Source organism: Dermacentor variabilis, chromosome 1 (assembly GCF_050947875.1).
Source record: "Dermacentor variabilis isolate Ectoservices chromosome 1, ASM5094787v1, whole genome shotgun sequence".
Taxonomy (NCBI): domain Eukaryota; kingdom Metazoa; phylum Arthropoda; class Arachnida; order Ixodida; family Ixodidae; genus Dermacentor; species Dermacentor variabilis.
This window is the reverse complement of record NC_134568.1, coordinates 94,983,145-95,244,534: the sequence shown is the minus strand read 5'-3', so window position 1 is coordinate 95,244,534 and position 261,390 is coordinate 94,983,145. Positions and strand designations below refer to the sequence as shown.

The 261,390-nt window shown below is 46.5% G+C and overlaps 1 protein-coding gene and 2 pseudogenes across 1 annotated transcript; 2 read left to right on the top strand and 1 right to left on the bottom strand.

Annotated features, from left to right (window-relative positions):
* Positions 1-20,835: 20,835 nt before the first annotated feature.
* On the top strand, positions 20,836-244,236 carry LOC142580881 (neuromedin-K receptor-like). Its single transcript, XM_075691179.1, has 5 exons — positions 20,836-21,294; positions 29,852-30,268; positions 223,912-224,012; positions 236,921-237,011; positions 242,904-244,236. Exons 1-5 carry the CDS (start codon positions 20,866-20,868, stop codon positions 243,021-243,023), a joined length of 1,158 nt encoding a protein of 385 aa, XP_075547294.1. The 5' UTR covers positions 20,836-20,865; the 3' UTR covers positions 243,024-244,236.
* Positions 24,502-24,681, top strand: LOC142568346 (U2 spliceosomal RNA; annotated as a pseudogene).
* LOC142574104 (uncharacterized) lies at positions 133,232-151,663 on the bottom strand (annotated as a pseudogene).
* Positions 244,237-261,390: the final 17,154 nt, after the last annotated feature.

Sequence of the window (261,390 nt, the reverse complement as noted above, 5' to 3'; positions counted from 1 at the left end):
GATTAGCAAGTAGCACTTCGTGCAGCGACAAGGCCAAAACAAAAAGCATGCGGCTAAAGTGACGATAGCAGAAAGCAGGGAAAGGGAAAGTTACAAGGCAAGGGAAAATGGCGCAGGTCTGCTTTTTTGGCAATGCCATAAAATTTACGCTGTCCAGGCCGACGACCTTTGATAAGACAGTTGTCGGTCCTTAGGTACTGGCGCCATGTGTGTCTTTTATTTAGTGCGAGGGTCACGAAAAAAAAATCTGGTTATCTGCGGTGAGATAATCGTTGGCTTAAACTGCGTTAGCGGTGCTTCTAGGAAAACGGATCTGTGCGGTGCGTGCACGGGCCCTATACGCACTTACCTGGCCAACTCGTTTTCTACGCAATGTTTCTTTCAGAACCCTCCGGGACTTTGATGACCGTGAGCGTGGCAAGGCATGTCTTGTCGAATATCGCTCCCACGCAGGACAGCACGCGTAGCGAACCGGCTTGTATACCCATGCAAACCCTATATAACCTACTCGTACAGATGTGCTGGTAACCGGCTGTGTCCTCTACGGAATTACGCTATTGAACAACAAACGGTGCACTATAAATAATAAATGCGAACCCCCTCCCACCCACGGAATAATCTGGAAATTTCTTGCAATGGAAGAAACAGAGAATACTTCATTAAAAAAAAAGATGTCTTTTTTTTCCTGTTTATGGTCAAAGTCAGAATTATTCTTGATTTTAACAGAATAAGTACCCGCACGGTATACAGCGAAAATATTGTTATCAACACTGTGAGCGAACAGAGATTTGTTCGTCTCTTAACTACCCTCAATTATAACATTTGTGCGAAGCTTCACCAACCACGTAAGCACAGGCAGATAGATCCCGTATGGTCTGAGCCAATTCGTTCCTTAATAAGAGGCAGCTGCAATCGGGGCGAGTGGTGCCGCTCAGAGCATGGCTGTTTAAACTCGTAGAGTAGATAAGTGCACGTGTCGCGTAGTGGCTGGTGTCATTAAGGGAGTAAATGTTACTCCCTTAATGGAATAAGCTATTTAATTATATTTCCTGTAAAATTACGAGAAAAAAAAAACAAGAAAGAGATTATTTCGGTGCAATGAGAGAAAAAAAGAACCTAACGGAGAAGAGAAAGCAGGTTTTACAAGAAATTGCCGTACCCTTCCTGTTTTTCTAAAAAAAAGTTTAACAGTGTACCTAAATATACTCACTGTAACAAATAGACGCAATGAATCGCATGGCATGGTATGGTATAGTATGGTATGCTATGGTATTGTAAAACTTTATTGAGGTCCTGCAGATGGTGCGCATGTCTAGTGTCAATTTCAAGTTACTGTTTGAAACTGCGGCCCATGTTACGGGGGTAGAAAGCCCGTCAACTTGCCCGAACGGCATAGCTTTTATTTGTCACTCTTGCATCCACTTTGCTACATGAATTAACATTGACTGACTGATTGGCGATTCATTTATTAAAGTGAAGCTTTTATCTTCCCTGTGTTTGGCGTGCCTGCTCGGTCGTTTTCTAGCCAGGTAAAGCGGGACAATCCCGGAGGCAGTATAATCCGCGGTCACGCGGTGGAGGTCTCCGCGTCTTGCCGTCTTGCCCGGAAGGCACGTAATCGCTATGGTACAGGACACGCTGCAGAAGACGAACGCGCGCGTTACAGCGGGCGCGGTTACCGACTCAAAACTTTTGCGATGCAAGAGGAGTAACGTGAAAGGTTCCTAGCGCGTTTTGGATACAAAATAATATTGCAGGCATAATGCGTCTTTTTTCCATATATCATTCAACTGAAAAGTTTCGAGAAAGCTTCGCTTAACGTTGATTCTAACAAGCGCGTTGCATCTGGTGTGGTGGTGTAAACTTCACTTTTGTCCAGCAAGTTAATAGGGTCGGCTTCAGCCTGCCTAGGCGTCTCCCACGAGCCCTTGGGCTCTGGCGGCGTCATCGGCCCGCTGGATTGCCCAGAGTTGTCCTTCTGAGGCTGAGCTTAGCAGCACACCAACGCGCGCGGAGGCTTTCGCTAGAGGCTGTCTCGCTGTTGTTACTCATCAACCCATTGCATTTCCAGAGCGTATGTGGGTCAAGAGCTGCTCTTGAGCCACATAACTTACATTCGTTTGTCTTGTATATATATGAATAAAATTATATTCCACATTACTCGATTACAGTATGTCCCTGTTTGTAACTGCCGGTACTGGACAGACTGCGACTTAATTAGTGTTTGATGAGGTGGTGGATAAATGTACCTCTGCATTTTGTAATGTATTGTTATATCTTTGTATTTGGCCAATCTGCCTCCCCACTCCCGATCTCTGTCCTCGCCTTCTTTGGCAGCCCCCGAGTTGACGGCACCAATGTTTGTCGTAACTCGGTCGGTTAGTCTTCGAGCTGCGTTGTGTGACGCACCGTTGTTTCTACCGTCCCCTTGTGAGGTCGGAGTACGGGCGGGTGTCCATAGTAATTGAACGTTTTTCAATAATACGTGTAGTGCCTCAGGGGAGATTCGGCCATTTGCATAGTTGCCAATTGCTGCGTGTGAGTCACTGATTATGTAAGCTTCAGTTTGTGTTATCACTAGTGCTATCACCGTTTCTTCCGCTGCTTCTGTATAATATCTCTTTATTGTGATTGACTACGACTGCTGCGTTGCATCTGCCGCATTTTTATGTTTCATCTTTTCTTCTTTTTTTCAGAGAGCACAGTGTGACAGAGTCGAGTAATGACGCTCGATTCTGCCTTTCGGAGTAATAGAGTGGAGAATTATCGGGCCGAAGCTCTGTAGATTGAAGGCTTAAGAAAGCAACTAACATGGACCCGTAAATGCTTTCTCGTTGTTATCATTCCGTCGATTTCTGTTAAATAATCGCAATACTTCAACGAGATAGCGAGAGTCTGTCACTATTACCTGAGTATATAACCTTATGTGTACTGCGCAATGGTCGCGAGTGAATCAATTATCGCAACAATAAAAGATGGATTTGGTAGATATTGCAAGCGATTGTCTTCCTGCCAACCTGCATGCTGCTTTGACGAGTTTCCGCACGAACTGCGTGCCGCAGGCGGTAAACTGCTTGGCCAGCAAAGCCGCTTGTCACGGAAACCGACGTGTGAATTTCATGGACTGGCAATCATACCTGAATGCTGCACGCTGAAGTACGCTGCAGAGCAATTTACCTACAGCCACTACGCGTCACTGAGACAAAAAGGAAGGAAGAAAAGGAGGTCGTGAAAGGAATCCTTCGAGAGCCCACAGGCATTTGTTTAGAAATTCTTGCGCACGAAATCGCCCGTACCACTGACGCAGGCCTGTGACTATATTCACCTTTGCGACCTGCCTCGTTGTTCGCAGTTGATCAGGAAACGTCGATTTTGTTTATTTTTATGGTGACGGGAGAAATCGTCATTTTTCTTTTTTGCGAATGACACTGACGCAGGACGAGATATTGCTTCGCTTCAGCTGATGACAGTGTTGACGATTTGTTTCAGACCATGGAACAGAGTGTTTAGCTTGGCCTCATATGTATACAGACAAATGGTTCAGGCATGTACTTTCAAGCGCCACAGATTCGAACAACGGGGCATTGACTAGGGAGCTTTTCTATGCGATACACATTACGCAACCGTTCGCGACAGACAGACAGACAGACAGACAGACAGACAGACAGACAGACACACACACACACACACACACACACACACACACACACACACACACACACACACACACACACACACACACACACACACACACACACACACACACACACACACACACACACACACACACACACACACACACACACACACACACACACACACGCACGCACGCACGCACGCACGCACGCACGCACACGCACACAAATATGTCGCACAACAAGGCCTCAAGCAAACACCTCGCCCTTTGTGTTTTGTGTACTACTCAGACAAACAGCAGTGGTGCGCGCAAGGGAACGTTTAACATCAACTCACCACTCTCGTATTGAACAAAATGTTGAAGAAAAGAAACATTCGCCGTCAACATCACCGCTAATTATCGTCAATCAAAGCAAACATTACAGAAACCTTACCTTCGCTTACATCGATTCTCATAGTGCGTGGGATCTGCAAGTTTGTACGTTTGAAAGGTAGCCTGAATAATTCCTCTTTACCCACCAATATATATATATATATATATATATATATATATATATATATATATATATATATATATATATATATACATATATAAAGTCGACGGCTGCAGTCTGGCTACGTCAGTGGCGGCTGAAGTGCCACTCTGTTCTTGCAACAACGGCCATTTACTGCACCGCTCGTGCTTCGCTTCTGCAGTTAGTATACGTATACTGCAGGCAGCCAGTGAACCCATGCTGTGTTATATAAAGCCCTCGCTACGCGCCCTATAGCTTGTGCTGGAGGCGAGCAGCACAGCACACACGCGGCGTGACAGCTGTTAGACGCACGGCTGCGCGATGATGCGGGTTCGGCGACCGCTTGATGCACCGCGCTGTCATCGCCAGCCACTGCCCCGTGCTTTTCATATGATTTCTTTTGACAACCCGGAAGAAGGTCGTAAACTACGGCATTAATTTTGCGGAGTTTTCCGAAAGTCGAGGCATCTCGCGGCGTCGAGAGTTTTTTTTTTTTTTTCTCCGGCATTCTTTTGTCGAAGATCCGGTTGCTGACACTTATGTGGAACGCGCTGACATTTTACAGCGAAGCGTCGATCTTTTGTCCTGGTTGATTTAGAGTGAGGTGGCTATTTGGATGCGTTTTGGTATGTTACATTTTTGACGAAAACGAACACGTTTTAGATGTGCGCTTCTTTATTATTGGAGTAGCAGCGCAAAACAAAACGAGGACGGAGAAAGAACAAGTGACTGCTTGTTGGCTTCGTCCACGCTCACGTATGTTGCGCCAGTTGCTCTCATAATGAATTAATGCCAACTTGTCCGGGTATCAGTCCTTTTGGTTGATAGATTTTGATTGTATGTTCACTTTGCAGCATCGACAAAGGTCTACTCTGAGCAACAGTGATCACGGGAGGCTAAGTTTGGCAATAGCATTTCGCTCGCTTGTTGCATTTATTGCCTGCTTTCTTCTACATAAAGTACAGAGTGTAGCACGGAAACATAACACAAAGCACTTACGCTGCGTTATCATTTTACATCCGGCGTCTATCTGATATACCGCAATGTTACAGTGAGGTTCTGGAGAAACCCTGGTAACAGTGTATGTTATTATTTGGAGAGACTTCCGTCAACAGAACGGGATGCGTGATTTCTTCTGAAATTCATAATAACTGAAGTAACTTTCGTTGCGGTATTTTGGTTAACCGGTGTGTTCGATGTGTCATCGCTAAAGAGTCGAGCCAGGGCTTGCGCTCTTGCCTTTCTTCGGCCTTTATGACGTCAGGGTGCATATTCCGAGGAATTGGGGCCACGTGAATTTTGTTGCAAATGCTAAGCGCAAGAAGTGTGCTGTTCTCCTGTTGTGTTTTTTTGTGTGTCTGGTATCCTAGCCGGGATAGAATGAGGCACTCTTGCATTGTTCGTTGGAGACGTTGAAATTGGCTGTTAAAATGACCTTCGACTAGTTCGCGGATGGTGTTGTGCACCCCGAGTCATAGTAGGAGCTGCGCGGACGCATGTTGGGGTAGTCCCAGCACTGCCTTTAGTGCCGCACGGAGGAGGGTGTCCATCTGGTGCATCTCGGTCTGAGTCAGGTTATGATAGGGGAGGTAATAGGTTAGTCTGCTAATTATGAGGGCTTGCACGATTCGGAGTACATCTTTTTCTTGTAGTCCTTGTCGGCGGTTTATAACGCGCTTTATCGTGTGCATTACTTGGGGGCTTTGTTGGCGGAGTATGTGTAGGGTATGTGTGGCCTTCCCGTTGTGTTGTTTGTGAAGGCCTAGTACACGTAGCCTGTCTACCCTTGGAATAACGTTGCCATTGAGATGCAGTGTGATGGCTGATGGAATATCGGCCTTATTGGGTTTTTTGAATACAAGCAGGAGCTCCGACTTCTCAGCTGCGCATGTGAGTCCTCCGACTGTTGCACACTCTTGAACTATATTTACTGCTTCCTGTAGTGCATCTTGAATGGCGCTGTCCAACCCTGTGGTCGCCCAGATTGTTACATCATCGGCACACAGGGCGTGCTGCAGGTTCGGAAGTATGTCGAGGAACGGTGATAGCTTTGCCATCGCCCCGTTGAACAGGGTGGGTGAGAGAACTGAACACTGGGGAGTCCCTCTGCCGGAAAGTTTTATGATATCTGACCGAATATCACCTAGGCCGATGGTGTCTGTGCGGTCAGATAAAAAGGCTCGGACATAATCATGGATGCGTTTTTCGCATCGGGAGGATGAAAGATTAGAGAGTTTTAGGGGACGCAAGCGGCTTGCGTACGCAAGAACTAAGGGAGACGGTACTGCGCATGCGCAGACCGCTACGTCTACTTGCGTCCTTGGGGCGGCCGAAAACATCGATGTTCCTAAGCGGTCACGTTACCCACGTGACTCTCGCGGTGTACGAGAACTTACGAGTAGCTAGCGGGTAGATATTCTTATAGATCTTTAGCCAAGTGTCGACAGACGTCGTTTTTATATACATTAGAGAGGTTTAGCGTGTCCGGAATTCGGCTAAACGCAGGTGGACATGGGGCGGGGGAGAAAACGAGAGCGGCCTGCACGGTGCATCCACCTGCTGGCGCAAAGGTCAAACGTACAAAAATAGCTAATATTCCTGTAACCAAGTCTATTCTACTTCGCTGCTGGTGTAAATCTTCGGCACTGGCGTAATCGGGTTGCTGCCAAAAATTTACAGCCGCAGCAAAGTAAAATAAACTTGGTTGCTGCAATATTAGCTGTTTTTGTCTGTTTGAGCTTTGCGCCACCAGGTGGCTGCACCATGCAGGATGCTCCCATCAAATGCAGGCAAGAGATGATCTAGTGAAGTGTCTCGATGACGATATAAAGCAGCTTGGAGAAGGTGCCGATATTTGTCTGCTGGGTGACATGAATGGCCACATCGAGGATCTGGATGGATACACAGATTGTAATGGGAGGTTGATGCTAGACTTCTGTGAGGGACACGACCTAGTTATAGTGAATAAAGAAACTAAGTGTGAGGGACAAATCACGTGGGAGTCCCGTAGCACACAAACGATCATTGATTACTGCTTAATGTCGCAGGGGTTGTATAGCAAGCTCGCAATAATTGAAATAGACGAAGAGAGGAAGTACAGCCTCGGAAGTGATCATAAGCGTACTAGTCTACAGTTGGGAGCCCTGCTCAAAAGAGAAATGCAGGGAAGTCAAAAAGAGTACGCAAAATTAAACGACGAACAAATAGCGCAAATAGCGGCCGGCATAGAGGAAGCAATAGAGAAACATCCCATGGAAAGGTGGGAATATAATCAGAACTACTCATTAGTACGAAAATAAAAGTAAAAGGAGTAAACCGCTGGAGGGGAAAGAGAAAGCCACGAAGTTGGTGGAATAAGGAAATTAGGGAGGCCATCGCACAACGACGGTTGGCATCTTGGGAACACAGAGAAGCAAAGAGGGCGCAGTTATCTGAAGAGGAAATAAGCCAAAAATGGGAATCTTATCAACAAGAGAAACAACAAGTGCAGGTGCTCGTCCAGGCTAAAATAAAGCAGTTCTCTGATCGCTGGCTGGCTGAAGTTCGCGATGCAACTAATAAAGGGAGGTCAAGAAAATTCTGGAACCATATAAGCTGGCTGGGTAAAGCGAATCACAGAAAGCAGGAACAGATTCACAATGCCGAAGGAAATTGTTTAGAGGGAGATGACGGTGTGAACTACATCGGTTCAGTTATAGCAGAGTCATTTACGAAAGACGATAGGGTAATCGCCCCAAATGAGGGAGCAACATAGGATAGCGTAATAGAAAACAGCTTAGAAATGACCAATCTCAACTGGAAAAAGGCGGAAGCAAATGTTCCAAAATGAACGTCCGCGGGGATAGACGAAATTCCAATCAAGTTAATTAATGAATTTGGCCCAAGAAGCAAGGAAATACTGATAAAAGCATTGGAGGCAGTCATAACAAATAAGCAAATTCCGCACAGCTGGAAACAGAATAAAATGAATTTGATTTATAAAGGGAAAGGTGATATGAAGAACATAAAATCCTTCCGACCAATTACGATAACATCAGTTATATATAGGCTGGCGATGCAGGCGGTGAAATTAAAAATGCAGTCATGGATAGAAAGTAATAGAATACTCGGAGAACTTCAGAACGGGTTCAGAAGTGGTAGCCGCTTAGATGATAGCCTGTTCGTGCTTACCCAGTGCATAGAAATAGCTAAGGCGGAAAATAGACCTCTGTATTTAGCCTTCCTGGACATAAGCGGTGCATACGACAACGTGAACAGGGAACTCCTGTGGAACATATTAAAAGATGAAGGTATCGGTCATGAGGTAACTGATTTTCTACCGGAAATATATCGAGAAAGTAATGTTGAAATAACATGGGAAGGAATTAAGAGTACGACAACTGTCGAGGTACACAAAGGATTAAGGCAAGGTTGTCCTCTATCACCGCTGCTGTTCATGCTTTATATGACAAGTATGGAAAGAAGGTTACAACGAAGCAATCTAGGGTATAATCTGTCGTACAGATTAGGCGGAAAGGTTGTTGAGCAACGACTACCGGGTTTAATGTACGCGGACGATATTGTACTGTTAGCAGAGAGCCAGGAAGATTTGCAAACTCTGGTTAATTACTGTGGAGACGAAGGAGACAGTTTAGGTTTCAGTTTTAGTGCAGTTAAGTCCGGTGGGATGTTTTTCAACGATTCAACTGGTCAAGGGCTTACAATACAAGGCCATGAAATACCCCAAGTGGTCGAATACAAATATCTCGGGGTATGGATAAAAAAAGGGGATGTACACGGAAAAGCGCGAACAGTCTATCATAGCAAAAGGGTGAAGAGATGCCGGGATAATGAAGTATAGGGCATTGTTGGGGTACAACAGGTATGGGGTACTAAGAGGTATTTGGAGAAGAGACGGGGAATGCGGGAGATGGAAATGATCAAGACGATGAGCATAACGTGAACAAGGTGAATGCAGGAGCCAACGTTTCGACAATTGGACTTGTCTTCTTCAAGGCGACATATGCTTTTCTCGCCACAGTATATATAGGTGGGGTTCTTCTAAAGGGAAGGGTGTGAGGCGGGAGGACGCGGAAACGAGGGAAAATGTGTTAGCGTGTCGAATGGAGAGTAAAGGAACGCTGTGTACAAGGTCAGAGCCAGGACCCCCCCACCCCAGTCTGTCAACACACGCGCGTTTGCCGGCGTGTCAAGGGTGTCTGACATGCCCGGCTGACAAAAAAAAAAAAAAAAAAGGAAGGAAAGGGAAAAGAAAAGGGGGGGGATACGCCAAGAAATCAAACTAAGTGTTGTTGCCTATAGCTTGAGGTTTAGCATAGCGAATAGATTCTAAAGCTCCCTTTGAAACATTTATGCCTATTGGTTGCAATGTCTTGAACTTATGGATAAGGTATGATTCTCTGTATTTTCTTTCTCGTTCAGAACGGAAATTTGACTGTAAGATGTAGAGCTTAAGCTCATCAAAGTTATGACCTGGTTGGTTGAATTGCTACTACTACTACTACTACTACTACTACTACTACTACTACTACTACTACTACTACTACTAATAATAATAATAATACTAATAATAATAATGATAATTGTCATTCGAATTTTAGTTTTAACATATTATTTGTATCCACAGCATGAATAAAATCAAACAATACTGGATTTGTTTGAAAATATTTAATCTTTCTAAAAATTTGATTGCGCCCTGAAATTCGCACACCACGCCTAAGCTCCGAAAAAAAAGAAGAGAAAACGAGCTTTCGTTTAGTGAACAAATACAATCATCTAACTTTATGTGTACTCGGAAAACACACATACATTTCAAAAATTTCCCTCGTGGGAATGTGAATAAAAAAAAAAAAGACTGAAAGAAGAGAATCATGCTAAATTACCGCGTACTAAAAACTGCCAGGAGAAACCTAGACATTTACATTCAAGTGGTTGTTTCTGACATAGTTCGCGCACGTTATCAAATTTTTGAATGCAGGTTTAATAAGCAGTCTCTTATAGTCGTTATTTTCGCGAAACGTCGTTGATTTCGTTAGTGCGGGTCACGGAGAGCGATTAACTTGGCAGCTACGATTGCAGCCGCGAGCCTGACGACATTATAATGCATATTTTTCTCTCTTAATCCGATCATTAATTGAAGCTTAGGCAGCACATTACAAGACGAGAATGAAAGTTGAAATTACAGAAACAAAGAGCTCTGGCTTAATGGCTATGGCGCTGCGCGGCCAAGCACTCGAGGTCGAGGGTTCGCGTCCCAGCCCTCTGCAGCGGCCGCATTTTCATGGGCGCGAAATGCAGGGGCGCTCGTGTACCTTGATTTAGGTGCAGGTTAAGGAACACGAGCTGGTCAAACAATTAACCTAATCAAATTAATTATATATATATTTTTAAACAAAGAGCTCACTTCTTTCATTTTTCCTTGAGCTGCGTTTTTTTTTAATGCCAGGCTGAGGAGATACTAGCTAACAAAGTGTCCCACTTTTCAGCATAATATATTGTATTTATAAATTTAGTCCCATTTATGAACTTTGACCGAGTCCTCACCCCCTCTTCCACCTTCGTCTTTCCCTCTCATGTTGTAACTGGGAGCAATAGCGCTATTGTAAAGGGGGAAGGAATGAAAGCTGGCCGATACTTTGCAATTTTAGCCGACGCGATTAATGTAAGGAGGCCTCATTTACAACGTTCCTCATGAATTTGGCGTAGCTGTAAAAGGTAAAATTCATCATTCAATATACAAATGACGTCCCGCTATCAGAATTACTGCGTAGCTTGCACGGCAAGAAACACGTGTGTCTCTCCCCTTAGCCCGGCCGCGGCTTGACGATTGAAGTTCGCTGCTGGAACGCTAGATGGCGACAGCGCACCGCAGTGCTCGGGTTGCAAAGGAAACAGCCTGGAACGGCCACATGTTCAGTTCAGGGTTGCATTGCAGCCGATCGTAGGTTATTTTTGTGCTTGAGCCTTCTTATATGGGGGACAACGACAAAAACTAACCTCAGCTGTTTACATTTGCTACAAGAAACCGCTCTGCGTTTAAATGAACTGCTGCTCTTTCGATCCCATACAGCGCCACTTTTCAAAAAGCATGGACTGCTAATAATTCATAACATCCGGTATAAAAAATTAGCTCTGGTTGTATACCACAAAGTTAAATCTAACCCAACTGAATTTTTAAAGAAATTTATAGAGAAAGATCACAGCCACAATTTACGACATATAATCTACAAGAAGATACGCTTCGTACTAACTACGGCGCACAAAATTAACATACCAAATACCTGACTTGCTCAACGAACACCTCACCAAATGACATTAATTGAAGAAAGCTCTTCCATTCATACCTTTCAAAAAGAGAGGCACGTCTACCTTTAAAAAATCCAAAGCTAACTTTTCACCACTTTCAATTCCTTTTTTTTTATCTTATGTAACTTGCATATGCTACACTTGCCTGTTTTTTTTCTTGTCTTTCTGTCTTTTGACACTTTTCTTTTTTTCTTAGATACAGCTGTGTGTAAGGTTTCTTTTTTGTTTGTTTTCGTGTGCAAATCATCTCAATGCGCATATTTTGTGTATAATGGCATGACTTCTTTAAAAAATCACGATGTGTATTCTTTTCCAATCTATGTTCATATTTAGGTATGACTGGTTATTCATGTGTTTGTAAGCGGGTGATCGGCGCTCTGCCCGGCTTCCTGTGCCTTTACGCCGATTCCCCAGGCAACTATCTATACTGGTTGTCTGAAATAAATATGAAATAAATACGCTTCACATTTGTTTTACGTAGGTTGTGAATGGTTACGCTGTAGAGAGCAAGTTGAAGTGTACATTTTCTTTACATATTAATGGCAGACAAGCTGCACTTTCTATTATTCTCCTTTCCTTCCTTGAGTGTAGGTGCACGGGGCTAGCCCTAAAATATCAAATAAATAAATAAATAAATAAATAAATAAATAAAGGAAGGAAGGAAGGAAGGAAGGAAGGTAGGAAGGAAGGAAGGAAGGAAGGATATCAAGCAAGCGAGAAAACAATATTACACTCCAAACCGAAAAATACAGATTACGCACACCATTATCGTCGCCAAGGTGTTGTAACAACAAGCACTTGATGCGTATTCTACTCTACACCATGTTGAACGCTTTTGGAGGCGCTTAGTAAACTGGCTCGAATTCGCAGACGATGCAATAAAACTGCGCCAATGCCAAAATTGAAATCATGGCTTCGTTCTGACACGCCTTCCCGAGGGTTTTAATGTAGTTTGTAACGAGAGCTTACCGTGAATGCCATGCAATAAAATGCGTGGATGGGCCGCTCTGGATAATGCTGTAAGGTCACAGACTCTCAGATGCAGCATTGTGGACCTCTCTGCTTCGTATGGTTTTCTGTCGGCGTCTTGCCGAGTAGACGTAACAGGGGGTCTCACCTACAGCTGCGGCGGGGAGAGGGAAAGCAGCTGTTCCGTCAGTGAGGAGGAGTTTGGAGACAAAGTACTCGCGTAGTTGGCGCTGGTTTTATACGTCACAAATGGTATTCGTATAATTCAATGCTACACCAAAGGATATTTGCCAACGTCGTGATTAGGAGGCGTCATTGATCATGTCCTTGCAAGGGATGTAGACGCGCTTTTGTACTTCTCAGTACTACATACACTTCTACTTGAGAACTGCGTCTCGGCATTTAGAGTGTGATGGAAGTTATCGAGAGTATGGATTATGCTCGAACGATAAGCGGTGACGACGATTCGCTTCGTTCGAGGAACAACTGAAAAAGAAAGATAAAAGGTAACCTAATTCAGTCTCGTATATTGGCTTCAACACAAACAGTGCCATCACATGCATGACATCAACATAGGTATAATCTGTATAATGTAACGTAACATGTACATATCATTCGATCACATGCTTATTTTATTTTTTAATTTCTTATTTAAATACTGCCAGTCCCGATGGTGATTATTGCAGGAGGGACAAAAATACAGGCGAAATACTAATACCTGATGCAGAATAAATCAAACGAGCAGGTGTAGTTTTGGAAATGAAAATGTATTAATAGGATCAAAAGTGTAGTGCAGTTCATGTGTGAGGAAACAACTGAGTAAATAAAATAAGCTAACAAAATGCATATAGGATTTGAGCGGAAACAGCTCAATATAACAAAACGGGAGAAAAGGGCAGACAGCAGCGCTGCCCAAATGTCCCTTTCTCACGTCCTGTTATTTTGCGCTGTTTCCGCTCAAGTCATGAACCAACCAGCCCAAATGCGTATGCTTCTGTACATAGGGCATAGATTTACTAGATGTAGATAGGTATACATGTAGGACCAAACGGACTACTTTTTGTTGATACTATGTAAACTTAATCCCAGTAAACGTAAATGTGTAAGTCCTAGTAATCATGGTCATCATATATTATCTGAAAAGAACTGCTTAAAAATACATGTTATATTCTTCCATCAATCAGGAGAATGGTACAGTGTTAACACACGAACATATAGGTAGTAAATTGTGGAGTTCTGTACAACATAAGCAAACACTTGGGGAAACAGGTTTTTAGTAGTCACTATGAAGCACATAAGTGTGTTTCGTACGACTGTAAAAAATGACTAATGATGTAAGAATACTTGCAGGTAAGCCATTCTATTCTCTAATTGCTAGCGGAAGAAACGAAATTCTAAAACAGTCCGTTTAAAGTGGTAATTTTTTAGTATTAGGGAATGCCTAAATCGCGTTTGTCTCGTCTCTGGTTTTCATTACAGAGAGAGCTGTCGACACGCAGCATGTTATGTGTTATTTGGTAAATCATTTTCTGGCGTGCCGGTTTGGTGCGATTTTGTAAGAATAGTAATGCAGCTCGGTTTACTAGTTCTGATGGTGGCTCAGTTAGCTTGTACTTATTGCATATAAGCCTCGACGCTCTTCTCTGAACTTCCTCTAACTTGGTTATTAATTTTTAGTTTGTAAATAGAAACCATGAGACACTGGTGTATTCAAAAATGGCGTTAACGAATGAGGTGCGCGTGAGTAAGCTGGCCTCTGGTGTTACGCGTCGAATTCGTCTTAGAAGAAAGGAAAGCCGTTTTAATGCCTTAGAGGTTACAATTACGTGAGTGCTTCTTTTGAAATCGTCAGATATCGTAAGACCGAGATATTTATATTCCATAACTGCCGTTGGAGGAGTGCTACTTATGGTGTAAGAAGAAAAAAAACATGAGGCTTGGCGTTTCCTAGTAATATGCAATATGCAATACGGCTGATTTGCTGACTTTGAGGCTAATCTACCAGTTTCACTATTAGGTTCCTGATTTAAGGGCATGATTTAGAGTCTCGTGATCCTTGAACCAGTTAATTTCATGATATAATATACACCCGTCAGTGAATAGTCTTATGGTAGTACTTACGCTTCCAAGCAGGTGATTAATGAAGATTATGAACAAATTAGAGGCTGGAACACTCCCTTGAGGATTGCCGGAGGTAACATTTGTTATTTACGAGCGTCGGTTGTCGACTTCTAAAAATTGTGTTCCTTTAGTAAGGTAATTTTTCACCCAGTTGGTAATGTGTCATTCGCCTGTCATCCATTAAAGCTTAGTAATTAATTTTATATGAGCTGCTCTGTCAAATGCTTTAGAAAAGTCTAACGTTATAAGGTCCATTTGCTTTTGGTGGTCTATACTTCAGGATAAATCGTCACATAATTCAATTAGTTGTGCGACTGTGGAAAGTCGTTTGAGGAATCCATGTTGAAATTGTGATACATGTGATGTTGTTCGAGATAAACGGTGTGTGTTTGAGGACGACATATTCGCGTATTTTACATATCGTGCATGTTAGTGACGTGGACCGGAAATTAAACTTCTGTCTTGCTTCCATATTTGTGAACAGGAATTATCTTTCCTATTTTCCAATCAACAGGAAGTGAACTAGTTGATAATGACTTATTGAAAATGATGCACATATATTTGGCTGGTCATTCAGTGCATCTTTTGAGAAATTGGTTCGCAATATTGTCAGGTCTGGCTCCCTTTCTTGTATCTAAATTTAACAGAATATTAAACACGCCTGCGTCGTCATGTGTGATTGGTTCAGTAGGTCTGCAGCAATGAGTCTCTATTTGTGGTATGTTTCCGTCATCGTTAGCGAAGATTGATTGAAAGTATGAATTTAACGAGTTTGCTCTAGCTTTACTTTCTACAGGAGTTAGTGGACTAGAACTTTCCTTCTTATGATTAAGGTAGTGCCAGAACTTTTGGGCAGAATTCTTCATGAAGTTTAGCGAGTAAGGGAAGTAGATATTCTTGGCCATTTTTATCCTTGATTTCTTAAGTGATTTTCTGAGGCGTTTCATCTTACGTTTCGCGCGAATAATATCTGAATTTAACAACGGGCCTTGCTTTTTTATTTTCCTAGTTTTCGATGGCACAAAGTTTCGGATGCAGGTTGTCGCAATCAGTTTAAATCTTTGCCATAATGCTTCAATGTCTGTGTTTACATCGTCTTCAAGCTGCTCGGAGGAAGAAAAATAAAATAGGTGGTCGAGTACAGCAGTGCCTTCAGCTTCTATGAAACTCAGATAAGAAACGAGGCATTTTTGGCGATTAGTTATTTAATTTGCAATGCTACAGGTCGTTATCTTGTGGCATGAAAAAGCGTCAAGAAGTTGAGTTTTTGTTAAATCTACTGGGGAATGTTCACTTACAAACACCAAATATAGTATGTTATAGCTAGTGCCTTGAAGACGTGTAGGCTGGTCTACTATTTTACTAAGGTTAAATAATAGCATTATATATCAAACACTGCGTTCGACAATTTCGAGTGATATTTCATGGGCGCTTCCCTGGCTTGAAGACATATGAAATATGCATCTTCAAGCCTGTGAATCGCCCAGAGTTGCGAGGTTTTACACAAGCCCATGTGGGCCTTTCAGCTCCTGGGATCGTCAAGAAGGCAAACCTGTCACCGCTATCCCTGACGCAGCTGTCTCTTATTCCTTTAAACGAGTCTTAATTTGACTGTGTACACATTTACACACCGCTACTGGTTCCAACAGCTCTACAGGAGCTGGGATTATCCCGTTGAACACCGCCTCTATATAATGAGCAAAACGGTGTCCGACGGGAAGATCCACTGTTTCTATCATCAAACCGTTTCTATATGCAGCTCAAACCGTATCACATGACGTCGTGGACAGCCACAGAACTAGCGCTTTTTCAAGGTGCCGTTTATTACGTGCTTCGGCAGCAAATAATCACTGGACCATTTTTTTTTGCGATTGCGAGGCAGTGTCACAATCTCCGCGATTTGCCACATCGTAGTTCCCATGAGCAGCTCGTGTATGAAATAAGGCACACTTCCCGTCGAGCCCTGGGGGACGGACACGGCATTCTATTTCAGTGACTGCCGAGTCACTGCGAAATGGTCGGCAACGACCGAGCACATGAAGCTGCGCGCTCGGATCATCAACGAAATCTTCGTGTGACTATAACGCTGACGCTGCACGGCAACTATAATCACTTGCGCGCCACAGCACACTCCGGCAATGGAGTTTACAGGGTTTCGCCCACTCTCGCTTGTGTTCACTCGACCAGTACTTGCGACTTCGCCTGCCACCCAGACTTTCCCGTCGCGAAACACATTTTCGTGTCGCATGTGATTGGCCGTCACATTTACGAATGCTTATTCATTCCTCATCAAAATAGTCAACAGCGGCGCATGCAATTCTTGCGGGTGTGTCGCAACACCGGAGTACTTTCGGTGCGGCTGCCCATCCTTCGACGCTCAACGATGTGCACTGCCAGCTGGCCTCAGCCGCTTAGATGACAGAGCACTCTTGGAAGAAAATTTATTGGGACCTTACTCATGCAAGGCACAAGACCGCGAAAACCCTATTGCGCTTTTGGAGGACACTGGGTTGTGCGATCGCTTGTGACTGTCAGTGAACATTTCTTTGAGAGTGTGTTGACACTAACTGCCTTTTCCTGTTTTTTTTCTTATCTGTCCATTTGTTTTCTATCTTCCCCTTCTCCAAATGAAGGGTAGCCAACCAGGCACTACCTTGGTTAACCTCCCTGCCTTTTCTTCTTAGTGTCTCTCTACATAACGTAAACATGTAATAAAATTAAGTAGTATCTATATTAATATAACATGACCCAGCGTCAACACACTTTGAATATAACAAGTATACATTGCTTCAAAGAAGCTTCATGTTCACTAATCAATACAATGCGTAAAATCCGCTTAACCTTTTTCGTAACCTGTTGCACGGTCCACTGCGGATGTCGCCTAGAGTAGTAGGACCTCCAGAACATGATTTTGTTACGACATATCCACGTGATGAAATCCTGTTCTTACGTACTCGGAGCAAAGTTCTCGCACGCTGCGCGTCTTTTTAATTGGCAATACGCAGTGCATGCCAGTTAGGGATATATCCCTAATTAGGGATATATCCCTAATCGGCACGTAGTGCGCATCTGCGTGTGATCTGCGCATATACGAAGATCACACGGGCTACGAAGGCGATGGTTTCTCATTAAAGTACCGCGGCAGATTGGAGAAAGAGACGAATGGGTTATTAATTACACGGGTGTTTAGTTATACAAAAGGTTTGAGCCTCTGACCGTCCTGCTCCTCGTCGTTGTGTCCTGTCTTGGTCAGCTGGTGTTTTCCGTGTGCTTTTCTTCGAAGAACTGGGCAAGGTGTGTAGAAGTATACGTCCTACCTCGCCTTTGTTTCCCGTTCCCGTGACCAAGACGTGACTTCGTCAAGCACCATATCCAGGGCAAACTTATCCCGGCATAGTGTGCCAACATTGCGAAGCGCGCGCTTTCAATAAAGTGCGCCCAAGAAAACATAATGTTTCTGAAGGTGGAGCGATTCGCTATCGTCTACTGTTGGAGGAAAAGATAGGCAGTTGCTATTTGCCACGCACAAATCGAGAATGCTCGTCAGTTGTTTTTGTTTTGAGCCCAAGCGCGACTGCTCTCAGAGGCTTCAAAAAATGACGGCGTGTGCAAGAACACGTGCGAAAAACGTTGCAAGCACTCCAGACAGCTGCGAAATTAGCGAGCACTGCTTTCTACGTGTTATCATTCCGCATCGTACCCCATTAATCTCGTAGATTTAATAACGTTGACAAACAGTAGAAAAATTAACCCTGCTACCTTGAGTTTCAGGAAAGTAGGGAGTGGCCGCTATGCGCGCAGGGAGTATACCATGGCAAAAAGCCGAGATGAAAGCTATAGCATGATGGCGCAAGAGAAGCGAATCCCCTTCATTGAATTCCTCACGCTTTACCGCGCAGGCTTTGCATTCATTCCCTGCGATGGCGAAGCACATGTTTTTTTTTGGCACAGAGCGCATGACGTAAGGTCACTCAAAAGTCTAGAACAATTTATTTAAAAAATGTTAATAATAGCTCAGTGGAATTTACAGACGCCTTGAACATTAGCCTAACCAAATAATGCCAGAAACCAGGTGAAACATAAACAAATAAAAAAGCCCAACGGGTCAACGAGCTTCTATGATTGTGGTGATCAGGAAACTCAAACTTTTTATCCAAGGTGTCGTGGCTGTGTGTGAAATTCCTCCCACTCAAACTAATTAAAACTGCAATGCTCCTTTTGCTTTCTATAGCTGTATAATAAATTTCCCGCGTGCCGACAGTAACACAAGAAAGGAGGAGTCGGGCCGGTTGTTTGTTGGCTCTAATCAAAAGACGCAGACCAATTAGCCGTTAATTTTTATTTTTCAGTAATATATGCGCGAGCTGCGCAGGTAGTGCGTGGTCTAAGCACTTTGATTAAGAGCAGGTCATGTGGAGATAAATACCTTGATTTTAAGAGGTATTTGTAGCCTCCGCGACAGCTCGCTTCTGCAGGGCGTCGATATCGCGGCTTGTGTATAAGGTCGTACGAATTGTGAAACCTTTGGCAAAGATATCGAATCAATTATATCTTGTACGGTTGAGCTACCGCAATGTGCCATAATGAGGTGCTGCATGCCAACGGAAGCGTGCTGCGGAACAGTGACGTAGAGAAATAAACAGCGACCCCTTCAAGCGTGGAGCGACGCTTCGCTACCTCTTTGTTTCGGACGTGAGGAGAAAGCATAAACAGGAAGAACAACGACGTCCGAAAGGAGGACATAGCCATTTGCATTTAAACATATACAACTCCTTACAACAAGCCTGAGTTTGAGTGAACAACTACATCGCTTCTCGTGTGGTACAAGTAAAAAAACAACCGAACAATGCAGTTTCAGACCAAGGGTTTGCTAATGTGGGCTAAATATAAGTCCACATGTCCGCGCTAAACGAAAATCGTAATAATTTGATCACGGTCTTCTTATGGTCTGCTGTGTACCAACTCAAGGATGTGGGAGCAACTATAGAGCTAGATAGCTGATAAGAGCTATATAGCTGTATAGAGCCTGTTTACGCACAAGCAACAACATTTTCAAGACGCGCTCGGCCAGCTGCGCTGTCGACGAGGAGTCGCATGCCGAGGGTTGCACAGACCCCTGACGAAATCTCAACCTTCCTAAGCAGACGGCGAGGTCAGGTATCGGCATACGCGAGCGACGCAGCCAAAGCGTGTCATAAACAATGGTGTCCCCAAGGTGCTGGGAGGCGCGCGCCAGGCATCTTCCTCATCGGTCCCAAGAAGCTCTGAACCCGCGACGGGGTCACGAGGGATGCATGAGCGGCGCTTATCGTGCGCACGCACGCAAGCACCCATTCAACGGCCGCTGACAAACCGAGCTCCGCCTGCACTGCTCCAGCTCGCTCGCGGCGCGACTGACGCCGATGGCGCTATGCTTCGGCGACGCGAGAGAAACAGAGAAGACAAGCCGCAGGTGCCCGTAGCGAAGCGCCACCACCAGCGTGTGCGTGGGCGCGCGCGCGCCGACGCCGCGTGCGTCACGTGGTTTGGGTCCGGGGCCTCCGGCGTCGAACTTCCCAGGAGTCGGGTCGCAGAAGGCGCTCGACGGTGGAGAAGCGTGCGTCGGGGACGCGGAGTTCTCTCATCCCTTTCTTTCGAATCCTCCTGAACTTCTTCCCCTACGCCAGACGGCGAAGGGAGCGCTCGACTCGATTGACCGGCGGCGGACAGGCGCGCGGCGAGCCGTCCCGGCACGAGCCCATCTGTCCTGTTTGCGCGCTTTTCCCCATCTCTCTCGGAAGCTGTGTCAAGTCCTGCGAGCAGCTTCCAGTTCAGCAGGCACAGTGCCTGGGGCATTTTCTTTTCTGCGTTTTTATTTCACAAACGCTACGAATTCGCTCCCCCCTCTTCAAATGGGATGAAGCGACGCGCGCACTACGGACGACCAAAAGAAGACGAAGAACCAAACGAAGCGACGACGACGACGACATAAGCAATACAGTGGTCGGTTCATTTACTTTCGTTTGCTAGTTCGCTGCATCAGGTGCAGCAGTGAAGCGAACGGAAAAGTGAAACTGGACAGAAGCGCTACGCGTGAACTACGAGGTTCCGTGTGTTCCTCACTGCCTTCGACGCCACGCGTCGTCGACAACGTCACCGAGAACTGTCAAGTGCGAGGAACAGTGGCTTCGACGGTCTGGCGAGCTCTTTTCGTCCTTTTGCTGAACTCTTAAATCTACACGCAAAGTTACGATGGCAACGGTGTTGTAGACTTCTCTCTGTCTTTTTGTTCTTCGAGGTTTGCACGAGCGTTGGAAACTGTAGAAGGAAAAAAAAAAACATGGCTTCTTCGCTGCTGCTGAGTAGCCCGACGGACTATGAACCGTACTCGTTCGGGCAGGGCGAGACCCTGACCCTCAACATGAGCTGGGGCTCGCCGTCGACGAATCCGGCTGACAGGGAGGTTGACGCCGATGCATCTTCCTCGGTGGCCGAGGACAGGCTCTACGAGGTGCCGGTCGAGGTGATAGTGCTGCTGTCCGTCTGCTACGGCGCCATCTCGCTGGTGGCAGTGGTGGGCAACACGTTCGTGCTCTGGATCGTGGCCACATCGCGCCGCATGCGCACAGAGACCAACTACCTGATCGCCAACCTGGCCATCAGCGACATCATCATCGGCCTCTTCTCCATCCCGTTCCACTTCCAGGCTGCGCTGCTCCAGCGGTGGCTCCTGCCGCGCTTCATGTGCGCGTTCTGCCCCTTCGTACAGGTCAGCGACCTTCTCGGGGGAACGAGTGAGAGAAAAAAAAAAGATATCGCGCCCTGTCGTAATGCGGTGACAAATTAAAAGGGGAGGGTCAGCTGTAATGGGGGCACGTAAACAAGCAGCCGCAGCTGAGTCTTCCTGAGCGAGTAGCATGTTGAAACTACGGGAACGCTCTGGCTGGATATCGTTAAATACCAGAGCCTTCCCGCGACTTCAATTTAGAAGTTATACGTCTTCTATATACGGTGAACTGGTCGCTTAACAAGAGTTGGAAAATGCTGCTGTAGGTGCTCTACATACCCATCTGTATATAGGACATTGTCTCAATGATTTCAAAAAGCGTATATCTACCTGTGCAAAGTGCTCGGTCTCTACAGGAGGGAGGTCCAGCTCTCGGTATAGAGGCAGAGCATTCCCGTAGTTCGCTGAAATATGTTCTTCTTGCGCCTGTTTGTTGTTATCGTCAGGTATATATTTCCTCACGCCTTTTAAATGTGGGATTTGGAAAGGAGCTCTACGTGAAAGCCTTGTTATACATGTGCACAGTGATATAAAACTGCCGCAGACCCGCTAGTGGGAAATTCTAGCTTCGCGTCGAATAACTTGAACGCCAAGGAACGTTTTCTGAGAGACATTGATCCTCGAATGGTGGTCACTTTAAATACGTCCAGAACTGGAAAAAAAAAAGGCCGCACGCTTGACGCATTGAAGAATGCAGTCAAAGGTGTTGTTTTCCGCTTGCAAGTGAAGCAGTCTCAAAATATCTGAACGAATTAAACGGCACCAAAACGTATATTTTGCTATTCAATGTTGGCCAGTCTGTGTGTGTGTGGTGCGAATCAGTTTCGGGCGTTTAGTTTTTGTGGACATAGCACGTTTGTGGGGTGTTTACGCATAAATGTTGCATCGTAAAATTAAGTATAATCACAAGTAGCGGGTGTTCTCGTTTAAATGATTTTCTGTCGCTCCCGTTTCAGTGATCACCTGCGAAAACTTCCCTGCTAACAGGTTCTGCTCATTGCAACTAATTTTACCTGTCGCAGCAAGTATTTTTCAGTCGAGCCGCGTTTGTTTCCAGTAGAAGGACACTACACATATATTCAAGGAATATGCCTTGTATTCACTGAACATGTATTACATATATTTACGTTCGGTGCGCGCACTTGGCTGCTTTAGCAACGGCGCAAAACACGCACACACACATAAAAAAAGGAAAACGTGAGTGGCGAGACAAGCGCTGATCTCACTCCTGCCTCTTTATCCTTTTCGCCTTCACGTTTTAACTTTTTTTTTTTTTGCGCCGCAGCAGCTTGCTGAACTTCGCGTACCATTTTTCTCCTCGTTTACTTATAAAACGTGTCGCTTTCGCAAACACAGCTTTGATTCGATTGCCTTTCAAAGCTGTCCTCGTCGACTGCGGAAATCGAGACAGAAATGACGTTTCGCGCACACCATCTGTTGTGCTCGCGAAACGCAAGGATGCAGTCTAAAAGCATGCTGCTGCGTTTCTTTTGTGTGATAGAAGTAGGCTGAACTTGATAGCCCAGGTGACGTGAAATGGATGGGTAACGGTGCTGTACAGGCAGTGACGAGGACACACGGCTTTGCCTTTAGATGCACGTACTGCGTATACGCATTGCCGATTCGCGCATTTCCATACCGCTGCTTATTCCAATTTGTCCTGGTGTCACGTTTTCCCACCAACTACCGAGGAGTTCCGTCGTTTCGTTTTTTTTTTGTTGTTGTTGCAGACTTCGCTTTTCAGCCGATCCTTCCTGCTGGATAATTGGATAATGCTCCTTTTTGACCTATCGCTCGTCAAAAGCCGGCTTGTTGCGAAACATTGCTGATTCAATGATACTTTCTTGAGGACCATTTGATTCGTACTTGAATCATAAACGGGTTGCGCAAGATGCACAAGGATAGAAAAAGAAAGAAAGAAAGAAGGAGCAATCTCTCCATCCTCTTTCTTCTTTATTTTTTTTTATTGTTGTGCATCTTGTGCAGGGCCTTTATAATTCAACGTCGCTGGTTGTTTATTTAACCAAATTTTCATTTTGGTTTTCGTGAAAACGTTTCGCGTAACACGCAGATTGTATCACACTCCGAGAGACGCGCGGCGATTTCCTTTTTTTTTCAGTTTTCGTCACCGCATCGCTCCTTAAAGTGCGGCGCGGGGACCACGTAAGTTGGGCTCTCTTCTTGCAAGAAAGATTTCTCTCAACATCTCCTATCTAAATACAGGGAAAATGAGAAATTCTTTCGATCGGTATTCCCTGCAACCGAATTTGATGAAGCTCTCCGCATCTGAGAGGAAAAGTTAATAGCTACCTACAGTATGGAACATATATTTTATTTAGATCATATGTTTTCTTACGATAATTATTAAGGATCGGAACAACAACAATTTACATATTTACATATATACATTTGCATATTTTTAAAGTTTAGCTCAAGTTACGTGAAACACCCTGTTGAAGCTCGCCCTAAATAGCATTTAGCCTTCGAAACTTCCATATTCAAATACGTGTGAAACTCCTAAATTCTATCATCAGGCAACAGTTGGACCGAGTTGAATGACATTTGCTGCATTCGAAAGGTTAATTCCTATAGTGACTGTTTCTTATTTGCACCTTCAAATTTTCTTCCCCCAAATTTGACGGGACTTTCAGTACTAAATGAATTTAAGTCTATACGTTTAATATTCTGTAACTGACGCAAAAACGAGTCATCGCAGCTAAGCAAAACTTATTTGACACTTTAAATGAAAAAATAATTCAGTGCCATTCCTCTTTGTGAAGGTGGATGACCAGCGAAGCTGTGCATGTCGGCCCTTCATGGCGAACTGTCCATTGCCGTGCGTCAAACGCCGTATGCACATAAATGGAAGGCGAGGCGCGACTATAGTCGCTCCTCCACGACGTTGAGCCTCGGAAGACGATGAGGAACCGGGGGGTGTACATACCCATTTATTGTTGCAAAACGCGGCACGAGACCTTTTACTAACGAATCCCCGCACGTAGAACAGACACACATCTCACCGCACTCCGAGGGCACACACTGCTTCACCGTAGAAAAGGCGACCGTGCGTTGGTAGCACGGTCGCGCAGCACGCTTACGGGACCGCCACCACGAGATAGCGGAAGGAAAGGAGAGGAGAAACGCAAGCGCTTGGAACGCCGACAAAGAGAGGGCGGTGCGAACGCAGAGATGGCCGCGCGGGTCAAAGTGTAGTATCTATTCTTATCGGCTTAATATCTGATACGGGTTGCATTTGTACCTAAGACATTAAACTTATTTTTGCAAGTTGGCGGAGTGCTTAAAGCCTGCTTTCAGCTCCTCCGCGTGTCGGCCCGGTATTTCACTATCTTCGGGATCGGCCCACGTATGGGGAGAAATTCACGATCTACCCGGCTCGATAGACGCACGCAATTTTTTCCAGAACCTAGCTATATAGAGCTTCGCTGCGAAAAAACAAAGCCTGCGTTGCGTTGTAGAGAGTTAACGCGGAAGCGTTAGAATTATCGTGTAAGAGTTGCACGGAGAGACTAAATCAGGAATCTGCTCCAAACATTCAACAGTCGCTAAGAGCATACCTCTTTTAAACTGAACAAGCTTCATTGATAGTGTCGCAGTGGTTATCTTACGAGAGCATGTAAGCAATTTACCTCTGGCCAAATTCACCCACGGATAAAAAGCTCCCCGCAAGTGACATCAAGTCCCTGCGCACTAAATTGTGGAGCGACAAAGTTAAGACGTTTCGCGAAGGTGCCACTCATTCGGTGCCCGACGACCTGCCAGGAAACTTCTTTAACCATGAATTGCGTCGTGCTAACGGTGCCGGCACCATTAGCACGACGCATTTTTCGAGTGGAACTGGCCCTTGGCTAAGTGCCAGTTCCACTTAATTCACGTGAGAAATACAGAGCCTGTACATAGTAATGATTCTTTCCATTTGATTGTTTCGCTATTCGTCCTTGCCTCGCGCAAAACCACTTCCTCGTACACGAAAGCTGAGCAAGTTCGCACTATGAGGTTGAGTAACGCGTGTCAGTGGTATGGGGAAGGATGGGGAAATGGAGCGATCTCTGTTGTCGTGGGAGCTTCTTTTCGCTCCAGTTCATTCACCTAATTCATTTCGTGATTTCGGGCGGTCAGGAGAAGGACTCAGGCGCCGATCCGAGGTGCCGTTGTAGTTACAGATCAGGTGGCAGAAAGCAAGCTTGTTACACCTTCACATGTCTGTGTCCATGCTGATGCGGTCGCCGTCCTTGATGCGGGGACTGAACTGAGCGTCCAAATTAGAATTGTGTGTTTTTTCGTATAGGGAAAAAAATCAACAGCATTCAGCGACTCCTTTGAGCTAACTGGCTCAGAAGCAGGTTCTTGCGACGGACACCGCCATCTTGACAATAGCAGGTTCTCTTTTGTAGGTCCACAACGCCGTCCTCGTGTGCTACAGTATTTAGCCTAAGAAATACAGGCACAAACGCCACCGCTCCGAGTCTGCGTGATGCGCAAGAACCCCGTATAAATTGGGAGTTGCGGCGCCTGCGCGATAGCTTGCCCTACCGCAAAATGCGCATTGCCGCAGCGGCATGATATCGAACGCCGGTGGCGGGCAAGTCGATGCTGAGGTTGAGGAATGACGTGATGATGATAACATAACGACGACGAGCTGACGATGGTGGCAACTTTTTCGCTACCAAACTCAGGTAGTGAAAATGGATGGATGTACGTTATGTACGTGGGAAGTATATTCAGAAGTTTCTCAAAGCTCCCTACTGGGCCCATTGTTATTCGTTCCACATAATAATGATATTTCTACCAACCTAACGCACAACCTAAACTTTTTTTCTGATGGCTGCCTAATTTTCGCTCCTGTTACTGATACGGAGGACCAGCTTAAGATTAATAAATGTTTACCGAATTTAAGCATATGGTGGGAGAAAGGAAAGATTGGAACTAATTGTACAAAGTCAACCTGTACTCAAATCACTAAAAGAAAGACAACTAATACTTTCCCTCATTACATAGGCAACCACTTGTTGATAAATAGAAACCGATTTAAGTACTTAGGAGCAACAATAACACATAATTTTACCTTGAACGATCATATAGCTAAGTTATGGAAGATTTCTCCTCAAAACATATTGCTACGGCACAATATGTGCGATCACGAAAGGCGAGCAGTGTGAAGACGACGACGACGATTAGAAGCTAGCGCGGGCTGTTGCCTCTTGGCCAAGCGCAGCGTATTGCCTTGTAGCCTTGTAAATATACTTGTAAATAGCTTTTCGTCGGTGTCTTCCTACGTAACAATATTACATCCCCTCGCCCCTTCCCCAGTACAGGGTAGCCAACCGGAGATAATCTTGGGTTAACCTCCCTGTCTTTGCTTTGCCTTTCTCTCTCTCTCTCCTCATAAATTTTCGTTCCTTAAGAAACAATTGGAGCATGCAAGTCTATTCTGCACAAAATAATCGTCAGACGAGTATTAGGATACGCCTCGGTAGCCTGGTCATAACTAAAGTTCACTTAAATGGAAATAAGAAGAATTCAGAGACTAGCCGCGCGTTTTAATGTTAATTCCAGGCATGGTATAGAACAGACTCTGTAAAAAAATGATTTGAAGTTTCGTAGCTTAGATCTATTGGAAATACGCCGACTGAAATATCGAAGAAAAGCCTTATTTTAGATAATCAAAGGTTAAATTCAAGTTGATAAACTCAAACGCCTACAAGTCTCAGGAAGACGGAATCCATTAATAAATTATATGATTATGTTTTTCAGCCATATGGTAGCCGTAGTGACACATTTGGATTATAATTTTTTTATACGCAATTGAATTAGAGAACCACTTGCCCAGGTCGTTCGTTGCTTCAGATAATGGTTGTGCTTTTGAACACGCTGTGGATGTGTATTATCATGAATGTAGTGCTTAATTAAAAAGAAATGTTTCCACTGTTTTGGAGAGAGCACTGTTTCTTTAGATGGTGCTACTTTAATTTCATCTTCCCTCCTTGTAATGACACCGAGTCGGGAGTTGACAGTATTCTACAAACAAACAAACAAACAAACAAACAAACAAACAAACAAACAAACAAACAAACAAACAAACAAACAAACAAACAAACAAACAATATAAACTTCGCAATGACGCAGACGTAATGGAAAAGATGGACGGGAACAGCAAACAAGATTTCGACAATTTAAGTGCCGTCGAAGTAGGAGAAAAAAAAAAGGAAATGCGTTACGCAGTTACCTTAACACAGCACTATACGTATATATTTGACAAATTTCCTTGAATCGATTCTTCCACAACACACTGGCTGCTCTAACAGAACTATTTTCGTAGCAGGATGATACATAAAAGGAAGCACAATCGTTTGCTCCGGCAATATAAAGCGTTGTTGTTCATTGAAAGTTCAGAAACATGAAACAAACGGCGGCTGGTGTAGAAAGCCAACGAAAGAAAGATAGTGCACGTTTGTCGGAGACACGTAGAATTGGGAAAATAGATTGGTATTCCCGTCTTTCCCCTCGTACTGTACTTTTCGCGAGTGTCAAACAATACTGTTTCTTTTTTAGAGACGGAAGGAGTGTGCACTCTAGCAATATCCGGCTGAATGTCCGGTTGCAGCGCTTCCTTGATTCCATTTGGTATACTGTTGATCGGCTCTCCCAGTGGAAAGCTCTGTAAGAAAACGAACACGTACGTGCTATTTCTGAAAGAGGGGTAGAACTCGAATTGTAAGGCATCCTTAAGAGGATATTCGACGACGTTTCCGGACATGCTTGAATCTAGGCAATGTGCGAGTTTTGGCTACCTGATATCTGAAAAAAAAAAGTATGTACAAATCGCAGACCTAGAAGCCTTACTCGACATGAGGTAGCCGTGTTCTTCGCGTATGGCACAGTGTGCTGCATAGAGAGCGTTCAATGTTCAGAAGAGCGGCGGTAAATAGAGCGCCGTTCATCGAAGAAGATTTTCTTTCATGATTGCGCGTAAAGGAACTAGTATTTTTAATTATTGAGTGTAATGCGGTCTCTTCGAGGTTTTACCTACAGCATACGCCTCAGGAACTTGCAAGCTTCGTATGTGAAACTCTGGCGCCACTAATTTAACAAACAGGTCTACGCGATTCTGGATACAGAAGGTGCTTTTGGTAGGCGTTTTCCAGCGCTTTGCTCGAGACGCCCTAGGGGCATCACGGTAAAGTGGATAATCACAAGCTAAGGAGCTAACTATACTTGTACATTTGAATAATGTTTGACAGTACTGGTAATAAATGTTTTCATTTTTTTTCTGAAATAGCAATTTCAAAAGGGGGCTAGTAGCTTTGTGATATAGAAAAGTTTAGTTTGGCAAGCTAATACGGCTATTTGTCTTGCCCAGTGTTCCTCGCACACACACGAATGCTATTAACAACGTATTTATTTATTTATTTGTTTATTTATTTATTTATTCGAAATACCTTACAGGGACCAGAAGGGCATTGAGTAACAGGGACAAGAAACAGCACAAATAGCCTAGGAACAAGTATCAAATAACGATGCAAGATGCAAAGCAAGAATTAAAAGGGAGAAATTGTACAGAGCAAATGATAACAAAAAAAAACATAGGCGCAGAGAACATCGTATTATACCATGAGTAACATGAATGCGTCATATGTGGGCAATAAATATCGTAAGAAAAAACAGTGGTCATACAAGAAATGTCATTGATGTAAGATGCACAAGGTAACAAGGCATACTGCAATAGCAACCAGAATGGAAATGCAAACCAGCTGAAGAAGCCCAAGTCACGACGTCACCTCTTAGCAAAGTGTTTCCGCAGCTGATCATGGAATGATTGGTGGTCACAGATGGATGCGATAGAGTCGGCAAGGTCATTCCAAAGAGCAATGGCACGTGGAAGTGCCGATGAATGGAAGGCTTAGGTCCTTCCGTGCATGCGCTTTATGCTAAATTGAATATGTAGTCGACGCGAAATGCGCGAAGGTACTGCCAGACGTAATGGAGACGGCCTGGTGCTCTAATGATATTTATGAAATAGGCATAACAAACTGCATTGAGTCACGGCACGGATTGAGAGAAGAAAGCGCTGGTGTCCTTTCGCGTCCTTCATGCATGAAGCCCTTGTTCTCGAACCTACGTGTGGGGAGCGCGTCTTCTTTGTAATATGCTAGGCACGTCACGGGCATGGTAACCAAGAGCCCAAAGTCTGCTCGGGCTTTGACTCTAATTGAAAGCTCTCTTCTGTTCCACTCGGCCCACTCCATCGCACTAGGCACCGTGAGAGTGCACAGGAGCAGGGGTGGAAAGGCTCTCGCGAGCGTTGGCGTGCTGCGAAGGTATTATGCAGTGCCAAGTAGGCTTGGATGAACTGCAGGAGAGCTATCCGTGAGTACAGTTGCCCACTGGGGAGTGCGAGCAAAGACAAGCGGGCACATTTCTGCTCCCGTAGTTGCGCCATCGCGGCTTCCGATCGACTGAGTACTCCTTTGACTAATTGGTATCCATCAGCTTGCCTTCCACACTTCCGGTGCTTTTGCAGGTGCTGTCGGTGAACGTGTCCATCTTTACGCTGACGGCGATCGCCGTGGACCGGTACCGGGCTATCACGATACCGCTGAAGGCGCGCCTCAATTCCCGCCTGACGGCGCGCGTCCTCATCGGCGTCATCTGGGTGGTATCAGCCATGGCGGCGGCGCCGTACGCCTTCGCGCTGCGTGTCACCCTGGTCCAGGACGAACGAACGGGCGAGCGAACGCGCCCCTTCTGCCACAACGTGGCGCTGCCTCCCAGCGCCTGGCGCGTCTACAACAACGCGCTCGTCTGCTCGCAGTACTTCGCGCCCTTGCTGGTCATCTGCTACGTGTACGAGCGCATTCGCCGCCTGCTCAAGGACTCGACCATCCCCGGAAACCCGGAGTCCGTGCGAGACGCCATCGTCGTCAGGAACAAGAAGAAGGTGAGCGCTTTCTCTTCAGACGCGAGATGACGACCACGACACACACGGGCCCAAGCACGTTCGTGTGCACCGTCAAGCGCCGCCTTATATTCACGCCTCGTGGAAGTGAAGCCGTGAGATAATGCACGAGGCTATAGCTCCTCTTCTGTTTGGGGTCGTAGCTCCAGCTCGTTTCGGCTAAATGCACTGCACAAAAGATCGCGGTCGCATGTGCCTAGATGTGATTTTGACATTTTCCCTCGGGATGTGTTAGAGCTCGTTATTATCGATCTTGAGGCTTCGCCAGAAGCAGCAGGGTGGCCTACTAAGTAAAACCAAGTCTTTTGCAAGACACAGTTTGCGTATCGATAGGTGTGTGACTGTAAGACTTTAACGTAATAGCTTTAACCGATACGACAGCGTTTCATGCGTCTATAAATTATCCAGCGACCTAAAAGTGGTTGAACTGTAAACCGATACTGCTGAAGGAAATAATCATTAAGAACATTAAGGGAAAATATCATGGGGTGTTACGTGCCAAAACGACGATATGATTATGAGGCACGCCATAGTGGGAGACTCCGGAATAATTTGTACCACCTGGGGTACTTTAACGTGCACCTAAATCTAAGTACACGAATGTTTCATACACAAATGTAATCGAAATGGGCCCGCCGTGGCCGGGATTCGATCTCGCGACCTCATGCTTAGCAGCCCAAGAGCATTAAGGAAGGACTCAGTATACAAATTAGTTCCGTAAACGCACAGGTTCCGTAAACTTTTACGCTGACTTGTGGTGGCAATTCCCAACCGTTGTTCCACACTTGCTCCGTTATGTGTTTAAAGTGATTTTAACTAAAAACGAACAACAAATCAACCACGAAACATCAAGAAACATTATATTTCGATTGGTCGCCGCTTTCTAAGATGAATACGGTTTCACGCTCTTCGAAGTACTCGAGCAATGTGACCGTGTGACTACACAACCCCTCATGGACGACAGAAGGCCTGCACGCTGCGCAATGAGCTAATCCTAAAACATCGCCGATATAATGTAATCCTTTCATTATATTTGTTCCTGCTTTTTTGTGCTTCGTCACTGATCTCAGCGGAGCTCATACTACAGTATCAGCAGGACGAACCGGATGGCGGAAAGAAATTGAATCAACGGATAAGAATCGTTACGGTTCCATTTGGTCTCTCCGATTTGGCTGCCCTCTGCAGCACTGCAGCACGCCCCGCCTGCGCAGCGCTCTTCGATTTGACTTCGTGCAGGAGCAGTTGAGCACGAGTCCATGTTCCCCCTCTATACTCTCTAGTTTGGCAAGTACAGGTGTCTTACAAGTTCTTGTTAGTAAACAGCATGGCACCACGCTGTTCGATTAGTGGAATGCGGACTCGCCCGATTTGGTTACGACCAGCCCAGCCAGTGTATATAGGCGGGTTACAAGTTAGATGCTTAGATAGTCGTCCGGACACGTCTGTAAAGGTTTGCGACGTGTTAAAATTCCTTTCGTTCCAACTGCTCTCTTTTGGTACGAATTTTCTGACGAAGAAGTGGCGTCAGCGGCCGTACTTCGCTGCCACAGCGTAATCTAACTACCACAACAGAGATGCCCGATATGCTGAAAGGAAAACACAGTTGTCATTTGTGCGTGCGTGCGCATTCGTCGAAAAGGCTTCGCTGCCCTCAGCAGACGACAAAACATGTCAATCGCTGCACTCTTATTCTTGTTTACAATGAATGCTCCGTGCGTAGTTGCCGCGCTGCCCTCCCACAATGGGAACTTGTGCGGTGCCGCACATGGCCCTGTCGAGGGCTGGTTCAGAAATGTTCAGCGAAATTCGAAGGGACCTAAACTATTAAAAGCAAAGTTAGTAAATAACTATAAATGCATCCGTTTACTAATTTCACGTGTACTTTACTACCTTCTTACTAGCTCTGTACTAGCCAGGAGATTCTGAAGCTAGTAAGTGCTGCCGTTACTAACTAGAAAGTTTTCCTTAGTGGTATTCACTAGGTAACTAATAAGCGACCTTATGTGAGAGGTTGCTCTTCGGTATATCATAATTCACCTAACCAGGGCGTGAAGGGAAAGTTAGTTGACGCAAGATCGTTGGGAAGATTTTATGCATTTCTGACATTCTTGCCGAATGAGAGGCGTGACTTCATACGTGCCCCTCAAGTCTTCAACGTTTCGATCTCTCAAAATGAGTATTCCTCTTGCATTTTCATGTTTCTGAACACATTACGCCTCTACCAGATTTATAGCATTTCTTATTACCGACATCACGTTGCATAGTCAAAGCAACAGTTTCGCACCGAAGCTTAATTATAGCTTTGGTTTATTATCAACGCCTGAAAAACACTTGGTATACTGCAGATTCTTCAGGAATGGCTGTTCATGATTGCTAAATTCAACACAATAGAGATAAAAAGGTGGTACTTGAGCAAAGAAATTATACATAGTAACGGGAATCAAGATATATCAGATAATCACTGATTGGTTGAGTAGGGAACTAACTTTTTTTTTCTATTGAGATATTGAAGAGCATTGGGGGACACACTGTAATTGTAAAATTTAAACATGGTTATTAACGATAGCGTTACTGAGTTTACTACCAAGGTAATGAATATCGGGAAAACGGTTACTAACATACAGTTGTCCAAAATTAGGAAGGGGGCCGACAGATTAAGTAGCACACTCTAGTGCTACTTCATCTGTCGGTTACAAATGGTTACAAACGGGGATAACGTGCCTCAGAAAGGCTGGCCTCCGTTTAGATAGGCGGGTCTTTCTTCGTCAAAGGGGAACATAGGCCCATCTGACGAAGATAGGCCCACCTACTGAAACGTGGGCCAGCCTTTCTGATGCACCTTATCGTGTTTCTAACCTTTTTACCACGGTAACAGGTTGTTAATACTTGCGACTTCTTTTTCTAAGAAGTGTGAGCCTTTTAGTTAGTGCCATTCATTAGCTTCAGTAGGTAGTGAATATTACTTTCTAGTGCTTTACTGTCTTAGTTTGCTAAGAATATAGTGTTATTTTTTTTGTGACAGGTAATATCTTAGTATTTAGTTATTCAATACGGGTACTTATTTTTCTAGAGTATCATAACGGCATACGGTTTGGAAAGCAAATTGTAGCAGGAACCATCGGCGATGATCGTCAATGTGAGCAAATAGTTGAAAGCTACATGAATGCTTTTCGCTTAATAGACGTCGGATACATGTTGCAGTGAGGATATTTAGGTAGCGTTTATTGTTTCATGGCGTAATTCCGCAGAGAACGGAGCAGTTAGCCGGCGCATCTGTAGACCTAGCATAGGTGGATGGCAGCTGCGTCTTAAAGAGCTCTGTGCGCCGCAAATGCGTTGCGCGAGCGCGCGTCCTTTGCGTCGGCGGTGTATGCACTGGCGGTGAACGCGAGAGCTTCGAAATGGCGCTTTCGGCCGTTTTCTTGGTCGAACAACAACAACAACGACGACGACGACGACAAAGAAAAGAATATGCCGGTAAAATTAATCAAGGAAGTTAAAACAATATAAGGCTGCGAAAGCTTTCAGCCGCAGCAGATGCATCGTTTAAAGTTTGTGGCTTGGTTTTACTGTGCGGGAGACCCTTGCATGCGTAATAGTGTATGCCTGCAGCAACCAGGATGTGTGGCGAATATGCGCAGGAACTGCAGCAATTAAAGAAAAACGTAAGAAGCACTAATTTACGCGGATCTAGCCGGACAGCTAAAGAAGCGAGTTACGGTCCACGTTCCTCTGGAAATGTGCCCAAACTGTAGGAGCGTCTAAGTACCGCTCGAATCCAGACGAGGGGGGTGTGTGGGCAAGGGAAGGGGAGGGGGGGGGGGTGTGATGATAAATCCACGTGGAGCCAGCCGTAGTGGGATCTCTGAAGACGCCCTATTTTCAGATCTACGCAGGAATAGCCTGAAACTAAACGTTAAATAAAATATGAAAGCAGCGAATCAACATCGCTTGACGGCTGTCTGCACACATGTGGCAGGTGTGCTTTCGTAGTGGCAAGGTGTAAAAAAAGAAAACAAAAACCGCAACCCAGTAAAAAAGTAGTAGCCATGGCAGCTGCTACCTTTTTACTGCTTTAAAATCGTGTGTACGGTGTGTTCGCAATATTAAAAAAAGTTAACAAATGTAAAAATGCGGCAAGCGCTACCGACAGAACGTTTCAGTAGGCGATATGTATATGTGTTTCATCGAAATATATTTCCGCGAACTGGTCACCTAGTTTGGCTACATGTCCGTCACGTGAAACTCCTACAGTATACGGTCTGCTTCTCTTTCTTGTAGTTTATAAGAATGCTGTTTCTTTTCTTTAAGTTGGTACGTATGCAAACGTTACTTTAACAGTTTCCACCGAACTCCCCACACCATGCACATATACTGCGCAACGCGGCTCGCCCTCCTGTCGTTGGAATTGCAGACACACTGTGCAAGCCAGTGCTTTACTGGAGACAAACGAGCACCCTGTGCGTGGAGGAGTCTATAATTAGATTAGACAAGACGGGCTGGAGTTTATGGAGATGCGTTATTATTGTTCGCATGACATGCATCTAAGGGAGGTAACAGAATGTGCCGCAAGTGAAACATCGAGAAGCAGCTGCAGCGGAATCTTGGGCTCTAGCAAACAAGAGAGAGAGAGAGAGAGAGAGAGAGAGAGAGAGAAAGAGACCCAGTGAGGTTAACCAGATGCGAGTTTCCGGTTTGCTACTCCGCACCTGCCTCTGGTCGGGGGGGGGGGGGTGTAATAGCAGTTGGACAGAGGACAGAGAGAGATAAACAACAACAACGACGACGACGACGACGACGGGGTTAATAGGGAGGACGTTCCAATCATAGATGCGTTCAAAAAGACTGGTGAATCTCAAGAAGCGCAGTAGAGCTTGCACGGCCTTCTAATGCGATGTTAAGTCCCGCCAATGTTCTAGAATTCTTTCTTCCGACAGAGGCCATTCGTCCAACTGGTTGAGCACGACGGAAAGCGATTGTCTCTGCCCGTTGTGCTGCGGGCGCTGGCACAGAACCTGACTGATTGTTTCCTCGCCGCCGTAATGGCCACAGGCTGCGGTGTCGGCCATCTCTAAGCGGAACACGTGGACATTCATAAACGCGACACCCATACTGTAAAAAATAAATGAGAAGAAAACATAGAAACAAAGGGAAATTTATAGTTTTACTACAGAAAATTTCTTTCAGTGGAAGAAACGTATTATTTTATTTAAAAAAGGCGTTTTGTCTGTTTATGGTCAAAGACAGAATTTTTCGTTGAATTAGCCCTAATACGGTAAAGTGAAAAGATATCATAAACACTGCGAGCGAAGTGAGATTTGTTCGTCTCTTAACTATTCTCAACAATAACATTTGTGTGTAGCTACATTAGCCACACAAGAATTGGCAGATGTCGTGTGCGCGAGCCAATTGGTCTTAGTTTCTGAATAAAATACAGCTGCATTGAGGACGAGCCATGCTGCTCAGATCATGACTGTATAATCTCGTAGAGTTGATACTTGCATGTGTCGTGAAGTGCCGTGTGTTTTGGAGCCGGGTGTCTCGTCAGTGGCCGCACCTCATTTGTTGTAGCGTGATTATCCGTGAATTTATGATCTGTTACAACCAGATCCCAGTATTTGACTCTTTCGAACTACATGAACGCTGCTGTAATGAGGGAAGTAAAAGTTACTCCGTTAATGTAACATATGATCTAACAACACTTATCTATAAAATTATCCAAAGCCAATAAAGGGAATAGTCTGGCGAAATCACCGAAAAATACGGCTGCCATACTTTTTCCGTTTCTTTCACAAAAACATTTTAACAGTGCAACCATAGCCTACGCAAAAGGGTCGCTTCTCTTCGGGGGAAGTCTTGGCGGAAGGCGAAAGCTTAAGGTTGGATCCAGTGGGTGTAATCGGTAATGCATGCAATGAATGTGATTCATTCCACTCCAGTGTGGTGCATTGGCGTGCGACTGTGTGCGGCATTCTTGAAGCACCTGTCCTAGACAGTGGCATTGATAGGCGGTGGTCCTCTAAGTGGGCTAAACGAGCAATTTGGTCGCCACCTTCTTTGCAGATAATACCACACTGACTTGGTGGCCAGTGAAAAATGATTTCGTGGCCTTTCTCATGTCAGGTGGCGTATGGACTCTGTAGCCGCGCTGTAAGATTGGCAGTAAACTCTCCAGTACTGAAATCCACTAGGCAAGTTCTTGGTGCCGCCCGCTTCTTTCCAAGAGAAACAAAGAGTCGGGATTGGAGAATGCATACAAATATACCAAAACGCCAAGGGTCTACCCTGCCAGAGTAGAGATTTGTATAGGGTATCACCAATACCACAAAATATGGATTCGACACTACACTCAGAAAGGAGAAAAGCGAGAGCAGAATACATAGACAAAACAACAAAGTACTTGGACACTGCAAGATTCATGGATGCTTCACCATATCGGGCCAACGTAAAAAAATATGGTGGCAGTTGTCGTAAACCTTGAAGGTAAAATAACGGCCTGTGCTTCGGGTTCCCGAGCAACCATTACAGAAACCGAAGTGGTAGCCATCGCCTTAGCAATAAGAGAAGGCATAGAGCGCAATGCTCCACTGACAATAATCACAGATTCTCAGGCCGCATGTAGGAACTATCAGAGGGAACAAATCGGCGCGAGGGCACACCGGATACTTACTGAAATCAGCAGAGAACTCAACGTCAGGCATACCCAAACAATAAAAGGGGCCCCGGGACACCAGGGTATTACTGGGAACCTCCATGCAGAAGAGGCGGCTCCAGGTTTCACTAATTGCCGAGTTGCCCATGGCAACATCGTGGAGGACCCGACAGCCATCGATCCAAGTTATAAAGCAGTCTTGCAATACTACAGGGAATTGAGAAGGCTCTACCGAGCACCGCATAGGAACCTTTCAGCCGTGGACTCAGCGACGTTACGCAGGCTCCAAACGCACACATATACAAACCTCCATAAATTGCACATATACTACCCAACAGCATACAAGGACATGTGCCCGTACTGTAGGAGCACACCGACACTCTACCACATCACATGGGAATGCACGGCTCGTGCGGAAGAGCAAGAAGAGAATAACACGAGAGTGAGGTGGGAGGCAATGCTATCCAGCTCCGCCCTCGGGGATCAGCTCAGGCTAGTCCGGAGGGCAGAAAGGATGGCGAGGGCCAGTGGTGCCTTGGAATAGGGGCCCGACCACATGGCGTTACCTGTATTAGGGGCAACAACGTCGTTTCTGCAAATAAAGTTTTGTTGTTGTTGTTCTTCTCAGGAACACGTGCCAAGTGATAACTAAAGCCGAAATAAAGAAGCAAGGAGAAGTAGGTGTTAGTGCCCCTCGTTTATTTTGTTAGTTCTTTTTTTTTATTAGCTGGCGCTTTGTTACTAGCCTTAGATCCATGTCATGCGCGCCGAATGTGCTGGTTCTCATCGGGTCATCGAAGCTAAAGCAGCGTTGGGTTTGTTTTGTAGTTAGGAGGGAGACCACGTTGGAATGCCGAGTGCTGACGGCTGCCCTTGTGCTTCGTGATAGTTTGGCCGGCGCTTGTATTTAGCGAGACATCTGCGGTGACCATAGGCAAGGTATGTTCTGCCCGCACACTCACGTAGCAACCACTAGGTATTTTACTTTCATTAATTGATAATTCTTTCCTCGGTATTAAGCTACATTGCACATATTGCATGGTCGAAACTAGAGTTACTGTATAACGCATATGGTAACCCTAGTCGAAACCGCAAAAGAAACACCTAGTGGGTCACTCGCCTCCCCTGTTCAGTACCGTGAGTACCTCGAACGAACGCGTAACAGCTAATGGTAGCATTGGAGACCATGTACCAGTACCTTATATCACAGCAGCTGTATCATAGTATTTGCGGCCCTTCCTGTCCCTTTGTCATTGCAAGCACGTCGGATCGTACACCGGTGAGTCCTATGCAGGCCGTAGCTGCAACAACCGCGTTGGCACAGCTTGTCAAGCGAAAGCCAGGGGTTACGACATTAAGCCACTCAGCAGCTGGGAATTTCAGGCATACGATTCCCAGCTGCTGCAGACCCGTTACAATGGCGGTTGAAGGCAGAAAACGCAGGTGCACTGATGTTTCGGTGCGCAGTGAAGAATCCTAAGTGGTTGAAATAAAGTTGAAGCCATGCGCTACGGCACTTCTGTCAGCCAGGGTGCAAAATTTTTAACGCGAAGCCTCATAAATTGGTCAGCCAAACTTACCCGCTTTATCAAAATTTACCATCTCCTTAACTATACACCGCTCTTTCTTGATTCGGGGGAATTTCTCGACTTGGCTTCATGCTATCCTTTGCAGTCTCGGCACTTAAATAGAGTTACTTGGCAGGATTCCGTGGTGCAGGGCTTAGCGCAGCGCGCACATACTGCTGTGTTATTACAAACGCCTCTGACCTGACCAAACCGAAGGCACTTGTGGCATTGGAGAGGTTTCAGAATGAACGGTTTTACAGGGTGGCGAAAATGGCGCACCTTGACATTAGATGGTGTGGTGTTGCCCTTGAAGGCTATCCTCACAGACCGTGAATTGCCAATCCGAGATACATGCATGATGCTAGCATCAGGAGTGGCTGCCTTGACTAGGATAGGCAAGTCTTCGTTTGGTATTGCAACGTCTACGTCGTAAATGACGCCTGTTGCTATATCCTTGTCGACAGGAATGTGGGAGCGCACTCTCATCCCGTTCAGATCGGCTACTGTACGCAAAATGTCAAAAACGGTTGCACGCACGACATCCACGGCGAATATGTTCTTACGAGTGTTAATTCTATTGGGGGCAAGGACTTACGGAGTCGCCATCTGCCGGAAGCGCCTCCGCTGCGTAGTATATGAAGGATCACGCGGCGCGCTCCACATAGGCTTTGCTTACGGCGCTCAATAAAAACACCACGCGGTCGCCCTCCTGGACATTTATGTAGGTACTCTCAAAACGAGGGAAGTTTTTGACTGCCGATATAATAATCTTGGGCAAACTGAAAGCACAGAATCGTTTAGTGACGCTGTCTCTTTGCCGAATACGTACAGTGAACGCCACTGCGCGCGGTCGCCGCGATGGAGTCTCCCGAACCGGCTTCTTGCGTGAAAGGTAGGCAAACGCTGAGAGTAAATTATGTGAAATATGTTCTTATAGTGGGCTCTCTGTATAACCAAATGGGGCATAACAGAATGAAGCCTCAATGCAGCGATCGCACGGGTTCGTAGCGACTGACTGCGCGTCTGCATGCATGTCCGCGCACAATGTTTGGCTTTAGCTGTAAGCGCGTTTTTGCACCGTGCCGTGAGCTTTTAGGCCACAGCATATGAGCATTTGACAGCACACTAGCAACCATTATTGCGTGGACGCTATTAGAACTTAAAAAAAAAATAATTTCGTTATAGAGACTTCGACGCCTACTCGTTCTTCTCAGCGTGCGATTTCCTTATGCTTTTTTTTTCGTAATCCAGTGCATTAATTGATAACACAAACATGACCATATGCCATGCCTTTTTTAATGTGCATCTTACCACTACCTTTCCTTTTCAGTGAACTTGCCATTATCTAGCATCAACAAGTTCATAGACCAAACAGTCATGACATTAGCCTGGTAGCGGGCGCGGGCGAGCGTCTCAGTGCACGTTTTCTGCTACTCACCGAACGTCGCGCACTCCCGGCGCCGTAGCAGATATCTCCCTCGCGTCTGTGCTTGCTGCATACCCGATTTGTAGCCGATGGCTGTCTGCCAGTTCTAAGTTTCGCCAGCCAAGCTTGTCACAGCTCTTTGCCCTGCAGCTACGTGTGAATAAGGCTGACACCGGGCTCCGTTGCGTACGTCCGGCACTGCGGCACCAAGCAGTAGCCTACCATGCTGCAGGCCTCCAAAGGCAGCCACTACCTATTGCAGTACTTTCAGATGTTGTCAAGCAGACACCCAAGGCGGTAAAGCCTCACCACTTAATCAGAACCGCAGCGCAGGTGGGACTTTAAACTTTCGTTTTCAGCTCGCTTCGGCGCTTCCGAAGCAGCCGACGCAGCCGACGCAGCCGCTGTGTCCACGGGATCCCTCATGCACGTCACGCCGACGGTAGCGCCAGCTTTTCCAGGGGTGGAGCTCAGCCCCAATATCAGTTATCTCATTTGGTATTAATCACTCAAGGAAAGTCGAGACAGCTTGCCTATTCAGGTGGCGCAGATTGTCCGAAGGAACCACCGGTATGAAGAGTATGACGGGGCTCGAGGACGGCTCGTATTCTGTACTGTGGACGTACTTGAAGGCGAAGGTGTCCGGAGGCTCCTTCGCTTCGCCTTGCGGTTTGGCAGGGATTCTAAGCCGTCTTCGTAGTTTTCCCCGCTGGCTGAGTAGAGTTCCGTGCTTTCACTAGCGCTATTGTTCAGTTCGCTGTTACGCTTCCACGATGGCACTGCGGAACGCGAGGCCAGGTCTAGAACAATCTGGGCAGTGTCCACTTCCACCACTGCCGGCGGGGGACCGATGTCCCGCAGATAAACGCCGGAAAAACCGAAAATCAGCAGGAGACTGGAAAGCACCAGTCAACCAGATACTAAGTAGTAGACTACTGAAAAGTCTATATAAGCGTTTATTTAATATGATATTCTCATTTCACGCTACTCCTTAAATTTATTTATAACGACTTCCATGACAATTATTTGCAGAATAAAGCCGAGGTAGGATACACTCAAATAAAGAGTGCATTACACCCCCCCCCCCCTCCCCGCTCCTCACTCTCTGTCTTCCAATCTTCCCCTCACGCAAAAGTTTGGGAAAAAAAGAACTGTCGTGTTTCAGTAATTCACTGGGTATTTGATGTTTCTCAATGCCAAATCAAGAAAGTCGAGACCACGGTCCGTATTCTCAAGCTATTCTGTACTTGGAAATTTTTCCTTCACTCGACCGAGTTGAGCACAGCGCTTCCCTTCGACTGAAGAAGACACTATACTTCTCAAGAATTGACGCGGTGTGTCAGTGAAGGGCATTTGACAACCTCTGTCGAGGGGCGGCGGTGGCATTAACTTTTTTGAGTCGAGGAGGAGTGTTGCTGAGTGGAAGGACGTTCTAGAACACGGGGTCAAGACTGTTATCAGAAAAAAAAAAAGAAATCGCACTTTCGCCCGAAAGGCGAAGCATTGATTGCGATGACAAATTAGTAGACAGATATAAGAAGAAAGCGCAGTAGTTTTATCGGCCGTATAAACTTGTAAACGTGGGCATGCTAACTAATGTAACAAGCACGGTGTCACGCGCGCACAAGCAAACATGAACACATCTCACTCGATTTCCGCGGAAACACGCTGTCAAAACCCTGGAGTGAGGAAGTGCAGCAGCAGCGGCGAGTGAATTGACCTTCGTTCTGCGTCTCGCATGAACGCGAACTCAGCCGCGAAAACACAGCGCGCGGCGAACTTTGTCCCCGGCGCAGATGGCTTTCAAGGTACAGAAGCCGAGAGTATATATGTATAGAACGCGCCACCCTCCCCCGTGAGCCTTGCGCGCGACAGGACATGGCTCGCTTCCTCCCCACTTTCCTCCATTGCGTACGCGAGATTGAACCACGATCGCCGGCTCACCCTGGCACGCTTTCACTCGCGCATACCACCGTTTATAGATCCGTTTAAAAAAAATTTTATAAAAGAGCTTTATAAACGGTGGCACATACAGCATACGGCGCGCGGCAAAGACCTTATCGCCCTTAGGCTGAATACGGAACTTCATGGCGACGGTGACGCCGACGGCAGAAATGCGCCTGAAGTGTCCATATAATTGATATCGCAATAAAAATTGCAGGGATTGAACGTATGCACGCAAGATGCGCAACTAACGTGCCTAAAGCAGGCGTGCGTCTGCGGGCGGCTGCTGGCGACTAGGACGAATCGAACGGAATCTATAGCGCGACCGTATGCCTGGCAGTCGTCGCGCCCTCTGTAGAAACGCGTACGCCACTGCACTTTTTTACGAGCGCCTCGACGAGCGGTTAACCCGATAGTGCAGCCATAAACATCGACGGGAAACAAGATGCAATAACATTGCGACGATCACCTCCGGCAACACAGGGGAGATAACAAGGCGCCGGTCAGGATCGGTGTTCCCGTCCCGTTACAATGCGACAGCACTGTATGTTTTCTAAGCTTATGGCAAATGACATAAAGAAACGGAAATGTCGCGTTTATGAAAAGAAAGTATAATCAAGAAGAGGACGAGTCTGTTGTATCCCCAAGTTTTTATTGAGGAAGTCACATAGCGTGCTGAACACGCAAGGAAACTTTCAGTATGTATGTAGGCTGCTAGCATCATTGTTGTTTTTTGTTAAACGATGAATCATTCCATCACCATCATTAAAAAAAAACTTATGCGGTGAGAGAAGAGAAAAGAGAAAAGAAAAAAGGAAACCGCGAGAAGAATGTAACTTAAGATACCAAGATAGACACAATTGCTCATTAATAATAATAATAAAAAAGATTACTCCTCAGTGTGCCAAATTATAGAAAAGGGATAACCCGCCGTGGTTGCTCAGTGGCTATGGTGTTGGGCTGCTGAGCACGAGGTCGCGGGATCGAATGCCGGCCACGGCGGCCGCATTTCGATGGGGGCGAAATGCGAAAACACACGTGTACTTAGATTTAGGTGCACGTTAAAGAACCCCAGGTGGGTTAAATTTCCCGAGTCCTCCACTACGACCTGCCTCATAATCAGAAAGTGGTTTTGGCACGTAAAACCTCATAATTTTTTTAGAAAAGGGATAAGCATGGAATGAAATAGTTGAGAAAACATGAAATTACATCGGTAAAGGAGATTAGTGCAATAAATATGTTCTAGGCTAGAATAGAATTGCAGCGAAGTCAAGCACAGCAAGGCACGTCAGGCTATAAGGATGAGTACCATTACGTAGGCTGTATACAACACACTGAACGCACCACAGTTCACCCGTTACCCATTTGCTCGAAGCGTTTGAGTCATATACAAGTTCGATCGCGCAGACAACGCATATGATGAAGAGATCAAAAGCCAATATAAATTCACGGGAAATAAAAAAGACGAAAATCACTGTCAATACCCATGGACAACAGGCAACACAGAAAAAAAAATGTAGCGCGTAAGTATTAGCATGAGCTTGGAAGGAGTGAAACAAAAATAGGTTGCATGAACACAGTTCCGAAGGACGGTATCAGGCCAGTGGCCACAAGAAAGTGGGTCAATGCTGTGATAAAGCGCTCTCATTTGACTGCGCACGGCGAGCATGCACCGATAACCACGGACAATGGACGTATATTTGTAAGGTTCGAATGACGACAGGGAGTCACTCGCAGTCTTTCGTATGTCGGGCATTCGAGCAGATACCCCTGAGATGCGGCTGAAATGCCACATGGAGATTGTAGCCTTTTTTTTTATTCGACGTGAGAAGCAAGATGTATACATAGATCATGTCCAGGCCTAAGCGATCGATGAGCACTTCGAAGGAGAAGAGTATCGATCCTGGAAAGCAATGACTCCTTTGCGCGCGGAGAGACTCAACGTGGCCTGACACTGCTTTCGCTCTGCCTCAACGCCACTTTCGGGGACACGGTCTGCACTCCCACTTGTCCATGACTTCCGAGCCACGCAGAAAATTCCAGAGTAAATTAGAGAAGGGATAGACAAATAAATTTTGACAATTTTCGAAGAAAACGACCTTTCCCATCCATGTGTGTAAAATCACGGCCCATATTTACAGAGATTTCTTTGTATACAAATGCTGTCAAGGTCTGGTAATTGCTGCATTGATCACCTCGCTATTACACCGTTCATCGGACGGCCGAACGCCGACCGATGAAGAAATGCTCCGACGTTCAAGTTTTGCGAATATGGACCGCCATGTTAGAGCGGCCACGATTAGTGCGTCTTGTCGGGCAAGTCGGCGGGGACATTTCGAGATCCTCCTGACGCTTACATGAAGCCAAATAACTGTGAAAGAGATAATAAGGGACTCTATTGAACCGTCTACGACTTGTCAATGAATATACGCTTCGCTGTTTCGACAGAATTCAACGCGTTACTATAGGTCTCTCCGCAGTGCCATTGTGGCCACGCTGATGAAGATGTACAAGACATTCTTATCGAGTTCCCGCGATACGATACAGCGAGGCGAAGGCTAAAGACTGAATTAACGTTCTGGGACCATCGACCATTACACCTGAAAATAAAACTAAAAAATAATACTTGGCGAATGGCCAACAATGGAGACCACAAAAATCTTAGGCTTATACTAAATATTCAGTCCTGAGCCCACAATTACAACTGTTTATATATCACAGGTCGCGCATGTGTTGCTCACATTCAAATTTGTTATATGTAGTTATGTTATGGAGCTTTGTTTAGCTATGCGTCAGCCGTCTTGTCTGCAAAGCTGTCAACTTCCGTACGTGTTTTCAGACTCTTTTGTGCACTTTCACTTGTTTACAGAACTGTGTGTGTGTCTCTTTTAGCGTCATTCTTCTACTCTCTACTTTGCCTTTCTTTACTGATGTGCGGGACTTCGCAAATGCTGGTGATATTTGACTGTCTTCAGTGTTTTTGAGTGTTTTTCGTTTTGTTAGCCTTGCGAAGAGAGGTAGCTGGTGTCGACAAAGGTGCCAAATTCTCTTTGAATTTATATAAAGCATATGTAAAGAAAGCATTGCCAGGTTGCCAAAAATTAATTTATCACGTAACACTCATGTCATGCAGGACAGAATGGGTGATACCAGATATTTTGAAGGCGTTTCCGAAATTTCTGCGTACTTTTAAAATAGTCCTGTGAGCTGTAGACTACTACATACTCATCGGACACATTGTGCTTTAATTTTGCGGGTTTCAGCTACCAGCGGCGACGGTGAAAATTTACGTCACATGGCGATGACTTTCCGATGTACTGAGGCAAAAGACGAGCAATACATTTCCGTGAGCTTTTTACTGCATAAACGAAGATGTGTATTATCTTCTTCTCGAGTGCACGAAATACGATACACAAAGAACGGTACTGCAGGCTGATTTGTTTATATTAGACAGAAGACCATTCCCTCTAAAAAAGATACTTGGCCCCTGGCCAACTGCGGGCCTTCAAAAAAGGGCACTTCTTGCTCTGAAAAAGTTTTTAGAGGACACAAACATTTTGGGAAAATATTAAGTATCGGATGATCCGAATACGCTAAATGAGTTACATAAACGTTGTTCGTGGTTCGTAACTGGTTTATGTGGTGATCGCAACTTTTACGCAATATTTATAATTCTATCCTGTTCTTGCAGTGTATTACATGTGTATTTTGGTTGTTCAAAACATCGGACTTTATATATGCATACGTGGACTGAACTAATGCACAGAACTTTGCGACTCATGTACTGTTGGACTGTATAATTTTTATTGATCCGGTGTTCTACTGAGTGTTATATTTTGTGTTGCTATTCTCTCTTTTTGCGCAAATTTGTTTCGTTTGCCAAGTGACAAGGAGTAGCCGGGGCCACCATAAAGGCGCCAACCTCTCCTAACATTCACTTCAATAAAAAAAAAAAAAAAAAGCTCGCGGGCAGAGCTTCAAGGCACAACCTGCACGAAATCGGAAAGGCTAATCACGCCGCATATTTCCACGTGTAGAGCGACGGTTTACTTGTACGGTGACAATTGTCGAGGGCCCTTAAACCAAGCTTTTGAATGCGCAAGCATTCATTGGCGAGCACCCCTGCAAAATTGGTCCATATTGCGAAAAGTGTCACACCCTTTACCTGCAAAGTAAATCCATAATTGGTGAAGTTAAGACATTGACTCGTTATGATAGTGTAAGTGTAGATGATTGGTAGCTTTAGAATCGATAAGGAAGAAATAGAAAAATAAACAAAAATAAACAAAAAAGATAACCGCTCTCGTCATGCCCCCTTGAAAGCGCCCTTTGCATTATTCGCTTGCGTGCAAAGAAGCCTGCTTTGGGATTTTGGAGTACAAAAAATCATAGAATAGCTGATTTGTAGAAGTGACGATAGTGTATAGTAGATCATTTGGGGAGGGGGGGGGTCGCCCAAAAAATAAAGAAAGGAACGGCGTTTCGGCACAGTCGATATGATATATCTGCAAAACAAATGCATAGGTGGTCAAGTTAACACATGTAATCGTTATAATAGTGTAATAGTAGAAGATTGGTAACGATGCGCAGACATGCATAAGCTAGCTAGGTGCGTAAGCAAAAACGAAGTAGCAGCCGAGCTAAGGAATGCTTGCGCATTAGTAGACAATTCTCAGAATTTCTGTAGCATCGTTATTAGGGCAAATTTGTGCCCAGTAAGGAAATTAGTGGCACCCGCCGCAGTTGCTCAGTGGCTATGGTGTTGGGCTGCTGAGCACGAGGTCGCGGGATGGAATCCCGGCCACGGCGGCCGCATTTCGATGAGGGCGAAAATACCCATGTACTTAGATTTGGGTGCACGTTAAAGAACCCCAGGTAGTCGAAACTTCCAAAGTCCTCCACTACGGCGTGCCTCATAATCAGAAAGTGGTTTTGGCACGTAAAGCCACACAATTTAATTTTTTTTAAAACCGATGTGGCAGTCTGGTGAATAGCCACTGTGGACGATCGGCGCAGGAATGAATGATGCGGCTATTCCGAGGTGGATTATTTATACACAGACACGGACAATTGCAAACATTCGACACGAGCACGGTATATCCGTGGCGAACGGCATACGGTGAAATAAAGATAAGCAACACGCCGGTCAGGCACGGAAACGAAACGAGATAGTAACTTTGTTATGCCCCCCCCCCCCCCCCCCCCAGCAACGATGAATTACACGGCAACATAAAATATGTTTCTCAGTGTCCTTTTGCTGATATGAGCATGATGACAGTGCTGAAACAGCGCTATGTGCGTTTATCATGGCTGTGAAGCGTGATCAGGAGCGTGGTACACGGAATTCGTAGTTCGTCTTGTTCCATGTCTTGTAGCACCACCTCCTATTGACAAAGCAGGACATTCAAGTTGCTTTGCTATAGCCAAAAACTTTTGTACAAACGGCGGTCTATGGGAGCCGGCAACATCAGATTAGGACCTTGGCTTCATTTTGGGGAAATCAACCCATACCCTTCTGCACCCAGGTTCTCATGTTTACATATTATTCTGCGATAACCTACTTGTCTTTACTTTTGCCGAATGGGATTAACCTCATGCTCGCCCATAGTGGTGTTTCGGTGAAGCATACAAATTTTTCTCGCAAAGTGACGCTATTATTTTTTCAAACAGCGGCGTTGTTCCTCCGCAAACAATACGCTGCGCGGAATATATCTCTTCAGTCGGGTATTTTGCACGAAAGTGCACTTTTGAATACCGAAAATGTGTACGTTATGACCTCTTGCTGCCCGCAATAGATTGAGAAAAACAAATGTACAAGAATGCGCACGCAAAAGAGGAGAACAGCCCTTACGTCCTGTCCCCTTGTTTCTGCAAGCGTCCCGCACTGCTCACACAAAACCATTGTGGCTAATGCTAGTACACTTTACAACGCAGTGTGTAAACTAGTATATTATTGCAAACATGGGCCCGTTTGAGAAAAAAGTACACTCGAAAGTTATCAACTGAGAATACTCCCCTGCTGAATTCGCTCAGAAGCATGAACGCCATGCTCATACTACTATATAAGGAGAGCAGTGCGACCACGCCTCTCAGAGAGTAAAAGGGAGAGAAAGAAGCGAGAAAAGGCCATGCAATTAACCAGGCGCGCATGCTGTTTGCTACCCTGCACTGTGGAAAGGAGACAAAGGGGCGAAGAGAGGACGAAGGGGAGAGAAACATGGTGTGCTGCAAATGGCATGAAAAACTTGGAAATGGGTAAATCTTGCGCATTAGTCGCGCTTTAGTTCAGGCACGGCTCGACGTAAAATAGGTACCACAGCAGGCGTATATCTGGATTGAAGCCAGCGATTACAAGGGTTTCAAGCCAAGCTTTGTAACCGACACGTAGCGTCCACTTATTGTAAACGAACATTTTCCTCATCGGAAAATGTTCAATATGAGCGAAACTAATGACGTCGTGAGTCCGGATCACAATTTAGTGGACCATCAATGCATGTAGACAACACATGTGCTTCTAATGTCATGCCCAGTCAAATAATCACATACGGAACCGTTGCTAGCAACCCGACTATCACTGGCCGAACGCCACGCCAGGACTGTCTGCGAGGCCCAGCTGGCCCGGCGTCTGTAACCATATGCTTAACAAAACGTTACATGCTGAGAAGTCAAGTAGGTGCCTTCGCATTGTACGGAATGCCTTTAATTTATGCATAATCAGGCGCCTTGCTGCCACGGTGCATCGGCCGCGCTGGAATGCCACTCGTGATCCAGCTCGGCTGTGCATGGTGCGTGCAGCCACGAATGCTCCGCCGCGTCTGTCCTCAGCTGCTTCACTCAGGGCGGAGAACGTTTGTCCTCGATCGCGTGACCACGCGTTCTTTCACGAACACCTTACGTCGCAGCTCTTCACGTGCATCCAGAAACGGCGGACGCTTCGCTTTTGACGGCGCATTGCTCACATACAGGGCGATAATTTTTAATCCCTGTGAAGTTTTTAAGAATAGCCTGTTGCAGATAACATTATTCAAGTCCTTGAGCTGGATTGTTCAGAGAGGTGTGCATCACTTGCACGAGAAATCGAAACACATATTCAACTAATTAACAAAACTCCACTAATTATTCTTTGAATTATTTACTTTACGGCACATCATTACAATTTAGGCATTGTAGCCGGTGAGTTTGCAAGGCGTATCCACTTGAAATGAATTTCCAGAATGACGCCAGTTTGGAGATATGCGCCTTCAAACTTGCCGTAAAAATGCACTCTTGTTCCACTTACTTCTTTAACAAAACGCTGTTTTATTCATTGAAGCACAATATTAACTGGAACGTCCATGTATTTTGTTCGACACTCTGGGAAATAATATCTCGAAACTGGTGTCATCCTGCAAATTCATTTCAAGTGGATGCGTCTTGCAAGCTCACCGGCTATAATTCGTAAATTGCAATTCATGCCATAATGTAATTAATTAGGAAGTTAATTCGTGAATTTTTGTTAATAAGTTGAATATGTGTTTCAATTTATCGTGCTAGTAATGTCCACCTCTTCGAATATACCGAGTTCAAGGACAAGAGTGATCCTACCTGCCACAGGCAATTTAAAAAAAAATATTCGATAGAACCTAAAAATGATCACTGTATGTGGCGCAACGGCGATATGCTCTGCCGTTTCGTGACGATGTTCGAGTACGCTATGTGCCGACCGATGTCATATGCTTTTGAACCCTCCCAAACACCGAACGCCTTAGCATATAAGGCTGCAGTGTGTAGTAAATTAAAGAAGTTATGGGGTTTTTACGTGTCAGAACAACAATGTAGTTATGAGGCACGGCGTAGAAAAAATTCGCACCACCTGGGTATCTTTCACGTGGACCTAAATCAAAGTACACGGGTGTTTTCGCATTTCGCCTCCATCGAAATGCGGAATGGCGCGATTCGATCCCGCGACCTCGTGCCTAGCAGCTCAACACCATAGCCACTAAGCAACCACGGCGGGTCCGGTATGTAGTTGTGTCCAGGTATATGCTACATATACAAGAAGACCAGTCTGAAGAATGTATTCGCGCTACTTCGCGGAGGACTCACTAACTCAGCGCGTCTCCCATGCATGTACTTGCCATATGAATGGCGCTGGGGACAGTGCGGCTTTGCTGCTGATGCAGCGCAGGTGACACCGGAAACAGGCGTCTGCAGCAACACCTGATTTAGAAGCATGCACGCGCAAACTGCATTTGCTTTCGACGGACGCGATGCAGTGGCTACGTTCTATGAGTGCAGATAATACAGCTGCTCGAAGAAAACCTCCGTTTATCTGAGCGTCGGCGTAGTCCGCGTTTCCTACAGATATATTCAGGTTGCAATAGAGTTCTCTCTCAAATTTCCAACTTTTTTTCGGATGTAACGACGGTAGTGTTGTGAAGATCAAGTGGAAGTCTATAAGGGCATCGAAGATAGGGGCCACCTGACCGCTGTTCGCAATCAAAGAGTCGCTGAAAGCTGGAGCTTCTTTTTAATTCGACACACTATCAGCGCAAATGATCACGAGATGACAGATTATGTGCAAAGCACATGCACTCCATGCTATTTTTCGTAAAAGAAGAAATAAAGTTATCATCTACTCGTTTTATTTGCGAACGTGAAACTAAATAGCGTTGCTTTGGTACCTTTTGCTGCCTTCATAGAAATGTTTCGATGCGACCACAGAAAAACGGGGACCGCACTACGTCTTTGCCCTCATTTCTGCCCTCGTTTGTCCTTTTCACACTCTGTTTCACTCGACTAACATAAGGTGAGGGTTAGGGTGAGGGATGCTGCTGTAATCATTCTTCATCGATCTTTGGCTGCAACCGCGTTTTTTCTCCAGTTCATCTTGCGAAACAAAGTGGGCACAGAATTCCTTTATTTTTGTTTATAATTGCATAATTTCACGACCATGATTTTGCTTATGTAGGAGCTTTGAGACATGTAAATTTCTGTTACGAAACCGAATGCACGACCCGTCATCAGCATTTCAAGTCATAAAGTGCGAGACAGATCTTTCCACACTATATTTACGAGAAAACTCGAATAAAGATACAGTAGAAAGAAACTGCCGTGGAGCCTGTGAATGCTAAAGACAGTTCCAAGAAATGCTGCGACATTGTACTTGCGAAATAAATTTTAAGCTTGAACATTTCGTCCGCCAATCTCTTGATATGGGCTCGGCTTGTTCCTGTGCAACAGAGCATACTGCAGCGACTTTGGCAGAAAGCGCACATAATATTTAGAAAGAAGTCATTCCTGCAAAGGAAGTCAGGAAGGCGCTGGTTTACCGTGCGTTATTGCCCTTTTCAGCATGAATATGAGTGAGAAATTGGACGAGAAAACTAAAATATTTTCCACACGTTCAAGTTTAGCACACGGATGACAACTGATGTCTTCCAGTACAGCGAAATCTTGCCAGAGTCCAAAATTTCATTATATTCATCCAACGGTCGTTCGTGAAACGACACATCAAGATCCCTGACTAATAGATATGTTATACTTTCTTCAGCTGGTGCACTGCATCGCTTCGACAGCTGAAGTCCGTGTCGCACCCTTGAAGGTGTGGTGGATGAGTTTCTCAGCGAAGTCCCGCTGTCCCGTCTTCCACTTATGTGGTATCAGCAAGATGGGGCACCACCACACAGCAGAAGCCGCACACGAAAGTCGCTGGATGCGACTTTTCATGCGCAATAGATTGGAAGACATGGGCCTGTAAATTAGCTGGCTAGGTCACCTGACCTCTCTTCCCTAGATTTTTTGCTGTGAGGTTATGTGAAAGGTCGTGTTTACATGATCGAGACGACGACGTGATATAAGCTCAAGGCAAAGATAATGCATGTCTGACGTAGAATGCCAGCGCCGGTCATTAAGAACACCACTGAAGATGTTATAAAGCGGACTTTGTACTGCGTAGTTGCAAAAGGCAGCCGCTGCTGTTGAACGGCGCTTATGAATTCATAGATAATAAGGACACACTGAACTCTGATGATTTCTTTCCATTTTTTTTTTGCAGGCGTTTGCAGGCCAATTCGGGTCATTTAGAAGTGGTACTTTCTTGAAAGCATCGGTTTTGCCTTTTCTCTACACGTGGGCCGCTTTCCATTCTGTTTATTTTGCTTTTATTTTTTGCCACGAACCAGTTTTTGCAGCACGCATACACTTTCATAAAGAATAAAACCGTCACTTTGATTTGACTTTGCTCCGAACCAAGCCTCTGGCGTGATATGTAGCTGTGCGCGCTCTCTTTCGATGCGGTGCGAGCAAAACCGGGATTTTGAAACATGGTATGCCTATTACATAACTTCCGAGTTTCGTGCGTGGTCAGAGTGGTGCTTCAGCAGCGCCATGAAGGGTCTTTTGTTATCAATGTGATCAGTCGGTCTTGAGAGACGGATAATAAGTGTGACGTAGAAATGAGAGGAAGAAATAGCTACGAACCCGCTAAACCTGCTGTTGCTGCTCCTTCCGTACCATTATCAAGGTGATGCGTTGTCTCCTCGGTTTCGCCACAGGCAATCTAGTTGCTTTCGATCAGCTTATTTGAGGGCGCTGCTCTATGATGACGGTTGTTAGCACAGTCACGTGGCATTTTTCATATTTCGTGAGATTTCTTTACTACTCGGAAAAATATGTGTGCAATTATTACGTCGCGGAAATCACCGCAGTTCGATCTCATTTGGGGGTGCCTACAAATGCTTCATTGACACTTTGATAATTAGGACAGTACTTCCCGAGTTAGAAAATTAATTGCAATTACCGAATAAAATCTCACTACCCAAAAGAATTACTGGCGGCTTCTCCACTGTACTAGAAACAATATGCACTATGTTTTCTTCGAGTAACGCAACTGCTCTTCTTTTTTAATGGTGTTGCATGATAGTTGGAGCACACTGAGTAATCCACTCAGTAACCGAAATGAGGCCAAGCCGGATCCACTCGAAATCAGAATTAACAGGAGTCATGCGCAGCAGAGGTTATTCTCGGACTCACAGGAAAAAAAAAGAAAGATAAGAGCGAGATAGAGAGGCTGAAGTTTCGCCGGAAAGGCGAAGCAATATTAGTGATAGCGAAGTATACGACAATTACACGAAGGAAGATTACACCACCGCGAGACGCCAAATTCGTGGTGGTGGGAGAGGACTCAGGCTGTGAAATTTACGAGACCTCCTACTATGAGGCCTTGTAAATTCTCATATAAGGCCCTCACTTAAATGAACGATTCTTCAAGGTCACGAAGTTTCTTCAAGTGCAAGAAAGATATATTTATATATATGTATAAATATGGGGGGTCGGAAAGCTAGTCGCCCCCCCCCCCCCGGAGAAATGAAAACTTTCCGCCTATGACGTACTGTAAAAATAACGTACAGCGCAAAGGACAAGGACAGCGATAGACGACATACACAGCGCTGACTTCCAACAATATTTTATTGCGTTGCCACAACGTGTGTATATATACAAGAAAGGGCATGCGCAGAAAATGTAAGGTTTCTTGTATATATACACACGATGTGGCAACGCAATAAAATATTGTTGGAAGTCATCGCTGTGTATGTCGTCTATCGCTGTCCTTGTCCTTTGCGCTGTACGTTATTTTTGATAATGAATTACCAACTAGCCCAAGCAACCACCCTAGTACTGTAAACGATAGGCGAAGTGGGCGTGCCCTGACATTTTTTTCTATTTTATAGGGGATTAACGAAAAAAATGCAATAAAAAAGATTCGAATAGCTTTACGTTATAGCATCCCTGTTTAGGGGCCATCAAACTTAGCAGACGCTATCCTGAAACTGCAATTACCTTATTGTATGCAGTTATGTCATGTTCTATGGTGCAGGCGGGATGAAGGCTGGTCTCCAAGTTACCATTGAAGCTTCCATGGGAACAGGTTGGTTAGGATAAATCTTGCATTGGAGACGAATTTGAGCAATGTCGCGAGAGCAGGACGAAATTGGCTCACCGTGGGACAAAGCGAGTTGGAAATCAGGCTTCGAACGCGATTGGTCGGACGCCAATTTCAGTTGCATGGAAATTTCTTTTTTTGTTTTACCTCCACCAACGACAATGCGGGGCACAAGTTGCACGATTAACACCTGATCATGCAATCTCATTGCACGCGACCTATCGGGAACCACAGAAGCTGGCTTCTCTCCACATACTCTCTTATTGTGGAGAAGACTGCTTTCAAAAATACCTACAGCGAAAGGATATGCGTGCGTATGGGCAGTTATTGAAGGGCGCCACAAGTGCCATACACGAGGCGGCTGTAAACTATGGATACCTTATTAGACGTTTGGCGTATCATGTCTCGACCGGTAACTGTAGCATTTATTATTGAAGGGTAACGAAACAACAACAACAACAACAACAACAACAACAACAACAACAACAACAACAACAACAACAACAACAACAACAACAACAACAACAACAACAACAACAACAACAACAACAACAACAACAACGGACCCAGAACTCGCTGACAGGAAAGCGTCGGCTAACTTTCCCTACTGGGAGCGAACTATGTGTGATGCACAAGGGAGCTCTTTGTAAGACGTTTCCTAATATGCACTCTGCAAGCATGAGTACGAAGTGCAACCACAGCACACACACTCAAGGCGTCCACGAGAACAGCTAACAACATTGAGTCATTACGTTACGTTATTACAGCTTCGATTGTTCACACTCTTTTCAGGATAATTGCTTTGTATTCGAGGGGAAGCTGGTGGGGGAAGCGCAATAGTTCACTGTCTTAGGCAGCAGATGCAAGAAAGTTGCGAGAAAGCCCCAGAACTATCATCAACAACGCACTCTCGCAGTTAGCAGTTTCCAGGTATCTACTCCTCATGATACGGAAATCGCACTGTTTGTCGCTGCGTAGTGCCCAAAACAAAGCGGCTGAGGTTGTTTTTGCTGTGCTGCCTCTGCGGTATTACCAGGATCTGATACATAATTAGATGAGACAGAACGCCAGCTCGGCATGTAGCGAAGGTTCACGAAATAGTGGATCTCCCTCGTTGTTCCGCTTAATGTCGGGCGGATGGAGTGACCGGAGGCGCAAGTCGCACGGCTCGTCCGCAAGCTATAGCGGCCCGCATCCTTCTCGCATCTCCGTGGACTGCACCAGGATTACTACTACGGACGTTCAGCAGTGCGGTTTTGTCGAACTCGCGGACGTGTCGCTATGCGCGCAGTACCTCTCCGTGCTCTCGCAAAGGTGCGCTAATATCGCGTGCTAGCATGTGCGTTCCGAAGAATGATGGGAATGACATTCTCGCTCCGCAGGAGCGACGGTGCCGCCTTGCACCCCGCCGCAGACTCTGTGCAGGCCCGTGCTTGGACGCGGACGTTGTTTTCGCCAAGAGAAGGATGTAATGGCATGCGCTAATATCAGCGCGGATGGGGGACACTCGATGGCTCGGGGCAACGTATATGGAAATCGTTTCGTGGCCATACCCTCTGTTTGCCCCTGGGTCAGGCGCGAGCAGGCACTTCTCTCCGCTGGGCCTCCGTTCGTCCGAGAGAAGCACAGCGCTCAGTCTAGCAGCTGCGGCTCTCGCCAGCGGGGTTGCCACTGGTTACCGAGGCTATCGTATGTCGTAACGCCAGTGTTTCTTTAGCGAACAGAAAAGTAAACACGTGGAGATGGCTGCTTTTGGTCTGCATTCTCTTACGTTGCTGCGTAGGTCTCGACGTCAAGTGGTCTATAGCTGAATGTTGGAAATTAGTGCGAGCCTCACAGTAATTCCATTGCTTGCATTTTTGTTTGGTTTCTATATGACTGGCAAGAGCGACACCATCACTACAATACAGGGTGTTTCAGGGAACACATTTTTTACCGTTTTTTTCGTATTTCCCGTGGCAGATAGCACGATTCTAGTCCATGAGCTGGTCTACTCAAAGAGACGGACATTACTGGTGCGAAAAATTTAAATGCATAATCGACTAATTACAAAAATTCACTAATGAAGTTTTTGACTAATTACTTACTTGCAATATGTAATTACATATTGCAATTTACATATTCCAGCGCGTGAGACTGCAAGACATATCCAGTTGAAAAGAATCGTGTGAATGACACCATTTACGAGATGTGCGTCGTCACACTTGCGGTAAAAATGCACTGTCGTTCCACTTACTTTATTAAAAAACGTCGTTTTATGCATTGAAACACAAAAGTAACTGGAACACCAGTGCATTTCTCTGCAAAGTTCTGTAAATAATATCTCGAAACTGGAGTCATCCTGAGATTTTGTTACAAGTGGATCCGCCTTGCGAACTCCCCGGCTAGAATTTGTAAATTTCAGTATGTGCCATAAGGTAATGAGTTAAAACTTAATTAGTAAAATATTGTTAATTAGTAGACTATGCATACAATTTTTTGTGCAAGTAATATCCACCTCTCCGAGCAGATCAGCTCATGGACTAGAAATGCGCTATCTGCCACATGCAATTTTAGAAAAATTTTGAAAGTGTTCGCTGAAACACCTGGTATACCCCTTCCCCGCACTCTCTCTCTTGCGGGAAAGTAAGTCGAAGTTGTTCGTTTTCGAACTATAAAAAGAGAGAAGCTAGAAAGAAAGTGAGCAAAAAAGCAGCAAAAAAGAAAAACAAAAAGGACAAAGTGCCACCTCTGCAAAACGTCATCGTGGCATGCTTTGGAATGTGAATTGGTATCGGTAACTTTCTGCTTCGTTTCTGAGGTAATGGCGGCACGGCGCAATATAGCGAGCAGCGCGATCGAGGTATTTCTCTGGCTATTCTCGCGCGAAATGAGAGCGGCGGCGGCGTTGGTATCAACGTGCAGGAGAGCTCGTTGCGTTCATGTGTCGCTTAGCCATGGCCATCCGAAAAATGTGAGACGTGCTAAAACAAGAGAAGAAGGAACTTTTTTCGTCATGGGGGCAAGCTTCGGGAGAGAGACTTTCTTTTTATTTTGCACTTTCGGTACTGCTGATGCGTCAAACGTTCCTTCGAGAATTCCGCGGAAAGCTGAGGGGTTGTGAGGTTGAAGACGGTCCGTACTGTTCTCGCTGCGGGCTCGGTCATGGAAAGGGCGCTATGGAACGCTCCAAGCAACGTCGGAAAGCATGAATTCTACTCAGCTTCTACTTTTCCTTTTTTTTACACTGAACATCTTGAAAAATGTGGCCCTCTACGCGAGCAAGACTGTAAGGTGATTGTCACTCCAGTGTGTTTTGCATTTCAGCATGTTCAATGCGAAGTTTGTGTTCCTCTTTCTTTTTTATTTTGTTTTTGTTCGTGACGCATGTTCTTGAAAGATGGGCTGCATGATTATATAGTTTGCTTACGTAATGGACACGTTACCTGCGATACTTGCTGCCTTATTGATGGGCGCGCGTATACGTCCAGAGAAAATAAAGAAAGAGGGAGAAAGAAAAAGAATTCGTTCCCACATTGGGAAAAGTGGTCGCTGATCTCTGGCTTCACGACACCAATAGATTCCTTGTTCTTTTTTTAAACCGGGCAAACCATGAGCTTTATTTCCTTAATAGGAACATTAATGTAGCCGATTGAGGTTGTAGATTGAAATGTTGTTACATGGTATTATTGCGGCGTTTCATTTTATAGGATTTATTTCTTGTGCTTCTTGCAGCAGAAGCTTGATGTGGGCGAGTTGGTTTTGCATACTTGAAGAGAAGAGCGCTACGAAGACGCGGACTAAAAGAGGAACATGTACGACGGACAAGGCGCTTCTCGGTCGGGCCTAATCCGCACCCGAAATCGGAAATTTGCTTTGCGCAAGGAGTGTTTCTTCCACATAGGTGCTTCTAAAGCTACCGTTTTCGCTGCCGTTTGGTGCATATGCATTGCATAAGCTCGTCCTGCGCATGGCGGCGACCGAAGTTTCTGCCAGCACGCATGCGCATTGCGCTCGTGGTTGTTTACAATGTACGTTCCAACCTCACTTCCGCCGAAGGGAGTCTTTTATTATTTTATCGGGGGCTTACCGCCAATACATATGCGTCAAAAAATTAACAAAAGGCATCAAATTCCCTTTGCCTTTTTCAATGCAAGTAGTCCTGTTTGGTGCAGATAGTACAGCAATGTATTAGCGCACTTGTCCGTTATCCAACGGCGTGAAAGTCATCTACCACATCCGGCTTTAGTTTGGCCTTCCGGAACATATTGTGCTTAATGTACTTAGTACCAGGGCACAGCCACAAAATTTGACCATTGTCCGCCGTAGACACATATGCCAGGCACTTGGGGCGCGTTGCAGGGTTATCACTTGCAGATATCCAGGCCTGTCCGTCACGCGACGTCACAAAGCTGCGAAAACTCAACACGTAAAAATGGCTTGTACGTACTGAAGGTAGTTTAAAGTGCCGAACAAATTCCAAAAAATTTCGGAATAGCCGGAGACTACCCCGGGAGCGATCTTCTATTTCTTTCGAAATGGGGCATTCTTCGGCTATCCCGAAAGAAGTTTTGTTCCGCATATTAATGCATCTTTAATGCGTGCACGTCACTTTGACGAGGTGAGTTTCTGCGGTTATGCGACGTTGCGTGACAGATAGGCTAAGTGGGTGCAGCCCGAAAACTTTAGGCCAATATAGGAGGGCTACTGGCGAGTAAGGCGTATAATCTAAAATAATAACAATTCTTTTGTTCGGTCTAATCAAGCATGATCAGTAGGTATACGGCATAGCAAACAAAGAGTTCTCGCTGTTCTCGTGACGTCGCGTGACAGAAACTAAGTGGGGGTGGCCCGAAAAATTTTCGTTGAATCGTGAATGGCTGATTGTCGAAATGGAATAGAAACAGTATGGAATAGCTTGAAGGTATAGCCATCTGTGCCCGCTTATATCAAAATCTTGTAAATGTGGCATGTAGCGGGCCACCCACTATAGCGTAGCGAGTATAGGACTGATCCCGACAAATTAAAACTTACGAACGATGGAGCGCGCCTACTTGTCGAGAAAATTTTAAATGCGTAAGCATTTCTATGCCTACCCAAAAGAGGAAGCCCGTCCATACGTCACATAATACGATCGCTATCATGATTGGGCCCGCAGCAGCGAGCGCATTGACCTTCGTGCTGCCTCTCGCTTCAACACGAGCTAAGCAGCGAGAGCAAAGCGCGTACGAAGCTATCAGCACTCGTCTAGTTCCGTTCCAATCGCAGATCGCTTTCAAGATAGCGCCCGCATGGCCGCGCCGTACGCAGCCACCTCCGGTGTGCGGTTGATCGCGGTTGATAATAGAGTGTTTTAGTTGAGCGTCTTTACGGTACGCTCCGCTCCGAGCTGCCCCGCTAAGCCACAGCGGAGCGGCGGGCGATTTTCACGTTTTAGTTATACGTTTAGCGTAGCGGAGCGGACCTTTCGTAGTTGCAGCGCCCCCTGGCTAAATTCAGGGTAATGAAAGAAAATAAAAACACTTTATGATCACTCTTATACAGTAAAACGTATATATGCATATATATAACTTATTTCTCCATGAAGTACCTAGACGTGCGCTTGTAATGCGTTACCGGTCCATTTTATCCAATGGAAAAGAAAGCGCCGTCTTGGGGAACGCCACGTGTTAGCCAGCGCGCTTGCTTTCTGCATCCAATCCAATCCGTTCTGACGCCAACGCTAGCCAAAGTGCTGCGCGGCACGCTCCGCTCAGGCAGCTTCTTAGCGGACCGTGTTCTTCGCTCCGCTAGCCCGCTTACGGCTAAGCGGACGGCGCATGCGCATTCGCGCTTCCGCTCCGCTTAGCTGCTTAGCGGAGCGTAAACACGCTCAACTAAAACACTCTAATGCTTCGCATAGAGAGGAGGCAGCGTCATCGACCACGTCTACGTACGAGGTTTACCAAACGTGACACTGTTCTATTACGTCACGTGCTACAGCACGTATCGACCAGTGCTCATCTTCTACGAAGCAATCGACATCATCCAAACGCATCATCACATAACATGAGCGAACATTGCTACTTCTCGCCTCTTCTTCGTTGTCTCATGCTGGTCTCAGTTAACATTTCGGTGTTGCAATCCCGCTTCTCCTTTCACGATTCTTTAGCGGTGTTTCTCGCAGTTATACAAATACAGCGAAAGAGCGAAACAGCAGTTATACAAATACAGCGAAACAGCAAGTCATTAGTAGCAAATTCGTACGCATCGTTTAGATAACTCCCACAGGAAACTCTGAGTGCATTTTCTTTCGTTATGCCTCGGATTTTCGGCATTATTAGACTGGCTGGATTTCATGCTATATGTACACACAAGAGTGTCTTTCCATAAATTAATTACATTTTCATCCATGAGATTATGAACGCAGATACCGTACGGGAATAAAAGAAAACAGCGGGTGATAAATGATTTCGACTGCGTCGGATGATTTTTGCATTACCATGCTCTTCGCAGTCGCGTCTAATTTCCTGCCTTTTCGCGTTCTTTTCTGCTACACTGAAAGTATTTCACGCTTTTTACGTTTTGACTCGTTTCCCGGCAATATCGTTGCCACGTTCACCTTTTTGTTTTCTCTTATACGTCATTCATTATTCGGGACCACCGTCTCATATACTAGCATGCACGTTTTGCGGAGGTGTTCTTATTTTTTAACTTAGTTATTTTTTTTGCCCAGCGCAGTTTTTTTCTAAACATTCGCAAAAGCTATGTCGTGATTAAATGTTTTCACCGTCTGACGGAAATCACTGAATTAATTAAGCATCCTGCGCAAATGGTGCGCTGGTTTCGTATCTGTATAAAAGCTTACGGCGATTTTGCTTGCCTGAACCTGACTCTTCCTTTAGAAAGCCTCTTAGGTTTAATTAACCGTTAAGGTAATGAAGCGTTGTCAGACACACGTACGTCACTGTGGTTCTGAGAACTGTGAACAGCAATGAAGACGTTACGGCCACGGAAATATCGGCAAAGTTAATCTTCTATGTTTATCGTATGCGACGGCGAATCAGCCCGCATGTTCGGAAATCTCTTTCACTTATACATCGTTTTCGGTACGGCCTCGTTCTTGGTATGACCGCCGAAGTGGACGAAGCGTGTAAAGCTCGGGTGCTGGCTCGCTTCTACACCGACACCGAAGGCGCAGTGGCGCTAATAGAACTTCTCTGAGCTGACTTTACCATGTATTACACGGAGAATAATTGCATGCACGCGTATGCTGCGTTCGTATTATGCTAACATACAGAAGAAAACATTTAAGGCGGAAGTTGAAAGCGGGGAATTTGGCAGCACAATGTTTTGATACTTCGTACATTACCTGTTGGGAGTTCGAGAGGAAGAAATAACAAATAACTGAAGAAATATCTGAAGAACAAGTGTAGGAATGATTGAGGAGTAGGCGAAGAATAATTGAACAAATAACTGACACGTAGAAATCTGTGAGGCTAGAGTTGTGCCGTGATGCGTCGCGCAAATGGAGACGGTTGCTCTTAAACTGAAACTCGAGACACCTGAAGCCTCTACGAGGGTGCACCATAACTATGTACGTATGGTTCGTGGTTCCACCACCCAATATGACCAAGAGTTAGGAGATAATCATGATGACGATGGTGATTTAATGGCACCTCCTCTGAAGGAGAGTGGTGACATATAATCACCTAGCCTGCTTGATGTAATCAGGTATTCTATAGACGTTTCTTGTCTAGCGTTTTTGCATACATCTCTTTAATCCTTTTTTCTCTGCCATATCTATACTGTACTGCTAGCCATGACTGTAAGAGATCCGTTCGTATCAACGTTTTTCCTGCTTTTTTTCCACCAATACTCTAAACGTATCTTGCTTATCTCGACTGCAGAACGGTTGACGCTTCTGTCCACCGTAAACCCAAGCGCTTCTGTAACCTACGGTTTGCGCTGGATGAATGCCTTCGCATTCCATTGGGACGTGCTGAGTGGTCTCCAGATTTTTACTGCAGCACACACATGCCTTATCTATTTCCGAATATTTGCTGCGGTATGTTTTTGCCCTTAGGTAGCCCGCTCGACCTTCAAATAGCAGGGCACTGCCCTTTGTGTTATCGCACAGATTTTCCATTCTAATTTCTTTCTTCTCATTCATCTAAAACTACGTGGTCCTTCTTGTTTCCATTTTCGGCATCCAATTAGGTGTCTCTGTTATTTCGCCGAACATCGGGACATCGCCCAACAGCGTCTCTAGCGGCCGCCCCTTCAAGTATGCGCGTTTTTTTATAGGAGAGCATCGTTTTTCGCGAATCATAAATCATAAAATCATAAAATGATAATGATAAAAGCCATCTTTCAAAATATTCCCGTGGAAATGGGCTCTACGTGCCGAGCCCGACGTCTCATGTACCATTATTTACGACCGAAAACCCGTTCTAAATTGCGGACGCACTTCGAAGTATGGTAGTCTATGGAAACGATCAAATTCTGGAGGCTTTTGGGCTTGTAAAAAGCGATTTGCGATGAAGCTATTGCATAGCCTGGCTTATTCTCGGAAATTTATTAACTTAAACGGCTCAAATTTCAGCTGGTTGCAGCAGCAGCTCTTGAAATGGCAAAAAATAGTCGTTGCAAGATCGCAGTTTTCATAACAGGGTCGGATAACTTAATGTGGTAGATATGTAAACCTGGTTTTTGCCTGGAGCAGCCGGTCGAAGCGATACCTGAGTGCTCTGAACAACGACAGATCAAAACCACTGATACCGCGAGCAGGTTCGAAGCCGGCTGCGCCTTGCTTTTTTTTTTTTGCTGTGACTTTGTCGCTGCTTAGCCTGGCACTTCGCCTCCAAATAGCATATTACGAATTGCAGGTCATTTAGTTACGATTATTGTTTTGTTTATTTCTGTCTGTACTGACTTTCTCGCTTAAGCAATAGCTGGCTGATTTCGTGAATATGCGAACCTGCTTCCAAGCTTCTTTTTCACTTTAGATATAACGTATTTCTGACAATAAATTCAGATAACGTGTTTGAAAGATCACTTTTTTTAAGGCGAAGGTTTATGAACATATTACTAAGATATATTTTTGCCTCTGCAGCTGTGTTATGTGAAAGGCGTGCTTGTGCGACTTTTGCGCTGCTTGAAACGCACCAGAAAAAAAGAATTAGCGCGCAGTGTGCGCAAATAACACACAAAAGTAAAAAAAAATCGCCTATAGAGCCGCAGACCTAGTATTCGTACAAAGTAATATAGTTGAAACTATATTTGACGGAGTAGATTTGCATTATATCAAAGCAGGATTTCTGTGTACCTGATCTTGGGTGCAAATGAAGGCTGCCGGAATTATCGCACAATGTTTGTCCGCTTAGTACAAACCGGTGCCTCGAAACCTAAAAGTTCTATCCTCAATATACAGCGCACGTGTCTTATAATTTAAACCGTTCCAATAAAGCTTCACGAAATTTGAGAAATACTAAAGGTCTTCATATCTTTTTACGATGACGCACGCAGAGGAGTATTGAAATTATGCGAAAATACACAGGGACGTGTTAATGCAGCCGGTGGTGTAGAAAGGGAGAACAATTCCAACTGCACATCCTTCTTGAGTTATGCCCACAAAGTTGTGCAAGAACACCGTGCCCTCGGCTACAATCACCTCAGTTGCTTACATATTCTTCGTTTCAGTTCTGACTCACTCTGTTGCCGAGTCAGGTCACAGCACTGTAATATGACTACTGGTGCAATTCTTCCGCTATTCTGTGAGAATATTCTTCTACCCTAAATTTAACGTGTTTAAACAATTCAAGAAACATGACGCTTTGCTAGAAATACTCCCGTATTAGAATCGTTTACGACCCATATCGGCACGGTGGTATTGTTATGATCACGCCAGCGCCCACTGAGCACCATTTATCAGTTGCTCCGCTGCCTGTAAATAAAATCTTAAAGTGTTGTTTGTTGTGCGTGAATAGCTCAGTGGCAGTTGAGTCTTTCGTAGGCTCTCACTAAGCCACACATTCCCTCTTCTGCCATGGTGCCGCAAGACACGTCAATTTCATCCTCGAATTAGGCCCTTTCCGTTTCCCAGGAAGCCTAAACCAGATGGTCAAGTCATCTCGGTGCTACGTTCCCTCATAGAGGCCATCCGAACGATTTTAGTTGAGATGGGGACACCGTCTGCTCGAAGCGCACTTAAAGTGCTGGACGCCTTAAGCCCAGTGCTTGAATCCCTCAACTAGAAAGATGGCTACCCATACCCCATCCTTCCGAAAAGAAGTCAAGGCAGCGTCTGTCATGCAGTGGAACGCCAGAGGGCTAAAATCACGAATTTCAGATTTCCGTCAGTATGTGTATACCAATGTGTTTCCACTCATCATCATTTGTGAGCCCAACTTGTCGAAACAAATCAGACTGTCAGGGTACGAATGTTTCATGTCATCAACAAATAGTGCATGCAGGAAAATCATCGTTTTTGTTCGTCGTGAACTCACCTATGTTTTGCAACCAATTGCGCCCCACGAAGACAATCAGTATATTTGCATCACAGTTAAAAAGAACAAACTCTTGTTTACTCTCATAGGCGTGTATATATCGCCTTCCAGCAATTTCGACACTAAAAGATTAGCGGATATTTTGAATGTTTGCCCCGCCCCATGGGTCATCATAGGAGATTTCAATGCACACCATCCAGCATGGGGAAGTACAAAGACAAATGCAAGAGGACGAAGATTATCAAGCATCGCCTACAACTATGGCCTTACTCTCTTGAACGATGGTAGCCCCACCTTTCTTCGAGGCGTGACATACGGCAGCTGGCTCGACCTTGCTTTCGTCTCCAACTCTCTCGCCAGATGTGTGAAGTGGTTTCCAGATATTGAAACACATGGGAGTGATCACATTCCCACCTATCTGAACATCAAAGGCTTGTCGTCTAGATCTGGCCCACGGAATACCATTCGGACGATTCAATGGGCCAACTTCAAATCTGATATGGAAGATGCCTGCAGCGAGGGCTTACCCTCTGGGTTAGAACAAACAATTAAAAATACGATGCGAAACGCCACTCGCATGCTGACGATCTCTTACACGCGAAACGACTTCGACATAGAATTAGAGCGACTTCGCGCACTTAATTGCCGGGCAGAACGTCGATATCGGCGTACAAAATCAATCCATGACCTTTGGACAGCCAGGAGGATACAAAAGAAGATTCAGCGTCGAATGGATAGATTAGCGTCTGAACGTTGGGCAACGTTTTGCCAGACACTCGACCCCCGCAAGCCGCTGTCTCACATTTGGAAAACGGTGCAAGGTCTGCGTTGCCTTCCGGAACAGCGTTTTCCATTCAAGGCGCTCGCGCTTTTCCAAGGGCGGCAAGACATCGATGTCGCAGAAGACTTTTGTGCGCGGATGGCAGACCAAGCGACACGTCCAGACCCTCCAGCCCGAGATGACGTCCCCCATTCCCGTGATTGCCGCATGGACCTTCCTTTTTCAATGGAGGAGCTCGAGGCGGCACTAGCTCTCTGCAGGCGCTCATCATCTCCGGGCCCAGATGGTATATCATACCGAGCCTTGTGCTATCTCGGAGAATCCGCACGGATAGCACTATTGAGTCTCTACAACACCTCATGGCAAGAGGGAAATGTTCCTGACGAATGGAAAGTGAGCCGCCTGGTGCCAATCTTGAAGCAGGGCAAATCCCCGCTAGAGCTCACCTTTTACCGCCCAATAGCGTTGGCCAACTGTGTAGGAAAGATAATGGAACGGATGATCCTTGGCCGCCTGGAATGGTACCTTGAATACTACAAGATTTATCCGAATTCCATGGCTGGTTTCCGACGTGACCGCTCTTCCATCGACAATGTAGTTGATCTCGTTTCATATGTCCAGCACGAAAGGTCCCGTAAACGTTTATCTGCAGCTTTATTCTTGGATGTGAAAGGGGCATACGATAACGTATTACATGAGGCGATTCTCGACGCTCTTGTGACGGTTGGCCTAGGTGGTGGAGTGTTTTTGTGGATTGCAAGTTACCTTTCTGCAAGATCATTCTATGTGTTAACTGACCATGGCCCAACTACGCGACGCTATACCAGCAGGGGCGTTCCTCAAGGCGGTGCTCTCAGCCCGACGCTATTCAACCTCGCTCTTATTGGGCTTGCTGAACACTTGCCAACTACCACCAAAATTTCAATATACGCAGATGACATCTGTGTCTGGACTTCGGCAGTCACACGTCCTCAGATACGTGCACGGCTTCAAAGAGCGGCTACTTTGACAGCGAGCTACTTGCATGAACAAGGTCTGAGCATATCGCCAGAAAAATGCGTCCTAGTGGCATTTACTCGCAAACCAATGACGCCTTATGTCATCTCAATCAATGGGAGGACCATTTCCTATGTCAGAACCCACAGATTGCTAGGTGTAATTATCGATCGAGACCTCAGTTGGGGCCCGCACGTGGTCTACATGAAACGGCGCCTGACAGCAACCTCCCAGTTGTTTAAATACTTGACAGGAAAGACGTGGGGGATGTCAGTAGACGCAATGCTGAGACTCTACAGAGCTCTCTTTCTCGGTTTTTTAAGATACAGTCTACCTGTACTGAACAACACCTGCAAGACAAATATTCGTGTTCTGCAGGCAGCACAAGCTCAAGCACTCAGTTTGTCTTGGTTTGCCCAGATGCACGTCAACTGAGGCAACTCTTGCGATTGCTCGGGACCATCCAATGCGAACTCACATCACGGTGGAAGCCCTGAGAACGCATATCAGACATTTTGCACGTGCCCCCTATCACCACCTTGCAACACTACCTTCAGACAGGCACCAATCATCATTATTTAAAACTATCGTCAAGTACAACGACAAACTTCCCTCGGGCTTCACCGCTGCATCTAAACCATCGATACCCCCTTGGTGCCTTGTCAGCCCCACAGTCCATCTAAGCGTACCAGGAATCGGGAAAAAGTCTGATTTGTCGTCGCCTGTGCTGAAACAACTGTCTCTGCTTCTTCTGCACGAGAGGTACGCGGACAGTGCACATATTTATACAGATGGTTCCACAAACATCCTGTGTTCGTCCGGTGCTGTGGTCGTCCCAGCAAGAGGTATTACCATCAGCTTTAGGACTGACCACCCAACGACATCTACATCTGCGGAACTAGCTGCTCTTCGCGCTGCACTTTGTTTCGTCAGTCGGGAACCACCTCGACAATGGTCAATTTTCAGTGACTCAAAGGCAGCCCTACAATTTGTGCTATCAGCTCTGCGTCGCGGGCCATTCGAACAGCTCGTGCTCGATATTAGATGCCTACTTCATACATCACATGAGAAAGGACATCACGTGACGTTTCAGTGGCTGCCAAGTCACTGCGGCGTCATAGAAAATGAAGACGCCGATAAAGCCGCTCGGACAGCTCTTGAAGACACACAGGAAGAGACCATACCACTTTCACGGTCCGACGCAGCCAGAAGCATTCAAGTGCTTGCACGGGAGATCACGCTCTCTCTATGGTGCCCACCAAGCAGGCAGACCAACCGCAGCAATCATCAATACGACCTGCCCTCATTGATGCATCTGTGTATGCCAACTGGACTCCGCCAAAGTGAGGCCACCCTGCTTTATCGCTTATGGCTAGGGGTGGCCTTCACGAAATCCTACTCGTTTCGCATTGGAATGGCCAACAACGCTCTCTGCAATGCCTGTCTTTGCGAGGAGACGCTGGAACACATTCTGTGCGACTGTCCTGAATATAATGTTCCGAGACAGTCCATGGCGTCCGTTCTAGCGCACCTGGACAATAGACCAATGTCAGTTGCAACCATTTTCACATATCGCCGACAGAAGACATCGCAGCTGAAGGCGACGAAGGGACTACTTCGGTTTATGAAGGATACGGGCTTGGACAAGTGGCTGTGGCAGTGATGTCGCGTACCGTGCAAGAGTGACGGACTGTAACTGACGATGTGTTTGCTTTGTTATATGCTCTCTCTCTCTCTCCTCCCATCTTTCATCCCCTCTCCCGCTTCCATGTGTAGGGTAGCAAACCGGTTAGGCTACACTGGTTAACCTCCCCGCCTTCCTACTCCACTTTTTCCTTCCTTCCTTAGGGAGGTACACGAGATGAACTGTCGGAGTTTTGAAGTAGTCCTGACATTTGAGCGAAATTTCATAGGCAATTTTATTATCCTTTGTTTACATATTTATTATACCTGATTTGTGCTAATAATGATGTAATACATGCGAGTGGAGCTGCTTTACTCAATACATCATGTTTGCGGAAGACGACGGACTTGCTGCTAGTCTGTCTGAGTAGCTCTGCCTACATTTATCGTTATTTTCGTTATTTTCTGGTAATATTACTGGTCAGAACGGTTCAAGACGTCTGTCGACTCGAAAAGGTACCTTCCGTACCGGAGACCGACGGGTGCTGCGGCACCCGCCGCCTCACAAGGTGCTAGAAGGAACCAAGCTGGCACCGACGAGCACCCCGCCATGACCTCCCAGGGGCTGACACCGGGTCAGAAACGCCAGCTGGTTTGTACAAGCCAGCCTGACTGCAGGAGACAAGACTGGTGGATCTGAAGACGAGTCAACTATCATCGAGGACGACAACGTGGCGAACCCTTCAGACCTAGACATGGACGAGGGTGGTTTCCGAATTGTGCGCCATCGTAAAGACAGGGCGGAGGGCATACCAGTGTTAATCACTGCAGCATCCGAAAGAGATGATTTAAGGCAAGTAAACCGTATTGTCCTGTATTCTGAGCTTGAAACGATTCTCGGTGGAGTACCAGTGTAGAGCCAATTCACAGCACAGGGAGCATTGCTCGTAGATGTAGAGACAGAAGGACAAGCCAACGTCCTTCTAGAGACCAAGAATATCGGCGGCATAGTCATATCTGCCCGGGTCCCACACAGTTATATGAAAAACACGTGCATCGTTAGAGGAGTCCCTAAATGGTACTCGGATGAAGAGCTGCTCACCTACCTGAGACCTCAGGGAGTATTCCATGCAAGAAGAATCATCCGTCGGGTCCAAACCTCGTCATCTGAATGGGAGTCAAGGCGCACTAACTCGGTGGTTCTCACATTTGCTCCAAATTCTGAACGCCCGGAAAGATCAACCTTGGTTTCACCGGACACGAGCTTGTCGACTACGTGGAGACACCACCACGCTGTTTTAAGTGTCAGCGCTTCGGACATATCGCTAAGTACTGTCGTGGGGAACAGAGGTGCAAGTGCTGTGGGGGACCTCATGACTTTAAGACGTGTGCAAGTAAAGACAACTTTGTGTGTGCAAATTGCGGCGGTGACCATCCTGCTAGCTACGGTCGATGTCCTGCGCGGACAGCTGCTCAGCGAAGAAATAAGTTGTTTGTTCTAGGTCCAAAGAGTGCAAGCGCACCATCGAACACGAAGAAGACGCCCAGAGCACTACAACTAACTGGTTTGGAAACAAAGTACGCATCTCATTTCCCGCGTCTCACACCGATAAACGAAGTTATTGAGCCAACGCAAACGCTCACAGCCGCTGAGAAACCTGTTCGAAAAGAGTCCGAAAAACGCACCTATGCGGCCGCAGTAAACCGACCTTAAGTACCACTTGGAAACAGTCAGCAGGAAAACTGCCAGCATGTGATACGCGCTTTGTTCACGGCACTACGTTTCCACGTCGCGAACATGCATGCTAGCTCAACGAAGGATATGCTGGAAGCAGTGCTGGCTCTTGAGTCAGTAATACTCTGCTATACTTCCACATACCCTCAGTAGCATAATGGCAATTTCTCGCCCACTTGGTCCATTCCGTCGTCCAAAAGCGCACTTAATAATGCAATGGAACTGCGCCGATATTCTACAGCGTCTTTCTGAACTCAGCCTTTTCCTTCGAGACATACCTATACTAATTCTAGCCCTCTCGGAGGCCGGTCTCCCAAATGGAAGGACGATCCCAGGGTACATCAGACTTGGAAATCCGAGTATACCGTCATTTGCAAATGGAAGTGCGATGATATACATCAGGCGAGAAATACCTCACGTCACCTTACCAGTGCAAGACCTTTGTTCTACCTTCTTGGAAGTCGCCGCTGTGCAAGTGTGCCTAGGAAAACGAAAACTCAGTGTGGTGTCGGTGTATATAAGTCCGCGCAGGAAGGTCTCCATGGAGGCGTTTATAAAGGACCTTTGCATTTGTGGCCCCTCTCCTAGGATAATCTGTGGCGACTTTAACGCACATCATTCGCTTTGGGGAGATAAGACTGCAGATTCCCGAGGCAAGGAACTTGTCGCAGCCGCGGATGCTGCTGACTTATGTATCGCGAACGATGACAAACCGACTTTCTTCAGACCACCAGATTCATGGAGTGCCATAGACCTCGTGATCCATTCTACAGACCTTGTCGTATCATCAACAACGGCCCCAGACAGGATGGGTAGTGACCACTTTCCGATTTTCACCAACATCACCGGATTTCACACTGCTGGGCGACAATTCTGTGCTGTGACACGCTGGGACACATACAGAGAAGCGTAGGATGAAACCCCTGGTGAGCTGTTCGCAGATATGCTGCGGAGCGAAAGAGTGGCTACCTCAATGTTGAAACTGCCAGATCATTTCCCTACTCTTGATTTGAAACTAAAGAACCTCTGCGCAGAGCGTAGGAGAGCGGAGCGAAAACTAATGAGAAAAACGGGAAATCCATCTGCGAAAACTGAATACAACAGAAAAACGCGGTCATCCGTCGTCACACAAAAAGGTTAAGACGAGTTCAATGGGCTGCTTTCTGTGAGAGTTTATCGGCGTTTACTCCCATGACAAGGATATGGGGAGTCATGAACAGCCTATCCGGAAAGATTCGCCTACACAGGCCATTCGAAGCACTTGCTTTAAAGCAAGGAAAAAATTTGCAAACCCTTGCAGAAGATTTTGCAGACGTATACACATCTGGCAGATCAGCAGGAGTATCGAACCCTCTGTTGTCTGTAGCATTCCATACCATGGATACGCCGTTCACCTTTCGTGAGTTGGATTTGGCGCTTAGCAAATTAAGAAGACGCTGTGCTGTGGGTCCCGATTCGATCAGCAATCAGATGCTGACAAATCTGCCATATGAACGAAAACGAGCCCTTTTGGACATATTTAATCACGTCTGGAGCACAGGAGAGATCCCAGAAGCGTGGAAGACAGCATGGGTGGTGCCAGTGCTCAAGTCCGGAAAGGATTCCGCAAACCTCACCTCATATCGGCCAGGACAGTGTCTTGGATCTACTCAGCCATATTGAGCACCATCGCGTAGACGGCCTTTCCACACTCGCCATCTTTATGGACGTTGCCAAGGCATACGACTGTGTGCTTCATGCAGGCATCATCAACGGACTCCGAGCCATGGGCGTCTCGGGAAATGCTCTTCGATTCGTCCATGAATTTCTCAGTGATCGATGTGTCCAAGTTAAGCTCGGAAATATAATGAGTGACAAGCGACGAATTTCCCTCGGCGTCCCACAAGGAAGTGTCCTACCTCCCTTACTTCTTAACCTTGCCATGGCCAGCCTTCCAGATGCCCTGAAAGTAGGTCGGACGGCAGTTAAAAGGTCCATCTACGCAGATGACATCTGCATTTGGATCTCGGGGTACCAACACAAACGTTTGGCCCGGATAGCCCAGGCCGCAATCTCCACTATCGATCGCACTTATCGACGCTTGGCCTATCTTTATCAGCAGAAAAATCTGCCTTCATGCTTTTCCCGGGAGTGAGACGCAAGTCAACACGTCTGACGCTGAATATCAGAGGGCACTCAATTCTTCGTGCAACTCATGTTCGATTCCTGGGCGTCACCATCGACAACAAGCTACTATGGCATGGTGCGGTCGAAAGTGTTGTGGCTGCATCAGTGCAAAGAGTCAACGCACTTCGTCGATTGGCAGGTGTATGTTGGGGAAACAATCCTATATCCATGCTTAAACTGAACGCTGCACTGATAACAAGCCGCATTCTCTATCAGCTCCCTCTGATATCACCGTCATCGAGTCAATTCGAGCGCTTGGAGGCAGTGCACAGAAAGGGACTTCGCTTGGCGATGGGAGTTCCAACGGCGGCTTCAAACAAGAAAGTCACCAATGAGGCAGAGTCTCTTCCACTCCGCCTCTTGGCATCTCAGGCCTTGCTGACTTAGCTATTAATGCTGGGCGAGTCACGCGCAGGCACGGCGCTTGTCCGGCGGCTAAGAGCAAGAACTCGCTCACATTTCCATGCGGCGCTGAACACCTTCCGATTTTTAGAATTGGAATGGCGCAAACGAAGTCGCCTTGACCCGCCATGGTCTTTTTCGGACGTTACCTGAAGCCTCAATGTACCCCACCTACCGACACAACGCACCATTTCAACTGCCGAAGCAAAGTTTATTGTGCTGGACCACTTGAGCACTGTGTTTCAGAGCCATCTACAAGTGTACACAGGCGGTTCGGTGTGCGCACAAACAGATAGCTGTGCAGTGGCATTCTGCATACTATCCCTTGATGTGTCATGGTCTGCCCGACTGTATCGCGTAGTTTCCTCTACAATAGTAGAAAGCGCCGCAATCACCGCGGCTTTGCGGAAACTACGGGCCTTTTCTGCACGAGATGTCGTGGTGCTGACAGATTCCAAGTCAGCATTACAGAGATTACATCGGGGCCTACCTCTAGAGAAATTTACAAGGCGGTCTCTGGCACTGATTGACGACCTAACGAGCAAAGGGACTTAACATAAGGTTTCGATGCATTCCATCACACGTAGGAATTGATGGAAACGAGGAAGCTGACGCCCTTGCACGCCTAGCGCTGACATGTGTCCCAAAAGTGAAAGCTCCAAAAGCTTTTCAAAACCCTAAGGATGCAATCCGCCTTCACTTTAGAGAGATGCACAAGAATCCACACGAATCCTGTGTGACTCATGTATTTACACGCGAACAAGCGACGCTTTGATACCGCATCAGGACCGACTCCGCGTACACCCCAGCTTGGTTATTTAAGACTGGGCTTCGCGCTTCACCACTCTGTGTTTTCTGTGGTGACATTGGCGACATCGAACATTTCATTTGGCTATGCCCGCAGTTTGACACAGAAAGAAAAGCGATGGTCGACAACCTACAAAAGAGCGGTCTTACGCACAGGACCTTTGAAGACGTTTTCCCCGGAGGGCCCGCGGCATTCAGGAAGAGAGCGCAACGACTGCTGATAGCCTTCCTGCGAGACACGGGGCTCATCGACACCTGGTGACACACCCCTGATCTCAACTCGAAGGAGGATCAGGCGGCACAATTGCCGGCTATGTATGCCAGGCTAACCCCGCCTGCTCCACCACCACCACCACCACCACCACCACCACCACCACCACCACCACCATTATAGTAGATATGATTAGTAATGCAGAGGGAGGCTCTCGTCCGGCAATGGACATAAAATAGGCTGATTATCATTATTATTATTATGACTGGTAACGCTCTATATGTGAGTAGCCTGACTGAGATTATAACACGAAGTACGTCAAGGCACCTACGTTAAGTCAGGGTCGAAATTACAAAACCCCTTATTGTATATGTTAAAGGAATCTGAGAGTGTCTCCGGTAAAAAGTTATGTTTAATAATATTAGGACTTATTAGCCTTTTGTTAGGTTGTTTCGAAAAAAACTGTGTAGGAAGTTTTTTTTTCTTTTGGGGGGGGGGGTTTACGTGCCAAAACCACTTTCTGATTATGAGGCACGCCGTAGTGGAGGACTCCGGAAATTTTGACCACCTGGGGTTCTTTAACGTGCACCTAAATCTAAGCACACGGGTGTTTTCGCATTTCGCCCCCATCGAAATGCGGCCGCCGTGGCCGGGATTCGATCCCGCGACCTCGTGCTCAGCAGCCTAACACCATAGCCACTGAGCAACCACGGCGGGTGTAAAATCTGCCCTCATGACGTAAGTCATGTCGTAGAACAAAAATAAATAGTTTCTAAAGGATGAACCATCACAGCTTCATGACAAAGCCCGGTACGTTGTCACGAGTTGTTATCTTTGATAAAAGAAGAGCTGCAGCCCGTCGTTCAAAAATGACATGTCACTTTCCGGTTTCTTTTCCCGAGGACGCGACTAATCCGCAGAAGGGTAATCTCGACTCTTACACAATGCTCTCGAGCTTTCAAGTGCGGGACGAACGCGTCCTTTTTGTATATTTCTGGAGCATGTCATCGAAAGGCTTTACACAACGAAAACCTTTACACAGCTTAGGCACTTTGCCTAAGTCCTTTACACAGCAAGGACTTAGGCAGAGAACACGACACGGGCGTGTCGTTTTCCACCAACTCCCCGAAGTTTCCCTTCTAGTACAGTTCATTCCTTTACACAGCTAAGGTTTTAATAATTATTTCGGTGGCTGCACAGAAAGCGTGCACAATCAGTCCACTTTTAGCACACACACTCTGAACCAAGACATATATTGTCGAGAAAGGGGCTCCCCTATTACCCATGGTGGGCACCTGGTCGACAAATTACACCTCGCTATACCAATTAAGGTGTTGATGAGACAAAGTCCGCTGCGTGTATTCCGCATCATGACAAAAAAAAAAAATCAGAACCCTTCCACTGTGAAGATGGAAGACCGGCGAAGCTGTTGGTTTTGTTTAATTATATCTTAAATTATTTAATTTGGTTGTTATGTTAAATTGGTTGAAAAGACACAACACATAACTTCGTTTACGCTTGTTTAATTATATTTCATATTATTTAATATGGTGGTTAAGTTAAATTGGTTGAAAAGACACAACACACAACTTCGTTGTTTACTTTTGTCTTGTTTATTTTTTAAATTACGTTCACTTGGTCACCACATTGATCATTGTCTTATGGTGGCTATGGTAAACTGCAATTGGTTGCACATCGATTCAAGACACATTCTTACCAAATGTGAGATCAGTGCATGATCTGTTGCGTGTTGTAATCCTCCCTTTCTAATCTCGCCAAAAATGTTCTTTTTTACAAGCTTTTAAAAGTCCTAATGTTAACATGAAACATTCATTTATACAATGCCTTTCAACGGAAACAGTGTACTTTAGATAGAAGACGAAATAATGAAGACAGGCAGTAGTCAGAGCTATACGAACGTCGTGAAATAATGTACCGCGTGAATCAGCTCGGCATTGTCAAGCGAGGTTTTCGAAATAGTGAGATGCAGGAAGAAAACAGGCTTTTTTCGGTGAACCTAAAAAAAGAAAAGAAAAGCTTGAAAGAAGTTGGACCAGAGGGTGCTTTGGACCAGAGGGTGCTTTGGAGCGAGGTGCTTTGGAGCGAGGTGCGTACAAGAATCGCTCCTAACTGTTGTAAGATTGTGCCAATTTAGAGAGTGTTGTTGAAGGTTTATCAGCCTGTTGGTGGAATGGCGGTTAGGTGTACTCACGGCTGCCTCTTTTTCTTGGCAATTTGTTCAGAACAGAAAAAAAAAACGTTTTTCTTCATCAAGATCATGTGACCCCATTGAATATAATGCTGCAGTTCATTTCTGAAAACAGTTTCTCGGTACGCTGGACTGGTCTTAACGGCCTTGTAATTTCGCATCTTACCTCATTAGACATATTTAGAAACATATTTTACAGAACGTTCCACTTGTAGAAAAGAGATCGGCAGCGAGTCTCTTTTAGCACGTTTTATTCCCTGAAGCCAGAAAAAAGCCGTAGATAGTATGGGTAGCCACACAATGTCACTAGTGAATATCTAAACACTACGGTACACATTTCTACGAGGGATAAAAGCAGAGGGCTCCCGAGTGCGTCGCCGACAATTACGAGTGGCTCTCGGCTTGAAACTATTTCTTTCTGTGTATGCGACGTGGCATAGATTACGTTTCTATGCTCGCGTTCCAGAAAACATCAGTTTCAACAGGCACCGCTATATATCACCACCGGAAAGTGCCCGAACAACAGTGGTGCATGCATAAACATAGCATACTACGTATCATAAAGGGGCACTAAAGACTAATATTAACTCAAAGCGGAATGCTAAAATGCCATTTCAGAAACCTCGCACCGCTTGTTTCGTGCCAAGAAAGAATTAGTTCACGAGAAAATCGCGTCTGAAGGGTCCGCATGCCTTTAGCGCCATCCAAATCGCCCGCCACCGAGAGGGGTGTGGTGACGTTGCGTACGCGATCACCGCCCTTTGCTGCCGCCGGTGAGTAAAGCAGCATCCGACAGACGGGGCTACGGTTTATTGCGCAAAGGGGCGAACGTGCGGCGGCCGTGGACCAACCTAGCCAAGAAAGAGCGTTGGATTCCCCGCTGCAGCTGCCCTTGATCAAGTGCCACGGACAGTTCTGGCATCTCGCGACTTCAAATGAACGTGGCATTCTCTGTTACTTGCATATTGTGGGAGTTTCGTGAGCCAGCAAAACAAGTGCAGCACTGCGGAATAAGGAAACTACTGAAACAGGAAAGCGCGGGCGGCGCTGATTCGAGTGAAAACGAAACTTTGTGACCCTACGCGTCGTTGTCAAAGGTAACGTCGATTTCTTTTTTTAAAATAAAAATTGAATAGAACTGGACAAGTAGCATTTTTCTTCGGTCTGATAATTCAATGAAATTATCTTTTTGTTACCAGTGGTTGAGTACTAGTGACAGAATTATAACGAGGAGTGGCTACTTCATAGGATTAGTACCTGAATGTCGCGAGGGAGTCGCAAACCGTGTCCTGCATTTACTTGAGTTCCTTACTTATTAAAGCTCTGTTCGCGATAATATTGACGTTTTAGACGTTCTTCAGCATTAATCTATCACTTCAGCTTGACTTAATCCTTTACTGCACAATTTTTTGTTTCCTCAAAATATTATTCATGGAGTTATAGGGAACCACAAACGTAGCTGCACTCCCATGGAAACTAACTATGGCGGATTTGTGTGGTTTGAACTTGCAGAAAAAGGGTATGTTGCATATTTGAAACAACGTGCAAATAAAGCAGTTGAAGATGAAAGATAGGGCTTAGTGCGATTCATACTCAGTTGTTTACTTGCACGTGATGATCATTGCTGAATTTTTGGTGTGGAATAAAAAGAAGGAATTGTTTTTGCTTGTGTAGCACACGTGGTTCCCACACTTCGTGCAGTATGCCATGCAGATCCCCGCGCTGCCAGGAAACAATGCAGTGTTCTCGCGTTATTGTCAAAATTTAGAACATAGAAGCACAGACGTAAGGTTTTGCCCATGACGACGGGACACGGCAGCGTGCGGTTGCACCGCATCCTTTTGAAAAAAAAAGGAAATTCGACCAGAAAACATCTTGCGCATATATTGAATCGAGACATACACTCTTGGTTGTCGTCACTCCTGGAAATGTCGCTGCCTTGACTGTCAGGAGGAATTGCTCGGCCATAAAACTGTTTGGGAGCCCATTTCACTTTTCTGAAGAAAGAAAACCATGTACACGTTGTTGCATTTGCGCAACATAGCAACGTTCCGTCGCCAGGAACAAACTATTCCGAGATAACAAAGTTTTTTTCAATCTACAGAGTCAGGAGGATATGGAGCTCAGCGTAAGAATTTTTTTTGCTCATTGTTTTATTGAGAAATGCATTTACAATTAGCAAAACTTACCTGTATCACTGCTCGCGGGCGCGTGCATCCTCCGCCACGTTTGTTTTGCTAGAAGATGCGAAGGATGAGCACAGATGGCCGCACAAGGCGCTGTTTTTTGCACGAATGTTGCGGAAATGCAACAACGTGTACAGGCAACTCCAAACGGACTTTGCTTCTGTTTTTAATGCCGTTCATCAGAATGTTGCGTAAATGCAACAATGTGCAGTAAAGGGTTAACCCTTTACTGCACATTGTTGCATTTACGCAACATTCTGATGCGTAGAGTGTCCCTTTAAAAAAATAGCCTGTCAAGTTAGATGATGGCTGAGCAGCTGAAGTACTGAATATGGTAGACATCAACTCCTGCCTTTTACTGTCTCATATTGATAAACGTTAAAGGCATGAACGCCAGCGTACAAGCATATTAAGTTGTGGAAAGTAATCCCTCATTGGCGAAAGTGAACCCGAGTTTTACCTTCTAGAAATACTTTATCCATAACTTAGCAGTGTGATTTTAAGAAGTGTGTAAATTAAATGTGCACATTACTTTTATTTCAGATTACTCCACCACATCTTGAGTAAATGCTTGATTTGCCGTGTATATATAGACCGAATGATTGCGATGAAAATTTTTTTCTCGCTGGTGGCGCGTCGGGAGGTCTAGCCCGGAAAATAATGTCAGCTGAATTCTTTCGCCCAGCTGCAACGGCGCCGCGCAATAGCGCGCCTTTCTTTCATGACGAGTGTGTCGGGGCAGACGTGAGCTGTTCGGGGCATCAACGATCCTAACTGGTAAGCGCTAAACGATACATTTCCATTAGGGAGGTTTACTGTACACTAGCTATAGCATCCGTTGATGACCTGCTGCCAAGTTAACCGTCTATGTGAGGCCAGCATACTATTGGCTCAAGAAAAATCGAGCAGACTCTCTCCTTGCTCTCACGAGAGCGAGCAGATCAGAGTACATAGAGGGCAATCAGAGTCCGCGGTAAGTGCTCACCTGGCACCGCTCAGAGTCACTTCCGGTGCACTATTCCTCCTCCCCTTCTCGATTAATTAGCACAAAGGTCGAACTTCATAATGACGCGATAACAGCGCATTTGAAATTCAGAGCTACGCAGTTTTTGACGACGCGAATCTCGCTCTCACGCATTCTTTGTGTCAATGCCGTCCCGGCTACAGGGCTCCGTGCCCTGGCGAGGCTGGCGAGGGTGCCGAGGGCGCCGTGCACGAGGCTGGCGAGAGTGCCAGCGCCTGCGGGCTCGTCTTTTGTCAGAGCTCTTTCAGCGATGCTCTGTGTGGGTGGTGGCGCAAATCCGCAGAACTATAAACTGCGCCATATATGAAACTGCGCGTATATGCCTGAGGTTGGTGCGCTTTGTGTGTCAGTGACAATGCCCTCGGACGCGGCATTCTCACCGCCTGCAGCGAGAATTTAATAGGCGCAGGCATACGCGATGTCAGGCCGTTGCACGGACGTGTGCAACAATAGGAGGCTGCGTGGTGCTTCTAGTATGGAGTCCGCATTCACTATATGTATATAGAAAAAGAGAAATAAATGTTACACCGGAACGAAAGAGCGGGCGTGGTTTGTAACAAAGCACTTACTCGCGCAGTCTATAGTTCACTGGAAGCGAAGAACCACGGTTGATTAGTGGCGCTTGAAACAGGCATTATTCCGTATGTGGTGATGGGCTGCCGCATCATTTTAATAAAATAAGTAATATTTACCGTGAAAAAACATATTGGAAATCGACGGGGTTTCGCGACTCTAAAAGGTCCCTTCAATACAGGCAGTGAGCTCAACATCGAGCAGGTTAGGAGCAATTGTTATCCTAATGAGGGATATTGAACCTAACGGTCAAGATAAAGGGCACGTAATTATCTTTGAGTGTCTACATTGTAGCCTTGGTATTGCATGCAACGATAACACCTTTGGTCCACTCGCGGAAGAGCCCGCGGGGCTGTGTTTTTTTTTAATTAAGGCTCACCTTTCTAGAATAATAACCTGGAATTGCCTCCCCTATCTCCAGCTTATTCACCCTCCTGAATATAGTGAGCTGTGCGCTGTACCAGAGATGACTAACCACATTTTTTGTTAGTGCCTCATATAGTTGCCAAAGCAACAGTTAACGGCTGCCTCATTGCGCGTTCGTCTGAGCGAACTTGGGACTCTTAACTCCGAGGACTCTGTTATTTGCATATAACTGTGGCTGCCGCCATGTGGAAATTGCATTTGTTACATTTTAGAATGCGTGGGTCTCGAAGCATTCTCGATTGCGCTTGGCAGTCTAAGGGCTACAGTTTCGGGTAAGGCTGGCACGGAACCCCTGCATCACTTCACATTGATTGAACAGCTTGCAGCTGCGATGCGTCTATTTAAACAAGAGGATGTATATTTTGCGTACAAATTTATTTCTTGCATCGGTAGCATGAAACAAAGAACATTTGTCTACGCACTGGTTGTAAGTTAAACAGACGCAAATGCGGTGGGAACATTTTTTTACCATTTTTACACCTAGAAATACTTCCAGTGTGCTCAGAATATACATAAAGATAATGTGAGATCAATATTAGCACTTCTATAAGGAAAAGAAACTAAAGTTGTACTTCAATGTTGTCACATCAAGTGACTTTGTGCTGCATTATCAATTTTTTTTCACTTCTTTGTTCAGTCACGCTTCTATAGCGAAAGAAGTAATCAAATGTAGATCAGAACACAGCTACATAGAAGCGTTACTGGCTTCTGTTGCTGCAGTTGTTACATTCTTTAATAGAAGGCTGCAATAACCGCGATCTAAAATTTTCCCGTTACGTTAACTCTTATCTCTACGGCCATTAAGCAGGGCTGGCCAGTACGAGAACTCATACCTCAACCGCTGTTCCCATTTGGAATTTCTCTTATGACCCATACTAGGATCGTGCCGCTCTTCTTAATTAATTTGTTTCAGAACACTGCTAACTTGTTTCCGAACACAACTGCCGTTCTCACTCATTTTTCGCCTCTTTACATGTTTTCTACACTTGACATAACTGTAAAAAATAAACTAAAGGAAACAAGCAGAAATCAGTAAATATTTATTTTTACTACAAAAAAGTTCTTTTAACTGAAATAGAGATTCTTTGATTAAAAAACTATTTTTTTTTTCGTTTAGCCTGAAAGACACTTCCTGAGTTTTGATTTCTATAGGATTTCTTTTATACGACAGCGTAAAAAAATTGCCACTCATACTGTGAAATTAATTTTGTTCGTTTCTTGACTATTCTCAACACTTGTGAGCAGCTTCGCCACCCACGTAAATCTAGGTAAATAGATTTCTTATACGTGAGCCGAACAGACTTAAATTTTGTAAAAGAGATGACTGCTCAATGGGCCAGTCGTGACACTCATAGCACAGCTATACATATAATACACCGGGTGCCTTCAGTGATCACTTTCAAAATGTAAAAAACGCCTGTGGCAGATAGCACAGTCTAGTCCATGACCTGTCTGCTGAAAGAGGGGGACTGACAGAAAAAAAATATTGAAATGCATAGTCGACTAATTAATAAAATCACTAATTAAGTTTTAAACTAATTACTATATGGCACATATTGCAAAGTACAAATTCTACCGGGTGAGACTGCAGGGCATATACACTGGAAAAGAATTGTGTGGATGACACCATTTACGAGATATGCGCCGGCAAGCTTGCGGTAAACGTGCACTGTCGTTCCACTTACTTTCTTAGCAAAACGTCGTTTTATGCATTGAAGTACAAAAGTAACTGGAATGCCAATGCATCTGTCCACAAAGCTCTGTAAATAATATCTCGAAACTGGTGTCATCCTGAGAATTCGTTCCGAGTGGATCCGCCTTGCGAACTCCCGCCTAGAATTTGTAAATTGTAACATGTGCGATAAGGCAACTAGTTAAGAACTGAATTAGTGAATTTTTGTCAATAATTCTGTTATGGAATTCAATTTCTTGCGCAAGTAATGTTCACATCTTCGAGTAGACCATCTCATGGACTGGAATTTCGCTATCTGCCACAGGCAACCTTTAAAAATTTCACAGTGAAGCTGTTAGCCTCTAGCCTCTATTTTTCGGTCTGCGTTCCTCCCCAAAACAGCACCCCAACCTAGCGTCCGCAGTCACTCACAGACCTCAAGCGGCAGCTGGAAAAGGGGCTTGTGCTTGTGTTTCCGCGTGACAGAATTATGTTTTCTTGTGTATTCGAAATACAATCCGATACTGTGATGTTTACAGGCTGTGTGTAAATCGTAATGAGGCCGATGGCGCTGCTCAACGCAGCGATCACTGCGGTTGGTGAACCAGCATGATACATATATAAGCTATGTGATTCAGCATTGCCTTTTTGGCCTGTAAAGCCATGATATATGAGAGGGATCGCATAAAAAGAATGCGATAGCTATTTTTGAAGACAAAATTTCCGTAATACGTGTGAGTGCTTAGTAGGGAATGGAACGAACACAAGCGAAAAAAAAAATTCGGTTATCATCCGGCAACAACGGTAATCAAACCAGCTGCATTCGCGACGCGTCCATAATCGCGGCCGTTGCCAGAGTACGGGAAGGCTCGAGCTCGCTTCTTCCCGACGCCGCCCCGGATGAGGGAGCCGCCGGGGACCTTCTCCGTAGGCGTCGCCGCCGCTGGCAGGCGGCTGTCAAAAGTTCAGAGCTGGCAGACTAACTCTAGGCCGTCCGGCAAGCCGAAGATGCCGCCCGAGTCCAAGGACTTCGAACCGCCACCTGAGGCCAACACAGTAAGCACTGCCAGACTATTCTTTAATAAAGTTTCTTCTTATCATCCTCTTTCTCTAAAAAGAGAAAACAGGCTAACGCCGCAATGCGAGCTCGCATAGTCACGCCGCACAACGTTTATAGATCTATAAACGTTGATGCCGCATGCTTTGAGCATGCGATATATATAGAACAAAGATCCAGAACCTACACCACTGCTTAGGACGCTCGCGCAGTTCGTAAACGGTCGCTTTGTTGGACAACTATAGTTCACACTGTAGGGTATGCGGTTTTTACTAACCAAAACTATTTGATTCATGGGTGGAAACCTCATCCACCGAACCAAGTAGTAACGCAATGTAATCTGCAGCTAACAGTTTGAACGCGTGTCAAAGTAAAACAGCACAGCTCCTATCGTAGCAGAACGGTACCCACGCTGTTACGATCGTCGCATATGTTTAATTGCCCCTAAACCACAGCTTAGAACTAGAGGCTAATACTGCAATAAGATCACATTAGTGAAAGGAACATTCAGAAATGCAGAATTGACCTCCGAGGCTGATTGTAGGCTCAAACGTTCGCGCACACGTCGCGCTGCGTGCTCCATCCGCCTCAAAGCCATCAGAAACTTCGGCCATACCGACTTAAACCACTTCAGCACGTCTCACAGAACCGTTTACTACGTAGAAGACGCGCGCCATACTAAGTGGACCGCACGAGCGCGGAAAGAAATGCCACAAACTACTGCCGAGCGTATTGGGGCTGAGGACTTACGGAGTCGCCATCTGTCGGAAGCGCCTCCCTTGCGTAGTACGAGGGATGAGGGCAGCTGGGACTTTAAACTTTTGTTTTCAGTCCGCTTCGGCGCTTCCAAAGCAGCAGACGCGGCCGCTGTGTCCACGTGATCCCTCATGCCACGTCACGCCGACGGTGGCTCCAGCTTTTCCAGTGGTGGAGCTCGCTCCCAATACCTACAATGCAAGACGGAGCCACCGTAACGAAGCGCTCGCCCAAGCCAGCATGCCGACTGCTCATAGATGGCGCCACTGCGTAGCATTATGGTGGCGCCATGCACCCTAAGAAAAACAGGTGTGACGCTTGCTCCACTAAAGGAGGAACGGCGATGTCCCCTATGGTCGTCTTTAAATGGAGCAAGTTTCCTCCTTGATGTATGGGAGCAACGGTTCCTTCCCTCTTCAAAACCAACAGGGCCGACTCCAGGCAAGCGAAACGATGGATGGGACTAGGCCTATCAAATGTGCTAGTTCGCAGGTGGAAAACGTACGCGTCATCAGCATAATGTACGTTACTGATATCTGCAAAAAAGAAAAAAAAAGCACTCTCGCTAAGCTTGCTTTGGCGCATACAAGGAACGAGGGGCAAGTACGACACGATTTTGTAGCCATGCCTCCCGCTCGACTGCTCCGCTTATCACCCACCGTTGACAGCCGACTGATCATGTTAATAACGCGTGCGGAGCGTCGCTCTAACCACTGTCCAAGCGCGAAAAGGAATGGCATCGCTAGAACATCCCGGCGTTGAACTTAGGTAAACTTAGGGATATCCATACATCAATCCGTCGCGCGCACACACACACACGCACGCACAAACACACACACACACACACACACACACACACACACACACACGTTTGTAAACAACGCGCGTAGCGCCATCTGGAGAGGCTTCAAATCACTGAACCATATAGTCACTGAGCGGCCTGATAGATGGCACTAAAAGCTGACGCAAAAAAAAAAGCTGCGCCATTTGCACTCTCCGTTAGGGAAGGTCACGACACAGCAACACACAATACAGACATACTATGCACAGCACATACACTGCTCGAGTCACGGCAGAGCAACACAATATAGCACACTGCGCAGAACAGAGCAACTACAACGCATTACGCATGCACAAACACTGCTCGAGCTGCTTACACCCAAGGGCCTTGGAACCTTCTTATATAGCCATGATGTTTCGAGCATTGTAGTGTCAGTGAGTGACTCTCTGTTATACGTAATTCAGCAATAAATTTCGATAGAATACTTGTTTGCGTATAGTCACCTGATAGGCATGACAAATCCACACAGACCTGTTAATATAAAACCACGCTATAATGAATGCTTTTGAATTGGGACCTTTAATTAGCAACACGGTGACGACGGCGATCTACGCCTTTCACTTCGAAGCCGTAGCGGATGGCGCTTCAAGAACCGCTGACGTTTATTAAACACAGTCTCGTGAGGTTGCTGCAATGTTTTCTCGCCTAATTTCATACATAAATGGCAAACAATCTGCTCTCCGCGGCGTCTGTACGCCGCTGCAAAGCGGGTCGTGCAAGCCGGCGCGGGGTGTGCCCCCAGCGGCCGGCGGCCGGGGCCAACCGCTTGACTGGCCCCGCTCACCATTGACTGCTAACTGCTGGTGTCTGTTGGGTTATATCCCTCTACAGGAGAGTCGTGGTGGCGACGATTGTTGCGGTACAGTCTACTAGGCTACAACTACTATAACCATAGCGTAAATACAGTGGCTGAAGCGTAACCGTCGCTACAAGTGACCGGGAAGGATAGCTCCGACTTCGGAGTATGCCATCTCTCTCCGAGCGCCTCTACTGCAGAGCTGTGTCTGCACCGTGCTAGCCGTTCTTTCTGCGAGAGAGAAGGTGGTTTCGCTTCGTACCGACGTTCGAGTTCGACAGCGCCCTGCAACTTTCTAGAATCCCGGTACTCGAAGCAGTGCACAACGCTGCCATACCCATTTGTGTCCCATTAGCTTGGTCTCCCGTTCACGTCTGAGTATATCCGTTTGCCCCGTACCCTCGCGCCTTTCATTAGGCTTTTCGTACTTTGTATCTTGAATTGTCCCTGTACATGTTATCTTCGGGAGTGCCTCCTTTTCATCGCAGACGCCGACAGCCGTATGCGCAAAACTGCAACGCGGAAGGCGGCAATTTGTAAAAGCTTATTTCAAATTTATTTTCTGGATACTTTTTGTTTGTACGTCTGCTTGTACCCTGCCTTTTAGGAAATATATCTTCTATTGTTGGTCGGTGCTTCCTGTCACTGTAGTGAAGTGCGCGCTACACGATGCATCACGGAGAAGTCGCCGCTGGCGGGCGGAGACGCAGACGAACCGGCTCGCAAGTGACACTGTATATGCAGATGTATATCTGGTTGCATGGTGCGCTCGAGCGCCTCCTTGCTCTGCGGCAGGATTTGAGTTCCAGTTGTAGATTTGACGGCGTCGCTTTGCGGCGGTGATCCTCTCACACCGCCCAGCTACGTGCCGACGACGCCAGCAGACGTATTTTGGTTTCGCTTCGAAGCCGCCGCGGATGGCGCTTCGAAACGGCCACTAATGCATACATTTGAGAGAGCTTAACCTTTTCATCCTAATTTCACGCACCAAAACGAGAAAGGCTGGCTGTCATCTGCGCTATCTAGGCCGAGATGCCCGAGTATGGGCTTGTCTCGCTGTGCGTCGGCAGCCGGACGCTGCTTTCGAATTGAACTATTATCGTATCGCAGCTACCGTTCGAGCTAGAGGCTTGACACTGGTGGTCGCTTTTCATGAAAGGTTTGGACCTCAGGTTTTGCTACTTATCATTAGTTTCCGTCGAAAAGAAGCTATTGTAGCGATGTTCGGGTCACCGGCGGCGGCGACGCAAGATGCGCACGCCAGAGAGAAACGTTCCTCCCCTTTTGATTGCCACACGAGAGCGCGACGCTACGGAGAAACGTTCCTCTCCTTTTGATTGCCACAAGAGAGCGCGACATTTGACGTGCGCGTGAAGGATGACCTCACCGGCCTGAGAGAGGAAAACGGCTAGTTCCTCCTTTCTCGCTCCCGTTTTTTAAAGAGTGTAGGCCCTACTTGTACCTTGGACTATTGTACATTTCGGCTCTGTGGCAAAGCATCACCTGCGCCCCAGGGTTAGTTACATCGAAGAGATTTATTTGCCTCTGTCGTGCGTTTTTGTGGTTGGTCGGTGGTCGGTGATCGGACTTGCGATAAGGCGGCAGTGCAAAGGGCGCGTGCTATCGTGCGACTGATTTGCGGGGCGCGTTCGACGCTGCATACGAACTTTATATTTCTTTGATAGGCACGTGCTATTGCGCATGAGCTTTGATGTGCCTGAAGGTTTAGATGCCTTAGTGGAGCGCTCGGCCAGGAAAACGTTCGTTCATTTCTTTGTTCGCACGCTCGCTCCTTCGTTCGTTCGTTCGTTCGTTCGTGCTATTCGCTTGCATTGACAATCATCGTCAATGGTTCGTTCACATTTCATTAGAGCAGTGTGATTGTACGAGAATTTGTAAAAACAGTGATGTGCGTGTTTGTGCCCGCTGAGCGTGTACTTTCTATACGTGCACCACATCAATATTTTTACGCAAAAGCTGTTTTTCTCGAGATTTGCCGCGGAGTTCCGAATGCTACGGAAATTACGTCATCGCCTGATATGGCGGCATTTGACGCGCTTGACGCCGAACGGTTAGCCGTGTCTAAGCTATTCGGCCCCCTTAACGGGTAGTGAATGGTCTTATATACTTTCGCGACTCTTTATCTCATCTTGGCACCAAACTTGGGCTTTCTATCGGCGGTCTTCTTGAGAGTGGTTCTCGATATCAAGGAATGAACACCTAGCAAATGGTCACACGCAGGCAGCTCGTGATGTCATTGCAACGGAATGGTGGCGCCATCTGTCACAGTTACGACACGCAGCCAGCCAGCCAACCAGCCAGCCAGCCAGACAGACAGGTGAACAAGCAAGGAAGCAAGGGAGCAAACACACATTGTGAAACATGCCCAACGGTGACAGTTGTCGCGAACACGCACTTGCCAGTGCCTTGGATTGGCGTTGCTTGAGGTAGCATACGCCAGTGGATTATGCTCGCCTGATTTGTGCATGAACGTTCGGACGCGTCAAATAGATTTTATAAATATTTCACGAATACTTAACGCATCGTATATGCGCGAGCTTGACTTGGCTATACTTAATTTTATGCTTCAGTGGTGTCAGGAGCGATGGCTGCATCGACGGCAAAGAATTCAACGGAATGCTCTAGGTTGCGCCGCCAGGCTCAAAATGCTGTAGGAGCTTCCAAATGAGCAAAGGATGGTGTTACCGGTCGGCTAGTGGCGGAAGCTATGCAGAACGGCGACAAATTTCAATGCGCCATACATATCCAGCTTTTCTGAACACGTACCAACTAGCGCTCCAAGCGGCCCCGGCACGAAGCTAGCGCGTTTCCAATGGAACGAGCGGGTTTTTCGCGAATAACTGAAGCTGCAGGTCGATTATTGAAGAAGGCAGGTGACAGACATGTTCTGGCAGACAGTCCACACGAACCAAATGCAGTGATCACCCTGTGGTAAGCAAGAATTCTGTTCCCAGAGCGGTTAAAGATTCTGCAATGGAAGTCTATGGAAACGACGAAAATTTGTACTCGATTGTCGACACAAGAACGGTAGGTGTGATAATACTACGGCTGCTGTGGCAATAGCCGCTACAGCGTATGTAGTCCGGAAACTCAGCTTTCGATTTATTCCCATCTCGACTTTCTACACATGGCGTAACACTGTTCCCAAAAGCGATTTTTGAAACAGTCCTGCAAGTTCCTGTGGTATCTATAAAAACCTGAGCGTATCACTTTCAGGGCGTTGGAAGCCGCAGCCGAGGCGTTTAATCGCTCGCACCTATCGCTGCGCGTCGTGCTGGCTGTGGTTCGATACCGCGACGCTCTTTTTTTTTTTTTTTTAACGCCACGTAGGACTGAGTTCGACAGTCTCCCACTAGAAGGCCGATACACAAGACTGAAGATTTGGTTTCAGTTTTGGTTTTCTCAGGACTGCTCTTCAAATATTAGATTTTCTATTTTCACTTCCTACAACATAGTCATGGGTTGCTTATTTGTTAAGTCATCGCTTTTATTATAATATTTTATTCTTTGGACAACACAAGAAGCATGCGCATGTCCTTGTATTGCGTTAAAAAAAAGCTGTGATGTAGCATGGACATTCTCAGGAATTCTGGACATTGTACCTTCACCATCCCACGGAACTTCACGGAAATGCGCATGCGCAACTAAATGGGCAAAATTTTAAACAAACTTGTTTCTATATCATAGCCGAGTATCAACAGGTTTCAACTGTCTACGCCAAGATTGTAGTCCCTTGTAACAACATATGCATTTATGGTACTTAGTCGGAACATCGATAATACGTCAAAGCAGTGTTTTGGTCGGGTATGTGTGGATACGTCACGCGACAGGAGCAAATGGTTTTGCACCCTCTCGGCATAGGGCGCAGTGACTTGAAGAAGTACCGAATTTAAACGGCAAAGCGATTCATTACAGCTGGAATTTGAACGGTAATTGCAGAGTGAGTGTCATTCAGTCTGTGTGCACTCACATGTTTTTGTGAAGCAGCGGGGAGGAAGAGGGAGTGCGTATGCGTGTGCACGCCTTCAACGTGCGTGCGTGTGCACTCGCATTTGCGTGTGCGCGCGTGTTTGTGTCTTTGTGTTTGAATATGCCTACGCACGAGTGCGCATACGCGTGTGCGAGCATGGCGTGTTTGTGTGTGCGTGCAGTTACGTGTGCGTGCATGCGTACATTTTTGTGCATGTGTGCATGCGTGGGCGTGTGTAAATGTGAATGCGGGTGAACATGTGTCATACCTGTGCGTGTGTGTGTGTGTGTGCGTGTGCGCGTGTTTTTGAGCTAGCTAGCATTTCCCCACTTACACCTACTCTTAGGGATGAATCGGATTTAGAGTTTATTTAAACCTATATTTAACTATACGAGACAAGAACGAATGACATCGTATTTATAGCTTTATCGCTTTCTGAAAGCGAAATCAACGCAAAAAAAAAAAAAGAAAACAGTTCCCTTCTACTCTGCGACGAAGCATGACCAACGAAGCTGTATATATATGAGGGCCGCTTAATGGCGAACTGCACCCCCGCCGGGGTTCGGCCCGGCATTGCACTATCTTCGGGGTTTTGTTCTACAGGTGGACACGATAGTGGGGAAAGTAGCCCTTAACAGCTCCTATGTAATAAAGAAAAAAAAAACCCGCCTCAGCCCTCCATATCGCCACCCAAGATTTCGTCACAATGGCACCGCCACCATCGGCACGGCTCCGTGAGCAGCTACCAAGCTGCTCACTTTCGTTATCTTCCTTCTCCCTCAGCGACAGCCTATTGTCTTGATGCAAACGACGGGCTCAATCTGCACCATCATTGCGTGATGCATCGCTTCTGCGACAAAGACAGCTTTCGGCGGTACACGTTCGCTGCTATATTCATGCTAAAGCTTTAAACTACTTGCCTTCGAAAAAACAGCGTGAATAAAAATCGAAAGCGGACTGGCCACAAGGAACATCGCAAGAGGCTAGGTGCCGTCAGATTCACTTTGCAGGTTTGCAAGGATTGACCGATGGGCTAGTTGGTTCATTATCACAGAAAGAACAGCGCTTCAAGTTGTAAGCGCAGTGTGTGTGTTTTTCCTCCTTTGTGTTCCGTCTTGAAGCGCTGTTCTTTCTGTGACCTTACGGATGTTCTTTTTCTGCGTCAGTAATGCTCTCCAAGAGCGTTTAATTGGAAAATTTTTGTTCGCATAGCTCTTACCGAAGCATGTTTATTCAAAATTTCTTCGCACGGCTAGATAATCACGAGGAAGGGCGCCAAACTATTCATTTTCTTCAGCCACCTAAGATCAATTATTGAAAATTTAGATAACGTACCTTCGTTAATTACGCACACAACTTCTCAACTCGCTCTGCATCTAGCGGTTACCAATCTGGTCACCGCGGGAAAGTATGGAAAGTTTAAGGTCAGTACGCCACGTGGCGGCGCTCACGCGAACTAAACCCTCGTGTCCGGAAAAGCTGGATGTGAGACATACTTGCTAAACCTATTTGTGACTAATTTCACTCTTTCTGTGGCACTTAGTGGCCGCAGCTTCTGCGGTAACCTACTTTGGTTTAGAAATCAAGTAGCCATAATTTTTTTTTTCCATCACAAGGAGGGCAAGATTACACTACCAGCCACGCTAACATTTCTACTTCGCTCTGAGAAGAAGCAGCTCCATATGCACAGGAATTACTTCGATGGGTAATATTTACGACTCAAACTCCGAGATATGTCTGAATTGTATACAGGTGACGGCAGAGTGCACGCACAACTTTTTTTCTTTCTGCTCAGTCAGATGATGAAACCCAAAGCGCTGTTGCATTTCTAACGAGCCAATATATTCTATTTCCCCTTCCGGTTTCCTGATGGCCCGGACGTCAGCAACACTTGACAGTTTTACGAGCAGAACCAGAGGCATAAATATACGGTGAAAGAGCAACTGAGGCGTCAATATTTTGCTTCGGCTTAATTTCCCTCCAACGACGTCGCCCTAAGAACTTGAAACCAAGATATTTATAAACAGTCGAGCGAAGTGAGCACCATCAGCGTTAAATGAGTTTAAACGCCTATTTCAATAAATATTATCCTTTTGCTCGCCCTGTTTTAGTGGTTCGAGGAAACAAGCAACCAGATTCCAACAATACGTAAACACGCTTCGTTAATCGCGTCCCACATAACCTTAACGCCTCGAGCGCTAACATACCTTGGCGCTGGTCACTCAGCGACAGGCTACCGACAAAACGAATGAGTGCTTGCAGTTTCTTTGCAGACACGCCTTAATTAGCGCTAATTCGAAGCGCCCTGTCTATTCCGCCAGGGTCAAGGGGCTTAAGGGGCTTTCTTCGAGAAGTCCAAGTCTACGCGGCTCTCTCAGGCACGACTGCTGGCTAGTTCGCCTTCCTGTCATTTCGAGGCGCCTGCGCGCTGAGTTACGCAGCGGGATCGCTGGTAAACACTTCACAGGGACGGATTTATTAAGCTCTACAAGTCAGCAGCAAAGAGGAATAATAAGGTAAGAATAAGAAACAAGACAAAAAATAAAGAAAAGAAAGAAAAAGCGCGAAGTAGCGCACCGCGACAGCGCTGTCACCCGAGACACGGCTTTATATAGACAGAAACGCCCACGCAGCAATAGCCTGCCGCTTCAATTCCATGCTCGCCCAATAATTGTTTTCAGCGTACTGCATGGGACGAGCAGTGCAAAATCGGCAGATTGGCGGCGATGGTAGACCGGTCGTGTTTATTGTGTGTGTAGCCGCTTTCATTTCTGTTACTTTCATCGCTGAAAATCTTCTGCTATGCATAACGCAGAGACGCGATAATCCTTTTTTGCAATATTCAAGCGAGAAATTGTTGCGTGGTTCTTTGCCGCTATTTCGCCTCTCACTACAGAGAGTACACGCTCATTTGATACACGCCTTGGTTGCTTAGTGGCTTTGGTGTTGCGCTGCTTAGCACGGGGTCGCGAGATAAAATCCTGGCCACAGCGGCCGCATTTCTGTGGGGGCGAAATGCAAAAACACCGGTGCACTTAGATTTTGGTGCTCGTTCAAGAACCCCAGGTGGTAAAAATTAATCTAGAGTCCCAAACTACGGCGCGCCTCATGATCATATTGTGGTTTCGGCACGTAAAACCGCATAATTAATTTCGTTAGCAGTCATTTAATGACACTCGCAGGATCTACGTGGGCGTCGCGCAGACTGAAGATAACTTTTTTTTTTGTAGCGTACCTGCATGACTGCCTTTCCGCTGTTGGTTTACTATTGCACGAGTTGACATCGTGTGTTTGTGTTTCATGTGTTCATATGAGATTTTAGTTCAGTTTCGCTACAATTAAAAAAAAAAAGCTGCAACTTCAGTGAGCCCGCAGCGGCAGTTTCTTCGACGTTACCTCCGACGCACATTGGCTAACTTTGTACAAGCAATTTATTAATTTAAAAGATCCGTGCAGTTGCATGGAGGCTAAGTTAGTAAAGTCTACTACCTCGTCTTGGCCTTTGTCTATTGTGCCATATTGTGACAGTTTTATGCAAATGCAAATAATTGATAAGCTATTGTTCTTTAATTTTGTTGAAGTAACATTTATTTGGCACAATCAACATTGTGCGAAAATGTGCAGAAAGTACGCTCTTTGTGCGAAAATGTGCAGAGAGTACGCTATGGAAGTGCAGCTCCATCAGTTTGATTATTTATTGTTATACAGAGGTGCTTACCGGTACTACCTGGGCTCTCCAAGGTCGGGTTACAAATATGCCTGAAATCGTTCATAAAGTTCGAAGAAGGATAAACTTCTTAGGAGGGTCCAAGTGCTAAGCGACTGTGCTGCCACGAAATGGTTCAGGGCCTGTATTCACAAAAAAGTTGTAATTCTGAAATTGTTCGTAAGAGCAAATTTTGACGTTGGACATCATCATTACCGAAGGCGGCCAGCCGATGGCGAAGAGCATCACGAACAAAAAGCTTTCTGAATTTATCCACAAGTATCCATTGCAAGGGTTTCAGCCCTGCACAAATCTTAGGCGTAAACATCTAAGGATAGCTAAGCACGCACACGTGCGACGCATGGACGAACTGACTCAAATAAGTTCAACAGGTGTTCGTACCTAAAGACTAACGTCAGTTTCTCAGTGTTGCAGTCGATAACATTGAATGCGAAGAGGCTGCTGTAACGTAAGAAATATGTGTGCGTAAAAGCGACGTTCTTCAACCTTTTCAGTGTCATTCACGTACCAGTACGTTTACGTGAACTGTGCACACAATTTCATTTATGTCGTTTATGTATAGAATGGAGAGCCAAACGCCATACTCGATAATACCTAAGTCAGATTCAATATCATGAATCCTTGTATGCTGTTTTCTATTGCTAAGGTAACTTTTCATTAGAGCCAGCGTAGTTCCACGTACACCGTACATTTCGAGTTTACTAATCAAGATATCATGCTTTAGGGAATCAAACGCTTTGCTTAAATCAAGAAATAACACCACGAGTTTCTCTTCAATGTTATTAAGTATGCGATCCCTATTGTGAAGTAGTGCTGTCTGCGTCGATCTACCAGAGTGGAATGCGTACTGTTGTTCACAAGTGACATCGTTCTTTTAAATAATGCAACATAGTCTCTGATATATTAAGCGTTCAGCAACTTTAGAAAAAAATAGGCAGTATGGATAATGAACGATAATCATTTAATTCATTCTTAATTCCCCCTTTTAGGGATGGTTACACGGGCTAATTCCATATCATCTGGTCAAATGCACGTCAGAAAAATCTGATTGCAAATGTGGGTGAATGGCTCCGTAATCGAATCAATAACAACCTCAATAGGAGCAGCAGTAATACCACAATCGCCTGGAGAACTTTTGGTCTTCAGTGAGCCTGTAACAGACACCACTTCGAGTTGAGTAACAGGAGATAAAAAGACAGAGCTAGGAAGTGAACTGTGAATATAAGACTCTGAAAGTTTAATATCAACCGTCTGTGCCATATTACCTAATGAACCGGCATCCAGAAAATGCAAGTTAAACTTATGTGCAAGTGACTTGCCACTGTAATGATCGTCACTTATATGTAACTCCACGGGGATGGTAGCTTTCTTCCTACCTGTGAAATAATTAACTTAATCCGAAAGTAACTTTGAGTTATCCATCATATTGGAAAACTTGTAGGCATGTTCTTTCGGTCCATGTTAATAATAATATTTGGGGTTTTACGTGCCAAAACCACTTTCTGATTATGAGGCACGCCGTAGTGGAGGACTCCGGAAATTTCGACCACCTGGGGTTCTTTAACGTGCACCTAAACCTAAGCACACGGGTGTTTTCGCATTTCGCCCCCATCGAAATGCGGCCGCTGTGGCCGGGATTCGATCCCGCGGCCTCGTGCTCAGCAGCCCAACACCATAGCCACTGAGCAACCACGGCGGGTCGGTCCATGTTGAATTTGTTTCTAAATGATATATATTCTGAAAGTTCTCCTGGTTTCTTAGTGTACAAAAAAATGTGCAGTTTGTTTTTTATCTTTGGTCTCTTAAGGAGCGCTGCTATAACCCATTCTTTTTGTGTTGTGAAATTTCCGAATTTTTGCACCAAGCTCCTATTAAACCTAAATTGGACAGTAAGAATATAATATCGCGCTCATTATTTCTGACGCTTTAAGTTACACAATCGTCGCGAGCATTCTAAACGAAGACGTAACATCAGTTGCTCCATCTTGAACATAAAGTGAAAACAGAAGGGCACTCAACACGGATCCCTGAGTGACAAGTGAAGTCAGTGGAGCATATGGTGAAGAAACACCGTTAAGAACCACGGACTCCCGTCTTGAGGAAAGATACTCGGTAATCCAATCAAAGAGATAGTATTATCCAATTCATAGTCCCAATGTTTCGAGATGAGAAAATCGTGTGCAACTACATCAAATGCTTTTTACAGTATAAAAATAGGCAATCAATTTTGGTTTTGTCTATCGCAGAGCCAGATCGTGAAAAAAATCAACGAACTGCGTTGAACATGAAAAACCTTGACAAATACCATGCTGGAGTTATAGACTTCTTCTTTATGCAATCTACCCGCCTCCTGAATCTCCACCGAACTTGTTAAGCAAACTCCGGATACACGTCAAAATTCCAATAGAGCCGAATTCTACTAATCGGGAACTTTAATCTCCCTGGTGTTAACTGGGAACTAATGCAAACATGTTCGCATTATAACCAAAGCATCGATGCCATGTTTGACCTAATATTAGTGCATGATTTTCAGTGGCAAGTCACTTGCACATAAGCTTAACTTGTATTTTCTGGTTGCCGGTTCATTAGGTAATATGGCACAGACGGTTGATATTAAACTTTCCGAGTCTTATATTCACAGTTCACTTCCTAGCTCTGTCTTTTTATCTCCTGTTACTCAACTCGAAGTGGTGTCTGTTACAGGCTCACTGAAGACCAAAAGTTCTCCAGGCGATTGTGGTATTACTGCTGCTCCTATTAAGGTTGTTATTGATTCGATTACGGAGCCATTCACTCACATTTGCAATCAGATTTTTCTGGCGTGCATTTGACCAGATGATATGGAATTAGCCCGTGTAACCGTGCCTAAAAGGGGGAATTAAGAATGAATTAAATAATTATCGTTCATTATCCTTACTGCCTATTTTTTTCTAAAGTTACTGAACGCTTAATATATCAGAGACTATGTTGCATTATTTAAAAGAACGATGTCACTTGAGAACAACAGTACGCATTCCACTCTGGTAGATCGACGCAGACAGCACTACTTCACAATAGGGATCGCATACTTAATAACATTGAAGAAAAACTCGTGGTGTTATTTCTTGATTTAAGCAAAGCGTTTGATTCCCTAAAGCATGATATCTTGATTAGTAAACTCGAAATGTATGGTGTACGTGGAACTACGCTGGCTCTAATGAAAAGTTACCTTAGCAATAGAAAACAGCATACAAGCATTCATGATATTGAATCTGACTTAGGTATTATCAAGTATGGCGTTTGGCTCTCCATTCTATACATAAACGACATAAATGAAATTGTGTGCACAGTTCACGACACGGATGCACAACATACAGAGAAAACCCAACACTCAACATGCGACTAAAGTGCCTCAGTGTCTCTAAGGAAACCCAAAAGTATATTCGTTGCGCGAGATACACTGGCAGCTCTAGTCCATGGGCGGAGGACGTGCGTTAGCGGAAAGGATGACTGTTGCTGAATGTTGAGTGCGGACATTAAGGTCGTTCTTTGCAGCGTATACTATAGCTAGCGTTGTTCGTTTTCGGGTAAAACCCGATTTTACCAGATTTTTTACACCGCGAACATGTTTTAGGAGAATCGAGTTAAACCCGATTTCTACACGAAAGGACCTTCCCATGCAGTAGCGACCTGAACAATGGCGCGCCGACGATTCGCCGTTCCCCTCCAGGCGCCCCGCGCAATATAAACAAACGGACGCATTCTCACCCTGCTGCTTGGAGAGAAGATATTGCTTTCTAGCGCTGCGCTTTTTTATCCCCGCTTTCTGGACAGGTCGCCGTGAGTTCGTACGTGCACACACCCCAGAAAAACGCTTGTAAAAGAAAAAAAAGTGGTGGATAAGCCAACCAGGGTACATGGTTCGAGCAGTTCTGTTTTAGATTTGGTATTCATAAATTGTGATATCACTGAATATTCTGTGCATGTTGAATAGGGGCTCTATGATAATTATCTAGTAAATATGTCCTTTCCTCTTTTATCGCTTAAGAAATGTCACAATTCCTCGATTAAATCTGTAAAAGATTACTCAAGTTCCAATGATGCCTGCATAGTAGAATATTTGGAAAGCTGTCTGAATGAATTCGATGACACAGACGCTTGCGTCCTATGGGGCCATTAGCGCATGCGCCGTTACTGCATTGATAACTTTGTGACGAACAAGCGAAAGAAGATTAACAAACAGACACCATGGATGACACGGGATATTATACGTCAGAAGCGCAAAATAAAACGATTAAAAAAGCAGCGAGTACAACCGGGACTAATCAAGATATTACAGGAGAATCTTTCACATTCAGTGCGTGATTCCAAAAACCACTATTTGAGCGCGTATTTAGCAAACTTTATAAAGAGCGCGCCAGAAATGTTCTGGAGTTACATAAGCGGAAAAAAGCCCATTGTGTCTCAGATGTCAGTCAACGGTTCCATAATCATTGACCAGAGAGCCATTGCGCATAATTGTAATACCTATTTTCAAAGCGTCTTCTCAAATTCCAATCCATGCACCCCTACACCGCAAGGCTGCATGACGCAGAAGTAAGTTCTCTTTCTTATAACGGGGTATTTTCAATGTTGCTGAACTTAAAAACAAACAAAAAAAGAATACGTGGGCCAGACAACGTTCCGAACATTTTTCTAGGGCTTTATGCTGAATCAGTTGCAAAGTTTTTGTGTGTGATGTTTCAAGCATCCTTGTGAACCGGGAAATTGTCAGATGACCAGAAAACTGCCCGAATCGTTCCTGTACACAAAAAATGTGATCGCTTGCTGTTAACTATCGCCCAGTTTCCCTAATTTCATCATGCTGTAAATTAGTTGAGCACGTCATTGCTAATCACATAAATGAATTCTTAAATCGGCGCACTATTCTATCCGAATTTCAGCATGGTTTTCGCAAAGGGTATTCAACCGTATTTCAATTAATAACAATCGCTCATTCGCTCACACTTACCCTAGACAGTAATTGCCAAGTTGGTCTTATATTCTTAGATTTTAGAAAAGCTTCTGATAAAGGCCCTTATGGTAAATTAAATTTAAAGCTAAAAACTATTGGCTTTCCTGAGAAATTAGTTATCTGTATTTGAGACTATTTAACTAACCGTAAGCAGTATGTTTCAATTGATGGAAAAGAGTCGGACGGTCTTGCGGTCATTTCTGGTGTGCCTCAAGGGAGTGTGCTAGGCCCTTCATTATTTCTTGTTTATATTAAAGGCATTGTTGACACAGTTGTCCCTGGTCTAGAGATTCGTTTGTTTGCGGGCAATTGCGCGCTGTATGTATGTCACGATCATGATGATGATGATGATGATAATGATGATCGTGACATTACATGTTCTAATAACCAGAATGAGCTAGATAACTCTAACAAACATCGTAGCATGGTGCCAGGGATAGTGCATGGGTCTAAACAAAGACAAAACAAACTTCCTTCGCGTATCACGCAAAAAAGTTATTTTCGATCACAGGTATCACCTTGGACAATCACCCTTACATGAAGTGTCCAGTTTTAATTACCTAGGTGAAACAATAACTAGCAATCTCTCATGGAATTCACATGTTGAAAAACTCGCTTATAATTCACTAATCAGGCCTAAGCTCGAGTATGCATGCGTAGTGTGGGATCCATATACTATAACCAATATTAGAAAACTTGAAAGAATTCGAAGGAAAGCCGTAAGGTTTACTTATTAAAAATTTTCGCCGTTCGATTCACCGTCTGAGCTAATGAAAAATAACAGTATCCAACCCCTTGAAACAAGTAGAAAAAATGTGCGTCGAGAATTTCTTTCCTTGTTAATAAATATCAATCTGGCGCTTGATCCTGCACCCTATGCATTGTTTCTAACTACACGCGTACCATCAACCCGGTTCACTAACCCGTTACTTTGCGCGCACTGACACATTCCAATTTTGCTTTTTCCCGCGTACCATTAGAGAGTGAAATTCACCGACACAATAACTGACAAAGCATTGAGATGCTGCGTGTGTTTTTGAGTTGCATTTACTTGCTACCTTTGAACCTATGTTATCAATTTGTGTATTTGATCTGCTTGGATCTGCAACGTGATCTGCAGTATGAAATAAAAAAATAAAAAAAAATAAATGGCTTGTTTTGTTAGCTTAGATGTGATACTTGTTAGCGACATTGGTCTGTAGTTCTCAACGTTTTTCCGTAATCCGCTTTTAAGGATGGATAAAACCAGTGCCAATTTCTAATCCCCGGTTAAAGAACTTTCAACTGAGCAGTTTTGAAACGACCTTGAAGTATAAAAGCGTAGAATTCCAAAACAGTTTTTAAGAATGCTGCCGAAATCTCATCTGGGCCACAAGTTGTTGTCGGTTTCATTTTTTCCAGTAGCTTACGCACACCGTCCACACCAAATATCCCTTCAGACATTTGTTTTTTTTTATGTCATCTCGGAAGAACTATGTGCTACGCGCTCTACTCTACTACGCGCTCGTACTGTTGACTATGTCAACAGTATGAGCGCGCTTTGGACTAAACACTAACAAGAAAAAAATTACTAAACAAATAAACGTTTTCTATGTCGTCATCAATTACGCTTTCCGAGTGTTTTAGAGGGCGTACAGAGTTCTTTTCTTTTGCCGTGTCACATAACATGCCTCCAGAACATTGTAGCATCTTTGACTAGTTTTTCTTAAATATTCTTAAAGTGACACTGCTTAGTCATTTCCGCTTGACTTTAGAAACTACTTTTAAAACTTTTAAGGTGGCTCTAACCAACTCTCTTGCGAATTTCGTCTTTTGAACTGAGTGCCGCGGATAATTGAACCACGGCTTGTCCCTTGAACGCTTAGATGAAAAAGACGTGGGTAGGAACAAAAGCGTCACGCAACTCAAAAAGCTTGTCCATGAACAGTTTTCACAACTGCTGTTTACTTAATTCATCTGCTAACGTATCAAAAGTGGGAAAATATGACTGAGGCGCCAAAACCACGATACCAAAATTAGCCCTGTTATACGCATATTTTTTCTGGGTGGCTTTTTCGGCACTGACACATTGTGAACCTTAACATAAGAAGTGAAAAATTAATGTTGGGAACATTGCGCAATACTAAATCAAGTACATGTCTTGTACTGTCGTCACGTGATACCATTTTAATGCATTGTTGATACATAAAATCACTAACAACTGTTTCAGAAAAGGGTGAATTCATTGTTATTTTCGAATGAGGAAATATATCGTTTGGACACGACGCAGTTTACTTATTTATTTACCCTCAGGGCCGAAGCATTTCAGAGGGGAGTGAGTAGACAATAAGTATGGGGCACAATAAAATAACAAAGCATAGTAAGACCTGGTAACTCCTAATTATACAATGTTAGCTAGACCAGATTTGAATCGGGTTTTATAATAAATGGAAACAATGTCGTAAGGAAGGCGATTCCAATCTTGTGAAGTACGAGGTAAAAAAGAGTAAAGAAAGGTTATAGTACGACATGGCTTAATACCAACTTTAAGGCGATAGTCAACACGGTCCGATATATAATGTGGCAGAAGAATGAATTCACCATTTCTAGTGAAATAACCAAATTATTAGTGCTTGGATCCCAAACTTGAGTGATGTATTCTAATTAAGATCGAATTAGTGTTTTATATAACAAGAGCTTTAAAGATGAAGGAGCTACTGAAAAGTTACGGCGTAAGTAACCTAACAGGCGATTAGCGTTGCTAATTATCTTCTCAACATGCAAAGACCAACGTAGATTAGGTTTGTGATATGAACACCTAAACATTTGCAGGAGGAAACCGCGGCTAAGGGAGTCTTGTTCAGGTAATATGTAAAAGGACTACTAGATGCCCGAGAGACACACATCACTTTACACTTGTTAATATTTAATTCCATTAGCCAAATATTGCACCAGTTAGATATAGAATTAAGGTCTGATTGAAGAATGTTAGCATCGTAACCAGTAACTATTTCACGAAAAATTACGCAGTCGTGAGCGAAAAGATGAATATTAGAAAAAACTAGAGAAGGAAGGTCATTAATGTAAATGAGAAAAAGAAGAGGGCCTAAAACAGAGCGTTGTGGGACTCCCTATTAAACAGGACATTGGTTAGAGGAATGTTCATTGGCTACGAAAAATTGGGAACGATTTGAGAGGAAATTTTTAATCCACACAAAAAAAAGAATGTGATCAGTATTAAGCTAAGTTTATGAAATAGAAGTATGTGGGAGACCTTGTCAAACGCTTTGGAAAAATCTAAGTAAATACACTCAGCTAAAAAAGAATGGTTAAGAATGTGGTGTAGTTTATGAGTAAATGATATGAGCTGTGTTTCGCACGAAAATGATTTCCGAAAGTCATGTTGAGCTGGTGAGAAAAAGGAGCTAGATTCAGGAAAGGGGACGAGGTTCGAGAATATAATGTGTTTTAAGAGTTTGCTAAATGTACTAGTAATGGAAATGGGCCGATAATTACATCGTGAACATTTATTGCCCGATTTTAAGGTTGGAATAACCTTCCCAACTTTCCATTGAGCTGGAACAGTTAATATTTCAACTGATTGCCGAAATATATTTCTTAGTTTGATTGAACTGTAAACAGAAGTATTTTCCAGAAAATTGCAATCAATGGAATCATAACCAAGGGACGAATGGTGCTCTAAGTTCTTGATGAGTTTCGTAATTCCAGCCGTGTCAACAATAATGGGAGGCAAGAATGCAATGAAAAATGTCTGGAAGATTATTATTTGTAACCATGAAGAAAGTTCTCGAAAAGGTGTTATCTAGGATAGTAGCACATTGGTTAGGTGGAACGGAGTTGCCAGCTGTTTCTACCAAAGCAATGGAGTTATCAATACTGGGGTAATCATACGCCAAAATTTTCGAACATTAGATGTCAGAAAGGAGGGTAAGGTATTCGACAGGAAATTATGTTTAGCTTCCTCTAAAGCTGCGACGTATCAGATGCAGATTTGTAGGCTGTCCAGCGCGAGTTAGAGGATGATAATTTGGTCAAGTGATACAGACGTTTTTTTCCGATTAGAAAGCCGTTTGATATGAATGTTATGCCATGGTGCTCCAAGATTAGACGTGACAATACGAACAGGGATGCATTTTTCAATTAATTGGTTTACTTTAGTTGAAAACATGTCCCAGTTATGTTAAATAGGGCGTTCATCAAAGTTAGTCAGAAATGTGTTGGTGAAATCAACACATCTATTGTTGATTGGATCAAAGTTAACTCTAGTATAGGTGCGTATTGTATTGCGTATTTTGCTGGCTTTGGAACTTGCGCATTAATAAAAAAAAGAGAGTAACGAGTGGCCACTCATACCTGGCAAATAAGAAATACTAGAAACAAGGTCAGGTCTAGTTGTAAAGATTAGATCAAGGGCGTTGGCCGAGACAGGCATGATTCCATTAGCTTGAGTGGTTAACTGCAATAAAGAAAACGTAGAGCATATCACTAAAAATTGTGAGCTTGAGAGGAAAATGGTGATATAGCAACTTGTTCTGTGTTCCACATTATGTTACGAAAGTTAAAGTCACCGAATGAGAATAGGGGGGATAAAGCAAAACCTGAGACAATATCATTATTACTGTCATGAGTTTTCAGGACAAAGGTATTAGTGTATGTGGGCGGACGATAACAAATGCAAATGACTTACTTTTGGTGCGAATTATTAAAGACACCCAGATGATTTCTAGGTTAGGGTTGACTTCAATGCGCGATGATAGAAAATCTTTATATATAGCGAGGAGGACGTCGCCGCCTTGGCGCGCATATCTGTCACAACGATAACTTGAAAAACGGTATGCATCTTGGAAGATTTCCAAGTCTTGAACGCTTTCCTATCTTGTAGTGCCGAGGTTAGGTGCAGCAGTGGCAGGCTCTCCGCGTAGCTCGATTTCTTCTACCTTATCAGAGACAGGATTATACATGAAGCATTTTTAAAGCGAAAGCTTTACTAGCCGCGTCGAGCCGAGTTTCGCCGTCACCAGCAATTTGACCTTCATTTGACTGCAGCTGCGCGGTAGTTTTGGCAACGCATCATATGACTCGCCGTGCCGAGCTCCGCCGCCACCTCCGGCTTGGCGCATGCGCTCTCCACAACTGGGTCGCCGCCTGACCACGTGACTAACCGCGCGCCTGGCTAAGAGGAGCGCCGCGCTCACCTAGTCAATGCGAGGTTGGCCATGGATGAAAGCGAGGCCAACGTTCTTAGACATACTTCAGTTTCACATCTCCGCTTGGGAGATGGCCGAAGTGGTGGTCACGCGAACTAGCGGCGCTGCGATCGCGTCTTTCGTCACTTTTTGTTTCGTTTTTGATAGAAGTTGCTCCATTTCTGGTAGATTTCCGGTTTCAATTTTGAGAAGTAGGTATTTCACAGTTCTTAAATTTGAACCTCTTTGTGAAAATTTGTCATATCTGAGCTAGGTATTGTAAATGCGTTTCTGGTAATGAACTTGAAACATGACTTCTGCTTTCACTTCTGGTTTCATGTTGGTTGCGCTGCATCGTCTGTCGTTATCCTTCTCCGTTTTGTAGGTGTTGTGTGATGCGTCGTGATTTGTGTGGTATCCGTAACTTCTGGTTTCGGTTTTGGATCTTTACATCAGGGCGCCACTCAGCGCCAAACGCTGAAAGTGCCTCCTGTAAGTTGCCTCCTCAGAAATATTCATTCTTCGTCTGGTCCTCGACTGGAGCAGTCCGGTTCTTTTCTTGCGGCGCTGCGCGCCCCGGCCGTTTAGGCCTCATGCCGTAACCCTTCCGTCCGGCCGCCCCGTCGAAGCTACAACAAAATGGCGACGAGGTAAACCGCTCACTTTACTTTTACGGCCCCTTGCCTTTCTACTTCTGCTGCTCCCCTCCTTCCGGCATGCAAGACGCTACGTCCACTTCGGCGTCGTCCACCGCAACTCCCCCGCCTTTGTTCTCCGTGCCCAGCATGGCGTTCGCACCACCCATGCCGCCTTTCCTTGCATTACCCGGTACTCCTTCGGTACCGTGGCTCACATGGAAACGTTCTTTTTGCACGTTTCTTCAGGCGACCGGATGCGAAGCATTACAAGACGAGAGGAAGAAGGCCATTTTACTGAGCAACTTAGGCTTCGAGGGGCAGCGTCTCTACTATGACCTCGCGTCGCAAACGGACCAGACGGCCGCTACGTTCGAAGACATTCTTCGCATCTTCGACCAGCACTACGAAGAAAGCTCAAATCCCCTGGTGCACCGCATTATCTTCCGGGACAGGAAGCAACTACCTGGGGAAACCTTCCAGGACTTCGTCACCGCGCCACAGAACACCTATACAAACTTAGAGAAGGGAAACTGTACCTTCCACAGTGCTACGGAAATAAGCGTAGCGGTGGCGTCGTGAACTAAAGTATGCGACCACAGGTGGCGCTGTACAACAGGAAACGGAAACGGGGTTTTGCACACGCTTTACCAGGTGTTCTGTGGCTTTACTGTGTTTCTGGCTGCTGCGCCTCGATCGTGCTCCCGCCAGTTTGGTTGCTGTGTGGCAAACGTAGCGGCTACATATATATATGTAGGCGCTACGTTTGCCACACAGCAACCAAACTGGCGGGAGCACGATCGAGGCGCAGCAGAATACATGTAGCGCTGAGTCATATCGAGTTAAGGCACACTCTGAACTGACTATTTAGGGCATCCCGAGCGGTTTTTCGTTTATTACGCCGCCGTTACCCCGAGTTGTGCCGCCGCGCTTCAGCTGTTGCATTTCGTGTAGGGCTACTGACAGAATGCGGTTTCCAGGTGGCACGATGGCCTCGACTGGAATAAACGCACACGACACAAAAGATTGAGTAAGCCTGAAAATATTTTATTTGCATTTTACAAGTACAACAAAAAGCACACGTCTACGCATCCACACAAACGCGGTTACATAGTCAAGAACATAGTCAAGAAATGGCTCATTAATAAGGGTAGCACAAGCGCACAAGAAAGACCTAAGCTACAAAACGTATGGTCGGCTGCTATGTATAATAATTTCCCTGTCGCCGCGTGTCACTTTTATACAGCATCTTTACAGCACTACCAGGCCGGGTAGTTTGGCCGAAAGAACGCAACAGCTTACGGCCGTCAGCTGCCTCTTCCTTACGGGTGTCATAATTATCCTAATCTCAGCATCAACGTCGTGCAAGTCCGCGTACAGGCATCTGTATCTGATCCATATGTGCCAGCTTAATACATGTGTAGTGAAATTATGATAACCACTGCGTCTTATCAAACGTATTGGTTTTGCAAATGCGCATTACAGCTGACGGAACGACATACTGTAAGTGAAGCACAAGAGAACAAGGACAAAAGGAGGGTACAAGGAGGGTACAGCAAACAAGCGATGACGGAGAACACACAATGATTCATCGGGTGTTCTGTGACATCGGTTTGCGTACTTACAGTGTTATGGAGATCAACGGCATAAAAACGTACCTTCAAGCGTACTCCCTTAACCTCCGCCGCATTCATTATGATAATCAACGTCTAAACAAAATGAGGCACTATTTTTTGCCAAGAGTAGACCTCTTTACAGCAAGTCTATGTAATGACATGCAGACGAAACCAGCATGCTTTCGAAAATGTTTTACCGGTTTTACCGCCGTAGTATTCGAACGCCAACGGCCAGGAAACACATCGATACCAATAGGCTGTCGGCTGTCGGTGGTTAATCAAGTACAAAAACCTTGACGCTATGACTAAAAAGCAGCTTCAACAATCAAATTTTAAAAAATCAACTGCCTATTTGCCTGAGATAACAAAACATCCTTAGACACCTGGATTGTTTATGTCAATGGTTTGTGTAAAGTAAAAAATTCAGCATGTTCAGCGCCCCTAGCAGAGAAAGCATAAATTAAAGTATTCGACCAAATTACAGTAGCTCCACTTGCGCGCTTACGCTGAAACGCGCCTCGATTGATTTTTCGCCCTCTGTGGCCATTTGTTGAACTTGAGAGTGTGCGGGGCCTGACCGCGCTACAAAGGCTAGCGCCTGCTTGTGCGTTTGGCGCTGAGTGGCGCCCTGATGTAAAGACCCAAAACCGAAACCAGAAGTTACGGATACCACAATTTGCTCTCTTGAAAAGCTTCTTGAAGAAGCGTTTCTGCGTCTCATGACGGCAAGAAGTTCCCTATGCCGTGCTGTTTTGCCCCCGGCTGCACCAGCAGCCTAAGACACGATGCCGCTGGTCACCATGTTTTCGACCCGCCGCAAGACGCTGGAGAGTTTAAAAGTTGGGAACGCATGCTACAGCGAAAAGACAAACGCCTCACAAACAAATCAAAAGTGTGTGAACGCCACTTTGAGGACGACGACATTTTGAAATACTACAAGCACGTTGTGGATAACAAAGAAATAATGATTCCTCGCGGGAAATGGATGCTTGCTCTCGGCGCACTTCCTGGGCTGCCTGAGCACATCTCAAAGCCAAATAATGTGAAGCGAAAGCGACGTCCACCAAAAGAACGAGCGCAAGTGCCGGCAAGTACATCGGGCGAAGCTTGTAGTGACAGCGCTTCAACTTCAAACCTGCTGTTGGGCTTGGAAGAAGGAGCTTGAGAAATATGCGCTACACACTTGGTGCTCAACGAGCTCACGAACGTGACACTGCCTTCTACGCTCTGGAAGTTCGAAATTGTTGAGGACGATGCAACACAGGAGCGATGCGGAATATTTTATATGAGGCAACTGGTAGCCAGGCATCTGCGAGTAATGAAAACTGTTGTACTTGAAGAGGATGGTACTTGCTGCATAAACGGCTACAGCGAAATTCACAAGAGGCTATTTCGAGCTGCGACTAGCATTGCAAGTGTGGAAAGAATCCTCAGAGAAGCAGAGAGCTTGAACATGTGTGCGGGCGTGAAAGCAGGCCAGCGTGACACGGTGACATCAGATAATATGCATCACAAGCAGTGCAATGTACTTACAAAGCAACTAGTCTGCGCGCGTTGTCTCCGTCTACAGAGGAAACTTCGACTGAGCATTGAGGCTCCGAGCGCAACGCTCAAGCAATATCAGAAACTACGCAATGTGAAGAAGAGGCTGCTTAGGGCGGCTGCTGCGCATCAAAAGCAAAAGAATGAAATTTTGCCTCTGAAGAAGGCTTTCTGAAATGCCCGATAACAGAATCGAGGAAGCGTTGGCCGAACTTTCTTGCATTTATACATCGTTTAAACAGTTGAAAGCAAAGTCTCCGTGTGGCGCGCGGTACAATGCGGACTGGCTTCTGAGCCCTCGAGCATATAAGCTTCAGACAAGAATATGCTGCCCTTGCCCTCCGTGAGCCGTCTCACACAAATTCTGAAAGGAATACCATGCAAGTATGGTTTCAATCCTCTCTGCATGGAAGCTATTGTAAAACAGCTGGGCAATAGAGCAGATGGGAAGAAATTCAGCACACTGATTTTGGATGAAATTAAGTTGCGCCAGGCGTACAATTTCAACAAATCAACCTTCAAACTTGATGGTTTTGTGGACTACGGTGGTATTTCAAATGAAGGAACTGACCAACTTGCAGATCATGCGCTCGTGCTGATGTTCGTACCACTTCTGGAGTGCTGGGTGCAACCAACTGCCATCTTTGCCACGAAAGCTGCTGCGCCTGGCAGGATTTAACAGAGCTGGTGTTGCAAGATGTAATGCAATTGCATAAACCTGGTGCTATGGTGATCGCCGTAGTCAGTGACGGAGCTGGGAACAATCGCTCGGTGTGGCAGCAGATGGGAATCAGCGGCAGCGTAACTTCACCTTCTCACAAGATTCCACATACATGCCTGCCTGAGCGCGCGTACCTTTATTTCCTGTGTGATGTGCCACATGCCCTGAAGTGTGTACGCAACCATTTGCTTAAGCACAAATATGGACAGGTGAGCTAGCGTAGTTTATTTCATATATAACCTGTGCTGATTGGCGTCGATAACTCGCTGACAGAGCAGGTGCAAACAGCCAGAAAGAGGGCAAAATTGCTTTGAGCAAAAGTAGCTCAAAATTACTTTTTTGTGCACAAAGTAAATAAAAAGTGTCACTGTGTTTGTTGTTTGTTTTGTTCGTCAAAAAGAAAATGAATTAAGCTTTGACATAAATATGTTCATAGTATTTAACTTCGTCCTTGTCACTGCTCACAGATCACTTCCAACTCATTTGCACGTCCCATAATATCCGCGGACAACTATAAAAAATACATGTGTCAATTAAATTTATTAGGCGAAGAAGCGTTGACGGGGGTGGATCAATTCACCACAGCGTTGTCTCAAGCGACTGCTGGGCGTGATGCGTTAATGTCCCTACGTCTGCACAGGCGCTCGCCGTCTTTAATTAATACACATCTTAAGAATAAGCAGCAAAAAACAAAGCCCCCGCTCAAGGGAGCACCGTAGCGCTTTTATAGGGAAAAAGTTGGTTGAAAAGCGGAACCGCTTTTGCGGACCGCTCATTTGCGGTGTAGTTGCAGCCTCTAAAGACTAGCTAGACTTGGCATAAAGTATTGTTGAGCAGCCAAAACGCAGTCGTCAAAGAGCGAACGGCACAGGCCAGTTGGGGAAAACGACCCACCGCAGAGATGACATCGCAGGAGTAGACGATGCGCGCTGCGTGAGAGATGCGTCACTACAGCGCCGATAGTGCATAGACACCGTGAAGTCCCCGTTACTTACGCGCGGCAGGTTTTTCACAAAACTCAGACTGCGGATGTAAACTACATTTACCGTCGGATAAGCGCCTATAGGCCTGTTGGTGCAAACGACGCGTCGCAGCAGGAGCAGACGACGCGCGGCGCATGACGAAAGACGCGACTGCAGCGCCGGTATTTTCAATGACACCCGTTTCGGCCACGTCGGCCAATGGGCTCGCATAGAGAGCTGTGAAACTGAAATATGTCTAAGAACGTTGAGCGAGGCCGGGCCGTCTTCTCTGAGCATTGCGCGGGAGCGGGAAGCTTAGCGTTCCTGTATATGCTCTCGCAGGGAGCAGAGTTGCGCACAACTTTTCCCGTGCCGCTCGCACCGCTATTCGCCGAGCACTATCACGTGGTGTAATATGACGTCAAATGTTCAACAGCATCGCTGCAAAGCCAACTTTACGGGCGCGACGCTGACTCGTCGTTTCCGTCACTGCCATCGAAATTACAATCAGCGGACCGTCGAGCGTGCGTGGCATTCATCGTCTCCGGGTTGTAGGTGCGGTATTCGACAATATAAAGTCAAGGACCTTATTGAACTGATACGAAACACATCATACACTTGTATACCAGTATGACGGGGTTCAGCGTACCAAAGCGCACAAAACGCACGGAAAGTCGCAAAGCTTTTTACGCGGTGCCATGCGGACAGACTGCGTTCTCATAATTGCGCTCACATAATTGTCAGCTTTACGTGTGTGAAGTTTTCTTTAAACATCCTTTAAAATGTTTCTTGCCTTCTAGCCTCGTCAAGAAAACTTAATATGCATGCTGAAAAACATTGCACCGCTTTTTGTTGCAAGGTACTGCGTGTTTGCACGGGAACGTTTGGGCTGTTTGAGCCGCGGGCGTAGTCGGAATTTTATTTTGGGGGATCGAGGGACCCCCTATATGCACGTTCGTACGTATGTTTATATATATATTACTAAAGTAACAATTTCGGGTGGTTGCAATCCTATCTCGCTACGGCTGCGCCAATGGTTTGAGCTTATAGGCTGTATTAAAAGGTGCCATCTTGCTCAGCACTTGCGAACAATTGCCGCACGTAGCTAGCAACCAGCAGACAAAAAGAGCAAATGGAACACCGCGCGGCATTTGCCCCCTGCCCGCACGAGGAGTCTCTTCACTGCATAGCTGGAACATAATGCCGGACCTATGTGCAACTCTGCTCCCTGCGGGAGCATATACAGGAACATTAGGGAGGCTTTGAGCCGTCGTCGCCAAGCGCCGTCTGACTACCCCGAAGAAATCGCTCGGCTTCACTGGAGACGGTCCGGAATGCAACAGGCATCGCACCATGGAGATCAATGTAGCGACCGCGTTCGCGCCCTATGCGTTTGTGCTTCGACGCTGCGCATGTTCGCAGCGTCTCTTTGCATGTCTAGCACTTGCGCTTCCCCTGTGGCACAACCGGTGTCGCAACGTCAAACGATGCGTGTCTACCCAAGCCTAATCACAGTCATGTTTAGCCACCGACCTAGGCTCAGCCGTCGTACCTGGCTTAACGATGATTGTATACAAAAGTATAATAAGTACAGCTAAATCAAAGGTTAACCAAGTGAAACCAATATTTAACCAGGCTAAACCAAGCTTTCGCTTTGCATATCCTGGGTTAGCTAAGCGAAGCCGCAGCCAATTTTGTTAATACCCATTTTGTTGCGACGTAGCTGAAAGGAAGACAATTGTGGTTGACTACGAGCGCATTCCATTAGCTTCTTTCGAGCTACGCGCGTTTCGGGTGAAATGTTTTGACTTACGGATATGTGACTTCTTTTTCATTTGGTCACGTAGTGATAACACCTTTTCTTTAATTTGAAAGTTGGAAAACAGCAATAATGTGACGGCGTTTACCAGGAGAGATTGTACCTAACCGTACGCACGCTGGATGCAATCGGCAGAAAATGAGGGAAATACAGAAATGATTGCGTGTGTAAGCTTTTTTTTTCAGTGTCATTCCAAGACTTTTTGGAATCTGGTAGGCCATAGAAATTTGAGTTGTGACAACGTGACCTGTGTTCCATTTCATCAAGTCGTGACTGAAATGAGTATTTGTTTGAAGAAAAATCTTGGACTTGCTCTTTAAGGCTAGATACTTCGTGTGATAGGTCTTCAGCCTGTTTATCTTGTTGTTCTAATTTGTCCAAGCAATTCTAAGAAATAAATTATGAGTTTTTACGTGCCAAAACCACCTTCTGATTATGAGGCACGCCGTAGTGGAGGACTCCAGAAATTTTGACTACCTGGGGATTTTTAACGTGCACCTAAATCTAAGTACACGGGTGTTTTCGCATTTCGCCCTCACAGAAATGCGGCCGCCGTGGCCGGGATTCGATCCCGCGACCTCGTGCTCAGCAGCCCAACACCATAGCCACTGAGCAACCACGGCGGGTTCCAAGTGATTCTGAAATGCCCCAAGTTTGGTACCGATGCTTTCTGTCCATTTTTTTTATTGCTTTGATATTAGTGGCGAACTATGCATGATATTTACTGGTTTGCAATGAGCATGCATGCATTCCCTTTAGAAACTGGAACATAACTGACATTTGCCGTTTTGAATTATGAGGTAAGCTTTCTAGAAGTCAAGAAATGAATGGAAGCGGGTGGATGGACCTGGATTAAGCTCAACATCTTCAATTGCTCTCTAGTTCAAGTCCGAGAAAGAATAGACTAAATAGCAGATTAAAAAGTGGGGACCCGAAGTATGGGATACAAAGGCGCACTTGGCGAAACTTTTGTTCGTATAAAGCCTTGGTCATTCAAAGTCCTTGATCAACCGCTTAATCGAGACTGAATTAGCGCTATAAGAGAACCGTTCATTCCAATACACATGACGACAACTAAGTAAACAAATCGAACAAATTGTGAGATAGATATAAATTTCAAGTATAGCAAGAAGAGTGCGTCGTTTTCCAGCGCCCGCGGCGCGATTTGGCAATTTCCTGTTCTGCGTCCTCAATACAGAGCCCAACCCTATATAGGCACGCGCTAACTGGATAAACGACACCAATCATTTGGCTGGCAAAACTTCGGCTGCGTGCCCGATTTGGCAACACTAAATGCGGTACAACATTAAATTCGAAATGAGGTATCGCTGGTAGCGGCGCTTGGTTATCGATTCTGCAAGAAGAATAAACTTTGGGCGTGGTCGTCGAAGCGTAAACAGGGCTAGTGTCAGCTAGCCGTTTTGAAAAGAAACAGCCTTAATAGGAATACGCTGCAAGAACGAGAAAGCCGAAGCTCCAACAATCCAATGTGTTCATCGCACAAGCTACTGGCAAAGTCGGCAGCACACGGTGCAGTACCTCGTAATCTTTACGCGCCCGAGAAGTATTTGTTGTAGTTTCAGCTGCACGGCCCGCAATCTAGATGATCGTTACACACGCCACCGTGCCGTGACAATACACGCGTAACTCTTCTCAGGAAACACTGATTACTTCATCGTCCTGTTTCACGGAGACGATTACTATAGCTTATTTGTGAAAAAAAATGCACAGTGGGGAGTCACGCAGCCCGCTGCATTATTTTCCGGTCGATTCATTGCATAATCCCAGTGGCTTGCGGTTGTCTCTATGACCGGGCTCTGTTTCGTTCTCTTGTGCGCTCGGGTTTCGGCGCTACGTGTTTGTTTGAGCCTGGAGCAATGTGCACACATATGAGATGAGAACGCGAAGCTCGCTCTCTCTCTATCGCTGTCTGTCTTTCTTGCCCTTTACGCTGTACACAGGATCTTCAGTGGTAGAAATGATGGCTTTCCAGAGGGAGAACGTATACAGACATGAAACACGCTTTTGTTTGGCTACTGCAATTAAAGAAACGATGGGGGGGGGGGGGATGGGCCCGTATTCACGATAATATTCTTACTTAAAAGCGTTTGCTCGTTGGCCGCTGTTTCACCTTGTACCACTCAATCATGATAACAATGAGGATGATAACGACACAATCACCGCGACGGTGGCCCGTTGTGGACGGTACTTACATAAAGTAAGTTTATAATATGTATTATATGATTTTAGTGAATTAGCAGGGTTGGTTAGCCTCCAGAAATATAGTGCTGGAACCATACGCGACGAAAACAGCGCCATGACGCACAATATAGCAACTAGATGTAGTAGTATTCAGCAGCATGCGATTTATTTCGCAACAGAACATGACATAATGCATCTCGAGACCACGATCGTCGAGGTACCGAATGAAATAAAACAATTAAAAATGCGTTTACTCTGCATTACTGCAAAATTACCATGTTCGGTGGCTGCGACACGGACGCTTCAGATACCAGAGCCCGAGTCGATGGCTTCATCAATATTCAGCAGAAGGGTGCAGAGTCGTAGTTCCCTTGGCTAGTATAGGGGCTCATATTTCGCAAAGCAGCCCTCCTGCGCTACTCAGTTCATAAGCGCAGCCACGGGTAAGTTATGTTAGTAGCATTTCATTCCACTTTCCACAGTTAAATAATGGCGAAGAGCTTTTCCAAAGGAGCAGATAGGCGTTTTTTGGTCTCCAGTTCCCTATCACTTTCGTGTTTTACGTGTGAAAGACACATCTGCATGGTGGCGTGCTTTGAATAATGATTTCATGTCAACTGCCTTTTTAGCGTTTTGGTCTCGGCACACAACCATCTCGTGCAGAGGAGAGAGCATATGACGCATATTTCTTCTTTAGAAAATGCCGATGTAGTTCTTGATTTTTACTTCATTAAAGGCGTAAAGATTGAAACCATATTGAACATTGTGTCTGGATATGGGGGGGAGCGCTGCGCACATACCACGAAGAAGAATAAGACCCAGAGGGCGCATGTCTCGCTATACCGTCCACACGGGCTGCCTGACAAGTCGAGATCGGGTGTATGCATCTTGCGCCGCTCTAGCAACACTGCAGCTTTCGGCTGCTTGGGGATGCGTTCACGAGCTAAGATGAATACTTCGAATTTGAAGAGACGCACACTTATTTCATTTTTTTTGTCCGAACGTAATGCGTGAAGCCCAGCACAGCAGCCTATAGCCCACGACAGCGCTATTATATAGGAATTCTCGGCGCAAATTCATAAACTAGTTCATACGTTAGAGTGATTTGTATTTGGGCATAGAGTGTGACGCGACTTAGCTTCGCGCGCGGCTTCAGAAGGCAGCCACTTGAACATCATCCTACCTTTGGGAACAAGGATTTCAAATCTCATCGGAAAAGTGTGCAGTGGCGGCATTTACCAGGGAAGTGATCTTGCCATCGGGGAGCTCTTTCGATGGGCAGCTGATCTAGTACAGTACAAGTCACATATTTTTTGGGGCGGTTATTGAAGAAATCTCTCCTGGACCCCTCATGTGAGTTACGTGAAAAAACATCTGACGGAAATTTACAATATGTTTGGTTCCTATCAGCAAAGACGTGGGGAGTGTCAATGCATCTTATGCTGCAACTCTACAGGGTCCTCTTTATTGGATTCCTGCGGTATAGCCTACTGGTCATTTTCGACACCTGCAGACCTTACCTGAATACAATCCAAGGTATCCAAGCCCAAGCCCTAAGGATGTGCCTTGGTCTACCGCGGAGCGCGTCAACGACATGAGTTATTGCATTCACTCAAGATTGCACTGTCAGAACGCGCAGTACCATCGAAACAAAGCATGTGCACATAAGACACTTCACCCGGACCTGTACCTACCACCTTGCAAGCCCCCAGTAGACAGGCCCCATACGACATTCAGTGCAACTGTTTTCACGCACTGTGCATCTCTTACGCCTGGAGCGAAGGTATGGAGCGAAGGCCTTAAATGCGGTAAGGTCTTCGCTCCATGGTGTGTGAGCCGTACTCAGGTAAACCTCACAATTACAGGACTCTAGAAAAAGTCGGACTTGCCGTCATCCGCACTCAAGCAACTCTTCTTACTCCTCTTGTAAAAGAAATACAACGACTGTGCAGAGGTCTATACTGATAGCTCCACTACATCAACCAGTTCCTGTGGCGCTGTAGTTATATCAACAAGGGGAATAACCTAATGGTTCAAGACTTTCGATATCACTACGTCTACAGCTGCAGAGCTCGCGGCTCTCCGCTGTGTGCTTCATGTGATTAATACAGTGAGACCTGGAAAATGGGCAGTCTTATACGATACAAGGCCGGCCTTACAATGTATGCAGTCGTTTCTCCGACATGTAACTCACGATCAACTGACGTGCGAAATCGAGGAACTTGTCCATCACTTGAGAGACAAAGGCCATGATATCTCTTTTCAATTTATACTAGGCCATTGCGGTATCGTTGGAAATGATGACGCAGATAAGGCAGCTCGGATATCAAACCAAGAAGACCGCTGCGTCCCCATTCTTCTGTCAAGGACAGACGCTGCGGGACAGCTTCACATTCTAGCAAGTATACTTCTGTTAACCGAGTGGAATACCGTACATACAAGGTGCACCACACTGAATAGACTAAACCCTTCACTGCCACTCGGGCCCCCGGAAGGCCTGCGCAGACGCGAAGAGCCTCTTTTGCGTCGATTGTGGTTGGAAGTTGCCTTCACAAAAGCTTATTCAGCAATAATTAGAATGGTCGACAGTCCGGCACATGATGTCTGTGGCTTTGAGAAGAAGGTTGGCCGCCTGTTGTGTCACTGTCCTCAATTTGAAGCACAAAGACAATCTTTGTCCAACGCATTCAAGAAACTAGACGATCGTCATCTGAGTTACAGACAAAACTAGAACGCTGTCCCCACTGACCATCGGTTCAGAAGGCAGTGAAGACACTTTCGTGCTTTCTGATAACATTTGGCTTGTGCGAGCGCCTTACACATCGTAGTGCTGTCCACGCACGCCTCTCTATCTCCTCCTTCTCTCTTCTTTCTTTTTTCTTTCTCCCTTCCTCCTGCGTATGGTAGCCAACCGAATTCTTGACTGGTTAACAGTCCTGCCTTCTTTTATCTTTTTATTTTGCTTATGTAATCAGAGCTAGGTTGTCTGCCAACCGAGAAAAACCGGGAATTCTCAGGGTTTTGAATAGCCTGGAAATACTTTGGAAGAACTCAGGGAATTCGCGTTACTATCAGGGAAAAGGAGCAGTAACTTTGTTGATTTGTTGAAAGGGATCGAAAGTCCCGGTAATGTTGGCTCAAATAACAGAGAGGAATCGTAACGAATCATCTTTGGCGCCATGTCGTCCGCTGGAGGAGTTGCCAGTGTACCCTCAACGACCGACTATCTGGACGCTCGATCATTCGGGCGGCATCGCGGCACCGTCACGTACCCCATGGAATCAATGTAAAAGAACGTCTGAAATTTAGGATGCGAGAACTCTTCGCCATCCGACTTTCCGGGCTTTTTGCCGTGATCGCAGGTACGAAACGGCATTAATCAAAGCCACCACCACTGCCGCCATATTGATTACCTTGCCGCCTAGCTCGAACCGGCGCTCTCGCACGCAGATCCGCTGGCAGCCACCGCCACCACCACGGCAGCGCTAAGCCTAGTTGCTTCGACATTCGCTATTCAGCTTCTTGCCGGTCTATGCCGTGTTTTTCATTGAAAGAATTCGCCGTTGTCAGCAATGGCACCGACTCCGCCTTTGTGGTCCTCGCGATTGGCTTCGAAGCTCGGAAAGCACGGCGCGTCGCATGCTGCTGGTTCCCGGTTCCAAAAAGTCAGCTTCGCCTCAGTAGCGCTTTACGTGGTGAAACATACGCAAAAGTATTGCGGTGAATCATAAGAAGCGTGGGAAGGGGCAATTGTCAGGGGACACATTATGTATTTCTTAATTATACACGCATGGCACCCGCCATCTTCTGTCACAGTACGGGCCCCAACATGCTTAATAAGTTTGTCACATAGTAGTGACGGTGAAGAAGGTAGCAAAACTGTGATCAATGAAACTAGCGTTTTATTGGGCGAACTTCTGCCCTCAAAAAAACACGCGATACTCAAACGGGGACAGCGGCGAGCACAGTCGGCGACCGTCGAAAATCTCATCAGCGGATCAAGCGCGTCAGCTTTTATATATCAGTCTTCGAATGTTCCAGAGTAATCGCTGGGACCCGCGTGTCTTCCACAAAGTTCTACACTATTCACGACGCGCATACATGCAATCAGATTGCACAAGGTTCGGTGACAAACGGATGGATCCATCGATAACATTCCAGAAACTTCCGATACATGCAGGCGCGTCCTGCGCTGTGCGATAACATTTGTTAGGCGGTGAGAAGCGGTCACACGGAAAATATAAACAAGTAGACGTGTCAAGTGTAATGGCAGGTCTTCAGAGCTTTTTCGGATGTGTCTGTGGCGATTTGAGCCTTTAAGGGCAGTAAAAGGCATGCATTCATTTTCTCGAACTGCCCGACTTTTTGGACGTTTTCGCGGCCTCTAGGGAGTCCGAAAAATTGAACGCTGACTGTACAACTGACTAAGATGATGCTTCAAATGGTCCATGGGGCGAACGCGCGGCAGAAGGAGGACCAGAACAGAAAAACGTGCGCAGCTTGCACTAATGGTGCAAGGCCGGAGTCAACAGCGGAGCTTGTGATCGCCTAGCTTTTACGTGGCTTGCCTAAGTTGTTTGTAGGTTTGGCGAGGTTAGGCTAGGTTTTGATAAGCTGTTGGTATGCTTGGCTAAGCTGTTCCTAGGTTTTGCGAGGCTATGGTAGGCTTGGGCTAAGTTCATGGTAGACAAGTTCACGTCAAACCAAAGTTGGTCACAGACACAGACGCGACAGCTGTGCCCAAATTCTATGCCCGAAAATTCGCGCTAGAATTGGCCGCTAGCACCCCCCCCCCCCCCATGTCTCGGTGGACTTGACGCTGGAAGTTTGCGAGCAATCGCAGGCCGTGATCGCTTTCTCGGTGGCGTCGAGTGTTCAGGCACCGACTCTCACGTTCCTCCACTCGGCGTCGCCTCTTCTCAACCGCAGCTTCGGCGCGGCGCGGTGTTCCGGATCAGCTCGGCGCTTTTCCTGGTAAGCTTAGTACGGCGCTCTTCGTGGTAAGACAATTCTTCAGGCGTCCGGACTTTCTTCAGTCTTCCCGTGGCAGCAGCACGTACGCACGGAGTAGAGGAGGCGAGAGGTATGTCCCTGCGCCGTCTGTTCCAAGCTTTTACTCGCTTGTGACGTCACGACTCTGCCCTACGCGCGTGGGGTACGAGGAGGTTACGTGGCTCGGTGCTCTCACACGTGGTCGCTAGGCAACGCGAGGCGGCACACAGCTGGGCCGAGTTTTCTGGTAACGCTCCTCGGCGGAACTAAAAGCTTAAACAGCTCCTTTGTTAAAACGACCTACGTAGTGAGAAATGAACGGGAAAGAAATTGTGTCGCTTCTTCTTTGAAGGTGTTTGATTGAGCTCAGAAAGCAAAGTGTTGGCTGCCGCTGAGATGCAGGTGTCTCTCATCCAAACCAAAATAAACTCTTTAAAGCAGTGAAGCGCAACACTGAGGCGTTGTGTGCGTGTGCTGAGAGTATATCAGGACCAGCAGAACTTTTTGTTGGGCTAGTTTGTGCATGTTACTGAAGTACTAAAGCGCCAAACAGACGACACAGGAAGAGACACGGACAAGCGCTCGTCCGTGTCTCTTCTTGTGTCGTCTGTTTGGCGCTTTAGTACTTCAGTATATCAGGGCAGTTGAGGTTGACTTACCAACTGCTGAGAGAGAATCTCACTTGTGACAAAGTTCAGTCCTCATACAAACGGGCTTGCTATCAGTTGATAGAAATAGCTCGTATTTGAAAATATTCGCTTGTGTATGCACCTCCTTTTTATTCGCATTTGAGAATGTTAGACTCTATTTGTAGTGAGTTTTACCATTTTTTTCAAATATATTTCATTCACTGTGAATTTTAGTTAAATACACTACTCCTAACTATTCAAACTGGATTAGGCCATTTTTTTATGTTTTAACGTGCTTACTAGAGCGTGACAGCATTGGGCGACATGGTATCAACCCGTCTTGACATAAAACGAAGTTCTGGGCCACTCAGGGAATTTTGCGAAGGCACTCAAAGAAAACCTGGAAAACTCAGGGAAATTGGAAATATCATCTTGGTAGACAACCCGATTAAGAGTTTTTGTGTTCAGAGAAGAGATCATTCCTGAGTCTTAGTAACAAGGAAATGCCCGAACTTGAAGACGGTTTCTTTTATCTTGTTTATTGCTGTGTTTACCTGTGTACTACATTGCTCGTCGGCGAAGGTGTGCACTACATCCCAAGGAAGATAAAACTGCCCACGAACCTACTATGTACGGAGTTAGAAGCGTGCTTCGAGGCGCTGTGTGAAAGGGCGTAGTATTCAACTTGCTACCAGAAATAACAAAGACAAAAGAGAAGGCACTGTTTGAACAAAATAGTCAGAAGAACAAACGCTATAATAGTGAACTCCACCGAAATCGCGCTCTAATCAATTGCAATAAATCTCATTTCCAAGATCTACAATGAATGTAAATTTGACTTGTACGTGTAATTTGTGTGTGTCTGTGCATGTGCGTGTGTGCATGCGCGTGAGTGTGTGTGTGTGTGTGTGTGTGTGTGCGTGTGCGTGTGCGTGTGTGCAAGCGCGCGCGTGTGTGTGTGTTTGTATTAAGCGCACGCATGTACTTAACAGCTGAGATGAACCATAGGGTCCGTCAGGGCTTTTTCGGTGGCCCCATAATGTATTGCCTTTAAACTGGAATCGCTAGCAGCTTTCTTTCTCGTCTCAGCTACAGCTCAATCGAATAGCTGTCTAAATCCGTATGGAATAGTCCCTTTCGGTGGATGCGGTCGTTGATACATCACTCAATCATTGCCTATCGGACCACGGTGGCCGTAGAAATGAATGTGTACGTTGGTACATTCAGCGCTTCACATCTGATATACTTCAAGCACAGGCGAAAAAAAAGTTTTGCAGTATCCTCGAAGTATTTGGACTGAGTAGCGCCAAATGAATACATTTTTCGTGCAACGTAATTTTCTTTTACATATATTGTACATAAGTTCATTTAATTCTAGATTCGCATTAAGGAACACTTTCTTGACGCCTACTAAACTTGTTTCAAGTGCATGACGCATTCATTGTGAAACTGCAGCGCGCACAGCAAACGAGACCCAGTGCAAAGGTAGCACACAAGTGCTGTGTGTGTCTCGTTTATTGGGCGTGCTGCGGTTTCATAATGAATAGCTACCAACTCGCTCAACATTCAGTACTTTTGCATGACGCATGTTCGTACACGCGAAAGACGTTTTTCATGGTTGACACTACCTCGTAAGGCTTATTTTTTTATGCCTTGAAACCATCTGCTCATTACGTCCTTCGTTCGTACAGAGGATGTTTCAACTACTGTGTGGTTCTGCGGAACGAGATATTGAGGTTTATGCGGTCGCAGGCGCAAATTTGTCGGCCCCGTCGAACCACTAAGGAGACGCCTAACATTATGGTTTGCGCCGCAGCTGCAAAAAGCTTAACAAAGAAGAATGCATATCCAACGAACATGTTGGGATCCATCTGAGAAACGAGGCTTTCGTTGAAGCGGTCCTTTAAATGGTATAAAAATCTTCGGCGCCGGGTTTTACATCTTAGCGATTACGTGCCTTGCCGGATTGACTGCAGTACATGGCGAGCACACGCGACTCACGCGAGCGCGGGTTGCATGGTCTCCGTAATGTAACCTCGTATCTTGTTATGACACTGCCTCCTGCAGGGTGGCTCCACTTTACTACTGCACTGTCTCCAGAGTCGGTGCACTTTACCAGGCGAAAAACTTGCCGAGCCGACGCGCCAAAGTAGACTCGGGAAAGAAGTTGGGCATCCGCGTTGCACTGCGTAAATGAATGGGTACGGCAGTTAAAAAATCGAATCTCAAAAAAAAAGAAATAAAACAAAATAAGAAAAGTAACGCTTGATTATGAATTAGGACGGGGTAATATTAAAGAAAAAAGAAAGACACATCCGGGAACATCTCCGACAAATTCTACCGTTGTGGTAATAACGCTCGAGGTTCCTGAGCAGTTTCGTTATTTCAATGAGGTACCACTGAAATAATCGAACTGCTGAGGAACCTAGAACATTACTACTACAACAGTCCCGTCGAATACCAGGGCCCGTATTCGCAAGAAGCCTTTACGCTAGAATTGTTCGCAACAGCAAATTCCAGCCAATCCATGATGCTGCACATATCATTAGCAAGGCTTTCAGCCAATGGCAAATAGAATTTACGAACGAAGAGCTTTGGGACTTCGGCCCCAGTTTTATCTCCCCTTGAGGGACTCGGAAACAAAATGCGCACTTTCGATTAACTTATTTATGGCATCTTATGCTTTCTTTATGGAAAATCTTTAGACTGCGGCGTTCTGGAGACACTGTAAAGAGGGCATTATGTGTTGTACGGAAAGTTGATATGCGTGTCACCTAGATTCAACGTATACTGACAGCGTCCATGCGTGTTACCTCATTAAACTCCCTTTCTTTATTGTTTCAATCGGTGCTTCAGTGTATATTGCGTCGCTTCAGAATACGCATACTTTTTAGATGTTAATCGGTAAGTCTATTTGATTTCCTTTTTCTGAATAACTTTACCCACTCCTAGCGGCATTAACCATTCAGAAATGAAATGGAGAAGAAGAAATAACGTTTATCCAATCCCGAAACCTCCTGCCCCCAATTAACAATACCAGTTTTATAATTTGGCACTGCAGTGTACACTACAATATCAAATTTTTTTATTGAGATAACGATACACAAAGGAGTTGTCACCATTTATTGGCGAGGGCTACCTCTTTTTATTGGTTAAATTAAATTAAGTTAAATTAGATTATGGGGTTTTACGTGCCAAAAACCACTTTCTGATTATGAGGCACGCCGTAGTGGAGGGCTCCGGAAATTTTGACCACCTGGGGATCTTTAACGTGCACCTAAATCTAAATACACGGGTGTTTTCGCATTTCGCCTCCATCGAAATGCGGCCGCCGTGGCCGGGATTCGATCCCACGACCTCATGCTCAGCCGCCCAACATCATGCCACTGAGCAACCACGGCGGGTTCATTTTATTGGTTAATAATAGTTAATAATATAGCATCGAAAATAAAGAAAAATATAAATTTTTGCATTAGGTAATACCTAAATAAAACAGAACATCTAACGCACTCTCTCTCTCTCTCTCGAAAAGTTCTCATCAATACAGAGTCCGCAGGTGACTGGGGTACACATGTTTCAGACGCACGAATGAGACAAAATTACACACCGTGCAGAAGACTTTTAACGTTGCCTTTAAATAGAGCACAGGCTGTTCCACTTCCGCAGAAATTGCGTAAGAGCTGCAGCATTCACAAGCTGCCACGCACATGCTAATGGGGACGTCCGAGCGGCGGCTTTCAACCTTAACAGCTCAGAATTACTGAAATATAGCCCCAGTTAAGTTGGTGCCTTATTCGTTCAACACAACTCATGCCCTGTCCATTTTCTTGACCCATTTTGCCCGTGTTACCTCGCGCTGCCCTGTCGTAGCTATGAAACTTTGCATCGTTCAGCACTAGCTCGTCGTCTTATGGAACATGAAGCGGCCGCACTGAGTCTGGTCGGCAGCACTATGCATAGGTCGTCGCCCATAATTTAGTTTGGCACAGAAGAGTCCACAAAGAGTGAAAACGAAACTTGAAATCGAGACCGTCTGATGGGTGAAAGGTTCCACTCTCAGCTGACGTCTCGACAGAAGCCGCAAGCGACGAAATGCTTTGCACTGCGGTCGATTAGGAGAAGCGCAGAGGAGTGGGAGGCAGGCGACGCATACGTAGGAAGAGAATGGCCTGAGGTGCTCCGGCATGCCGTCGCCGCGTTAATACCATCGCCTGCTTCCTTTACGCCACTCACACGAGTGGAGAAGCGGAAGGTATAACTCCTTGAGCGGCATCATAAGGAGCCTTCCTCTAGCTGATTAATTTGCAAGATACGGCGCGGAACGCCAACGCATCCAGACTTTTAGGCGTGAGAGTGTCTATGAGCTCCTCTGTGTGCGCACAATATAGCGACGTTTGCATTCTCTTGAGCGTGTCACGCCCACAGTTGATTAGGAGGGCTGGGTGGCGCGCGCGCCGAGGTGGTTTGGCGCCTTTTTCAGGGCGCGGATGGATGGATGGATGGATGGATGGATGGATGGATGGATGGATGGATGGATGGATGGATGGATGGATGAATGAATGAATGAATGAATGAATGGATGGATGGATGGATGGATGGATGGATGGATGGATGGATGGGTGGATGTTATGAGCGTCCCCTTTGGAACGGGACGGTGGAAGGCACCACCAAGATCTTGCTATTATACTGCCTAATGTCCTACCAAGGTTAAAAAAAAAAGAAAAAGAAGGAAAGAAAAAAAAAAACGCACGCCTAATTTCCATAACCAAATTTTGTTACCCCCTATTGTTTTTGTCGTTTCCCTACTTTTCTTCCACCAATCTTCCAATCGCCTCTTACTAATCTCTATCGCGGACATGCTTACTTTTTCCCTGCCATCGCTGAAACCAAGGGCTTCAAGGAGTCCAGTGGTGCCTAAGTCGACCGCTGCGCAGATATCTTCACATTCTAATAAAACATGTTCCATAATCTCCCTAGCTTTACCGCAGCAAGTACATGCTTCTTCTTCCTTATTATATCTGGCTTTATAGGTGCGTGTTCTAAAGGCATCCTGTTCTCGCTTCGAAAAGTAATGAGCTTCCCTTTGAGTTATCGTAAATTGTTTCTTTGCTGATTTCGTTTTTTCCTCTTAAGTAGTTATTCATGGCAGGTTTCTTTTCCATTGCCGCCTCCAATGAGATTATTTCAGCCGCTCTCACTTTCCGCTTGATGTTCTTGGTTGCTGTGTTGCGCACCCTACAGGCCGCATACTTGCCGGTAAGCTTCCTAGACGTTTTCCTCCACTGTGAATAAATGTTTTTTTTTTCTATACAAATGCCTCAGCACTCTACCAGCCCATTTACATTTTTCCATATTCCTCACCCGTTCTTCATAATCAATTTTACTGTGAGCTTCCCTCACTTCAAAACTTGTCCAGCCCATATCACCCTGCACAGCTTCATTTGTAGTCTTCCCGTGAGCGCCCAATTATACGAGGCGTCCCACTGACCTTTGGCTGCCCTCGAGTCCTGATTGTACCCCTGATTTCAAGCAAACAACCGCATTTCCGAAAGTGTGTCCTGAGAGCATTACACCTTTCTACATACCGCGGAACACCTCGTACCTGTTGTATCCCCTGTTGCGTTTCGCCTGCGACACGTGGTTTTGCCGGCGCGACTGCGGCGGGGCGGCAGACATTTTGGCCCGATCGTCGTCGCCGCAACACTCATCGCCAGGTGTTTCCAGGCGCGTCTGCGGCGATGCGACCGCCTAGGGATCCTCCTCGCATTCCAGTCATTGTGCCCGAAACAGGCGATGCCAAAGCAGGGATCTCATTCCAGTTATTGGGCCCGAAACAGGCGATGCCAAAGCAGGGATCTCGTTCCAGTCATTGTGCCCGAAACAGGCGATGCCAAAGCAGGGATCTCATTCCAGTTATTGGGCCCGAAACAGGCGATGCCAAAGCAGGGATCTCGTTCCAGTCATTGTGCCCGAAACAGGCGATGCCAAAGCAGGGACCATCCTCTCATTACAGTCATTGTGTCCGACCGGCAGCGCCACGACAGGGTGCTACGAGATCGTGCGCAGCGCCACGACAGGGTGCTACGAGATCGTGCGCAGCGCCACGACAGGGTGCTACGAGATCGTGCTCGACATGGTGCTACGGCATCGCTACGACAGTGTGCGTCACCATTAGCCCATTGTACATTCACGTGCTCGTCTTTTGAGGGGTTCCTTCTTGCCCTCAACTGCGAGAGTATAAAAACAGCTGCCCCCGGACGCCAAAAGGGAGGGCTCCGATTTCTTCTGTTGAGTGAAGTGCTCTCCCGTCTCTCTACTTCGGTCAAACCTGACCGCCAACTCTTTGCGATGTTAAAATAAACAAGTTGTTTCGCTGTTACCAGTCGACTCATGCTTTGCCGGGACCTTCGGATGCTTCGAGTTGTACCCCAGGCCGCCAGGCCAACGCTACCCTTGGGGCTTGCGACCCAGGTACAACCACGGGCGTCAGCGCCGAGTTCCCAACAGATCGTACCAGCAGTCCGATCCAAACATCTGGTGGCAGCGGTGGGATCGCCTACGACTTCAAACAACTGTCTGCCGGCGGTGAGATCACGACAACGGAGGCCAGCAGCGAAGAGATGCAGTTGACGGTATGCTGAGCAGCTCAACGACGATCCGGGAGCAGTGCAACGAGCCCTGTGTGATGACTGGTTGCCTGCAGCGGAACGACTGCGCGGAATTCCTGCCTGCGAGGTTTGGTGAGTGCGGGACTTTCTTCTTCTGAGCTTTGCCAGGCTTTTGTTAGTGTTAGAAACAGAGCTGGTAATTGTGGTTGTCGTTGCTGCCGGGTTAGTTTGCGGCAAGACAATAGTAAGCAGTAGAGAAAGCAGCATTCAGAGCAGCCATGGATTTGAAGTCGTTGCGCAAACCGAAATTGTTGGAGCTTGCAAGAGAGTTGGGTCTGGATGTCTCGGACAAACTCAGAAAACCAGAACTGCTAAAGGCTATTCTTGAGTTAGAGGCTGAGGATGACGAGCTGTCGGAATGCCTTGAGACTATTGAAGAGAGGGAGACTGCAAAAGAAAAAGAAGAGCGTGAACGTAAAGAACAGAAAGAGCGAGAGCAACAAGAGCGTGACCGTCAACACGCTTTGGAAATGAAGCGTCTTGAGGTAGAGATGGAACGCGCTCGTAATGGAAGTCAGGCACACGGTGCAGGAGAACGAGTATTGTTCAAAATGACTGACCTGATGCGGCCGTTTAAGCTTGGAGAGGACATTGGTTTGTTCCTGGTTAACTTTGAGCGAACGTGCGAGAAGCAGGGGTTCTCTCGGGAAACGTGGCCACAGCGCTTGCTCACTTTGTTACCCGGCGAGGCGGCCGACGTAGTCGCTCGCTTGGATAGAGAGGAAGCAGAGGATTTCGACAAAGTAAAATCGAGTCTGCTAAAAAAGTACCGGCTGTCTGCGGAGGCGTTCCGTCGGAAGTTTCGGGAAAATGAGAAAGGCAGAAGTGAGTCATATACAGAGTTTGCGTATAGGCTTATGTCGAACATGCAGGAGTGGCTCAAAGAAGAGAAAGCGTTTGGTGACCACGATAAAGTTCTGCAGTGTTTCGGGCTAGAACAGTTTTATAGTCGGTTACCGGAGAACGTGCGATACTGGGTCTTGGATAGGCCAGACGTTTGTACGGTGGCTAAAGCCGCTGAGCTAGCCGAGGAGTTTGTGACGCGTCGGGCTCGCGGAGCTAAGGACGGTCAAAAGGGTGAATTTGGCTCGAAGTTTGAGAGGCCAAAGTTCACACCCATGAGATTAAAGGGGGACACGCGTAGTGCGGATGCGAGCGAAAGCAGTCCGACCAAACCTAAGGAGACGGCGGCAGCCGAAGCCGAACGCAGAAAGCGGTTCGAGATGAGGCGAGCGGGCGTTTGTTATACGTGCCAGAAGCCGGGTCACTTTTCGGCGCAGTGTCCGGAAACAACACCAAAAGTTGTGTTTTTTTCAATAGGCAGCACTGACGAGAACATGAAGCTTCTCGAGCCTTACATGCGAGACCTCCTCGTAAACGGGAAAGAGTGCCGAGTGCTTCGCGATTCCGCAGCTACGATGGATGTAGTTCACCCATCTTACGTAGAACCCCATATGTTCACGGGCGAGTGCGCGTGGATCAAGCAAGCCGTGGAAGCTCATAGCGTGTGTCTGCCAGTAGCAAAGGTGCTTATTGAAGGACCTTTCGGAGCGCTTGAGACAGAGGCGGCAGTGTCATCTATGCTGCCACCCCAGTACCCGTACCTATTTTCAAACAGGTCCGATCACCTCCTGCGCGAGAAGGGGCTTTTGTTTGGTGAAGCTAGTGTTCAGGCCTTAACCAGATCGAAGGTTCGGGAGCTCGCTGCAAAGGCGGTAGTTGCGGGGCCGACGTTATCAAACAACGAAAAAGGGTCAGAGGCGCAGCAAGCTGATATTCAGAGCACGCCCGAACTGAATAGACTTGAGTCTGTAACGTTAAAGGCGCCAGATACTGGAGAGGAAACGCCCGACGCGGGAAAGTTAGAAGAGCTATCTACTGATTTGCTCATCGCGCCTACGTCAGACGGACTTGATAGGTTGCTAAAAGTCAGCCGGTCGGCTTTGATAGCCGAGCAAAAAAAGGATGGCAGCCTGGAAAACGTGCGCTGCAATGTCAAAGAAGGTATCGCCAGGAAAACTGCGCGTTTTGTGGAAAGAGGGGGAGTCCTGTACCGGAAGTATCTAGACCGCAGAGGAGTGGAGTTCGATCAGCTGGTCGTGCCTCAATGCTATCGTCAGGATCTGTTGCGCTTGTCACACGGGGGTTCGTGGTCCGGACACCTAGGAGTTAAGAAAACTAAGGACCGTCTCTTGCAAGAGTACTATTGGCCAGGGTGTTTTCGGGACGCAGACCATTTCGTGAGGACATGTGACACTTGTCAGCGGGTGGGCAAACCAGGGGACAAATCAAGGGCGCCGTTGAAATTGGTACCTATCATTACGGAGCCTTTTAGACGGCTCGTTATTGATACTGTGGGACCTCTGCCGGTAACAGCCACGGGGTACAGACACATTTTGACTGTGATCTGCCCAGCGACAAAGTTCCCTGAAGCAGTGCCGCTTAAAGAACTCAGCTCAGTTGAGATAGTTAATGCACTACTGTCCATATTTGCGCGAGTTGGTTTTCCTGCGGAAATCCAATCAGATCAGGGCACAGTGTTTACTAGCGCTTTGACGACAACTTTTCTCGAAAGGTGTGGGGTAAAGCTGTTACACAGCTCAGTGTACCACCCACAGTCGAATTCCGTTGAGAAGCTCCACTCCGTCATGAAGCGCGTGTTGAGAGCGTTGTGTTTTGAACATCGAACTGACTGGGAGCTGTGTCTGCCTGGGGTGATGTTTGCTTTAAGGACCGCGCCGCATGCGGCTACGGGGTTTTCGCCAGCTGAACTGGTGTACGGTCGCTCGCTTCGATCTCCGCTTCGCATGCTTCGAGAATCATGGGAAGGTAGGGGCGACGACCCAGTCGTGGTGGAGTACGTACTTAAGCTCCTCGAACGCTTAAGAAGGGCACAGGAGTTGTCAGGTGAAGCAATGGCAAAGGCCCAGCAGAGGGCCAAGGTTTATTATGATCGGACAGCCAGGGCCCGTCGTTTTGAGGTTGGCGATGAGGTCATGATATTGCGCACATCGCTAAACAACAAACTAGACGTGCAGTGGGAGGGCCCAGCACGAATTGTTCAGAAACTGTCGGACGTTAACTACGTGGTAAGTCTGCCAGGAAAGCGGAAAGCACAGCAAGTTTACCACTGTAATCTGCTCAAACCTTATAGACAAAGGGAAGCAGTGGTGTGCATGATGGTAAACGTTCCTGAAGAGCTTCCGGTCGAGCTTCCGGGACTAGGCTCAGTGACGAACAGGGAAGACACCGGTCAAGTCATTAGTGACCTTATCAGTAAAGCACCGCTGTCGCCTGAGCAGAAAACCGAACTACACCAGCTATTACAAGAGTTTCAAGGTCTGTTCTCTGAGAGGCCTGGTAGGACTTCTGTACTTACTCATGATATAGAACTTACCTCCCCAGAGCCAGTACGATCCAAGGCGTATCGGGTGTCACCCCGCCAGAGCGATATTATGGAGGCTGAGGTAAAGAAAATGCTACAGCTCGGTGTTATTGAGGCAGGTGAGAGTGATTATACCTCCCCTTTGATTTTAGTTGAGGTACCGGGCAAGGAACCTCGTCCTTGCGTCGACTACCGCAGGCTTAATTCCATCACTAAGGATCAAATTTATCCGATCCCTAACATCGAGGAGCGCCTTGAGAAAGTTAGTAGCGCTCAGTTTATTTCCACCCTAGATCTTGTCAGGGGTTATTGGCAGGTTCCACTTACAGAAGAGGCTAGTAGGTATGCGGCGTTCATTTCACCAATGGGAACATTCCGTCCTAAAGTGTTGAGTTTTGGTTTGAAGAACGCGCCATACTGTTTTTCAAGCCTCATGGATAAAGTGTTGCGGGGACAGCAAGAATTCGCTTTACCGTATCTAGACGACGTAGCGATATTCTCCGCATCCTGGTCTGAGCATATGACACACTTGCGGGCAGTGCTAACCCGCCTGCGCGAAGCGGGCTTGACAGTCAAGGCTCCTAAGTGCCAGTTAGCACAGGCCGAGGTTGTCTACCTCGGTCACATGATTGGTCAGGGTCGTCGCCGCCCCTCTGAAATAAAAGTGGCCGCTGTGCGAGACTTTCCGCAACCGCGCACAAAGACCGATATTCGGTCGTTCTTAGGTGTCGCCGGCTACTATCAGAGGTACATCCCTAGGTACTCTGATATCGCGGCTCCCCTGACGGATGCTCTAAGAAAAACAGAGCCTCAAACAGTCGTCTGGGACGAGACAAAGGAAAGAGCTTTTAGCGCCCTAAAGAGTGCCCTAACAAGCCAGCCTGTGCTACGATCGCCAGACTATACAAAAGGGTTCATTGTTCAGTGCGATGCTAGTGAGCGAGGCATGGGCGTTGTACTGTGCCAACGGGAAAATGGAGAAGTAGAACACCCCGTCCTGTATGCTAGTCGTAAGCTGACCAGTCGTGAGCAGGCGTATAGCGCCACCGAGAAAGAGTGTGCGTGTCTCGTGTGGGCCGTTCAGAAATTGTCATGCTATCTAGCCGGCTCGAGGTTTATCATTGAGACGGATCACTGCCCTCTCCAATGGCTGCAGACCATCTCTCCCAAAAATGGCCGCCTCCTGCGCTGGAGCCTCGCTTTACAACAATATTCCTTTGAGGTGCGTTACAAAAAGGGGAGTCTCAACGGTAACGCCGATGGCTTAAGTCGAAGCCCCTAACGTAGGAATCAGCCTCAAAATTGTTTGTTACTGATGTTTTTCTTCCTGAGGCAGGATTTTTTTTAACATATTGCTTTTGTTTAGTGTTTCAAAGTGATGATATGCTTTCTAGTGCAATTTTTCAATTTGTGGACGCGTTCTGAGTGATGCTAGACTACTGTAAGGAACTAGGCAGTGGTATAAAAAGGGGAAAGAGCCTGGCAGGGCTTAGTGAGGGTTGTGCCGTGCTTGCTGACTGAGCGGTTGAGTTTTCAGCGTAGTTCTAACGCTTGCCGGGAACGAGAACAAAAATGTGAACTCTCCCGAAGTCACTTTGCAGTGTCCCGTGCGAACCTGAACGAGAGAACGAGGCCTTCTCTGTGCGCTGCGCTCAAGAAACGTCAAGGGACGCCCGACTTCGGTTATGAGCATCATCGAGCGACATCCCTCCGGACAGCGGATGCAGTCCCCTGTCCATCGGGATCTCCTTCCCCCGGCGGGGCGGTCTGTTGCGTTTCGCCTGCGACACGTGGTTTTGCCGGCGCGACTGCGGCGGGGCGGCAGACATTTTGGCCCGATCGTCGTCGCCGCAACACTCATCGCCAGGTGTTTCCAGGCGCGTCTGCGGCGATGCGACCGCCTAGGGATCCTCCTCGCATTCCAGTCATTGTGCCCGAAACAGGCGATGCCAAAGCAGGGATCTCATTCCAGTTATTGGGCCCGAAACAGGCGATGCCAAAGCAGGGATCTCGTTCCAGTCATTGTGCCCGAAACAGGCGATGCCAAAGCAGGGATCTCATTCCAGTTATTGGGCCCGAAACAGGCGATGCCAAAGCAGGGATCTCGTTCCAGTCATTGTGCCCGAAACAGGCGATGCCAAAGCAGGGACCATCCTCTCATTACAGTCATTGTGTCCGACCGGCAGCGCCACGACAGGGTGCTACGAGATCGTGCGCAGCGCCACGACAGGGTGCTACGAGATCGTGCGCAGCGCCACGACAGGGTGCTACGAGATCGTGCTCGACATGGTGCTACGGCATCGCTACGACAGTGTGCGTCACCATTAGCCCATTGTACATTCACGTGCTCGTCTTTTGAGGGGTTCCTTCTTGCCCTCAACTGCGAGAGTATAAAAACAGCTGCCCCCGGACGCCAAAAGGGAGGGCTCCGATTTCTTCTGTTGAGTGAAGTGCTCTCCCGTCTCTCTACTTCGGTCAAACCTGACCGCCAACTCTTTGCGATGTTAAAATAAACAAGTTGTTTCGCTGTTACCAGTCGACTCATGCTTTGCCGGGACCTTCGGATGCTTCGAGTTGTACCCCAGGCCGCCAGGCCAACGCTACCCTTGGGGCTTGCGACCCAGGTACAACCACGGGCGTCAGCGCCGAGTTCCCAACAGATCGTACCAGCAGTCCGATCCAAACACCCCATAGCGCTCTGTGCTTCATTATGGCTGCATTTCGCTTCCCCTTTACTGTTATTGTTCTTTCCTGTGTTTCCTAATATCTGTTGCCTTCATTTATCCATATACCAAGGTATTTATATTCTTTTACCCGGGATATTTCCTGGCGCTCCATTGCCATTGCCTGTTCACTGTTTTCATTGAATACCATAACACCTGATTTCCTAACGCTAAATTTGAAACCCAAATTCGCGCCTTCCTGTCCACAGATATTAGCCAGACATTGCAAATCACTTTGCTTGTTAGCTAGCAACACAATGTCGTCCGCATAAAATAAACCTGGAAGCTGCTGCTCTACTTCTGTACTCGCTTGTTTGTATGAGAGATTAAACTCAATATTACTTCCTTCTAGCGCCTTCTCCATCCTCACCATGTACATCATAAACAGCAGTGGGGAACAGCGTGTGCGACGGCGCATGCACCCTGCCCTCTGGCGGATTAGTCGCGAAACGTTTTAGAAGGGACGCGTGCGCGGCCGCGCAGCCAACTGTCGGGAGAAAGTACCCCCCCCCCCCTAAAAAAAGAAAAAAAAAAAGCGAGCGGACGCTCATTGCAGCGAACACTTGTGCCGTGTACCGCGTTGATACTCCACTAGTCTATAGCTCTACGTCGGTGCGGTGCCGAAAACGTGCGTAGCTTAAGACTGCATAATAATAATAATAATAATAATAATAATAATAATAATAATAATAATAATAATAATAATAATAATAATAATAATAATAATAATAATAATAATAATCTGCCTGGCTACGCCCACTGCAGGGCAAAGGCCTCTCCCATAATTGTCCAACTACCCCGGTCATGTGCTAATTGTGGCCATGCTGTCTTTGCAAACTTCCTAATCTCATCCGCCCACCTTTCTACCACCCCCTGCTACGCTTGCTTCTCTTGGAATCCAGCCCGTAACCTTAATGACCATCGGTTATCTTCTCTCCTCATTACATGTCCTGCCCATGCCCCCATTTCTTTTTCTTGATTTCAACTAAGATGTCATTGACTCGTGTTTGTTCTCTCACCCAATCTGCTCTTTTCTTATCCCTTAACGTTACACCCACCATTTTTCCAGAGCTCGTTGCGTCGTCCTCAATTTAAGTAGAACCATTTTCGTAAGCCTCCAGGTTTCTGTCCCGTATGTTGGTACTGGTAAGACACAGCTGTTATACACTTTTCTTTTGAGGGATAATGGCAACCTGCTGTTCATGATCTGAGAATGCCTGCCAAACGCACTCCAGCCGATTATTATTCTGCTGATTATTTCAGTCTCATGATCTGGATCCGCGGTAACTACCTGCCCCAAGTAGATGTATTCCCTGACCACTTCTAGTGCCTCGCTAGCTATCGTGAATTGCTGTTCGCTTCCGAGACTGTTAATAATAACTTTAGTTTTCTGGAGATTGATTTTTAGACCCACCCTTCTACTTTGCCTCTTCAGGTTAATGAGCATGCATTGCAATTGGTCCCCTGAGTTACTAACCAAGGCAATGCCATCAGTGAATCACAAGTTACTAAGGTATTCTCAATTAACTCTTAAGACTGCTGTTCCACTTTAAAACAGAAAGCGGCCAGGGCTTCGTCCGGACTGCACCGTGAACCACGTAGCTGGTGCCTTGTATAGAGCGCTATCAAATTTATCGATAAACCCCTGTGTTACACTTGGGCAACACTTCAAAAACATCACGTTGCTGACGCAGTTTTCTTGCAGCGTCGGGCCACTCTTGCTGGCGGTGGCAGCGTGTGCCTGACTTCACGTACTCGTTTAGGGTGCAGTAACACTGGGTCGACAAGAGACCTACAAGAGGCAGACGCCAACGATTCGCCGTCTATTCAGCATTGCGTCGCCGAGACCATTTGATCCTAATACCCCGACAACGAAGCAACCGACGGGCGCGAGTTCTCGTAGCGCGACGGGCTTTCTTGTCGCGGGCACCGACAAAATCAGCGTGCCGACCATGATCGCTCTACAGAACACTACGCGATCCAGGGGCGGCGCCGGGATTTCTTTACTGTTGGGCACCCACTACAGGTGAGTTCCTTCGGGGGGAGGGGGGAGGGGGCAGGGAGGCGGGGAACTTATGCGTGGTGTTCTGACTATGTCTAACTGGGCGGAAGGCCTTTTCAACACACCAGTGTGAATAAGCTATTCCAGGATCACAGTAACATACAAATTATTATGTAGCATATTTACGCAGCAGTGCTTATGCTAAGAAAATGAAAATAATATAATTGATGGTACAGGACGTACATAAACAACAGCATGAAATAAAAAAAACAAATACGCAGCAGAAACAATATAACATCAGTTAACTAGATCGCAGTACAGCTTCAAAAGAGTATATTTGACAACAGGAGAGAGAACTAACACCTCTAAGCAATGTGCATATCAGTTCCATCTTTGGTAAAGACGCGCTAAATTAAAAAAAAAAGCAATACACCCTAGTGCCGACGGCTGGTGATTCTAAACGTTGGAAATTGGAACAAGCATAACAAGAAGGTATATGGGAAAAGAATAACAAAACAAATAGAGGGGAAGAGAGAACTGCAAAAAGAGAGCACGCAACAGACATTTGAGTCAGTGTCATATTTGGCCATACAGTACATCATGTTTCAGAAGTGCAAATAACTCTCCGACTACACAATGTTCACCACATAAGCTGGGCCACCGACGTGGTCTCGGACAGCACCTTATATGGAGTCTCTTTCAAAGCGATGACACGGACATAGCAAGGTTTCGTCACAGCCTCAGATGCCAACGCCTGCGCTGCGACAGTACAAGACAAAACACAGCCGGGATTTATTCGACGGTGAAGGGGGTGTTCTGATGCCGGTTTCGGTATCCGGCCTACGCCCGTGCCGCACAATTCTCCCGCAAAAGCGCCGCAGAGATACCATGGGCTATCATTATGCCGGCACACTAGTGTAGACCCACACGTCGATTACTGTGCGCAGCATCAAACATGTCGACAACACACTGAAGATCTTTCTCATAGGCAAGATATCGCTTGACCGCAAGCACAGCTAGGTCGCTCAGACGGTTATTCGTCATCTTGTTGCGAAGTTAAGTCTTCACTCTTCGAAGGCACGAGAACGTGCGCTCGCAAAATGATGACAATGCTGGTATCGTCATGGCGATAACACTTAGCTTCTGCAGTTCGTGGAAGGCTAGTTTGTATTCTACCAAGACAGTCATCAATTGCAGCAGTCTCTCTATCTTGCAGTTCCTTTCGGCTTCGATGCGCTGAAGAAGTTTCTTACCAGCTTGCACTCAACTTCAACGCTTTTGAAGTCGCATGCATAGTGCTCGGCGAAAGGCTTGAGCAAGGAGATGTCCATAAAATTCTCACTCCGGGGTGGAAGGCGCTGACTCAGCAGAGTACATCATTGTTCTCCATGAAGCGGCTGGTCAGGTCCGCAATCAGGTGGTTCAAGACGTGTAGAAAAACTTTGACTGTGAATGTTTCCTTTGAATCTGGAGACTCTTCTTCAATAGGCTCTCCTTCGCTCAATACATACTGTTTTAAATGGAGCGGAAGGCGCGTCACTATCTGCTTTTCTCTTTGGGACACCGCATTCTCCTCAGAAATACTGCAGGTTTGCACCCAGGCAGCGTCAAATGCGTTCTGCGAATTTCTCATTTCGGAGAACTCGTCAATGACTGTGCGTGCCATGAGGCATGTGTGATTAATATTGCAGTTTCTACATTGCAGTAGGTCCGAGAGCACCTTAAGGCTGCTGAGCACCTTCGTAAATAGGCTTAAATGGAAGAGGTACGAGAAGTTCGTTTACTCAAGCAGAGTCCTAGCTTCCAATGCCCGCCTGCTGTTTGTAGCGATGACTTCGGCGATACATAAAAAGATAGTCGGAAGGCTTTTCATTCCCGCTGTGCAAGCCGCTTTCTGGCAGGCCCATCGTGTATCGCTGAGACGCTGCAGCTCTATTACTGGCAAAGACAACCGTTTCTGCACACCTACGTAAAGAGAGTGAATTGCAGATCCGCTCAGGAAAGCATAGATGCATTCTAAAATACAGAAAAAATCCCTCACCGGTTTTATCACCTTGCAGACATATACGATGACTAGATTGAGGCGCTAGTTCGTGCAGTGGACGTACAATGAGTGTGGCACTGTCAATATGCACCGACGAAGACAGACAAGCGTCGTCAGGAGTGATGGTGTACACAGACTCTTCAAGCGGAATCAAAACAGAGAGCTGAGAAGCATTTTATTGTTCGTGGAGCGTCTTCGCATCTCCCATTGTTGAAGCAAAAAGCTCGGTGTGGACGCATTGTTGCTTGGCCTGCTTGCTTGCATTCGAAAAAAAAAATCGGCAATGGACCTTTCCGGTGACATCATGAGGCAACCCAAAAGTCCTGTGGCGTCTACCACATGTCAGAGCCTCTTCCGGTCGCGAGACGGGCTGGCGTTTCTTCCTGAGACACGAGCACTGCGTGCGAGCGAGCAAATGAACTCGCTGAAGTGGTTGGTGCCACCACTACAGTGAACTAGAAGACTAGAAGGGGCCAGTGCAATGAGCGGAACGGCTGCGCCGCAGCGGGAATGGTGCGCCCAGGGGCAACTGTAGCTGCGGCGTTATCGTCACTCCCTACTGAAGCTCCTGTTACATCTCAATACGGCGAAGCTTATTTCTTAGACATTTATCAGAGGCAACCCACCCCATTCATTACCCGCCTATTCAGAAGTCAACGCAGCTTTGATGCCGACCGTTGACGGGTCAAGATCCTCTACCTGAAGGTGATAAGCTGAACTAATGGATGAAAGGGGCCCAAGTCGACGGCTACCGAAGAACAGCACCGACCTTAGATTCTCAGGTTGCTTTACGGTCACATATTTCATACCATGGGAGGCGGAGTTCGGTGGAACGGTGTGAAATCCTGGGCGGGATATAGCGACCGATTCGACGTTTGTGATTGGCGGCGTTACAGTCATCAGATTCCCTAGTCTAGTCGCCTAAGGAATACGAAGGGATAAAAAGCGGATACTTTTCGTTCAGAGAGGCTGATGTGAACTCAGATGTTTAATATGCTAGTTCATGGAGTGGGCTTCCGTAACCGGAACCCGTGTACGTAATGTAAATATACCCTTTTATCATGAGAACCATGTTGAAATACAGCGCAGCGGCACGGAACAACAGAAAGGGAGACGAACACAGGCGCCTGTGCTCGGTCTTCCTTTCTGTTGTGGCTTCCCATTGCGCTGTATTTCAATATGGTTCTCATGTCAAAATACCAACTAGTCCAGCATTCAACTGTTTTAAACCCTTTTAAAGCGAAGCTTTCTTTTCCTGTTCCTCCAACTTTCCCACTGCCGCCGTCGCTGCTGCTGTTGCTGCTGTCTGGCACAGAGCGTCGGGGGGGGAGGGGTCCAAAGTATGTGTATACATGACAGGAGCGCGGCAGAGAAGGCAACGCGAGAAACTCGCTTGAACCTTTGCACCGCGTCCAATGTGCACAATACCCCCTGGAGCTCCCTGGGCGTAGCCACATTTGCCACTTGACAGCTGTGATTATCCGTGACCCTAAGCAGAAGCATTGCAGAAACTGCAGCGCTTACCTTCCTTACTAACGTGCAAGTCCGGAGGGTAGATAAATAGAACGGTAGAGAGGAGGGGGGAGAGGAAGCAGAGATAGGGTAGAACAGACGCAGTCGCTAAACGAGTGAATAAAAGGCTTGCCACTTTTCGCTCGCAGTTCCCATTCAACGGGAAGGGAGGGGGGGGGGCTAGGAAAAGGTGACTTGAGAAGGCAACGAAACGCTACTAATATAGACACGACAGCGGTTGCAGGGAAACGGGATAAATTTAAGTTAAAGGCACGGTACGGTACGTTTCTGCTATTTCTTAAAAATAAACACCAGGAAAATATGCCAAGTGGACAACTTACACAAGGCGTGCAGAAAAAGAGCAGCATTAATAAAGCACACGGCAGGGTCAAGGCGACACCACGGAAGAGTCCACACGCCAAATTAACACTTCAGTGCCCGCCGTTGTAGTTTTGCGGCTACGTTACGTCTCGAGGTCGCGGATTCGATCCAGACCGCAGCTGCCGCATTTCGACCAGGGCGGAATAAAAAAAAACGCCATAATTAAATTAAAGTGTAATACTTCTGCCATGATGCGATGTGCCATGTGAGGCAATGAGAATACTGTACCTTCTCAGAGGTTATAAAACATGACGCACAACAATGCCTCAAGCAAACAACTCTCCCTGTGTGTTCTGTGTGCTACGCAGTTACAGCAGGGGTGCACGCAAGGTAACTTTTAGCGTCGACTCAGCACTCTCGCGTTGGACTGAACGTTGAAGACGTGAAACATTCGCCGTCAAAATCACCGTTAATTATTGTCGACCAAAGCAAACAGCCCAGAAAGCTTCACTTACATCGATTCGAACAGTGCGTTGGATCTGCCAAATTTTTCCTTCATTCCTACTACCAGACGTACTCGTCGATGTGGTTGGTGGATTCCTGGCCCAAACGCCACTTCGAGCCGCAACACTCCCGAGTGCGTTGGCATTCGACGTGTCTTTACCGACACGTAATTAGGTTCGCGGAGCGGATGGCTGACTAAGTGGTGGCGTCCTGCAAGGGCGGATGGCTCACCGGGTCTTTCTGAGCGTAGGCAGCGTTGCCCCGACAGTTTTCTGTGAAAAAAGCGGCGGCTTAGAAGGGTCGTGGCCTCTGAACTCGTTTGACCTCACTTGTGATTTTGGGGCCGAAGCTATCACATTCGAGGCAAGAACTTGCCGGTTCACGCAAGCAGACCGAACAGCGAAGAAGTGTAGACCATCTTTAAATCAATTTAGAACCGTTGGAACAATCTTTATCTTATTGCTGCAGTTCGCGCTGTATTTCAAGGCCCTATTCTACTACAAGCGCGAGAGTTTTTGCTTGTGACCATAAATTTTCTATAATAAATTGTTATGCTTAAACAAGGCTGTCCTTTATAAGCGGCGCTGCTCTCTACATCTTCCTCCAGATTATAAGACATCAAAATTGACATTTTGTTTCATACCGCCTACCTTGGGTCAGCTTTTCGGGGTTCTTGTGGTGGTGAGGCAAAGGGGAGGCAGGTGCAATTTTTTTTTTGGGTAGACGCGGCAACCCCCATGACCCCCCCACCCACCCACTCTGGCGCCGCCCCTGACGCGATCAACCGTCGAACCGACAACGCAATAGCTGCAGTGCATTCAGTTGTATATAGTGTTACGCGCGAGGTGTTTTAATGCAGAACCAGATGAATCTGGTTGATAGGCGCGGTTGTTGAAGAGTGGTGTCGCGGCAGCTTGGCTAACGTCGTCCTCTTCCTTCTTTTCATCTGGTTGTCTGCGCGGCAGGCGTGGTTCATGACAGCTTGTGACATTTCCCCGCTGGCAGACGAAGCCCGCCGGGCGAGTCAGTCATCTCGTGGGTTGTAACGCCTCAGACGCGCGACGTGTGTCACTTCAGCCTTGGCCGAGCGTCGTCCACTGCTCGTGAGACGCGCAATGCGGTAGTTTACTTCGCTGAGGCGCTCCAGAATAACGTAAGGGCCGACGTAGTGGGCGAGAAATTTCTGGCACAAGCAACGCTTCCGCAACGGCGACCAGAGCCACACAAGGTCACCAGGATCGAAGTAAACGTGGCGGTGACGCACGTCATAGCGTATCTTGGACCGGTCCTGCGATGCTATGGTGCGTAGCCTAGCGAGGCGTCGCGCTTCTTCTGCTCGACATAGGATCTCATCAATTGATTCGTTGTCATGAGCGAAGTAGGGAAATATGGTGTCGAGGGTGTAGCGCGGCGGACGAGCAAACAGAAGGAAAAATGGTGAGTAACCAGTGGTCTCGTGTCTCGCGGTATTGAAGGCATAGGTAATGAAAGGCAAGATACTGTCCCAATTCTTGTGTGCTGAATCGACGTACATGGACAGCATGTTGGCAAGCGTTCTGTTTGTGCGCTCGACCAGACCATTAGTTTATGGATGGTAGGGCATAGAATGGCGGAAGCTACATGAACACAGACGAAGGGTTTCCTCAACCACGTCCGCGGTAAACTGTCGCCCACGATCGCTGATTACTATGCGAGGAGGTCCATGTCGGAGTATAACGTTAGCCAGCAAGAAGATAAAAACTTCTGTAGCTGTGGCCGATGGCAATGCGGCGGTCTCACAATAGCGGGTAAGGTGATCTACGCAAACGATAAGCCAACGATTACCCTTGGAGGATCGCGGGAAAGGGCCCAGAAGATCTATACCAACTTGCTCAAAGGGGACGCTAGAAGGGGGAACTGGTTGAAGCAGGCCATGTGGCGCTTGTGGCGGACGCTTGTAGCGCTGGCATTGAGAGCAGCTGGCGACGTACCGTTCGATATCTTTCCGCATCTTAGGCCAGTAAAAACGTTCTTGAGCACGGTAGAGTGTACGATGGCCGAAAGTTGGGTCATCGTGCATGGCGTGTAATACTTGGTGTCGAAGGTTCTTGGGGACAACTAAAAGGTAGCGTGCACCGGTGGTCGAGTAGCTCTTCTTATACAGCGCGCCACCATCCCGTAGGCGAAAGCGACTGCCTGCAGGTGACTCCTGTGCTGCCGCGAAGAGCGGTTGTAAGCTCTCGTCCTTGTGCTGCTCGGATATGACGGTACCCATATCCGGAAATTCCGGGGACACAAAAGCGATGTATTCATCAAAATTGTCCGCATCACATTCAGTTGTTTGAAGTGGCATCCGAGAGAGACAATCAGCGTCAGCATGCCGCCGGCCACTTTTGTAGCAAATAACGAAATCGTATTCCTGTAGACGGAGGGCCCAGCGCGCTAGTCGTCCTGAGGGATCCCGCAGATTCACAAGCCAGCATAGCGAATGATGATCTGTTATCACAGTGAAGGGGTGCCCATAGAGATACGAACGAAACCGTTGCACGGCGAAGATGACCGCCAGACACTCTTGTTCGGTGACTGTGTAGTTGCGCTCGGAGCGGCTCAAGGACCGGCTAGCGTAAGAGATCACGTGCTCACTGTCGCCAAGACGCTGAACTAGCACAGCACCGATGCCTACGCCGCTGGCATCGGTGTGAATCTCAGTTGGTGATGAAGGATCAAAGTGGCGAAGAATTGGTTGGGATGTCAACAGGAACTTGGGCTGGCGAAACGATGAGTCGCAATCTGCAGTCCACTCAAAGGGAACGCCTTTTTGGAGAAGGCGTGTAAGGGGATGAGCCATGTCAGCAAACCGGGGAATGAATTGGCAAAAATAGGAGCACAAGCCCAAGAAACTTCTTAACTGCTTGACAGAGTTGGGTACTCTAAATGCTTCTACGGCCGCAGTCTTTTGTGGATCTGGTTGGATGCCTTCTTTAGCGACCAGATGGCCTAGCACAAGAGTTTGTCGTTCCACAAAACGGCATTTTTTTTAATTGAGCACAAGACCCGCTTTCTCCAAGCAGTTCAAGACCAAATCCAAACGTTTGTTGTGCTTACTAAACGTTCGCCCGAAGATCACAACGTCGTCTAAGTAGCACATGCAAACTTCCCATTTTAAGCCGCGTAATATCGTGTCCATGAACCTTTCGAACGTTGCGGGCGCGTTACACAACGCGAAAGGCATCACGTTAAACTCGAATAGTCTGTCGGGTGTTACAAATGCTGTCTTTTCTCTGCCGTCCTTGTGTATAGGAATTTGCCAGTAACCTGACCGTAAATCGATTGAGGAAAAGTAAGATGCCGCAAAGAGACAGTCGATGGCGTCGTCAATTCGTGGGAGCGGATATACATCTTTCTTAGTAATGGCGTTTAGGCGATGGTAATCAACACAGAACCGCCACGTACCGTCTTTCTTCTTCACCAATATCACGGGGGCTGCCCAAGGACTAGATGATTCTCGAATGACGCCTTTGCATAGCATTTCTTGGACGTGATCGCTGATTATCTTGCGTTCTGATGGGGATACAAGATAAGGTTTTTGTCGGATTGGCTGGGCGGCTCCTGTGATGATGCGGTGACGAGTTCTGGACGCAGGAATTGATGGCGGTCCATCGTGCTGCGCAAAGTCGAATACCGAGGTATGTTTCGTAAGCAGGGCCATCAAAACTTGACGCTCGTTATCGCTGAGTGACTTATCAATCATGGAAAGTATGTTCGAGCTCCCGGGGCTCGAGACATTGGTTGCTCCTCTATCGGGGAGCTCTGCAAGTACTGCCACCGATACGGGCGAGTCTTCCTGAAACCTGGCAATCTTTAGGCCGTGAGTTAGCACTGCCGCTTCAGTGGAACAGTTTAGCGCTCACAGCCCCGCGCATCCATTGGTCACCGAGACCACGCAGTGCGGAACTAACACGTTTTTCTTGAGGCAGTTCCGATGTACAGGTTCCACTGCAGCATCGAACGAGATAGGAGTCGGAGATGAACAGGCGACGGCAACACGCATAGCGGATAAGGCGGGCACAACTGTATCCTTAGACGCGCACAACACACTCTCCGGGCAAGCTTCACCTTCAAAGAGCACAGGTGAAACACTGGTGTCGACACTGAGTTCTCCCGTCCGGCAGTCAACATTCGCACCACACAATCGCAAAAAGTCAATCCCCGAAATCACGTCATGCGAGGAGCGAGGAAGAATAGTAAACTCTGCATTAAAAACTTTCCCACCCAAAGACACATCCACGTTACACACACCAACCGGGTATAATGCTTCACCACTGACTCCACGGAAACTTGTGCACTGGTCCCAACGAAACATAACCTTGAGTCCCAGAAGGCCTTTAAACCCCACACTCATGACCGAGACAGTTTTTCCCGTGTCGATTAAAGCCATTGTAGAGACCCCATCAATCAGTACCTGAACCTTATTCTTTAGCATGAAAATAGTTGGAGGCAGTTGAGTAGGCAGCACACATCTTCTAGCGACCTCACCTCCATCGGCCGCGCTGGCTAGTTTCCCGGCGGGGGCGACACGAAACGGCGCCGAGGCAATGGTGACGTGAATCGCGGCCGAGGGGATGGTGATCGGGAGGCTCGGAAGGCTGGTGGTGGAGTCAGAGTACGGTCGGAGGCAGGGGAGCGGTAGCGGTTCCGGGTTCTTTCTTCTCCAAAGTAGGTCTCCTGGGCGGTGCATCGGTCCTCTCGAAAGTGGCTTCGTGAAGTGAAGTCTCCTGGCCACTGAGTGTGCAGTGTACGACCGCTAGACCGCATAGTCGGCGCTGACGATCCGTAGTTTGATGCTCGGCGTCGTCTACAGTACCTAGCTATATGGCCAGGCATGCCGCAGCAGTAACACACCGGCGAAGGGCGAACTTCAGAATGCGGATTGAAGTATTCTGCCGAAGACATCGGTTGAGGGTAACGAGGCTCTTCCCCTTGAAAGTCGTAGGTAGCGGCGAGTCTTCGTGGACGAAAGTTGCGTGGGCGTGGATCAAAACGTTGAGGGGGCGAATCATTGCGTGGTGGTTTGGTCGCAATGTAATGCGGTTCATCTCTGGAGCCGTTAAGATCCGCGACGTTCACCAAGTGGTTCCAAGTAGCCGACGGGGGTTCCCAAAGAGTGTCTCGGAAAACGGAGGAGCTGCAACGTGGCGCCGCATAACGTGCCTGTTGGTCATGTCGCTGGAGCTCCTCGCGGACTATCTGGCTGATGGCGGACGAAAGTTCTGGGAGCGGAGGACTCGTGTCAACACTTGCTACAGTCGTTACATTGGCCAGGCATCCTAACTTTGGTGTAATTCGGCGAGTCTTCAGCGCCTCGAACGTACGGCAGTGCCGTATCAGTTCTGATACAGTGTGCAAGTTCTCTTTACCAATGAGGAAGTCGTACACGTCTTCCGCTATTCCTTTTACCACGTGCCCCACTTTATCTTCCTCTGTCATTGGAGGGTTGACGGTGCGGCACAGCTTGAAAATTTCTTCGATATAGGTAGTGCAAGTCTCGCCGGGTACCTGAGCTCTCTGGGCTAATGTGAGTTCCGCACGTTTCCTCTTTGCGTCCGAATCACCGAAACACTTTTTGATCGCCTCAACGAAGCGTGTCCATGTAGTTAGCATGTCCGCGTGGTTGTCATACCATACCAACGCCGTGCCGGCCAAGAAGAAAACAACGTTCCTAAGCTGACTGGCAGGGTTCCAGTTATTGTATTGACTTACCTTTTCGTAATGGGTTAGCCACTCATCCACATCTTCCTCTGCCTTCGCCGAGAACGTGCGTGGCTCTCGGTAGTGCTGGATAGGGACTGGGCTCCTCGAGGCACTGCTGGTGAGGGTATTTTGCTCTGTGGCCATGACTGAGCGCGATGGCGAAAGTCCGGCGAGGCGACGGCTTCGGTCTAGCTCTTGTGCTGGTGGCTCCGTTGTAGGTCGTGGGAGTTACCCCGCACAGCTCCACCAAATGTTACACGCGAGGTGTTTTAATGCAGAACCAGATGAATCTGGTTGATAGGCGCAGTTGTTGAAGAGCGGTGTCGCGGCAGCTTGGCTAACGTCGTCCTCTTCCTTCTTTTCATCTGGTTGTCTGCGCGGCAGGCGTGGTTCATGACAGCTTGTGACAATATAATTAATCGCACTGAAAATGAGTCAGAACATGCCTATGAAGTTGAAACGCGCAAGCTTCAGTCATCTCAAGCCGTGCACAAGAAGTTTGAGCCAATGTTTTTCCTGTTTAGCGAAGGTTGGATTAGGCCTGGCCCTGTCGAGTTCGTGCACCCGCTACCGATGGACCTGAACTTAAAAAAACAAGCATTGAGGATGAAGGAAACAGCTCTTATAGTTCAGTTGTGGCCCTATAGTGATTTGATATAAACTACTCTTCACTTCGCACGGCACGTGCACAATAGGCAGGTTGCGAACGTAGTTCCTGCGCCTACTATAGGGCGCCCCTCGCGGCGGCGAGCGCGGACCCGGCAGGATACGACCGGCCCGCTTGCGTTCGGAAAGCCTGTTTGTGCACTGTTTCGCGCGTAGCTGTTGCCTTTTGTGAGCAATGCCCAAGTGCTACCCGAGCTGTTGCGTAGTGGGCTGCAACAGCATGTACACCCACTCACGAGGAACAAAGTTTTACAGGTTTCCAAGCCTACCGTATGAAGCAGAACGGTGTCAACACTGGATCACGCTCGTCCGATGGCATAAGCTGTTTTATGTTCCGGCGTTATGCCAAGTGCGTTAACGCTGAATTCGTTGCTTTTACTGCAATGATGGCAGCAACGGGACACCTGCAGTGCGTACCAGGATATGCAGCAACCAAAGTAGTTTGTTTTCTCAATGTACCGCAGTAAAGCTGTGAAACTCTTTCCCAATCCTCCCCCATTCAAACAGCGCTAGGGCTTACTGAGAAAAAACATGTTTTTTTGCCGCAATTGAACACTCACAGGCGACACTTCCAAGACAACACAGGCGACACTTCCAACTGATTTATTTTGGGCTGTGACCCAAGAATATATATATACATACACGCACGCGCAGGCTGTTCACAGATCTACGTTACCCAGCGGTCAAACAATCTAGTTTCTGATTTATAGAGCACGATAGATGTATCACTAATGCAATTTGTTCCTTTCTTTTTTATATAGTAGGCTTCCATCAGCTGACGTGCTGTTTGAAATCTACTTCTGCCAAGAATCCTAATCTCAGAAAACCGTGGTTTGCACATGCAGGCCTTGCAGTGCGCAGGCAAATGTGCCACGCCATCTTTCATTAGATTTAGTTCGTGTTCCCTGGCTCGTTCATTTATACAGCGTCCAGTCTGTCCTATATAGGACTTGCCGCACTCAAGGGGAATTTCGTACACCACGCCTGTAGCACATCTCCTGTAGGACGTGCTATGCTTCTTGCCACTGCCTTGCGAACAGCCTTTTGCGAGTGTTCAATTGCGGCAAAAAACATGTCTTTTAGCAAGCACCAACTAGGCCAACAAGCAGTTCGGCTTGCTGAGAGTTACGAGGAGGAGTTGCAGCTGGCTCAGCTGGCATACACCCTTCTGCGCCCAGCACATCAACTAAGGGGCAGTTGAGATCACCAAAATATTTGACGACGTGGTTTATTGGAACATCCTTTGCACGCACTGAAAAATCGCAGCATAAAAGTATCGAACTTCCAGTAACTTGGGCGAAAATATTTTCCCAGCGTAGTCTAACACAACTGGTAAGTTCCTCACCTTTTTTGTGTGTTTGGGAAGAGCAATGTTAAAATACCTCGGGTAGGTCTTAGGAGTCGTTCGTACGCCCCACGTTCTTGGATGAGATGTTTTGTATTCGCATTTGCCGTCTTGTATGTACAGGGAAACTACCGCGGCGTGGTTGCACTTCCCTGCGATGCCAGCATGGCAATCGCAGCTCCCCGCTAGGATTTGTCTGTTGTCGCCGACCTTCAAGAATCAATGTCACCTATAATTTCATGCGTCCACACCGTAGATAACGAAGTAACTTACGCTGAGCTTCACGCATTTCACTGATGCGTTATTTTTCATTTACGGATTACACTTAGCAGTCACTTCCGATCAGTGAGAGTTCAACACTTCCCTCACGTCGTAGACGTGCCCCACTTCAAATAGACGACTTCCTTGCTGAAAATTCTTCTCACGAAAAAAGCTGTCAAGATCTTGTAATTCCCGAAACCGGCTAAAATTAATATCGGCACGCTGTTTCGCGCCATCGCTACCGTGTGACAGGGCGCCAAACACGCAGCGCGAGCTGCTGACGCCGTGAGTAATCCTACCGCATTCGCGCAACTATTCGTCAGATCGCGCTACAGGTCGAAAAGACAGGGCGCGCCTAGCACTTGCAACGTGCCCATAAGCGGCAAGCGGCCGACACAGCGTTGTGTCAATATCTTGTACTTTCGTCATCGTTTCCGAACTCTGCCGGTCGCATTCGCTGCGTAGATAGTGGGTCGGTACGTGTTGTTAGGCTGACACTTCTCCTAATTCCAGAGAAGCACCGTTTACCTCTGCGTCAAACGGAAAAGAACAGACAATGCATTCGATAGAGCAGCATAAACTCGCTCATTTACCAACGGTGTCAGCAATTGCATCCGTGTTTTCGCGAGAGAAATGCGCGGCCTAGAAGTGGAGGGCTTATGCCGAGCACAGTTTTCTCTAATAATACTTTATGGCCCCGTAAAATTGTAAGTAGGTAGAAGTTATAAGCAAAAGCAAGGATCAGTAATAACAGCCCGTAATATATGCGTCTGAATCACACTTGCCGTTGTTTAAGTGACTCGGGCGCTCATAATGACGCGTCTCAGGGTGTAACAGCGCGGCTCATATGCGCAGATATGTACGTTTTGCTCCATTTCTACATTATTTCATATCAGCGATGCACCGTTTCTACAATCTCCGAAGCGAACAGCGATCTGGGGCTGTAGTAGATGTAAACAAATGCACCGCTTTGGCAAACCCGACATGGAATGCTGCTCTCGAAGGCTTCTTGAATATGCGAAATGGGTAAAAGAATGTATGTATGCGAAATGAATGCGTAAAAGAATACCAAAAACAGATGTGCAAGCGCACGTATCAGCGACAACAAACACCAAGGCAGCCGCGTCAGCAGACGGAACTCAGGGTGCCTTTATCGGCCTCACTGTTAGCACAACACAGCGCACTCAGGCCTGCACACACAGTAGTCGATGAGTGAGCGACATGCTGCCCCGGAGAAACCATTGATAATTAATCGCAATCCACGAAACGCACAACCGAGGCGCACTCAACATGGGCGCAAGTACACAAATCAACCGGCGAAATCCCCGGCAGCCTTCCAAAATGTTTCCAGCGGCGTGCGTGAGAGGGCAGCACAGGAACATGCAAAAGACGGATTGTGCTTCTGAGGTAAGCGCATGTAGACGTAGTGGTGTGTACATTTAGCATTCGTATATTAAACGTAGCATGTCTAGAAACTCCGTATAATATTTGATATTTCGAATTGTCACATTTATTACATTTCACATGTGATAAAGGCCACATTTGCGACAGTTTCTTTTTATAACTGACATTTTTCAATGTCACTTATCACATTCCTAATAATGTAATAAGCTCATTTTATTTATAGTAAAAGAAATTTGATTCTGTAAAGCAATAGGAATATTTAGTATTGTTATTCCCTGTTTGTTCCGCAATCGCCAAAGATTTTATGCTTTTCTACAGGTACTGCATCTTCTGAAACATTGGTGCAGTATTGGTAAGGGCGTCTCAAATTCGCGCCTTAAGTTAATGCGTATTCACGGTGCTTACACGCACACCTTGATGTCGAGGGTGAAGGTTTTAAACTCAGAATAAATAAATAAATAAATAAATAAATAAATAAATAAATAAATCGCAATGAACACTGTAATTCTCCCACACTGTTGTTAGAGCTGCTGAATTTCCGCAAATTTCATTCATTGTCGTGAATGGAACACAGCAAAAGTAGGTGCGTGAAGACGTACAGAGTGCTGCTGGTCTTCGTGAAATATTGTGTTCTCTCAGGCCACTGTATCCGCTCTTTGCCAAGAAGTTGCTGTGGGTGAATAAATAAAGCATAATATTGAATTAAATTGACCTGAATTGCTTCCGCAGCCACTGAACTTAGTGATTTTCTGCTTCAGTGGAACTTGTGCACGTAGCCATTTTAGCGAAATGGAAATAGAAAGCCGTGTACTTGTTCCCGTTTTCGTTTTCAGACTAGTGGCGTATCGAACAGCCCAAAACATTCCGGTCTTGGACGCGCTGTGATTCGCTAAAGCAATTTAACGACTCTCCATAAATCTGCGTTAGGAATCTGCCGCTAATGGAAGTGAGCCGCGTGGCCACAGGACGGCCATTCGTTTTCGTCCGCTGTCCTCGTTCTAGCCTCCTTTTAATTCACCTGGTGAAAGACATGTTGGACTGCTGCGCACCAAGAAGAAAAAAAAAAAAGAAAAGAAAGTGTTTCATTGCCTCTATCATCTTGAGAAATGACGGTAGAAGAGATCCTGTTGAAAAAAGAAGTGCCTGTGTGTGTGTGTGTGTGTGTGTGTGTGTGTGTGAGACAGAGAGAGAGAGAGAGAGAGAGATAGAGAGAGAGGACGAAGGAAAATTCTGAACATGACGGCGCACACGAAGCTATCCGTGGCTCAGATTTTCCGCTTCTAGGAGCTTTCGAAGAATATTAAAGGCTAGACGCGACTTTCTCAAAGCTGCATTACTTGTGCACGTATGCTTCGGTATTTCTTCTTGCGAAGTTCCAACGCAATCTGCAATTATTTTTTTATTTTCATACTTGCTGACATGAGAATGTATTTTACAGACAGCGCTGATAAAGCTAGTACTAGGCTTTTCTGAAACAGTAATATCTAAAGAAAAATAAATTTGATAGGTGTTACAGATAAGGACAACAATAAAAATGCTTAAAATATGGAAATAAAGATAATAAGGAATACAGGGAGGTGCCCATCACAAAAGTTTATATAAGTAATAATAGCCTCGTGCAGAATAAATGAACTGGCGAGCACACTGAGCCATAGACCCCCGGACTGTTTCTTGCTCCTTTATTTTTAAGCCTTTATGTAAGCGTTTTCATTCCATTGTGTAAAGAAGAAAAATTGCACTAGATTTCTCGCAATCTGCCTGCGCATTTAGGACCATCAACATCACCATCATTTATTTTTCAGATTTTCTTGCCGGCCTGTTATAACACAGTACAATCTTGGTAAACGGAAACGGGTGCTGAAATTGAGCAGGCTATAACTTGGTCGGTTTTGTGTTTGGGCAATGCAAAAAAAAAAAAGGACTCAGTCGAAAACAATATTTTGGGAACTCTTTGTAAACGGAACCACAAAAGCACGCTCTAAAGGATTTTTTCAAGAGGCAGGATCTGAAATATACATATTTTTTGCGAAGCTTGTCTTCTATGTAGAAAGTTATCCTTAAAAGTACAGTGGCAAATACGGAAGCCAGCAAAATTTTTATAGATATAGCAAGCTTCGCGACACCGCCAATTGTCTCATACACGACCAAAAGAAGGACAACCGAAATTTCAGATGCTTTTCAGCGCGCCGTTCAATAATTCATATTCGATTACCTATTGGAACAGTAAGACCTAAAGGCCCAACCACTGGCACGCGTCGGCACGCTTCGGCACGCGCCGACAAGCGTACGCGTCGCTTCGCGTCGGTTGGAGGAAAAGGGCACGCAACCACTGGACAGAAGCTCTGACGCGCGCCGACGCTCGCTCCTCGGCTGCGACGCACTGTTGCTGGACTATTTTGTTTTAAACCGTCCAAGTCCGACCTAAAACAGTCTGTTGTAAACTAAGCTTGAAACAGTAAGTTGGTGATCTGTATGCTCTTTTAGATGTGTCAGACACGTTTGGTTATTGAATGTACGCCTGCGCAACAGTTTCTTTTTACCTCTGAAGAAACAATAGTGCACAAAATATCGACATCAGCGCTGGCGCTCGCGCGTCATTTGTCTACGAGATCGCTTTGCGAACACCTGCACGACCATGCCATATTGGATCAAAAGCTGTTGTACGATTTCATTTTTGGTAGCTCATTGCGTAGCCAGCTGTGTAAGAATTAGGCGTGCAATGTATCACTGAAAAATCTGTGTTGGAAATATTGTCGCCTAGTAATGACGGTGAAAAATGATGCAGAGTAAAAACTGGGAGTGACAAATTTAATTCTTTATTAGGCAAACTTGTGCCCAGCAAATGCAACACCCACTAGAGTACCCGCCGTGGTTGCTCAGTGGCTATGGTGTTGGGCTGCTGAGCACGAGGTCTCGGGATCGAATCCCGGCCACGGCGGCCGCATTTCGATGGGGGCGAAATGCGAAAACACCCGTGTGCTTAGATTTAGGTGCACGTTAAAGAACCCCAGGTGGTCAAAATTTCCGGAGTCCTCCACTACGGCGTGCCTCATAATCAGAAAGTGGTTTTGGCACGTAAAACCCCAAATATTAAACACCCACTAGCAACAATAGCGGCGAGAAAAGTCGGCGACCGTCGAAAATCTCATCTGCGGGTTAAGCGCGTCGGCTTTCATATATCAGTCGTCGAAAGTTCGAGCGTATTCGCTGGTGCCCGCGCGCCTTTCAGAAACTACTACACAGTTCGTGTCGCGTGTGCAATCAGATTAAACGGGATTCGTCGACAACAGACAACCGACATAACTATTGATAATATTCGCGAAACTTCCGATACGTGCAGGCGCGTCCTGCGCCGAGCGATAACGTTTAACATTTGTTAGCCGGTGAAATACGGTCACCGCATACAGATAAAAAGTATCCGTGTCAATATAATTATGCTTCTTGGCGCATGAAAGAAACGTGAAAAAGTGGGTTTTGAGATAATCAGCAAAAGAATTGAAGCACCTGTAGCACTCACAAAAAGATATCTAGAGTAGATAAAATTTACATAATTTGTGGCTTGCCTTCTCCCGATTCTTGATTCTGTCAAATCTTGCCCTGAGCACCTAATTTATTATTCTAGGTTGTTTTGAAGCATCAACACCGCATCGGGAGGCCTTCACATTGAAATGTACGGCAAGAAAAATTTTCACTGTGTAAAGGCCATGTTCTGTTGTAACTGGTCTCAAAATGTCAAGTCTTTCTCGACATTAATAAAATGACATACTGTCAGATAATAGAAGCTTGAGAATCGGAGGGTTTTAATAGGCGTCTTTGTTGCCCTTAGCCAAGTCGTACTATTGAATCACTTATTTAAATGTATGGGAACCGATGATTTGCATAATTTAAGAAACATATATATATAAACGGGTTTTTTCACAATTTATACACTTGAAGTGTATATTTGAACAAAAAAAATAACGGTTTATTGTTTTAGCCTACTATGATGTTTTCACTGAGAAACATTCAATTTGTTCTGTGAGGCACGTAATAATGGCTGTGACATATTATTTTATTGCACAACACTGGCACGGTAGCCAACCGTTACTAAAACTCAGAAGAAATTATTATCAGAATGCATATGAGGCCCATAGTATTTTATTGCACTTTCTTAATTCATGCCTTTTTTAATTGCACAAAAGCTACTGCATTGAAATAATATACTAGTACATACTTAACAACAACAACAACAACAACAACAACAACAACAACAACAACAACAACAACAACAACAACAACAACAACAACAACAACAACAACAACAACAACAACAACAACAACAACAACAACAACAACAACAACAACAACAACAACAACAACAACAACAACAACAACAACAACAACAACAACAATTATCTCAGTGGTAAAATGGCACTCTAGACAGCTCACAAGACTAAAAAAAAAACGCGGATGCCTGCACGCTAGAGCGTCTGATAGCCAGCCATCTAGAGCAGGAATTTGCAGGGTGCAGAAGACACCCCCTTCCTTTTATGCACACGCTCACACACACGCACACATACACACCGGGGGTGTGCACCGGGGGGGGGGGTGGAGAGAAAGCTCTGTATGCCAGATATAAGCATGGAGTTGTGGTGTCAGACCGTACAGGCGTGACGGGGCTCAGGCTGTGCTGACTTCTTGTTCAGACAGACTGAAGAAAGATGAGTGCTGTCCAGAAAGCCGTCAAGCACCCTGCAGAATAGACAGACTAGTGCAATGTTGCGCTGGTATTGCAGGGTGTGTCACTTCAGGGCTTTGAGGCAATCCTCGTAGGCTGGCATGAGCTTTGCGACGACCTAAAAGACGGGAGTAGAGGGTGCGTGTTGCCCAGTGCTGAAGAAAATTAAGTTTGTCAGTGGCGTGAGTTAGGTACAGGGACTATACTGATGAGCAGTACTCAAGCCGTGGCAGAATGATCGAAGTGTGAAGTGCTCGGAAAACGTCAGCTCCACAGGGAAGGGAGACACGGGACACAAAACCAAGAATGCAACGACCCTTAGGTACAGTGCTGGTGACATATGCAGAAAAGTCGAGAGAAGGGCTGAATGTTACACCCCGAATGGGAAGGGCCCGGACAGCCTTCATAGGGGTGCCTCCGAGCAAGTAGGTTGGACACGCAGCAGTTTTGTTGTGGCTGATATGCATGGCAGCACTTTTCGCAGTGCTACTACAAAGTTTGTTATTGTAGGCCCAGTTGCTCACCTTTACGGAATGTACTTATTTTAAGCGCGTATGATGTACACCCGCATAATGTTGCGGTGGAAGTGTTAACTTGTTAATTGAACACATTCGGGGAGGATGCATTAGGAACTTGGTTTTGAGTTGATGTTTTTCCTGACTACAGTTTATAGTATCGCAGCGAGAAATATTTTAGTTGAAGCTGTAGAGATTTAGGCAGTTTAAGCATATCGACTGCACCAAGCACTGATGACACCTTTCCCGCATATGCATCACACCATCTGAAGGCGGTTCGGATCCACGTCTCACCACCACGACCCACGGTCGTCGGTCGTGTCATTGTCGGCGTACTATCATAACACTGTCTTTCAGGAACACTGTCGCGCGCCTCATGCGTCCAAAGAACTCGGAAGATCGTTGGTGTCGGCGTCTTGGCATTGGCGGCCACCATAGGGATAGAAGCCGGAGGCGTCGCAGCCTCCGATTGGTTGACTGCGGCGACGCAACGCAGTCTCTGATTGGTGCACGCCGGCGAAGCGTCGCCACGCATCGCCGAACTTCTAGCATCGGCAGTGGACAAAATCTCTGCGCGTCGCCGCGCTTCACCCTGTTCCTGACCGATGCTTTTGACGCATTGGCGCGCGCCGAAGCTTGCCGACACATGCCAGTGGTTGGGCCTTAAGACCTATGTTTTTGTTCTGATACGTCACCAGCGCCTCCTCGAAATCGAAGCCAGCGAAGCCTATAGTCAATCCAGTAGCCGTCAAATACGCCCAAACCACGTGAGAAACTAGCTGCTGCATTCACTTAATTATGCTTTACATACCTAAAGTGTTAAGAATTACGGGGTTTTACGTGCCAAAACCACTTTCTGATTATGAGGCGCGCCGTAGTGGAGGACTCCGGAAATTTCGACCACCTGGGGTTCTTTAACGTGCACTTCAATCTAAGTACACGGGTGTTTTCGCATTTCGCCCCCATCCAAGTGTGGCCGCCGTGGCAGGGATTCGATCCCGCAGCCTCATGCTCAGCAGCCCAACACCATAGCCACTGAGCAACCATGGCAGGTACCTAACTGTGTTAAGAGTGTGTATATGACAAATGTAGTGCTGTACCTCTCCATATCTTTCTAGATATACATATCTAGTTCTGTTAATCGGAACATATTTCTCCGTTGCCTTGAGGTTTCGTTTAACGCGATCCTACTGTCTACCACGTGCCTTCGACGCATTTGTCTCTAGGTAACTGGTTACTGGCATCATTACAGAAAAAAAAAACTAAAAAATGAAAGCCAGCCATCACTATAACCCATTTTTACAATATTGACAATTCTTGCATTAATCATCTGCAGTTTATTGCGCAGGCTTACAACAGACTCCGAAACAGTTACTTTTTCATTGACATTTATCGAAGCCTTGCTTCATCAGGTGCACATTGCGACGAGACCTACGCACGCAAGCCCATAACTTTATTTAGCGCTTCTGTTTAACCATGTGAAGAGCGCGAAAGTCAGTCGCTTTGAACATGGTTTTTAGAAGTAGGACCACGTAACCGCAGCGAAGCCTTACTGAAGTAACGCGCTAAAAATAAGAAAGAGGAAGTGATAAAGACCCGGCGAGAACAGCTGCTCTCGATGTATGAGCGAAAGCATTGTGTCTAGAAGAGAAACACTATCTTTTTGGTGATTGGGAACTCTGGTCTCAGTAAACAATTATGCAAAAAGTGTTATGGGAAACTGGCCCTTGCAACGTTTATTACTCGAACCCTCTCGAGTGAAGCTAGCCTTGCAGGACTCCTTGAGGAACAATCAGACATTGTTTGGGATATCATTAGCCTTAGTGAGGTTAGAAGAACTGGTGAGGCCTGTACTCTGCTGACAAATGGCCACGTCCTCTGCTATAGAGGGCTACCAGATAAGAAGCAGTTCGGAGTAGGATTCCTAATCCATAAGGACATAGCCGGCGGCATTGACCAATTCTACAGCATTAATAAGAGGGTAGCAGCAGTCGTAGTAAAGCTGAATAGGAGGTATAGACTAAAGGTAGTACAAACCTACGCTTCAACCTCCAGTCACGATGATGAAGAAATACAAAAGCTTTATGAAGATGTTGAATTAGCAATACCAAAAGTGCAAACTCAGTATACTGTAGTCATGGGCGACTTCACTGCAAAAGTGGGGAAAAAGCAGGCTGGTGAACAAGCAATTGGCAACTACGGCGTGGATTCTAGGAACACTCGATGAGAGATGTTGGTAGAATTCGTGGAAAGGAATAAGCTGTGAATAATGAACACCTTCTTCAGGAAGCGTTGGAACAAAAAGTGGACCTGGAGAAGTATGAGGAGTTTGAAATTGATTTCATAGTTTCTGCCGATCGCAGCATAGTGCAGGATGTAGAAGTGTTAGGTAGGGTAAAGTGCAGTGATCATAGGTTAGTGAGGGCAAGGATTCACCTCTATTTGAAGAGAGAAAGAATAAATTAGTCAAGAATAAACAGGCGAACCTAGACGCAGTAAGGGTAAAAGCAGACCGATTCAGGTTGGCACTTGCAAACAAATGTGCAGCCTTAGAACAGACGACGTAGAGGCAATGAATGAAACCGTAACTACCGGCTGGCTTCAGAGGCAGCAATTGAAGTGGGAGGCCAGGCACGAAGGCAACAAGTAGGCAAGCTCACTCAAGTAACAAAGGACCTAATAAAGAAACGACAAAGAATGAAAGTGTCCAACTCGAGAGATCAGATAGAATTCGCGGAACTGTCAAAACTAATCAACAAGGAGAAAATAAGGGATATACGAAATTATAATGCGAGAAAGACTGAGGAAGCAGCAAAAAATGGACGCAGCCTGAAATCAGTGAGAAGGAAACTTGGCATCGGACAAACCAAGATATATGCACTGAAAGATAAGCAGGGCATTATCATCAACAATCTCGAAGTTATAGTAAAAGCAGCGGAAGAATTCTATACTGACCTGTACAGTAAGGACCTTGCAAAACATAAAACGGGGAAAAGCGACAGGAGAAGATGGAAGAGCAGTCGATTTATTCAAAGGTGGAGGAGACATGATGGTTGACAAACTAGCGGCCCTTTATACGAACTGTCTATCGACTTCAAGGGTCCGAGAGAACTGGAAGAATGCAAACATAATGCTAATTCACATAAAGGGAGACGTTAAGGAATTGAAAAATTATAGGCCCATTAGCTTACTGCCAGTATTATATAAAATATTCACCAAGATAATATCTAATAGAATAAGGGAAACACTGGACTTTAGTCAACCAAGGGAACAGGCAGGTTTCAGGAAGGGATGTTCTACAATGGATCACATCCATGTCATCAATCAGGTAATCAAGGAATCCGCCGAATACAATCAGCCTCTCAATATGGCTTTCATAGATTAGGAAAGGGCACTTGATTCAGTAGAAATACTAGCAGTCATACATTTATTACGTAATCAAGGAGTACATGACGCTTACGTAAATATCTTGGAAATTATCTACAGAGATTCCACAGCTACCTTAAATTCTCGACAAAAAAGTAGGAAGATACCTATAAAGAAAGGGGCCAGACAAGGTGACACAATCTCTCCAGTGCTATTCACTCTGTGATTGGAAGAAGTATTTAAGCTATTAAACTGGGATGGCTCAGGAGAACGGATCAATGGCGAATATCTAAGCAGCCTTCCGTTTGCAGATTACACTGTCTTGTTCAGCAACACTGGGGACGAGTTACAACAAGTGATTGAGGACCTTAATAAAGAGAGTATTAGAGTGGGGTTGAAGATTAATATGCAGAAGACAAAGACAATGATCAGTAGCCTAGTAAGGGAACAAGAGGTCAAGATCGCCAGTCATCCTCTAGAGTATGTGAAGGAGTATGTTTACTTAGGTCAATTATTCACAGGGAACTCTGATCATGAGAAGGAAATTCAGAGAAGAATAAAAATGGGTTGGATCGCATACGGCAGACATTGTCAGCTCCTGACTGGAAGCTTGCCAGTATGATTAAAAATAAAGGTGTACAATCAATGCATTATACCGGTGCTGACATATGTGGCAGAAACTTGGCGACTGATAAAGATGCTTGAGAACAAGTTAAGGACCGCGCAAAGAGTGATGGACCGAAGAATGCTAGGCACAACGTTAAGACACAGAAAGAGAGAGGTTTGGATAAGAGAGCAAACGGGTATAGCCGATATTCTAATTGACATTAAGGGAAAAAAATGGAGCTGGGCATCATGTAATGCGCAGGTTAGATAACCGGTGGACCATTAGGGTTACAGAATGGGTGCCAAGAGAAGGGAAGCGCAGTCAAGGACGGCAGAAGACTAGGTGGGGTGATGAAATTACAAATTCGTAGGCGCTAGTTGGAATCGGTTGGCTCAGGACAGGGGTAATTGGAGATCGCAAGGAGAGGCCTTCGTCCTGCAGTGGACACAAAGTAGGCCGACGATGATGATGTTAATATATATATATATATATATATATATATATATATATATATATATATATATATATATATATATATATATATATATATACTTGAACGATCGAAAACAATGGCGCTAGTTAGCACTGCAAGTGAGGGCAGCTTTCTTGCCTTCCTAATCGTTGGCAGTGTTGTCCCGCGTTATTACAGCAGAGACCGAAGAAATTAATGTGTTGGCAGGTTTTGGCTTTCTATGTGATGTTTATCTATATTATTTACATATAGATTCAAAGGAATGCACCCACTACATACATGGTGTTTCAGCGAACACTTAACAAATATTCCTAAACTGCGTGTCTGCTCGAAGAGGCGTACATTTGTTGCGCAAAGAATTGAAATGCATAATCGACTAATTAACGAAATTAAGTGTTCATGATTACGTTATGGTTCATATTGCAATTTATAAATTCTAGCGGGTGAGACTGCAAGGCATATAATGTTGAAAATAATTATATGGATGACACCATTTACGAGATATGCGCCATCAAACTTGCGGTAAAAATGCACTGCCGTGCTACTTCTTTTTTTTTTTTAACGAAAGGTCGTTTCTTGCATTGAAATACAAAGGTAGCTGGAATCCGTATGTATTTTCCCGGAAAGTTCGGGAAATAATATCTCGAAGCAGGTGTGATCCCGAGAAATCGTTCCAAGTGGATCCGCCTCGCGAGCGAGAGCAGATAAGGCAGAGCAATAGATAAGGATTCGATGTGATGCCCTCACGTCGCTGGCGTCGCGTTTTTACATTCTTGTCCGCAATCCAGCCAGAGTAGAACTTTTCCTTGCAATGAAAAAAAAAGTTGTACCTTTGCATTAATAAAAAAGTTGCCAGCAAGCGTTTCGGCTCGAGGGATGAATAAGAACATGGAGGCGCTAAAGAGAGGATTGGCCATGTCCCGTCATTTCTGTGCACTGTCAGCTACGGCGGTGACGCGCTTCACGAGATCGTCGCTTCGGACGGCATGCCGCGTACTCTCGCGCGTGGAGTGGCTGCAGCCGGCACGGGCGCGGCGAGTTCAGGCGTTTCCTGCAGGCAAGCCGAGCTTGGTGGCGAAAAATGCGATCCCGGGCACTCAGTTCAGGCAACTGCTGGGCGACTATTCCGAAATGAAGTTTTCGGAGCTGGTTGGCTCCTCTTTCTTCTCGGGGACGGGGCTGCGCATGGCGCGTTCGTGCGTAGGACGTCTGTGCTACTGATATTCGCCAGTTTACAGCTTTGCTGAGCTGTTTACTGATAGCAGGTACCGAGACAATCAGGACGCTGTCAACAACTCTCGAGGTCGAAGTGGTGGCCCTGGAAGATATTCTAGAGATTAAAAAAAAATACGCAGATCCAACGCACTTGTTGGAATCTATGTGAAGCGGTTAATTCAATGCTTTGTAACTAAGACAATGTACAGAGTTTTGTTTATTTTCAAACTATGCAACGTGTGATTTCGGGGAATTTCTATGCTTACACATCGCAAATGCCACACATTTATTGTCGTGAAATTTGACGTTTATGCACACCCCTGCTCGAAGGCTGTGCCGAAATACAAGCTCCACATCGCGCGGATGCACAGTGTAAGGCCTGTACGCAGCGACGTCAGAAGACGAAGGCGATGTATTCCTGTCGAGGGAGGAATGGCGATGACAGATGTATGCACAAAACAGTACGACACGTCTCAAGTAACGTTTAGAGAGTCTGCACCCCTTGTGTCACAGTGGGATGTATACCCAGCCTGGATGATTGGTCAAGAATGGGCACATCCCCACTGGCAGACACCGAAAAGATATATGAATGAAAATAAAGTAAACCGAACAATCCGGTAAAGATAATTCATAATTTCATTAACAGATTTGTCTGTTTTAAGGAAGCCCATGAGCAGAGATTATTTATTGAGGTTCTATGCAGGAAGTTACTTTTTTTTTTGTTACGCATACAATGGATGTGCATACTTGGTGAGCATACAAGGATTAAAATAGCCGGTTCGTTGCTATATTCATTTGGTGCACATATAACCTTTCAATATATATCCACATATATATCGTCCGTGATAAAGACCGACCTACCGACAGCCAGGCTGCCACGCCCAACCCAGGAAAATAGGCAAAAAGCGCTACTCTTCAAAAATGTTCGTTTGTGGAGGGATGACCAGGGTAGGCTCCTCGAAACAGCGATAGAGCCATGGAAAATGTTTTCGTAGCGTTCAATATACGGAATTTTTAGAAAGTCAGCACCTATATATACCTTTAACTTTCAATGACTGTAAGAATTGTCTATTTATATCAGTAAAAACATACTTTAACCTGGGCGACAAGGGCCAAGAATTGCTGGGCATGTAGACGATGGCAGAAGCCCACGCCACTTTAGTTCGATGGCGTACACTGCCTAGATATATTGTCCGACTTGTTTGCCTACAGTAGCAGACCATGGATCAAAATTAATGACGGTTTAAATAGGCATGGCTCCGTGAACGTTCCTCCGGGCTTAAAGGGCAACTCCGGCATTTTTTCAACCATATAAGGATATTGTCATTTTAGAATGGCATCGACAGCCCTGCCACCGGTTGGGTGGTTCAGATTGCTTAGCAACTGATCAATAACTTAAAATACCGCTAATAAACGTGGTACCGAAACCAAAGAGGCTAGCTGCTTCGTGTGACGTCCACGATGAGTCGATGATGTCTGATCCTACACTACTGTAATATAAACACGCAGCACACGTGGTGCTAACGCCAAAAAAGTGAAGCTGACGGTGTCTTTTGACTACACGGGCAGCTATTACAGCCCGTTCGAACTAGACGGCGACGATTTCAGCGCTGAAGGATCGCCGTTTGCTTTTGAGCCGCAGCCACCGCGCGAGGAAGCTGACGAGCCCCCAGCTCAACGCAGTGTGCTGCGGCGAGACGAAGGGAAGCAGCTGTTGCCGCGTCTGTCAAGATGATGATTGTCGGCCCTCGTCTCGTAGAGAAAGGAGCCAGCTTCGTCGTTTCTGGGCGAAGTGGCGGTGTAGACTGATGTCAGAAACACAGGGTGGCCAGTAAAAGACCATACCTTAAGAGAACTTCCTGTTGGGCCAGTTGGTATGTATTCGTTATAGCTATTTAAATGAGCCATAGGCGACACGGTACACAAGAGAAGACAACGGGACAGAGCGCCACTCACAAGTGGTTTATTTTACAGAAAACACATGTAAAGCATCAAGTACGGTAGGATAGTGGACGTTCAACAAGCTTTTGCTCGGCCTTGTACAATGATATGGAGGTTTCACTAACACACAGGCTACCTTTCTTGCTGATATAGAACGCTTTCATCCATTCCCTGGCTTTCATATTTTTACTTCTGGCAAGAATCCGCGCGCCAGAAAAGCATGGCCCACAAGAGCGCGAGGGGCAGTTTCTAATATGCTTAGGTAAATTTGTGCCCTCTTTATTTTGCTGAACGTTTCGTTCATGTTCCCTGATCCGCTAGACTTACACAGTTCCCGGTTCGTTCTATATAGGAGCGACCGCAAGAGAGAAGAATTTCATAGACTAGACTATTATTAAGAGCAGTAATAATAATGACATAACTATTAATAACTTCAAGCGTCCATATTTATGTGAACCTCGCACTTGTTTTGGATATATACGGCGCAGGCGTCAGCACCATTGCATTTCTTAGCTTGCGAGGGCTGCAGCAAATAAAAGATGCATTTGCTGGCCTGCCAACATTATTTATAGTATTCCTAGGACAGCCATGAGCGGTGTGTGCCTTGACAATTACTGCTAAAGTTCGCAGGAATAAAGTCACTCGCTTCAGCATTTTGCGCTCATAGTGCTTGTTTTCTTTATAGCAGAGAGCCGAGGGGAGCATGAGTATAACTAATTTCCGCTTTTCGCTCAGCTCTGCTTGATGCACGCATACGAGGGGAAAAACTGCTGCCGCAATCGTCACGGAAACGCGATAGTGTCGTGCGAGCGAACAGCGTTCAAGAGTAGCTGGGACTTACGCTTTTCTTTAGAAGATTATTTCAAAAACCACACATGCCAATCCCAAAAGCAGAGTGTCACTGATAATTGATAAAATTAAGAAAGGCAAAATGAGAATAGTAAAAAAAAAAGACATTTCAAACACTTGCCATTTCCACTTTCATAGTTTTGCAATCCCATATCAAAACTCGTCGCAAGACGTCCTTCACTGTCTGGAAAGTAATATCGGAGGATCGGCGCGGCCTCTTTACACCCCGGCCGTCAGATTTTCTAACGCGATCGTTTCGCTTCCTGACGCGAGGATTGGAGTAGGGTCGGCTAACAGCTCGCGCACCGAACTGCAAGCTTCACGAGTGTGTGTACGCGCGGCGCGAGCGTTTGTCGCCAGCGCCACCGTTGCTCACATGACGACAGCTGCCACCGTCAGCGCCAGCAGCTGGGGATCTTTCGCCGCTGGTCACTGAGAAACAGTGTCTGCCGTAGCTGGGGAATTCCATCTCAATCTTTTCCTCAATCCCACCGACGCGTAGAGGACCCAAATCTTTCTCTTGCCGCCAATCGTAGCCTGTTTGTCTGTCAGAGCCTGCTTCTCGATCACGCTGGCGCATAAAATAGCCGGCTATAGTGCTTTTTCGAAAGGCTCTGCCACCCAACTCGTCGGCAGTGGCATACCAGAAAGTCAGCGTCCGGCTAAAGAATGGGAGCTAACGGCTCCCTCGTCCGAGCTGTCTCAAGAGGATGGCAAAACAGCAACCGTCGGGAAAAACCGTACATACACGAGGAGAGAAAAAATTGGAGGACGCTTAAGCTTCGCCTTCAAGAGTGGAACGCGATAGCGTTATCGCACCCCGTTCGCACCGCCTACTCAAACGCGCTATGCCAGCCAAACGTCGCGATCGGCAGAGATAGCCGGGCCCCGACGCGCCATGAAGGCGGACGCGGTCATGGGGCGAGTGGCGCGCCACGTGTCGGGGCTGCGCCGTACATAGCGAGGAGGGGGTCTTCTGTGTTTGCCGCAAGATGGCTCTGCGTGTGTGCAGAAGAAGTTTAGCGGATACGTACTTCGCTACTCGTGAAACTGCGACTTCTGTAAGTTACATGGTCATTATTACCAATATACACCGCAGTATCACTTTCTACGGCACGTTTCTAAGGCAACACCGCATTCACTAGAGGCGATTTTGTCCCGTTTTGAAAGGACGAACTCGTGGCTGAGTGGTAGCGTCGCCGTCTCACACTCCGAGACCCTGGTTCGATTCCCAAAAACATCTTGCAAGATGGGCTATCTTGCAAGATGTTTTTTTATTGATGAAGTGCCTTCTGGGATTTATCGCTCACGGCCAACGCCGCGGACGCCGACGACACCGGATTTTCTGCGACACGAGCTCCTTAACGCTGTCGCATTAATAACCGCGCTGTGGGCTCTCTCGTGTTTTCTACTTGTGCGGCCATTGTCAAGCACGGCGCTGTTCTCTCGCCTGTATGCGCCAGCCTAGCGGTGTCTTATCTAAAACAGCAAACACTGGGTATTAATGATTGAGAAGCGAGCGAGATAACAGGAAAGTATACCGTGGAATCAAGGATTAAGTGTAGCGTTTCACTGACACCACAAGCGTCCCGATGACTGCTTCAGAGAGCAAGTCAACTGTGGCCGCACATCGAGCGAAATGAAAGCAATGCGTAGAGGGCGGGCTGGAGTGTCGGGGCGTAACTTACCTATTTCGCGAGTAATCTCGTTGATGTTATATTAACTCTATATGATTTTTACCCTATTTTATACCAACATGTGCAGAACGTTTAACATCTGTTTTCCAGAACACGGTTGGATGCATTAATTCAACAAGAAATCACTTGAAGCTATAATCTGATCGCCTGATTCCTGTTCGGGATATTACTAATAATGGTGACAGATGTAGCCTTGTGAGCTGTTCTTACTGAACTTTTCAACGGATGCGGATTTTATTGTGAAGCTCGACAGATTCGTTAGACGGCTTTTTGTTCGTTGACCAGGGAGACCGAAGGGGCACAAGATACGCTGGATGATTCGCAGCTTGTGTCGAGATCTGCTTCGTTCACGTTGTCTTGTCTCGCACTGAAGTTATATGTATATAAGTGATAAGCTTGCCTATAGACTTGCCTATCGGTTTGGTTTTAGCATTATCACTAAATACGGCACTCGAGTGCAACTACCAACGGCTAGTTTCGTAAGTTTCGCAAGCTAAAAATAGCCTCCGTTTTTGTTTGAAAGCTGCACCTGTTGAGACGCTGCAACTCCGGAATAATGTTGGCCACATGTGTTGCTCTCACGTGCACATAAGTATCTGCACATGGGCGTTCCTGCATTCCGGCCTACATCACCCCTGCCTCTGGAAAGATTTTTTTATGGGCCAGAAGAAAGTGCCTTCTTAAACGTTAAATTTCAGCAATCTTTGCAGGCTTGGACGTTCAGTCGGTGATCTAAAGATAATTTTGAGCGCCGAAATGGCTCCCTTTTTCTAGCTTTTCACACGTCACTGGAATTTGCAACGAATAGACCCGTAGTCAGTTTTCTTTATCAGGCTTTCATTGACATACATCGTCCGGGTAGCAGATCTACTGGCATCTCAGATTTGCTAAAATTTTACGACTTATCAATTCCTACAGTACCGTTCAGCATTCAGCACTTAGACGCATATGACAACACTTAGGACGAAGCTTTGCCTCAGTGTAAACTACGTCTTTTCCATTTTACATTTAAAACACAGAAATACGCTTATGAGACCACCCCTGTACTGATTTGAATACAATTTGTATCATAAGAGGCAGCAAGTTAAGTTATTGTAACTGAAACAGAATTTCATTTGAGGGCCTGTAATTTTTTCAGAAATTGCGGAAAATTGGTAAGTCCGAGAAAAAACAAGAACGCGATGTTTGCAAATCCGTAACTTCGCATCAAAAGCAGATATCGCGGTTCTGTCAACTGTATCCGTTAGAGCAACTCAAATAGACAAAGGTGATGCATTACCTACTTGTTACGCGAATTTGCTGCAATGTATACAAGGGTTTTGCGTACTGCTCACAAATTTGTGGTATACTTCATATACGTCAGAGGGGCGTAAAATAATTTTTTTTTCGCCTTAGATGAATTATTATGTGCACTTTATATAATTGCAATATCGTTCTTTATTGCTGAGATGCCCAGAGCTCTAAACTTGATAATTCAGTTTCGTGAAATATTGCAATTTTCAGGACTTTAAAAAAAGTTTGACATAAATTGAAAATCCACTTGCATCAATTGCTCCATTTTACCTGTTCCTTTTAAGTGCAGTAAACCTAATCAAAATTGGTGCCGTGCTTGCTAAGAAAAACAATTTCTCAGTTGCCGTATATTTATATGTAAGAGTTCCCGAGCTAAAGCTTCCTATTAATTTAACATTTCATGCGTTGTCATAACCTGACGACGATGTGCCTCGCATGCTCATATCAACAATATTCGAACGACTGGCATTCGGTTGTATTGCGTTGCTTCTTCCGCGAAAAACTTACTGGTGTGACTGTGGTGTCATCACCCCTTCCTCCACTGCTATAATTTCCTCCAGAAGAAAGAACAAGAAGAAAAAAAGAAAAAAAAAGATGGCATTGCGTTGTCCTCTTCCACGTACAAACACTTTCACGACTGATAAAAATGTGGCGGAAACTTCCGATATATTCCTTCGCCTGGGTACATGCACCATACCCTGGGCTTGCGTCATCCTTGGCACAGATACGCACCACCTCTCGGCAACCAAATCAATAGCACAAATGGTGTAGTGAAAGCAGTTGCTGAGAAGGGAGCGGTTAGTCAGCACTCCGCGAGAAACAGGACGCCTCATTTGCTGGGCCAGACGTTGTCCAGCTAATCAACATTTCTCAAATGTTTGTTTTGTAATAACACACAGCAATTCACCGAACTACGTGCGCACACATGAATTGGAGAGCTTGCTTGTTTGCATTTTATGCACCAAGAAACAATTTTTTTATACCAGTGAGCGCCACTCAAAGGACATCTCATACACGTTTCAGCAAGTACAAACGCTTTAACAAGACGCAATTCTTTTTTCTGCTGCCCAGAATCAGAGGCAAATGGCCGGAAGTTTTCAGGGATTGCTGCTAACATTGTTTCTGCCGGCTCTTTAGCGGCACACATACCAGGGAGGTGAAGGGGGGACGCTAAAGTACACATGCTTTTCGAGCAATTTATCATATGCCTCTAAATTAGTTGTTGAAGTCGCCTTCGCCCTTGGCTTTCGCTATGTGGTATGCGTTGCACCATTCCGAGAACTCAGCGTGGCTGCTCCGTATACACTCCGACACGTACAAATGATTAGTCAAAGGCTGAAAGGTTTCATGCTGGCTCGGAGGCACAATATTATTCTTTGCACGCAAGATCACTCTCTCTCTATTGTGCACACCAAGTAGCCAGACCAACCGGACCAATCGTCAATACCACCTGCCCTCTTTGATGCACCCCTGTATGCCAACTGGACTCCGCCGAAGAGAGGCCACTCTTGTTTACCGCTTATGGTTAGGGGTGGTATACACGAAATATTATTCATTTCGCATTGGAATGGCCAACAACGCTCTCTGCAATGCTTGTCTTTGCGAGTAGACGCTAGAACACATACCGTGCTACTGTCCTGAATATAATGTTCAGAGACCGTCCCTGGCGTCCGTTCTAGCGCACCTTGACAATAGACCATTGTCAGTTGAAACGATTTTCACATTTCGCCGACAGAAGACATCGCAGCTGAAGGCGACGAAAGGACTACTTCGATTTATGAAAGAGATGGGCTTGGACAAGCGGCTGTGACAGTGATGTCACACACCATGCAAGAGTGACGGACTGTAACTGACGATATGTGTGCTGTGCTGTGTGTTCTCTTTCTTTCTCCTCCCCATCTTTCACCCCCCCCCATCCCACTCCCATGTGTAGGGTAGCAAACCGGTTGAGCTAAACTGGTGAACTTCTCTGCCTTTCCTTCTCCACTTTTTCCTTCCTTCTTTGCGTTTCTCACGGGTAAGCACCTGTATGGTGCGCGTTCACAGCATGAAGCACTTCACAAGGTCGCCAGCGCGAGTGCTTAAATGTATGTCCGCCAGCGAAATGGCTAAGAGAAGGAGCGCATGCTGTTGGCGCCCGATGTTATTTTCTGAAAAGAGAAGAATGCCAACAGGCGAGGCTGTCACCCTTAGATTCAGCGATGCTGTTTTTTTAATCGAATGGTGTGCCATAAGGTATATTATTGCTAAATAAATGCGTGCAGTCCTTTTTCGTGAAGAAGCAGCGTAAGTGACCTGTGGAACTTAGGGTCAATGGTTAACTGTATCGTGTGTTATTCATTGTGGATAATCCATATATTGCTATTAATTGGGCTTGGTAGAGCTCCGCGAGCAGTACCTTTATAGTGAGTCTACAATAATTTATGTCTCTCTTCTGGAGTCTCTACTGGGTCAACATATATCTACGCTTCGATAAGAGAAAGATGCGCTCTTGCTAGCTCACAACACAGCATTAGGTGATACGACTAGACTAGGGAAGAATCCACCAGAGCTGTGCGGTTGGACACACGCATACGTATGCGAGAACGTGTCTCTGAGAATGCGCTTAAACCGTGAAATCACTAGGAAGCGGACCGGCCTCCAGTGCGACACCAACACCAGCGCCTATTCGCTCAGCAGTGAGGACTTCTCCGATGACGCCTTCGAGCTTGTGCGGAGCCGCGAGGCGAAACGAAGGCACACCACCAGGGCATCCATGTCTTAGAGCACGGCAACGGTATGACCAACTCAGAATACCGCACTAAGAACATTCTATTTGTACCAGAACTCGCTACCGACAGCCTGAGGCGACTCAACAGACAGCCCATATCAGTGCAACTTGAAGCGGTGGCGCCAAATCAGATAACAGACGTTAGAGTCAACAGACTAAAAAATGTGTTGACTATCGACGTCACACATCAGACTGCACTGAGACTAAAGTTAAAAAACTAAGTAGCGTGAAGCTCCGCTCGTACATCCCCCTGAACAGTGTTTCCACTACTGGTGTCGTCTACGACGTGGACGCCTCCATCTCCAGCGCTGGCTTCCCGATTCTAGTAAAGCCTGCCGTGGATGGCGTCGCCATAACACATGTGTATCGCCTCGGCACATCCCGCTGTGTGAAAATTATATTGAAGGGCGAGACTCTCTCTTCGCACGTCAAGGGGGGCCACTTTAGACACCCTGTGCGACCATGCATCCCAAGGCCACTGCATTGTATAAGGCTGGGACACGTGAGCGCCGTGTGCGAGAACACGAGAGTTTGCTCACGCTGCAGCGAGCCCCACGCTGCAGACTCTTGTGCAGCCACGGTTCTCAAATGCACCAATTGTCTTGGGTCCCATGATGCTTCTTCGAAGGACTACCTCAAAAGGAAGAATGAAAAGCAGATGGCGAGAGACCATTCGTCTCGTCATGAAGTTGATGCGGCCGTTAGAAAGCGACGCTCCCGACGCCGTCGGCCTTCAAAGAACGCTGATGCCTCTGTGAAGAGTACGCCTCATCTGTTTACACCTCCTCCTCTGCCCCCCTAGGCCTGGGGCAATTCAATCTAAATCTGACAAGATCATGGCGGAGAACAATACAACTTGGCCCTCACTACTAAATCAACAGCCAAAGCCAGAACAACAGCGGAAGTCACAACCGAAGCCACAGCCGACGCCAGAGCCAATGCCACAGCCGGAGACGAAGCCACGTCAAGTTATACAGCTGCGCACGGCTGTAGAGTGCACAGCGCGGGTTCCTGACAAATTGCCCGAAGAAGACTGGCAAGCGGTTACGATGCTCCGGTCTCTGATGAATACTTTTCAAATTCTTTGATATAACCTGCACACTCCGTCAGCGCGAAGTGCAATGCAAGTGCTGGATGCTCTCAATTCCGTACTTGCAACTCTTGAGTAAGCATCATGGTTCATCCGCATCATCATATTCGCACTGAAGTCAGAACGGTTGGAGTTTAGCTTAAATATATACTGCCACGCACTGCAACGTACTGCTGACGCGCACTGGCTCGTTTGTCTTCACTGGTGACTTCAACGTGCATCACCAGCTATGAAGCACCAAGATTAGCCTCAGGCAGCAGAATGATGGTACCCTAACGTATCGATGGAGCACTTGCTTTGACTTGACTGATTTAAAGGCGCTTTGCTGCGTGCACAGACAGTGTTACCTCTATCCCGCTATCCTCTTTCTGTTCCCCCTTGCCCTTCCCCCAGTGTAGGGTAGCAAACCGGACGCTCGTCTGGTTGACCTCCCTGCCTTTCCTCTCTTTGCACTCTTTCTCTCTCTCGCCCTTTTACAGTCCTTGCTTTATCACTTGCTCCGAGTGTTCTACACATGCCGCGAACGCCTCCTATGTGATTGCACGAAGTTTAAAAGCATTACATTGAAAATTAAGTTAAAATTAAATTATGGGGTTTTACGTGCCAAAACCACTTTATGATTATGAGACACGCTGTAGTGGAGGACTTCGGAAATTTCGACTACCTAGGGTTCTTGAACGTGCACATAAATCTAAGTGCCACGGTTGTTTTCGCATTTCGCCCCCATCGTAATGCGGCCGCCCTGGCCGAGATTCGATTCTGCGACCTCGTGCTCAGCAGCCCAACAACAGCAGCCCAACAACAACAAGCACGGCGGGTGCACTGAAAATCGAGAGTATTTAGCGCAAACCGCCTTAACACAGACTTACTTTGCGCAGTGTTCCAAGACCCAGCACAAATTAAGCGAACATTTCAGCTCAGTTATCGCGGGCGTGCGCAGTGCGCACTCAGCGTTAAAGAAGTGAATGTCCCTAATGATAATAATAATAATTACGCATATGCAACGCACATGTTGTAGTCTATGTGAAGCTGAACCGATTAAATAACCACTATACAACTCACGGCGATGCGTACAATTGTGTTTACTTTCTACCTATGCAACGTGTCATCTCATCTAATGGTTATTTTTATGTAACGCAAAGATCACGTGAGGTAAATACATTTAAGACTTCTATACGCCTTGTATTACAGTGGCACAAACTACTCTATAGTGGCCAATGCCCATACTGGAGAATTAGCTGAAGAAGAACCCACACCCAATGGCCCCATACCGAATGGCTAAATCAGAAGAAGTAAATCAAAGGGACGCTTAATATACTGCTATATTCTATCGAGAGATCAATGTGCTTTAGAGAAGCCTATAAAGCGACATTGTGCGTTCAAGATTTATGTAGGAATTTACGCTTCTTAAGGGAGAACAGAGAGATGCGCTTACTCGCACTACTTTGGCAGTCAGCATACAGGGTTTATCTAAGCTCGTTTGCCGATGATTCCATGTGGACCTTGCATACATATATCAAAGGTTCAAAGCACTTTGAACGAGAAGTTATAATAGTATCCAAACATACTTTTATCGTAAAGTTGATGCAAACCTGTAGCAAATACTCGCGTAAGCAGTGTTTAAAAAAACTATGAATGTGAATTCAATAAATTTATTGTGTTGCTTCGCACGTGAAAAGTACTATGCGTGATCGTTTCGACACAGGCTGCACGAAGCATGCCGTCCAAGTACCGACAGCTGGCGAGTAGCCCTGTGTTCTCGAAATAGCTTCGTACCCTGAAGTGCTCATTGCGAGATGGATTGTACCGGACGCGTTGTTTTCTGTTCTGTGTACTTCAGCCTTTGTTCCAATGCTTCTTTGGAAGACACAGGTTGCCCGCGTTGCCTTCAGGCTTTTAGGTACTGTTGCTTTGGCTGCTTCCTTTTCTGCATCCACTTGCATCACCGGGTCTTTATTAGCACTTACTATGAGACACGGAGACACTGACACTTGTATTGCTTGGGCTAAAAAAAGCTGTGGCGTCCTACGCTTTGGGAGCGCTTGGTCCAGTTAGCACTAATGCTTCATGCTCTCTTAAACCCTTTTCGTTGCTCTTGTTTATTGAAGTCTTAGCCGCCTTTATCATTCCTCTCTATCCTGTCTGTTTAGGAGGCCGCAGCACTTCGAGGTGCAATCTTACGTTGTTGGGACGTTTGCCTGGCACACCGGCATGCACGAACGCATGCACACGAGTGGAAATTCGTAGCTGCGCAATCCGAGATGACATAGGTTGCCCACTTGTCTTTCATGCTTTGGACACGAACCGCGGTTTTCACTGCGGCAATTCGGGTGAAGTCAGAAGTGTATCTCTTCGTGTACAGAATTTTATGCAAAAGCTGTGGAACATTTCTCAAGGCAAATGACAAAAGAGGCACCAAGAACAACCAATCAAGTCAATATGAAAAACGGGAAGACATAGCGTAGAGCAGCCTGGTCCTTAGATGAGCGTATGACAGTCGCCAAATCTGAAGCACTTATTTTGAAGCACTTATTGTTATTTGGCCAGTAGATAATCACAAGCGCACGAGATTTAGAGAGAGATAAACAAACCTGAAAATTACCGTAAGCTAGACAACGATCCGACATTACCATACAGGCTGAAATCACTTCTTGCGGATGAATTGATAACACCGTCAGAATTCAACTTTCTTGAACCAAGCAACAAAACTGCAGCACGCACCTACCACCTTCCGAAAATTTAGAAAATTTCGCCCACTGAACTATACACCGCTGATATCCTAGGACATCCTATAGTATCAAATAACAGCTCCACGACAGAGAGCATCACATTCCTTAACCATTTCCTTGGTGATTTACCCAAAACGCTTCCGTCATTTGTACAAGGTACGCCTCACCTGCTGATAATTATAAAGGACACTAATACTAAAGCGTTACTGCGAGTCGGCCTAGTTGGAACAGATTCATTATTTAAAAACGTTTTGTGCGCAAACAGACAGAGACAAAGAAAAGGGCAACACAAGGACGAGCGCTTTCTAACAACTGGTTTTATTTTCGAAGAACTTCCTGCTTAAATACCCACAGATCTGCGCGATCTAGTCAAACAGAGCACGCCTATAGCCCATATAACTTGAGATAAAATGTCGTGGACCAAAGCCACCCGGTCAACATAAAAACATCAAGGATAAAGAAAATTCGCTGTTCTCATCACATCTATAACGTATTTTCATCGTAAGTGCTTGTTACATGCGCCTTGATGTTTCTATGTTGACCGGGTGGCTTTGGTCCACAGCATTTTATCTCAAGTTATATGGGCTATAGGCGTGCTCTGTTTGACTAGATCGCGCATATCTGTGGGGTACTTAAGCAGAAAGTTCTTCGAAAATAAAACCAGTTGTTAGAAAGCGCTCGTCCTTGCGTTGCCCTTTTCTTCGCCCCTGTCTGTTTGCGCACAAAACGTTTAAAACGAAGGATTAATACTAAAGGCACCGCAAAACATAATTCTCGCAGCACTACACGTCACGGCCCTATACAGCAACATTCCAATCCCTGATGGTTTACCTTCGATAAAAAGAAGCTATGTCCAAACGCAATGCCCAACTCTATTTAAGTACACTTATACTTTCTTGCATTAATTAAAACATGCAACTACTTCGAATTTGAGGACAACTGCTACCTACAGATACACGGGACAAGTATCAGTACACGTTTTGCACCAACATACATCAACATACTTAAGGGGACTCTAGAAACAGGGGGCAAGGAAAACAAGAGTTTAAAAGAAGAGAGGTTCACCCTATTAAAGTCTGGTTGGCTCGGCACAGGGGATGTGATAAGGGCACAAAACAGAAGAAAACAAGAGCAAATTAAACAGAAATGAAAGAATGCATCAGTTAGCACATTCTAGTTTTAAATGCATAAGCATTTTATTTCTATGCTTTATATGCTAAGCATTTCTATGCTTACCCAATGAGCAAAACCGTCCGTCCGTCGTTCCGTCCGTCCGTCACGTACGACGACCGCTTTGAAGATAGGGCCCGCAGCAGTGAGCGAATTCGCTTTCGTGGTGCTTCTCACTTCAACGTGAATTGAACGGCAAGAACACAGCGTTTATGAAGCCCTCAGCACTCGCCGCACTCATACGCCATCGTAGATCGCTTTGAAAGAAAGCGTCTCGCTTCAACGCGAGCTAACAGGCGAGAACACAGCGCACACGAAGCTATCAGCACTCGGCGCTCTGTGTCCCCATTGCAGATCGCTTTCAAGATAGGGCCCGCGTAGTCGCGCCATACACAGCCGCCGCCGGAGTAGAAGACCCCTACCCCCTCCCTGCCGGAGCCTTGCACGCGATGGAGGAAGACGGCGCGCCACCTCCCCGCTCTCTTCCCCTGCGCGGTAGCGCCGTACGTAGCCACCGCCGGAGTACGGTGCATCACGGTTGATAAGGGTACGATGCAGATGAGTAGGGCGCTAAAGGGCGATACCAGCTTGGAACGTCATCAGCGCACCGGGCGCCGCCACCTGGAGCAGTTTCCTTGCGTTAATTCACCTTGCGCCGCCGTGCGCAGCAGTTAGTGTCGCCGCAGTGCTGTCGTTTATACTAGTCCGAATCAAGTTTCATAACATTGATAATGACAGCAGGCTGCATAGCGGTGAGCAAGGGACACAATGCTTACGCATATTTAGACAACTCCCAGAGGAATTTCTACGTAATTTTGTTTCCTGTGCTCCCATGTGAGCCGAAGCTTCAGTAATTATATGAATGGCTCAATTTTTGCTGTCTTGTAAACACTCAAGGCCTGAGCCGTGGCCAAATGAGGGGACTTCACTAGCAGTCAGTCTGTCTCAGTGTAGTAGTATGAAGTATATTTCCTTTGTTTATTTTAGCGTCGCGTCAATCATTCTACAGCTCAAGTGAGGCTTAGTTGAAGCACGTTTACCGACAGCACACACAGAGCATCGAGTCTTAGGAGGCGAAAAGCAAATTGCATATGTGTGGGTGGTGCTTTTAGTGCGTGGTCTCAGATGAACTGTATAAGACTCTCGTTAACTTCCTTAGAGAAACTAAACACGGCGCTATTGCAGAGGCGAACGAATCAGTGTGTCCGACGTGCGTTTGCATGCAAGCGTTAAATATGGCCCTGATTTGAAGAACATACACATCTGTTGCCGCCAACCGTACACACGCGCTGCTTAGGTTGGGTGTTTATGAGTAACATCGAGCCAAAGATGAAGAGATGCGAAATAATCTAAGCTGGTTTCGTGCCTCTTAACGCATTACGCGGCCACTAAAAACGAGCAGGTTTTGTTACATAGGAAATTGCGGGCGTTCTACAGAGAAAGCCTCAAATCTCGACGACGGGAAGAGTAAAGTGTCCGCGGCTATTAGAGTCATCGGTCACAGTGGTGTGAAAACAGTCTGTCCAACGCAAATAGACATGACGTAAAGGAACACGAACAACGTAGACAGATGCTATGTGTTCGCGCTGCTTGTGTTCCTTTATGTGCTGTCTACTTGCGGTGCAGAAACTCAGTTTTCAATAACAATATGCCAACTAATCTCTGAACGAATTCTTTTGTCACAATGGTGGCCGATTCAAAAGGACGTGCGTTCTTCTGCAGTTGGTCATATTATCGCGCATTGCATGCAGGTCTGCTGGAGATGTGAACTGGTTTCTATTAGCAGTCACTTATTAGCATATATACCGTGGAATCTCGGTCACTGTGAGCGCAAGGTTTCACTGTTCATGGAATTTAACACCACGGCGCCAGCCAAATTTTGCAATGTAGGCATGTACACGTATTTTTTCAGCGCATGTGCTGGAACTAAAGGGTGAGCAGAAAGTAGGCAACTGTTGCCAGCGAATTCTGGCCCGAGATAAACTTTACTCTCGTAAGTCGCAAATGCAGAAAATGTACGAGGGCGCACAAGCGCACTTATACGTCTCGGGCATGATAAGCTTGACTACGATAGATGAATGAATGTTTCGGGCATTCCTTTCGAAATTTGTAGTGACAGGCACCACCAAGCTCATTATGTTTTTATATTTGTACTGCGTCTTGTCTCTGTGTTTACACAATAAACTAAATTAAGTATCGCGTGTAATGTACTCATGACTATATTTGCTTTTTCTGTATAAATTTACGGAGGTACTAGCCGATGTTCAAACCTCGCTCGTTCCGATCACATCGCTCATCCCCATGCACCACGTGATATGCGAATGGCCGAAAAATATTCCTCTCAATGGGTACTTGCACCTTCTTATAAACCATGTTCGAATAATTCCTTGCTACTACCATACTATTATACTGACTCATCCTCTTCAATAAATTTTTTAGTAGGACTCATCGTCCCTGGACGAGTTGATCTTGGCTGGAACAGCAAGGCAGTAGCTGAGCTTTATGCACGGCTTCGTGCAACCTTTTCAGTGATAGACGCCATCTTACCGGCCGTGCGTACAGCCCGTACTGTGAGAACTGCGCCGTGCCGGAGACTATACAGGTTGTTTCACGTAACTTGAGCCGAACATTAAAAATATGGAAATTCCACGCAGCTGGACCAAACCAAGGTAATGTTGTTTGCCGTTGCTCGGAGATAGATTATTTCTTGCATTCCCCTTAATTACATAATTAGCCCCAATAAATATTAGTATTATGATTACATGAAAAGTGTCAATGACAAAATTGTGGATCAACATGAAAAACCCCCGATACAGGTTTATGTTCTTCAGTACGCACCACAGAAGTGTTCTTCCGAGCGTGAAAACGACCAGCGAATGCACGCAAAATTGCCGCGATAATGGCGGCTCGGGGCACATCCCCCTCCAACATACACAGCATCCATAGCGGAAAAATATGCAGTGTCCGCAGTACAAAATGTATTACGTGGTATACATAAGATGGTATTGGCGTGTTCCTTTTCGTTGCTTCCCCAGTTTTTCTTTCTTCTTAAAGCGAAGCTTTCTTCGCCCCCTTCCTTCGACTTTCCCACTACAACAACAACAACAAAAACAAAAACAACAACAACAACAACAACAACAACTACTACTACTACTACTACAACTACTTCTACTACTACTACTACTTCTACTGCTACTACTACTACTGCCACTACCGCTACTACTACTACTACTACTACAACTACTATTTCTACTACTACTACTACTACTACTACTACTACTACTACTACTGCTCCTGCTGCTGCTGTTTGGTATACCGCGTCGGGAGGTTGTTCAGAGCGTGTGTATACATGACAGGAGCGAGTCAGAGACGAAAGGCGACGCGAGACACTTGTTTGGACCCAACCACGTCGAATGGACTCAATGCCCTGTGGAGCCCTCTGCGCATCACCACTTTAGCCTCTTTACAGCTGCAATTATCCCTGACCCCCCCCCCCTCAAAAGCATTGCGCAAACTTCAGCGCTTCTCTTTCTACTAACGTGCGAGTCCAGAGAGGACGTAGATAGAACTGCAGAGAGGAAGGAGGAGAAGAGGCAGTTCCCATACAAGGGGAGGGGAAGGTGACGGATGAAGGCAAGGAGACCCTATACTACTATACGAAAGCGGTTGCGGGGAAACTGAATAAGCTTAGGTTCAAGGTAAAGTGCAGTACGTTCCTGCAATTTCTCAAAAATAAACACCATGTAACTATGTCAAGCGGATAAATTACGCAAGGCGTGCAGAAGCAGAGCCGCATTAATTAAAGTGCACCGCAGGGTCCAGGCGACACTACGGAAGCGGCCGACCGTCAAATCAACACTTCCGTGCCCGCCGCGGTAGCTTTGCGGCTATGGCACCACTCGAGGTCGCGGATTTGATCTCGAGCGCGGCAGCCGTATTTCGACGGGGGCGAAATAGAAAACGCTCGTGCACTTAGGTTTTGGGACACGTTAAACAACATCACGGAGTCAAAATTAATCTGGAGTCCGCCACGACGGCGTGCTTCATAATCCGATTGTGGTTTTGCCACGTACAGCCCCATAATCCGATTCAAGTTTAATATTCCTGCCTCGATGCAATGTGTCTTGTGAGGCAATGACAATGCTCCACCCTGTCAGAGGTTATGAAATATGGCGCAGAACAAAGCCTCAAGCAAACACCTATCCCAGTGTGTTCTGTGTCTACGGAGACAAATAGCAGTGGTGCGCGCAAGGTAATATTTACCATCAACTCACCACCCTCCGGTTAGACTAAACGTTGAAGAAATAAAGCTTCTGCCTTCTGCATCGTCGCTAATTATCGTCAATCAAAGCAAGCAGCAGAGAAAGCTTCGCTTAGATCGATTCCCACAGTGCGTGGGATCTGCATAACTTTATTTTCTTTATCTCTTCTGCTCAAGCAACGGTAAAAGCTTTGGAGTAGCTGGCTTGTTGTAGAGTGAAAATACATATTCATAACAAATATTTTTCTCCGAGTCGGTGCCACTGCAGAAGAATGACGACGGGCGGTAGCGCAATTTATGCACGATGTGCGTGCAAGTAGGCCAGCACACTTTGTCAAGGCCACTCGAGTGCTCCACTAAAGCGCCAAGAAAAAGTGATGCCATTGCACGGGCGAATTTCAACGTATACTGGCTTCTATCACTCTTATCCTGTGCAATACGCTTTCCACTGGTTGCAGGCAAACCGAGCAGCAAACGCCATAAGTACCTTCTTCCGTCCTTCGTAGTGTGCTGCTAAAGTGTTCTAGACAGAAAAGCCTGTATATGCGCCACCGTGCGAGCGCAAACCGAAGGGGGAGACAGCGCGGACGTGGAGATGGGTAGGATCGTGAATGGATAAGCTTGCTAGCAAAGTGGTAAGCCGGCTGGCTCAATGAGGCATGAATTCTTTAGGCATGCTTTCTCCGAGGATTGCCGCTGGGAAATTGGCTTGACGCGTGGCGCGCTGAGCGTGTTCTGCTTTTGGTGGCAGAAAGAGCGCTTTTTCCACGTGGCACATAATCAGAGTCACAACCAGTCACGTCAGTTTCCCGTTTTTTAAATGAGGCGGGGAAGAATAGGAAACTTGATCAACGAAAAACAACGATAAAAAATATGCGTATATGAGAGAAACGGTTCACGGCAGTTATTCACCGGATCCTTTCTGCGCAGTATAGATGTAGTTTGGCTCGTACCCGTGAGCCTTTAGCTCTCCAAAGGAGAGTTATGGGCCTAGAATTATCCGGAGTACTCTTGCACTCGTATCTATTTTAGCATTATGTGCCAGACGCACGCTGCGCTCCTTTTCTCCTAATTCACCAATGCGCCCAGCCCCTGTTCACCACCGATGCCATTCTCTTGCTCGCTCACAGCGTATTCACTGCTGCGCGCAAGTAAGCACGCATCCTTTATAGGCACACGTGCCATTCTTTCATCTTAGGGATGTTCTCGGGCTTAATTCACGATTTACTAGATGCAATTGAAGTGTGCAAAAAGAGCGCTATCTCATTCAGTGCACACGCTACAAGAACTCGTGTCCTCCTTAACTTTTTGTCGGCCTGCACGATTGCAGAAAGAGCTTCCGAGCTAAGCAGAGCGGGGTCGTTGTGCTGCACGTGTTCAATTGGGGAAGTGAACGCCGGGGTATCTTGAATACAATGGGTGTCGCTATGACAACGAAGCAATATATATTTTTGTCACCATTTTTGCTATGCATCAGCAGAAATATTGCCCTTTTTGTGGCTGTATTGGCACTAGCCGTATCCGTCATTTCTGTATTTGATAAGCAAAAAAAAAAGAGAATGCACATGCCGCACACAGACGCACGAACACACACGCACACATGCACATACATACGCACCTCCGCCCACACTCTCACACCCGCACACGCATGCCACCACTGGCACACTCTCACTCTCACACAGACACATATACACACATGCATACAGAGGCACATACAGACGCACACACACACACTCTCTCTCTCTCTCTGACACACACGCACGCACGCACCCCACCACTCTCTCACGCGCACGCACTTAGACCCCCCTACACAATCTCACGCTCACACACACACTCACACAAACGCACCCACCATACACACACAATCACACACACACACACGCCCGCACGCACACGCACACCACTCTGACACTCTCTCTCTCTCTCTCACACACACACACACACACACACACACACACACACACACACACACACACACACACACACACACACACACACACACACACACACACACACACACACACACACACACACACACACACACACACACGCATGCGCACGCCCCCTACTCTATCTCTCTCTCACACGCACATACGCACACACGCACACGCACCCCCCAAACACAAACATTCTCTCTGTGACATAAACACATGCGCACCCCAAAGCACTCTCTCTCTCTCTCTCTCTCACACACACACACACATACACACACGCGCGCACGCACACGCCCTCCCACACTCTCTCTCTTATACACGCACACACCCCTCGCACACTCTCACATTCACACACACGTGCGCGTGCACACTCATCTTCCCAAGCACACTCTCGCACACTTACACATACACACACGCACGCACACACGCGCACCCCTCACACACACACTCTCTCTCAGGCACACACGTGCACACACACACACACGCACCCCCAAACACGTACACTTTTCCTCTCTTTCTCACACACACACGCACACGCACCGCCACACACTCTCTCCATCTCTCTCTCTCTCACACGCACACACACGCACCGCCCCCCACACACTCTCTGTTACACACGCGCCTCCCCACGCACACTCATACACACTTACATACATACACACTCTCAGACGCACACACGCGCGCGCGCACACGCATCTCTCGAAGCACACTCTCACACACACACACACACACACACGCACACGCACGCACCCCTCACACACACACACACACACACACACACACACACACACACACACACACACATACACCTTTTCTCTCTCTCTCTCACACACACACCGCCCCCCACACACTCTCTCTCTCACACACGCACACTCATGCACTCACACGCACACACATGCGCGCACGCACCTCCACTCTCTCTCTCTCTCTCTCTCTCTCTCACACACACACACGCGCGAACGCGCACACACGCATCTCCCTCACACTTACACACACACGCGAACGCACGTACACGCATCCTCCCACACATGCGCACGAGTACGTACTCCCCCCCCACGCAACCCCCACATATGCTCACACACAAACGAACACAGACGCACACGGACCCCCACGCACGCACACTCTCGCACTCAAACACACACAGACACACACTCACACTCGTACGAACAAACACCCACGCACACCCACACTCATCTCGCGCGCAGTTTTCGAAATATTTAACTCGAAATTCGGGCATCACTTTGAACTTAGTGATGCGACAGTCCGTGAATGCGCATTATCTTTCCTTGATGCTTTATGTTTATTAAATTAGAAGGCCCTGGGAAAGTAGGCCACTAAATGGCCGGTTATCTTAATCATAAAGAATAAGCTTCAGTGACTCAGGAATGAAAAATAAAACAATAAAATATCATGGAAAGAAACAAAGAGAGAAACACGAAATAGTTCAGAAATCAAACATCACATAACTGAGTCATACGCATAGTCAGAACTCGATGTATCTTCAACACTCAAACGTACCGTCACAGTGCTCGTTTCCAGAACAGTCACTGTACCTGCATAACCCCTACATAAAGAAGTAAAACTGATGTAATGAAGCAGAGGAGGACAGCCGAAGCGCAAGTAGGATCGCCAACGCGGTGCGCGAGACAGTGCTCAACCTGAACTAGTGCTCTTCGCTGCGGACCTTTCTGATTTCACGGTCTACGTCCAATAAACCTCTTTTCACAGAAAACACCACCTTCAACACAGCAAAGAATAAAGTACATCACAATATACTGCATGTAAAGCATTACAGTATATTCCGCTAAAGAAAGCAAGAGAGATAGATGGCTGTAAGTGTGTGTGTACACTGTCACACTCTTATCGTTCTCCATTACACTGTCTTCCGAAGTTTCGGGACTTTTGTCGCAGCCTACTAGGATTAAGGCGTGTCACAAAATATTGGGCTTACGTACGTGATTCTGTAATGTCTATTACCCGCCGCGGTGGCTTAGCGACTATGGTGGTGGTGGTGGTGGTGATGTTGAAGCAGGCGGGGTTAGCCTGGCATACATAGCCGGCAATTGTTCCGCCTGATCCTCCTTCAAGTTGAGATCAGGGATGTGTCACCAGGTGTCGATGAGCCCCGTGTCTCGCAGGAAGGCTATCAGCAGGCGTTGCGCTCTCTTCCTGAATGCCGCGGGCCCTCCGGGGAAAACAACGTCTTCAAAGGTCCTGTGCGTGAGACCGCTTTTTTGCAGGTTTTCGACCAACGCTTTTCTTTCTGTGTCAAACTGTGGGCATAGCCAAATGAAATGTTCGATGTCACCAATGTCACCACAGAAAACACAGAGTGGCGAAGCGCGAAGCCCAGTCTTGAATAACCAAGCTGGGGTGTATGCGGAGTCGGTCCTGATGCGGTATAAAAGCGTCGCTTGTTCACGTGTAAATCCATGAGTCACACAGGATTCGTGTGGATTCTTGTGCATCTGTCTAAAGTGAAGGCGGATTGCATCCTTAGGGTTTTGAAAAGCTTTTGGAGCTTTCACTTTTGGGACACATGTCAGCGCTAGGCGTGCAAGGGCGTCAGCTTCCTCGTTTCCATCAATTCCTACGTGTGATGGAATCCACTGAAACCTTATGTTAAATCCTTTGCTCGTGAGGTCGTCAATCAGTGCCAGAGACTGCCTTATAAATTTCTCTAGAGGTAGGCCCCGATGTAATCTTTGTAATGCTGACTTGGAATCCGTCAGCACCACGACATCTCGTGCAGAAAAGGCACGTAGTTTCCGCAAAGCCGCGGTGATTGCGGCGCTTTCTACTGTTGTAGAGGAAACTACGCGATCCAGTCGGCCAGACCATGACACATCAAGGGATGGTATGCAGAATGCCGCTGCACAGCTATCTGTTTGTGCACACACCGAACCGTCTGTGTACACTTGTAGATGGCTTTAAAACAAAGTGCTCAAGTGGTCCAACACAATAAACTTGGCTTCGGCAGTTGAAATGGTGCGTTTCGTCGGTAGGTGGGGTACATTGAGGCTGCAGGTAACGTCCGGAAAAGACCATGGCGGGCCAAGGCGACTTCGTTTAGGCCATTCCAATCCTAAAAATCGGAAGGTGTTCAGCGCCGCATGGAAATGTGAGCGAGTTCTTGATCTTAGCCGCCTGAGAAGCGCCGTGCCTGCGCGTGACTCGCCAAGCCTTAATAGCTGCGTCAGCAAGGCCTGAGATGCCAAGAGGCGGAGTGGAAGAGACTCTGCCTCATTGGTGACTTTCTTGTTTGAAGCCGCCGTTGGAACTCCCATCGCCAAGCGAAGTCCCTTTCTGTGCACTGCCTCCAAGCGCTCGAATTGACTCGATGACGGTGATATCAGAGGGAGCTGATAGAGAATGCGGCTTGTTATCAGCAGCGTTCAGTTTAAGCATGGATATAGGATTGTTTCCCCAACGTACACCTGCCAATCGACGAAGTGCGTTGATTCTTTGCACCGATGCAGCCACAACACTTTCGACCGCACCACGCCATAGTAGCTTGTTGTCGATGGTGACGCCCAGGAATCGAACATGAGTTGCACGAAGAATTGAATGCCCTCTGATATTCAGCGTCAGACGTGTTGACTTGCGTCTCACTCCCGGGAAAAGCATGGAGGATGATTTTTCTGCTGATAAGGATAGGCCAAGCGTCGATAAGTGGCGATCGATAGTGGAGATTGCGGCCTGGGCTATCCGGGCCAAACGTTTGTGCTGGTACCCCGAGATCCAAATGCAGATGTCATCTGCGTAGATGGACATTTTAACTGCCGTCCGACCTACTTTCAGGGCATTTGGAAGGCTGGCCATGGCGACGTTAAAAAGCAAGGGGGATAGGACACTTCCTTGTGGGACGCCGAGGGAAATGCGTCGCTTGACACTCATTATACTTCCCAGCTTAACTTGTACACATCGATCACTGAGAAATTCATGGACGAATCGAAGAGCATTCCCCGAGACGCCCATGGCTCGGAGTCCGTTGATGATGCCTGTATGAAGCACACAGTCGTATGCCTTGGCAACGTCCATAAAGATGGCGAGTGTGGAAAGGCCGTCTACGCGATGGTGCTCGATATGGCTCAGTAGATCCAAGACACTGTCCTGGGCACTCAACCGCGGACGAAATCCGGTCATACACGATGGCAGTCTATTTCCTTGCTCAAGATACCATGTTAATCTCGTACATATTAGTCTTTCCATCAACTTTGATACGCATGATGTTAGCGATACTGGCCGATATGAGGTGAGGTTTGCAGGATCATTTCCGGACTTGAGCACTGGCACCACCCATGCTGTCTTCCACGCTTCTGGGATCTTTCCTGTGCTCCAGACGTGATTAAATATGTCCAAAAGGGCTCGTTTTCGTTCATATGGCAGATTTGTCAGCATCTGATTGCTGATCGAATCGGGACCCACAGCACAGCGTCTTCTTAATTTGCTAAGCGCCAAATCCAACTCACGAAAGGTGAACGGCGTATCCATGGTATGGAATGCTTCAGACAACAGAGGGTTAGATACTCCTGCTGATCTGCCAGATGTGTATACGTCTGCAAAATCTTCTGCAAGGGTTTGCAAATCATTTCCTTGCTTTAAAGCAAGTGCTTCGAATGGCCTGTGTAGGCGAATCTTTCCGGATAGGCTATTCATTACTCCCCATATCCTTGTCATGGGAGTAAACGCCGATAAACTCTCACAGAAAGCAGCCCATTGAACTCGTCTTAATCTTTTTGTGTGACGACGGATGACAGCGTTTATCCTGTTGTATTCAGTTTTCGCAGATGGATTTCCCGTTTTTCTCATTAGTTTTCGCTCCGCTCTCCTACGCGCTGCGCAGAGGTTCTTTAGTTTCAAATCAGGAGTAGGGAAATGATCTGGCAGTTTCAACATTGAGGTAGCCACTCTTTTGCTCCGCAGCATATCTGCGAACATCTCACGAGGGGATTCGTCCAACGCTTCTCTGTATGTGTCCCAGCGGGTCACAGCACAGAATTGTCGCCCAGCAGTGTGAAATCCGGTGATGTTGGTGAAGATGGGAAAGTGGTCACTGCCCATCCTGTCTGGGGCCGTTGTTGACAATACGACAAGGTCTATAGAATGGATAACGAGGTCTATGGCACTCCGTGAATCTGGTGGTCTGAAGAAAGTCTGAAGAAAGTTGCTCTGCTAAGCACCAGTTCGCAGGATCAAATCCTGGCCGCGGCAGCCGCATTTTGAGGAAGGCGAAATACAAAAACGCCTGTGTCCATGCATTGGGAGCATGTTCAAGACCCGCTAGTAGTAAAAATTATTCCGGAGTCTCCCGCTACGGTGCGCCTCATAATCAAATCGTGGGTTTGGCACGTAAAGCCCCAGAATCGAATTCAAAACAAACAAACAAACCAATTCAACAAAACATCTACCCCTGATGTACAGATGCAATTCGATCGCGTGCGAACCTGAGTGTTATTACTGCGATTTCGTGCAGCTCCGACAAGAAACTCGTACGCGCTCGTAAATGGACGTGAACAGTGGATGCTTAAACAGCTTTGGAGGTTACACGTCCTCTTGTAATACTTTAATGGCGAGCGAAAAAATACTGAACGTTGACGTGGCCTTCGCGATCTCGACGCCCACGGCGTAAACAGTGCGTGCGTACGACGACACAAAAGAGGAAACACAGACGCCACGCTCATTATATTCATTTGTGTATCTGCGTAATGCAAGCGTAGCTGCTACGCTCACGCACGCGATTCAACTCAGATAAAGCGTGCAGCCAGGACGCAGAAAGTCATTCATTGCATGTTTAGGGAGGGGGGGGGGAGTCTTTTTTTTCTTGATCTGAGGATGTTTTAAACGCGTGTAAAAGCACGCACGCTATCTCCTAAAAACTAAATTTGTATGCAGTCAGGCAGAAAAATACGAGCCTTTGATATAGCGCGACATTCTCCGAATGTTTCCAAGATAATCCGCTTACTTTTGCTGCCATTTAAGCTTCGATAGAGTGAGCGTGGCGTCTGCCATGTGCACGCTCACTATATTGAAGCCTTGAAGGACGAGCAAACGGAGTAAACGAAGAAATGAAGCGTTGAAGGTCGAGTACATTAATTTGTAGTTGTTTTTAAATTTTAAATAGCAACAAAAGTAAGCGGATTATTGAGAAACATTCAGATAATGTCGCGTTATGTCGGAGGGTCGTATTTTTCTGTCTGACTGCATCCAAATTTTGTTTTTAGGAGATTGCGTGCGTGCTTTTCCACGCGTTTAAAACAACCTCGGCTCAAGAAGAGAGAGAGAGAACTAAATTTTATTTTCTGACACGGTAAGCTGAGTCAGAATCCGGTTCACCTTAGGTGGGAGGATTCCTTATTCGAAGAACCCTTTGGCTTGGGCTGCCTCTTTGGCCCGGGCGACGAAACTGCGTTGGTTGTCCAGGTCATCACAGGAAAGCTTGGCCTCCCACGTTTCAGTTGTCGTATGGATCAGTGGTGAGTTTGGGGGCTCTTCTTGTGCATCTATAGGGAGGCTTACTTTGGGTCGTCTTGTGGAGCCTGTGAGGTAGGGTCTGCGGATGTGTCACGCAGTGGGCAATCCTGGACCATGTGTTGCAGGATGTCTGGAACGTCGCAATGTGGGCATGTGTACGAGTACCTGCATAAGATTCCGTCTGTGAATGATTATTCCGTGTACATAGGTGTAGGTCTGTAGGCGGCGCAGGATGAATTCTTCCTCTTTGCTCAGATTCTTCTGTGGTGAAGCGTAAGTTCTTCTGCTGAGTCGGTGGTGTTGCAGAAGATCCGAGTACTTTAGGGCGATGTCATCAACGTTGGTGGCTGGCCTAGTGTGGGATGGCAGGAAAGCCCGGCTGGTATGCTCGCGGGCAGCGGCGTGTGCCGCCTCATTTCCTGTCACACCCTGATGGACTGGAACCCAGTTGATGCGGGTGTCGGGAAGTGGAGCGCGTGCGATGTGATTTCTAAGTATCTTGAGTGCGGTTTCTGATCTGAGTCTTTTTGATAGTTGCTCCGAGAAGAAAAAGAAAGAATAAAACACCCGCCCTTAAATATGCAACGAACGACTTTCTGCGTCCCCGCTGCGCGCTATATCTGAGTTGGGTCGCGTGCGTGAGCATTGCAGCTACGCTTTGACAGGAGCGAAACGTTAAGCCACAGCGCAATAGCAGCACAAGCTGGCCGAATTGATGCGCAAGCCCTCCGTTATACAGGCGTTTTTGTCAGTCGTTAATTCGATATTCATCAAGTGCGATGGGAATGCTGTCGCCACATGTATATGACGAATATTATATGCCGTGGTTTTATACGCCGCGTAAACTGTTATCTGTACCGGAAAATCGCAATTTCTGTGCCAATGCACGCGGTAGTCCGGAAAATAATTAACACCATTAAAATTGATTAAGGGTGCAAATTATTTTACCGATGTTTGGCACCAGCTAGCAGGAACAGGCACTCATGTTACCGTTACATGCGGAAGAGCTGGAAGCAGCTTGCTTCCGGCTACTTCGTGGAGACCGCAAAACGACCGCAGATGGACCACGAAATCATCGAACGCAGATGTTCTGTTCCGTTCTTCACGCAAAATCGTGGAGATCGGAATAAGCCAGGAAACAAAATGCAGTGAGCTTCGCATAACAGAAAACGGAAGAATCTCTAGAATTATTTTAAATGGACCCTTGTCTCCAATTTAATCTTCCCCGTACATTGGATACCGTGGCCTGTACCACGTACTCATTCCCTTCGCTCAATTCTATTCCTTTCGTATCGTCCAGCGCTCACGAATGGCCGATACCGGTGGTAACGTAGGCAGAGTGCAGCCATAGGACCACTGACGAAACATGAAAAGGAATAGCACCTGAATATACAGGGTGTCCCACATAATTGAGCCAAGAATTTAAAAATGAAAGACTCGTCTGAAGCGAATCGAACCGAACGCATATTACTCGCAATAGCGTATAGTAACTCAGAGATCTTTTTTTGTTTTGTTTTCCCCATAACTTACTAATTAAGTTTCATTACCCAACTTTGTAATAATTGTCTGTGGACCCCAAGTCTGATAGGCAGGTTTGTAGAGCACCTTCAGAAACCACCGATCGAGTTCTCCCCTTGATGATACGTCTCATGTTATCCTTTTTTCCGGGTTGCAAAGAAAGCCCGCGAAATATGAAAAAAAGCCACGTGACGGAGCGTTTGCGCAGTAGTGTTGTGTTGCTCTCAAGCGTGCGTTCGGTGAACAAAGTCGGCTGCATCGTGACTGGTGACGAGGAAGCGGCAGGGCGTTGTTTATCTGATCGGCAGCACTCGGCCAGCAGCATGCATTTTCTCCGTCATCCGACGGGAGCCGACCTCCTAGATAGCACAAGGTCGATGCCCTTTGATCCGTGACGTCTTGCTACCTTGCCCGACTGCCATAACATCTAATGAGGGCACTGTCGAGTAAGCCGCGGTGATTTTGGCGTCACGGTTTTTGTCACGCCAGGCTTGGCATTAGAAATTTTGGTCCAAGTAGCATGATGTCATAAAGCAGAGTGCCCATGCCGGCTATCTACGAGGCGCTGGTTTAGCCCAGTGGGTGTAACGCTCGGCTTCTGAGCATAGGGTCGAAACTCACTACCGCCAACGTTTTTCCTTTCGAATTTATTGTTCCTTTATACATTTTCTTTATAGAAATTACCGAGGCGAAGATAGAACGCAGGCGAGAGCTTGCGCGGACAAGGAACGCGCGGATAACATAGGCTTCGGAGAGCGAGAGCGAGGAGGGCATATGTGTCATGACGTCGAAGCCATGGGAACTTAAGCGCCATTTCGCTGCTACAGAGGCCGGCTTTTTCGCTCAATGCTTTCCCACCAAAAGACGGCACAAGTGCTTTCCTGTCTTTTTCTTTCTGTGTACGTTGTTTACAGCGCGCACTTATATTACATATAGTACCTGCCATCTCGTGCGGTTCGACATCACTAAATGAAAGTTACCCAGAAAAGAAAGAACACTCCCTGAAAAGGTGCATTAAACATCCTCGGGTGAGTCTGCAAATAAGTATAGTAAGACGGCAGCATTGCTGTGCCGCGTTGCTAGCGTCGAGCAGTGTTTTCGCATTGGAATGCGCTGTCCTTGCTCTCTGCACCGAGCAAGACATGCGCGGACGGCTTACACTCGGATAGCTTACGTGGCTTTTTCTTGGTACTTTATAACCACTGCGTTAACGAACTCCGCACTGTACTTGCTCATTAACGACCGTAGTGCATACTCGAGGGAAACACTGACGCGCGCTGAACTACGATGGGGCTTCCTGTTTAGCACCGCACTATACATTGAGTTCATTATACATTGGATGCATTATACATTGAGTTTTTTTTCCCTGGCACTTACTCGCGCAGCTCAAAGGTACTTATCCGCCACAGTCGCTCCGTGGCTATGACGTTGGGCTGCTGAATTATAGGTCACGGGTTCAATCTCGCCCACGACGGCCGCATTTCTCTGGGGGCGGAATATAAAAACGCTCCTGAACTTTGATTTAGCTGCCCGTTAAAGAACCCCACATGGTCAAAATGTGGGGTTCTAACTCACACACACGCACACACGCTCACGCACACGCTCACACAGGCACACACTCTCTCTCTCTCACGGGCACGCACACACATCAATGCGGAATTTTTATGAGCAGTGAGTCGGCGGTGGCGCGCATACGTATTGCTACTGCTTCGGACGCATTCTAAAGGAGCCCACCACTTTAATTTCACTGGCGTTCGATATCTGCTGACGCAATCCAGAGCCGTATCTAACAGGTAGTTTCATTCTTTTTCGCGTGATGATACCCTCAAGAGTATACACACACGCGCATTTCAGGGCATCCAGGAGGGGGGTGTTGTTGAAACGCTCGTGGCTCGTGTGGTATGTGGCGAAACGAGAGAGTTGTGTACGTGAGCGGCGCTCGAAAATGGCTGCGAGGTCTAAAAGAACGAAAATGGCAAGGCCATTTCCATAGTGAAGCGAAGACGCCAGGAAAAGCAAGAATGGTGCGTCCAGCCAAGCGTGCGAGGGATGTCGGCAGGACTTCGGTGCGGTACGTAGAAATAAATCACAAGTGATGCTTAAAGCCTGTTTCTACGAGAACTAGTCTCTCTTGCCTCTCTTAGGTTATGCTGCTCCTAGCATAGGATCGTACACTCGCACGATATACCGGCAGGAATGTTTGCATCACTCGGTCGTTGCAGCCACACCAAAGCTCACCAGAGTATGTAATCGCTTTCGTTTCGACAATGTCGTGGTATCGCCAAATAGCCCGTTCTCAGCACAGTCTGTTCGGGAAACGGATAGCACCTACTTCGCTTTTGTTTTTTCGTCAGTATTTCTTTATGATGTTTCGACTGACCGTACCTGAAGTTGGATTTGCCGTCGATGTTTTGAAAAAACTGAGATCGATACTTAGCGGCTTCTTGTTTAGAGTACTTTATAGCATAGAAATAATCTCCCTGGTCTTCCGATCATTCTTTAGGTATGTATTGGTCCTCTCTGAGCGTAGAGTCACAAATCAATCGTGCAGCTCTTTGATTTCGACATTAGTCAAGAAAAATCGAAAATTCGCCGTTTTGTTCTTTTCTGTTTACCTTGCCATAAAGTTTTGAAATGGGTGTGTTCTTACTGAAGGAAGAAGGTGACGTTGTTCGACCTGCCATGCAGGAATAATGACGCCATGGGTGATGTCATATGTATGAAAAGGCAGTAAGACAAGTGCAGCGTGAACAAGGTGTAAGGACGATGCACGCGATATGCAAGAATAAATATCAAACCATTCAATGTCATGTAATGAGTTGATCGGCATTCTCCAGCGCTGGCTGGTTGCTAAAGCAAACCCGTAAAAAAGGAAATTAAAGCACCGTACAAGTCAGCGCGAGCACATGCGAAAGAATATGATACGACAAAAGATGCAGCGTTTGTGCAGTTAGCATTTAATTATGTGAGCGCTGGAGCGAGCAAAAGTGCGACTAATGAGGTCACGAGGTATACGCTAGAGCGCGCCGATGAACGCGCCACTGGTGGCGGCCTTGCGCAGAACACACGGGAGAAGAGCCAGCCGCGCGCCGGAGTTTGTTGTGTCGTTGATAGTGCTTCTCTGTCTTATTCACATTTTCGGAGCAAGATAGGCAACAGCCTACGCATGTGCGGGATGGCCAAAGCTTCAAGTAATGTCCAAGAAGAATTGTTGCAGGGTGGGGGGGGGGGGCTGAAATACCGGCGACAACGTACCGGTGATACGGTTCTAATCATTCCCCGCAAAGCCTCATCAGCGGGAGCAACGGTAGCAAAAATGGATTGCCGCTTCGAAAGGAAATTTATTGTTCTCATCCTTTCCTTTGTCTTATCGGTGTTTTTTTCCACTCGATCATAGTTAGACGCGTAAGCGACGAAGTTTGTCTGCAGCGCAGTATGCGGTTTAAAGGCATTTCGCTAAAGTTCGGAATGCCGTTTGCCGCTTATATTGTTTTCCACTTCTTTAGCGCGTTGCGCTAGCTAGGCACCACGACTGCATGAGCGCATTGTGTTGTATGTTAAAGCCACTGAAGTATGCAAGCACTAAAATTGTTGGTTTCATGTGGCGCGGTAAATCCTCGCACCAGCCGTCGCGCACTTCATGCTTTTACATCTATTTTATGCGTGGCTTCGCACATGTTTAACTGTTGGTAGTTGCTCCATGCATAACTCTTGTTGATTCTGTTGAGCTGCGAGGTTTTCACCCTGCCTCGTTTGCAAAGGGTATAATAAATCACGCTGTGTCTTATCGGAATGATACCAAGGAAGTGCTTCTTTAACAGCTTTAGTATTTTCGCCCGAGGGCATCTAGGGAAATGTGTTTAGAAAATAGGTAGTTCAGGGCGAGAATCGCTAATAGTTGCTGCATATGGTATTTTTGTTCCATTTTTCGTTGAAAAGTTCAAGTCATGTTGGGGAAGTCATCCCATCTCGATGCTGCAGACTTGACACGCCGAGGGATTTGTTTGATTCACAACGTAGTCCCTTCTTGCCTGTGAATTTTGTACTCAACTGAATTCTTCCTTATTATGCTTACGCTGCAGAGGACTAAACCCGGCCTTGCCGCCAGCGCTCATCTACTTTGGCTGGCGCCGCTCTGCCTTTAAATATATAATGTGACACCTCTTTCTAGTAACATAAAAAAAGTACTGAAAGTTAGTCAGACTTTAGCTTTGTACGTTTCCAAGCAGCTCCCTTGGGGAATTTAAAATTGCACAAACTGCAGCGGGAACGGTAGTTCATCGGCGTATGCAGAAGAATTGCATCGGCGGTAGAGCACTAACACGCGATTTTATTAACCCGTGTGTTTGGTGACTTCGTTGGCTAGTGTACGCGTTTCTATCAACAAATTGGCAATTACTCTTCTTGAGCCGACTTCGACTGCACTTATTCGGCGATGTCACATGTATTCATCGGCAGAAAAATCACAACGACATACGCAGAGATTGCACCGTGTGGATTTGTTTGATATAAGTCTGCAATAGCGACGGGTACTTTTTGTTGAGGTATAGAAGCAACATTACGGCAAGGGTAGAATTAAAAAAAAAACGATCGAGAGATCGGATTACTCAACAAAATTCATCTGCTAGTTAACATGACCTCCACTTCATGTAAATGGGGTTCAGGTGTTTGTCTGCGGGACGCACCTGGCACGTATGTGGACCATGTTGTCCCAAACAGCGGTAACATCGTGTTCATACCCGCTGCCACAGAGGTCAGCGTCTTCCCTACAGCTGCCTCCGCAGAAGAAGGTGCCTGGCACCCGAACAAAGGAGAAATCGCAGCCGCGAACTTCAGCCATCCTTGCTGCAAATGGTTGTCGTCTGCTACAATTCCCGCGCGTACTGTTGGAAGCGCCCGCTAGGTGGCTATCAATGGCGCCTCTATAGTCTTTAGACCTGCTGCAGCGGAGGCTTACCGTGGAATAAATTAAATTCGGCGGTTTTATGCGCTAGAACCACGATGTGATTCTGAAGCACGAAGGAGTGGGGGACTCCGGATTAATTTTGACTACCTGCGGTTCTTTAACGCGCTTATAGATGTAAGTATCTACTAGAGTTCTTGCATTTCTCTCCGATATAAATCAGGTCGCTGGAGCCCAGATTGAACCCGCGACGTCGAGGTCTGCAGCGCAAGGTTACAGGCTCACAGTCGGTTAAACGCTGGTTTCAAGAAATAAATTCTGGATGATGAGTTTTTTTCCTTCGGAATTTTTTACCCGTGCTATCCGCAGTAGTTGCGGTGAAAACAAAGAAATATGCGTAGATGTGAATTTGTAAAAGCTCAGTGGAGTGAGGGTATATAGTGTGTGTATGATAAGCCATAATGCGAGCAGTTTGGTTTCCTGCGCACGCGCGAAGCTAGTGCGCAGGAAAGATATTGCCGATTTAAACTATAGTACAAGTACCTGAAGTATTATTTCTTTTATGAACGTCCAGCAGTGTGTAATGGCTGTAATGAACATGATGCAGTCATCACGTCTTGCACACGTCTGCAAGATATTACCGGTATGCACAAAGAGCGCAAGGAGCTATTGCACGATTTTTTAAATTTGTTTTACTCATTCTTGCCATTAGGAGAGTAGGGAACAGAATGACGTTTATAGTGCTTGATGTTCGAATCTCCTCGTTCCATGATAACTTGAGCCTAAATTTACACTTTGTACTGGAGAGCTGGCAGTGATTTATGTTGCTCCGAAGTATGTTCAAGAGGAGTTAAGCACATCGTAGGTTGTGCTCCTTATGGACTGCCACGCTGCCCTTAGCAAATTACAGAAAAGTTCCGCTGATCGCCCAGTTGTGCGTAGCCTCATTGAGTCTGCGCGTTTATAGGTTTCGTTGGAAACAGAGAGGCCGATCGACTCGCTTCCATTTGTGCTCACAACGAATGTGACCGCCTGGTAATTTTGTGTATAGCCTTGGCGACGATTGTCTGTTCATTCGCCGCTACCTCCTCAAACAGCACCCAGACCAACGTTCGACGAATGTATCGTTTCCTCGCCGCGTCAACGGTCGAGGCTTGTCTCGTGGTGCACTATTTAACCAAGTTAGGGGTTGTACATGTCTTGGTGTGCGAGCGTTCATACCGAGAAGGACGGGTAGACAGTCCATCGTGACAGTTCTGCGAGAAACTCGAGCACCTATACATTGGAATGTATCGATTTCCCTGCACAGCTTCCTATGCTACGTAGCGACAATAGTCTACTTGACCCGTGGTGTACGACCCTCGATGATTGCCTATGTCTGGGTGGTTGTGCTTTTCCCGGTCGAGCCCTGCTTACTTTAGTAGAAGAAACTGATTTTCCTTCGCGAGGGACGACGTCTTATTAGTATGACCTGCATGTTTTTTTCAGTCTGTACCTGCGTGTTTTTCTGGCCTTTTTCGTTACCACTGCCGCTCTTGTTTGCTTTACTTTAGTCTCCATGACGTGCAGTCTTGTTCTTTTTTTTCTTTTTCCTTCCCTTCTTCCAATTTTCAACTTGTTTTTCTATCCCCTCCTTCCCAAAGAGTAGGTCGGTGTTGTGGCGCTCTCGGTGGCAATTCACAGCCTGCATCCTTCCTCATTTTCCTTTTTGTTGTCTATTGTATATATGTTTTCATACGTAATAATAATAATAATAATAATAATAATAATAATAATAATAATAATAATAATAATAATAATAATAATAATAATAATAATAATAATAATAATAATAATAATAATAATAATAATAATAATAATAAAAAAATAAATCGACCTAACTTTGACAATTAACTTCCCGATATTGTTACGCGAACTATCAGAACCGCTAATGTATGCAAGTTACAACAAACAACGCAACATTTGTCATAGCGCCCTACAGCCCTACTAACTGTTGATTGACTGTTCTTTAATGATTTAATGATTAACTGTCTGTAGCTAACTGTTTTTTCTTATCGTAAGAAACTGATTCTTCTGGGCGAAGAGTACGTCTGACTTGTGTCGTTAGTTTTGATTGCATCTCGACTGACATGCATTTGAATGACCGCGAGATCGAGTTCGCAATGGCCCATCTAGAACATGTAACTCCCAAGTTTCACGCCACATTTCTATCTGTACTGGACTACCATTTTGCGGAAGTAGCCTTATTTTCGAACAACGACGAAGGTGACGCCGTCGTACTTCGGAAATTGGGAGCACTTCGAGGGAAGTTTCTCATGTCGGATGGATTTCGCAAAGAGGATTACTCTTTGTCTTAATTCTTGCTATACAGGAGCTGGCTGGGGAAGGGCGGATAAGTATCGGGCGAGGAGGCCACGGTATCCTGTTTCGAAGGCGGCCATCCCAGAAGCCAACTCACGGGTTTTCAGCGCCATATGAGCGCTTCGCGGCTCCGGCATTCTTCTCCAGTGCTTCAGGCTCGACGCTGAGCCTCGACATCTGTCGTGTTGATCGGTCAGGGCATGGTGAAGTAGACGGTCGATCGGTTCTCCATCTTTGACGCTGAAGAAGCGATTTTATTTTTTCTTTCTATGTCCACAAGCGTTTTTTGCAATTCTGATGACTCAAACCACCGTTAGCCGATATATTTTAGAAGCTAAATGCAGTAGCATGAAGAAAATGCTCCCTAAAATCGACCTCAAAGCTAAATGGGATCCAAGTGAAGTAGATCTCTGATGTTGACGATGTTACGGCCGAGTTCGATGCGGGGCGATTTCTCCGGTGTACAGTGTGTTTCACGCAACATGAGCTAAACGTTAAAGATCTGCAAGGGCCAAGTAGCTGGACGCAACCAAGGTAATGTTTTTGCCCTCGCTTGGAGATATTCAGACAATTTTTTTCATTCCGCCTAATTGGATAATTAGTATTAATTATTTAACAAACTTCTCATTTATTGTAATTATATGAAAAGTCTCGATTATTGTAGTAAGATGAAAAGTGTCAATGAGAAAACTGTAAAGCGACAAACTCCCTATGCAGCTTTCTATATTGCTCATTACGTGCTACATAGAAGCGTTTTCGCCGAGCGTGAAAGCAGCACCCGATACACGCAAGATTGCCGCGCGACTGGCTGCTCGCAGCACTTTGCGTGTATTCGCGGGCTTCTCTCACGCTCGGAAGAACACCTGTATGTAGCCCATATTCAGCAACAGAAAGCTGTATCGGGAGTTTTTCATGTAGCTCTACAACTTTCTCATAGACAATTTTCATGTAGTTATAATAATTGAGAAGTTGATTCATTAATAATTAAGTCTCATTGTGCAATTAGGCGGAATGCAAAAAAATATTCTGAGTATTTCTAAGCGAGGGCAGACAACATTAACTTGGTTCTGTCCAGCTACGTAGCATTCGCACATTTTTTAAAGTTTTGGATCACGTTAAGTGAAGCACCCTGTACGTTCGCAGTGCAGTGCGAATGCTGTTGTTGGTTTGTGTACAGTAGCACATGGCACGCTTTGTTTAGATCAAAAGGAAGCTGGTTACAGTTGCTTGGGTCTCCAATGCGCCGCTTGCGTGTCGCGGCTTTGCTATGCAGTTAGATATCTTGAATGTATGCCGTATCAATAGGCTGTTAGCATTGGAGCGGTGGCGGTCAAAATATGATATACGGCTGCCCGCATTATATGTGACTTTTTATTTCTGGGAATGTTGCTGTTGCCGAGTTGCCTTCTTATAAGTGTAGTCATTACTGCCGTTCTGCGGAGCTCGCGTCGCTGTTCAATTCCATCGCTTAAACACTCAATCAGTCACTGAAGCCGTGATTCTGTCAAGCATCTCACAATATATTGATGGCACAGGCGGTCCTTGATGGCCGCCACTTCTGAGGCCCATTACTTGACAGTGGTGCTTTAATGCTTTACGCCTCCTCTTCTAATAGTCGTCGCTACACGACATATCGATTCGAAGCTCCTTAAGCGACAGATATCCGAATTATGTAACTTTCCAAAAAGTTTGTCGAGCAATGTCCACTGAGCTTGCCGAGACGCGAGAAAATATTCAGCCTCTCAACATATCTACTGGCCGCCGATGCAAAGAAAAAAAATTAGAGGACGAATGAGCTTCGCCTTTAAGAGTAGAACGCGATAGCACTGAAAGATCCCAGACTGCTTCTCACGCTTCCCGGTAACTGCAGCTTATGTAATCGTAATGTTTATCGGGAAACGCTGGCGGCAAACGCTATGCACTAATGGGAACTTTCTGGTAGAAACGCGGCCTCTTGCGTGGGCAGCGATGGATGTCTGGATGGATGGATGTTATGAGCGCCCCTTTTGGAACGGTGCGGTGGGTTGCGCCACCAAGCCCTTATTTCATTGCCTAATGTCCTACCTAGGTCAAAAAAGAAAAAAACAACAACAGAAAGAAAACTACGATGAATTCCCGTAACCAAATTTTGTGAAACGCTATTGTGAACTTTGTTCTTGTGCTTCTCCGTTCTTTGTCGTTTCCCTATTTCCACCAGTCTTCCAATCGCCTCTTACTAATCTCTATTGCGGACACGTTTACTTTCCTCTTGCTATTGCTGAACCCAAGGGCTTCTAGGAGGCCGGTGGTGCCTAAATCGACCGCTGGGAAGATATCGTCACATTCTGATAAATCATGCTCCATCGTTTCCCTAGCTTTACCGCAACAAGCACATGCTTTTTCTTCCTTCTTATATCTCGCCTCATAGGTGCGTTTTCTAAAGGCATTCTGTTCTCGCTTTGAAAAGTAATTAGCTTCCCTTTGAGTTATCATAAGTTGTTTCTTTCCTGATTTCGTTTTTTCTTCTTAAGTAGTTACTCATGGCAGGTTTCTTTTCCATTGCCGCCATGCATGAGAGCAGCAACGCAGGTGGAACTCAAATTCAGACTCAGACTTCCCGGCACTATCCGTATCAAGCAACACCTCACTACACATTTCACGCAGGTCCAGAAGTGACTCCAAATCAACAGGCGATGAAGCAAACAATAGACCCCGGTCAAGATCATGGTCTGGATCCCGTACACGCAACCCACAAAAGCGAGTCACGTATGCAGACGCTGCAGGAGGAAACGCACGAGCACAAAAACCCAACGAAACCGAACGAGATCTGCGAGCACAACTCCAAAATCAGCAAGCCCTCATTGACAAGCTCATACAGAAGTACAAAGAACAAAACACCACCAATCAAGCCTCAAAACCTCAAGGAAAACCAAACATCCCATCGCCCCTTACGGAAGAAAGAATAAAGGAAATTGTAACAATGGAGGTGCAGAAGCAGATACAGGAGGCCATGACCACTTTTGCAAAGGAGGTAACACTACAGCTCCAGCAACACATCACCGCTCAGCTGACCCCTATCCATGCTACCCTCAAAGACCTCTGCAACTTCATGTCCTATGCCAAGCAGAACCACGTAACGAAAGCCACAGTAGAAAAGCTGCTCAACAACACCAACACGGCTAGCAAGAAAGCACGTAAAGACCTCCACAATGCAGCCAGACCGGAATCCATGGCCCGGGGCGAAAACAACGATATCGGACAAGATGGCGAGTAATGCCAAGAAGATATTACCACAACTCCCAATGAAGCTCTCATAATGGAACTGTCGCTCTATCCGAACCAAAAGAACAAACCTCCAAGAATTGACCAAACTGGAACAACCAGATATCATCGCTATCCATGAAACTTATCACACCAATCTGCACATACAGGGATATGATACACACACCGGATCTCAGAGAACAGCCATCCTGACGAAGAAAAATCTCACCACGCAAGGTCACACAATCCAGGGAACAACCGTGGAACACACCCTAGTGGAAGTTCTACCTGAGAAGAAGACACACCGAAGACTATACGTACTGTGCTTATATAGTCCACCCAGGGATCCATTATCCGACTTTGTAAACTTCATCACGCAAGCCAGAAGACTATCTAAAGGCCATAAACTCGTAATAATGGGGGATTTTAATGCCCCACACACAGCGTGGGGTTACCAGCACACGACCAAGAAAGGAGCGCGAGTGTACGATTCGGCGCAACAGAATCACCTCACCCTCTGGAATGATCCTAAACTAACGACTCGAATAGGGAACAGTGTGTCCAGGGACACAAATCCCGACCTCACCTTTACAATAGGAATATCCAAGGCGGAATGGACCCGACTGGAAGAAAATCTCGGCAGCGACCACCACATCTTTCAGCTTGAAATCCTGCACCATAAGAAGCCGAGCAGAACCGGAACGGCAAGGCTGACGGACTGGAAGGCCTTCCGAGAACATGACATAGAAGAAAACATCGAAAATATTGATGAGTGGCTCACCGAAGTGGTCAAGGCGGCGGAGAAGCATACTAATGTCATCCAACTCAGAATGGACACGCCGGCCGTAGGCTCTCACCTCCTGCATCTTTGGGATGCCAGAAGAGGACTACTGAGGTGGTGGAAAAAGATGAAACTTAACCGCAAACTGCAGAAACGGATTGCTCACATAACAAAGGAAGCAGAAGAATACGGAGATCAACTGAGCAGTCAGAACTGGCATAAGCTGTGCGACCAACTTCAAGGCACACTCAGCACGAAGAAGACCTGGCATATACTGCGAGCCCTTCTAGCTACTACCAAAACCAAGACTCAGCAAAGACAGGACCTCAAGAAAATCATTAACTCCCATCCAGGAACTGAGAAACAAATTCTGGAATAAATCAAGCGTAAACTTGTCGGAGACAATGCCCCCAAGGTTACCGATTCCCGACCGTACAAAGGCGAACCAAATCTCACCCTCGACAGCCCTTTCACGCTTCCTGAACTCCATGCCGCCCTTGCCATAGTGACCCGTAACACATCGCCAGGAAATGACAAGGTGACCAACAAGATCCTACGAAACCTGTCAGACAACGTCCTAAATGGATTCCTCGACTACATGAGTAACTGCTGGGAAAAAGGTAAGCTCCCGGCAGAATGGAAGCACGCAGAAGTCATTATGATCCCAAAACACAACAAGCCACTACAAATCAGCAACCTGCGGCCCATATCCCTTACTTTTTGCGCCGGAAAGCTTCTCGAACACATGGTTCACGATCGCCTCACCACATACCTCGAACACTCAGGACTCATGCCTGACAATGTTTGGCTTCCGACAGCACCTCTCAGCACAAGATATACTACTACAGCTCAAGGAAGACCTCTTGGACTACCTAGAACGCCACAAAAAGTTCTCTATTTTAGCAATAGATGTTAAAGGAGCCTTCGATAATGTGAAGCATGAAGCAATACTCCAAAATCTCCAAGACACAAACTGCGGAATCCGGACCTACCAATACGTACACGACTTTCTCAAAGATCGCACGGCTACGGTGGGTATCGGCAACATCCGAAGCGACAAGTTCGAAATGCCCAACAAAGGAACTCCACAAGGGTCAGTCATTTCACCTTTCCTGTTCAATCTCGCCATGATTAAGCTCCCACAACGACTCGAAGGAATCGAAGATTTAAGCCATGCAATGTACACCGACGATATAACGTTATGGACAAAAGCATCCACAACCGGCCAACAGCAAACTACCCTCCAAGAGGCAATCGATCAGATAGAACAGTACCTCTCAAGATGCGCGCTCCAGTGCACCCCCGAAAAGTCAGAGCTACTTATACTCAAGGCAAGGGCCCGGGGAAGACCACCAGCCTACGTCGCTCCAGATCCCAACGTCAGACTCAATGGAATCGTTATCCCTCAAGTTGGCTCACTCCTCGTCCTTGGCCTCACAATACATAAGGACGGTTCTGGCGCAGCTACACTTCCGAAGCTTCAGAGGACCATAACACAAGTAACCCATCTCATTCGGCGTATAACCACCCAAAGAAGAGAACTTAAAGAGCAAGAAATCGTCCAATTAATCCAAGCACTCCTTATAAGCCGGATCACATATGGCACCCCATATCTACTCCCCAAGAAAGCTGAAATTAAAAAACGCAACATCATCATCTGAAAAGCAATCAAGAGTGCACTAGGACTACCCAGTACGACCTTAACCCCGACACTCCTAAAGCTTGGCCTTCATAATACCTGGGAAGAAATGAGTGAAGCGCACAGAGCCAGCCAGCTGGAACGCCTTAAGCTGACTTACAACAGAGCAGTACTTCGCAAACTCGCATACAGCGAAAACTTCATAGCAGACTCAGACGCGAAAGCCCGATTGCCGCCACTTCTTCGTGACTCTATCTCAGTCGCTCCAATACCTCGCAACATGCATGCAACATACCACAAAGACAGAAGACAAGCAAGAGTCAGAGCGCTGAGTAAGAAATACTCAAATGACCCCAACACGAGATATACAGATGCGGCAAAATACCCAGGTAGAAGAGCATACGCAATTACCGTGACCAACAAGCAAGGGAAGGAGCTAATCGCTGCCACCATACCGGCCAGAAATCCAGAAACGGCGGAGGAAGTGGCCATCGTCCTCGGCATCGCCACATGCAGAGACATAGCAGTCATCTTGAGCGTCTCGCAAACGGCATGTAGAAACCTACGAAAAGGCGTAATTTCTGCCGTGAAGATTCTGAAAGAAATAACAAGACGCCAAGACCTACCCGAAACCTACGTCGCATGGACTCCAGGCCACGAACACCTGGCAGGAAACGAAGCAGCACATGCTGTCGCCCGAGAGCATACCAGCCGGGATTTCCTGCGGCACGGTCTCCGGAAAGCGACGAGGGTGGAGGACGTTCCCATCAACTATGCCGCAATATTGCAACATTACCGACTGGAAAGAAGACAATATCCTCTACCACATCCAAAATTAAGCAAGGAAGAAGCCACCGCCCTTCGCAGACTACAAACGAATACTTATGTCCATGGAATTATCATGCACCGAATGCATCCCACCGAATTCTCATACCTATGCCGATATTGTGAGGTACCAGACACCCTCCAACACATGGTGTTGGTGTGCCCACACCGCGAAAACAACAGTCAAGATGATGCCCCAGAACCGCTACAAGCGATCGAAGAAACGTGGGAGGCAATGTTAAAGGCACAGAGCCTGGAAGATCAGCGAAGTCTGGTGGACCGGGCCCGGGCTGCGGCATTAACCAACGGCTTTCTGGACTAAGAGAGCCGCCCACCTAGGGCGAAGAAAGAACACTTTCTCGCTGTTTCACACAATAAACGTTCATTCCTCCTCCTCCTCTGACTTTCCGCTTGACGTTCCTTGTTGCTGTGTTTCTCATCATACAAGCCGCATACTTGCTCGAAAGCTTCCTAGTTCTTTTCCTCCACTGAGCAAGCGCCATTTGGAGGTGTTGCAAGGATCCGGGCGCGCCTCTTTATAACCTTCGAGATTTGCGCGCGCCGGCGCGCGCAAATAGAGAGGTCATGGCTAATTTATGAATTTTAGAAACACTGGAAAATCGGTTTGTCTTTGAGTTTCCACGTAACAGAATTATGTTTTCTCGTATATTCAAATTACAGTCCGACGCTGTCATGTCTGTAGGTTGTGTGTAAGTCGTACTTTACGATTTCGCTGACGTATTTTACTTTGAGAAATTCGCTTGGTTCAGTAACGTCTTCGCGCTACGTGTAGGGCCTGCGTGGTTGGGTATGCGACGCTCGGAATGATTTTTGCCAAAACTTCGATCGACGCTGGACGCAGGGCGCCCACGCCGGATTTCGTGCGAGACGGGGCCCTTAACGCTATACCGCATGAACAGCCACTTCAAAGGAAGGCGCTGCATCCCGGCTGACGCCTTCTGCTCTGAGGATACCTTCAGTATGGGACTTCGTGTTCTAGTGGGCTTAATTGGGCTGGTTGATGACTTAATTTAGTGCACCCGAACCTATCTGTAGAAGGGCTTATAGAAAAATAGAACAGGTTCATGAAACCTACACAGAGAACCAATGTAAGTCCCCGTCGGCGTGCTGACGTGCGCCCAGACTCGCCGGTTAATGAACGGGTTTCGATGTTTGCGCAAAGTTCACCTTATATAGCAGATGTCGGCGAGTCGAGGGCCACAAGGAGGAAAAGAAATAAATCCAAGCTACGGCCGGTTAACTAACGAGGCTGTCGCGTTGAGGGTCCGTTCCGTGCTATTTCAGCGCTGTGGATGCAAAAAGAGCATGGCGCAGACGTTCATTGGTCCTGTTGCTACGGGGAAGGCGCGTTTCTTGCAACCTACTTGTAGTGCGGCAAACGAAAAACGCGACTGCATGCGACCATGAGAAACATTTGAGCACTTGTAACACACAAATTGAGCAATTGCAACGCAAGCAAGGTAACGAACATACAGAGATTTACGTCGTAATGCAGGTATTTGCATTGAGTGAATGAGAAACCTTTTTTAACTAAAGGACCAGTCACTGGTTACAGCCGCGCCTGAATTCAACACGGGCAATTTCTGCCTTTCTATGGGCGCGTGGGAAAGGGCGAAATCAACTGAAAGGTTGCTACTAAGCGCTACTGCAACGCCTAAAAATCATATTGAATAATTTTTTTTCTCGAAAAAAAAAGAAAAACTGCTGAGAAGCAGAGTGTTGTTGATGAAGATGCCCAGCTGCTGGATTGAAATAAAAATAGTTGTTCGCAAAATGTTCGCAACTATGTTGCAATCGGCTTCTTCACAGGCATTAAATTGTTCAATTATTAAAGGTTGATAACATAAAGTGACATATAGGAGCATTTCGGCAACAAATCAGTTCTAGTAAACATACGTGAATTAAAAATTACAAATTAAATTCTGGGTACTTACGTGCCAAAACCACGATGTGAATTTGAGGCACACTGTTGTGGGGGACTCTGGAATATTTTCTAACAACTGGAATTCTTTAACACGCACCCAATGCACGGTACACGGGCGTTTTCGCATTTCGCCCCCATCAAAATGCAGCTGCCGCGGCCGGGATTTCATTCCGCGCCCTAGGGATTGGCAGCGCAACGCCAAAGCCGCTAAGCCACCACGGCGGGTCACGTGGGTTGTTCAGAAAAATATTCACAACAAACGAGCACGATCTGCCGTTTCTGCGATTAGACGCAAGTCAATAAAGCCCTAAACATACAAGTTCGAGAGAGAGATAGAGAGATAGAGAGAGACGGAGAAATCGGAACAATCAGCATAAGTCATCAAAACAATTCGCCAAGAGAAGATAATTCAGAATTTAACATGAATACAATATCAATGATGAAACCATAAAATATATAAATTAAAAAAACATTAAATATGTTAACGCAATTTAGTACAAACAAAATGTGCTAAGTGCCAATACGTAATTACAGTACAGCTCTCAGTTAAAATGCTTATTAAAGGCTCTTAGAGCAGACATCTGTAATGAAGCGTTGTTCCGTAGAGCAAGCAACCTCTAAACGGACGCTCATCAAGGCGATTGTGGACCTCAAAGCATATACTTCTTCTACTCGAACTTAGGACAGCTTATTAAAACTGGTTCAGCGTTCTCCCATGCATTACGCGCATGCGAAACAAGGCGTAGATGAACTACGCATACGATACAGAAAGCTGCCTGTACACACTGCTTCCAACCTGAGAAGACGAATCGAAGAGTCCATATCACTGCCAGCTACAGCAGAGATCGGAAACTGTAAATGGGAGTCAACGCTATTAGAGAGTGTTCATAGAATCGGAATTAAATCGAGTTACTGGGCTTACATACTTGCATGAGCTGCAGACTTATTTTGTCGCAATTCTGGGATAAGCCCTTCTCAACTGTTCTGGCACGACAGGCACAGGGGGGTTGTCGGCTTCAGCGTTTTCACCGATACCAACATGTGGAGGTAACCACTAAAACTTTCTTTGGGGCTCTGATGCCGTTGCTGCATATATTTTCTGTGAAATATGATATATGACCATTGTGCGAATGTTACGCCAGAAAAAGCGTAAGGAACCAACTTCCGAGTCTTCTAGAATAAAACTAAAAGCAGGCTTCGCGCGTGGTTGACCGAAATCAGCGGTGAAAATTACTGCATAGAGCTATGCTGCATTGAAGATGTGCCATGTGAAATACGGCACCTGTGACGTACAGTACATCGATTGGTGGAATTACATACACGCATATCGATTCTGAAGAAGTTGCTGATGTGTTAATATAAAGGGGTATTTGCTTCCGTTGTGATACTATTGTAGATTAAAACAGCTAACATTTGAGCAAAACGGGCTTAAATGACATTCCTGTTGTTCAGTCCGACAATATCCGCATTTATCTGCTCAGGAGGAAAAAGTCAGAGGGAATATGTGAATCGGCACTCCATTTCGCAAGGCGTATTTCAGCTGGAACGAATTCTGTGAAAGAAACCAGTTTCAGGATATTTATTCCCAAAGTGTGCTATGAAATGCTTTAGAGGCTAAGTCATTTTTGTGCTTCAGCGCATAGAGCGGATTCTTTTTAAGGTAAGTAGAGAGAGAGAGAGAGAGTGAGAGAACAAATCACCACCCAAGCATTCCGCATACACAGATGGTTAACCAGCGAAACTAAAACGTGTGGCCTCGGTGTTTATCACTGGGTTAATCTCGATGATACATTAAACCACAGCTTGGTAGGCTGTTGGATCCTCGGTATGCAGTTGCTGCTTGCGCTCGGCCGCACGAGCCTGTTCTTGTGCCCTGGGTGGCAGCATCGGTACGGCAAAGACGAGCACGTTCCCGGTTCTACTCGCGGCGTTGCTGATCGAAATCTGCTCGCTCCTCAGGAGTACATATGACGCGGGGCCTACCCATCTCGGAACCAAAGAGAAACTGCTGCGCGAGCGCTCGGCTGCGACAGAGAGCCGCGACGTCACTACTGGTGCAGCTAATCCAACACCACCTGGATACCACAAGGCCTTTTCACTCCGAGTCATGAGGTAATGTTACCTGGCCCAACTTCCATAGAATCTAATGGCGATGCTCCCGAGTAGGCGAGAATGGTTTTGATGTCACCGCTTTCATCACGCCAGCCTGGTCAATGCAAATTTCGGGCCAGGAAACGTGACGTCATGGATCGGAGTAAACAGGCCTTGTGCTATCTAGATGGTGATGGGTTATCGCGTGCCTCTCTTTATTTTCCTTATTTTTTGCGCGCATGCGCATGGGCTTGCGCAAGAGGAGTTTTCGGCGTACTGGCGACCGACGCACGGATGGACGAATCGGCTAGCCACATGCAGCTTCGCTGTATATGGCTAGCTAGAGGAGGATCCCCGTGGTGGCTGAGCCTCCAGTCCAGGGCCTCTGTGGCGGTGGCAGCACTTTCGGGTCTGGCGATCAGTTTTCGCTGATCCTCCATGCCGAACTGGTCAACCCCATCTTCCACGGTTCGTGCGTTGCGTTTCAGTTGGGGGCGTTGTTATTGATTTTTTGGCAGGCCCATGTGGAAGAACAGTGCATTTTTACCCCAAGTCTGACTGTGCATTGCTCGAAATCAATGCAACCCACACAGTTCGTTTCAGTGACTATGCCATGCAAGTTCACCGGCTAAAATTTTTTGAATTCCAATATTTGCCGTAAAGTGATTAGATTGAAAGTTAGGAATTTTACAATTTGACTTTGTTAATAAATCGATTACACTCTAAGAAAAATCCCGGGGAAAACGGAAGTAACTGGGGCGTTAGTGCTAAAAACGGCGCTTGCGTCCCTCAAAGCACTAACTGTATGAATGTGCGTGCCATGTGGAAATTTCAGCGGGTAAAGGTTTAGTCCCTGGTGGGAAAGAGAGCAACGCGAGGACGAACGACAACAGTTACTCCCCATGCACTTCGCTGTTTTCGTCCCTGTCATGGAGCGATGCGGCGAAAACGGTATTGCCTATAAATCGTGAATAGCTCGAAGTTCTTGCACAGTCTATTGAACTACATGCATAGCAGAAACTTGCCTCTTCGTGACAAAATCGCGTGAAACTTAAAAGCTGCAATGTGAAGAGCCATGCCCTTCGTGCGCACACCGTAAGTAAGCGATGCACATTAAACGATCAAGTCACTGATAGACAGTTAGATTTTCTTGGTCAATAGTACCTGAGTTCCTTCCGTTCCAAGGAGGTTGCGAACTGAAGCGATGTGTAGCTCAAACGGGACACACTAAGCGACAGAGAAATTGGCCTTCTTTGTGCCCCGTTTGAGCTCGCTACACGTATACATCGCGTAATGCCTCAGTTTAAATCACCCTAAATGTACTCGGGCTGATTTCTTTTCGCATTAGCTTATGGTTGCAAGTACACTCAATGTTAGACTCTCAGTGCATAGCATGCACAAAATGCCAAGTCGCTTTTATATTGCCGCACTTGCGTTCCGATGCTTAACTTCGTCTAAATATCCACTCCTGTCAACCGAGCACCGGTTGACACATGCACGACCTATGCACGAATTTATTTCCGTGAAACTGTGCATCGGTTTGTTGAGATATTGAAGGCCCGTGGCGATACTCCTGAGTGGCTGTCAAGGGTGGAGCCACTGATGGCTCTAAATGAATTTTAATGTGATGAAGCCAGCCCCCTACCAGGCTGATTATGTCAAAATGACGTGGTCATTGTATCCTGTATATTTTGTTTTGTGTATTGCTATTGCTGTTCCTTCTTTGTCAAAGTCAGGCAATAAAAAAAAGAGCACTGTGGTGAAGTGGTTGGAGTGCCTGACTCGTGAGCGAGAGGACGTGAGTGCGAATCCTATGTTCGGGCACTTTCCTTTTTTCTGCTCATTAATCTTTATATTAGGGTATAAATGCCTAGTTTCATTTTTCCACCTTTGCGGAGCATCGGAAGGAATTACCGTTACTTCCTTGAGGAGCATCGGAAAAGGGCAACTGTTAGTCCTCGAAGGAGTAAGCGCATGGGGAGTAACAGTTCATTCCATATGTCAGTTAGTCCCTAAAAGGACTAATGGTTGTGGCAAATCAGTTAGTCCCCAAAAGGACTAACCTCCCTATTCCTTTTAGACCTTTTTTTCTTAGAGTGTATGCTTTTAGATTTATTGCACAGGTAATATTCGCCTCTTTGAAAAATCCAGTTCGAGAATTGGGCTATCTGCCACAGAAAATTAAAAGAAAGATTATATAGTAAAAAAAGAAACCTAATAACTTTTATTTTTATATTTTTACAATACTGCTAGCCCCAATGACAGAGGTTCTTTCACAACATCAGTCATAAGATCAACATCACTCATACAAAAAATTCACGACTCAGACACTTGCGGGATAGGTTGCTCGAAAGATTTACAAGACGCCTTATGGCATATATATATATATATATATATATATATATATATATATATATATATATATATATATGGGCACGGTGAAAAAAATGGGGTCTCCAATCCACGCTGTGAAGACGGTTGGCCAGCGAAGCTGTCGTCTCACCTGACACAATAGACCAATGAGACGTAGCAATGAACTGTGTCCTGCCGAGCTTGAGCACGACGCAGGTTGTGCATATTAACGTTACTGTCCCAGTCGCCGCTCATCGTGTTCACGTTGCTCTTCGGAAGTTCTAACAATGCGTGACCTTTCAATAGCGCGATGTTTCCATAGACCTTGACATAACACAAATGAAATGAGTTGCTAGGCGGGTTCTTCTACATATGAAAGGGTAGTGACGTCACTTCCTGCTTCGTATGCAACAGTTGCCGCTACCCGGCAACTGCAGCTTATGCAACAGTAATCTTTACCGGGGAAACGCTTACGGCGAACGCTATGCGCGAACGCGAGCTTTCTGATTCTTTTTTTTTTTCATTCCTCCGCATGGCCGACGCGGACGCAGCGCCATTTGGTGGTGCTGCAAGGAACCCAGCGGCGCACGCGGCGCGCGCCTTTCGCTGTTTGGTTGAATTGTCTGTCGACGGAGCCGAAGAAATCACGTGATCGTAGTCATATACAGCTTCGCTGCGAAAACGATCAGACACCAGAAGCCACCAGAAATCGGCCGTGAGTTGAACGTTCTACTGAGCTATATATAAATGAGCCTGCATTACGCTCCAAAATGTGCACCTGGTAGCCCGTTAAAAGAGGGAGTTTTATTATTTATTTTTCCTTCTAACCTGACAGCCAGCCAGGAGCTCTTAGAAAAGCTGCCGCACTCTTTCGTTAGCACTAATCGATGTCTGCCGGAAGTGTGCGCTCCTGCAGGCTTATTGAAACGAAAAAAAAAAAACATATATGCAGTAACAGCTTGCATTAACACGTGGTGCGCCACGCAGGCCAACATTGTTTCACATTTGATGACAATGCGTTGAGCGCCTGCTACAGCATGAGGGTGTCGGGAAAACCTCACCAGGTTTTCTTTTCGCCTGCGCGTACTCAGAGCAACGATCAACCCATGCTTTTTCTCTATCTGATGCCCTGTGCAATGATGATGATGATGATGAGTGGTGTTTAATGACGCGAGGGTCAGAGATGGGCCAAAGAGCGCCCAGATACAATATATTTCCTTTCCCTACGTAATTGCCATGCATATATATTCCTATAATAATTATGTCTCATCTTCAACGTGCACCTCCATAATCATTTGGTTTAGTTTGTGTAATCGCGTTACGGAGTGCATGAAAAAGAACTAATAGCTCTGTCATCACGGCTTCGCTCGAACGCCGGCTGAAGCGGATGCCTCAGCCTTCAAAGCTAGGTCGTGTTCTCGTAACGGCCCTGAAACGTTGTGAGAGCTACGAAGCGTGCCGAAGCAGTCAGTGGACCGCTTCCAAAACAGATACCGCAAGAATTTAATGGCATTTTTTCCCGCGGGAAAGGAGTAGTCAGCGTATTGTTGTTTACAGCGGACGGCGTCATGGTTGTGTAGTTTTTCGCCATGCGTCATTATTAAGAGCCTCGCAATATCGAAATACCTGGATCATGGAAAAACTTTGCTGCGACCGAATATTTTGAGCAGATTTGTGCCTCGCTACCATAACTACTCGCTCTATGGACAATGGACAGCGCCGAAACGAAAGTCCATATAAGCACTCGTTTATTTGACAGTTTAGTTCGTGTGAACAGCTTCGGTGTGATGGTAATTCGACTACCCTTAACAGACGCTGAACGCACGGCATTTCATGTGCAGAAAAACCTCCAAAACGAGTGAAACATTTAAGGTGTTTAGGCTTTACTGCGCAAAATATTCAGCCTATGCGCGTTTCCATGCATTTGCCCGTATAGACAGCCTATAGACCGTTTCATCTGGCGAGGATGATAGGGCGCGCGGAGAGCCTTTCCTCCTCTCTGGCTTGGGCGTTCCGGCGCGGCGCTGCTTGCTGTCGCGTGCTGCGGAACGATTTCGAGATGTTTTAGATCGTACTTTGTGAAATTTACGCCATGTCGGTTCATATAAGGTCGTCAAGGAAATCTTTCGGTGGATCGGTAACTACAGTAGGCGGAAATATCTTTTGGGGGCTCAAAAATGTGACGCGCTTTATCAGCCGCGGTGTACGCACATTATCAGTCGCGGTGTGTATGGGTTGTGAACTATTTTGCTTATATCGGTTTTAATTCAACAAAGAAATCCGGTGTATCTGTATTAGCAGCATGAAATGGGAAATCTGCTCACTATCTGATCGCTTGGCGTATAGGGAGTAAAACATAAAGCATAAGAGCGCATGCTCGTGAACGCCCCCCCCCCCCCCCCCCCAGCCTAAGGCAACTAAGAAACATCTAAGCGGCAGGCGCTATCAAATATTTCTGATGCACCCGCATCGTTCTCGCGCATTTCAAGGCTAGTAGGCTTCAAATTACCATATGTCTACGCTAGCCTTCCTGCATGAGGCCGATGGCACTGCTCAACACAGCGATTACTGCGTTCGGTGAACCAGCACGATACATAAGTAAGCTGTGCGCTTCGGCATTGCCTTTTTGGCCTGCATACAGCCATAATATATGAGAGGGATCGCATAAAAAGAATGCGATGCCTATTGTTGAGGACAAAATTTCCGTAATACGTGTGAGTGCGTCGTAGAGAACGGAACGAACGCAACCGAAAAAAAAAAGTTCGGTTGTCATCCTCTTTCTCGAAAAAGCAAGATAAAATGGGCTAACGCCGTAGTAGGACCTCGCATAGTCACACCGCACAACGTTTATAAATATATAACCGCTGATGCCGTATGCTTGGACCATGCGGTATATAGAACAAAGATATATGTAATCCAGCACATACCACTGCTTAGGACGCTCGCGCAGTTCGTAAACAGTCCCTTTGCTGGACAAGCTTAATTCAGACTGTAAGGTATGCTGCTATTACTTGCAAAAACTATTTTATTCAGGGGCGGAAACCTCATCCATCGAACCAAGTATAGTAACGCAATGTAACCTGCAGCGAACAGTTTGAATGCTTGTCAAAGTATAACAGCACAACTCCTATCGTAGCAGAACGGTACCCACGCTGTTACGATCGTCGCTTACGTTTCATGGCTCCTAAACCGCAGCTTAGAAATAGAGGATAATACTGCAATAAGGCCACATTAGTGATTGGAACATTAAGAAATACACAACTGAGCTCCGAGGCCGATGGTAGGCTCAACTATGCGCGCACACGTCGCGCTGCGTGTTCCGTCCACCTCAACGCCAGCAGAAATTGCGGCCATGGCGCCTTAAACCACTTCAGCACGTCTCACAGAACCGTTTACCACGTACAAAACATGCGTCATACAAAACAGGCCGCACGACCACGAAAACAAACGCCAGAACCTACCGCCGAGCGTATACCTGCCATGCAAAACATCGCTTTCACCCAAGCTAGTATGGCGCTGCTCATAGGCGGCGCCACTGCGTTCACAAAATGGCGGCGCCTATGAAAAAACGGTCTATACTGCCATGAGGAGGTCAGCAACGGTAAAGACTGGGTATCGAAAGCTCTCCAAGCAACCCTTTTCTAGCTCTAATGTTACATAGTGTAATCATTAATGCTGTTAGGCAAACATTAGAAAAAGCGAAAAAAAAATCCAACTACGATCAGGGCCTGACAGCTACGCCGAGATAATTTGGCTTTAGTGCACTTGCCTCGCAAGCTTTCTGCTTGGGAGCTGCAGCAGGACAGCTCTCCATTTGAGAGTTGTTCACACCGCTAATGCGATAGAAGAGGACGACCATAAGAACCGACTCTTGGTTTCCGTAATTGTGGCAAGTTCGAAAGCTGCTAGACAGAGCTATAGTATGTGGAAGAAGAGCAACCCGCCGTGGTTGCTGAGTGGCTATGGTGTTGGGCTGCTGAGCACGAGGTCGCGGGATCGAATCCCGGCCACGGCGGCCGCATTTCGATGGGGGCGAAATGCGAAAACACCCGTGTGCTTAGATTTAGGTGCGCGTTAAAGAACCCCAGGTGGTCAAAATTTCCGCAGTCCTCCACTACGGCGTGCCTCATAATCAGAAAGTGGTTTTGGCACGTAAAACCCCAAATATTATTAATTAAGAGGAGCACTTAAATACCATGCACAACCTGTACCATCTCGCTGTGTTCCCACTCCTGCTGACAATAATTACCACGGTATTTTTTTTGTAAGACTCATTATTATGGATGGCTCACTTTATGATCTGTTCTGGCCGGTAATTAAAATGTTAGAGGGTGTTTCCGAAGGTGGTGCTGCTGTATTATAGCTTCAGGCAGGTTTAGCCTGGCGATCGAGGTCGTTGGTTGTTCCACCTGAGCTGATGTTACAATATCAGTGGAGCAAATTAATACACGTCCAACAAACCAGTGTTGCTTCGAATTCAAGAAGAAGGCGTGAAGCGTCAGATCAAGGAGGCGCTATACTTTATTGCGGTTCTGTAGCTCGAGCCTGCTACCTTGTTTTGCGCAGCGAGATGTGCCTGTCGTTATCCAGCAAACTTCGGGTGAGGCAGCGGCGGTGAAAGCGACAAAGGCAGTATGTTTCGCAGCGCGCGTTGCACTAAATGTAAAAACAAAGTGCAGCGAGGAATGGGGACAGTGGTTGGAGCGTTGGCTTAGATAAGGATGTGTGGGTGCTTTCACAGCAGTAAAAAGAAGGACCAAGAAGTCGTAGAAAGACGAAAAACTAGCAAACACGGAAATAGATGGTGATATTTGGCGGCATATTTCTTGAAAGAAGAAATCAGTGTGAAAAATCTGAAAGTCAATTTATGACCTAGGCATATTGCGATTTTGTAAAGTCGACGCTGCAAGAGAGTTTCATAGTCTCGCTCGTACCATCACGTTAAGTTACTGGCATACACCACAGAACTCTAAGTGTTGTTTATACAGCCTCGACCCATCACTGAAGCTTAAATTACAAGCGAATCTTCCAAGGCGTGACGCAACACTGCTGTGTCGGCTGTGGGTAGGAGTAGCATTCAGCAACTCCTACAGCTATCGTATTGGAACGGCGGATTCACCAATGTATGCTAAGTGCAAGTGTGAAGAGACCATCAGTCACCTTCTGGGCCACTGTTCTCGCTTCGATAATCAACGTGAGACTCTCCAGTGTGCCTTGAATAGACGTGATGACAGGCCATTTACGGAAGCGAAGCTCTTGGGAGCCTGGCCTCACAGTTCATTAGCGCAGAAAGCAGTTCGAGCGCTTTTTCACTACCTGAAGGCAACAGACTTGAGTGCCCGACTATAGACATCCTACACCTAAGTTCTCTCTCTCTCTCTTTCTATTCCCCTCCCCACGTCTATGGTAGCAAACTGGACTCAGTCTGGTTAACCTCCCTGCCTTTCCTTCTTCCCTTCTCTCTCTCTCTGAAAAGGTAAACACTCTTTATCACCTAAATATGAAGAGAGAAAACGATAAATATGAAAAAAAAAGGTTACGATGAAGACTCAGAAATGTTTGTATTATGTTTGTGGTTTTGCGGAATTTGATATATTTGCTTAAATCATGTTCCAACGAGCGTTTTTTTTATCTAGATGTCGCGCGCCTGCTAAATTACGTGCTCGTTGACTATTCACCAGAAAGCTAAATATAGAATCGCTTTCTTTATAACTTGTGGGATTTTACGTGCCATAACCACGATCTGATTAGGAGGCATGCCGTAGTGGGGGTCTCCGAAAATTTGGACTTCCTGGAGTTCTTCAACTAACGTGCAACTGAATCTAAGTACACGGCTGTTTTCGCATTTCGCCCCCATCATCGCTTTATCTAGCAACATCTCTACAGCCACAGACACACTTGGAAGGAGTTTTTAGATATAGATAAAAGCACATGCCTGAATTCTATTTTGGATGCTCGGAGACAGTGAGGTGCAGACACAAACTAACTGGCTTATTGTAATGAACAATGCGTTAGCTTGCCGTCTTTTTACTAAAACAGAGAAAGAAGGGGGAAAAAGGGAAAAAAGAGAGATGTTGGCCTGAAGGCATGGTACAGGCTTCTCTTTTACACGTGAGAAACATAGAAACACTTCCGAAGTCACACAACATGATTAAATTTCACGTTTACATCCCCCCCCCTACCTGCCTCTCGAGTTGAAACTAAATAGCTTAAAAAAGAGAAGCTACTTAACGCAATTGGTGCGCCGATGAATCTATGGTGAAATTTGCAATTAAAGCTGTTTATCTTGTCCCACTGCATGAATGGACAAAGCCCGCGCCCGTGCCCTCCTATATGAAGAGCCTAAAGCCGAGCGTGTTGTTACATACTACGTGACTTGTTGGAAACTGCGTGAAGAACGGGACTAGACTATAGACTAACACAATCGCAGCGCTCGTGTTTGTTTTGTTTAGTCTTGTTCTTCATTCAGCCCCCAAGTCCTTCCTACATTTTATTGACACACGGAGACTGGGTGCTTCAGCTGACTCGTGCTAAGACTAAAGAAAGATATCAACGAGTGCCCGTTACAAGAATGCAACCAACTTAGAATTGTTAACTGTCCTCTTGCGTAACTTAGAGCAGTTTTCACTGTGAGCCTAGGTAATTATTAGACAACAGCATAATAAAGAACTCTTTAAAGTCCCTTTGCGGCTTTACCGTACGCCTTTACAGCTCAACTAAATCCTTCAATAACTCCTTCTTCCCCTTAGGTATTGAGGAGTGTAATAGTTTGTCTGACTACGTAGTAATCGAACGCAACCCTTACAAGTTTCGGCATTTGCTAACAAACTGTTTCAGTCAGCTTTAACGTATTTAGACGTATTTTCCTTCTTTGCACATTTTGATCACTTCGATTTTATTGGTTGTAACTGCATCTTCTTTATTTGAAGGTCGCAGTGTTATATCTGTTCCATCCAGCTGAATAGTGTTTTTATTACTTAATTCGAAATGACTGTTGCTGCATTCCTTTTTCTTATGTATGCTCCCCCCTTACGTAATACCTCAACCGGGGCCTTTAAGGGACAGAAGATAATGATTATGATGATGATGATTGCTTTAAACGCAAAATTTTCAATGGGGAATCATAGTTGTTAAATTAAGGGGTCTTACGTGCCAAAACCACTTTCTGATTATGAGGCACGCCGTAGTGGGGGACTTCGGATTAATTTTGAGCATCTGGGGTTTTTTAAAAGTGCGTTATAAATCTAAGTACATGGGTATTTTTGTATTTCACCCCCATCGAAATGCGGCCGCCGCTGCCGGGATTTGATTCCGCGCCCTCTGGCTGGTGAATCATGGTGAACCATGGGGGGTGAATCATGGTTGCACTGCGCTTAGTATTACACTGTCATAAGAACTAAAGAACGAACATAAAAGAACAAACAATGGACGTACGGGGCGCAAACTACCGACTTGTTTAATACTGTTAAGGAACACACATATACATGGTGTTCTTTAACGGTGTTAAACGAGTTGGTAGTTCGTGCCACGTACGTCTACCTTTCTTTTATATTCGTTTTTTTAGTTCTTCCGTCAGTGTAATCCTAAGCGCAATACAATCATGAAAATCCACCATCTAAGCCTGCTCACTTCTTTACTAATCAATGGACAAGTTGTAGGTCCCATTGACACATATCTAAGTAATTTATTTCTGTGATGACAGCTGCTGCGAATTACGGACAAAGGTGGTGACACACCACGTGACTAGACGCGTGCTCGCAGCGTCATTAACGATCTCATGCATGCTACCAACGAATGATCGATGCTGCACGTAGGCCGAAGGCATAAGTAGGCCATGTTGAGAATTGCAAGGGACCACCACCCGTTTGTTACACCCATGGTTGGAGGCCCGACGATGCACCACGCAGAGAAAGCGAGAGAGTTAGTGATCGGACGGTGGAAGCCCCCGCTGGGCCAGCGCCCCGGCCGGCACCTCAGCCCGCAACCTGATCCGCACCGCCGTGTTTTCGCAAACCGTCCCATTGCCGCCTGCTGTGTGTAGATCACCGGTGCTTCAGAGAAATGCGAAAACGTTGTCGCGGCAAACTGAGGAGGCTTGCATTATGTGCTTTCTTTTCTCTTCCTTTTGCAAATCTGTACTTCACCGCCATCTGTCTCTTGCCAAATAACGATTCACTCTTGAAGCCAACCCCGACGAATGAGCATCGTTCCTTCCTGGCTCATGCGGGCGCGGCTACGCCGCCCGAAAGAGTCTCACGCAGTTAGTTGCATTCGCGAAGTAACGTCTATAGTTTTCGTCGTAGTTTTTACTCCACAGAGAGGAAAAACAAGAGTTGGAAAGCAAAGAGGCTAACCAAATTAAGTTTCTGGTTGCCCACTCTGCACAGGAGATAGGGTAAGGGGCAAAAAATATAATTAAACGAGAGAAGATAAAAAAATGGGGGGACGCAGCAGTTCGCACATTCTATAGTTTTTAAATGAGTCCCATTCCTTTTAAAAAGCGCATTATATAGCGCTTTTTAAGCAGTTTAAGCCGACGTCGGCTGGGACCAGGGTCCAAGAATTCCGGCTTCCGCAAGGGTATGGTTGTCAATCTTGTCGAGCATGGTACTGAAGACTGCATTGAAACGACGACAATCATACAGAAGTTGCGCTATCGTCTCTTTGCATCGACGAACTTCACATTTTGGACTTGCGTCCATTTCGATGAGAGTTGCCTCCCGTCGTGGTAAGCAATGTGGAAGGCGGAGATTTAGATGAGGATTCAAGGAATAAAGCTGCTTGTTTTTGAAGTCTGCCGAATTCCATTGGGCCAACGTAAGCTCGCGCAGAAGCGCACAGAACTTTTCCGCTGTCCGCTCTTGCATTTAGCATAGCGACGCAATCACCACTGTCATGGGAAGAACGAGCGGCTGCGTCTACCTGCTCGTTTCCAAGGATACCACAATCACTTGGCGACCGATGAAATACGATCTCATGTGCTTTTTCAACTACCCAATAGAAATTTTCTCGTCTGTCTGCGACAATTCTTCCGTGGGGTCCATGGCGTAATGCAGAGCGCAAACTCTGGAGGGCGACCTTGGAAAAGCAGACGATGAACCATTTCTGGAGCGTTTCCTAATTGATCGATTGTATTGCTGCAGGTAGAGCTGCAAGTTCGACGGCCGTCGTTGATATCAAGTGGGGTGTCCTGAATTTTATCACTGTAGAGTTTGCTGGGACAAATACTGCAGCTGCTGAACTACAGTGCACGACTGACCCCTTTATGAAAACGTGTAAGTGGCCACTGTGGACTTCATGTATAGAAGCAATAATGCGGCCTGATTCATTGCTTCTGATGGCATTTGTACCTTCTTGATGCCTGGAATGGTAAGGCATACTCGAGGTGAATGCAGAGACCAACTTGGCAGCGAAGGTCATGCTGCTGGGACATTATTCGATGGTAGCGATGCTCCGCGAGTTGTTAGGAGACGGCGAAAACTCGTATGTGGCCTAGTTGTTTGCAGGCAAGCAAGATGGCGAAAACGTATCCTTGAGACATGTCGAATGCGCACTTTTAGAACGTCGACTGCAATGTTCGTTGCGATAGGGTGGTCACGCTCTATGACGGTTGTGGCTGCTGTGGATACACACTTAGGGAACACTGTAAAATAATTTACACCCTAAAAAGTAAAAAAAAAACGTGTAAATGTGTCTATAAATCACAGCCTTAGGGTGTCCGTTATATAGATAACACCCTAAGGGTGTGAGTTATAGACACATTTAAGCCCTTTTTCACTTCTTAGGGTGTAAATTATTTTACAGTGAAGCCGAAGTACGTCCGTAGAATTTGAGCTTGTATACTCTGGAGTGTGCGAAGGTTCGTTTTACTGCTGCTGCCCAACGCGGCTGCCAACAAAAACGGCAGGTAACGGCATTCCATTTGACTCCGATACGTCGCTATCCACCGCCAAAACTTCCTCGACTGTTACGCTGCCTGTCTGCAGCAGTAACATTGACCGAACTTGAAGAATTGCCATGCGTTATTTATCGCGTATCCCATGGCGTCATGTGCTCCATTGATGCAACAGACAAGATATATCTCGGCAAAAGTGGAAGCCAAGACCACAATTTCGATTCGTATCCATTGCCCAAGGCCTGTTCATGCCTTCACTCTGCGTGTAGCATCGATGATTTCTTCGCGGCATGTATAGGGACCTTAAGTCAGTGCGCGAAAGTACATAGTCACATAGGGGGAGGCAGTGGGTTTTAGCCACATCTGACGTGGTTCGCTCGGCTCCCGCTTTTTGCGAACATTTTCGGATGTTTTTCGAGTGTGTACCCCTGAACTTTCTACATTTTCGGATCCTTGAGGTCGAGAGGAACACGCCGGTACCCGACTTTTGTGGGTGGGTGGACTTTTGTGACATTTCTTGCTGTTTTTCTTTCGACTACGCCGTGACTGTGCGCCGAGCCTAACAGTGTTAGGGTTCGCGAGGCGAGGCATCGCTCGCCCACCTCTTCTCGTCGGAGGCTTTTTCCACGGACTTTGTGAAGGAGTGTGAGGTGGAAGGGGAGTTTTTATCCCCCGAGGACTTCACTAAGGACTCCGGGTGACAGCTCGTTGCCGCCAGACGTTCTTCATTGAGCAAGAGAAACACGGCCAATGGCAGTGCGGCCGACGTTCAGCATAACGCCGGTTCCAACGCTCGGCGCCGCGCTGACCGCGCGGGCATTAAAAGCAAGATTATTCGAGTGGCCAGGATGCCTCCGATGCCCAAGGAAGAGGCAAAGATCGTCGTGCGGCCCAGGGGAGACCTGTGCATCAGCAAGTGTGGACCTACCGCAGTCGCCGACGCCATATGGCAGGCTGCCGGGCTAGATTCGGCGTCGCGAGACATCGACACGATGTGTCCCAACTTTCAACAAAACATAACGGTGATCAGCACACCAAACAGGGACAACGCTGCACGCTACGTCGGCATCGAGGGCATCTCCGTCGCCGGTCAACGTTTCGAGGTGAGCGCTTACGAGGCCGCCCCCCACTAAACGTGCAAGGGTGTCATCCGAGGCGTCTCCCTTACGGACGGGCCCGCGGCGATCGACAAAAGAACTCGTCAACTCGAGAAATCCCACGGCGCTGGGCGCCAAAAGAATCAAGAACACCGGCACCGTGGTGGTCCTGTTCGAGGGGTGCCGGGTGCCAAATTTTGTCTCCTACGACGGCACTATCGTCAGGTGCACTTTATTTCGCAAACAAATGGATGTGTGTTACAGCTGCGGCAGACTCGGGCACCGCTCCGACGTCCCAACGACGCCATCTGCAGAGGATGCGGAGAAGCAAACCCCGACGCCCAGAATAGGTGCGATCCCAAATGCAAGCTGTGCGGTGGCGACCACCTTACCGCCGCCAAGAAGTGCAAGCGACAATTTCAGACGCCATACCTCGTCAGGCGCAGACGGGGGGAACGCTCCCCTGCCCTTAACGCCGAACATTTCCCGCCCATGGAGGGCGCGAATCAAGCCCGGCAAGCATCACCTGAACGCCAATACGGTCGCAGCCGCTCCCGGTCCAGGGGGCGATCTAGGTCTCGTGGCCGCTCCAGGGTCGCACCAGGAGCCGCTCCGTCCCCAGGGCCAGGTCGATGTCAAGATCCCGAGTCCGATCCAGATCCAGATCCGGTTCCAGGGGCCGCGCGGGTTGCAGAACCCAGCCAGCATCTGGACCTCAGCCCGCCTCCACACGTTTGGGGAAGCAGCCGACTCTCCTTTGGGCCGATCTGGCACGTCCCAAGCCCGGTGCCAATATAGAAGCTGCTCAGGCACCTCGTAACGACCCGCACCCAGAGCAAGCTAGGGACGCGGAAGTCATTCGCTTACGCAAAGAGAACGACGACCTCAAGAACACGATCAAGAGGCTAGTTAACGAAATGGCAGAGATTCAGAAATTCGTTTAAAATGCGTCGGATAACGGTGTGCCAGGCAGGGCCACAGAGACTCCAATTCCAGCCCCAGTAGACGGTACTGCGACGTCCTCCAAACGCAGAGCAGTAGTAAAGGAAACAGGTGAATCGGGAGCGTTGTCCGCAGAAGTCAGCGAGATTAAGCAAACTCTCATTGGGCTGGCAGATGACCTCAAACAGGTCACTGCTAGCGTCAGTTGTCGCACCGATAACGTTCGTCAAATTAAGGTTGCACTCGGAGACCCCAACAGGGGCCTCGGAGCTCACGCTGATCGCATCGACGCCATTGAAGCGCGAATGGCTTCATCCGCCTCCGTCGTACAACCACTCACCGTTCCCGCCATACTAAAGGAAGCTAGACTTCAGTATCCAACCAGAGCGGCGACAGGAGGTCCCTGTCTTTGCACAGCCCTAACTGCCCCGTTAGGTGGTAGTCCATCCGGTCAGCCATAATTGATAGGTCCAAACAGAGTTTTTGCATTTGGCAATGGAACTGCAGGGGGTATTCTAGCAAAAAAAGCCCCTCTGCAGCAGTTCTTCAGGTCTTTCGCTGTCAAAGCTCAAGTCATTGCTCTCCAGGAAACATTAGTCTCCGCCGCCTCGCTCCAGGGCTACAGGGCCGTGTCTGGCCTGCCCGGGGAGCGAGGGATTGGCACCTTGATTGATAAAAGGCTGACTCATCTCACCCACAACCTCAAGCTGGCGAGTGGTAGAATTGAATATGTCATGGTTGAGATATTGCTTGACGTACCACAGCAGAATCAGCGCAGAAACAGCGTGTTCGTCCTCAATATCTACAGCAACCCCAGGGACTCGCGCCAGCAGTTCAAAACCATCCTCAAGAAAGCGACTGACTTGGCCGGCCCGCGACCCTTGGTCATCGTCGGTGACTTCAACGCACCGTACGGCATCTGGGGTTACGTCTACGACACTACCAAGGGGCGCAATCTATGGCAAGACGCCAACGAGATGGACCTCACTCTGGTCACAGACAAGAATTTTCCTACGCGCATCGGCAACTCCGTCACCCGGGATTCGACACCCGACCTCGCGTTCGTCAGGAACGTTGAGGAGATGGGCTGAGAGAACACCGTCATGTAGTTCCGCAGCGACCACTACATTATCGAGACCAGCTTCAAGGTGTCTCGGAGTAGGATCAAGGAATTCACGTTCATCAATTGGGACCGCTTTCGCAAGATTCGCGAAGAACCCGGCGGAGCCAGGGCACCCGCCACTCTCGAAGAATGGTGCGAAATCGTCCGGAACGACGCTTCCGCGGCTACCAAGAAAGTGGAAACCGATCTCGACGTCGAGCGGATGGACAGCAGACTTGCCCACCTGATTGAGGCCAAAAACGCCCTGCTCCGCCGATGGAAGGGCCAAAGGCTCAATCGCAGACTGCGAAAAAAGATCTCGGAGCTCAACAAGGTCATCGATGACCACTACAAGGCGCTATGCCAGCAGCAGTGGGACGAGCTCTGCGAATCCATCGACGGAAAGATGCGCAACAGCAAATCCTGGGGTACGCTGAAGCACCTTCTCGACGAAAGCGGGTCAAAGTCAAATCAGAGGCATACGTTGGCCCGGGCCCTTCACGAAGCCACCAGGTCTCACGCGGTCGATACGCTCGTCTCAAAACTCGTACAGAAGTACTTGCCCGTCCGTCGCGACGGAGATACAGTGACCTAACTCCCGGACTACCGAGGCCCTCCACGCCCCAAGCTCGACTAAGACTTCTCCGTTGCCAAGGTCAGACAGGCCATCTTCGCGCTCAACCGCAAGTCTGCGCCGGGTCCAGATGGAGTCACCAACAGAATGTTGAGAAACCTCAAGGACACGTCGATCGTCTTTCTGACCGACAATATCAACGAGTCCTGTAATAGCGGCGTTGTTCCTGCAGAATGGAAGATGGCCTGCACGGTGCGCATTCCCAAGCCCGGAAAGGCCCCGAACATCTAGAACCTCAGGCCGATTTTTCTAACCTCCTGCGTCGGCAAGGTCATGGAGCGCGTCGTCCTCAACAGGGTCAACGGGTACCTCGAAGACAACGAGGTTTACACGTACAACATGATCGGCTTCCGCGCCGGGCTCTCGACGCAGGATGCAATGAAGCTGATAAAGCATCAGATAGTGAATGGCCGTTCCAGAGAAGTCAAGGCTTTGCACGATCTGGACCTCGAGAAAGCTTTCGACAACGTGCTCCACAGCTTCATCGTAAAGACCATTTCAGACCTGGGTCTCGGTTCCAGATTCCATAGCTACGTCAGCTCTTTCCTAACGGATAGGAAGGCCACGCTTCGCATTGGGGACTTCCGCTCCAACGATGTGTCCCTCGGAGGGCGGGGCACTCCTCAGGGCGCCGTCATCTCACCCACACTGTTTAACATCTGTATCATTGGTCTTTCCGAGAGGTTGGCACGCGTAGAGGGCGTCAAGCACACCATATACGCCGACATCACCTTATGGTGCTCCGGCGGCTGCGAGGGCAGAGTCGAAGAATCCATGCAGGAGGCGATCGACGTGATCGAGGAGTATCTCCGCCCCACCGGACTTCGATGCTCCCCCGCCAAGTCTGAGCTTCTGCTTTACAGAAAAGAGAAGGGAGGCAGACCTAAAGATTGGAAGCCAGTCTCCGAAAGCAGCATCAGTCTTCGCACTTGTGACGGGGGGGGGGGGGTGATACCCAGGGTCGACGTTATTCGGGTCCTGGGCATGTTTGTCGAATTCAACGGTGGGAACGGAAAGGCTCTCCGCAAGATCATCGAAAAGACGGACAACGCTTTCCGCCTCGTCCGCAGAATAGCAAACCGGCACCGAGGAATGAAGGAAAACAATCTCCTCAGGATTATCAATGCCTTCGTACTATGTCACTTTACGTACACAATTTCTATGCACAACTGGCTCAGAGCGGAGTGAGACAAGCTCAACGCTCTCATCCGCAAAGTGGTCAAGAGGGCTCGCGGGCTACCCATCAGGACCGATACCGAGGATCTCCTCAACTGGGGGTGCATAACACTGCCGAGGAGATTGCCGAAGCCCAAGAACGCGCCCAACTCACTCGCCTGAGCACCACAGCGGCAGGTAAAAACATCCTCGAAGAGCTGGGTTACCAACCTGCGGGATTCCCGATGGTCAGTACACCGATCCCTAGGTGCATTCGAGACAAGTTCGAAGTGGCCCCTGTGCCCCGAAACGTCCATCCCGTCCATAACGAGGGCAGACGCAAGGCCAGAGCAGCAGCCATCCTGAAACAGATCAAGCAATGAGCCATTAGAGCAAGCTTCGTTGACGGCGCGGAGTACAGCGATGGGAAGACCTTTGCCATCGTTGTGGTCGCCTCCAGCGGCAAGATTTCCAATAGCGCCTCCATTCGCACTTCAGACCCCGGAGTCGCCAAGCAAGCCGCCATCGCCCACGCCCTGCTAGACGGTGGTGGGTCCGAGATATATAGCGATTCCAAAACGGCAGTTAGGGCTTTTCAGATTGGCTGCATCGCCAAGCAAGCTGCTCCTCTTCTTAGCAGCTCGAGTCGATATGCTCTCACGCATCATTCAATCCACTGGTTTCCCGCTCACGTAGGGTCGGTCGAGGGTGCTCCCCCGAACCTCAATGAGTCTGCTCACGAGGCTGCGCGTGACCTCACCGACCGCGCTTCCTCTGCAAGAAGCACCGGCTCCCCTCCTCCCAACGGCCACAGGGACGCTCCCGCTACTCACAACGAGATTATTAAATTCTTGTACATGTCTAGAAGGGTCTTTCCACCCCCTCACCCCAAGTTGAATAGGGCGCGAACCGTTTCGCTTAGGCTTCTGCAGACCAGCACGTATCCGTGTCTGTCCGTTCTCCACGAGGCTTACCCGGACGTGTATCGCGATGACGCCTGCCCCTCCAGCGGGCATTCCTACACTCTAGCGCACATGCTATGGGAGTGCGGGTCGACATACCACAAGTTCATCAAGGAGGAGTGGGACTCGCTTCTGCGTAGCCCCGCTCTAGAAAAGCAAATCCTGGCTGTCCGGCGTGCCCGCGACCGGGCCGGTGGGCTAGACCTGCCAGTCGCGACATGGAACTAGCCAGGTGCGCGAAGAGTTCGCGCCTTCGCCGGACCTACAATAAAGTTTCTTCACTCACTCACTCATAGTCTCATGGTACTTTTTACATCTCGCGCACTTTCTTTGTAACCCGAAAAAATCACACCCACAGCAAGCTACCATCATGGAATAAATTATTCGGATGTTTGTCAATAGGTTATGCAAATTCTCCATTGAAGAATGTGCGTTTAAACCAAGAAAACAAAAGTTGTTCAAATAATTTTTGTAAATAATTACCTAAACCCTTGTGAAAGATACTCTGACCTGCTCAGGAGGACAGTGAACAGTGCTAAGTTGGTTGTACTCTCTCACCACATGCGCAGATTTTTTAAAAGCTTGGCACGAGTTAGCTGAAACGCCAGATTAGGTTGCTATAACATGAATTGGCACCTGCAGCATCACTATGTCGCCGCGGCCTCTTTCATGTTTTCATAAAAGGCGAGTGATTCGCTACTTTGAAAGATAAGTAATTAGGTCGGTAAATAAGTAAGTAAAGTAGGTAAGTAACTTAAGAAAAGTAAGTAATGTATGTAAAGTAAGTAACCAAGCAGGTAAAGCGAGTAACTAACGTAAGTACGTAAGTAAAGTAACTAAGTAATTAAAGTAGGTAAATAAGTAAGTTAGTAAAGCAACTGAAACAAGGGATCAACGTAAATTATATTCGCGTTGGTGCTATGTACTCTTTGCATTATGAATCAACTTCCGGTGTTGCGCAAGGGCCGATCTTAGGTCCATAATCTTTGCTAACAAGCTTGAAGAACGTTTGCGTTATTCGCGTCTCCTTTTATACGCTGACGATATTAAACTTTATCGTGAACTATTACCAGAGCAGGATTGTGAATTATTACAGGAAGATGTGAATTCTGTAGCGGAGTGGTGTGCTTCCAACTATTTATGTATTAATCCAACTAAGACACTTGTTGTTTCCTTTAATCGCAAAATGTATCGTTCATTATACGAATACTCACTTGATAACATTCCTTTGAAGAGAGCGGTTGTACGCGCGAGTTAGGAATATTGGTTGACTCCTGGCTAACTTTCGAAGAACATGGTTCAAGCATCGTTAATGCATCCTACAGGAAGTTAGGCCTCATATCAAGGGTGACTGAAAAGTTTACGAATGTGAACTGCGTTATTCTCTTGTATTCTTCGTTTGTCCGCTCGAAGTTAATGTTTAGTTCTGTTGTATGGAACTGTATTAATTTGACCAATGCTGCAAAAATTGAATGTGTTGAACGACGTATCCCCCTTGGTTTTCTGTACGATCGATTTCTCGGACGCGGTGTATTTTATGCCTATGAGCGTGTACTCCCTGTGTTTAATATTAGACCCCTACAAATAAGGCGGAAACACCGTGATTACGTATTTTTGTATAATCTAAATCACAACCACTTCTCCCATCCGTGGTTAATGTCAGCTGTGAAGTTTTGCTTGCCCTGCCCTAACTTGCGTAATCCCAGCATTTTCTATGTCAATTACTCTTGCACCTCTAACGCTATAACACCTCTTATAACACAAGAAAGTGCTTTGAACAAAACGGGAAGAAGATGAAAGCAGGAGCCAACGTTTCGACAAGTGGACTTGTCTTCTTCAAGGCGACATATGCTTTTCTCGCCACAGTATATATAGGTGGGTTTCTTCTAAAGGGGGGAGGGCGTCAGGCGGGTGGGTGCGGCAACGAGCGAAGGTGTGTTAGCGGCGAGGGTGTAGAATTGAGAATAAAGGAGTGCTTCGCACAAGGCCAGTGACACGGCCGTTTGTCAATCACGCGTCAACGGCCGTGTGTCAGCCGGCGCGTCAACGGCGTGCACGCTGGTGGTTGTGGGCTATCGTGTGTCTGAAAGAGGTAATAGAAGTAGCGGCAGAAAATATAAAAGAAAATACTGAAAAGGAATAAATTAACAAATAAAAGGAGAAAAAAAATAATACAAAAAAGAACCATACCTTGCGTCATGATCTTGATATATTAAGCTCTACTATTTGCTCCTTATCTCACTTCTGTCTTTGATTAATTGAATTTTTTTTTCAATTGTTTGTTGCACTTTGTACCACTGTTAGAGATATTCTGTTTTGTTTTTCGGTTTTATGTTCTTTGTCAAGCATAAGTGCACCAATATTAAGGCGCAAAACTATTCTTGGCCACTTTCAGAGAATAAATAATAAAATGAAATAAATGAAATGAAATAATTGAAATGAGATGAAAGTAAATAAATAAATAAATAAATAAATAAATAAATAAATGAGCTGATGGTCGTCGATGTTTGAAGTGAATGTGCTCAGGGCATATGTTGTTAAGCTTAACGATTTAGCTCGTGTTAGTAGATTTTTATGCATGTTATGTGCGCCTACATTTACAAAGTCACTGCAAAAGCGAATTTAGGCTATGTAACCCGAGGAGATCAGTTTAATATAAGTAAAATAGCTCTATATCTTCCCACTCGTGCGCCACACAACAAATGAAAACCTGGCCTTTGTTTTTAAAGGTTTTTTTCGTGCTGAGAAGGAAAGACGCCGCACGACTTGGTAGTTGTGTGCACTGCAGATTTTCTGCGTTGATGTCAAACAGCTGTAAGTTTGTTTGCACTACACAGGGGCTCCACAGGTGCTGGTTTTACTGATGTCATAACAATTAAAAAAGAACTTTGCCTCGCGCAGGAATAATACCGGAGGCCTTCCCACCTGGCGCAATTTCTGAACAATATTGAAGCTTTTTAAGCGGCGATTCACTGCCTATCCTTATGCTCCGTGCTTGCAGAAATGGATGCACAGCCTCTGAAAAAAAACATAACAATATTACTTTCATTGACGCTTTCTAACAAACGTATTCTTCTATTGTATTTGAATGGGGAGTTGCGGGCACCGTTTAGACATGGACCGTCGGGACTGCTCGCGTCCTGGAAGGGTGTCTTCAGCTTGGCAGAGATGTCAGTTTCTTGAGAGAATTCGAGTGCGAAATAAGCTGCAGTAGGTATAATGCGCGGCTTCTAATAACGAAAGCTTTCTTTCGTTTGTTGCAGGTTACCAAGATGATGTTCATTGTGGTCGCCATCTTCGCTCTGTGCTGGCTGCCATACCAGACATACAACATCCTCACCGAGATCTACCCGGAAATTAACTCGTGAGTGTTGTCAAAACGCATGACGCGTGGTCTGCCAGTCTATTTCACTTCTTGTCGGGAACTTGTGCAGTGTTTTTAGAGGCAGGCCTGGAACATGCTTAATTTGCAGCTAAAGAAGCATCGCTCTGATCAAACTGGTTACCACAGCTTTCGGTAAGAAATATATTAACGGACACACGATGAAAAGTCGCGTCTTTACTTAATTCTGTTGCACTGCTCTTGTGTGCCAGTTGTTTGCTTGGCAGTGTGGGCGCAATAGGCGGCTTGCTGACATCATAAGAAGAACCCGTGCGTCAGGGGCCATCGATTATGACGCAGCCGCCGCGCAGTCACAGGTGCCTTCTGATTTCGCCAAGTCTCTTGGCCACACATGCGGCGTCTTTTGATCCGAACCGAAAGTTACTAAACGGTTGATAAGTGCACAAATACATTTCAGTTCGTACTGTATAGCTTGCCTGCTTGGCTTAAATAAAAGTAGACAGTCACTTTAGCATAGGCTAAAGAGGATGAAGGCGAATGCCTGTGCGCTCACGAGACACTCATTGCATTACTCGACATTTTCATTCGAATGTCGTTACTTCGTATTGTTTTCTCCTTTGTGAGTTCGAGTGCTTTAATTAGTTATTTATGTTTTAATTAGATGTGTTTTAATTATATTCGCCCTGATTAACACCAAAGTTTGCTGGTTTGCCTCCCAGCAAGGGTCGTGAACTCAAGTGCCTTAATCGACTGTGTCTTGACTAATTTTTGTTAATTAACTTCGCCTTATATTAACGCCAAAGGTAGTGGGTTCGACTCTCGATCATCGCGATGTCAATTGGAATCCAACTTGGAGATATGGCCGGATCGCCCATATCTCTATGTTCGCTCGTGGGTTCGAGTGCCTTAATTAATTTCGCCTTGGTCAACACAAAGGTCGTGGGCTCGACTCCAACCAAAGATCGTGGGTTCGACTCACAACCTTCACGATGCCAATACGAATCCAACTTGGAGATATGGTCGGTTCTTATAAATCTTTCTATAAAGAAACTGATGGCCTAATTCGACCTCATAACACCAAAGGCATGGGTGAAAAACAACGCAAAACAAACATGGACAAGCGAGGAACACAGGATGAGCGCTGACTGCAAACTACTTGGGTTTATTTTGCGCATACATAAACATCAAGCGATAAACGTCAAGCGATTAAAGTTGGACTCTGAATGGTGAAACCAGATTAGTGGCGGAGACACAAACTCTTCTTCAGTTAGAGTAATTGAAGGAGCACTGACTGGATTGGTGCCAACTAGCTCGCATTCATACCAAACACCAAAGGTCGAGGGTTATACTCCCATCAAAAGTCGAGTAACTTCGCCTTAATTAACACCACAGGTCGTGGGTTCGAATCCCACCAAAGGTCGAGGGTTCGACTCCCTGTGAATTTTGGTGCCACAACGCCGGACATTGGATTTTTCGACACATCAGCCATCTAAGGCTGTCGCGTTATTAAAGTTTTGGGGTTTTACGGTCCCAAAACCGAGATGTGATTATGAGACACGCCGTCGTGGGGGACTCCGGATTAATTTTAACCACCTGGGGTTCTTAACGCGCACCCAATGCACGACATACGGGTGTATTTTTTTCTTTTTTCTTTCTTGCTTTCTTGATTTGTTTTCCTTTTACCCCCATCGAAATGCTGCCGCCGCGGCCGGGATTTGATCCCGCGCCGTCGCCACTATGCCACCTTGGAGGGTGCCTGTCTGCCCTCGCGGCGGCTCGATGGAGGCCATTCTGTTTCTCGCAATGTCAGTGCAATTCAAAATGCGGGATATCTTCGCTTTCGCGCACTGTATGGCGAAATAAAAACAGCCTCTCCCAGGTTGTTGCTCGATGAGCATGCGCAGTAGCCACTGGCAGACACATCCGGAACACAGGAGGAAGACCAAAAGTAGTTGTCTGTACGGCGCGCCCAGTCGTCAGCACGGCGGCTGACGACTAACTGCGACCTAGGCCAATCGAGTGAGGCGAAACTGAACGCAAACTGAGCGAGCGTTTCGAACAACGATCTCCGATTGTGCCCAATGTCGCAGAAAAATGTTCTCAACGAAGAATTTCGCTACTTCCGCCGAACTACCATTGGTCAGGGCTTTCGTTTCGGCATAGCAGGTAAGATAGTCTGTGGTCACGACGATACACTTGGTTCCGGATGATGGCGTCAGAAAGGGCCCCAACAAGTCTATCGCGATCCACTGATGGATGGATGGAAAAACTTTATTTTCGTCAGAATGCATGTGCGGACGATTCCGTGCTAGATGGCCATCAGCGCATGGCTGACGGTGACCTGGGCGGCCCACTCCACGGCCCTGGTCTGGACGACCGGGTCTGAGCTGGCCAACACGGCCTCCCACTGCTCCACTGAAATGCTGGGCATAGAGGCTCGATCGCCTGTAGCCGTCCTGCTGGCCTTGTCGGTGGTGTCTTGCGTCGCTGGTAGACTCGACACGTTTTAACGTAATGGGCGACGTCGGCATTCAACCGTGGGCATACTTCTCCTGTATCCTCTTGAGCGTACGGGAAAATCCAAGACGCCCTGCCTTTCGGTCATCATGAAGGGCGTGGAGAACATCTGGCCACAGTGCTGAAGGCACAACCAGAAGGTAGTTGGCACGGACTGTATAAGGCGAGTTTTTCTTTATGGTGACGTCGTTTTGTAGTGAAACCGAATACAATCCGCGCCTAAATACCCTTGGGACAAAGTCCGTCTTCCCTTCCAAGAGCTCGATAAGGCTGTTTAGTGCCGGGTCTCCGCGCTGCTATTCGGCAATGTCGTCAGCACTCATTGTCCCTACGAAAAAGTCATCATCCTGGCCGTTTTGCCGCAGCGGGTCAATAGGAGAGTGGCACAGGCAGTCGGCATCAGAGTGTTTCCGTCCCAACTTGTATATCACGGGGATGTGTATTTCTTGCAATCAGAGGCTCCCATGTGTTCCTTTATATTTGCTAATTAACACAGTGCGTGATAGTCACTTGCGACTTTGAACGCTCTGCCATATAGGTAAGAGCGAAATTTTGTGGTAGCCCAAATATGGCGAGAGATTCCTTTTCCGTCGTTGAATAATTGAATTCTGCTTTCAATAGCCGACGGGCTGGCGTAAATTATGACCCCTGTCAAGTCCGTGTTTCCTCTGGACTAGGACAGCGCTGAGGCCTATATGCTGCTTGCGTCGGCGTGGATTTTGGTATCAGCGCCTTCGTCGAAGTGTCTGAGTACTGGTCATGGTGACTGCAGGAGTCGTTTTAATTTCTCAAATGCCTTGATTTGGGCGCAAGCTAAGTCGTATTTCGTGAGAAGAGCCAGAGGCGCACAATGCGAGAGAAGTTCGTGACAAAGCGCCTATAGTAAGCCCACAGACCAAAAAACCTGCGCTGTTTTCTTGTCGATGTGCTACGCCAATTTTACAATGGCTTAATAAGGCTTATAGCGCTGGTGTTGGGCTGCTGACCACAAGGTCGCGGGATCGAACCCCAGCCACGGCGGCCGCATTTAGATGGAGGCGAAATGCGAAAGCACCCATGTACTTAGATTTAGGTGCACGTTAAAGAACCCCGGGTGGTCCAAATTTCCGGAGTCCTCCACTACGGCGTGCCTCATAATCAGAAGGTGGTTTTGGCACGTAAAACCCCATAATTTAATTTTTTAAGGGTTATAGCGCACGAAAGGACGAGGACACAGAAAGGCGTGGAACACATAGGCACTTGTGTGTACCATGTCATTCTGTGTCCTTGCGTACCACGTCTTTCTGTGTTCTAGTCCTTTCGTGTGATGTAAGCGTAATAATGTCATACCAACACACCCAAAACTCTGCGTTGCCATGACAGTTGTTTTCTGCGGATCAGGAAGAACTCCAGACTTGCTGATAACGTGGCCCAGGAACAGAAGTTCTTCGTAAGCAAAACAGCATTTCTCCGGCTTCAGGATCAGCTCAGATTGCTGGATGGCCTCTCGTACTGTCACAACACGATTAACGTGATCGTCGAACTTTGAGGAAAAAGACGACGTCGTCATCAAGGTAGACTAAATAGGTCTTCCATTTCAAGCCAGCCAATACGATGTCCATTACACGCTGCAAAGTTGCGAGTGCCGGGCAAAAACCATATGGCATGACCTGAATTCATAGAGGCAGTCTGGCATGACAAAGGCGGTCTTCTCTCTATCCCTCTAGTTGACTTCGATTTGCAAGTAGCCCGTAGGCGCATCGATGAAAAATACTTTGCATTGCAGAGCTACTCCAACGCGACGCCTATCCCTGGGAGGTCTATACGTCCTTTTCGTGATTTTGTTCAGGCGACGGTAATCGATGGGGAAACGCAGCGTTCTATCCTTTTTCTTCACCAAGATTACAGAAGACACACACAGACTTTTGGACGGCTGGACGATGTCATCATGCAGCATTTCGTCGACTTGTTGCCTTGCAGTTTCACTTTCTCTAGTCGAAACTCTGTAAGGACTCTGGCTGAGTGGTCGAGCAGATTCTTCTGTTAATATAGGTTGCTTTGCAACTGGTGTTTCTCGAATCCTTGACGACGACGAGAAGCAGTCATTGTATTTCTCGAGGCGACGTTTGAGTTTTGCTTGCTTATGCCTGGGATTAATATCGAAGGCTGGTTCAGTAACACGGAGCCTCGTTGTAGCTTAGGCTCAATCCGGCAAGACCAACGTATTGCTGACTGCTGTAACTTCTTCGATGCAAGCACTCTTGGTGTCCTTGTTCAGTTGTTTATATTATTACGATATCATCGAGCGATGCTCAAGAGACGAGCCGCCACGAGAACGACGATGGAGTTTCGCGGTGCCCTTGGCGTGAGCGAGTGTCGGCCTGGCTGTCTAACTCCTGTGTAAATAGCCTGTAAATAGCCTCTTTCGTCTGTGTCTTTCCACACATAACAGTCTGGTGGAGGATAGCGACCCCCGTCCACGGAACTCCGAAGTGGTCGGCACATCGAGCTTGTCACCACGCCTCCCGGTGACGAGCCCACCTCTGCGACGGCTTCGGCTTGTCCGACTGCTCCAATCGTCACGGTTGCCCCACATCGCGACCTTGGTGTGTTCTCTGGCCTGGAGGGACAGGACGTTGACGAATGGATAAAGCTCTATGAACATGCCAGTGCTAATAACAAGCAGGACCCAACGATTATGTTCGCCAATGTCACCTTTTATCTCGGTGGCACCCCACGCTTGTGGTACCAAACGCATGACGACGAGATAACCAGTTGGGACAGCTTCGAAGAAAAGCTACGGGAACTGTTAGGCGACTCCATTGGGCACAAGGTTGCCGCGAGAAAGGCTCTTGCGTCTCGTGTTCAGTCATCTACAGAGGCGTGCGCTTCATACATCCTCGACGTCCTGGCTCTATGCCGCAAAACTTACGATAATATGTCCGAAGCAGATAAAGTGGCACATGTGCTAAAAGGCATTGCCGACGACGCTTTCAATTTGATTGTTTTCGGCAACGTCTCGACTATCGACGCCATCATAAAAGAATGCCGTCGCCTTGAACAAGCTACGAGCCGCCTTATCTCACACCACATCACGTGGCTACCCAACACTGCTGCTACGTCGCCATATGAGGTTCGACCGCGAACTCGAGGCCGCCTGTTCGCCAGCTTTCTCCACAAGGCCTCCCGATCCGCCAGCAAACACCATTGCGATGATTCAGGCCGTCGTCAGACAGGAATTTGAGAACATGAATCTGAACTCCGTGTGTTCCATGTCTCAACCCAGCGTTCCCTAGTTCCCTAGCGGCTCTCCTCGTCCCAGGCAGTCCTTTTCTGCCACATTTCGCTGCAACCCGTCGGAATGGCGTACCCCTGATGACAGGCAGATCTGCTTCCACTGCTATCGCATCCGCCACGTCGCTCGTCACTGTCGCAACCGATGGCCACCACCTCCTCAGACATACGCCGCCGCTTATTCCCGCACTTTCGGACCTTCTGTTCCCTATACCACCCACCATGAACTCATTGCCGCTGATGCTCCTGCTCCGAACCTTCGCTACAGCCGCTCTCCCTCACCTCGACGCCATCAGTCTCGTTCGCCCCAACCCCGTCGCTTCTCTTCGCCGCCTATCGCCTCCCGGATCCAGCCGGAAAACTAGGCACTGCAGCTTCTGGAGGTGAAGCTGCGTTGTCGACCCTGTCCTAAAATCCTCTGCTCATGTTACGAAACAAAACCTTGTTGACGTTGACGGCTATCCGGTCACGGCACTCATCGATAAAGGAGTACATATTTCTATTATGAGTGCTGCCTTCCGACGACTCAAAAAGCTCCTCACCCCAGCGTCAGCGCGCGTCGTCCGCGTTTCGGATGGCGGTACTGTGCCTATCGTCGGCATGTGTACGGCATGTGTCAGCATCACCGGCCGCCACACTTCTGCCCTCTTCACCGTAATTTCTCATTGCCCCCACGACCTCATTCTCGGCCTCGATTTTCTCTCTGCACATTCTGCTCTCATTGACTGCTCTTCCAGTACCCTTCGCATTGAGTTGCCGATTCTCGCTGAATCTTCTGACGCACCCCACTGCCGCTTACGCCCCACCGGCTTTCTTCACCTGCCGCCAAAGTCAATAGCCTATATTGAACCTGCCGGTTCCCCATCAGGTACTCCCCACCAATTCCTGATGGGGAGTACCTCGTCACTCCTCTGTCCGACATTCCACTACAGTATGACGTTACCATGCCTCACAGTATACTTACTATTACTGTGAACCCCACTCGAATGCCTGTCTTTAACTTTGGATTGGCAAATCAAATTGTACCGCAACATGTTTGCCTTGCCACCGTTTATTGTCTCGGCTACCATCACGTGGCAGCGTTATCGACCGATGGTTGTTGCGAGCTTAGCAGGCCCCTCGCACCAGCCTCGGGCGCCGATCCCAACATAATGAAAATGATTGCGACGGACCTGTCCTCAGCGCAGGCCGAAGATCTTTGCCAAGATTTATCGTCCTACCAAGGTATTTTCGATTTCGATGATCGCCCTTTAGGCCAGACGCTCGCGGTCAAACATCGGATTCTTACTGGCTATGGTACGCCTATTCACCGACGGCCGTATCGAGTTTCTGCGTCGGAACGCCGAGTAATTCAAAGTGAAGTGAACAAAATGCTAGATAAAAACATCATTGAGGCTTCTTCGAGTCCGTGGGCGTCACCTGTGGTGTTGGTTAAGAAGAAGGATGGCACGTGGCGCTTCTGTGTAGACTATCGTCATCTGAACAACATTACTAAGAAGGACGTCTACCCACTCCCACGTATAGACGACACCCTTGACTGCCTCCACGGTTCCAGCTATTTCACTTGTATTGATCTTCGTTCGGAATACTGGCAGATTGCTGTTGACGATGTGGACAGGGAGAAAACTGCGTTCATCACACGTGATGGCCTATACCAATTTAAAGTAATGCCGTATGGATTATGCAACGCCCCTGCCACCTTCGAGCGTATGATGGACTCCTTGCTCCAAGGCTTCAAATGGTCCACATGCCTCTGCTACGTCGTCGGTGTCATGATCTTCTCTCCAACGTTCGACACTCACCTTGAGCGTCTAACAACGATACTTGATCATATCACAAGAAGCGAACAAACACTGACACCAAAGACAACATAGGGGAAATTACTTATGCTTAATGAATGAAATAAAGAAACGATAAATTAATGGAAATTAAAGTGGATGAAAAAACAACTTGCCGCAGGTGGGAACCGAACCCACAACCTTCGCGAAATGCGAAGGTTGTGGGTTCGTTTCTTTTTTTTTTATCGTTTCTTTATTTCATTCATTAAGCATAAGTAATTTCCCCTATGTTGTCCTTGGTGTCAGTGTTTGTTCGCTTCTTGTGATATGACTAATAAAAATCGGGACCCTCGGTTAACCCCCTCTCTTCACGATACTTGATTTATTTCGAAAGGCGAAGCTGCAACTTAACTCATCCAAATGTCGTTTTCGCCACCGCCAAATTACTTTTTTGGGCCATCTCGTTGACGCTTCCTGAGTACAGCCTCCTCGCTACAAAACTCGCGCTGTCCGATAGTTTCTGGTTCCGAAGACAGCCGCAAACGTTCGAAGTTTTGTAGGGCTATGCTCGTACTTTCGTCGTTTTGTTCCAGATTTTGCGGCAATTGCTAGACTCCTCACTAATCTTTTGAGGAAAGGCGTAAAATTCTCGTGGGGTGCTGCAGAAGCCACCGCCTTCTCTCGTCTCGTCGCTCTTCTAAGCTCACCACCCATTCTCGCCCACTTCGACCCTGATGCCCCTACAGAATTGCGTACAGATGCCAGCGGGCATGGCATAGGTGCCGTCTTAGCCCAGCGTCAGCGCGGACAGGATCGCGTTATTGCTTATGCGAGCAGCCTCCTAGCACCATCGGAGCGCAACTATTCCATTACGGAACGAGAATGCCTTGATGTTGTCTGGGCGCTTGCGAAGTTCCGTCCTTACCTTTACGGTCGCCCTTTTTCCGTAGTCACTGACCATCATGCTCTCTGCTGGCTCTCATCGCTAAAAGATTCACAGGCCGGCTTGGTCGATGGGCTTTGAGGCTACAGGAATTTTCATATTCCGTGGTCTACAAGTTTGGCCGCCTGCACCAAGACGCTGACAGCTTGTCGCGTTACCCTGTTAACAACTCTGACTCCTTCAATATTGCCAATGCTTCTTGCGTATTCTCTGTTTCACAGCTGCTTCATTTCGCCGACGAGCAACGTCGTGACGCCTACATCAGACTCATCGACCGTTTTGGACACTCTCCTGCCGACGCTGCTCTACGCCTCTTCGTCCTCCGCTACGGTACTCTGTACCGACGTAACCTTCATCCGGACGGTTCTGAGTTCCCACTTGTAATACCTAAACACCTCCGCTACACCGTTCCAGAAGAGCTTCACAACGCATCAACGGCAGGATACCTCGGCATATCTCGAACCTATGACTGTGTACGTCGCCGTTTTTTCTGGCCCAGTTTTGCCCGTTCTGTACGACGTTACGTCGCCGTTTGTGAACTTTGTCAACGACGCAAGAAGCCTTCCCAGCTCCCTGCTGGTTACCTGCAGCCGCTCGACATCCCAGCCGAGCCCTTTCATCAAGTCGGCTTAGACCTTCTCGGCCTATTTCCGCAATCTACATCAGGAAACAAGTGGATTGCAGTCGATGCGGACTATGCGACCCGCTACGCCGTAACTCGCGCTCTTCCGACCACTTGCGCAACTGATGTTGCGGACTTCCTCCTGCATATCATTTCGATGCATGGTGCTCCGCGTCAATTGCTAACAGACCGCGGCCGTATGTTTTTGGCCAAAGTCATCGACGATATCATGCGTGTCTGCTCAATACAGCATAAATTTACCACCTCCTACGACCCCCAAACGAACGGCCTTACTGAGCTTTTGAACCACGCCCTTACAGACATGCTATCCAAATACGTTTCAGACCACCGTGACTGGGACCTGGCTCTACCTTACATTACCATTGCGTACAACTCTTCCCGTCTCGAAACTGCTGGCTTTCCCCCGTTTTACATCTTGTATGGCCGAGAACCGACCCTACTACTGGAAACTGTGCTTCCGTCCGCCACAGCTTCAACGAGCGATTATGCCCGTGATGGAATCGCTTATGCTGACCATGCTCGCTAACTTGCGCGCTCGTCTACTAGTGTTTCAAGACAAACAGAAGCAACGCTACGACCTCCGTCACCATGATGTCGATTTTTTGCCCGGCACCCTCGTGTTGTTTTGGTCACCATCGTGTAAAGTTGGCCTTTGTGAAAAACTGCTTTCCTGTTACACAGGCCTATATCGCGTGCTACGCCAAGTGACCGATGTCACCTATGAAATCGTTCTAGCCACGCTCACTACGTCTTCCGCTGTGACAACCAGTGACATTGTCCACGTCGCGTCGCCCGGCTCCAGCCTTACAACTCTCCACGCGCCTTGTATATTTAATAGCACAGTGACGGCGCTTTTGCCGCCGGGGGGGGGGGGGGGGAGGGAGTAGTATTATGATATCATCGAGCGATGCTCAAGAGACAAGCCGCCACGAGAACGACTTGAAGTTGCTCGGTGCCCTTGGCGTGAGCGAGTGTCGGCCTGGCTGTCTGGCTCCAGTGTAAATAGCCTCTTTAGTCTGTGTCTTTCCACACGTAACAATATTCTTGATTGAAGTTTGCCAGCATTACTTTTGCTTTTCCTCCGTGCAATCGATCGATTCCTCTTGCGACGCAAGTTTCACAATCGAGCAGTAGATGTTGGTCACCCTCGATGACGCCTTCGTCTGCGCGTGTTTCGCTTCCGGCGGAAATAATGATACTGGAGCGAGGCGGGACGCTTACGATCTTAGAGCACACTCAAGACTCAAGACAAACTTTCCGGCGGTATCGCTTGGCGTTCAAATAGAGGCGTTATCGATTTGGAATTCAGGTCGTTGATCACGCCATGTTGATTCAAGAAGTCCACACCGAGAATTACGGTTGGCGAACACTGTTGGAGAATAACGAATGTCGCAGGGTGGGATCGGTCATGAACGCTAATTCCTGCCGTGCGGATTACAGTCGGCGATATCATGTGTCTTCCAGCTGTCCGGACTTGGGGGGGGCCTTCCCAACCAGTCTTTACTTTCCTCAACTTGGCGGCGAAGTGTCGACTGACGGCAGGTTAGTCATCTCCTGTGTCGACTAGGGCGGTGACTTTTTGATCATGGACAGTAACGTTGAGGTCGATGGTTCTCGGCCTTACGTTGCAGTTAGGCCGTGGCGTCGGATGACGGCAGCGTCGCGTTGTCCTGGTGCTGTGACGTCGCGTTGTCGGGCTTTCTTGAGGGGCAACTGCTTAGCTATGAGGCGGCGTCTGGATGGCGGCGTTTCGTTGCGTCATTGTCGAGGTATTTCTTGCAACGTCGTAGGCGGTGGCGGAGAATCTTCGGCATTTCGATGAACAACAACTGCATCTACATCTGTTGCTACATTTAGTTTTCCGGATGTGGGCTAGAGACCGGCCACAGGCTAGGCCAGTCTATGGTCGACGCTGCGATGGCAAGTGTCTTGTTGACAGTGAGCGGGAAGATCGTCGGGGTCTCCACTGCGTTGCGGCGAGGTAGCCGGCAATATCACGAGGCCGATCACCTTGCTGTGGGCACGGCCCGTTGACTACGAACCATCGTAGTCCTAAATCGCGGTATGGGCAGCGGCGGTAGACGTGGTCCGCTTCTCCGCAGTGATAGCAGAGTGCGCAGTGATAGTAGGTGGTCATGAGCGCGTCACACGTCTGTCTTCCTCGGGGCACTGCGTGGGCGGACAGGTGGAAGGGCTGGCGGCAGCGGTTGTGGTTGACGACGGACCTGGTGGCGTTACCGGGCCCTAGCGCGGGCCCGGAGAAGGGACTCGACGGTGGACAACGGCAGCGTAGCTAATTGCTTCAGGCTGAGGCTGCGGCTATTATGGGGCTCCTAGCGACTCCTGAATTTCTTTCTGTGTGACATCAGCAATCGCTGCAACCAGGGGCTGCGACGATGGCAACGTTCTTCGGCGTTCTTCGCCCTCAACTGTTCTTATAGTCTCCCGCAGGTCGTTGGACCAGAGTGCGTGAAAGTCGGCGAAGTGTGAAATAGAGTGACGATTATTGTGTCTATTTAACATTTCCAGCGTCGTCTCAATGATCGTGGTCTCACTGAGAAATTCTGCTGCGGTGTTCGGCGGGTTATGTATCACTCCAGCGAAGAGCTCTTGTTTTACACCACGCATAAGGAAACGAACTTTCTTTTCCTTGAGCATGTCGGGTTCGGCGGGGCGTAACAGGCGAGCCATCTCCTCGGTGACGATCACTATGTTCTCGTTGGACAGCTGCAATGGGGTTTCTAGCAGAGTTTTGGCCCGCTTTTTGTGCACAACGTTTGTGAAGGTCTGTAGGAAGCCGCTGCGGAACAGGTCCCGCGTTGTTAAGGTGGTTTCTCTATTCTCGAACCACGTTCTGGCGGTGTCTTACAATGAGAAAAAGACATGACGCATTGTCATGGCTGTTCCAATTGTTAAATGTAGCAATCGTTTCGTACGTCTCCAGCCAGCTTTTTGGGTCCCCAAATGTTTATCGACGAACCTCGGTGGCTCCTTAGGGGGCTGCACCACGATCGGTGTTGGCGACACTAGATCTGTCATTGCTTCTGCTGCTATCGGGGCCGTGCGCTTCTTGCTCTTCTCGGGAAGAAGTCTGTACTACGAGTGCTGGTTTCGTAACCTGAGGCCAGCTCGATGGTCGGGGACGACGTTGGTGTTGTCTTCGCGGTTCTGGCTTGTTTCACGGCTTTGCGAGGGCCTTCGGTACATGAACACAAATTACATCCACCAGATGTATCGTTGAAGAACACAGCAGCGAAAAGTGCGAATCATGAAACTAACTCTTTATTGGGCGATCATGTGCCCACAAAGGCAAGTGATGCTCAAAGCAGAACGATAGCGGCGACCTTAGTCGGCGATCGTCGAAATCAGATCAGCGAGTCAAGCATGTCGGCTTTTGTACATGACTAGTCTAAGCATCCAGCGTGATAGCTGGTGCCCGCGTGTCTTCCAGAAAGTACTATCCAATAGGTGTCGCGCTTACAATTACGTTGCACAAAGTTCGGTGACAATAGACAACAGATACAACCATAGATAACGTCCGCGAAACTTCCGATACGCGCAGGCGCGCGTATCGTCCGGCGCGCAGCGATAACGTTTAACATGTGTTAGTCGGTGATAAAGCGGTCACTGGAGAACGATATATAAGTACACGTTTCAATAATTTATTTGTCGCAGAGAAACATTCTTAGATTAGTCCTACTCTGTTAATACTACAAAGAGGATGTTATGGTGGTGGTACCTGTTTTCACTCCCGTACTTATTTTTGTTCATGCAGATATCGCTACATCAATGTCATCTGGTTCTGCTGCCACTGGCTGGCCATGAGCAACTCCTGCTACAATCCATTCATCTACGCCATCTACAGCGTAAGTATTTATTACCACCTTCCTCTCTTCATCGCGCAGTATAGAGTCCGTATCTTCCGTAAGGGTTAGCAAGCGCCGCCACTCAGTGCTTCTATTCATGAAACTTCTCTTACGCAAGAGGGATTCCTCATTGGTGGACACTTGGGTTCTCACCATTCACGATAGTCTGTCCACGTGATAATGAGACGATGGCCACGGCGATGGCCAATCCTAGAGAGCATCCACGTAAAAAGAGTTTTATGAATATATGAGCAATAAGTTTAAAGAATAAACACACAAACGGTGAAAATCACTGTAGGTTGTGCCATTGAGTGAACATCATGCTCTAGATGACATCGATTACACCGGCGGGGTCACTTCTTCCTCCGATACTGTCTTCCTCTAATACTCATTACTTTCCGAAGTATATTCGCCCTCCAGGAACTATATAGTTGCCTCTTTATCGCGCTACTCTATCGTAGCCCAGTGTTCAAATGTTTCTTGTCAGTTTGGTTGAGCTTTCTCTGCAAGGCTATATTCCATTACACTTTGTGCGAGCGCCTTTAACTGCGTGGTGCGGTCCGCGCACGTGCACACGCCACCGCGTTGCTCTCTCTCTCTCACCTCTTTCCATTCCCCTTGTTCATCTTTTCAATCGTAGGGCAGCCAACCTGACAATTTTCTGCTTAATACCTCTCTCTCTCTCTCTTTCTGAGTGAAGTGGCTGTGAGGTACGATCGCTTGATGTTGTTGCTTTCGCAGAGAGCCTCTGCAAACGTACGGGTTACACATATGTCTTCACTACCTTGCTATCTTCCGTGTCAAGAAAGGGTTCAGGCAAGGAGACACAATCTCTCCAATGCTATTCACTGTATTCATAGAAAAAGTATTCATGTTATTAGACTTGCAAGGCTTAGGGGTGAGGATCAACTGCGAATATCTCAACAACCTTTGCTTTGCACATGTCATTGTCCTGTTTAGCAACACTTGGGATAAATTGAAAGAAATGATTGAGGACCTTAACCGATTAAGTGTAAGAGTAGGGTTGTAGAGTAATATGTGGAAGCCAAAGGGTAATATTCAGTAGTTTGGCAAGGAAACGAGAATTCATGATCACCAGTCAGCCTCTAGAGTTTGTGCAGGACTACGTTTATCTAGCTCAATTACTCACAGGGGACCCTAATCATGAGAAGGTAATTTACTGAAGAATAAAAGTGGGTTAGAGTGCATACGGCAGGCATTAATAAATTCTGAATGGGAGGTTACTACTTGACATAAAAATTGTTACAGCGCAATCACATGCAACCACAAAGTATGAAGGACGGGACACAAGCGCTGACTGTCAACTAAATTTTATTGACGGAAGACTGATACCTTATATAAGGGGAAAGGCAGAAGTGAAGATGGAAGGGAGTGATACAATCCTTCCTCCTTCACTTCTGCCTTTCCCCTTATATAAGGTATCCGTATCCCGTCAATAAAATTTAGTTGACAGTCAGCGCTTGTGTCCGTCCTTCATACTTTGTGGTTGCATGTGATTGTGCTGTAACAATTTTTATGTCAAGTATGCACCAACTCGCCCAGAAAGAAGTTTTAATGAGGTTACTACTGTCGTTGAAAAGACATGTGTACAATCATTGCATTCTACCGGTGCTAACATATAAAGCAGAACCTTGGAGGTTTACAAAGAAGCTCGAGAACAAGTTCAGGACCGCGCAAAGAACGATGGAATGAAGAATGATAGTCGTAACGATAAGGGACAGGAAGAGAGCGGCGTGGATTTGAGAGCAAACGGGGATACCTGATATTCTAATTGACATTGAGAGAAAAAAAATAGCTTAGCAGACCATGCAATGTGTAGAGCTGATAAGCGGTTGACCATTAGTGTTACAGAATCGCTACCATGGGGAGGGAAGTGCAGTCAAGGAGGGCAGAAAATTAGGTGGGGGTGATGAAATTAGGAAATATCCAGGTAGCTAGTTGGGATCAGTTAGCGGTTGAAATAGGTAGGAAATGGCTTGGAGAGGCTTTCGCCTCAGTCGAGTTAAAAATAGGCTGATGAAGATGACGAGAGCCAAAGCAGAGAAGTCGACCTTGGGCTGATTATTCTAGCCAGCTGCCATGGACTGGGGCTTTGCTTGTGCAATGAAATCAATATCTAAGTTGGCAGAAAATTTGCTATAAGCAAAAAAAGTTATTAACTACACTGCCTACTTTTGGATGATAATTTAGGCGAAGCCGTCTTTTCTCCTTTATTTATCTTCTTTTGATTTCAAAGTTTTTATTTTTATCCATACAGCGGACTGAAGCTCTATCGGTTCTCAATACACATTCTGTTATCATCATTTAAAGAGGGAAAATGCGAAAATAAATGATGACGACGAACCGTTCTTTGTGGCTGGCTGAGGGATCCTACAATAAATGAGCATTTTGATCAGGAGACTATGATCAGGCATAAGGCACCACAGGACGATGGTACATAGAAAGGACAAAAAATAAATTATGGGGTTTTAGGTGCCAAAACCACTTTCTGATTATGAGGCACGCCGTAGTGGGGTACTCCGGAAATTTTGACCACCTGGGGTTCTTTAACATGCACCTAAATCTAAGTACACGGGTGTTTACGCATTTCGCCCTATCGAAATGCGACCGCCGTGGCCGGGATTCGATGCCGCGGCTTCGTGCTCAGCAGCCCAACACCATAGCCACTGAGCAACTACGGCGGGTACAAAGAAAGGACAGCATACACAAAGTGCACACAATATTGGTGATTTACCCACGCTGCCATTTCGATGGGACACTAAAGAGAAAATCGATTTCTTCTGTATCAGTAAATTACTCTTCTATTATGTCAAAAACACCACTCTTATCGCAATAATATGCTTGGCTATCCAGAAAAAGCGCAATGATAATAAACGGGTGGCGACGCCTCTTTCAAGTATCCGCATCCGCACCTAGAACGTACGTAATTATTTAGCAATAAAGATAGACTACAGTGTGTTCTAAAGGAGGCAAAGATTGAACATGGCGAGACGCGAGAACTCTTTCTGAGCAAACGTGACCCAAATACGAAAAGCTACCTTGAAATTCGTGACGTCACAGTGACGTAGATGCGTTGAGGACTCAGCGCGAAATTCGAAAACTGAAAATTTGACCTTCATTTTCGCTTCTAATAATCAATGTATTATTTCAAAACTAGCGACAACAGAGTTTTCAGAGAACGCGTTATCCGTCTCAACTGACTTAGCGTTTTGATTTAGTGCCCACTCAACACCTAGACGAAGCCTGTTTAGCACGATACTGCACCATACGCTGCCGTACAGGCAGAAGATCAATTCGTGGAAGCGGAACCGCAAATTTTCTTTAAGCTCTCATTTATAATATTATTCAAAAAGATAGACAGTTGGGCGAGTTGGTACGGTAACATGGTCTTGGCTTGTAGCGCGAAGTGAACACGGACACAGCGCTCGTCCTGTCTGCTCCTTTCTGTGTCCGTGTTCACTTCGCGCTACCAAGCCAAGACCATATAACATTATTACTGCGCATACAATACTGCGAATGGAGCTGTTTTGTGTGACACGCGTCTTAGAACATCGTTCCCCATTTAACCTCACTAGATCTAAGGTTTGTATACGAGCTGGTTGGTACGGCGACACCTTACGGCGGTACGGTACGGTTCGGATCGCCGACACGGTACGGCGATCTCACTAGATCGTCCACGCGTGTGCAAAAATTGAATCTGCAGCCCCTCCCACCCATCTTCTTCATTGATCTTGACCTCCAGACACCCCTTTCTTTTTTGTTGGAGCACTTCAGCCAGGAAGTGTTAGCCAACAAACACATTCCATTCTTCGTTAGGCAACGAATAAATTTCGCCAAGATGCCTCGGTACCAGCCGCAGTGATTTAGGTTTAATATTGGCAACCCTTCTTTATTACCTGCCGCGGTGTCTTAGCGGCTATGGTGTTGCGCTGTTAAGCACGAGGTCACGGGGGCCGCGTTTCAATGGGGGCAAAATGCAAAAATGCACGTTCAAGATCCCCTGGTGGTCAAAATTAATGTGGAGTCCCCCGCTACGGCGTGCCTCGTAACGAAATCGTGCTTTTAGCACTGAGAACTCCAGAATTCATTTAACTTTTCTTCATTCAGGTGTCCTCGGTCCTCCTTTGAGATTACTTTAGATCTTCTTTTATACTTCTTTATACAAGCTGAGCAGTAATTACTTTTGCCTCATAAGGAACGCCTCGCGCAAGAAACTGCTCGAATATCGAATGATACTTCATTACTAAATTTTATGCTTACTAATAGAGCTAATGAAAGCAAGCAATTCAGACGTGTTCTGCCATTTATATGTTAGGTCTTACATTTAGCTGTTTACTCTAACATACTCCTCGGTGTTCTTGTCCACATTATTACATTATGTTATCACAGTCATAATGAGACTCATGGGTTGAAAGAACGATATGAGGTCTGTGTGACGCACGATATAACCACCCCAGCAGCCACTTTTTCTTACCGCCAGGCTAAAAGCTTTGGTTTGGTTGCGCTACATGGAAACTCCAGGATAGATACAATCTTTGCTAGTTTTCGGTATGTTACGTCATTTCGAACCTTTGATGTAGCGCACCAGCCAAGTCACTACGTTGAATTTCGAAGTCGCAGTAGTGCTGAAAGGGGGCATTGCTACAAGCCCTCTCTTGCTCTATCATAAATTCCGGGCTATGTCAAATAACGAAGCAAAAGAGTGCGACTGTACTCGATGCGGGGACGCTCAGAAATAGAAACATGAGGGTTCCCTACACAACTGAAAGCCTTAGATTTTCTCCTGAACCTTTTTGGTGCAGTTCTGTCCGTTAGCGGCTGCTATTAGGCCATCACTTATCAGCGTCTACAGTTGCGTTGCGCGGTCTATACAACGTCTCAATCATGTGTTATGTTTCATTATCACTGCGTTATTGAATAATAATCACACTTTCGGTAAGTCTGTCTGCATAGGAGCACAGAGCGCGTTCATTTGCGGATCTCTTGGCACACAAGAAATGCTGACAGGTTTTCACAAGCCTTGTCTGCAAGGGCAGCGTTGTTTAAAGGCATAATGCAATAATAATAATAATAATATTTGGGGTTTTACGTGCCAAAACCACTTTCTGATTATGAGGCACGCCGTAGTGGAGGACTCCGGAAATTTTGACCACCTGGGGTTCTTTAACGTGCACCTAAATCTAAGCACACGGGTGTTTTCGCATTTCGCCCCCAGCGAAAGCCATAATGCAGTGACATTTAAAGAGAACAAGATGATTATATCAGAACTGTGCTTTTATTAAACTAGAACGGCTAAAAGAAAAGGACGTATAGAAACGTTACTCGACAGCCAATTAACAAACAGATACTGCGCGTTTCTGAGAAGCCCGACCAGTGAAGTGGTCGAGACCTCATAGGCGTTTCGCGATTTCACTTGGTTCTTCTCTGACATTTATGCTCAGCTATAGCACGTAAGGGCTGTGTAACTGTATGGTGTATCAACAGTTGCCTGCTAGCACGTACGGCGAAGCAAGCCACCCATGACTCCATCAAATCTATCAGACGAAACTTGTGGTGTTATGTTTATATCGAAAAAGTAAACGAAAAAATAGTTGCGAACTCTTCGATGATCAATTCATGTCCCAAAAATATAATGCTTGCTTCTGCTGACTTGTTGCTTTTTTATAAGATGCGCCTGCAGTATCTAATGTTTATAGAGAGTATGAACGGTGTCTCTATTACCTTTACTGTTCTCTTGGAGATTAATCTTATAACCGGGAGGCTTTGTGCAAGGCCTGCTAAACAGAGAAAAATGCAAAAATACCTTTCCTTAAATTTTTTTCTTTTCTGCGATGTTTGTGACTCTTGTTGATTTTGATTTTCTTTCTGCAGGAGAAATTCAACGCCGAGTTTCAGGCTCGCATCCGCTGCTGCGCTCGACGGCCTCACGACGAGATTGTCTACGGCCATTCATCCATTATGACGCAGCTTTCGGTGCGACTGCAGTCCTGAAACGTGCGAAAAAACACCGCGGTCGTTCCTGGAGGCCTGTGATCTAGCTGCTCCGCCAATGAAAATGAGTTTTGATGTCGCGTATCTGCAGAGCAATCGCAGGTGATGATAGGACCACGTGCCTCAGGAATGCGGGACGTTGATCAGGTCGCGTTCTGTCTTTATGAAAATCCTTGACGCAGCAGCTTTGTAACCTAACATGTAATCTTGATGAGCAAGGGCAAAAATTTGCTCTGTATTATCTGTAGAAGCAAAACACTGTAAACGTTGCTCTATGTGCCTAAGACACTGGACCTGTTTACATCATGGCTTCTTTTTTTTCTGCGCACTGCTGCAAATAACAACATAACTGTATTGTTGCACAAAGAAGAAACGTTCTATGGCGTAATCTAAAAGGCATGCTGTGCCATGCTTGCCAAGAGGCGACGCTGCGTTTGCCACAGTCAGTGATGCAAAGGGTCGACCAATTGTTAGCTTGACGAGGAGTTGGAGAATTCATATAAGAATTCAGATGCCTCCCCTAACGATACCCGTTGCTTAATCAGGCTCGTTGAGAAATGCACAACTATCGCGCAATAGCGGCAGCCTGTCGTTTAATGGTGCAGTAACTGGAGAAACAGTACTTGGATGCCGGCATTTCAAGGCAGGCACTTGAGCACCAACCCTAGTCACCGCCTTTTGCAACGTCTACGAAAATGTGCATTGTTACTGCAAGAGCGTAAACCACTCACTGGGGTTGCCGCCTTGAGCAGAAAAAAAGTCAATGCACATACATACCTTCTGCATAGGGCCAACATGATTACATTGGTACGGATTCCGGTTACACAAGTCTCCTTGGATGTCGGAGTTACTGATTTAATAGAATGCTTTAGCGTACCGATGCACGTGCACTCGTGTTGGCGTTCGTATTACCGTCGTGGATCGGGATAGTTGGTCGTAACATTTGATAATTTTTTTCCCTGCGTCCAATTAAATGTGTCACGACAGGTTGCGTTTCAAGATTCCGAGGCATGTTGTGCCATTGCTTCAGGGGTCATGCTGCGTTGTTTGGAATCAGTGGTGCGAAACATTGACAAACTGTTTGCAAGCAAAAAGCAAAAGTTATTGCACACTGTCGAATCACATTTTAGGTGGGAACACTCCAGGCGTGAAGCCTGTACTACGTTAGAATTATTGTAAGTAACAATGCTTGGGAAGAGCTGCGTGAACTGTTATGCTTAAACGTACGAAGAATTAGGGGGGGGGGACTCCACTGCATGAACTAAAAGAAAAAAAAAGATAAGAGAGCGTTCCGCATCCCTGCAGGTCTCGTGTAGGTTGAAACTCAGGTGTGCGGTTTCTCGAGGGGTGGTGACTTGTCGACGTGGCTCCAGAATGTGCTCCATTTTCCTCTAGTCTTAGAGGCACCGGATGGCACGCTGACGTCTTTGTCGCATTGCCCGACCGCGGTGTTTTTGTTTTGTTTGTTTTTGCGAACATTGCTCACATCATGCTCCGCTCACAACAGCAGTTCAACAGCGGCAAAATTTGTGGGTGCTGATGTCGGCCCGGCAGCCGAGGGAAACATATGTGTCCTGCTTGTCTGGCATGTACTATTTTTGTAAGCGTACGTAAATTGTGTCGAGTGATTGGTTGTGAAAGTGACGGATGGGTTTAGCCAACTACGATGATTATAAAGCTTTATTGTCTGATAGAGTAAGTTCTTAACAGATAAGGTTAAAGAAATATAAATCAAAGTTACATTCTTTATTGTCGCTTCCAGTACCAGATGCAAGGTTGCTAGATTGGTGTATTGAGTAAGTTTTCTAAACATTTTAATACTTTTTCTAGAAGTCTACGTTCTGGTACCAGTCATTTACAAGGCATGAGTATTATCACCAATTAAATGCAGAAAGCGCTTCATATATTGTGGAACATGGGGGGTCACACCTAGTAATTTATTTAGTAGATTCGGAAGCTATTAAATTTATTGTTATTGGAGTGAACGGAATGGAATAATGAAAGAAAGAAAATTGAACTCGCCTGAATAATTCATGTGAATTAATTTCAATCTCTGATGTTGAGACAAATGTCAATGCTTTACGTCGTTCTTCGTGCTGGCGCACAAACTATCACTTACTGAATACCAGCGCTTAGTTTTTCACATAAGCAAAGCGGTGTTCTTACCATCACCGTTCTTCAAGTGGCCTACTTACTGTTGCTAGTTGCCAGTTTGTCCAATAAATGAGACTCTACATTGAATAAATATATATATACAATACTCACTTTGAATTTGAAAGAAACCATACGAGCCACATTCCAGTTTTCTATACTTTCATGTGTTTGCATTGCTGTTTCTGCGTTATTTCTGCATATATCATTAAATTGTAGGAAATAATGCTTGCTGGTGTTGAAAAATTTAGCTCTTTATTTGTGCCTTCTTTTACTCTATCACGCTTCACACACAAAAAGAGACGGAGAAACAGGTAACATCGGGTCGTGCGTGTAAGATTATGGAAGGTGTAAACAGGCAGTACAACAACATTTAAGGTGACTGAAAAGCGGATGGAATATCGACCGAGTAGATTGTGCGTATTATTGTTTGAACAAAGAACGATATAATATAGTCTGTGCTGCATATTTTATATATAGCTTGCTATCTCTCGAATCTGTGTTTAATGCCATAATGCCATGCCAATAATGCCAATAATGCCATGCTTTAACAAATGAATTAAATGAACTTGTAAAAAAGTCAACTGATGTCTTTAACACTTTGTCGTTCGTGACGTTTACGTCAGTGCTAACTCGTCAGACTATATCCTTGTGAAGAATGAGGCTGTTACTTGTTTCACGGTATCGTTCATCCATCATTCACTGATGCATTCACTTACTGATATTACCCGCCTACTCTCTAACTCATTGATTCATTGCTCTCTCTACAGATTCAGTTAGTAGAACACTTAGTCATGCATGCCATCACTTCATCATCTAGATGTGAAAAAAATTACGAGACCACAGGTAGCACCCATTGTTATTCCCGCTAGTAAACATATGCACTTATATTGTTGTGTAAATAAGTCCCTGGTGTACAACACTTTAGACCTACAAAAACTACATTGCGCAGGCACTGTCAAAGTGTCCTATTGAATGTCAGTGCCGAGCATGCAGGAATGCCTGCATGTGAATATTTAAGCCTCTACATTGTTCAATTACGCGTTGTCATCGTGGAACGTACTTCTTGTGACTGCACACAAACCGTCAAGTCCAACGCTTCGCGTTTAGAATACGAGCTAAAGTGGACGTACTGGTTTAGTGCCATAAAAAGCTAATGCTGACTGTGGATCATGGCCTAAAAATGAGCAGAAAGCTTAAGCTTGGCATCTAATAGAAAATAATAATACATAAATAATATAAAATAAAGCCTGTAGAATGAGTGGAAGAAGACAAAGCGAAAGTTAAGTCGATCAGACTAGCCCGCTGTAGGCACCAAACCAAACCAACCAAGCCAAACTGCTATAAGCATTTCTTTCACTTAAGGCGCCGTATTTATTATTTGCTCCAGTTTCATGAATGACTGAGTGGTTATGCGGTCTTGAAACGTCGTGATGCGATGAAGACACAAAGGCCAATAAATCTTGCCTAAAATCAGCACCCGGAATTGGAAAACGTTTTACGTGACGGGTGAAACCTGAGCAACGTGTTTATTTTATCTAATATTTTGGGGAGCCCAAAGTTGAAAACTGCAATGGCGCTGAGCCTTTGGTCGGCAATTAAGGCTACTGGAAAGACTGCGAAACATTTTGCAGCAGCTGAAAATGAACCATGCTTCGGAGATTTGTTTACTGAAGAGTGTGAAGCCTTATTTGAGCAGGCGGCATCGACACTTGTCGTTGGTAATATAAGAACTCGTACAAAATATCAAAATTCCAGGGAGCCATCCCAAACATGGGACAACCTGCGTGTTGCATTACGCACGGAACACACCCCAACAGTGTCTATAAGCACCTAACATTTCTTCGAGCTTCAAGGAGAACGCAACACGCACAATATCAAGCTTGTTTTGAAGGACTACTAAAGGCTGAAATTTGTAGGACGGGCTTAGAATATGCAAAAACTTTGTTCAAGTAGCACATGAATTCATAACGGCTAAACGTTGGTGATGATTTAACACCGTACAGAACATGTCATTAGTATGATTAAGCCCTGATAGAAGCACGAAATTATTATGGTCATACGCAGAAAAATACCTAAACCTGCTACACTGTCTGAGGGACCACACTTATGATACGATACACCACATGACTTTCGCACAAGGCAGCCTGCAGCACAGTAACTCAAGCGAGAACGGGGGCAGACTTTTCCAGGGCGTGTCATCCCGGTACGGGAAGTCGTAAACTTCCTCTTACTGCTTCCCTTGCAGTTGATGCCAACTTGATAACATTCTCTGAAATGTTCTTGCCTAACGCCTATCTCACTGTTTCACGAATGAGATCATGCTGTTTTAAGTAGGCAAGTTTTTGGTACCATCAAACGTTATCATAAAATGTTTAGTATTTCAACCGTTAGCTGTTTGAGCTTAGCAGCTTTTTCAGAAGCGATCGGAAGGTAACGCTTTCAGAACTATAAAGATACATGACAAGAGATAAGAGGCCCCGCAGTGATGGAAGTTTTCCATGCGGTTACCAATAACAGCGTCTGAACTCACACACACACACAAATTAGAATAGCAGCTCACAACTTCCAAAGAACGTTACATAATTTGTGCTTATTGTATAGATTAAGGAAACTTGTGCGCTGTTGGCACTGGAAAATATATGCATTAAACGGATCAAAAATGGATCATAGTGCATAGTGTGATTGCCTGCAGTTTCTGTAAATAGGAGGAAATCTGATATTTTTGTCACTTGCTTGTGGAATCTTCACTAGTGGATTTCAAAAATGTATTATACACTGCAAGCGTATTTTTGTCTCAGTTGCGATCTCTCACGCAGTAAATAGCCTCACACTCTATATTTATTCATGTATCGATGTGCGCACTACACTGCCTCATGCAGTTTTAAGTGACACTATTTTCGTCTAACTGAAATGTGTGGGGTGTCACCGTGAATAAAGTCAATAAACTTATGTGTATATATGACGAGTGTTTGTGTTTTTGCGTTAGTGTGTACTCTGCAAGGTTGCATTATAATTTTGCAGAGGGAGAAAGGAGGAGCAGGAGAATGGCGTCAGCTACAGGTGCACCAGACCACGCAGAAGCGTGCCGGCAGTAAGGCGTATGCGAAATATTGGAAGAAGGCTTTTCCACTCTGTTCGGTTGCCCCACACAAGATGGCCAACCTCCGGCTCACGGCACCATTGAACCGGGGGAAGGCTTGCAAACTGTGAGGATGTAGTTAGGATGAGATGGTGGCAAGAACAGCGGGGCCAGCTCGTGCGCTCTTGCTTTATTTCTGGCTCTATAGGGTGATGTCCGCCATGATGTACGGGTCAAACAAGATGTGTAGGGAAGCTCACTTGGACAGATCCAACTCGGCAGTCCAGTCTTACTATATATTGAACGATTGGCGTGAATGAACCAGCAATGTTAAACGTCACCACTGGCTGAACAGCTACGTGTTTCTAAGAAACCTTAGTATAGGAGGCGAAACACCTCCCCCAGAAAATTACAAGGTCCCTGCGGGAAGGCTAAGACTTCCATGTTCGCACAAGGAGCCGCTCTATGTTTCAGCTCTTTAGGACAGCCTATTGCTCTTCGACGAACTGTGAGCAGTATAAAGAGTAGGTAAAATTTTACGTCACCATTATCAGGACTAAACGAACGTACTTATTATGTTGTCAGTACTACGTTATGTCGCCACGCCGGAGCACGCGCAGACGACGTGTGAATACGGTGCAGTAGGGAGGCTTCTAATCTGCTGAATTCCTTGGTCACAGAGGAATAATGCGGTGGAGACCACGAAGACAAAGTGGTTCGTGGCCGCCATTCTTTCACGTCAGTGCTTGGCGCGCAAGGCTTTGCGCTTCTTCGCTTTCACGCGAACCGATGTACGAAACAAACCACTGGAACTCAAGGTGGAATCCTAAACAGCGTAGTTGTTTTAGGCAGCGCAAGGACCTCTCTAAGCAGATATCCAACGCTAAACCTCGCTTTACAACTTGTAGTGCTGACTTGCGGTCAAAAATCACCACCACTGGAACTTGGCATGATGTAATTTTCCTAAAGGCAGCTTCAACTGCAATACTTTCACTCATCATCACAGAAACAACCCGCTCAGGTCAGGTAGCCCATGTGTCTGCAAGGAAGGTATCACGAACGCAACAGCATTAGCTTCGCGTTCCACGTGAAACAAAGCTATCGATGAAGACTTGAAGATTGTGAATATGTGCCTTGTTTAACAGATCTAGCACCAAGAACTTGGTTCGTGCCGTAGGTGTTAAGCCTATAGTTGTGATCCCAAGCACGTTATTTTGCAAATATTTTTGTGCTCTTAGCTTTTCATCAAAAGGAGGCCACAAAATTGTTTGAGAAAGAACTATGTCTACCTTGTTTGGTTTGTTTTCGATGTTGACTATTTCATGAGCAAGAGAACGCGCAACAAACAATGAATGAAAGCAAATTTTACAACATGTCTCAAAGAAGCATGTATTGGTCGCGGTTTTTTGTCAATAATTGATCTTGCGTATCTGTGTAAACACTGATACAAACTCCAAGATTTTTTATGGTAGAGCTCTTCATGAGAGTGCATTTGCGTGTCTTCACAAATTACTACAGGTGTATAAACTATGCTGAGCTGCCTATCACCTGCAGACGCAAAATGCACCGACCTACAACTACGGCTTGGCACAGCTATAAGCTAGGGCATGTCGCATTCATTAAGGTACGAAAACTTTAAGAAGCGAATACTTATGGAACAAAAAGAATAGAACTAAATTTCTAGGTGTTTTCCCAAGCTTAATTAAAACGCTATTGCTTGGGCTGTCGTCCTCTGCGTCCAATTATAGCTGAGGCCTTGGGCAGAGAGTTTTCATGTTTTCCGGGGGGGGGGGGGATATGGCTGGGGCCCAACCAGCTTTCTGAACCCCGTATATATTTCTTGCACTTAAGAAACTTCGTGCGGCCTCGAAGAATTGATCGCTGAAGTGACGGCGCTATATGAGTATATGCAAGACCTCATAGTAGGAGACAGTTCAATTTCACAGCCTGAATTCTCTCGGTGGTGTCCTTCGTGTAATTGTCGTTTACTTGGATATCACTAATACTGCTTCGCCTTAACGGTGAAACTGCAGCCTCTCTCTCTTTTTTTCTTTTGGTGAGTCGGATTATAAGCGCTGCGGCGCATGACTGCTGTTGAGTGTGATTTTGAGTGAATCCAGTTTGGCCTCATTTCGGTTACTGAGCGAATTATAGTGTTCTCCAATTATCATGCACCAAGATTTAAAGAAAGAGTAGTTGTGTTACTCGATGAAAACGTAGTGCATATTCATAAATACTTCGTTTAGCGCAAAACAACGGACACAAGAAAAGGCGACAGGACAAAAAACACCTTGTCCTGTCGCCTTTTCTTGTTTCCGTTGTTTTGCGCTAAACGAAGTATTTATGGATCCGCACCAACTAGCCCGCCAAGACATTGTAGTGCATTTTCCAGTACAGCGGAGTAGCCGCCAGTAATTATTTCGTTCCTGAGATTTATTTCGCTAATTGCAAATAATTATCTAACTCGAGAAGTACTGTCCTAATTTTCAAAGTGACAATGAGGCATTTGTAGGCACCCCTAAATGCAATCTAACTGCGGTGTTTTTAGCAACGTAAGAATTGCGTACAATTTATTTCCCGCTGGCAAATAAACCTCACGAAATATGAAAAAGATCACGTCCAGACGCTCCCACCCGCGTCACAAAGCGGTGTCTTCAAATAAGCTGATTGAAAGCAACTGCATTGCCTGTCGCAAACCCGAAGAGACAGCGCATCACCTTGATAATGGTACGGAAGAAGCACCAACAGCAGGCTTCGCGGCTTTGCAGCTCTTCCTTCCTCTCATTTCTACGTTACACTTATAACCGGTCTCTCAAGGCCGACTGATCACATTTATAACAAAAGCCCCTTGATAACGCAGCCGAAGCGCCGCTCTGACCACGCACGAAATGCAAAAGGTAATGTAATAGGCCTAGAGTGTGTCGAAATCCCGGTTTTGCTCGCCCCGCATCGAAAGAGAGCGCGCAAAGCTATATTTCGCGCCAGAAACTTGCTTCGGATCAAAGCCAAATTAAAGGGACGGTTTCATTTTTCATGAGAGTGTATACGTGCTGCAAAAACAGGTTCGTGTAAAAAAATAAAAGCGAAATAAACAGACCGGGAAGCGCTTAACGTATAGAGAAAGGCAAAACGGATGCGTTCAAGAAATTAAATATACCACTTTAAATGAGCCGAAATGGCAATCAGGATGTCTGCAAAAAAATTAAATTAGTGTGCCCTTATTATCTTTGAATTCGTAAGCTCCGTTGAACACCAGTTGCCGCCTAGAGGACGTGTTTGAATGAGTCTCCTTTTGCAGCTACGCAGTACTGAGTCCGCTTTATCACCTCTTCAGTGGCTTTCTTGATGACCGATGCCAGAATTTTACGACAGACATCCATTATCCTTGCCTTGAACTACTGTGACGTCCGTCTTGATCATGTAAGCCTGATGCTTCACATAACCCCAAAGAAATAAATCGAGTGGAGAGAGGTCAGGTGACCTAGCCAGCTAATTTACAGGTCCGTGCCTTTCAATTTATTGCGCATGAAAAGTCACATCAAGCCAGGTTTGTGCTCTGCTGCTGCTGTGTGCGGGTGCCCCATCTTGCTGATACCACAGACGTAGAAGACGTAACAGCGGGACTTCGCTGAGAAACTCATCCGCCGCACCGTCGAAGATTTCGTTCACGTAATGATGTCCAGTCAGTGTGTGATAGAAGAAGATGGGACAGATTATAGCACCGGCGTAAATTCCGAACCACACACTGAGCGGCTACTGGTACTGGTGGTGGGTGGTAACGACTTTATTGAGACCCTGCTCAGTTATGATCTGGCAGGCCCGAGTCCTAGAATGGCCCCTCACGAGGAGCGACCCTTTCGGCCCAGGCAACGAGGGCTTTTTGTACTTTTTCATCCGGCGTTCTGAGCAGCTCTTCCCACGTCTGTTGTGAGGGAGCTGGCAGGAGCGACCTGGGAGGGGGTAAACCCTCGCACCCCCAAAGAATGCGATTTTGGGTAGCCAATGTTTGATTTGTGCAATTTTGACATATTGGGTTCCATTGCCCGTTGGTAATTGAGTCACCGGACTTTTTGAGCGACATCATGTGCAGAGATGAAGCCACTTCTCACAGAAATGCCTAAGTAAATTTGCACAATGCGCACTATTGGAGGGACTCTAATCCACACTGCGTAAAGCGCAATCGGCACTGGTACTGGTGCCGATTGCGCTTTACGCAGTGTGGATCTAGTGCGAATCTAGTTCACGTGTTTCAACTGTAGCCTATGTGCAGCCTTGCCCATTACGTGATATGCCTCTTCCCTCTTCGTCACCGTCACCCATCCTGTTTCTGTTTCGTTCCCTCCTCTTTCCTCGACAGCTGGTTGCAGGAATTAGTCTCAGGTCGAAAAACTCTGCTTTTCTTATCATTAAACTTTCTATCTCTATACGCATTTTCTACCTTGTTTTGGGCTACGATGTTATCGGAAAAAGAATTTCCGGTCATTAAGCAACAAAAGGTGCGGTTTCTTGGGCATAATCTTCAATGTTGTATTGTAGAAGTCTTTGTTAATTCTCAATCATTTTTATACGCTTGTTCAAGTTCACAGCATGTTCAGTGCAGAAAAACACTTCATTTTTGGTGTTGTCATTGAATATCCTTTTTTGTAACCGCGATTTCTTGGTTCTTATGATAAAAATGCATCCTTGCCTAAATAAATTACGTGAAACTTTTCAACGATGACAACTGCTATTTCTTTGGTGGGAGGGAGCGACAATGAGCGACTGCGGGGACTCAGAGAAAGGAAGTATTTACAAACTACATTAAAAGTATGCAAATGACAAAGCTCACACAATAAAAGTTAATATATTTGGCGCGCGGAGGAAACCGAGGGGACACAGTGGCAACAGTAGCCTGCAGTGAGTCCTTAAGTTGTCGTTTGTTTGCGCTGCTGCTTCTTCGCCATAATAGAGTAGAGAGAGAGACAGGGACAAGAAGGAAGTGCACGGTAGAGTAGCCGCATCATTTGTGTTACAAGATAAAATAGAAAGACCTAGCTGAGAGTTACTGCAGCTCAAAACCGAGCTGAAACCTCAATTGCGAATGCGGCATTTCGAAACGGCCATTAACGTCCCAAGACCTGTTCATTACTGGTGTTGAATTAGTCTCTACTGAGATTACAGAACGGGTGCGATATGCTCTTCTTGATCTCCGTCAGCCGGAAGTTTCCTGTGATGCGCAATCTGTCAAGCACACAAACAAGTAAAATTGTGCAATTGTGCAGCAAGCACTTCATGTGCATACGCAATATGAAGTTGTAGGTGATGATTATGTTCAGTTTTGCTTACCAAATTTTCGGTTACGAGGTTTGCCCCCAAAGTTCATGCAGTGAGTCAGCAAAAAAGTGGGAGAATGTAGCGGCGTCACCCGCTCACTTCCTGTATTGGATGGGACACGGTTGACCTCGAGTACGAGCTGGACTGACAAGACAGAATTTTATGAGTACCTTTACATGCAACACATTTTCAATCTTTGCCAAAATGTACATCGAGTAACAGACGGAACAAAGGATCAGTGTCATATTTATTGTCAAATTTGACAAGAACAGTGCAGAAATTCATGAGAATGTTCCAAACGGACAATGGAAAGAAGTCCTAAAGGAAAGAATTATGTTCAAGTAGGCCCAGCGTTTTCGGGAAGGATGTGACGACCCCAAAGATGATGCCCATCATCAGGACACCCTTGCATGTCCTGCGAAGATCAAAAACCAAGCACGTGCGCCCTCAAATGCTCAGTGACCGCCGAGTGACTGTCAGAATTATAGGAGAGGCACTTGGTTTGGGAAAGTCGTCCGTTCACAGGATTGTAACTGAAAATTTGGAAATTAAAGAGGTTTGCACTAAGATAGTGCCCAAACTGCTTACTTCCGAGCGGAAGTTGTGCCGGAAAATATGTTGCATTGATTGGAAAACTTCAAACGACGGCGATGAATTCTTGCAGATGGTCGTCACCGGCGACGAAACATAGAGCTGAGGTCGCATAGCAAGGAGTGGAAAAGAAAACATGAGCCAAGGTAAAACAAGAAGCGCGAAAGAACAAACTGGCTGCCATGGAATTGGGCATCATAAATTTGTGCCTGAAGGTCAAACTTTCCATGCACATTTCTACGCGGAGGTCGTGAAGTGACTGAAAGATCGTGTGCTGACTGCGACTAAATTTATCAAAAGTGTCGCGCTAGATTCTACACCATGATAACGCCCCTGAGCATTTTGCATTCATAGCGCGTGAGTTTTTGCAAGAATTCCATCACTGTGCTGGAACAGCTTCCCTACTCATCAAATTTAGCCCCCTGGGTTTATGTTTTTGTTCCCTAAACGCGAACTGGGGCTCCGGGGGTGGCATTTCGGGGATGTGATGACTAATCAAAAGGAAACGACATCGTTGCTGAAGCCTTTAACAGAGGAGAACTTCCAAGTGTACTTCCAGCAATTAAAGAAGAGGCGGAACCAATATATTGTGTCTAATGGGGAGTATGTTGAAGGTGACAACATTTATGTGTCTAAAAGTCTGCAATTATTTTTTTAAACGTGCTGCGCAAAGTTTTGAGACGAACCTCGTACACTAACTGGTGCTCGATGTCGGTGCCGAAGGGAGCTGAGGCCGGTGAGGTTCTATAAGTTTCAAGTTGTGCTTACCATCGCACCAAATTCAACTGGAGTTATTGCCCGATTGAAGAGACAATTAAATTTGCATCTCTGACTGTTCAGTATCAGTATTCCTGGCAATGATGTCTGACGCTGTTGTCCTGCTGTCTGTCCTTATTGCCTACCTGCTTATTACTCCTATCTCCTTCCCCGACGCTCTCTGTAGGAGGACATCTGAGGCGCACCGTTTTTGCACAAATTAACTCTCTCTCTCTCTCTCTCCTTCGAAACAACACATACAGGCTGTCTCTCATATTCAGCAGGCGTTTGCCACTTTTAAACCCTGGTCTAGACGTCCTCCAAAGGTATTCTCGCAGGCAGGAGGTGTGTGATTCCTTAAAAAGAAAAAAAAAAACAGAACCGAATACTCCTCTTTACGCATGAGACGCTAACGAGGTGTGTAATGGCTGGAGCTACCAGGGTGTGAAATACAACGAGAAATCGAATTCTACCTCTACAATATAAATCACCAAATGCAGTTGCCCAGCACGAGAGCGCAAATTCTGGTTGAATGATGAGAGTGGGAAATCATACTATAATGAAATGGAGAAATCTGATTGCACAGTGAGAGAGCGTACAATGCGGGGTCTCATATGAAAAGGTCAGGTTGCGCAATGACCCAACTGTACAACAGACGTTGATTTTCAGCCGCACTCTTTAGATGACCCTTACGTTCGATGGTCTCCTACGCTCGGCATTTACGTTGCGTTTCCACGCACCGACGCCGTCCTTAGGCAGTTCATGATGGTTGCCAGTTTCAACATAGACGTGATTTTAGTTTTACGATAGGTCCGGGAATGAGCCCTATATTCTGACACTTCAGCAAAAATGCCGTGGTGCGGAGGTTAGAACGCCCAGCTTGCAAACGAAAAATTATATTTTGATGAAGTTGTATTCGGTTGACCAGGAAGGCGAATACGTTTAACTGGTGGCGAAATGGGTTTGGTTTAATTCATTTAACAAACGGAATACTGGATCGGTAAAGTTGATTACAAACAAATTTGAATTAGCCAGCGCTACATGATGTCGCCATAAAGGAGTGGAGACATCAACGTTTGTTGATTCAAACGTTGCGTCATGCTTTAGGGAGCACGATACACACAGCGGGATTCATATATATCCGATAAATAATTTAATGATAGCATTATTATACAGAGCGATTTCGGTTTCGGTTTCTGGGCTCCGGGGGATGCTATGACGTCACAGAGGAGGAAACGCAACATGGCTTGGTCACGTGGGCCACAAAAAATAGTGACGTAAAACGATGCTGCGTCGTCTGCTCGCCCGTACGCGTGCTCTCCCAGCAGAGGTAAACAACTGGCGATTCGAAGTGCATGTCGCGATTATTATAATTATTGCGAAGAGCGACAACAACGGTAAGAAAATATTGCGGCTTGTGAGAGTCGGTGATTCATTCCGAAGCGTCGTAAGCTTTAGCTTTGAAGTGAACCGGAAAAGGCCTAGCGACGATATCGGCGGCGCCGAACGACCGAAGGCGGTGAGGCTGCCGTCGGTGCCAGAGTGACCACTCCTCGGTCACTGATTGGCCGCTTCGCCGTACGGCTGCAGCACAAATAGGTCCCGGGCCCGTCCTCTCTACGGCAAGGAAATCTCTCTGTGCGCGAGCAAAACCGCCGTCGCACGGGGGCCCGCGAACGGCAAACGGCGTGCGGCGAGTCTCCGTGCCGGTAACGTGGACGGGCCCTCACATTGAGAAAGGCCAAGCGAACGAGGGACCGCTCCGAGCTGCCCAACTATGCGATTATGCGAGGAGAGAAGCGGACAACACGAACGCCGCCTATCTGGTCCCTTTCGGAGTCGGCCGGCTAGTGTTACACGCAGTTTGCCGTTCGCGGGCCACCGTGCGGCGTTTGTGTTGTCCACTTCTCTCCTCTTGTGTCCGTATCTGCACGTCTTACCCCTTCTTTGAAGTAAGAAAGGATTTCTATATGCTTGTAGCTCGATTATATTGCAGGCTATGCTCGGTCGCTCGGCTCAGCAGGCTCCGTAATCGGCATTTCATCGCTATTCATCATACGTCACGTTTTTGTGCTAGTGTGCTACGACCTCAATATTTTCGTTCCTGCTCTGTGACGTCATAACTGCCGTGCTAGCGATGGGTCTCGACCATGAGAAGGAGTTTTTAATGACTTTTTGGAGCTGAATTAAAATTATTTTGAAATGTTTGCAGCGTCCAATACCTCGTTCTGGGTGTCCTTGCATACGGAAGCAGCCTACAACATGCTTTTTATAGCCTCAAAATTTGGTGTCCCAACCCCTTTAAGTAGTTACCGCCATTAAGGGGAAGTGCAGGCCTCTGACCAAAAATTTTAGAATCAATATTCTTCCAGGTATGTTGCTGGGAGTTAATCGATATATGTAATGTTATGTACTCATTTATATTAAGCGGTTCATTTTTGTTTATCTCCTTTGAATTTAATCTCATGGAAGCATCCTTTAACTATTTTGTGCATAGATTTGCAAAATATCTGTTCCTTAGATTTGGCTAAATAGAGCATCAATGGCCTGTGCATAATTAAAGAAATGCCTTAAGAGCAACATTATTGCTCTGCCTTACCTAGAAAGCGAGTTACGAGGATTGAGTTGAAACTGGAAAGAGCGTTCTTCCGGTGCTAAACTTTGAAGGCTCGCGACTTTTGTTAAAGGCAAGGCAGTGCAATAAGATTAATCTGACAGCATTCCTTGAATCATGTAGAAGCCATTGATACTCTGTTGAGTGAAATCTAAGGAACAAATATTTTGAAGATCTTTGCAAAAATTATTTAAAGGAAGCTCACATAAAATTAGAACCAGAGGAGATGAAGAAGAATGGACTGCATTCTCGAAATAAGCATATATATCTATATATATGTGCAAGTTTTGAGCCCCATATCTCGAAGAGCTTTTTATTCTAGAGGCCACTCCCCCCGCCCCTCCCCTTAAAAAGAAAATCAAAATCAGTGCAGATGTGACGACACCAAAGCTTTACGTGACCGTATTACAACTTTATCCTCAAATGCAGTTGATTAAGTCCTATAGCCAGGTATCTACCCTTCAACGTTGCGTCTCACACGTTAATTCTGAAACACATTTTTTTTCTTTTTACAAAAAGAAAGGCAGAGGTTAAAGCATTGCTCAGATTTAGATGAGCAAATGCTGATACTTATGCGTGGGCCATTATTGAGTTAATTCCGTTTTCCTCAACCTTCCGGCCAATTTTGTTCCGTTTTCTGCCCGCTTATAAAGTAGCGCAGAAATGCTCCGCACAGTATTTTTTTCCGTTAAAGCTCGATGAAACGCGAGAGCATTAAGATGCCTTCAAGGAGACGGCCAAAAGGGGGCCTAATTGCGAAGACAAGCGTAGAACGATAGCAGGAGATAGGAAGCCATGGATGGAAAACTTCGCGTCTCGCATGTCGGTCTTCACCTTGCAAACAGCCGATGGGGCCCGCAGACAAAGGGGAAACACGGAGGTAAGCTGCATCTCGAAGGAAACCAAAGCCACGACGTCGGCATTACGCTCAGTCAAGTAGCAAGGCGCAGAGTGCGCGGAGCGAGCAGTTCGTGAGCGCCAGGAGTGGTGCGACTTGTCGCCGTCGACACCTGGAGCTGCTGTCATAGAAAGTGAAGCTGAAGTTCTGAGTGAGAGAAATAACGCACGTCTTCATTCCTAGGCGAAATAAATGAACAAGGAGCGTACAAGGACTTGCGTAACGAAACTTGACAAAGACAATAGCATTACCGTACAGAGGAAGTAGTTATTTGAAATTCTTGTTCGGTTGTTTATTGTGTAATAACTTGATGTTGCAATCTTGATTTTAAAACCTGTGAAAAACCTATTACCTCGAAATTAACTCTTTGTGAATCGTGCGTTTCTTTAATTAAGAATGGTTCTGAGCTCCTCGGTGCCGCAGCGCTCTGGCTGCGTGCTGCTGGGTGGGGTAATTAAGCAGAACGTCGCCTCGAGGGAAGCGGCCTTGCCCTCGCTGCAGCCTCCCAGCTTAGCCGAAATTTGTCGCGCCACAGTTCCGCGGGGAACCGCATTTTTTCACACCCAAAAGTTGATATGGCTTGCACGGGGGACAGCCCGCTTCAATTTCCCAATTACGATGAACTCGCTGAAACTAAAAATTGAGAAGTTCATTATTTATTTTTTAAAGTTAGCTACTAATTACCTCGTATCACCCGCCATGCCGTGGTCGTCACCACTGACGGCATGTCTCCGAAGGGAGCATCATTTTTATTTCAAAACGGCTGTATTTAAATATTGCTTAACATCATCGTAGAAACACTCGTTATACCTGACAGCTGCAATTGGATGCTGCTGTCTTGCCGAGTAGACAACAACTTGGGGCGCCGGCAATCTGCCACTGTGTGTGTGCCACAAACATCAAAGAAAGCAAGGCACCACTTATGACCGATTCCGAGATATGCGTGAGATCCGCCGATCTTTTTGCTCGGCAGAAGTTGCCCTCCCGCCACATTGATGGCGACGATGGCAATGAGCCGCCAGTATACTGGACATGTGAACTTCTTTGGAAGCTTTGCTGGAAGTTTCAAAGGCCTTGGCTGCGACAACAGCATCTCAATTTAATTTCGACACGCTGATGGAGGTTGCCTGCTCGCTCCTTATTCAATTCTTAGGAAGCACTTGCAAAATTTTTGCTGCATTTTTTTTTACGCATACTGCCCAAACGTTCAGCATAAGTAACTTTGTGATGCTTCGAGCTTTTCCTACTTCTTGAAGATTGTTGGCATGGTCGCCTTATTTTTTTTTTGTCTCCGAGGTCTTCAGCACGGTTATTGGTAGCAAGGCCGTTTCACAATCTCACTAAAACACCAGATTGTTCTTGCGCGCGGTTGCTCTGGAACACTCTAAAAACTAAGGGAGTGCCGGGCACTCTCTTTGAGGGAGTAGCTGCTTGTCCCATATTTCACTGTCTTTTCGAGAGTAGATCGACCCTCTTTGAGAGAGAGTGGGTCAACTCCTCCTGACAGAGTTTTGTTACTCCACCGCAAGGGATTGCTAGTACGTTTCCGCAGAGTGATAATACTCTTCCTACAGGGAGTGCTAGTACTCTTCCGCAGAGTGCTAATACTCTCCCCGCAGGGTTAATAGTACACCGCCAGACCGAGTACTTCTACTCCCCCAAACAGAGTGCTTGTACTCCTTCAGAACAGAGTGCTAGTACTCTTCCCAATACTCTCTTAGCCAAGTCCTGGTCACGCATGCAGGCAGGAAATCAGAACAAATTAGGGCCGCTGATATACCCCTAGGCGGCTCCTCAGAGACACTGGCCCGATTCCAAGCAGCCTTCAGAATAGGCGTGAGCAAAGTTATGCAGGATTTTAAAGTCATTTTTTCCTGGCTATTTGCTGCCTACCGTGAGGCGTGACTGCTCTGAAGCGGCCTATACGTATGCGTCACGAACGCCATTGAGGAGAAAAAAAGCGAATTAACACTTAATCAGCAAATATCTTCGCAAATTTCACAATCAGGAGTCACACAATCTAATTAGAATACAATTGCCAAGGGAATCACATACTTGTCAAGAATCACAATTGCTCTATACATCATATGAATTCGAACCCACGTACACTCGCATTTGTACAATTCAAAACACACATCATAACCATTACACCACAGCGCCGCCACACCCAATCGTATTCTTTTAGAGCTTATATATATACCAAACGTATTTGATGAATCGGCTGTGGTGGGTGGGGTTTCTCTGCAGTGTGCTGTGCTGTTGTGTACTGGAATACGTGTGCGTTTGCATCATTTCCATTCCTTGCTACGACTAACGAAGGAAGACAACGTGGGAACTATTCACGGCTTGTCGTCACCGCAGGAAAATAACAAATGTGCCGTTCAGCTCATGATCGCGAGTGCTTTTCCAGTCCATGCATCATATGTTCTCCAAAATACGCGGATACAAAGTATTGCGCCAACCATCCACGTATGTGAATTTAATTCGCGCGTATACTGGTGAGCAACTGCGACGCCAGTACCAGGCATTTCGACGTGCCTCACGCTGCCGTGTAGGCGTTCTTTTCAAGTGCATTAGTTTAGAGTTTGGTTCAGTCCGCTGTGAGCTGTTGTCCTGCATTAGCAGCGGATCGTTAGCGTTTTGAAGCGCATGCATTCCAGAATTTGGAGACTGCTTATGCCGATAGCCGCGTCAAATGCATTGTCACGCATGTTTAAACGACTAATGTGTCCACTTGTTACGCGTGCACTGCTCGTATCCTGTGGCAGTGCTCGTTCTAAAAGCTTCGAAGACCATCTACACTCATGCGTGTGTTCAATTTATATATGCACAGGATGGACTTGCCGGCTAGTTGGTTGAGCATTTTAGAAGAAACAGCGCAACACAAGGACGACGCAAAAACATGCCACACCACGAAGCGCTGGTGTGGTTGATGCTTTTTTTCGTCCTTGTGTTTGCGCTG

Bases quoted from the DNA above. Each gene is read 5' to 3' on its own strand.
- LOC142580881 (XM_075691179.1), top strand. From the start codon at position 20,866: ATGGCTTCTTCGCTGCTGCTGAGTAGCCCGACGGACTATGAACCGTAC. The intron at 30,269-223,911 runs GTGAGCGCTTTC...CGTTTGTTGCAG, and splicing joins TCGTCAGGAACAAGAAGAAG to GTTACCAAGATGATGTTCAT. The intron at 224,013-236,920 runs GTGAGTGTTGTC...TTGTTCATGCAG, and splicing joins ATCTACCCGGAAATTAACTC to ATATCGCTACATCAATGTCA.